Below are 279830 nucleotides of genomic sequence, written 5' to 3'. Positions count from 1 at the left end.
GAAAAATATTTTCAAATCGTGTATCTATGAAAGAACTTGATATAGAATATAAAATATTTTACAAATCAAAACAAAAAGATAAATAACCCAATTTTAAAATGGTCAAAGAATCACATAGATTTTTCACCGAAAAGCTATAGGAATGTTTAATAAGCATATGAAAACATGCTTAGCATCACTCATTATTAGTGAAATACAAATCAAAACCAAGATGAGATACCACTTCTTACCCACAAGAATGGCTATGATTTTAAAAATAGACAACGCTGGACTTCGTTGGTGGCACCGTGGATAAAAGCCCATCTGCCAATGCAGGGAACCTGGGTTCAATCCCTGGTCTAGGAAGATTCCACATGCTGCGGAGCAACTAAACGCATGTCTGCAACTACCCAGCCCACGCTCTAGAACCCGTGAGCCGCAGCTTCGGAGCCCACGTGCTACAACTACCGAAGCCTGTGCGCCTAGAGCTTATGCTCGCCAACAAGAGAAGTCACCGCAAGGAGAAGCCCATGCACCACAGGAGTAACCCCCACTGCCACCACTAGACAAGGCCTGTGCAAGGCAGTGAAGACCCAGCGCAACCGGAAGTAAATAATTTTTTTAAAAAATAGAGAATATCAGTTGAAGAATATGAAGAAACAATAATGTGGAAAAACTGAAATATTCACCCAGTACTGGTAGAGAGCACAACCACTTTGGAAAACAGTTAGGCAATGTCTTAAGTTAAAGATAAATTTACCATATGACCCAACAACTTCACTCCTAGCTATCCACCCAAAAGAAATGAAAACATACATCCCCACAAACACTTGTATGGGAATGTTCCTAACAGCTTTATCCATAATAGTACAAAAAGTGGAAACACCCCAACTATCAATTGGTGAAAGAATAAACAGAATATGGGAGATCAATACAATGAAATAGTACTCGACACCTAAAAGGAAAGAAATACTGATACATGCTGCAACATTGATGAGCCTCAAAAGTGTGTCGTGGTAAGAAAAAGAAGCCAGACACAAAAGACCATGCACTCACTGTATGACTCTACCTATAGGGTGTTCAGAAAAGGCAAATCTATAGAGTCAGAAAGTTAATTAAAGGGTGTCTGCAGCTGGGGTAAAGAATTCACCTGCAATGTGAGAGACATTCAGTCCCTGGGTTGGGAAGATCCCCTGGAGACGGGAAAGGCTACCTGCTTCAGTACTCTGGCCTAGAGAATTCTACGGACCGTATACTCCATGGCGTCACAAAGAGTTGAACGTGACTGAGCGACTTTCACATAGCTGGGGAGCATGAATGAGGAGTTGCTGCTAATGGGTACAGGAGATCTTTTAGTGGGGATAGAAACGTTCCAGGCCTTCCCAGGCAACACGAGCAGTAAAGAACCCACCTGCCAATGCAGGAGACGTAAGAAACTCAAGTTCCATCCCTGGGTCAGGAAGGTCCCCTGGAAGAGGACATGACAACCCGCCCCAGTATTCTTGCCTGGGAAATCCCATGGACAGAGGAGCCTGGCAGGTTATAGACCATAGGGTTGCAAAAAGTTGGGCACGACTGAAGCAACTTAGTACACACACGCACGCACATACACAAACCCAGAAATGTTCCAAAATAGGACTATGGTGATGGTTATACAAGTTCATAATTTTACTTAAAATAGTCGAATTGTACACTTAAAATAAGTTAATTTTATGTCATGTAAATTTGTTTTACAGCAAAGATGTCTGAAAACAAAACAAAAGTAATGTTCTGGCCCCCGTCTGCCTTCCCCTTTATCTCTCACCATCTACACAGTTTATCAATTCCACTCATCAACTCTGAACTCTTGTTCCACTGGTTCTTTGGCTGAAGGCAATCCTCAGAGAGAAACTAGATGAAATCTACCAGCCTCCAACATTTCCAAGAGCTGGGGGAATTAGCTCTTCAGCCGCAGCCTTGGAGGGGATAGGAGGTATAAATGCCCACTTACAGCATCCCCACAGCAGGCAAAGCTGTACGAGGCATCTTGATGACCTCAGATAGGCGCCACAGGTCTCAGTGAGACCGAGGGCCTTTAGTTAGTGCTCAGAGAAGAAGACGCTGTAGCTCAGTGCCTTTCCCAAGCAAGGGCGTTTGAGGCATTGGGAGCAAGTCCCAAGTGACAAGAGGAGGATGTCCACAACGCAGGAAGAGGGGGAGACCTGAAGGAGGGTGTCAAACCCACTCTTATAAAGCATCACTCTCTGCAACTGTTGGCAATTTAAAGAATTCTTTTCAAGTGCTTGTGGCGTTTCACTAAGACAGACCATTTGTACTGAGCCACCAAACAACTGTCAATAAATATCTGAAAATCAAAATCATACGGGCTATATTCTCTGCCCACTATAGTATTAACTTAGAAATTGATAACATTATCTAGAAAATCTCTGGTTTCTGACATTTAACAACATGCTTAGGAATAACTCATGCATTAAGGAAGAAACCACAGGTAAGTCAGAAAATATTTTTACCTGAATGGTAACAAAACTGCTAAGGGACTTCCCTAGTGGCCCAGTGGTTAAGACCCTGTGCTTCCACGGTAGTCTGCAGCTTCAGTCTCTGGTCCGGGAACTGAGATCCTACATGCCTCCAATGTGTGCCCCACCAAAAAAAAAAAAAACATTGTTGGTTGCAGGTAATATGGTGCTTAGACAGAAATTAGCTTTAAATGCAAATGCCCGTTGTCAAAAAGAAGAAATCAAGTATCTAATCTTCGACCACAAGAAACTTGAAAAGTATAAATTAAACACAAAGTACATAAAAGCAAGCAAATAATTAAAACGAGATATTGATGAGAGAAAATAGATAGACAATAGAGGAATACAATAGTAAAATTTCCTGTATGCAGTGTATAAAACTTGATTTTAGATGAATTCTATATTTAAATATACATCCAGAATGATGAAGGCTTTAGAAGAAAAGTTAGGAGAATATCTATCCACTAAATACCAGACTGTAGTTGTTTCTGGGGTAGGTTGGAAGGGTGGGAATTGACTGAAAATGGGCAGGAAAGAATTTTTTGCAGGGAAAAAAAAAACATTCTAGATCTTGTTTTGGGTGGTTTCTTACATAGCTGTACATAATTGCAATGGTTCGTTGAACTAACGTTTAAGATCTGGACATTTTAAGGCACGTAAATTACACCTCAATCTTTTGACAGTATCTTGAAATGCTGATGGCAGTGGTATTTGGACATCTCTGAGGTATAGGCTTCTGAACCATGTAAGTATCATCCGTTCAAGAATCTACTGAGAGTGTTTTTGCAAACCAAATGTGGGTTGAGTGCAAACATTCATAATAAAAGCTACTATGGCCCACAGCTACAGACCCCTACTGTTGGAGGCATGCCCATCAAATTGAGAAGACATCTTGGGAAGGAAAAGTGAAGCAGGCAGCTCCATGTAATCGTTGGATCAGTTTATCAGAGTGTAACTTACAGAGTAGGGTTTGGTGGACAATGACCCACAAGCATTCACACACGTACTCAGCATTGCTGAGGGGCCATGGGGACAATTTTATAACTAACCTAGGGTATGAGGTAGGTGCTAGGAACTCCTGCATACAAGACATACATTCCTAAATTAGTATTTATGAAAGGGTAACTAGTTTCATGGGTGCCAGGAATACAAATAGTTTCATTGTCGTTTGGGACTAACAGAGCCTAGAGGCCATTTGGCCCTAACAGTTATTAAGCAGTATCTATTGCGTTTCCCAGGTGACTCAGCAGTAAAGAATCCTCCTGCCAATGCAGGAGACACAAGAAACCCAGGTTCTATCCCTGGGTCAGGAAGATCCCCTGGAGAAGGAAATGGCAACCCAGTCCAGCATTCTTGCTTGGAGAATCTTCATTGACTGTTGGGCTATAGTCCATGGGTTCACAAAGAGTCGGACACCATTTAGTGACCAAATAACAACAACAACTAATATCTTTAAAAAAAAAAAACAAAACCCTTGATAACAGAGAAGTGGTTCACTGTACAGTCCTGGGTAGGGTTAGTGAAAGGACAGGAGAAACTGTAAGGGACCAAGGTGGAGATAGTTATGCTAACAGCCATATACCTACTCACGTTGTACAGGTCATAGAACTAGACAGTTATCACCAGATAGCTTCCCTTCAACGGTGCTTTTCCTCCAGAAACCCAGAGCTCTGCAGGGGGAAAGAAACTGAGGATCCAGATATGTTGGGTGGGAAAGAAAATTGCCTTCCACCGAATTTAGTGATTGGAGCTTCCATCACTGCAAATTTCTAAACTCTAAACTCTGCAAAACAGCAACACTTCAAAGAACACTCTGACAGAGGAGACAACAGGCTACCGTGGATCCACCTCACCCCCACGCCCTCCAGATGTCTTTGCTGCATGAGGCAACAGTTCACAGTGCTGGAGATTTCGCCCCGTCCCGTTTAAGTTCACAGACGGTGGATCCCAGGCAGCAGACACTGACTGCCAGGAGCCCTGTTGAGGGTAGAATCAAGAATCTTTATCGCGCTGTGGCCTCGAAGCTTGCTCTCTCCTCCTATGCCTTAGAGGAATGAGGGCTACAAGGTAAAGGTCACTACTGCTTGGAGAGGAAGTGAGGAGATGTGAGCAATGTGTACACTGTAAGAATTCAAGGCTGAGTGGGCTGAGTCAGAGGCAGCAGCATATAAAGCTCTCTCCAGTCCCGTCTTTTGGAGATCTGGAGATCAGAACCTGGGTGCTTTCATCTGGCTTGCCACAATCTGACCGGTTAGAGCTTTTTCACTTTCTTTCTGCTACTCCTGGGAGGTGGGCACAAGGGATTTTTGCAAAAATGGAATAGAAGGAACACAGTGTATCTTTATGAGCACGGAATCACTTGAACTGTCTTTGTGGATCTCTCCAGCATCGTCCTCTGGCCCAAACTGCCCCCCAGTGCTTTCTGGTTCCTGGTGAGCGTTTCTCAGTGCTCAGATTTGGCCATGGCAGGGTGGAGCTGCCTCGTGACCGGAGGAGGAGGCTTTCTGGGCCAGAGGATCATCTGCCTGTTGGTGGAGGAGAAGGATCTGCAGGAAATCCGGGTGCTAGACAAAGTCTTCAGACCAGAAGTTCGGGAGGAATTTTCTAGTAAGTAAGCGAGTGAACTCCGGGAGCTGGTGATGGACAGGGAGGCCTGGCGTGCTGCGATTCATGGGGTCACAAAGAGTCGGACGTGACTGAGCGACGGAACTGAACTGAAGCTCAAGTCATGGGCGTGTAGCTCCCTTTGAAGACTTATGTGGGTGTGGGGGAGGGGGTTCTTGTCTAGCAGCTTAAGGAAAATGGTAGCCAAATCAAGGCTAATCCTGTTATCAGAAAGGAAGATCACAGATGGAGTAATACCATGGTGTAATCACAAGTAGTGTCAGAAGACGGGGTAGGGTAATACATGGTGCAGTCCCAGATGGGTCAGGGGCCCCGACCCAGGGTGCGAGGGTGGGCGGTGGACCAGACACTTAGAGTCTGTTCTTCTCATCTAGAAAATCATGTTTCAGTTTTCTCCCTGTCCACGAGTCTTCAGTGTTTCAACTTGTTACTTGTTGTGTACCGTCTGCAAAGAGTGAGCCAGTGCTGTTAACCTGGAGATGCCACCAGTGAGTTCCAGAGCTTCTTGATTGCCCTTATGTTTCTGTGGCTTCACTGAGCATCTCTGTTGAAGGTGAAATAGAAGGAAGAGGGGGTGAAGTGTGTGAGTGTGTGTGTGTCTCTGTGAGCGTGTGTGTGTGAATGAGAGAGAGAGGGAATTAGAGAAGGAGCCAGAAAGAGGGGGGAGGAGAGGATGCACAGGCATGCAACAAAGAAGCCAGAAAGAGAACTAGAGGCAGCCTGAATGGAGACACACCTCGAGGGGATTCCCTGTGCGTCTCTTTGTACTATTTGCCTCTCTCCTCATCATCACAAGGACATGACTACAGAATCTGCTAAAGCAGCTCATGGCTCTCTTTCCTGATTGCTGCCCATAGTGCCAAGGCAAACGCTTGATTTATAGTGTATTTTCCAATCTGCTTTGCTCCCGGATCCTCAAAATATCCTTGTGAGGAAGGTAGGAGAGGGTAACACCCGCCTGGACAATGAGGAATTGAAGTCCGCAAAGGTAAAGCGACTTGTCAAAGTCTCTGGGATCGATGGGGAGCAGAGCTCAGACGAGCCCCAGTCAATGGCCCGAGGGCCAACTCTTGACAAAGTGAGTCTTCAGTCTCTCCCATTTCCCGCCTGTGTGCCCCCAAACCAACTCCCTGTCTCCCCTCCCCAGCCCCGGTGGATTGGCCATCTACACACAGGCCCTGGCTGCCCAGGACCCCCGTCCCCACTTAAAGTCCTCCTCCCCAGCTCACTCTCCTGGCCCCTGCCCATCACTCTCTTCTCCTTTCCCCTCCCCGACCTCTGCAAATGTCTGTTTCCTCTACCCTCTGCTTCAACAGTGTCTTTGATTTTTTTAAAAAAATTCACAAATGATTAACACCAACCTTTGGTAATCCCTACATCCCAGCAATATATGCAGGCTGATGACTTATGCCCAGAGAGAGTGATGCTCAACCTAGCGGAACAGCTCCCAAGGTGAATAAGTCAGGTGCTGTGGTGGGTGGGCAGGGGCCTCTGTCAAGATAATGATAGAGAATACTTACAGGGTCCCTTTTGTGCCAGGCGCTGTGCCCAGCGTCTTACGTGTGTCAACTCATTCGCTCCTCATCACAACCCTCTCTCTGGGATGGGTAACAGAGCTTCAGTTTATTTTTTTTCTTTTTTTTTTATGAGAATACAGGCATAGAAGAATCCAGTCAATTCAGGCTGCTGTAACAAAATACTGCAGGCTGGGTATCTTATAATTTGAAATGTATGGGTCACAGTTCTGAAGTCTGTGTGTGTGTGCGCTTAGTCACTCAGTCATGTCCAACTCTGTGACCCCATGGACTGTAGCCCGCTAGGCTTCTCTGTCCCATGGGATTTTCCAGGCAAGAATACTGGAGTGGGTTGCCATTTCCTCCTCCAGGGGATCTTTCCAACCCGGGGATCGAACCTGCACTCCCTGTGTGTCCGGCATTGCAGGTGAATTATTTATCCACTGAGCCATCTGAAGTCTAGAAGTCCAAAATTCAGGCAGGGTCAAGTTCTGGTCAGAGGTCTCTTGCTGGTTCATAGCTGCACCATCTTGCTGTGCCCTCTCTCAGTGGAAGGCATGAGGGATCTCTCTGGGGTCTTTTCTATAAGAACATTAATCCTATCTGTGCTCTACCTTCATGATCTAATAACCTCCCACATGCCCCTAACTCATAACACCATCAAATTAGGATTTCAACGATGGCTCTGAGGGGACAGAAACATGCAGACATAGCAGAGGTTAACTAATTTGTTCAAGGTTCCACCTCAGGAGACACCAGTTCGATCCCTGGGTCAGGGAGGCCCCCCTGGAGGAGGTCATGGCAACCCAGTCCAGTATTCTTGCCTGGAGAATTCCATGGATATAGGAGCCTGGAGGCAACAGTCCATAGGGTTGCAAAGAGTCACGCACGGTCTGGCTGCAGTATCTGTGCTCTCAACTGCTAGTCTGTCTAGTAGCTTCTCTCTGGGGCTCCCTCCAACCCCGCTCACAACAGGTAAGCTTACACTGCATATTCAGTCTATGCAAAACACTGGCCAAGCCCACAGAGGCTTGGAGGAGGAGGGAGCTAGGGGTTCCAGCTGAGGCATCTACAGCGCCCTCTGCTTGTCACTCTGCATCCCTGCAGACTAATGGGTGAGCGGTCTTTCCTCGCTTGGCCTTTGAGCCAGTCTGCTGAAGTCAGCCTTGAAAGAGAGGAAGGGGAAGGGACAGGCAGGGCAGAGGTGGAGACACAATCAGAAAATTCTGCTCTCCAGTTAACTCCTCTGCCTTTGTCCCACTCTGTGGCCTTTTGGGAGTGGAAGGGGCTGGGGCGGAGCTAATCTCAAACAGGCTTAAAGGAGAGCAGATGGTTTTACCAAGTTGTAACCGAAGAAGGAAATTCCATCTATGAGGTCTCTACCTTCACGATCTAATAACCTCCCAAAGGCCCCTAACTCCTAACACCATCACATTAGGATTTCAACAATGGATCTGAGGGGACACAAACATACAGACCAGATGTAGCAGAGGTTAATTAACTTGTTCAAGGTCCCACACCTGGAAAATGGAAAAACTGGATTTGAACCCAGGCTGTCTGGCTGGCTCCTCTGGTGGCTCCGTGGTAAAAAAAATCTACCTGCAATGCAGGAGACTTTTCACTCTGTATTTCTCTCTCGCTGTTCTCTGGCCTCCATTGCCCATTTCATTTAAATTGACTGATCCTGAACTGATCTGCTGTCCTGCAAGTGGGTGATGGGATAGCAAGCAAGGCTTGAAGGCAGGTGGGCAGGCTGGAGCCTTCATTAGAAGTGTGACTTAAGACTATTCCTCTGAGCCTGGATGGCCTTGCCTGTAAAGTGGAAATTGGAATCCCTGTCTCATGAGATGGCTGGGGAAGGAAATTAGAAAGCTGAAAGTCATGTGTGAAATAAATAGCACAAAATAAGTGCAGGGTACTTATCTAAGCTCTTTGTGTGGCATTTATTTCATGGGCTAATCTAAGGTGGGCCTTCCCTGGTAGTTCAGACAGTAAAGAACCTGGCTGCAATGCAGGAGACCCGGGTTCGACCACCGGGTTGGGAAGATTCCTTGGAGAAAGGAAAGGCTACCCACTCGAGTATTCTTGCCTGGAGAATCCCATGGACAGAGGAGCCTGGCCAGCTACAGTCTGTGGGGTCGCACAGAGTAGGACTCAGCTGAGCAACCACACTAATCTGAGGTGATGATGTTGTGCCACCTCCCTGGGCTTCAGAGGAGCCGGAGACCCTGATGACATCTCTGTGATCCTTGGCTAAGATAGTCAGAATGTTAGTCCCTTGGTGGCTAGCTCATTTTCAGCACTGATATCTGCTTTTGATGATATCTAATAAGAGCTCTTGCAGTTAAATTCAGCATTGGGGCTCATTCTAAATTCCTGTTAAAAAGCACCACCATGCTCTTAATCACTCAAGAGGAAAAAACTCGGGCTGCCTTTGACTCTTCCTCTCAGCCCGTCTCCAGTAAGAACCAGGACCTGGAAGGTAAGGTCTGAAAGTCAAACCTTCTGTACTTCTTCTCTTCTCAACTCCCTCTGCTGGATCCCTGGTTCCAATCCTCGTCATGTAAACTGTGGTGCCATGGCCCGATTAATCCCTCAGTCACCTTGCTTTTTCTTAGCCACCCCCCACCTTGATCCGCTTTATAATACTGCAGCAGGGGTTTGCTTCCTACACCACAATTCTTGCTTACATTTCTCCTTTAATTCCAAATCCATACCTGATTCCCCATTGCATTTAATTTGAATTAAATGCAAATTCTTTCCTTAATGAATTTTATACATGCCGCATGAGTCTCTTTCACAATTTCGTGTTCCAGGTACTCATGACTCCTCATAGCTCAAACTCTCTTTTTTTATGTTTTTGGAAGGAGATGGGATGGAAAGAGATATTTGCTGTTTCTCAAGAAATGCTGCACATTCTGATTGCTATGCCCTTGTTGACTTGCTCCTTCCATGGGCTGTTCACCTCTCCTCCCGATCTCTCCTTCCCCTCAGTCTACCTATCCTTGAAGACCTAGGTAAAATGCCACCTTTATCAGGAAACTTTCAGATGCAGAGAGCTTTCCAGTGACCTGCCTCCTGTTCACACAGAGCTCCAGAGCAAGATCAAGCTGACCCTGCTGGAAGGAGACATTCTGGATGAGCAGTGCCTGAAGGGGGCCTGCCAGGGCACCTCAGTGGTCATCCACACCGCCTCTGTCATTGACGTCAGGAATGCTGTCCCGCGAGAGACCATCATGAACGTCAATGTGAAAGGTACAGGATCCTGGGTGGAGCTGGAGGGAGGTGGGCCAGTGATAAGGGAGGCCAGGATAAGGGAGGGGGCGCCTGGTGAACACCTGTTGGGTGGACACCAAGCATTTTTGCTCATCACCACCAACAGAGATTCCTGGTGGATTGGAGAGTAAATAATCTGCCTACAACTTGGGAGACCCTGGTTCGATCCCTGGGTCAGGAAGATCCCTTGGAGGAGGAAATGGCAACCCACTTCAGTATTCTTGCCTGGACAATTCCTTGGACAGAGGAGCCTGGTGGGCTATAGACTGTGGGGTCGCAAACAGTCAGATACGACTGAACGACTAACACTTTCACATACTTTCTTCCAATCAACAGACTCATAGCCATCATCCTCAGTTTTTTAGATGAGGAAACTGGGGCTGAGACAGGCTAAATAACTTGTCTAAGGCCCTGTGGAGAGGAGTGAACAGGCTAGAATTTAAACCCACACCTCGGTAAGTCCAAAGGCCACAAAAACATTTCTGCTGGTCCAATCAAGTGTTGAGTCAGCTCCAACCTCAAACTCTTGTTCTCCGACCACCTCCTGCCTCCACTGCATTGGAACCAGAACTTAAAAGTATTTCCTTGGTCATCACGTTAGCCCTTCTGTGTGGTTATAAGCTGGGGGTCACAGGACAGCCAAGAACTAACTAACAGCTTTGTGATATAAGATGCTCCCAGGTCAGGAGTAATGGGCCACAGCTCTGGGCTGGTTTCCTTCAGGCAAGACTTCCTGCAAAGGAAGGATTATAAGGGTAGTGAGAACGTTGAGAGAATTTCTGCTCACCCCCGAGAAGAGTTCCTCACAAGAAAACTACCAAAGCTGGTTCACAGTGGTCTGGCAGTACAGAATTAGCCAGCTCTGGTCTTCCTGTAGTATCTTCTTAACAAGACTAGTTTTACATTATCCATAATACCATCTCTTCAGTTCATTTGTGCAGTTGCTCAGTTGTGTCTGACTCTTTGCAACCCTGTGGACTGCAGCATGCCAGGTCTCCCTGTCCACTGTTTCCCAGAGTTTGCTCGAACTCATGTCCACTGAGTCAATGATGCTATCCAACCATCTCATCCTCTGTCACCCCCTTCTCCTCCTGCCCTCTATCTTTGCAGAATAAGGGTCTTTTCCAATGAGTCACCTCTTTGCATCAGGTCATGAGAGTATTGGAGCTTCAGCTTCAGCTCACTACCAGGTCTTTTGTTGTTGTTGTTGTTGTTCATTTTCTGGGGTGTGCCACATGGCATACGGAATCTTAGTTCCCTATCCGGGGATCAAACCCATGCCCTCCTGCTTTAGAAGTGGACCACCAGGGAAGTCCCACCAGGTCTATTATTGAAGAGTAGCTCCTAGCCAGGTGTCCAAAGTATAGCATCTTAAGATCCTTATCCCTTAAATGCTTCCTGGCTCTCTCTGAACTGTGACTTTCCAATCGACTTAAAATCTAGACACTTCGCTCAAGGAATTAGCTGAAATCCCTTATTGGCTTGCTGTGTAGTATCCTCCTCTGATTCCTGGAGGCCAGTCTCTCTAGGACCACAGCACCCCAACCCCCAGCGCATCTGCCTTCCACACCCTGCCCACCAGAATTAGTCTACACAGAGACTCTTTTTCTAAAGCAACTCTTTGCTTTTGCGTCTCTGGCCTAAAATCACAGTCTCAAAAAAGACCCTTTCTAGTTTTGCCTTAGCCATGCCCCTGGTTACCCCCACACTGCCAAGAGAGTGCTAACCGGTCTTGAGTTTTCAGCTCCCCTACTCCATAATTTCCTACTCTCCACAGCTCCCAGCATTGGGGATTTGAAATCCCTGGGAAGAGTTGGAGGCCTCCATCGACTAAAACTAGGATCACTGCATCACTCTCTGGTTTAGAAAATGCTTCACAATCGCGGTCATTTCTTCTTGTGCAGTTCACGTGAGTGCATGCTCAGTGGCTCAGTCGTGTCCGACTCTGGCCCCATGGACCACAGCCCACCAGGCTCCTCTGTCCATGGGGTTCTCTAGGCAAGAATACTGGAGTGGGTTGCCATTTCCTTCTCCAGGGGATCTTCCCGACCCAGGAATCAAATCTGTGTCTCCTTCGCCTCCTGCATTGGCAGGAGATTCTTTACCATTAGCTCTGAAATATCTCTGCTTTTAGATTTAAATGTTTTTAACGAGGCTGTCTTTCCTGAAAATCAAATTGCACAAAGATATTTAGAGGGTTTTTTTTTTTAAAATACCACTCCAAAGTGATGTTTTTTCCAGGAAATCATTTCTTTCCTGCAGGGAAGACTCTGGGTTACCTCTAGGAGCTAAAATTCTCCCCAGGTTAAGGAATTCTACAAGATCCTCCCATGACAGATATTACCAGCAGAGGGCGCACTCCTTTCTGGTTCTTCACCAGGCTCAACATATAAAGCCATTGCCAGGCTCCAGAAGACTAGTATTGAGAAAAGGTTTACCACCTCAGTTTTTCATTCCTCCGTAAAAGGAGTCATAGCCAGAATTAGGAGTGGCCTTTGCAAGAAGCAAAATCAGAAACACAGTCCAGATCTCCAGCTTCTCCTCACCGTTCATTTGCTCAGTGACAAAAAGTCCTTGTGACAATTTTTTATTGGTCTTCAAAAAAAAAAAGATAAGAAAATACCAACAATTCAATTTATATTTAAGAGTATATATTACTTGCATCTTTCCTGGAGTATCCCCTGGACAGGGAGGCTGGTGGGCTACAGTCCATAGGATCACAAAGAGTTGGACACAACTGAAACAGCTTAGCGTGCATGCTCACATTACTTACATACAACTCTGTGTGTGTGTGTGTGTGTGTGTGTGTGAGAGAGAGAGAGATGTGAGTCCTTCAACTGTCCTCCTATGGACCAGAGTTGTCCCTATCCTAAGAGTATGGCCTCCTAATTTTTTTAAGTTTACAACAGCTGTCTTTAGGACTTCCCTGGTGGCTCAGATGGTAAAGAAGCCACCTGCAATGCAGGAAACCCAGGTTCATCCCTGAGTCGGGAAGATCCCCTGGAGAAGAAAATGGCACCCAGTCCAGTATTCTTGCCTGGAGAATTCCATGGACAGAGGAGCCCGGCAGACTACAATCCATGGGGTCGCAGAGTCAGACACGACTGAGCAACTAGCACTTTCACTTTTTCATTTCAGCCCACCTTTAATGAGGTGCTGGAGATGACAAATGATCGTTTTAAAATCTCGTTACTGTGCAAAATATAAAGCGGCAACTCGTTCTTTTCCAACATTAAAAGTACAAACATGTTCCATGTAAATCCCCAAAGTCCATGAAATCCAAATGCTTGCGGTCCAGAACCCAAGTCTTGTTCTCCTTTCATCTTTTCATTTTCGCTTTTGTCCTACGGCTTTAGCATGGTTGGATCTTAGCCAGAGATAATGCACTGCTCACATGTAATAGCCACTGCACTTCAGGACGAGGGGCAGACACGGTCCGTGGCAGGGCTGGGCCTGGGCTGTGTCCTGACACTGATGGTGTGCTTCCTTCGGGCAGGTACCCAGCTGCTGTTGGAGGCCTGTGTCCAGGCCAGCGTACCGGTCTTTATCCACACCAGCACCATAGAAGTGGCTGGGCCCAACTCCTACAGGGAGATAATCCAAGACGGCCGTGAAGAAGAGCATCATGAATCGGCATGGTCCTCTCCATACCCATACAGCAAGAAGCTTGCCGAGAAGGCTGTGCTGGGAGCTAATGGGTGGGCTCTGAAAAATGGTGGCACCTTGTACACTTGTGCCCTGAGGCCCATGTACATCTACGGGGAGGGGAGCCCATTCCTTTCTGCCTACATGCACGGAGCCTTGAATAACAACGGCATCCTGACCAATCACTGCAAGTTCTCAAGAGTCAACCCAGTCTATGTTGGCAATGTGGCCTGGGCCCACATTCTGGCCTTGAGGGCCCTGAGGGACCCCAAAAAGGTCCCAAACATCCAAGGACAGTTCTACTACATCTCAGACGACACGCCACACCAAAGCTACGATGACCTCAATTACACTTTGAGCAAAGAATGGGGCTTCTGCCTGGATTCCCGGATGAGCCTTCCTATTTCTCTGCAGTACTGGCTTGCCTTCCTGCTGGAAATAGTGAGCTTCCTGCTCAGTCCAATTTACAAATATAACCCTTGCTTCAACCGCCACCTAGTGACTCTTTCCAACAGCGTGTTCACCTTCTCCTATAAGAAAGCTCAGCGAGATCTGGGGTATGAGCCCCTCTACACTTGGGAGGAAGCCAAGCAGAAAACCAAGGAGTGGATTGGCTCCCTGGTGAAACAGCACAAAGAGACCCTGAAAACAAAGATTCACTGACCTGGGAGTGACAATGATGGGAACGTGGACATTAGTTAGCAGATGTCTATCGAGGGCTCCCCTTGAGGCTTCATACAGAAAGTAACACGGACACAAGCCTGGGTCCTCCTGCCTCCCTTTTAGAAGATGCTCACCTTACTATCTGCCTTCCGCCACCAGAAACTGTGTCTGTCAATGGCCCAAGTGGGAGCTTTCTTCCCTACCCGCCTCCAGGGGACAGACAAGGTGATTTGCTGCAGCTGCTGGCACCAAAATCTCAGTGGCAGATTCTGAGTTATTTGGGCTTCTTGTAACTTCGAGTTTTGCCTCTTAGTCCCACTTTCTTTGTTAAATGTGGAAGCATTTCTTTTAAAAGTTCATATTCCTTCATGTAGCTCAATAAAAATGATCAACATTTTCATGACTAATCTGGAGGAAGCCGTGGTTTACGTGAAAACAGTCTCTTTTGTTTTCCCCTCCATTTCCAGATATCAGCCTTTCCTATTCAGAGAAGCAGCATGGGACTAGGTTGGGCAGAGTGCTGGGGAAGTGGACAATGGGATTGACGAGGACTTACTATGTTTTAGGCACCTACTGAATGACTCACTTATTTAACCCTCACCAGAAACCTACGAGGTAGGGATGACTGGCTATTCCCTTTTATGAATAAGGAAACATGTTCACAATCACACTAACTAGTGAGAGACCAGGATATTTAACCCAGAAAAACTTGAAAACCCTTATCTGCCACTGAATTGTGTCTCCTGCTGGTGAATGAGCTGCCAGGGTGCAGCGGGAGCTCTGGACATGGAGTATTGACTCTTGGGAGAGCCCAGATCTCTTGGGTCACCTCCTTCTTGCCCGGTCCTGTGCAGGTGTCTGAGGAGAGGAGGACTGAGGAGAGCCCCTCATGGAATCTGGGAGGTTTTCCTACCCTCGTCAGCCAGGAGGAGAGGGAGAGGCAGAGGTGCAGCCAGCCTCACTGCCAGTGCCAGTGTCCTTGAAGGTCCCTAGAACACACGTGGATGGATGCGTGTGTTGGCCACTCCGGTAACTCAGAAGTCAATAATCCAACGTTCTTTCAAATCACTGTGAAGCCACATGACGGGTTCCTAGGCAAGTAAAGGGAACAGATGTCAATGTCCCTGAAAATGTCTCTCCCACTCGGTGCAAAAGTAGAGATTTAGCTCCTCCAGATTTAGCTCCTGCTCCTCCTGCTTCTCCTTCCTCCTCCCCATCTCTCCCTCACCCTGCCTCCTCTCTCCCCTTCCCTCTCTGCTCCTCAGCCTCTTTCCCTTCCCTCCATCGCTCCCTAACCACTAGCCCTCTCATCCTTCTCAGGGTCCCCGAGGAAGGGAGGCCAATCGAGACATGTTTGGGGACTTAAATGATGACATGTTCATTAACTGACTGGAGGACAGGCAGTCAAAAGAGACCCTGTCAGACCAACAAGGACCTTGCGACCCGAAGCAGGAGAGGAGGTGGCCCGGGGAGGGTGGGGGGTGGGGGCAAGGGGTCGGGGGCGGGGAGGTGGGGCTGTCTCTTCTACTCCGGGGGTCGCCTGTCTTTGTGAGCCACAGCTACAAGAGTCACACCCAACACCAACATGGCCTCTCTCTTACCCAGGGAATTTACAGATTATGAATTCAGTTGAATTTGATGCGAAGGAGATTGTTTAAGTATTCACTCTTAAGGGGAAAAGGGGGAAAGCACTCTGGCCCGGAGGAACAGGTTTCATCACCTTCAAAACCCCAAAGGGGAAAAAAAATTAAAAAAACAAGGGACAGAGGATCAGCCCTGGGAGATCAGTAAATGGTCCCAGGGGTGAGACAAAGTGAGAGATGGAATACCCGCTTCCTCCAGTACACAAAACACAAGAGGCAGCCTCTGTCCAGCCTCGTGATATGCAAACCCTCATATGTTTATGCCGATAAGGAAGGAAGGAAAGGAGGGTGGTGGAGTCTGAGACAAAAGTTCCCTCCAGCCGTTTTTAGTCTAGTGAAATCCCACAAACATAAACCCGCCAGAGCTGTTCTCCCAGGGGAGGGCGGTGAGGGCAAGCTGGTGTGAGAGAAGAAAGAGGAGAGCGGATCTGCCCGGCTGTTGGTCTCTACTGAATAAGCATAAAGACCTGGGAATGCTTTGACCAACGAAGCTGCGTCCTTACTGACACTGGGCTCCCTGACACCCGCGCGGGGTGGTCCGAGCTCGTGCACAGGAGCCCTAGGTGCACTACAGGGGAAGCACCGCACGGGGGCAGCAGAGACCCAGAGGGAAGAAGGAAACCGCCCGGCAGCACCACTCCCCTCCCCGCCCGCCCACCCCGACACACACCTGGGTGACTGCGTGGGGTACGGCCGAATGAGTGAACGAAAGCCAGCTACGTGCTCAGCCACCAGGTTAAGTGCTCTGGATACTGAGTCTGGAGAACGGAGCTGAACAGAAGTTACTGGGAAAAGCCTCAAGGACGAGGTGGGACCGCAGCTAGGTCTTGGAGGAGGGAGATGGGACTTAGGCAGGAAGTGAGTGAGCGGGTCCAGGCAGCGGGAAGAAGCTGAGTAGTGGTGGGGGCAGGCGGGGTGGGGCTGGCAGAGAGGAGGAGGAGGGAGGGCAGAGAGGATTCAGGTCCGCCAGGTGAGAAGGGTTTGCCAGGGGAGATTAGGTAGTTTAGACTGCCCCCCAAGCTTGAGGAGGCAAGCCTCAGAGAGGGCCGAGGTGGAGCTGGCAGGAGGGTGACTGGCCTGGGGAAGGAGGGGCAGAAAAGCAACAAAGGACCTAAAGGGGCTGGAGGAAGGCAGACCCGACAGCTGTGGTGGAAACTGCAGGACAACTACTATATTCTCAATTACTTTATTAACAAACAGATGAGGACAATGACAAAACCCAACCTCACAATTTCTCCTAAGAAATCCCAAATATCCCCCAAACAGTCAAAATCTGGGAGCTCTGGGATTGAGACCTACCTTCTCCCTGAAGGCCTAAATGCTTGTAGGCAGCCTGGCCCACCCCAGAATGGATGGAGCAATTTAGGTCTGGATCACACTTCATGTGTACTCCAGGTTTTTTCCTGCAGAAATTTCAGTGTGTTTAATGACAAGGTGCTAACCTGGATCTTGCTGGGGTGTACTGTAATATATGATACGTACCCTTATTACCTTGTTAAAATCCAAAAGAAATCTGAATTCCAAAATATATCTAGCCCTGAGGGTTTTGGATAAAAGAATGCGAACCTCAACCAGCAAAATTATGAATGAAGTATGGTTCTAACACACTTTATATGAGTGTGTGTGTGCTCAGTTGTTCAGTCCTGACTTTTTGCAGACCCATGAACTGTAGCCCGCCAGGGTCCTCTGTCTGTGGGATTTCCCAGGCAAGAATACTGGAGCGGGTTGCCACTTCCTCCTCCAGGGGATCTTCCCAACCCAGGGATCAAACCCTCATCTCTTATGTCTCCTGCATTGGCAGGCAGGTCCTGTACCACTAGCACCACCTGTGCCTGCTACGTCGCTGCAGTCATGTTGGACTCTTTATGGACCTATGAACCATAGCACACCAGGCTTCTCTGTCCATAGGATTCTCTAGGCAAAAATACTGAGGTGGCTTGCCATTCCCTCCTCCAGTGAATCTTTCCAACTCAGGGATCAAACCTGCATCTCTTGCATCTCCTGCATTGGCAGGCAGGTTCTTTACCACTAGTGCCACCTGGGAAGTCCCATATGTATATATAATAATACTCGGTCAACATCCAAAAGTAGGTAGGCTTATTATCCTAGCCTGATATATGAGGAAATGGAGACAGAGAGGTCAATAACTTGCTCAAGGTCATCCAGCAAGTTGTGGTTCAGTTCCAGTAATAAAAAGCTTTTGACTTCAAAGATCTTACATAAAGATGGCAAACTCACATGCCTGCAGGAGCCAGGTACCATGTGTAAATGAGGCAGGCAAGAGCTAAGAGGCCTCAGGGAGTGGTGAGGAATGTGGTATGCAGGGAGCACATACTTTGTCTCGGGGGGGGGGGGGGGGGGGGGGCAGCAGTCACAGAGCCCCCCTTCCCATTACTCAAGTGGGAATATACCCCAAGTCACCAGATCTTCTGACTCTTCAAGGAAAGCAAAGGTTCCTCATTTTTTATGTGAAATCTTTTGATTTCTAAATACTGTCAACTTATTCTAAATTTTAAAAACAGTGTGAAGACCAGTTCTGGGAATGGGACCAGTGTGGGTTAGTGCTCAAATTTTATGTGTAATAGCTTATTTCTTAAAAATGGGCGGTGAGGGGTTGAAGGCAATCTGTTCATTTTTGGCGCTAGGTCTCGAGTATACATAACATTATCTTCTATACTTTTCTGTATGTTTGATATAGGTTATAATTTTCAATACATTAATTTTGATTTTAAAAAAGAGTTCAAAATAACAAAACACATCTGTGGGCTGGACTGACACCTAAGGCTTCTGGTTTTGCATCTCTGCTCTCAGTCTAGTGGAAGTAATAAAATATGAGACATGGTGAGTTCTGTGCACAGTAAAATGTACCAAGTGCCCTTAGAAAGGTAAAATGCTTTTGGAGGGTCCTCTCTGGGTAGGGTACTCCACAGAGCCCTTGCACTGGGGCTTAATGTTGACAGATGGGTAGGACTTCAACAGGTAGAAACGTGGGGGAATATATGCCAGGCAGAGGTGATAGAGACAGGAAAGATACAGAGGTGAGAGAGGGGAGTCATTTTCAGGCAGCAAGGAGACCAGTGTGGAAAGAGCAGATGCGGGGGAGAATGGAGGATACAACTGGAAAAACAATGGGTTGCCTTGGGTCACCTGTAGGAGACTGCCTTCCTTCCCCTTCCAGAGGCCATGTGACATTTAACTGCATGTCACATGTCTCACTGTCTCTGGAAAATTAACTCTTTAAGAACAAGGAGCTTGTCTCCATACCTGCCCCCTCTCCCCATGCCCCTCAACAACAAATATGGGTAGTCAGACTATAGAATGTGGAGGTTATTCAGTATGCAGTGGGAAACCACTAAAGATTCTTGTTCAACTGTCCCTGGAAGATTACTTTGGCAGCGATGTGTAGAATGGATTGGAAAAGATTAAAAGGCTACTTCAAGAATGTAGGCAAGAAATAAAGGCTTGATTTATGTAGTGTTAACAAAGGGAACACACAGGGCAGCTGAGGCCAGCCTGAGGCAGAACAGATGCTGCTTTGGGCAAGGCCTGAGTGAGCACCCCATGTACCCACTTCCTGAAGCCAGGGATCTCAGTGGCCTTCCCTTACTCTCCCTCCAGCCTATCATTCAATCTTATGGGTTTCACCTCCCAGACACCTCCCGAAGGTGTTGTGTACCTCCCTGGTAACCCAGCCTGGTTCAGGCCTCCCTGCCTCAGAGTCATTATCCGTGAAATTCATTCTCGGTAGTTTTGCCAGAGTTATCCATCCAACATAAAAACTGACCATGTCACTCTCTTCTGTGAAACCATCCAGTGGAGGAGCCTTAGGACTCTTAGGATAATCCTGAGTGTCTTAAGACAACACAGAAAACTTCTCAACAGACTGGTGGTTGCCAAGATGGAAGGAAGAGGGGGAGGATAACTGGTTAGCAGATGTTAAGCCTTTATATATAGAAAGGATAAACAACACGGTCCTATTGTAGAGCACAGAGAACTATATTCAATATCCTGTTGCTACCAAACAGGGTTCTTGGCCTTTCCCAATCAATAGAAATTGACTAGAGGCCAGATGAGAAATTCAAGCAAGGCTTTATTGGGGTCCCTGCTGCGGCAAAGGGGAACGAGGACAAACAACATGTTCCCTTGCTTGCTTGTTCCCCTGCTGGGGGGGCAAGCTTGTTCCTTCTATGGGGTGAGGGTAGGGTGTGTCCAGGGGTTGGGTTTAAGGGGTGGCTTAGGTGCTGTGCCCACCCTTTTGGTGATATTGTGTGCAGGGTGCATGCTCCCCACCCCCAACTTTTCCTCAAGGCTCTTCAAAAGTGGCAGTTTTTTTTTATTTCTTTGTATCTTTTGGATCCAGAATTTGCCCCAGCTGAACCCCAGTTATTTTTGCCCCAGGACAGAACCCCTAGTCCTGTATAGTTCCTTTGTATTTTATTTCTTGAGGAGAGGTGTGTCCAGGTGCAAGCATTGCCACAGTGCAGCAAAGTGTCCCAGGTCCCAGGCCTGTCTCACTATTATGAACCATAATAGAGGAATTTTTAAAAATGACTGTGTGTATATATATATATATATACACACACACATATATTAACACAATGTTGTGTTAATGGCTGCTGTATAGAAGTGATTCAGTTTTGCACACATACATATATACATTTCTATGTAGGTATATGTATATATATATATGCTGCTAAGTCACTTCAGTCGTGTGCAACTCTGTGCGACCCCATAGACGGCAGCCCACCAGGCTCCCCTGTCCCTGGGATTCTCCAGGCAAGAACACTGGAGTGGGTTGCCATTTCCTTCTCCAGTGCATGAAAGTGAAAGGTGAAAGGGAAGTTGCTCAGTCGTGTCCGACTCTTAGTGACCCCATGGACTGCAGCCCACCAGGCTCCTCCGTCCATGGGATTCTCCAGGCAAGAGTACTGGAGTGGGGTGCCATTTCCTCCTTCAGGGATACATGTATGTATGTATATGTATATTTATGTGTATACATATATATACATACACATATATATATATGTATGTGTGCATAACTGAATCACTTCTCTATAGCAGTAATTAACACAACACTATAAATCAACTACAATTCCATTTTAAAAGAAAAAATCTTAAGAGCTAGCCCCTTGTCTACCTCTCCAGACTAAATTCCCGCCAATCTCTGCCCTGTCTCCAGATTCTCCAACTTTATGCTCCAGCAGCAGGCCAAAATTGGGAGCTGCTGGCATGTATCATCTTCTACATATTCCTGTACCAACGCATGGTGCTCCTTCTGCGTTGGGCTCACCCACCTCTCCTGCCACATCCTTCTCAACTCCTTATTTAACATCCAGCGCTTCCCATTTTATCACCGCTGCACCGTGTGGATATCTCATTGCTATTCATGTATTCCGCCTCCCTCACTACATGGTTATATTCTTGAGGGTGAGAACTCACCATTTCATCTCTATGTCCCCTATGCCTGGTCCTGTGCCTGTCACAAAACGGTCACACAATGGACAGATGACAGGTGGATGAATAGACAGACAGACAAAACACACACAAACAACTGAATTGCTGAGGTGGGGAATGAAGGGAGGCAGGGAGGCAGAAGAAATGACAGTTCTGGAAAGAATTCAGCGATAATGTCAGGGTGTTAATGAACCTGAAGAAGTTAGACCTTCATTATGAGAATCAGGAAAAAGAGAAGCCACACTTCTTCTTAGGGGGTTAGGGGTAGAAACATGAAGAGTGAGTGAGTGATGAGTAAGTGAAGAGAATATGAGAGGAAAGAGGCTTTTGTGAAGGCAAAACTTAGCTGCTAAGATTTTAAGGGTTCTAGAAATTAGATCGGAGAAGGCAATGGCACCCCACTCCAGTACTCTTGCCTGGAAAATCCCATGGACAGAGGAGCCTGGTAGGCTGCAGTCCATGGGGTCACGAGGAGTCGGACACGACTGAGTGAATTCATTTTCACTTTTCACTTTCATGCATTGGAGAAGGAAATGGCAACCCACTCCAGTGTTCTTGCCTGGAGAATCCCAGGGACGGCGGAGCGTGGTGGGCTGCTGTCTTTGGGGTTGCACAGAGTCGGACACGACTGAAGCGACTTAGCAGCAGCAGCAGAAATTAGATACACAACCTGAAACAACCTCATGCCCAGAGAGTTTTTGAACTACAGAAAAAAGGGGATCCTACTTTTACTGAAAAGCTGAACTCATAAGAAAATCTCCCATTCCCTTAAGTGACTTGGGAAGCGTGCGTGCTCAGTCATGTGACTCTTTTCGACACCAAGAACCATAGTCCACCAGCCTCCTCTGTCTATAGGATTTCCCAGGCAAGAATACTGCAGTGGGTGGCCATGCGCTCTGCCATGGGATCTTCCTGACCCAGGGATCAAACCTGCATATCTCCTGCATTGCAGGTGGATTCTTTACCACAGAGCCACCAGGGAAGCCCAAGCGACTCAGGGTAAGGACAGCTCAATCCCTCAAGGTATAGCAAGTGCTTCTTAAAGCATCAAGGGAGGGGACTTCCCTGGTGGTCCAAGTGGTTAAGAATCCACCTGCCAAGGCAGGAAACATGGGTTCAACCCCTGGTTCGGAAAGATCCCACATGCTAAGAGACAACTAAACCCATGCACCACAGCTACTAAAGCCCACACCCCTAGAGCCTGTGCTCCACAAGAAAAACCACCACAATGAGCAGCCCTCACACTCCAACTAGAGAAAGGCCGCATGTAGCAACGAAGACCCAGGGCAGCCATAAATAAATAATTTTAAAAAGCATCAAGGGTGTCTGGGAGAAGTTCATGGGGGAGTCCTTTTCCTATGTCATGGCCCAAGATCCCAGGGGTCTTGAGCAGGGAGGGGATCTGGTATTTCAAGGCGTGAAAGAAGTTCATTATGACAGAATGGAGGCTGTGTTGGGATGGAATCCAATAAAAAGTGGATTGACCACTCCATTCCCAAGGGCAGGGGGCCCTGATAAGTGATAAGTGAAGTTGCTCGTCATGTCTGATTCTTTGCGATCCCATGAACTAAAGCCTACCAGGTTCCTCTGTCCATGGAATTTTCCAGGCAAGAGTACAGGAGCGGGTTGCCATTTCCTTCTCCAGGGGATCTTCCCGACCCAGGGATCAAACCCAGGTCTCCTGCATTGCAGGCAGACGCTTTACCATCTGAGCCATAAGGGAAGCCCAGGGGGCCCTAAGGTTAGTCACAAACTCGGGTACAGTCACCAGTCTGTCCGAAAACTGAAGCTTCTCATACGCAGTCTTTCCACCATAAACAGAAGAAACTGCACCAGCAAAGACAGCCCTTCTTCCAAAATAGATGCTGGAGACAGGGGGTGGGCATGAGGTGGGCTACTGGCCCTCCTGGCATAGACATTGGCCCTTAAGGTAGGGAGAGCCTACTCACAGCCGGGGATCTATATTCCTCCCCCCACCAGCTGGAGTGTGAAGTCACTGGTAGTTATGAGCAGGGCATCTTCACCAGCATGTGGATTGCAAGGTGACCCGTGTTTGACTTCATGCTCTGCCGCAAGGGCCCCCCCTTTGATTTTGCAGAGCCCTGAAAATTACACAGCCAGCCCTGATTAGGAACATGTCTGTCAGCAGTGGGCAAAACAGCTCTTGCTTAATCATAGGTATACAGGGAAGGCTGTCTGCTGGGGAAAATCAAAGGAGCATCTTCTGCAGATGTCTGCTCTGAACTGCTTCCATTGAATCAATCCCTAGTCTCCAGCAACTTGGGGGGCCTGGAACCTTTCAGTCCGGATGAAATCCCTCCAAATACATACGTGGGAATGCCAACCTGAGCACTGCACACACACTGATACCTTTTTTTCAACCTTCTTAAGCATAGGACAACTTGGTACTTGGGACACTTTGCCACCCACCTCTTTGGTTTCCAAAGCTGAGCATCTTGGTCACTGTGATGAGGTGACCCACCTCATCACAGTGGCTACAGAGGGCTGTGAACAGTGTTACTTGGATTCCATCGGGGCAGCTGGAAATTGAAAACCAATGGAATGTGTCTGAGGTTAGCAGAAGTGACCTTGAAACACAGGCAGGAAGCAGGGAACTACAGACACTTGAGCTCTGGCCGGGAAAGACAAGAGCACGACACTCGTCTGCTCAAGCTGGGACCTCCTCCTCTTTCCCTCCAGCGGCAAAATTTAGGAAGCAATTTGACTGCCAAGTGCAGCTGAGAAAAAGAGAAATGTGTGGAATTTTGCTTTGTTAAGTGAGCTGAGACAAGGGATGAAGGTCAGAAAGAAGGGAAGGCAGGCTTTCTGCAGTTGGCAAATACAGAGAAGGGCTGGTGGCAGCCAGCGATGCCCCTGGGGCATTATCTGAGGAACAGCAAAGACAGGCATTCTTCCTGACTCTTACTTATTATCTTTAACTATTTGGGGAAGGCATGTGTGAAACAGAGGCCTACCAAGAGTAGACAGGCAGCAGAGCCTGCTGTATCTGACAATGCCCTTTGCATCTGACCGGTCCCCTTTGTACCCCATGGCAGACAAAAGGATTTGCGGCTTAGGAGTCTTACCTAACCATAATCCCCAAGGAAGAAAGGAGGTGCTTAATTCATCCTACAGACCTCCCAATCCTGGCTGAGTTTCCATGAAATACCCATTAAATCACCTGGGAAGCCTTTATAAAATCATGGGTACTTGGACATCACCCCAGACCAGTTAACCAGTGCCTTGAACAGTTTGTTTGTTTGGGAGAGGGTTGTTTTTAAAACTCTCCAGATCAAACCTGTCAGTCCTAAAGGAAATCAACCCTGAATATTCATTGGAAGGACTGATGCTGAAGCTGAAGCTCCAATACTTTGGCCACCTGACAGGAAGAGCCGACTCACTGGAAAAGACCCTGCCGCTGGGAAAGAGGGACGACAGGAGGAGAAGGGGGTGAAAGAGGATGAGATGGTTGGGTGGCATCACCGATTCAATGAGTATGAATTTGAGCAAACTCCAGGAGATACTGAAGGGCAAGGAAGCCTGGCGTGCTGTAGTCCATGGGGTCACAGGGTCAGACATGACTTAGCAACTAACAAGGTAAACCTACTGTGCAGTTAATGTTATATTAAGAAAATCTGTCTGAAATGAATCAAACCTGGAGAATTCTAAGTTGACGAGACATACTTTCTCTAACTGGAACATGGATAGAGGCTGCTCTAATTGAAGTCCAGGTTGAGCATCCCCTCACCAGGGAGCACCTAAGGCCAGGTTTACTGTGTGTTCCCATAGGGCACTGAACAGGTACTTCAAATGCTTGGTTTAACATAGCTTCCCAAGGTCTAGGAATTAGACTGGTGGTTGCTTCGAGCCAGAATAGTCAGGCTCAGGGAGAAATGCTGCAATCAGAACTGACTGCCTCCTTACGGGACTAGAACCCAGCAGTTGCTGGCCCTGCTCAGCAGCCCAAAGGCTGTGGATATTCACTTGAGGAGGTAGTTGCGATCACTAAAAGAAATTAAGCTGCCTTTCATGCTCTTTTCTATTACTTAGAACCCCTTCTTTTCAAACTGCTGTGTCATTGTTTTCATGGGCAGAGACTAGCTAGAAAATACTTTTAGCACAAATTCAGTCTAGCTGATAAGTTGCATTCCATATAATCTGGAGTCATTAAGCTATATTTTTGAAAACTGGGTGGAAGAAAATACTTTGTTGTGTGATTCAGGAATACATTTTTTACAGATTGGAAGCGGGACCTGAAACTGCTTCCCTCCTCCATCACTGTAGTTTTCCTGCCTACTGCCAAAATCCCCCACAGATTGCTTCTTACAAGGAATGAAGACAGGTCTTTGGAAACTGCAACAACAGTATAACATTAACACATTCCCAACAGCCCAAAGCCACGTTAGTGCAGAAATGTTGCTCTGAATTATTGGCTAGAATGGGCAGACTACTTAGACATCAGCCAATTCCAGAATGTTCTAGGATCCACCTAGACATTCTAAATCAGGAGTGCGCAAACATTTTCTGTAAAGATTCAGGTGGTAAATATCTTGGGATCGTGGGTCACATATAGCCTCTGTCACAACTACTCAACCTTGCCATTTTAGTGCACAAGCAGCCATAGACACTATGTAAGGAAGGCTAAGTAGAACTGTATTCCAATAATTTTTTTAAAAAAATTTATTTGTCTTTGTTGGGTCTTAGTTTCGGCACTCGGCGAAGGCAATGGCACCCCACTCCAGTACTCTTGCCTGGAAAATCCCATGGGAGGAGGAGCCTGGTAGGCTGCAGTCCATGGGATCGCTAGGAGTCGGACACGACTGAGCGACTTCACTTTCACTTTCACACACTGGAGAAGGAAATGGCAACCCACTCCAGCGTTCTTGCCTGGAGAATCCCAGGGACGGGGGAGCCTGGTGGGCTGCCGTCTATGGGGTTGCACAGAGTCGGACACGACTGACGCGACTTAGCAGCAGCAGCAGCAGTTTCGGCACTCAGGATCTTTTGCTGCAGTACTTGGGCTCTCCAGTTGTGGCGGGATCTTAGTTCCTTGACCAGGGATCACACCAAGTCCTCTTCATTGAAAGGTGGATTCTTAACCACTGGACCACCAGGGAAGTCTCCCAGTAAAATTTTATTCACACAAAGGGAAGGGTTGGATTTGGCATCTTGCTGACCGTTGTTCTACCAGAGCATAACTTCCATAGATTGAACTGAGTGCTATTTAATGGGTGACAAGTGCTATTTAATGGGTAAAGAAGAAAGACTGACATGGTAAAAGACTGATCTGGATTTAATGACAAATATTCCACACTGGTTGCTGAACACCAGAATGCTGTCCAAGGAACCATCATTTAAATAAAACAACCTGAAAATAAGGCAATTCTCACATATACAAGCACACACTCACACAAAACCTGTTATTTTTAAATCATTAAATTATTCACTATTATAACAAACAGTTGTAAAATAACATTACAGTGAAGGAAAATGTGCACAAACTTCAGAAACACAGTTCCGATTGTCTATGAACACAGGTTCTTAATTTGTACTTCTTCACATATGTATAGCCTCAGGATCTTAAAGAGGCCACATGGCTCAAGGGGTTAACTTATCTTCTCCTTCCAACTCAGCGCTCAATATTTAATCAAGCCATTTAACCTATTTAAACCTGCTCTCTGTTCTCAGAAAAGTGCAGCCTGCACTTGACCCAGCTCCCCAGGAAACAAATGATACATTTGCCTCCACCATCATGAATGAGTTGGTAGAAGGAGTCTTCAGATGAACATTTTTAAGGGTGAACCACAGTTACCAGGGTTTGCTTTAGAAATACTAATTTTCTAGGACTAATATAAGAAACAACTTCCTGAATGCAATTAACCTCACTTAATGCAGCTATGCTCCCTGAAGAATCATAAGGAAAATGGAATCACATCTTAGATGCACCATGAGTAGGGTGCTGGTGGCTGGACAGTTTTCTTTTGCTAAGGGATGCACTCATAGAAGGGATCCTGAAGTAGTAGCTGGCTTTCTTATCTATAGTAACTTAAAGAACGGAGGAGGTCAGTGACATCCAAAGATTTCCACTGCCAGTAAATTATTGAACAATAGTTTCAGTCTCCTCTTCCCATTGAACCCATGCTTGACAGCTGGTGTGGATGAGACTGCAATAGTATGAAAATGTCAGCAAAAGACCAAGTGACCCAGAATGTGGATCATAAACCCATGAATAACCAAAAGTTGGATGAGATTTCATAGGCACAGACTTGAGAGAACTTAAAACAGCTGGAAGAGGTAGATGTGCATTTAAAAAAAAAAAAGGAATAAGATTACCTACAAATTGGCTATATTATTTTCATGTGAGTCTTACACACTTAGTATTCAGACTTCAAGAGTCAGAATAAATAATGGACACTTGCTTTGCTCAGATTACTCTCAACCAAAATAAAAAAGGAATTAGTATCTTCCAAAACTATCTATAGTTTAAAAATCTATTTGCATTTGTGAATAACAATAAACCAATTTAGAGAGCAAGATCAACAGGCATTATACAAACCCAGATTTCTCAGGAATTTTTTTTAAGTGTTATGATGGCAAAAACATGCTTTCCTACAGTCCCCAAAGAAGTTCTTTGCTAAAGTACAACCGACCAAGTATAACTTACCAGCATCCATAGAAAGTTTGCTAAAACAACAAAAACAATCTTGTGGATTTTTTTTTTCCTCGTCAAGTGTGTCCAACAGTTTGTGAAGATGCTTTCATGAAAAGTAGAGGGTAACAATCACTAATAAAGAAAACAAAACCGCTTTCCACAACTCTACCTTCTAAAGGCTAACCCTAAGGGAGGGATTTTCAGCATAGGTCACTGAAGTCTGTACAAGAGTCATCTACAGCCCCGACTAGAAATGGAACATGTCCAGGACATGCTAATTACATGACAAAGACCAGCTTTGTCAACAAGGACATCTTTGGCCCTTCTAGACTAGCCTTAAGTTTTTCCATCAAGCATAAGAATTTTCAGTGTCCTTATATTACATACATCACAATAGGTCAGTCTTCCTAGCAGCTGAACTGGAGAGCACAGTAGGTCAGACCCACCTATCCACACTGCTGTTTGCCTCTCTTCAGAACCGCCTGTCGCACTCCTGTCCCCTGGCCTTCCCTAAGACAGGGGTCATAATACTGTCCTACCTCACAAAGACGTGAGAAACAACTAACAATCATTCAAAAGCATAAAGCACTTTACAAATAGAAAAGTGCTATTTTGGCATTTATAGAACCACCAGACAACACTTGTTGCTTGTGCTATTTGGCAATTTTGCATTTATACCTCTCCCTGCTTGTGCCCTCCTTGTGTAAAGTCTTGAGCTTTCTACTGTGCCTCCCTGTGTAGGAAAGAGAAATTTCTGCTCAGACCAGAGCCCATAACCATATGGGTGGAGGTGGGAGTTGGAGTAGCTCCCCAGTCACTGCAGAGGGGGAGGGGTACACAGATACAAATGAGACAAGGGAGCCTTGTGGCCCGACATGGGAACATCTTGATTTCCTGGATTTCTCACAGAAGGCCAGCAAAAGTCTGAGCAAACTGACTTTTGCAGCAGGTCACTAGGGCAACCATTGATGGCCCGAGTTTCACTTGACACAAGCATCAAGCTGACCTGGGGAAAGGAAGAGTCACACATGGCTGGAATTGTTCCATTTCCCAGCACTTAAAGACCACAGATGAGACCTGAAATAACACTGGGCCTGGAACACACCTGACACCAGGGGTGGGGGTCTGGTCATCCACACAGACCAGCCTAATCCAGCATGAGGCTAGATTGTTTTAAAGTAGCAAAGAACCAGGAGCAGTACCAAGAGCTCCCTGATCTGAAAACCAGTTACGAATGATTTTCTAAACCTCAGAGATTCTGCCCTGGAAATGAGGGTGTGTAGCTGAAAATTCTGCCCAGTTTCCTCTCGACGCCTCAATATAGCAGCTAACTGTGGCTCAGAGAAAGGAAGGGAAGAGTACACAAAATATCCACTCCTGTAGGACTGACAAAGTTCCTCTGCTTTTTGTGGGACTGCAGCTGATGTGGGGGGAACAGGGCAAACAGTGGCTTAATACCTGGTGAAGCCAGGACAGAATTACTCATGCACACCTTTGATTTTATCCCAGAACTCTCACTCCATCCACACCCTCTCCCTGCTTCCCAGAGGCCATCACGGCCCAACCTACTGTGCTGCCTGCCATCCTGTACCCTCCCCCACCCCACTATCTCCTCTTCCTAAAAGTCCTCAAAATGCCTGCTCCTCCACACCCTTCACTCCCTACAGCGTGCACTGGATGAAATCACCACGCTCAAGCACATCTCCCAAACATTTCACCGTTAGGGAGGAGGCAGGCAAAATACAGCCCCTCCCAAAGAACAATTCTTATTCAACCCACCCCTTCGGGACTCCTAACACCTAAAAGGCTCCCCAGTCATTCTCAGATTGTGCCTCCCGCCCCCCTTCCCCGTTTCTTTCTACAGGGTCTGTCCCCAGGACACCTATTCCCCACGTGATTTCCCACCCCCGCCCCGCCCAGGGTAGCCTCCGCTGGGCCCAGCCCTAACACAGGTGCAGCTTCTGATGCTGCGCCAGGTGCGTCTTGTAGCGGAAGCCCTTGCCACAGCCCGCGCACTTGTGCGGCTTGTTGCCTGTGTGGATGCGGCGGTGGCGGATAAGGTGCGAGCTCTGGATGAAGCTCTTGCCGCACTCGATGCACGTGTAGGGCTTCTCGCCCGTGTGCGTGCGCTGGTGCTGCGTGAGCGTGGAGAAGTCGCTGAAGCGCTTCTCGCATTGGCCGCAGCGGAAGGGCTTCTCGCCGGTGTGCACTCGCAGGTGGTTCACCAGGTGCGAGTTGCGCCCGAAGCCCTTGCCACACTCGCGGCACACGTAGGGCCGCTCGCCCGAGTGCGTGCGCTTGTGTGTGAAGAGGTGCGAGCTGACGCTGAAGGTCTCCCCGCACTCGGAACACATGTACGGCTTCTCGCCCGTGTGCACGCGCTGGTGCTTCACCAGGTCCGAGCGCCAGCTGAAGCGCTTGCCGCACTCGCTGCAGCCGTGGGGCTTCTCGCCCGTGTGGATGCGCTGGTGGTTGGCCAGGTGCGAGCGGCGCACGAAGCCCTTGCCGCACTCCCCGCAGGCGAAGGGCCGCAGCGCCGCCGGCCCTGCGCCGCTTGCCGCGGCGTGCGCGCGCCGGTGGCTCAGCAGGTGCGAGCTGAGACTGAAGGCCTCGCCGCACTCGGGGCACGGGTAGGGCTTCTCGCCCGTGTGCAGCCGCCGGTGCTTGAGCAGGTCGGCTCGCCAGCTGAAGCTCTTGCCGCAGTCGGCGCAGAGGTTGGGCCGCTCGCCTGTGTGCAGCCGCAGGTGGTTGGTCAGGTAGGTGTTGCGGCTGAAGCCCTTGCCGCACTCCCCGCAGCGGAAGGGCTTCTCGCGCGGGGGCCGGGCCAGCGCGGGCCCTGCCCCGAAGCCCCCGCCCACGCCCATCATCCCCACCACCGCTTCGCACTCGCCAGCGAAGCCGAAGGGCTCCAGGCTAGCGGCTGCGGCGGCCTCGGCCAGGCGGTGGATGCGCTGGTGCTGCAGGAAGGCGGCGCCAGGGCTGAAGCTCTCCCCGCAGTCGGGGCAGATGGTGGGCGCGTCCATGATGCTGGCCATCAGGCTGTCGAGCTCCCCGAGGTCCATGGACATGGGGTGGTGGAGGCGGCGGAAGCGGCGGTGGGCAGGCTTGTCGCCCCGGTGCCGACTCCCCAGGGAGAGGTGCCGCCTCCAGGGAAGCACGGCAGGGGGCGGCTGCTCCTCTTCCTCCTCTAGCCGGTTCTCCCCTGCGCTCTCCTCTTCCTCCTCTTCCTGGGGGCTCCGGGAAATGCTGTCGGACTCAGACAGCCCTGGGAACATGGCCATCTCAACTACGCCAGATTGGTCATCCTCTTCCTCACGGCTTGCAACCCCGTCTTCCTCGCTCAGCAGCCCCTCTACAACAGAAAAGGAGGCCATGGGGATGACTAGGCTTGACGTTCAAGAGAAACCCAGAGGAAGCCTGTCACAATAAGAGTGTGGGCCACAAGGTAATCTCCTCCCCCGGAACCTCTTAACATGTCTCTCCAAGGTCCGTGCCCACTCAATCCTCAATTCCAGCCTCCTTCCCACCTGGAGACTCAGGGATGGCCTAAAGCTCACCTTCCCCTTGCCCCTCCAGTTCTTCAGGCAGCTGTCTCTGGGCCTAGGCCCCACCCACTGGACCTGGGGCTCTGCTCAGCGTGGCTGCTGAAGGCCTGGCAGCGCGCTTGAGATGGTCAACTCTGGGCCAGGTGGGACTTTCTGTGACCTCAGAAGAGACCTGCTCCACTCTTCGAGCCAACAATCCCTTTCACAGCCCTAGCCTCAAAAGACAAGGCCACTCTGGCCAACCACAAGAAGAGATCACCTGGCCTAGCTCACTGGTCTGTTTTTTAGTATGATTGGTCAGTCTGCAACAGCTTAAGGTGGAACAACAAACCAAACACATCCCAACTTAAGGGCTTTACTCTGTGGGGGGGCGGTGTGTGTGGGGGCAGGCGCTGTTTGGGTGGGGAGTAGGGAAAAGGGGAGGTGAGTGCAGGATCTGGAGCTAGCTGATGAGTCCAGCCTGGAGGCTGATCCAGAACACATATCTATCTGCCTCTGGTTGCTTATCCCCAGACATATGAAAGACCATTCTGTGCACTGCAGGGGAGGGCACAGGAGGTCTGGGAGATGTCCTGGGGAAGAACTGTAACCTCAGGATCCTGATCGTAAGGTATTTCAGCTCATTGCAGTCCCCAGGGCATGAGCAGGATCAAGCAACAAAAGCCCAAAGATGGAACCAAGGAAGTGGATGGATGCCCAGTATTTACTCTTTCTAGATGAAGAACTGCAAAGATTTAGGAGAGCCCTTGGGCACTTATCTTCCCTGGTGGCTCAGATGGTAAAGCGTCTGCCTACAATGCAGGAGATCTGGGTTCAATGCCTGGGTGGGGAAGATTTCCTGGAGAAGGAAATGGCACCCCACTCCAGTATTCTTGCCTGGAAAATCCCATGGATGGAGGAGCCTGGTAGGCTACAGTCCATGGGGTCGCAAAGAGTCGGACACGACTGAGTTACTTCGCTTTCACTTTCACTTGGGCACTTTGGGTATTAGCCACGTGATCCCAGGCAGGTCTTTTGCCATTGGGTTTATTTATCTGCAAGCAGGGATGATGACTAACTAAACATCTGGATCTGTGCTAAGCAATTCATATAACTCTCCAGCAACCCCAGGAGGGTAGGGCCCAGTATTACCTGTGTTCCTTCTTGAGCTGTTACAAGTGTCATTTTATAGCAATATTTTGTATTATAAAGTGCACACCAGTGAGTTACCTTCTTCACCCTTGTTTACCAGCTACAGCTCCTCCCCAGACCAAAGAAAAGAGATGTTCCTCAGACTTAAGACAGTGTGTGTGCCATCGCTCAGTCATGTCCGACTCTTTGTGACCCCATGGACTTTAGTCTGCCAGCTTCCTCTGTCCATGGGATTTCCCAGGCAAGAATACTGGAGTGGGTTGCCATTTTCCTGCTCCAGGGCATCTTCCCGACCCAGGGATCTAACCTGTGTCCCTTTGCATTTCCTGCATTGGCAGGCAGATTCTTTACCACTGCACCAGCTGCTGTAAGGTGGTACAGAATCTGCTTAATGGTCTCCAATGGAGGAGCCTGGTAGGCTGCAGTCCATGGGGTCGCTAAGAGCCGGACACGACTGAGTGACTTCACTTTCACTTTTCACTTTCATGCATTGGAGAAGGAAATGGCAACCCACTCCAGGGTTCTTGCCTGGAGAATCCCAGGGACGGGGGAGCCTGGTGGGCTGCCGTCTATGGGGTCGCACGGAGTCAGACACGACTGAAGCGGCTTAGCAGCAGGAGCAGCTAGAAAGCTGCCTTCCAAGAATGCTGCCCATGATTATCACTCTAAAGGAGCTAGAAAACAATGTGAATGGGGTAACTTCCACAGAAATTCCCCAGCTCTTTCCTCACCTGTGCAGATGTTAGACATCAGTTCCCTCTCCTCTGAGTGTCCTCTTGGAGCTTCATCCTGTGGGTCAGAGCCCATCTCCTGCCCCAGGTGCCCTTCTCTCTTGTCTGCATCCTGTGGGTTAGAACCCATTCCTCTTTCGTCTGGGTCCCCTTCCCTGTCTTCACAGTTCTCAAAATCAGAGCCCATGCCCTTGTCTTGTGAGTCCTGGGCTTCACACACACCCTGTTTGTCGTCTTGTTCCATCCAGGAAGAACAGGATGAGGGAGGTGACCAGGGATACCTGCTCCAAACAAAACAAACACAGATCAAGATCACGTGGGTCTGGCCTCATCCCCTTACCAGGTCTGGCTTTGATTGCCATGAAAATTGATGGCACAGTCCAATAAAATGTATAGAGTTCCAAGCCCTAGGTGGCAGATCCTAGAGACTCCATTTCATGCTTTAAAGTAAATAGAATCAATTGAAAAGGAGGCTGATCTAGGTGGCAGAGAAACAGTAGTAACTCACAGGGCCACATGCCAACTGCCACCAGATTATAGTCGATCTGCTTCCATCTATGAAATGGATGGGTTTCCCTGGTGGCTCAGAAGGTAAAGAATCTGCCTGCAATTCAGGAGATCCGAATTCAGTCTCTGGGTTGGGAAGATACCCTGACCAGAGAAGGGAATGGCTATCCACTCCAGTATTCCTGCTTAGAGAATTCCATGAACAAAGGAGCCTGGCGGGCTACAGTTCATGGAGTCGCAGAGAGTCAGACAAGACTGAGTGACTAACACTTTCATGAAGTGGATTATTCTATTAGCATGGCTCTATAGCTTTAACAGTGGGTAACAGTGGTATTCCCATTTTACAGATGAGAAAACTTGAAGCTCAAAAAGAGGACTCCACAAGGCCAACTTGTAAGCAGTACCATTCTGGGTACCATACCCTGCCATCTTAGTTTTATGAATTTCTGGTGACACTTATTTGATTTCTTTACTGATATAAAAAATTTTTTTGCTAGTGTTAATTATAGCCGCTCAGCCTTTTCCAGGGGATCCTCCTGACCCAGGGATCAAACCCAGGTCTCCTGCACCGCAGGCAGACTCTTTGCCGTCTCAGCCAGATTGGCAGAAATTGGGGATTAAACTAATCATGCTGCCTCAAAGTTCCATGAGTTCTTTACTCTTGTTAAAGCTTGCCCTTCTCTAAACATACACAATTTTTATTTGTCAATTATATCTCAGTAAAACTGGGTTGGGGGGCGGCACACATCTTGACCTCCTGAAACCCACAACAGTCTTTGTGAGGATTTTAGCTACTTAGGAGGGGGCCTTGAAGGAACCAGAGGAAAAGTACAGTCAAGACACAAGAGTAACAGAAGCATCAGGATACTGACTTCTCCTCTAAGACTGCGTCACTACCAGCGGCAGCACCCAGCTCTGCAGTGAGGACCTGCCGCTTCCTGTGAGTAGTGAGCCAAGAAGTTCAAGCTTTAGTAGGTCTCCTGGGGACAGGTGGGGGGGACGCAGGGACCCTCTGTATTAGAAGCCATCTCTAGAACCTGATGACATATTTTGCCTTATTTATGCACTTTAATTGTAGATCGACCATAATAGGAACATCCCCTGGCACAATTGTCAAAATTAAAACAGAAAGGTATGGTACCCAGAATGGTACTGTTTACAAGTTGGCCTTAGGCTTGTGCAGTCCCCTTTTTGAGCTTCAGGTTTTTCATCTGTAAAATAGGAATACCACTGTTACCCCATCATTAAAGCTATAGAGCCATTTTAATAGAATAATCCACTTCACAAAAGTGTTAGTCCCTCAGTCGAGTTCGACTCTCTGTGACCCAATGGACTGTAGACTGCCAGACTCCTCTGTCCACGGAATTCTCCAGGCAAGAACACTGGAGTAGGTAGCCATTCCCTTCTCCAGGGGATCTTTCCGACCCAGGGATCAAACTCAGGTCTCCTGAATTATAGGCAGATTCTTTACTGTCTGAGCCACCAGGGAAACGCATCCACTTCATGGATGGAAGCGGATCGAACTGTAGTCCAGTGAGAGTTGCTATGTGGCCTCATGAGTTGACACTGTTCCTCTGCCACCCAGACCAGCCTCCTTTTCAACTGATTCTCTTTACTTTAAAGCATGAGGTGGAGCTTCTAGAATCTACCATCTACAGAGCCCCTCTACAGAACAGGCCATCATGTGAGCTGTAGAGAGAAGATGACATCAGATTCCTAAACCTTTTTGTAGATGTCAGGTTTATATATCAAATGTATAGGGCACCCTGCCAAGTCTGAGCACTTGAGCCAAAAATAATTGACCCCTGCCATCTATCACTCTTACAGCTTAGCTCAAGGCAGCAAAACAGTTTATAGGTCAAAGATCTTGGACTGATTTAGAAGTGTCCAGCTCTTTCTCTGCCTCGGCAGTCCCCAAACAGGACTTGCAAGAATATGGCTGAGCAGTGGGACTTCCCTGTTGGCCCAGTGGTTAAGACTTTGCCTTCCAATGTAGGGGGGTGTAGGGGTGGGTTCAATCCCTGGTCAGGGAGCTAGGATCCCACCTGCCTCACAGGCAAAAACCAAAACATAAAGCAGAAGCAATATTGTGACAAATTCAACAAAAGAGTTTAAAAATAGTCCACATCAAAAAAAATCTTTGGAAAAAAAATTATGGTTGAGTACGATGCCCCTACTTCAGCTTTTCCTGCCTGCGTCCTCTTAGAGGGCTTCCCAGAGGCAGCCCGGGCTCTGCGACCAGACTCTTGGGCATAGAAAACAGGAGTTATGGGCAGCTGCCATTCCAGCGGGGCCAGCCTTCCCCCAGAGCCCAAGGCAAGTCAGTAAACCTCTTATTGTTTCAATGCCCTCATTGAAAGGTGCAAGGAGGGTAATGCTACTTAACCTTTCTCTCAGGGAGGGTGTCAGCAGGAAACATTAAAAAAGCACTTTGGAAAATACTTGAACTTGATATCCTGAGTAGTCCAGATGTGGAATTCACAGTCTTCATCTAAGTCCTGATGCCATTTCAACAGCCTCAGAGAGACCGCAGCCCCTCCTTAATTTTGACGGGCTCATGGCCCTAAAGAACACACTATATCTATCCTCAGAGTTGATGATGTGTCATTTCAGTCGTGTCCGACTCTTTGCGACTCTATGGACTGTAGCCCATTAGGCTCCTCTGTCCTTGGCAATCTCCAGGAAAAAATTCCGGAGTGGGTTGCCATGCCCGCCTCCCGGGGATCTTCCTGACCCAGGGATGGAACCCACGTCTCCTGCATTGGCAGGTGGGTTCTTTACCACCAGTGCCATCTAGAGTTGATGATATACTCCTTCAATTAGAGGGGAAAATCAAGCCTTTCTCTTAAACACCACAGGAAAATGGCTGGGACTGAAGATGGTCACTAAGCAGTATCCTGAAACACAGCGGAGTCCCTTTAGAACTTGTAACTGGTTACAAGCCAGGTCCCAAACGCAGGATTAGGCCATAGGAGAAAATCCCTTTAAAGCCATAAACCGTTTAAGACGTCTATCCCTCAAGGGACTCTTGACCCTAAATCACTTCTACCCATCACTCTCTTGTCTCCTGGAGCTCAGTCTCCATAATAAACAGCTACATCCCTTGAGTCAGCAAGTGTAATACATCCTGAAGGTAGGGGGGTAGAGAGGTCAGAGGAAGGTTTGTGACCTACTGGTTTGCTAGTGACTAAAAGCAAAAGCAGCAGAGGTGGGGGGAACTTAAAGGGAACCTAGTCAATGATTTCTGCCAACCTAAGACCAGCAAGAAGAATTTTATATCCATAAAGCAGAGGAATCAAATAAGAATGAGCCTCACCAGAAACTCATAAAACTAAAATGGCAGGGGATGGTACCCAGAATGGTACAGAAATGACTGCTGCTCTCCACCATGAAGGGCAGGGCTTAAGGGTCTACCTTGGGCAGCAGGACATCTTCGGGTTTTACCTCTAAGCCTTTTAAGAAGGACAGAGCGCCTTCTGAGAGAACACAGCAGACAGCAAAAACGGAACAGTAGACTTTCTGATTGTGATTTCTTGGGAACCAAGAGACAGTTCATACCAGAAATACTAAATAAATAAACTTTTTTTTTTTTTTTTTTTAGATTTAAGTGGAGAGACAGGAGAAGAGGCAGAGTCTGAGTTCCCCATTTAGGGCCGGTGTATGAAATTCATAATGCTTCCCTACTCAGAGTTAAGGAGGCTCTGAGCTCCCAAAGGGAAGATGTCCAGATCCTTATTCACACCAGGCGAGGGAGGATTAGGTTCTGAGAAGAGTGGGAAGCTTCTGTCACCTTGAGAGATACATTTATGGTACAACATCCACTCCAATTTGTTTACAAATGCATTATGTTAGTGCAAAACCAGAATATAGATTCAGCTCCATCCATCATATTACAAGGTTCTAGGCAGCTATCAAGTAACAGAGAAGGCTATTTAGAGGTAAGGAAGGGCAGTCACAATGTATTATTAGAAGAAAACTAGCTGGTTTAAAAATAATCCCATTTATTAGGATATGCACACTAGCATACATATCGTTATACATTTACACAGGTTCAGAGAAGAAAGTCAGAAGATTACTTATTAAAATGTTAAACATCTCTTGGTCATTTCTAGGGACTTAACATCATTTAATCTTAACAAGAATGTAATGAAGCAGGGTGTGAATTTCATGTTCAGGAGGAAAATGAAAAAATGAAAATGTTGGTCACTCAGTGCCCAACTCTTTGCAACCCCATGGACTGTTGCCCACCAGGCTCCTCTGTCCAAGGGATTCTCCAGGCAAGAATACTGGAGTGAGTTGCCATGCCCTCACCCAGGGGATCTTCCTGAACCAAGTATTGAACCTACATCTCTTACACCTCCTGCACTGGCAGGCAAGTTCTTTACCACTAGCGCCATCTGGTTCTAATCACTGACCTAGCAGGGAGAGCCTTGGTTTTGGCCATCACAGACACTGTGCTATGTGACTCAAAGTATTTGCCCCTCTGGACTTCTGTTCAGTGAGGAGATTGGGTTTGAATGTGCCTGAATCTGCTTCTCAAAGTCATGTGACAAGAAAAGAGCATGAATCCAGACATTTCCAGCCCCAGCTTGTGTACTTGACTCCCACCACAAGCTGCTGGCTCCCTCAGTGCCCACCAGCACCACCACAGAAACCTTCTCCAGGGTCAGATCACTTCAGGGTGGGATCAGCCAGCTTTGCCAAGACTGCTCAGATCCTAGTTTTCAGAATTTGCAATATGTTCATGTTGCTTTCTTCTCAACCCACACCCTCCCCACATCTCAAAATAGTGTAATGTTTCTAACTCTGTAAAATCAGTAGGCTCCAGTGCCTTCCAGACAAACTCAAGCCCATCTGAAAGATCAGTCTGAAGATGCTGCTACAGAGTGGAAGTGAATGTGATCAGGTATGGTGGAAGGAGGCAGGGAGGGTGGGAGAGAATGAAGTAGAAGAAGGGGAAGTGAAGCCAGCAGCTGGCCCAGAATTAGAATTTAACCTGCCTGAGTTTATTGGCACCTTCTCCCAGTAGCTCCTCTCTGGACCTCTAGAAAGGCAAAAGCCATTCCTTTCCAACAGCAGAAGCCTCAGCACTTTATGGATTCAACCTCTCTTCCTGCCAAGAGGTGGAAGCTGACAAGCACACACCTCGCCCCCACCTTCTTATGGATGAGCCATTGACCCTCCTTGTCTGGGGCCTTGTGCAGGGAACCCGAGTCCCGCCACCTCCTGGTGGGGATGGGAGGGGTAGAGGGTGGTGCTCACAGCTCCCCAGTGGCCAGATGTCTTCCACTGGGACCACCAATGGAGCCGACCCTGCACTTGAAGGCATCCCTCTCATTTGAGTAATTCTGTTGGGTGAGCACCGAGGGTCACCCAGTTTTCCACGTGACAAGAACTTAGGCTCGCTAGCTGAGCTCCAGATGACAGGGCTCTGAGGTATTGTCAGGCCTCTCCAGTCGCCTTGCCGTGGCATTTCTACTCCCAGGGAAGAGGACAGACGCCCCTCACCCCCAGGGGCAGGTCCACCTGCAGCTCCCCACCCCCCCTAACCCCCCAACCCCCAGGCAGGGCAGACCGGACCAAGCTGGGGGAGCCGCCGCCTGAGCACAGACCTCTCCCCGCCCGTTCTCAGACAGGATGGGGAGTCATGTGCCAAGGCCACTGCCAGGTGGCGGGGAGCCAGGCCGGCGGCGCTGTCATGTCAGGGGAAGGAAGCGGCCAAGAGGCCGGCCAGGAGCAGCTCCTTTCCTGTCCCCTCTGCTGTGGCGGGTCCCTTCCTTACCTCGGAGCGGCTCAGTCTCCCGCCTCCCCCACAGCCCCGGTGCCTCCTCCCTTCACTTCCCACGCCCCCTGCGCACCAAGCTCTCCCCTGGGAGAGTTCCCAGGGTAGAGTCCAGCAGGGACGCCCGGCTGGGTAAAATGCTGGAAAAACAATTTAAGTCTGTGGCTCCCGAGGCTGAACTCATGACTGTAACTGGGGTCTAACCGGGAATTCCAAGGGGTTAATCATTTGTCAGTCTTCAAGCATCAACTGGGTAAACAATCAACCAGGGGGATATGGCCCTGGGAGTCCTGCCTCCTCGTGAGTGAGCCTGTGGTCAGAAAGGATGCAAAGGGCAAAGAACTCCACCCCCCATACAAGGAGGAGATGCCTCCAGTGAACCCCGGGAATGTGTCCACATCCCAAGGGGCAGCTGACTTCCCAGGCACACACCCAGACCGTCCAGCCCCACATGCCAACCTCCCAAGTGGCAGACTGCTGCGGTGAGGTGCATGGTAATTCCAGACAGAGCCAAAAGATTATTGCAGCTAAGTACTGACCACTCTCCAGACAGGAGAAGCTAAAATAATATGGTTTCCTCCTTGTGGTTACTGTTTTTTTTTTTTTTTTTTAAACCTGGAGAGGGAAGCCCAAGTGGGAAAAAAAAGAGAGAGAGAGAAAGGCTCAAAACCAAGGCAACAGAGAAATCCATTTACAACCCTGTTGGCCAGAGCTAGTCTGAGATTCTTTCCAATCTTTATGGTCAAGAATAGCACATATGTCCTTGGGGTCAGGCATTTCCTGTTGGTTGGGCCAGAGCCCCTCAGTTTGGCCGAAGGGCCTCAGCTTGTCACAGCTGCCAAGCCTGCACCACCATCCCACGCCTTCTGCACAAAATAAAAATTACTGCAATGCAGAGACAGATCCTAAGCGCCTTCAAAGTTAGACCATCTGCCCTAAGATGGGAAGGCACAGAAGCTGAAGGTTTTCATGCAGGTGTTTACTCATCCATATTTTACATTTAACTGAAATAGAATATTCTACCTGATGCGCAGAAAATCCTTCTGTTTTTTTTTCTTTGCTCTGCCCGCATCATCTACCACTATTCCCTGTGTACAGCCTCAGTGTTTCTTCTTATCTAGCAACTGGGCAGTCCTCAGAAGAATTCAGGTAACTCCTCAGGATGCTTCCCAAGTAGCACTAGTGGTAAAGAATCTGCCTGCCATTGCAAGAGGACCCAGGAGACACAGGTTCAATCCCTGGGTCAGGAACATCCCTTGGAGAGGGAAATGGCTACCCACTCCAGTATTCTTGCCTGGGAAATCGCATGGACAGAGCAGCCTGATGGGCTGCAGTTCATGGGGTTGCAGAGTCAGACATAACTGAGCACACACACACACACACAACTCCTTAGCAGCTGGCTCAAATGTTCAATGTTTGTACTTCATGGAATCATACACTCGGGAATCCCTTTGCTGAAACTCCTTCCACAGACAGGAAATAGGGGCTCAGAGAGGGAAAGCGACTAGATCAGAGACTGAAAGACAGTTTGCTAGAAAAGTTACGGCCAGAATCTCACTTTTCTAATGGCTTCTCCAGTGATCTTTCCATCTCTTTAATATAAAACATCACTTCGAGAACAGCCAGATACATTTAGGGCGTATACTTACTTGTCTTTTTCCCCCACACTATTTGTCAGAACCAGTTTGACAGAACCAATAGGATGTGTATAGAGAAAGAGAGTTACTATAAGGAATTGGCTTGTGTGCGTATAGAGACTGGCAAGCTCCAAACTCCACAGGGTGGGCCAGCAGACGAGACTTGGGAGAACTGATGCTGCAGTTCTAATCTGACGGCTGTTTACTGGAGAGCCCCTCCTTGCTCAGGGGAATCAGATTTTTGCTCTATTCAACTGGATGAGTCCCACCCACATTACGGTGTTCAGTCTGCTTTCCTCAGTTTGTTGCTGCTGTAGTTGTTCAGTCACTAAGTCACGTCTGACTCTTTTGTGAGCCCATGGACTATATGGCCCACCAGGCTCCTCTATCCATAGGATTATCCCAAGCAAGAATGCTGGAGTGGATTGCCATTTTATTCTCCAGGGGATCTTCTCCACCCAGGGATCAAACCCATATCTCCTGCATTGCAGGCAACACCAGGGAAGCCCAGTTATGTGACTCCTCCAAGTTTACCAACTTAAAGGTTAACCTCTTCCAAACACTCTGTCACAGAAACACCCAGAATAATGTTTGACCAAATATGTGTGTACCTGCTGGCCCAGCCAAGTTGATGCATAAAACTAACCATCGCACCGTGGCTAAAAAACACAGTCTGCAATAATCCCGTCCTATGTGGACATTTACTCATGAAAACATCTTATTTTTCATAAAAACTATTATTATTATACAGAGAGTGAAACGGAGTCTCAGGGTATATGCACTGTAGAAGGGAAGTGGGGGAAGAGTCAACATCAATCTTAATTAAAGATCTACAGACACATGCATGTATATAGGCACCCCTCCCCCGTAGCAGAAAGAGATGCAATTTAATAATCTACTTCACTGAAGGACAAGAGAGAACACAGACTTAGAATGCACAGCAGGGAGGTTGGGGAATATGGGAGCTGTTAACAAACAGCCTTGTTCTGGGAGAGTTGAGGCTGGAATCCCTTAAGGTTATTTGATGGGGTCAGGTGACCTCAGGAAGTCTTTTCCAACCCACATTATTCTGTGATCATGTTCTACTGGAATGAACAGCCATCAGGAGAATGTTAATCACAGTGAATAGGGAGAGAAGAATGTTGGGACCAAAAGGTTTGAGGCACACATTCAATCACCTGAGTTTCCCACTGCAAATTCAACAGGAGAAACAGCCCTTCCAGTTATCTGCCTAAAATAACCATTTGGCGTCATTGATGAAGAATGGCTGGTATGTTTCAGCCCAGTTCATTTCAGCAGTGGGTGACACCTCTCCATGTAACCTGCCAAGGTGTCTTCCAGTGAAGAGAAAGCAAGAATAAACATGGTAGTGATGTCACCTAATCCTTCAGTGTTTCCGCCTAATAAAATTTTAAACTCCGTAGTTAGACTGTTTTCAGCATAAAGTGAAACATTTACATACACTTAACTATACCTTTTAAAAATTCACTAACTTGTGTTAGTCTTATTATTTCCTCAAAAATAACAGTATCAGCAAAACCAAGACCATAGAAAAATTTAAGACACAATCCAGTTTCTTCAAAAGTGGCAACAACAACAACAAAAAAATGGTAACAAAAATAGCAAAATACAAAAGGAGAAAAATATACAAGTTAAAACACTTGGAATGTATCACCCAACCTCAATGTATAGACCTTATTTGTATCCCAAATAAACAGACTACAAAAACAAAGTATAAAACAATTGTGGACTTGTGAATGAGGGTTAGTTATTTGATATTGAGGAATTACTCTTGTGTTTTTAAGAAATACATAAGAAAATATTTACAGGTGAAATGCTATGTCTGGAATTTGCATTATTTGAAGTGATATGTCTGGAATTCCAGGACAGAGGGGAGTACATACAGATAAAATAAGATAGGCATACACTGATCTCTGTTGAAGCTAGGTGGTAGTAGATCTGATTTTACTCCTGCATTCACTAGAAAACTTACCAATAAAGTTTAAAAACAGAAAACATAAATCTTTTTTTTTCTGAAATTTAAGGCTGCTTATATTCATTTAGGGCTTCCCAGCTGACACTAGCGGTAAAGAACTTGCCTGCAGTAAGAGATGCAGGTTCAACCCCTGAGTCACGAAGATCCCCTGGAGGAAGGCACGGCAGCCCACTCCAGGATTCTTGCCTGGAGAATCCCGTGGACGGAGGAGCCCGGGGTCAGTCACGACTAAAGTGACAGTACACGCGTGTACTTGTTTACATTCTGAGCAGACCATAATACAATGTCAGTAACTTCCACAAAAGGGTTAGTCTGTGTTTTACAAAGTGTGCCAAATCAGGAGTGATTACAATCCTTAATACTGAACAGAGCTCATGGGTATTGAGAAGAGAGGCAGAAGGGAAAAAGATGAAAGAAATTTAAGTTTCATGATTTTGAATCTCTCTTTTTTTTTCCTATTTATGAAATAGAGGAACAGCTGTTATATACAAAATAGAATCAGAAAACTGTTTCTGCTTTCATAACTACTTGCATTTTTCCCAAGAACTCAAAGAAGGAGTTCTTAACACCACAGCCAGTGCTTGTTTCTTTCTACCATTATTAGTTCAGCCACTCTACAATCAAGAGAGAAGACAGGGAAATCCCTGGAAGTCCAGTGGTTAGGACTTTGCAGTCTTACTGCCAAGGTCCTGAGTTCAATCCCCAGTTGGGGAACTAAAATCCCACAAACCAAGTAGCGAGGCCAAAAATGGGGGTGGGGTGGTGGTGCATGGGAATAGAGAAAATAAACCTGGCTGGGAGCCCTGGCTGTGACAGCTCTGGTAGAGGAATGCTGTATCCCCAGTAAAGTCAAGCCGACAAACCGATGCAATGGTCCAACAGATGAAGTACATCAATAACTGGTCATCTCCAGAATGATCTCCTAAGGCAGGTGTCTCCAACTTCTGGGATCTAATCTGAGGTGGAGCAGATTTAATAATAATAGAGATAAAATGCACAGCAAATGTAATATGCTCGAATCATCCTGAAACCATCCTCCCCCACCCCTCCCAGCCCCACACTGCCTGGGTCCATGGAAAAATTGTCTCCCACAAAGCTGGTCCCTGGTGCCAAAAAGGTTGGGGACCACTGTTCGAAGAGGATTAAAAAAAAATGTGTGTAGATGAAAAGAAAGCTAATACACTAGTGATTTATGAAAATGTTATCTCCATGAGATGCACCCTGGCAGGAACAGAATTACCTTAGCAGCCCAAACTGAGGACTTTTAAGTTGTGTCCTTCTCAGGGAACCACTAAGGATGCCATCCAAATATACTCGAGATACCACATTACAGAGAGAACAGCTAGACAAGATCATGTTCCCACTTCATGTTGGAAACTAAAGGCTTGCAGATAGTTTCCATCTTAACCAAGAGTACAGGCAAGTCTGTGGCGCATGGAAGCCACGACAGGACACAACCTTCATCTAAGCAGTGGGGCATCTGTCTCAAGAAGGAGGTCAGAGTGTCCAGGGCCCCCTCATGGCCTGAACATCATAGTTCCTAAGTCAATCATCAGGCCCAGGCTGTTTGGGTTCCTTCTGTCCTTTTACCTCCAGCTCCTGGCATTTCTTGAAGAGAGCAGTAGTCCTAAACAAGCTTATAAACAGAATAACTGTATTTTCCTTAGGCCTGGGTTCTTAGCCTGAGGGCCCTGAGAGTCCACGAACTCTGGATACCTTACGTGAAAGTGTCTGCAGAACCTTTCTTCTGATGAGAAAGCCCATAGCTTTCCCTCGGGCTCTGAAAGCATACAGGACACAAAAACAAAGCAAAATCCCTGACATGAACCTCTACTAAGAGGATTCATGATGCCTTCCTATCATTTCAGAAAACCTCCAGAGCAGTTTCGGGTTAGCGAAGTAACAGCAGTTTCACACTCTGTGCCACAAGATCTTCTGGTGGGCAGGTGGAGAAGAGATGATAGGGACAGTAAACTCTGAATCAGGCATTAGCACAAAAAACATCCGTATGTTTCAAAAAGGATGGAGCAGAATGAGGGGCATGGCAAATGCAACTTGCTTGATCCAATTTGCTGGTTAGTCTGTCTGTGCTTAGTCACTCAGTCGTGTCCGACTCTTTGCAACCCCATGGACTGTAGCCCTCCAGGCTCCTCTGTCCATGGGAATCTCCAGGCAAGAATACTGGAGTGGGTTGCCGTGCCCTCCTCCAGGGATCTTCCCAACCCAGAGATTGAACCCAGGTCTCCCACATTGAGGGTGGATTTCTTTACAGCTGAGCTACCAGGGAAGCCCTGGTTTAGTCTAGCGTCCTATGTGACAGATGAGTCAGGCAACAGGGACCCAGAAAGGGTAAGTGAATTACCCATGAATGCACCAGTTGAGCACAGACAGGAGCCTAAATCCCTGGCATCTCAACTTGTGTTCTAATCCCCTTTCTGCTCAACCTAGCATTGCCTATGGTGCTTGGCTGAAATACTCAGGCTGGCGACTTGGCATCAGTAGTTCATCCACTTTTCATGTCCTGATCGCTTGTGTTATGTGGCAGGTGCACTGAGAGGATGTTAAATTGCTCTTCTAGCCTCTAACAGCCTGCCTCTCTGGGATGTGGCTAATTTATACAAGTTTGACCCTGGGTTTATGGCTCCCATCAGCAGCTTATTTGGGCAGTGAGTCAGAGCACGTTAATCAAGCCATAACCTACCCAGGACACAAAATGCTTTGTTAGTTAATCCTTGTCTTCTCAAAAGAAAACGAATTAAAATCTGGCCAAAGTCACCAACTCATTCCTAACAAATCATCAGAGTGTTCGCAAAGTCATCCTGCCTGCAAATACATAATAACATGGAAATAGCCATGTGAAGAAGGGAGTTCTGGGATAAACTCAAACTCCTCAGTACAAAGAGCCCAGGTCACATGAAAGGATCATTAAGGAAGGGTACCACCCACCCATAGTCATCCAACATGGCCCATGACTACAAATACAGTTTCTCAGACTCACCCTCTTTTCTATCATTATCTTTTTGCTTGTTTTAATAGCTCTGCATTCTGCATGGAAGGTGGTGCTGAAGTGGGCCAGGTGGCAGGAGCAAGCCAACCATAAGCTAAGGGAAGAGACTCCATCCACAGATGAGAGATCTCATGTGTTTTTGTTGAACATTTCTTTAAAGGATCCACCATTTTACAGATAAGGAAAATGAGGACCAGAGAAGATAAGTGCCTTGTCTGAATTCACAAACACGAGCTGGTGGCAGAACTGGGACTACCACTCAGGTTACCCGATTCCTTTTAAGTTCCATCTCCCCTGCGCCAGACTCTCCCAACCAGCTCTGTCATATTCATGGGTTTAGTGCTCTGGCTTTGCTGACAGCATTCATTGACACTACCTTCTTTCTTCCTATTTTTCTTGTTCTCTTCTGGACTCTTGCCTCCCCTGCCCCACCATATTCATTTTAAACAGCTTTCCTCTAAAAAACATAAAAGATATTCTTCAAACTTAAGTTCATGTGATCCTCAGAAATTATCTCCGAATTAACAGATTTTGGATTACCTACTGTCTGTCTTAGAGAAAAAAGACATCTTGTTGCCCAGAAAAAAGCAGTCATTCTGAATTAACATTGACTTAATGGGAGTGTTATGGTAAACAATGAATACGTCTGTCTTTGGTACAGCATTTGAAAAAGAAGTCATCATAAAAGACAGACAGCTGGAGAGAAAAGAATACTTATGGAGCATCAACCTGAACAACTGGTATGTCATTTTCAAAGAATTTTAGGGAGTTCCCTGGTGGCCTTGTGGCTAGGATCCAGCACTTTCACTGCAGAGGCCATAGGTCAATTCCTCGTTTGGAAACCATCCCACGTGCCATGCAGTGTGGCCAAAAGGCAAAACAATTAAATTAAAATTTTAAAAGAGAATCTTAATAGAGTATTTCCATCATGCAATTAAAAATATTTTTAAAGACTCTTAAAAATTCAAACTATGAATGAAACCCTTTCATTGAAAGGAGAGACTTTTCTTCTGCAAAGACTTTCCTTCCTTTTCATTTTTTAAATGCCTAAAGCCAGTTATCAAACAATATTATATTTCCTTCTGCAGAGCCAACAGGTCTTACAAGCTACTGGGAAAAGCAGGGCTGGGGTCAGTGAGCCCTGATCAGTTCTAACCTCATCACCACACACATCAGTTTCCTAGTGAACCATGGTCTTCCCAGGTGTGTAACATCTCAGTAGATCACAATCATTGCTAACATTGAGTCTGGCTCACATCAGCATCAGCTATAATTTTCCATCTTCCAATCCAACATTCAGTCTCTTCTATGATCTCACCATTAACACTGGAATGTGCTGGACATGCATAATCAAGATGCAATAAATGACTACAGAAATCCTGTTGAGATGCCATCCTTGAAATTCTCTCATACCTTAGCACCCACTGTTCTAGGCGTCACCACTTCCCTTAGTACCCTGCTTCTCTTATCTCCCAACAGGTTGACCTCCCAGGTTTCTGTTTACATTTTCTTCTCCCTCTCCTCTCAATCACGATACCCCTTCCCCTAGTTTTCAGTAAATACCTCCTCTGTCCAGAGACCCCACGAATACAAAACTCTCCCTCCACCCCCTGACCTGTATTCTAGGTCCGTATTTCTAATGGTGCAGCAAGCGTCACAGCTGAGGAGCTTCAGCGTCCCTTCCGTACCGAAGTGCTGCCCTGTATGTCACATGGGACTCGGGACGCGGGGCCAGGGGGCTGGGGGCATCGGGGATGGGCAGTCCAAACTGGAAGGAAAGCACCGGTAATGGCACCAACAGATCTGGCTGCAAACAGAAGTTTGTCACTTACACACTCTATGCTCCTAGGATGGCTGTTCACCAAACTAAGTCTTACTTTTCTCATCTATACAAAGAGAGCAACAAGTTACCTTGAAAGGTTGTTGAAAACTCGAAGGGGCTTTCCATTTGGAAAGGATCTGGCCCTTGTCATATTGAAAAACATTAGTTCTCCTTCCAAACCTGTCTTACAAATCACCTGCACATTTCTGTTAAAAGCCTCTTTGTTCTTACTCATCAGGTTTAAAACCCTGGAGTCAACCTTGGCCCCTCCCCTCACCCTTTTCAATCCAATCAGCTGCCAAGTCCTTCTTTTTCAGTTCTCTCCTCTATTTTCTCTTATTACTGTAGTAGACGCTTCCGGAAGCATCTTAAAACATAGTTGCCACTCCATTTACCATTTGCCATTGGCCATTCTCCTGCTCAGAAACCTCTAACTGACTTTGCCATTCTGTCTAGAGAAGTGCAAACTCCAAGCCTGAGACAATGTAGCTGAAAGCGCTAACCTCTCCCTGACTTTTCTGCCAGCTAACCTCAGCCTCAAAAAGGCATGATTCAAGCCTCCCAAAAGGCACCTTGTGCTTCTCCTCTCTCACTGTGCTGTTCTCTCTCAAGAAACAAGTCTCCCCTTTCCTAGTGGGAAGCAATACTGGTAGTGGTTAAAAGCTCAGATGGTGCTCTGGGATGACCTAGAGTGGTGGGAAGGGGTTATGGGGAGGGAGGTCCAAGGGAGAAGAAATATATGTATACATATGGCTGATTCACTTCATTGTACAGCAGAAACTACCACAACATTGTAAAGCAATTATACTCCAATAAACAAATGACAGCTCAGATTCTGGAGCCAGACCACCTGTGTGAATCCAGTCTCTAGCCCAATCTCTTTGAGCCTGGGCTTTTTCATCTACAAAATGAGAGAAACAACTGGGTCTACCTTCTCAGATTAGTGTTAAATGCTCAAGGAGAATTATTATTATCTCACTTTGTATATGATTCTTTAGGGTACTCTTCCTTATTTCATTCTGCCTAACTCTTGAGACTCCCTTGGACAGCAAGGATATCAAACCAGTCAATCCTAAAGGGAATCAGTCCTGAACATTCATTGGAAGGACTGATGCTGAAGCTGATGCAAAGAAATGACTCATCAGAAAAGACTCTGATGCTGGGAAAGACTGAAGGTACGAGGAGAAGGGGATGACAGAGGATGAGATGGTTGGATGGCATCATGAGTTTAAGCAAAGCTCTGGGAGTTGGTGATGGACAGGGAAGTCTGGCATACTGCAGTCCATGGAGTCCATGGAGTTGCAAAGAGTTGAATATGACTGAGTGACTGAACTGACTGAATGTTAGTTTTAAAAATATAATCATAGTTATAAGTTGTACCTTATTGTTTGCCCTCTCTCCCTCCCTCCCACCTCCCAAATGTAAGTCCTGGTGGGAACATATTGCTTTATGCAATTTCATGATTCCCCACAAAATGAGCCTTCAAATAGTTCTTCAGTACAAAAATTTATTGTATTGAGGTATAGTTGATTAACAATGTTGTATTAATTTCTGTTGTTTTATATATATATATATATATATATATATATATGGCTTCCCATATATAGTGGGAATAGTGGTAAAGTGGTAAAGAATAGTGGTAAAGAATCTGTCTGCCAATGCAGGAGAGACATAAGAAATCCAGGTTTGATCCCTGGGTTGGGAAGATCCCTGTAGGAGATTCACTCCAGTATTCTTGCTTTGAGAATCCCATGGACAGAGGAGCCTGGGGGGCTACAGTCCATAGGGTTGCAAAGAATCAGACATGAATGAAGTGACTTAGCATGCATGCATATATATATATATACACATATATAATACACATGTATATATATATATACACCATATATATACATATACATTATTTTTCAAAATCTTTTCCATTATGGTTTACTACTAGATACTGTATATAGTTCTCTGTGCTATACAGTAGGATCTTTTTGTTTATCCATTCTCTCTATATTAGAATATATATATTCATTCTGTATATATTATATTAACATCTGTCATTCCCAAACTGTCAAATAGTTCTTTAAATGGATAAAGTTAGGGCTAATTATTTCCTTCCTCAGTCTCAAAATGAAGGACTAATAGGACCAGGAAATCTAGTGATCTGGCTAAGATTATGTCAGGCAGAGAGCCCTGGAAACAAGCTAGCTCTCCTAACTGGATCCAATAACCTGTCAGCACCAGGAGCCAAGCATGCTTAATTATCCTGCTACACAGGTAGATATGATAGTGGTGATTAGCTTCAAAAGTTAGAACCTTCTCAAAAGAGAATCCCGAGTCCCATGGCCAAATGACAGCAGCCCTTGTTGGCATCAAATAGTCTTGTGCGTGTCCTGCCTCCTCTCCAAGGCTTTAACAAGCAACTCGGTGGTGCAAAGAAGAGGTGGCCCAGAGCTGTGTCTGGATCCATGGTTGTTCCTGGGCTTTCCTAGTCGTACAGGACAACTGCTTCTCTCCCGTCCCTGCAGGAAAGACAGGGCTAGAACCAACAGGGCTAGAAATTAAATGAGGATGAAAAAAGATCAACATTCAACGTTTACAAAGTAGTCAGGAGACTAAATAAAAAGTTGCTTGGGAGGAGAGGGCAACAGGAAGCACAATCAAATACAGGAGAAATCTGTATTCAATATTTATTATTAGAGCATCTACTCAGACCAAAGTTTATTCTCCAGCAGTTTTCTTGGGCTTTGGGATTCTGTTTTGATTGCTGGCTCTGACAGGAAGGATCTGCACATCTTGACTTCTCTTCTCACTTATAGTCATCAGCCTATGGAAACCCTTTCCTGCTGCTGCTGCTAAGTCACTTCAGTCGTGTCCAACTCTGTGAGACCCCATAGACGGCAGCCCACCAGGCTCCCCCGTCCCTGGGATTCTCCAGGCAAGAACACTGGAGTGGGTTGCCATTTCCTTCTCCAATGCATGAAAGTGAAAAGTGAAAATGAAGTCGCTCAGTCGTGTCCAACCCTCAGCGACCCCACGGACTGCAGCCTACCAGGCTCCTCCGTCCATGGGATTTTCCAGGCAAGAGTACTGGAGTGGGGTGCCATTGCCTTCTCTGAACCCTTTCCTAAGGGTCCATAATTAAGCTATGAGACAAACATAGGCTCTTAAAGAAGTTTTTTAAATGGGTATGTGCCGCTTAGGAAGTAGGTGACCAGAAATATTTACTAAGCCACTAATTCAATCAATAAACACAAGTACCTATGAGGGAATGGGGAAACAGAAATAAAAAGAGCTCCTATAGTAACTGCCCCCAAGCTCATTAAAGGCTGTGGCCACCGTCTGGTTAAATTTAATTGGCAGTTACCTTATTTAAAAAAAAAAAAAAAAAACAGTAGGGGACTTCTCTGGTGGTCCAGTGGTTAACAATTCACTCACCAATGCAGGAGACACAGATTCAGTCCCTGGTCTGATTTCCCATGCCTCAAGGCAACTAAGCTGGTGGGCCACCACCACTGGGCCTGTGGTCTAGAGCCTGGGAGCCACAGCTACTGAAGCCCATGCACCTAGAGCCTGTGCTCCACAAGAGAAGCCACCACAATGAGAAACCTGATCACCACCGCTGGAGAGCAGCCCCTACTAGCTGCAACTAGAGAAAGCCCATATGCAGCAAAGAAGACTTAGCACAGCCAAAAATAAATGAAATAATTTTTTTTAAGCATTTCTTCAAGTTTATTTCACACTATCTGTCTTCATTTCTGGGGTAAACCTGTTTTATATTAAAATAGATCTGGTATGCCTCTCAAAAAGAAAAATATAAGAAAAGTTCATATATATGGAAATATATCAAGAGAATCAGAACCTAAGCTTGGACAAAATATCTGCACAACACATATCTGATAAAGGACTGCTTTCCAAAATATACAGAGAATCCTTAAAACTTAACAGTAAGAAAATGAGTAACTTAATTTTAAAATAGGCAGGGATTTCCCTGGTTGTTCAGTGGTTAAGACTTCACACTTCCAATGCAGAGGGCACAGGTTTTCTTATGTCACTATGGAACTGTAAATTAATGATATACCACTGAAGAATAGATGCTTTCAAATTGTGATGCTGGTGAAGACTCTTGAGAGTTCCTTGGATAGCAAGGAGATCAAACCAGTCAATCCTAAAGGAAATCAACCCTGAATATTCATTGGAAGGACTGATGTTGAAGCTGAAGCTCCAATACTTTGGCCACCTGATGTGAAGAAATGACTCATCGGAAAAGACCTTGATGCTGGGAAAGATTGAAGGCAGGAGAAGAAGGGGATGACAGAGGACAAGATGGTTGGATGGCATCCCCGACTCGATGGACTTGAGTTTGAGCAAGCTCTGGGAGATGGTGAGATACAGGGAGACCTGGCCTGCTGCAGTCCACGAGGTTGTAAAGAGTCAGACATGACTGAGCGACTGAACAACAACAACCTATTAGAATAGCAAAACAGCCAAAACATTGACAACACTACATACTGGTGAGGAAACAGCCAAAACTGTGACAACACTACATACTGGTGAGGATGTACAAGAACAGGAACTCTTATTCACGGCTGACAAAAAAGGCAAAATAACACAATCACTCTGAAAGAGAATTTGTCAGTTTCTTAGAAAACTAAGCGTGTTATGTTTTTGTTCAGTCACCTAGTCGTGTCCAACTCTCTGTGACCACATGGACTGCAGAAGGACAGGCCTCTCTGTCCCTCACCATCTCCCAAAGTTTGCTCAAGTTTATGTCCATTGCATTGGTGAAATCTAGCAATTGTATGCCTGGCTATTTATCCAAATAAGTTGAAAACTAACATCTCCACAAATGGACGTTTATGGAAGCTTTATTCATAATTGCCAAAACTTAGAAGCAACCGAGATGTCCGTAGTAGGTGAATGGATAAGCTGTGGTACATTCAGTTCAGTTCAGTTCAGTTCAGTCACTCAGTCATGTCCGACTCTTTGAGACCCTATGAATCACAGCACGCCAGGCCTCCCTGTCCATCACCAACTCCCGGAGTTCACTCAGACTCATGTCCATCGAGCCAGTGATGCCATCCAGCCATCTTATCCTCTGTCGTCCCCTTCTCCTCCTGCCCCCAATCCCTCCCAGCATCAGAGTCTTTTCCAATGAGTCAACTCTTCGCATGAGGTGGCCAAAGTACTGGAGTTTCAGCTTTAGCATCATTCCTTCCAAAGAACACCGAGGACCGATCTCCTTTAGAATGGACTGCCTGGATCTCCTTGCAGTCCAAGGGACTCTCAAGAGTCTTCTCCAACACCACAGTTCAAAAGCATCAATTCTTCAGCGCTCAGCTTTCTTCACAGTCCAACTTTCACATCCATTGATTCAAACGATATTATTCAGAGTTAAAAAGAAATGAGCTATCAAATCATGAAAAGACACAGAGAGCATATGGGAACTCTCTGTACTTTCTGCTCAATGTAGTTGTGAGGGCTTTCCTGGTGGCTCAGTGGTAAAGAATCCACCTGCCGATGCTGGACCACCTGTTCAATCTCTGGTCTGGGAAGACCCCACGTGCCACACAGCAGCTAAGCCGGTGTGCACAACAATTGAGCCTGTGCTCTAGGACCCACGAACTGCAGCTACTGAAGGCCACCCCCCCTAGAGCCCGTACTCCACAATAAGAGAAGCCACAGCAATAAGTCCATACACTGCAATCAAGAGTAGCCCCCCACTCACCACAATTAGAGAATACCCACGCAGCAACTAAGACCCAGCACAGCCAAAAATAAATAAAATTAAAAATATACTGCTGTGCGCCTAAAAGTGCTCAAAAAAATAAAGTCTAAGGGATTTCCCTGGTGACCCAGTGACTAAGAATCCACCTTGCAATACAGGGGACACAGCTTCAGTCCATTGTTGGGGAGCTAAGATCCCACATGCCATCGAGGCACTAAGCCTGGCTGCCACAACTACTGAAGCTCAAGCACTCTGGATCCCACAAGACACAACCAGAGAGTCTGTACACCGCAAGGAAAGATCTCACCTGACACATCAGAGATTCTACGTGCTATAGCTAAGATCCAACACAGCCAAATAAATGTTTTTAAAATAATTTAAAAGATTAAAAAAATAAAATCTATTTTTTTAAAAAATTATATGTACATATAAAACGTCCTTTCCCCATCTAATATAACACATAAGCTACACCCTTTGCCATATCTCTTTATAAAAAATTGGCAGTACCATCATATTAGGAAAGCATCAAAGTAAATGTTTTAAAGTGTAATATATCCATTCATTCAGCAATTTTTTTTTTTAACATGTACCGTGCTACCCATTACACTAAGTTCTGTCTTATGGAGATTACATTCAGATGAAATCATTTCTAAAACCCACTGCTTTCAAAACTACCTACTGCTACCAGAAATCATTGTCAATACCTGCATGAGGGTTTTTGTTTTTTTTTTTTTTTTTCCTTAAGAGATTCTTTGAAATTCACCAAGGTTCTTACCTGTTGGAAAAAAAGTTGAATAACTGGAAAGGTGTTCTTCCCAGAGTGCCCTGTTTAAGCATGATCAAGCATCAGAGATAAGCTAACCTCCTGAATAGGTAGGACACTGAGACCAAAGTAATGTTTCTTATTAATAAAACCTAGAAAGAATGGTTCTTGTTTTGTAAGTCTGGGTAAGATTCTGACAAAGTTCTCGGGAGAAAATATATCTCAAATGCCTCTCTGAATGAATGTAGGCTCTCTTCCCCTTTATATACATTTTAGCAAATTAGAGCTGTGTGCACATGACCCCGACTTGACCCTCTGCAGGAAGGGGAAACTAGAGAACTGCAGGTGGTGCTCCACACATCTGACTGGAACATTGTTGCCAGCCTCTGGATGTATTGTGCATGACTTGCTGAACAAGTGCAGGGACCCCAAGAACTGTGTACATGCAAAGTTGCTTCAGCTGTGCCCGACTCCTTGTGACCCTGTGGACTGTAGCCAGCCAGACTCCTCTGTCCATGGGATTCTCCAGCCAAGACTACTGGAGTGAGTTGCCATGCCCTCCTCCAGGGGATCTCCCTGACTCAGGGACTGAACCTGAGTCTCTAGTCTCCTGCATTAGCAGGTGAGTTCTTTACCACTAGCACCAGCTGGGAAGCCCAAGAACTGCCCTGCTGCTAAGCTGCTAAGTCGCTTCAGTTGTGTCCGACTCTGTGCAACCCCATAGACGGTGGCCCACCAGGCTCCCCCGTCCCTGGGATTCTCCAGGTAAGAACACTGGAGTGGGTTGCCATTTCCTTCTCCAATCAGAACTGCCCTATCCTCATTTAAAATGACTGATGTGCTTTTAAGAACCCCCACACACTGTGCTTATACCAAGGCGTCCACAGCACTGTGGGGCCTTGAGGTCAGGGAAAAGAAGGCTCAGGAGATGGCAAAGCCATCTTGTGGCAAAGCCTCTTCACCCACAGAGGGGCAGCTGCTGATCTTTTTAACATCCCCATTAATACATAATGCAACAAAACCCAATTCCATACCCCATACAAATCATGCTACTCTTCTCAGAGGTAAAAACAGAAGGAACTATCTTCCTTCCTCATTCCAGCCTTTTTTCCCCCCCATATCTGCAGCAGCAGGGAAACCCCTCCAGTTTTCTCTGACGTGCACCATAGAGGCCTCTCCTAGGAGATGTGGCAGAAGGTGTGCCTGACAGCAAGGATTAAGGTACTGAAGCTGTGACCCCACCCAGGCTGTGAAGTGAATGTTGCTCAGTCGGGTCTGACCCTTTGCGACCTCATGGACTGCAGTCCATGGAATTCTCCAGGCCAGAATACTGAAGTGGGTTGCCATTCCCTTCTCCAGGGGATCTTCCCAACCCAGGGATCAAACCCAGGTGTCCCGCTTTGAGGGCAGATTCTTTATCAGCTAAGCCACCAGGGAAGCCTATCTACCCAGCATCAATAAAACACCATCATCGTTCAGCACTGATCAAGCTCGTACAACTGAGCAATACCCAGATCTGCTCTCATTTATTTCCAGAGGGTGCTTAATTTTTTGGGCAGTCTGGTGAAAAGGATGAAAATTATAATAACTAAGAAAATGACCCTCCGATCTCTCTCTTACAAACTAGCAACATGCAAATAATGTTTCATGCCTGCACTTTTGCATTTTGAGTCATTACCAGTTCATTACCAAACTCACAATTCCTGAAAGTCCACCATATGCCGGGGTGTGTTCTGGACATGCAGTCCCTGCCTTGCGCAGAGAATAGGCAAATTCCAGCACACGGTGGGGGCTCATTCAAGTCTACATTCATCAAGAAGACACTGAGCCTCAGGTATTTCAGGCAATGCCAAAGGTTAGAGGAGAGCCTGAATGTGGCCTGGAGTGGTCAAGAAAGGCTACAGAAGGGGGAAAGCGTGAGACTTGCCCTGGAGGGAAGACAGAAAGAATTCAGATAATAGGCTGTGAGAAAATGGGAAAGAATTCCAGGGAAGCAGTTCTATGACCAAAGGTCTTATTATGGATTCTGAACCTGGTCTTTCCAAATGATGGCCATGGGATTGTGAGGGCATAAAAACAATGAATGTATGAAGAACCCGGGCCTCTCACATGAGATCCATTAGGATGCATTTAGAAGCCCAACAATATTCCAGGAAGGAAATCCGTAAAGTGAAGAACCTCAGAGGAAGAACATAGATCTAGCAGTTTTCTCCCAGGGAAAACAAAAACACACCCGTTGTGAAAACAGACCTAAATTCCGGTCTATCTCTAGCATCTGGGACTCTAAGCAAGATCCCTAATTTCTCTCTGAGACCCAGTTTCCTCCTTTTTTAGAACAGAGATGATTGTAATATGTAAATCATCAGATTAAGACAATGCATAGAAATTCTCTAGTTTAATAACTGATACATAGATGTCCAATATACAGTAACTCCTTCATCACGTTAAAAAAAAAAAAAAAAAAAGCATAAAAAACAGGTGTATCAGTGGTAAAGAATCCGCCTGCCAAGCAGGAGATGTGGGTTCAATCCCTGGGTCAGATAAATCCCTTAGAAAAATAAATGCCCACTCCAGGATTCTTGTCTGGGAAATCCCATGGACAGAGGAGCCTAGCAGACTGCAGTCCATGGGGTCACAGAGTCAGATATGACTTAGCAAATAAACAATAATCGTTGATACATAAATGTTCAATATACAGTAACTCGTCATCACATTAAAAAAAAAACAAAAGCATAAAAAGCTTTCCAGTTATAGATAAATGAGCAACTACAAACTGCAATGTCTTTAAGGAAAGTTTGAAAGTCTGATTTGTCTTGAACTTCTATATGCCACATTTTAATCCTAGTAGACTGCTTGGGCTATAAAAGTCAAAGTGACGTGATGGAGTCATTGGCCTAGTTGGAAATAGCAGGATGATCTTCGTAGTGCTACTTTCTAGAAAGCACATTGAACTTTCACAACTGAGAAGAAAATATCACCTCCAAGAACATGGCAAAAGTCATTGTTTATCCCCTTGGGATTAATCCATTCTATATCCTGCCTATAGAGTTTTAAAATTTAGGCTAGCTAAGACCCTATTCATGGAGAAGGCGATGGCACCCCACTCCAGTACTCTGCCTGGAAGATCCCATGGACAGAGGAGCCTGGTGGGCTGCAGTCTATGGGGTCGCTAAGAGTCGGACACGACTGAGCGACTTCACTTTCACTTTTCATTTTCATGCATTGGAGAAGGAAATAGCAACCCACTCCAGTGTTCTTGCCTGGAGAATCCCAGGGACTGGGGAGCCTGATGAGCTGCCGCCTATGGGTTCGCACAGAGTCGGACACAACTGAAGCGACTTAGCAGCACTAGCAGCAGCAGCAAGACCCTATTCAACAACTCTTAATGAGTGTCTTTGTACTAGACACTGTAACAGACCCATTTAGGGTCTCCAAATGCAAGAACAAAATGAAAAGGTCTAGATGCTTTAGAGTCACATCTGCAGTGAATCCTTACAGGTCTGTAAAAAGGCTTCATCTTCCTTTTCACAGAAAGATAAATTAAGACATATGTATTCTTTCAGTTCTTTCACTCATTCCTTCATTTAGTCATGTTTTTCATATAGCATCCTCTGTGCACTTGTTAGGTTTAAAGTATAGGGTACAGAGCCATTGCCCTCAGGGATTTACTTTTTGAAGGGGAGAAGGAGAACATCTAACTATCACAAGGCAGACCAGAGATGGGTATTCTTCAGAGGATGCAGAGTATAATGGGGATAAGATGGATTCTGACTGGGAGGTCTAGGAAGACTTCTATAAGACTTCGGCACCAGCTGGGCTAGAATTTGGAGACAATAATCAGGGCAGGGCAGGGATGCCCAACAGGCATGGAGTTCAACTTGAGGAAACACACAGGTGGAAGAATGCTACATCTCAGACTAGGGAGCTCTTTGCTGCAAGAATGGATAGGTAATATGAGTGGCCCAGGTCCAGTGGAGAACAGAGGTAGGTAAGCACTGAATTGTTAAGGGTTTTGAATGCCAAACTCTGGAGTTACCTTTCTGATTACATTAACACTACATACTATGTACTAAGAAACCTGTTAGGAAAGGGGTGGGGCGGGGCGGAGGTGGGGGGAGCTGCGCAGAATGAAGGAAAAGAAAAAAAGAAGTAGGAGCACAGATCAAAGGAAAAGCCCAAATGGCATTAACACAGGATCAGGCTCCAGACCTCTTAATGACATTGCAGAGTTGTTTTTTGTTTTTTTTTTCTCACTCTACACGAACAGGCAAGATCTTTCTTGCTTTAAGTTATCATCTTTAACCAGCTTTTACCCTTTCTCCTTGCCTTAACTAGACATCAGAAATTGGGCAAATGTGTAGCTACAGAGGAAATCCAAAGAGCTTTGAGGGGAAGGAGAGGAAATGTGATGCAACCCCATCATCCTTAGTCATGCAACCTTCAGCGAGGTCACCCTTCCCAGGCCAATTCAGTTCCATCACCAGTGCTTCTCAACCTGATTTCTTTCCATTCATTCCCTTAATCCCAGTCATTTTTGAAGGCCATCTATGTTCTCCTTTCTGTAAAAGGTAGCCTGACTTCCCATTTATGACCTTTGTTTACTATGGTATCATCATATTTTTCTTGGGGCCCAGCTAAACTTTGAATATCAAATTTCCCCCAGCGATAACCTCCACGTTCAACACGCGCACACACACAGCCAATATGCTCCAATTGGAAATCTTCTGAATTCACAGTGTATTCTCTTTATTTCACCATTCTCATGTCCTCAGCCTCAACAACTGGGTTTTTCCCCACTCCATTCTTAAATCACTACAGATGCCTCATCTCTTCTAGAGAAGCCAGCCGGAAAGGTTTGTTTTTCCCCATAAGCTATTTATATAGGAGACAGGACTCTGTGCCTACCACATCATCATGAGCCTTGGGTACTCCTGCCTCACCACCCAAATGCCATCTTTAAAGATTCATTTGGCTCTTAAAACACCGCACATTAAATAATATCCCTATGTTGGCTTAAGAGAAGAAGGCTTTCCTGGTTGCTGAGCAGGTAAAGCCGCCGGAAATGCAGGAAACCCGGGTTCGATTCCTGGGTTGGGAAGATCTGCTGGAGAAGGGACAGGCTACCCACTCCTGTATTCTTGGGCTTTCCCGGTGGCTCAGAGAGTAAAAATACTTGTAGAGCAGTAAACTAAACAGAATTAGGGGACGAGGGTGGGGGTAGAAAGGAGAAACGGGCTGCTTAGGCGAGGGAGTTCAGGTACACAGCCGTAACACCTGGGCTGTGTTCAAAGTTGCCCACTCATCCATCACAGTAGCCATTATCCAACCGCCTTCACCACACCCTGAGTCCCACGAGAGGAGGATAAAGCCATCGGGGATGCAGAGTATTCAAGTCAACCTACAGGTAAAGGACAAACAGGCCAGGTATCAGAGCAAAGATAAACACCACCAGACACCACCAGATTGAATCCAGCTCACGTAGCAAGGGTGGGTGATTCATTATTTGGGGTAGGGACGGGGCGGTTAGGAAAAAGGAAAATCGGAAAGTCCCAGAGGAAGTGGCCATCCGATTCTCGAAACGTGGCCATCAGGTACTCTCAGCTGACTCCCTGTTGCACTGACTCTCCCCCGTCAACCTCTTACTCGTCCTCTCCTCCCACCAAGCTTCACCCGGTGCCTCCACTGACAGTCCTCCGTCTCGGCATTCCCCCTGGATGACGGTACCAGCCTGGCCACACCGGCGACATGGGCGTTTCGGGGTGCGAAGCCTACCGGAGCTAAACGGCGGCGACCACTCCCAGGACAGCGAGCTGCTGCTGCCCCATCTACCCTCTCATCCCCATTGTGCCATTTGTCCAGTCTGATGGCAGCCCAAGCCGCTACTCCGAGTCAGGTTAGAATGCAGCTGAGAGGAAAAGGGAGCACACGTTTCACAAGGACCCGAGATGACCCGCTGGCCCTCCTCGGAGTCTCCCATCCCCACTGTCCATAGCCCCAAGTGGGGCTGGGGGCGCGGGGAGACAAGGCGAGGGGGCTGCAGTCGGTACCCGTCCGCAGCTGCACACAAAGCCCTTCACCTTCTCCTTGCCTCCCAAGCTCCTCCCTGGGCTTCGTTTTTTTCCGAGGGTCTCGGATGCCCCCTTCGGTGGTCGGCGGGACGGTCTGACTGCCTCTTCAAACGCTGCCTCCTCCCTCGCTACTCAGCCTCATTCTCCCCGCGCCTCGCCACAGATCCCTAAAGGAGCTCGGTCCCGGCTTGGGGGGCCTTAAGTACACCCCCACCTCGCGCCCACAGCCCCGGGGCCCCTGCGACCGGGGTGAACAGACAACGGTACAAGTTCGCCCAGCGGTATGGCCACCCGCTCCGGGGCGCACGCCCCATCCCGGCAGCAGTCCGGTCGGGTCCCGATCAGCCCCATCCCCGGGCGGCGTGGGAGCCCAGCCGCAGCCACGCTCCTACCTGCGCGGCGTCGGGTGCGGCAAGGGGCGAGGGCACCGCACGCCCGGGCCCAAGCCCCGCGCCGCGGCGCAACTGCCCTTGTGCTGCTGCTGTTGCGGCGGCAGCGGCGGCGGGTGCAGCGGCCGCGGGCTGGCTGGCAGACTGGCTGGTGGCCCGGCTGACTCCTCACTGGGGCTTCCTGTAGGGCTGGACAAAGGACATTTCCTGGGAGGAGCAGGGGAATGTTCCCAGCATGCCTCGATTTGTAGTTCCTGGGGACTTCCTGCCACCACGGCAGCGGGCGCCCGGGAGGCAGCCCCGGCCGGACTAGGACCCCGGGCCTGGAGGAGAGGCGCTACCGCCTTCCCCGAAGCGCTCCCGGGAAGGGAGCAGCGGGCTGGTCGGACCCTGGGCCCCGCCCTGCGGCTCGCGCCTAGCCCGCGGCTCGGGTGGGCGCCGGGCGCCCTAGTCCCTGAGTAGAGTCCTGCCACTGACCTGTCGCTGTGTGCGGGGGGACTGCGATGGGAGAGGCCTTTTTTTTTTTTTAAGAAATGAAGAAGCTGGGGATGGGTTCGCTTTAGGTCAACTGGGTTTTTTTAAATAGATTTTCTTTTTTCTGTTTTAAGTCACCGGAATGCTGCTGGGGGCGAATGAACGAAGTTGACTGCTCACCAGGAATTCAGATTCCTTAAGATCTTGGCGCTTCATCCTTAAAACCAGAAGAGCTGATTGTTCCCAGATCCTGACCCAGTGGCATTCCTCCCTGCGATGTTGGCCTTGTCCCAGGCATCTTTTCAAGAAAAGTAATTCAACTAAGAGATTGAAAATAAACTACATGAATTAACTATAAGACACGTAAAAACCCATGTGCTCTTGAATGAGGAACTTGCTGGACTCTCTGCCTATCTTTTCCTTTCACATTTTAGGATTCAGTTTCCTGGGTTCTACAAAACTGACGTGGTGGCCACTGTAGAGCCTGTGAAGGGGTTAGGGAAGGAGGAGCTTGGCTACAACAGAGAAACTCTGCTTTCAGACTATCAAGGGTCTGTAACATCCTCCACCAATTCCTGTGTAGTTCCCAGGACCCTCATGGGAAAATCAAGGAAGGGCCGCTTAGAGACTACATGACTAACCACAGGCATGGAATGGGCTGGATTAATTTAAGGTGTAGAATTGATGAGAAGCACGAAGATATGCTTGCTTCCCTTCCAGGAGTTCCTGTTGCATGGCACTGTGTTCATTGTCCACCTAAACGAACCGTGCTGTGATCCTCGAATTTTCCATTCCCTACAAATTACTATTCCTTAATGGTTTGCAGTCTGGTAACATTCCAGTGAAAGCGTGCCCCTCTCCCAAAAGATAAATTGGTGATAATGGTTTGGCAAATCTGTCGACCTTTTCTAGGGTTCAGCTTGGGGAAAAAAATGATATACTCGCTTGTAGCATTTAACATTATCTACCAGGCTTTGTTGAAGCTGTTTTCTGCCATGCTTCTAATATGATACCCTCTCCTCCTTCTACATCTCTAACTTCAGCTCATGATACCTGAAACTTCACTATTTCCAGGCAAGAGTGCTGGAGTGGATTGCCATTTCCTTCTCCAGGGGATCTTCCCAACCCAGGAATCGAACCCGGGTCTCCCACATTGCAGGCAGACTCTTTACTGTCTGAGCCACCAGGGAAGCCCCCCACTATCTCTATCCCATATCAAACCTCATCCTCATTTTATTTTGCCAACCCAAGTTAATTCATCACTTTAACAAAGATCAGTTTAACTCTTACTAGTCACTATGCCTAGAGTAGACAAATGATAACATTCAACAGTAGGATATCTACTGAGTAACTTAACTACAAGCTATGTCTTACCCTCTGGCTTCCCAGGTGGGCAGTGGTAAAGAATACAAGTGCCAATGCAGGAGATGCAGATTTGATCCCTGGATCGGGAAGATCCCCTGGAGTTGGAAATGACATCCAACTCCAGTACTCTTGACTGGACTATTCCATGGACAGAGGAGCCTGGTGGGCTGCAGTCCATAGTGTCGAAAAGAGTTGGACACAACTGATCCACTGAGCATGCATGCCCTCGAGTCTTATCCTCAAGAAGCTCACTCTAGTTAACATCACACAGACAATTACCACACGGTATTTAAAGAAGATGTCTGTGTTCCCCAAAAGTGGTGCTCTTTCCATAAACTTTTTGTTCCAGTGAGAATAGGAGTAGGACAGGAGTGGCCAGAAGAGGGAATGGGAGACAAGAAAATGCAGATAGTACATTGGGATGCTTAGTGTGTGAAATGTAGTTTTGTAGGGGGTGTGGGGAGCTGGGAAGGAAGTAGGATCCAAGGAGGATTCTCTGCTTGTAAGAGTTTTATTTGGTTTTTAAGATGAGAGCTCCTTGGGGATGTTTAAATGCTGATGGGAAAGGACTAGGAGACAGAGAGGGTGAAGACAGAGAAGAGAGAAAGGGTAAGGGATTAGGCATTCAACAAATACTTGTTGAATTAACTAATTTCTGTTACGGATCATTGCTGAAGATATTGAGGTTGCAATTAATAAACTGCACATTCCCAGCAAAAATATGCAGAGTCTGAGACCAGACAGAAATGACATTCCTTTCTCCCTCGTCATCAGCCCTCACCCACACTCCTTGTCCTCAGGGGAAGGTAATAGATAATCCGATAAAGGGGGGGAAAGAAGGGCTCCCCAGCTGTTAGAGGATGGATGTCAAGTTCTCCAATTCAATGACAAGTTCCAAAAGCACTCAGCAACTTGAGAAAAGTCTAAGCTTTTAAGACTGTGGGTTTGGATATTATTTTATTAGTAAAGTAAGCAAATATTTTACCCTTGCTTTTTTTTTTTTTTGACTTTACTTTGACATAGACTAGATAACTGTTTTCATCCTCACCTTTCAAAATGGGAAATTGCACCTACATTTTTTAAGCTTTCAAGTATAAGGTGGACCACTATTGTTTTTCTTACCCTTGAGAGGATCCATCTCCCTTTTTTGATAACAGCAACTTTGGGAAAATAATTCCCTTCCCAACCCTTAGTCATTGTGGTTTAGAGAGTGGCAGATCATGGTGGATACAAGATCAACATGTACCAACAGAATAGATTCTGTTGCTGTGCAAGGGATAAGCTAACGGAAGAAGCAGAACTGAGAAAAGATGTGTGGGGGGGGCGGAATACTATCACAAGCAAATCCTTATGCTATTGTTGATTATGCCTGAAGCCAAAATACTCCTAGACTTTTTAGTTATGTGAGCCAAAACATTCTCTTTGGCCTTACGTTATTTTGAATTAAGTCCTGTCTCTTACGGCCAAGAGAGTTCTATAGAGCTAGCTGGTCATGGGGGTATTGTGATGCAGATTCTTAAATGTGCAATTGGCTAAGTTGAGGAAGGGTGACAGTAGAAAGGACCCCTCTGTACAGGGCTGGAGAATTGGAAGTACTTGTGATATGGTAATCAAAAAATTGAGTGAAAGGTGTCAGACCCCAGCATTGCAAGGGTGGAGTTTTAGAGGTCTTGATTGACATATGTCAGGGTTTGCAAAGGTTTGGGCTCCCTGTAGTTTTTATAAATGTTCTAAAGAAACAGACATGCTGATACTGAACCTGAGCCTATGTAGAAGCAATGAGGAAGGAATTACAGTCTGGCTAAAAGATGCTCTTTCTGCTTCTAGCCAGGAAACTTAAATGGTCAAGAATCAGATGTATTGAGCCATGCCAGATTGGAAAAATGAAATTCTCTGTTCCTTCCGAGAGTGACAGCAAAGGCTTGAAGATTACAAAGCAAAAACAAACCTCTGATAATGCAAAGACTGTTTGCAGAGTCTATATCAGACTCCTCCTACTATGCCATTCCTGTCTAAGAAAGGGAAGAAATAATAATAACCCCATTTTAAGTAGGGTGACTATATAATTTATCATCCAAATGGAACAATTTTGAGTGTGAGTAGGGGTGCTATTAATAATTACACTGGAGTGACAGCTCTAAAACAGGTCACCCTAATTAAAGGAGCTATACACTAGAACACAGCCTCGGTTCAAGAGGCCAATCTTTAGTCTTCTTTACCCCCCAGTTCATTGATTCAAATTGCCCCTAGGCAGAGGTCAAGATGGCAGTCATTAAATCTTTAGGCAGCCCTAAAATCTTTCCTTAAAGACTGAGCCCCTCAGGTCAATGTTTAGAGTGCAGCAGAACTCCACACCACTGAACTACATTAGCAAGTGGGAGCTTAAAGTAATGTAGTCCCAAAATGGGGAACTCTCCCAAATTCCCATTGCAGTTGTGGTCACATAGGAAAACAGTCAATAAGAATCTTTCTTGAGAGTTAAAGTGAAAATAGCTAAACTGATCAAAGAACTGTAGATTTGTCTGTAAGAGGCTGTCACCCTTCCCCCACCCCTGTCTCTGCATCCTCAGTTCCAGGGCTGGGTCTGTAACCTAAGCCCGCCAGTCAGCACCTCCCACATCCCAGACCAGCAATGGGGTCAGACTTGGGCATGTGACAGGGAAGCGAAGGTTAAAGACGCCCTCATTCCCTGTTGAAATTGCTAATTGAAAAGACAACACAAACTGGAGATGCTGGAGGGTGTGGCCTGAAAGTGGAGTCAAAACAAAGCAAAGCAGAAAGAGAGAGGAAACAGTGTTTATATGAGGCCTTCAATTCAGTCTTTCCTAATCTATCCCTGTTCTCCTCAGTTACATGAATGACTAAATCCATCCCCCGACACAACATAATGTGATCGAGTTGGATTTCTGCCTGTTTCAAGAGAAGTAATTCTGACTAAACGCGGAGATTCTGACTGCTTCTCAGTGTTTCTCATGGTGGAAATTCTCCGGAAAGAGGCGAGAATGGGACGGGGGAGACTCACAGGGCAACACTATCAATGAAGTGCTCTCAGCAGACCCCCTGATGTTGACAGTACCAGCTCTCTAATCCGATCATCCAGGCTGTATGATAAACCGACTTCCTTCTAGGATGGAAATGACCCGGACACATGGATCAGTCGGTGCCTGACTGTTGGGAGAACTCAGTCATGTTTTCCTCATTCTACTGGCTCTTTTGTTAAAATATATATATATATATATATATATTTTTTTTTTTTTTTCAATTCTTACAGTTATTGTTTAGCCTGATTGACTTGTTAGTAGGTTTTTGCCTAGAGTCAGCCCCAACTCCTGTCCTAACCTTTCTGAGGGGAGCTCTCTCTCATCTTAAACCTAAATGTCGCTTCATTATAGAGACCTTCTCTGACCACTCTATCTAAAACCATCTCCCCCTCTTCTTTGTTAGTCTTTTATTCTCCATATTTGAAACATTTTTTCCCTTGTTTTCCCTGTTTCCTTTCTCTCCTGCAAGTAGCCTAAAACTCCATGACAGTAAGCTCTATATCTGTCTTATTCATAGTTTTGTCCCAAGAATCTAGCACAGTACTCAGCTTTTATAGCAGAAAAGATATCTGTGGAGCACATTTAATAAAGAAATATGTTTTAAGCAACTGAGAAGGAGTATCAGTGTTCACTTGTGGGCAACCTCTCTTGGATACACCTTTTTAAAATGGAAATATAGTTGCTGTTCAATGTTATATGACTTGTAGGTATTCAAGGTAGTGATTTTTAAAGGTTATACTCCATTATAGTCATCACAAAATATTGGTTATATTCCCTGTGTTGTATAATATATCCTTGTAGGCTTATTGTATACATAATAGTTTTCATTTCTTAACCCTGTCTCTATCTTGCCCCTGCCCCCTTTTCCCTCCCTACTGGGTACCACTAGTTCTCTATATCTGTCAGTCAGCTTCTTGTTTGTTGTATTCGCTAATTTGTTATATTTTTGTTTGTTCTTGTTTAATCGAAATATAGTTAATTTACAATCTTGTGCTAATTTCAAGTATACAGCAAAGTGATTCAGTCATATATTTATATGACTGTATCTATATATTCTTTTTCAGATTCTTTTCTAAGTTAATACAAGATACTGAGTATAATTCCCTGTGCCTCACAGTAGGTCCTTGTCGTTTGCCTATTTTATGTGTAGTAGTGTGTAAGTTTGTTGAATTTTAAAATTCCACCTATAAGTGATATCATACAGTTTTTGTCTTTTTCTGACTTATTTCACTAGCGTAATGCCTTAGAAGTCCATCGGATGCACTTCTCTCTCTCTCTTTTTCTGAAATTTATTTTTGGCTGCACAGATGCTTAGTTGTGACACTCAAGCTTAGTGGCTCCGTGGCATGTGGGATATAGTGGCACATGGGATTAGTTTCTCCATGGCTTGCGGGATACAGTTCCACGACCAGGGATGGAACCTGTGTCTCCTGCATTGGAAGGCGAATTCTAAACAACTGGACCACCCAGGAAGTCCCCGTTGAATACACTTTTTTAAAGTAAACTTTTTATTAAACTATTTTGTATAAAAATGACATCAGACTTTTATTAAAGTCTGATGTGTTCAGATATTGAATATCTTAATCCCTGGAAGAGAATTTGGGGGAGGGGAAAGTGGGAATATTTCCCACCTGATCAAAAGCAGTGGAGGGAAGAGCACATTTTACCAGGATTAGCTGGGCCAGGGGCTGGCTTTCAAATAATCTGCCTCCTACACGTGACTCCCCTGTCCCCCAGAGCATGAGCAGAAGACTGTGTTTGTTGTCATTGCTTTGCTGAGCTCCATACAGCCTGGAACCCCTTATCCCTGAAGGATGGGGAGAGAAGTAAAACAAATTCTGAGCCACAGGAAAATAAATAGTAACACAGACTAAGGTATAGTTTTCCATCACCTATGTATGCCAAAAATTAGAAAGATATTTGGTCCACTAATCTTCTAAAATAAGTCTGTATTTGACTGAATGGAGAAAGATATCCTCTCTCTAAGGTTAGAAGCAAAATAAGGACCCCCAATATCACTACTATTCTTCCACTTGGTACTGGAAATCTATGGCAACCCAACAAGAGGAGAAAAATCAAAGGTATAAATATTAAAAACAGAAACAAAACTGTTATTTACAGATATGTGACCATCTACGTGGAACTTGTTGTAAACAATGAATCATCTATTTGCTTAGATTCACAAATTGTCTCTGTTTCACAAATAAGGAAAATGAGTCTCTGAGATAAACTACATTTATCCAAGTTTGCTCAAAAGTACACCTCAGAGACTGAATTTAAGGCCTCATGAGGCGAGAAGGAAGAACAAGAACACTGACAGTGAGACTGTGAAGGGGAGAGCAGTGCCGTTCCATCCATCCATCCATCCGTTCACTCAGTGGTTGGACACTTATTGCGTTAGCGTATATTTTCTCCCTTCTGTGCACACTGCTCGGTTCCAGTAATGCCAAAATGAAAGCTGTGTGTCCTGATAGCAGTCTGGTGGGAAAATGACACCGCATGAGAAGATGGCTGTGCCTGAGCTCACATAGCAAACTGGGGCACAGGAGAAGCTGGGATTCTCAGAGATTGCTTTCCCAGTGCTGACACCAGAACTGAGTCTTAAAGAATACAGGTGGGTGTTCTTTTTTTATTGGAGTACATATATATATGTATATCCCTCATTTTTGGATTTCCCTCCCATTGAGGTCACCTCAGAGCACTGACTAGAGTTCCCTGTGCTCTACAGTAGGTTATACATTCGTATATAGTAGGTTCTCATTGTGATGATTTAGTCACCAAGTTGTGTCTGACTCTTGTACCCTATGGATTTTCCAGACAAGAATACTGGGGTGGGTTGCCATTTCATTCTCCAGGGGAATCTTCCCGACTCCAGGATGGAACCTGGGTCTCCTGTATTGCAGGCGGATTCCTTACTGACTGAGCCACCAGAGAAGCCCTCATTAGTTATCTATTTTATACATAGTATCGATAGTGTATATATGGCAATCCCAGTCTCCCAATCTATTCCACCTTCAGTTCAGTTCAGTTCAGTCGCTCAGTCGTGTCCGACTCTTTGCGACCCCATGAATCGCAGCACGCCAGACCTCCCTGTCCATCACCAACTCCCGGAGTTCACTCAGACTCACGTCTGAGTAATGCCATCCAGCCGTCTCATCCTCTGTCGTCCCCTTCTCCTCCTGCCCCCAATCCCTCCCAGCATCAGAGTCTTTTCCAATGAGTCAACTCTTCCCATGAGGTGGCCAAAGTATTGGAGTTTCAGCTTTCGCATCATTCCTTCCAAAGAAATCCCAGGGCTGATCTCCTTCAGAATGGACTGGTTGGATCTCCTTGCAGTCCAAGGGACTCTCAAGAGTCTTCTCCAACACCACAGTTCAAAAGCATCAATTCTTCGGCGCTCAGCCTTCTTCACAGTCCAACTCTCACATCCATACCCTCCCCACTTAATATCCATACCCTTGTCCTCTATGCCTTTTTCTCTATTTCTGCTTTTCAGATAAGTTCCTCTATACCATCTTTCCAGGTTACACATATATGTGTTAGTATACGATATTTATTTTTCTCTGACTTATTTCACTCTGTGTGATAGTCTCTAGGCCCATCCATGTCACTGCAAATGGCACAATTTCATTCTTTTTATGGCCAAGTATTATTCCATTGGATCTTTCACTGGAGATCAAACTAATCAATCCTAAAGGAAATCAACCCTGAATATTCATTGAAAGGATGGATGCTGAAGCTGAAGCTCCAATACTTTGGCCACCTGATGCAAAGAGCCAACTCATTGGAAAAGACCCTGATGCTGGGAGAGATTGAAGGCAGGAGGAGAAGAGGGCTGCAGAGGATGAGGTGCTTAGAGAGTTTCACCAACTCAACGGACACGAACTTGAGCAAACTCCGGGAGACAGTGGAGGACAGGCAAGTCAGGCTTGCTGCAGTTCATGGGATCACAAAAAGTTGGACACCACTTGGCGACTGAACAACAAGTATTCCACTGATGTATGTACACATCTTCAACAGAGGAATGGATATAGAAGTAGCTTTTGTGAGTGAGGAGCTGGACATCAGGTGAGGGAGATGCTGTAGAGTAGGGGATGGGGCAGACGGTCCTGCAGGATGGTGATGACTGAGGCTCAAGAAGTAGGCATAAACCAGGACCTGTATGACACTGTGTGTATGGTAGTCGCTCAGTCATGTCCAACTCTTTGTGACCCCTTGGTCTGTAGCCCACAAGGCTCCTCTGTCCGGGGGATTCTTCAGGCAAGAATACTGGAGTGGGTTGCCATTTCCTTCTCCAGGGGATCTTCCCAACCCAGGGATTGAACCCAGGTCTCCCACATTGCGGGTGGATTCTTTACCATCTGAGCCACTGGGGAAGCCCAAACATGAGCATGATGCATTGGCTGGGAATCAAACCAGGGCTCCTGCATGGGAGGCAAGAATTCTACCACTGAATGATTCTGTAAACTTTGCTAACTAAAGAGTGTGGGCTGTGGATGCAGTACTGAAGTAATGAGACAGATTGAAAAGAAAATGGCTCAGTCCTTATAGGTTGAAGGAGGAAGTGGAGTCACACTGTTTTTTCTTTTACTGTGTCTACACGCAACAGCAGCAGTTATCACCTCCATTGGCATGCCAATTTTCCTATAGTTTACCACTAGTCACAGCTTTTTAAATGATGTGACCAAAAACTTTATCCTAATTTGAATAGTGTTGCTTTAGCATCAGCAGGCTTGAAAGGTACCTCCACCCATTGGGCCTCTCTTTTCTTTGAAGCATTGCGGCTTCATCATTAGGTTTATCAGGTAAGAGGGTCCCCCAGTGTAGTTCCAGTGAAGCAGAAAAGATAATTCCATTTATTAAAAAATTATTTATGAAACATTTGCAGTGCTAGGGTACAGCAGTGAATAAAACATGCTCCCTACTCTTGAGGAGTCTTGTAGGCTCAAGTTGACTGAGCAGATAATAACATTTAACACCAGAATCAGCAAACATTATATGATACTATGCACCAAATCTTGTTCTATATGCTTCCATACATGATTCCTTCAGTCATTTAATATGCTCAACGATGCTATGACAGAGGCTGTTTAAGAGGCAATCCCTGCCCAGCTCAGCCTGCTAGTGGGCTAGGAACCCCAGCAGTAAAGCTCCAGGGTCTGTGTTCTGATCCCCTTTACCTTAATGGCCTGATGACAATCTAGTGTGATAAATAGCCTGATGCAGACATGCTGCATCAGAGCAGCATCCGAAGTGCTACCAAACCAGTCTTAGGGGTCAGAAAACATTTTCTGGTAAAGTTTCAAGATGAGCCTGAAAGGAGGAGTAGGAGTTAGATAAGGTGACAGAGGAAGGGAGAGTTGAAGAAATCTTATATGCAGAAACTCTGAGCTTAGAAACGACTTGGCATTTACTGCAGAGCATCCTGGAAAGTAAAAATGAGGATGAGGGGGTGGGCATGAAGGTAGGGAGGAATAGAAGTAAAATTGGCGTTACCTCACACATTAGGGCTAGAAGAAATCGCATAGACAAGTTTCAGAAAATCTTGAAATTGAATATTATATCCTGGTTAAGGCAGGATGACCACTGTTTATTCAAACCGAAATCAGAGTCATTCTTTGGATTCATGGATTCATTTAGGTAATGTCTTAGACAAGTATTTCTTATTAATTACCTTATTAATTATATGGAGTTTTATATCTAAACATTCATCTTTGTTGAAGTGAATAAAATTACACTAAAATAAGTATAAAATCTGTTACTACTGTCATTGAATGGTCATTCTTATAGTCAGCATTTACTTATTGAGCATCTACTGTGTCGGGCCTAGTGTATGATACCAGAGGACACCACAGTGAGAACGACAGGTCCTTGAACTTTCGCTATGCATATTTCAGCAAATCCTAACAGAGAAACCTGGTGGGCTACAGTCCATGGAATCACAAAACAGTTGGACACGACTCAGTGACACAACAAATATCTTAGAAAGTCTGAAAGCGCGGTTTTCATATTTATAGAACGTATAAGGCTTTTTTGCCCAAACATCTACTTTTAGATAAAGAAACAAGGAAGATTAAGTGATTTACCCAAATTCATATATCTCAGTGTAGTGAGGTGATGAAACTTGACCCTGTACTTCCAAGCCATTACTCTTTTCAGCGATACCTCACCACCTTATATATTCTGAGCCATGCGTTCAAGAGAAGTGGTGCCAAGAAGTTGAGGGGTGCTATAAGTCAGGATTCCCATTGGAGCCCTTCTTTGCCAATCTAACATTTCCCCCTCTCACAAGGTAACAGCCTACCTATAACCAACTTTGTCCAGTTTACAAAAATGTTTTCACATTTTTTATCTCAGGTGAGCTTCAGGGGACCCAATGAGGTAGATTCTGTAGATACAAAAACCCCCATAGAGATGAGGAAATGAGTTTTAGAGTTTTAGCGGCATGAGCACAATCACAAATGAAGAGCCAGAAAGGCAGGGTCAGCTCAAATCCACAGAGGCACTCAAATATCCTGGGAATAAACTTGAGATTCTGTTCCATTTCACTCATGTTTCTACCAACACTCTCCAAACTAGTGATGAAATGTAAACTGGTTCTATTCCCATTCAAGAAGGAAGCTTCCTTGGATAGAAATGTAAAAACATTCTCAGGGCTGCAGATGTATCTTAGCTGAGATTTTCTGTGATCTACACAGGCCTGTTTCTTGGTGTAATCAGAGTCCTGACCTAGTTCCAAGAGGACCTGAAATTGGCAGCTGAATTCTGAAACCAAAAGTATGTGACATTGTGCAGGGAAACAGATTTATATATATATGTTTTAATTCTTTTAATATACTTCACATAAAACTCATCTGGTTGGAAAGGAAAAATGAAGAGAGAACAAAAGCTGTAGAAATGTGGTAAATGTTTTATTGGTGTGAAGCCAATAAATAAGTATTGGAAAGAAAAGCACTTACACACACACACACACACATATATATATATATTCACATTATAGATTATACAAGTGATGCGTGAGTACATTCTTGCTAATGTCTGGAATGCTAATGGAGTTAATTAAATATTTAGATTAAAAATAACAGTCACTTTTCACATACTATGCGACCCTTCCAGTGATTTAAGAAAAATATTTTCTTAGAACCATATCTTGAACAAGTCTGTGTAACTAGACCTGAGTAAGTTTTCTCTGCTCATGGCTAAGTGTGAGTGACTAATGCTTTCCAGTTCTGAATGCTGGAAAAACTGAAACAAAAGACAATTCCAAATAAGTAAAATATTCTGTTATACTTGGTGCAAATAATAAATCCTTCATTTGAGCCTAAAAAGAGAGTTCATTTTCACTGATGGAAATGGGCATCATCTTTTGTCACCCCTCTATTAAATAATATTGATTTAAAGGGACACCACATTACCCAGGCTCTGGATCTGCCCCCTTGAGGCCTCAATTAATTGGCTGAGGCTCTGTTCTTTTATTCTGCAGATGTTTCTTTTTTTTTACTCTAAATTCTTTGCTCCTTCCACTATCATATTTCCAACCTTGTGAATGCTTGTTCTGATAGACTGTACCACGAAAGACTTGTGTTTTATTTTATACTGTTTTCATTGGTTCATGAGATGTTTTGCGCAAATCATTGGTCTGTCTTTGTAGCTAAACTCAAAGCTTCTTGCAGGAGGAATCTCGCTCCACGTCTGTCCTCTCCCTGCCTTCCCACTGAGTGCCCTTGCAGCAGTGTGCACTGGGCTGGTTCACAATCTCCGGAGGGATGTAGAACCTACCTACCTACCTCTTTCTCTTCGACATGACGGAGTGAGACAGGCTTGGACCTGGAACACTTTGCTGCAGAGCTTACACCTGTACAAGTGTCTCCTTGGGAAACAAAATACAAGGAAACTATAAAAGCTAAGTACACACATGTATAACCAGGGCAAATTATCCCAGGTGGATCAGCCGTAAAGAACCCGTCTGCCAATGCAGGAGATGCAAGAGTTGCAGGTTCGATCCCGGGGTGGGGAAGATCCCCTGGAGGAGGGCATGGAAACCCACTCCAGTATTCTTGCCTGAGAATTTCATGGACTGAGGAGCCTGGCGGGCTACAGTCCATAGGGTCGCAAAGAGTGGGATATGACTGATCGACTAAACTTCACGCTTCCATGCTTTCCCGGTGCAGAGCTACATGTTGGCCGGCCTTGGGTGCCTGGGCGCCGAGGGCAGTCCCCCTCCACAGACTCACTAAGCCTCTTCCTGGACCTGATGCCCCAAGTCAACTCTTTTTGGACCTATAGTCAGCACTCCAGCTGCACCAAGTTCCTGGCTTAATTCCTGACTGCTCTCAGCCAGAAATCCTTTCTGGTCCTGGACTTCACCTACATTCTCTTCTTTTGCTAACTTTGTTCCCGTCTCCTGCACTGTATAAGCTTGTTTCTTCTGGCTGCTTCCAAAAACACTTCATCCATTGCCAAAGGGCTTGGTAGTAGTTCTTTTAATCATTAACACCGATAGTTATTTATAGAGATTACTGACACCAGTCCATGAGATGTTTGACTCCAGTCAGGTCCATGCAAATGGAAATTCTATCCAGGATGGTTGTGTCTTGTGTGTTTGGATGGTACCAGCATGTTCTTCTGCCTACAACACGGTCTGTCCAAAGTTTAAGTGATTTCACTTTGAAGAGAAAATAATGCACTTTTTTTTTTCCTGTGAGATTTTATTCATGATCATTTGTTTTGGCCATTGATAAAAAGAAACCAGTTTAACAGCTTCAAAAGGTCAACTGAAAAAGGAACTAGTCAACCTGTGTACTCATTAAAAAATAAAAGGAAGAGTTATGGAGAGTTATTATTACACCTTATATCAAGATTGGTGGGGGCGGGAGGGGTACTTTCTTGGTGGTCCACTGGTTGAGATTCTGCCTTGCAATGCAGGGGGCGTGGGTTTGATCCCTGGTCAGGGATCTAAGATCCCACATGCTGTGGAGCAATGTAAGCCTGCACATTGTAACTACTGAGCCCGTGTGCCACAGCCAGAGAGGCCATGCCATGTACCACAACAAAAGATCCCAGATGATGCAAGTAAGATTCCATGTGCCACAATAAGACCTGGCACAGCTAAATAAATAACTGAATTTTTTTTTAAAGACTGCTAATTTTTTTTTTTTTTTTTGGAGGGGGAGTGGAATGCTGACCAGGTGGTAAATTGGGATTATGCCCTTAGCTACATCTCTGTGACATTTGGGTTTATACATGTGAAAACCAGAATAAGCATTTATCCCAGGCTGGGGTCTCAGGAGATAAATATTATGTGTAGGACTTTAAAAGCAAAGAATCCAGGGGAATGGAATAACTATTCTAAGAATTCAGATGGTTCCAAAGAATGCAGTTTTAACTAGAAACAGAAATAAAACCCCAGGCTCACCAGAAAACACCAGGTGTTTTCAAGGACCTTGTTGAAAAGTTGGCTGACCAAGTAGAAAAGCAAAGAGCCTGGAGCTGTAAAGCCCAAGCTCAGTGACTCAGACCAGATTCAGTGCCCATGCTTAATACCAGGAACTTATCTATCTGTTCACTGCTTACATCAACCCCAAATCCTCATCCTGCAGGAGAGTCTGTTTTTAAATCTGAAAACGCAAGTGTGTCCTGGAACTGATAAACAGCTGAGAAAGTGTAGAGAAGAAAGGAACAGGTGGGCAGGGCTAAGCCGGAGCCCCAGGTTAACACCAAAGTAAAAATGAGTAAGTGGATTCTCCTGGAGGTGGTGGATAAAGGGAACCTGTTGTTAACAGAGAGTTCCCTACGCAAGAGACCTGGAGGCACTATATTAGCAGACCAGCTCAGGCGACTCTTTCCCAACTGTCTCCAGTTTGGAACCACATGCCTGCTATAAATGGTGTTTGGAGAGTGGGGAGGAGATGACAGGTCTGCGTTTCTGCTTCCTATGGCTCTATTAAAATGTAGCTGCTGTGGGTAGGGCATTCATCATCTCCTTTCTTGGTGACCCCGCAAACTGCAGAGGGCTAAAATGACAAATAGATTCAAGGGACTAGATGTGATAGACAGAGTGCCTGAAGAACTATGGATGGAGGTTTGTGACATTGTACAGGAGGCAGGGATCAAGACCATCCCCAAGGAAAAGAAATGCAAAAAGGCAAAATGGTTGTCTGAGGAGGGCTAACAAATAGCTGTGAATAGAAGAGAAGCAAAAGGCAAATGAGAAAAGAAAAGATATACTCATTTGAATGCAGAGTTCCAAAGAATAGCAAGGAGAGATAAGAAAGCCTTCTTTGGTGATCAATGCAAAAAATAGTGAAAAACAATAGAATGGGAAAGTCTAGAGACCTCTTCAAGAAAATCAGAGATACCAAGGGAACATTTCATGCAAAGATGGGCACAATAAAGGGCAGAAATGGTATGGACCTAACAGAAGCAGAAGATATTAAGAAGCTGTGAAAAGAATACACAGAAGAACTATACAAAAAAGATCATCACAACCCAGATAATCACGATGGTATGATCACTGACCTAGAGCCAGACATCCTGGAATGTGAAGTCAAGTGGGCCTTAGGAAGCATCACTATGAACAAAGCTGGTGGACATGATGGAATTCCAGTTGAGCTATTTCAAATCCTAACAGATGATGCTGTGAAAGTGCTGCACTCAATATGCCAGCAAATTTGGAAAACTCAGCAGTGGCCACAGGACTGGAAAAGGTCAGTTTTCATTCTAACCCCAAAGAAAGGCAATGCCAAAGAATCCTCAAACTACCACACAATTGCACTCATCTCACATTCTAGTAAAGTAATGCTCAAAATTCTCCAAGCCAGGCTTCAACAATATGTGAACCATGAACTTTCAGATGTTCAAGCTGGATTTAGAACAGGCAGAGGAACCAGAGATCAAATTGCCAACATCTGTCGGATCATCAACAAAGCAAGTTGCTGCTGCTAAGTCGCTTCAGTCATGTCTGACTCTGTGCGACCCCATAGACGGCAGCCCACCAGACTCCCCCATCTCTGGGATTCTCCAGGCAAGAACACTGAAGTGGGTTGCCATTTCCTCCTCCAATGCATGAAAAGTGAAAGTGAAGTCACTCACTCGTGCCCAACTCTTAGCTACCCCACGGACTGCAGCCTTCCAGGCTCCTCCATCCATGGGAGTTTCCAGGCAAAAGAACTGGAGTGGGGTGCCATTGCCTTCTCCAGAAAAAGCAAGAGAGTTCCAGAAAAACATTGACTTCCGCTTTATTGACTATGCCAAAGCCTTTGACTGTGTGGATCACAACAAACTCTGGAAATTCTTCGAGACATGGGAATACCAGACCACCTGACCTGCCTCTTGAGAAATCGGTATGCAGATCAGGAAGCAACAGTTAGAACTGGACATGGAACAACAGACTGGTTCCAAATCAGGAAAGGAGTACATCAAGGCTGTATATTGTTACCCTGCTTATTTAACTTATATGCATAGTACATCATGCAAAATGCCAGGCTGGATGAAGCACAAGCTGGAATCAAGATTGCCAGGAGAAATATCAATAACCTCAGATATGCAGATGACACCACCCTTATGGAAAAAAGCATAGAAGAACTGAAGAGCCTCTTGATGAAAGTGAAAGAAGAGAGTGAAAAAGTTGGCTTAAAACTCAATATTCAGAAAACTAAGATCATGGCATCTGGTTCCATCACTTTATGGCAAATAGTTGGGGAAAAAGTGGAAACAGTGAGAGACTTTATGTTTTTTGGGCCCCAAAATCACTGCAGATGGTGAGTGCAGCCATGAAGTTAAAAGACACTTGCTCCTTGGAAGAAAAGTTATGACCAACCTAGATAGCATGTTAAAAAGCAGAGACATTACTTTGCTAACAAAGGTCCATCTAGTCAAAGCCATGGTTTTTTCAGTAGTCATGTATCGATGTGAGAGTTGGACTATCAAGAAAGCTGAGCACCAAAGAATTGATGATTTTGAACTATGGTGTTGGAGAAGACTCTTGAGAGTCCCTTGAACTGCAAGGAGATCCAATCAGTCCATCCTAAAGGAAATCAGTCCTGAATATTCATTGGAAGGACTGATGCTGGAGCTGAAACTCCAATACTTTGGCCACACGATGTGATGAACTGACTCATTTGAAGAGACCCTGATGCTGGGAAAGATTGAAGAAGGCAAGAGGAGAAGGGGACAACAGAGAATGAGATGGTTGAATGGCATCACCGACTCAATGAACATGAGTTTGAGTAAACTCTGGGAATTGGTGATGGACAAAGAAGCCTGGCATGCTGCTATCTATGGGGTCGCAAAGAGTTGGACACAATTCAGCGACTGGACTGAACTAAACTGAATTCTGTAGTGTTGTTTGTTGACCTGGTCAGGATGGATGGCTAATGCACAGCAGTAGGGTGAACGGGACCCAGTCAGTCCTAAATGCCGAGATCTGGTGCCCATTTAAGGACAGAGCTTTTGAAAAATAATGGCTGGGAATAATTAAAGAGCTTCATTCATGCAGAGACTCTGCAAAGAGCTTTAAGTGCATCTCGCTTTTCAACTATGGACTGTACCCTGCCAGTGGTCTCCTGCATTGGCAGGCAGACTCTCCCACTAATACCACCTGGGAAACCCCCCTTCATTCCTCACAGCAAACCAATTAGTCATTACTGCTTTCTCTATTGTAAATGTGAGGACACTGAAACTCAGAGGGCTCGGTAATTTGCCCAAGGTCACACAGCCAACAACAAGTAACAGGGTCAGATTTCAAATCCAGGGTCTGATTCCAGACCTCATGCTGCTATTTCCCATATTGTCTTAGGAAAGGCACCAGAAGGGAAACCTAGTCCTGTGATCCTAGATGAAAAAGTAAGGGTTGGCTGCTTATTTCCTTTCCCTAGTTTTCTTCACTTTATCACATTCACACCTCATATTCAGATTCCAATACTGCATTTTAGTGATGTGCTGAGTTGAGTGGAAGAGTGAACAGAATTTATCTCTGTGGAAGAATGTTCATGGATCAATGGGCTTGCCATTACATGTCCCCATGTGAACGATACAGTCTCCCAGGGCGTGGGGTGCATACAGTTCTCACTCTCAGGAGATTTATAACCTCCTTTAGAAGACAAGACAGGCCTATCAAAGCATATCCAAGGGAGCCGATCATATGGGCTAAATCAACAGGACGGAGGACTGCTGTTCACGTTGGAAGAGAGATCACTTTAGAATAGACGGTCAAGGCAGGATTCCTGAAGGATGAGGCAGGATCTCAAGAGGCAGAGAGAGTATTCATTTGGAGTAGTGAAATCATGAAATGGAAATATGGAACGAAGAAGCAAAAGATGTGTTTGGAAACAGTGGAGGCACCAGGTCACTTGAGCGAGGCTGACTGGGAGAGAGGTAGGAGATGAAGCAGGAAAGGCAAGCTGAAATCAGATGGTGCAGATCCTGGAAAACAATGCAAAGTAGTTTGAAATCATGATAATAAATGAGATCCACGGTGGGAAATACCAGGCCTGGGTAGGCACTTGATCACCCACTGGGGTTGCTGTGCAGTAAAAGCAGAAAGAGCAAGTGCATTGGACAGAAGGTCAACTTTGAGTCAAAGTCGAACTCGGTAATTTTCTAACTGTGAATTTGACTAGTGACTGAATTTTTCTGAGTTGCTGTTTATTCATCAGAAATTCCCATCTCACCTGGTTATAAAGCAGGAGTCAGCAAACCTTTTCTGTAATGAACGAGATTGTAAATATTTCAGACTCGGTGGGCCATATGGTCACTGCCATTCTGCAGTGAAGGCACACCGATAACTGGTAAACAAATGAGCATGGCCATGTTCCAGAAGCATTTCATTTACAAAACCAGTCATCCAGACGAATATGACCTTGGGATCATGGTTTTCTCACCCATGTTATAGAGGATTAAGTGAAATAATATCTGTACAACACCTAACATAAGATCAACTTTAAACAACCACTCCTGTCTCTGCCAAAGTGGCTTTTGCCCCTCCCCACCCCGCAAGTGGCTTGCACCCCATTACCACACTCTACTGTAGTTGATACATATGAATATGTTGTTTATCTATCATTCATTTTTCTGCAGTTCTGGCAATAATATTATCCCATTAAAAATAGGCTTCAAAATCAATAGATTTCCTAAGGTATTGTTTGCTAAAGAAAAGCGACTCTTTCTGGTCATAAAATTAAGAGAACTGCGTCCAATTTCTAGACTGAGGAGGCATAAGATGTACCCTCCATTTCCTTGCCACTTAAAGCTAAGAAAAAAGCCTTGGCATTCAACCTGCTGAATTTAGAACAGCTGAGGGAATTTGGAATGAAAGGGGGCCCCCTAATGGAGATTTACAGAACTCAGTTCAATTCTCTGTTTCATCCTCCAGGAAGAACTGACCAAGATGAACATACTTTAGAGCAATACACGTTTTTACAAGCCACCCGCATGTGACCTCTTCTGATCAACACCTGTGTGGTGGGATGATGTTGCTTCCGAGGAAACTGAATAAGAAATGGTTAAGGACTTCACCAAGATCACCCTTCATGTTGTAAACCAATAGAGAAAGAGAACGGACTGGATATTGGGGGTGGACAAAGAGGATACGGCTTAACCAGGGCAAATAGTGGGGCATTTTGCCCACCCTCTGAGTTTTGCCTGTTGCCAACACCAGAGCAAATGGATCTACAGTAGGAAACCATCAACCCATTTCCCTGAAACCTTTCCTGCAGCAAAAGGGTTGTAACTGAGCTTGATAGGCTCTAGGCAAAGGAGTTTTCTAGATGGTAAGCCAAGCTACCCAGCAGGGAAGAACTAATGGTTCTTTCCAAAGCCACTATTTGGAGTCATAGGACGCTTATTTGCAACAGCTTTGCTATCCCCCTCCCCCCTTGCCAATAATTCACTTCCCTAGTTGCTGAGTGAGGTTTGTTGACTATGGGACTAAGTCCATGCATTGCAGAGAGTATACACAACCACTCTGGATCCCTCTGGGAGCCACCTGGGAAAGAAACTGGAAGCCTAGGGTAATAAGTAAACATAATCATTCTTAAAGGAGAAACCGGCTCTCATTCCATACAGTACATGCTCAATAAATTGGACATCTTTTTTTTTTTGTTTGTTTTAAAAACTTTATTGTAAAAACAATAAACAACACAAATTCAAAGCAAAATTTGCTTACAAGTCTGTCATTTAATTAAATCAATGTTTTAATTTATGTTACCTTCTAACTCTCATTTATAAACATATCAACTTTAACCTATTTTTGTAATATTTTTATATTACAATAAATGTATATTCCACATTTTATATTTTCATAATTTAAAATTATGTCAAGTACATTTTTCCAATTAGCTACAATTTCACTACTTCCTTATACCTTCCTGCTTTAACACTGTTAAGTCCTGCCACATCTTTGCCCACGATCATACAATATATAGGCACCTATAAACATATAGGTGAATTTTAACAGATATTTTCTGCTTTGCACTACCCAAGTCTCTATCAGATTATGAGGCTGACAGCAAGGAAAATAAGACTACTGTAATTAATATACACTGGAAAATATGGTATTATCTCTGCAAAATACTCTTAGCATCATGAAAGACTTTACATATTAGCATGTAAATTATAACTAGGCTGCTAGGCCTATTTCATTTTGGCATTAATGCTACCAAAAGCTGATAAAGGGCTCAGTTGGTACCATCTGGAAGCTTGATTTGTGATGTCACAGCTGACACTAGAAGTTAGTTTGAGAAAACTAATTAATTTCTCACATTTCAGATATTAAATTGGACATCTTTGAGCTGTCTGAATAACAGGATTTCCAAGGTAAACGAATAGCAAAGCAAAGATCACGATGGTAGGAAATGTTTAACTTAAGAAACCACATCTAAAACAAGCCAAAGCACAAATCCTAATGAGTTTTACTTGTTCCTTAGAACAGTGGTTCTCAAGTTCACCTCCTACTTATCCCATAAACAAGAAGGCTTCCTGAACTGATGTTGAGCCAAGTCATGAAATTTCCCAGAAAAAAAGGAAGTCATGGGAAATAATGTTCTCGGTCCCATTCAAAATTATTTCTCTCACTTATTCTAAAATCTAGGATCAGAAGAGACGTATTCGTTTAGTAAACATTTAGTATAGTAGTATTTGGGGTGGGGGGAGGACTTTTTTTTGTTTGTTTTGGGAGTTTTTTGCTTGTTTTTTTTTTTTTTGCTGCAATACTTTGACTTCAGACTGTTCTTCATCTTACTGTGTTTAAGGACCACTACCTAAAATCACTACCTAAAGTCAGTTCTGTTCACTGTGTCACCTGAGAATAATGGGCTAGTTAGTATTTAATTATTTGACAGCTTTCATTCTAATGCTGAAGAACCTCCCAACTGAAGGCACTTCAGCCAATCCAACCTGTTTACTTCAAGCTTCAGGGCATTACAGTGAAAATTTTCTCTCCTTGGTTGACACTCATTCTAAAGAACTGAGCCGGAATTCCAGGATCACTTGTGCTGGGTCACCAGGATGTCCAGGCTGTCTGTTGCCAACGTCTTTGGTAATGATCTGTGATTGTTCTCCTCATCTGGCTCACTTCCCTGGGAGTCTTGCTTTTGTGCAAATGATTGGCCTGGAAATGGAAGATTCTTCAGGTCCAGGCTAAGAACTGGATAGACGTGTTTCATGGTGGCCAAGAAGAACTGTTTCCTTCAGATTTAGGTCAGACTCTTCAATGGACTGTGGGTCCAAGGTTTTTGTGTTTTGTAATTCTCAATTTCTCGACTTTATTCTCAAGGTCTAGCCAGTAGATGCCATGTAAACACAAGCAGTGGGCTGGCTCAGTGGTAAAGAATCTGCTTGCCAATGAAGGAGATATGAGTTCTATCCCTGGGTTGGGAAGATCTCCTGGAGAATGAAATGGCAACCCACTGCAGTATTCTTGCCTGGGAAATCCCATGGACAGAGGAGCCTGGTGGACTGTAGTTCATAAGGTCCGCAAAGAGTTGGACATGACTAAATAACAATAACAACAATAAAGATAAGCAATACTGTCCCGTTAATGGTCCCGTGTGTGCACTGAGTGTGTTAGCTTCTCAGCTACCATAGAAGATTTGGGGGAAATTAAACGATGTTCAGCTACTCTAATGGGGTCAACCGGAGCCAGGTTGGTGGGGTGACCAATCACCTTGGTTTGCCTGGGACTGACTGGGGAGGCCCTGGGGATATGGGCTTTTCAGTGCTAAAACTGGGAAAATCCTAAGCAAACTGGAATGAATTGGCCACCCTACTAGTTAGAAAGAACTTCAACCTTGTTTGTGATTGGAGTTCAGAAATATATAGGATATCTTGTGAACTAGAGAACCCTGAGGGAGGCAGGACAGTAAGGACTTCCAGACTGCCCCCTAGAGAGCAAATGGCCAGGAATGAAGAAGTGTGTCTAGAATGGGACCACCTGAGTTAGCAGGAGCAGCTGTTCTAGGCATCACGTAGAGTAGTTATCTCTACTCTTCCAACCAGTCCTCATCATTCCAAGAGTATCTGTGAGCCCTGAATAGGGTAGGACTGTGGTAGAAATGCTAGAATCATATCTCTAAGGGTTCATAAAGCACAGACGAACTGGACACGTTGATATACTGGCCAGAGAAAAGCAAGCACAGGAGACTGGGAGAGACTCAGATGTCCAGAGAAGGACAGCAGTGGCAAGACCAGGTCTCAGAGATGATCAAATTGATGGCAGACAACAGAGTGGAGGCTCAGAAGGGGCTCTGGTTATATGTGAAGTGGTGGTCTATTTCCCTAATGACTAATGATGTTGAGCATATTTTTATGCACTTATTGGCCACCTGTATATCTTCCTTGGAAGAATGTCTATTCAGATCCTTTGCTCTTTTATGAAAATTGGGTTGTTTTCATTATTGAGTTCTAAGAGTTTCTTTTTTTATATTCTGGATAAATCTCTAGTAAGCTTTATAATTTGCAAATATTATCTTACATTATGTGAACTATCTTTCCATTTTCCTTATGGTATTCTTTGAAGTACAGAAGTGTTTAATTTAAAGAAATATAATTTATCTATGATATGATATTATTATATTAACCATAGTCAAAGCTATAGTTTTGCCAGTAGTCATGTATGGATGTGAGAGTTGGACTATAAAGAAAACTGAGCGCCAGAGAATTGATGCTTTTGAACTGTGGTGTTGGAGAAGACTCTTGAGAGTCCTTTGGACTGCAAGGAAATCCAACCAGTCCATCTTAAAGGAAATCAATCCTGAATACTCAATGGAAAGACTGATGCTGAAGCTGAAGCTCCAATACTTTGGCCACCTGATACAAAGAACTGACTCATTGGAAAAGACTCTGATGGAGGCAAAGATAGAAGGCAGGAGGAGAAGGGGATGACAGAGAATGAGATGGTTGGATGGCATTACCAACTCAATGGACATGAGCTTGAGTAAGTTCTGGGAGTTAGTGAAGGACAGGGAAGCCTGGTGTGCTGCCATCCATGGGGTCACAAAGACTCGAATATGACTGAGTGACTGAACTGACTGAGCTGAATTTATCTATTTTTCTTTCATTGCTTGTGTTTTGAATATTGCATTTAAGAAGGCTTTGCCTTAACCAAGGTCACAAAAATTATATCCATGTTTTTTCCCTAAGAGTTTTATAGACTTTGTTCTTAAATTTACATCCATGGCCGATTTTTTAGTTAATTTTATGAATGAATTGAGGAAGAGTCCAACTTTAGTCTTTTACATGTTGATATCTAGTTGTCCCAAGGCTTCCCTGATAGCTCAGTGGTAAAGAATCTGTCTGCAATGCAGAAGATGTGGGTTCAATCTCTGGGTTGGGAAGATCCCCTGAAGAAAGAAATGGCAGCCCACTCCAGTATGCTTAGCTGGGAAATCCCATGGACAGAGGAGCCTGTCAGGCTGCAGTCCATGGGGTCACAAGAGTCAAACATGACTGGCTAAACAACAACAGTCTAGTCACCCCAGCATCACTTTCTTGAAAAGACTGTTCTTTCCCCCATTGAATTGTCTTGGTTACTGTGGCTTCTACTAAGTTTTGAAATCAGGACGTATAAATCTTTCCATTTTTTTTTCTCCTTTTTCAAGGTTGTTTGGGCTATTTTGGGTGTCTTGCATGTACATATGAATTCTGGAATTCATTTGTCAATTTCTGTTCAATTTTTAGGTATATTGAATAAGTATATCAATGTATGGAGTATTGACATCTTAACAATATCAAGTTCTCTTATCCATGAACATGGGAAATCTTACCATTTATTAGGTCTTAAGTTATGCAGATGACACCACCCTTATGGCAGAAAGTGAAGAGGAACTAAAGAGCCTCTTGATAAAAGTGAAAGAGGAGAGTGAAAAAGTTGGCTTAAAGCTCAGCATTCAGAAAACGAAGATCATGGCATCTGGTCCCATCACTTCATGGCAAATAGCTGGGGAAACAGTGGAAACAGTGTCAGACTTTATTTTTTTGGGCTCCAAAATCACTGCAGATGGTTATTGCAGCCATGAAATTAAAAGACGCTTACTCCTTGGAAGGAAAGTTATGACCAACCTAGATAGCATATTGAAAAGCAAAGACATTACTTTGCCAACAAAGGTCCGTCTAGTCAAGGCTATGGTTTTTCCAGTGTCATGTATGGATTTGGAAGTTGGACTGTGAAGAAAGCTGAGCTCCGAAGAATTGATGCTTTTGAACTGTGGTGTTGGAGAAGACTCTTGAGAGTCCCTTGGACTGCAAGGAGATCCAACCAGTCCATTCTGAAGGAGATCAGCCCTGGGATTTCTTTGGAAGGAATGATGCGAAAGCTGAAACTCCAATACTTTGGCCACCTCATGGGAAGAGTTGACTCATTGGAAAAGACTCTGATGCTGGGAGGGATTGGGGGCAGGAGGAGAAGGGGACGACAGAGATGAGATGGCTGGATGGCATCACCGACTCGATGGACATGAGTTTGAGTGAACTCTGGGAGTTGATGATGGACAGGGAGGCCTGGCATGCTGCAATTCATGGGGTCGCAAAGAGTCGGACACAACTGAGCGACTGAACTGACTGAAGTTCATTCAACAATATTCTGCAGTTTTCAGAGAACAAAATTTATATGTCTTTTGCTAAATTTATTCCTAGTATTAATTTATAATCTTGCTTTATTAATCTTGGTGCTGTTTTAAATAAACTGTTTTCTTATTTTTTTAGATTTTTCATAAAGTGTATTGAAGGGCAATTTTTATGTAATTCTCAAATCCTGCAATTTGGCATTAATTCCAATAGTTTATTGTTTTGTTTTTTTTTTTTAGTAAAGCCCTACTATTTCCTTTATGCAATATCATATCATCTACAGATAGAAATAGTTTTACTTCTTTCTTTTAATTTTGGGTGTATTTCATTTCATTTCTGCCAGATTTCCCTAGCTAGCACCTGCAATACTCATGATCTTAGGAAGAGCTCAGTCAGTCTTCACCATTAAGTGAATGTTAACATTAATGATGTTACCTCTGGGTCTTCCATAGATTCCTTTATCAGGTTGAGGAAGTGCCCTAGCTGTTGAGCCTTTCCATCATGAAAGGGTACTGGATTCTATGAAATCTTCTTTCTGCATCTATTAAAATGACCATATGGATTTTGTACTTTAGTCTATTGATTGTAGTGTAATATATTAATTTTTACATGCTAAATCAGTCATGTATTCCAGGGATAAAAGTCACTTGGTCAAGGTGTATAATTCTTTTCACATGTTGCTGGATTCAACTTGCTAGTATTTTGTTGAGGAATTTGGTGTCAGTGCTCATTAAGGATGCCATCACTTCATGGCAAATGGGGAAAAAATGGAAAGTGACAGATTTTATTTTCTTGGGCTCCAAAATCACTGCGGACTGCCATGAAATTAAAACACATTTGCTCCTTGGAAAGAAAGCTATGACAAAGCATATTAAAAAGCAGAGACATCAGAAAGCCCGTGTGGTCAAAGTTATGGTTCTTCCAGTAGTCATGTATGGATGTGAGAGTTGGGCCGTAAAGAAGGCTGAGCACTGAAGAGTTGATGCTTTCAACCGTGGTGCTGGAGAAGACATTTGAGAGTCCCTTGGACTGCAAGGAGCTCAAACCAGTCAATCCTAAAGGAAATCAACCCTGAATATTCATCGGAAGGACTGATGCTGCAGCTGCAGCTGCAGTACTTTTGCCACCTGATGCGAAGAGCCGACTCTTTGGAAAAGACCCTGATGCTGAGAAAGAGTGAAGGCAAAAGGAGAAGGGGGCGACAGAGGATGAGATGGTTAGATATCATCACTGACTAAATGAACATGAATTTGAGCGAACTCCAGGAGGTAGGGGAGGATAGAGGAGCCTGGCATGCTCCAGTCTACGGGGTTGCAAAGAGTCAGATATGACTCAGTGACTGAACAACGACAACTCATAAAGGATACTGGTCTGTAGTTTTATTATGATGTCTTTGCTTTGGGGACCAGGGTAATACTAACCTCAGAGAATGACTTGTAAAGTATTCCCTCCTTTTTTGTTTTTCGGAAGAATTTGGAAGCAATTGGTGTCAATTCTTAGAGAGTATATTATTTGCAGACTGAAAGGAGCAAAATGATTATAAAAAACAAATTTTTTAAAAATAAAAAGAAGATTAAATTGAGGGGAGAATGGCTAAGAGGGTTTGGAAGGCCTTTGCTAGGTCTGACAAAGATCACACTAGCAATCACAGTTCAACCTATTTATGAGCATGAATATGATAATTTTGACCAAAAGTACCAATGAGTCAAATGTGAAAGTACCAATAATCAAGAAATCATGACGAGAGTGCAGTTTTATATCAAGGATGCAAGGACAAAGCACTATTAAAAAGTCTATCAATATCAGCAACAGCTCAAAAAAGAAAACCATACCAATTCAGTTGATGGTAAAATGTCCTTTGATAAAATATCTATTTCTGATAAAGGCTTTTAAAAACTAGTCATTCCACGTGTACTTCAATGTTCATAGCAGCACTGTTTACAATAACCAAGGCATAGAAGCAACCTAGATATCCACTGACAGATGAACGGATAAACAAGTTGTAATACACATATACAATGGAATATTACTTAGCCATAAAATGGAACGAGTTTGAGTCAGTTCTAGTGAAGTGAATGAACCTAGAGCCTGTTATACAGAGTGAAATAAGTCAGAAAGAGAAAAACAAATATCATATATTAGCCCATATATATGGAATCTAGAAAAAAAAAATGGTACTGATAAACCTATTTGCAGAGCAGGAATAGAGGCACAGATGTGAAAAAAGGACTTGTGGACACAATGCGGGGAGGAGAGGGGGCAAATTGAGACGGTAGCACTGACACATATGCACTACCGTGTGTAAAATAGTGAGCAAGAAGCTTCTGTATAGCCCAGGACACTCGGTTTGGTGCTCTGTCATGACCTAGGTGGGTGGCATGCAGGGAGTATGAGGGAGGCTGAACAAGGAGGGGATATGAGTATACTTCTACCCAATTCACATTACTGTACAACAGAAACCAGTGTAACATCGTACAGCAATTATCCTCCAATTAAAAATAAATTAAAAGCAAAACAAAAACCCCTAGTCATTCATAGTTGGTACAACACCAAGAATTAACCTAATGTAAACTATGGACTCTGGATGACAACGATGTACCAGCGTTGGCCTATCCATTGTAACAAACATAACACGCTGGTGTGGGGTGTCCACGTGGGGCAGGGGAGGTGAGCGGGGGAGGCTGTGCATGGGGGGGTAGGGAGTGTATGGGAACTTTCTGTATGTTCTGCTCCATTCTGCTGCGAATTTAACACTCCTTTTAAAAAATTAAGTCTGTTTTTTTAAAAACTGCTCATACAAGAATGCTTCCTTAAAAATGATAAAGAATATGCTTCAGAGCAAGAGAAACAGTATTTAATATGAATCATTGAAAGTCATCTCACTATCTCTAATATTGTTATCATTTGAAAGGTCCTGGTTAATACATTGATATGTCACAAAAATGAGATTGTTATGAAAGAGAACATGAATAATTATGATTTTACAAATGATAACATCTACTAGAACATTTAAAGAAATAAACTGAAAAAAAAAAAGTTAAAATTAATAAGAACAGAAAGTACAATGACCAAACCCAAGGTCCATATAATTCAATATCTTCTTTTGATAACAGTAAAGATAATATTCATATTAAATGAGCACATGTTGCAAGGTAGACATCGTACTGACTGCTTTTCATTCACAATGTAATTTAATCTTTTAAAACACCTTTAGTCATTAATTAATAAAGCTTCATAGCAACACTTATGAGCTATGTACTATCATTATCTCTATTCTACAGAAGAGGGAACTGGGGTTTAGGGAAGCAGATTAACTTGCCCAAGGTCACAAAGCTAGTATGAAATGGAACTAGAATTAACTAAGCCTCATTTTATTGTCATTATCATTATTATAGCTATTCTTATCATTGTTGGATTATCATTGCTTGAAAGTGTTGGGAAACAATTTTTCATAGTCTCTCCCATTTCTGCACATCTTGTGGGCAGTGGTACTGGCAGTCTTTGTTTCTGTCTTTTCCAGGCTGTTTGCACAGTGAAGGGCCGTGAGAGCTAGTCTCCATCCAGAGCAAAGGACAGATTTGCTACTGTCCAGTATAATAGAGAGAATATCTCCCTTCAGGAAAAGTGTCCTTTGTAAAAATCTGATTTCCCTAAGCTCCAGATTCTTCTGTGATGCAACTCTCTGCAGATGCAGGGGATCCCTTGCCTTCCTTACCTCACCCAATGGGAATCAGGCCCAGGTAGCTGATAACAAATGCTGCTACTCTGATGATTGCTAATGCTGTGAGAAATAAAGTCCTTTGTCTCTGACCTGGGAATCTCATGTGTTCTGCCAACACCCATAAAACTGTGCAGTTTAACTTGTTAGTTTGCAAGTAGAGTACAACTGTAGACCCTTCCTGCTTCTGAAGAGACATGCCAGAATGGGCAGACTGATTACTGTAAGATTTTTAAACTTCCCCAATTCCTAGCTTCAAATGAAAGAATAAATAGCTAAGAATCACTAAGAATTTTCAAAACAAAAAAAAGAGTAAAGAGGTAGTACTTGCCTCCCCAGAGATTAAGTTACTCATAAAGCTACAATAATGAAAACAACAATTGTGGTTCTGACATAAGAAAAGATAGCCAAATCAGTGAAACAGAAGGAATAGTTCAGAAACAGACTCTATAATGAGGGAGGGACTTCCCTGATGGTCCCGTGGCTATGCTTCCAATACAGGGTGCTGGGGTTCAACCCCTTGTCAGAGAACTAAATCCCACATGCTGCAACCAAGACCTAGGGCAGCTAAATAAATAAATGAATAAAAACAAACAATAGAAAAAATTACCCCAAGGGAAACATCATAAATCAATCGTGGAAGTTTGAACTACTGAAAAAATTATGGCTCTAAAAAACTGGTTGGACATTTGGGAGGGAAAATCAATTTAGAGATTCACATATGCATTGGTATACACTTTTGACAGATATGATTTAAGAATGAGGAAACATACTAAGCCATTAGCAAATATAAATGAAGCCTGGAGGAATCTCATTTCTGGATGGGAAATAACATTTTGAAATATCTTTCAGAATTTTGAAATTGTCATGTCCTTTGACACAGCAATTTTTAACTAAGAGAATGCAAACTTCATCGTTAAGGATCTAAGACCATTGACTATTGGTTATTGCTCTGTCCAGAGAAGAGTTTCTAAGTCTAAGTCATTTCAGTTGGAAGAGTAGGAATTCAATAAATGTTTGTGGAATAAGCAAAAGAAAAAATGTTGCAAAAAACTTAAAGGTGTATAAACAAGGATGTCATTGCAGTCCTGGTTGTATAAGTCAGTTGCCAGTAGGCTATTTATACCTTGAGGTTTAAGTGAAATTGACAAGAGAAACTAATCAAACTGTTCACTGCCCACCTCATGATTTCTGTGAGTTTTGGCTGTTTTGTTTTCTCACAGTTACTTCTGTCTCACTGGGAGATCTGGTTCTGTCTGAATCCTTGGTTCCACCTGGGTCTCACCTCTCACAGCTAGTCTCATCTTTTTTATCTGAACAAACTTACACATGGCCGTCAGTCCCCTTTCCCTGATTTTCCATCTTCTTAAAACAAGATGAAGCTCAACAACAAAAACACCTCCCAAGGCATTTGAATCTATAGCAACTTTTACAGGGTTCAGATGACAAAAGGGATTTTTATAGCCACACAAATGGACTCATTCAAAACTTAATGTTAGACATTCTTATACATAAAAATCCTTTGGCTACGCTCTCGTGAGAAATTTCTCTCTGGCTATATTTCCCCATGGACTCCTGTCCTGATGGTCATTTGGCCTCCTCTTTTCAACTTTGGACTTTGCTCACATCTTATCAGGCTGTATTTCCAGGGCTTGCCTCTCACTTGGGCTGCTCAGGGACAGGAAAAATGCCTCCTTCTGTTTTTCAAAGCAGCTTTTCTTTCTACACCTTCCCCAGCCCCCAGCCTACCTAAAGCTTCAGTAATCAGCCAGACTACTCAAAGGCTTATTAATTTGGCCTCAATCTCTAGTAACAGAAAGGTATGGAGATTTTCATATTTTAGACTTTCTCTCTCTCTTATAAAGAAAAAGGAAGCAGTATATAGATTGTTGAGGCAGTCCAAGCATGGGTTGGAAAAGAATTTCCAGACACAGAGCATTTCAGAAGGAAGTGAGTTTATTAGTAAGAACAAAGAGCAGAGATAAATTGGGCACTGCAAGCCCAATGGGCTGATCTCCTGACAGAACAGGGAAAGCTGACAGGTTTCCTGAGTTAATAGTTTTTTAACCTCAAGAGAAAGAAAATTCCTGCTGGACAGTCGGCATGAGGTGATTGGTTCGGGCTATAGGGTGTTTACTGGAGCGAGCATCTTTGCTTAGCTGGGAGTCAGGAAGCTTGTTGCCGACTATCAGATGGCTTTTGGCAAGGTTCCAAAGGGGCTCAGTCAGCTTTGGAGGTGACCTTGATTCTGGGCTCCACTTCTGTGGCCTTGGTGCAAGGTCTCACACCTGTGGCCTTGGGGGCAGGACTCAACAGAGATGTTTGCTTGCCTTTTGATATGAATATAACTATCCCATTCCCTTAAAAGGCACAAGTGGGGAATAGCCTGGTGGTCCAGTGCTTAGGATCCTGTACTTCCACTGCAGGGGGCACAGGTTCAACCCCTGGTGGAGTAACCAAGATCCCACAGACTATGAAGCACCACAGAGAAAAAAAAAAGTGGCTACAGACAGTTTTGGTTTCAAATAATTTTTTTTAATCCAACTACATTTGTAATAGTAGGGAAAGTAAAGATGATTCAAATGATCATTAGTAGAAGATACCAGGTTGAATAAATCATGATACAATAAAGAAAGTAATGGATCCAGGTGTTCTGGTTCTGAAACGGAAAAGATGGCCAAGAGGGGTTATTAAGTTAAAGAAGAAAAAACAAGTTGCTTCAGCACTGAGTGCATTTTTGGTTGTCACAACTAGGTGGCTAGGTTACTACTGATGCTGAACACCTGACACTGCCCAGGGCAGTTTTCCAAAGAATTTTCTGGCCCCAAATACCAGCAGTGTCGAGGTTAAGAAATTCTCTTCTAGATGAATATAAGCCACACTTTTATCAGTGGGTATTTCCAAGAGTTGAATTATGTTGGAATTACATCCTTTCTAAATCATTAATTTCTCTGTTTGCATTACTTTTGATAAGCTTATTATAGTCCGAGAAGAGATTTTGAAAAGCTATAAATAGTTGGAAAGGATGGGTACATTTTGAAAAATCAATACATTTGATCAAATTAGGGAGCAGATGAGCAGACTGGGAGAAGGCACGCCCAGCAAGGAGAGGCGTGGCTTGTTCCCAGAGGAAGCCGCCCAGTTGGGTAATGAACTCTGGTAAATTCTCCATCCAGGCCTCCATCCAACTAGGAATTTCCTTGCCAGAGCACACCTCAAGGATGTCCTGTTCTTTCCCGCTGCCTCTCAAGCGCTCTGCCTTCAGGAGATTAGGGTTGGTAGGGCAGGGGGCAGTGTGGAACTGGAGTGCTTATATGTCCAAACGCCACGCCCAGAGTCCTGGGGGTGGGGAAACGGACCAGTTAGAGGCGTGGCAGAACATCAAAGTACATGGGATATGAAAGGCGTAGTGCTATTTGTCTGCCAAGGAGTAAATTTTGGTTTTGTTTTCTGCCACCCCATCCCCTGTAGCTCAGACGGTAAAGAAGCTGCCTGCAATGCAGGAGACCTGGGTTTGATCCCTGGTTCGGGAAGATCTTCTGGTGAAGGGAATGGCAACCCACTCCAGTATTCTTGCCCGGAGAGTCCCATGGACAGAGGGGCCTGGCGGGCTACAATCCATGGGGTCGCAAAGAGTCGGACCTGACTGAGCGACTAACACTACTACTACTACCCCATCTCCATCACATGCTTTCCCAGCGTCATTTTGTGAAACTGGAATGTCTTGGGCGCCATCTGGTGGACAGATTTTTATTACCAAGTCACATGTGTCTGCCGTGGCATGAACCTTTTAGTCACAGTATATCAGTGTCTACCGGAGAAGGCAATGGCACCCCACTCCAGTACTTTTGCCTGGAAAATCCCATGGACGTAGGAGCCTGGTAGGCTGCAGTCCATGGGGTCGCTAAGAGTCGGGCACGACTGAGCGACTTCACTTTGACTTTTCACTTTCATGCATTGGAGAAGGAAATGGCAACCCACTCCAGTATTCTTGCCTGGAGAATCCCAGGGACAGAGGAGCCTAGTGGGCTGCCGTCTATGTGGTCGCACAGAGTCGGACACAACTGAAGCGACTTAGCAGCAGCATCAGTGTCTACATTTTAATGTCTTTGGCCTGGGCTGTGGCTTGTTGTCACTGCTTCAGCATCTTGTGCAATTGACAGATTATAAGCCACCAGGAATTGTTGAAAGAGTAAATATTGATCCACTATAAGCTGGGAATGGATATTGATGTCCAACCTGAAGGGATGTTGGGAGGAGCCAGGAATAAGTTTTCCTGGTTGCCAAGGGTGAGAGCAGTGTCTGCGACTGAAAAATAAAACCAACTCTAGGCCAGAGAACTTCTGAAATCCCAAACAGGTTCCCCAGGAACCCATAAGATTCCCCTGGAGCCTGGGCAGTGTTTGAGGGTGGTGGACCCAGGCCTTCTATGGGATGAAACTCCATGAGGTGCACAAGTGCTCTGGTGTGTAACTTAACTAGTCCCCGCACTTTCAGCTCTGCCCTGCTCAATTCCCCAATAACACAGTTCCCTGCCTCCAGAGTGGGCCCCAGGGGGGGCAGACACTTCCTTCCTAATGAGGACTGCTGCTGCTGAGTGGGTCCCGGGTGTACATTGCAGTGTTCTCAGATTTTTTGAAAGAAGTGGAAATCTTAAAGAGCTGGGGAAATAGTAACACCTTAATTTTCCAATATTGGCACACATTTCTTTTAAAACATTCAGTGGGACAAAAAGCACTTGTGTGTGATCAACTAGAGGCTCTCTAGGCTTCTTTCCATTCTTCTGACCCACTAAGCCTCTGACCTCTGCCTACATCAGTGCAGTAGGTGTGGGCTAGTTCTGAAATGAGGTCAACTGATAACCCTGCTGCTGCTGCTGCTAAGTCACTTCAGTCATGTCCCACTCTGTGCGACCCCACAGACGGCAGCCCACCAGGCTCCCCCGTCCCTGGGATTCTCCAGGCAAGAACACTGGAGTGGGTTGCCATTTCCTTCTCCAATGCATGAAAGTGAAAAGTGAAAGTGAAGTCGCTCAGTTGTGTCCGACCCTCAGCGACCCCATGGACTGCAGCCTTCCAGGCTCCTCCTGCAACTCTTTCCAGGCAAGAGTACTGGAGTGGGGTGCCATTGCCTTCTCCGCAGCTGATAACCCTAGCTCACGTGAATCACAGGGTCAGGAATGCACTTTCTTTGAAGTTTCAGGACAGTGAGCTACAGTTTAGGGAAAAGACCAAAGTGCTTCTCTTCAGCTAAAATATCTTCCAGAGCAGCCCCTATAGTCTCCCCCATCCCGTTCCACTAAAATACAGCTGTCTCCTGCACTTCTCTCTGCTAAACATCTCTGCAGCATGTTGCATGTGAACCAGATCAAGCCTCTGCATTCTGATCTTTTCCTCAGGGTGCGGTCTTTCTCCAACTTTCTGTTTTCATTTACTCAGAAGCCTATTATGCTATCAAATTAATTAAACTAATTCAATCAAGCACCATGTGTTAAAGCTAGTGGATGACTTTGCTAGTTGGTCTTTTTTTTTTTTTTAACTTATTTTTTGACACCAGAAACATTTTGTATTGGGCTGTAGCCAATTACCAACCTTGTGATAGTTTCAGGTGAACAGTGAAGGAACTCAGCCATAGCTATACATGTATCCATTCCCCGCAAACCCCACTCCCATCCAGGCTGCCACATAACATTGAGCAGAGTTCCATGCGCCCTACGGTAGGTCCTGGTTGGTTACCCATTTTAAAGACAGCAGTGTGTACATGACCTTCCCAAAGTCCCTAACTATCCCTTCCCCCTGGCAACTGTAAGTTCATTTTCTAAGTCTGTGAGTATCTTTCTGTTTTGTAAGTAAGTTCATTTGTATCATTTCTTTTTAGATTCTGCATATAAAGGATGCCATATGGTATTTTTCCTTCTCTGTCTGACTTCACTCAGTAAGACACTCTCTAGGTCTATCCACATTGTCACAAATGGCATTATTTCATTCTTTTTTAATGGCTGAGTAATATTCCATTGTATATATGTACCACATCTTCTTTATCCATTCTGATGGACATCTAGGTTGCTTCCATGTCTTGGCTACTGTAAGCAGTGCTGCAATGAACATTGAGGGCATATATCTTTTGGGGCCATATTTTTCTCTGGATGTATGCCTAGGAGTTGGATTGCAAGGTCATATGGTAGCTCTATTTTTAGAACTACTTTAAAAGGAACAGGGTTGAATGTAGACCCTGAGACACATAATGCAAATATAATTATAAAGAGATCCAACCAGTCCATTCTGAAGGAGACCAGCCCTGGGATTTCTTTGGAAGGAACGATGTTAAAGCTGAAACTCCAGTACTTTGGCCACCTCATGGGAAGAGTTGACTCATTGGAAAAGACTCTGATGCTGGGAGGGATTGGGGGCAGGAGGAGAAGGGGATGACAGAGATGAGATGGCTGGATGGCATCACTGACTCGACGGACGTGAGTCTGAGTGAACTCCGGGAGTTGGTGATGGACAGGGAGGCCTGGCGTGCTGCGATTCTTGGGGTCGCAAAGAGTCAGACACGACTGAGCGACTGATCTAATCTGATGTAATTATGAGTTTCTATTAAAACAATAATAACAGGAACAGAATCGAAAGTAAAAATTATGTATAAACCTACTGTTTTGCTATGTTTTAATGTATATGTTCTGTTTCATACTTTATTCATACATTTGCCTATTTTTTTTTACAAAGATCATGAAAAACACACAGACACACAAACACAAGCCCACACAGACGAATCATAGGTGATTTGTGATGATACACTACAGGTGAGATCACCCCAGGGGTGAACATCAGTCACACAAACAATAATTGGACAATATTTCTCTGATTCCACCCCTACTCAATCTGCAGAAATTCCAGTCCTCAAATCCTTCCTGACTAGTTCTTGAGTCTTTGGGAGCTGATCCTCCCAGCTGTGGTGTGCAATTTCCCCTACTTTTTAGCGTCTCTGTTTGGAAACATCTCCTGTTGCTAATGCTGCCATAGAAATCTGAGAAACCTCAGAAACTGCCGCATCCTCTTCTCATCCTTCTCCCATCAGCCAACTAAGACCAGTTCAGCTCCTTGGTTAGCTTGCTTCTATGCTATTGCCAAGCCCGCTGCGACAGAATCAGATCAGATCAGATTAGATCAGTCGATCAGTCATGTCTGACTCTTTGCAACCCCATGAATTGCAGCATGCCAGGCCTCCCTGTCCATCACCAACTCCTGGAGTTCACTCAGACTCACGTCCATCGAGTCAGTGATGCCATCCAGCCATCTCATCTCTCTCGTCCCCTTCTCCTCCTGCCCCCAATCCCTCCCAGCATCAGAGTCTTTTCCAATGAGTCAACTCTTCCCATGAGGTGGCCAAAGTATTGGAGTTTCAGCTTTCGCATCATTCCTTCCAAAGAAATCCCAGGGCTGATCTCCTTCAGAATGGACTGGTTGGATCTCCTTGCAGTCCAAGGGACTCTCAAGAGTCTTCTCCAACACCACAGTTCAAAAGCATCAATTCTTCAACACTCAGCCTTCTTCACAGTCCAACACTCACATCCATACATGACCACAGGAAAAACCATAGCCTTGACTAGACGGGCCTTTGTTGGCAAAGTAATGTCTCTGCTTTTGAATATGCTATCTAGGTTGGTCATAACTTTCCTTCCAAGGAGTAAGTGTCTTTTAATTTCATGGCTGCAGTCACCATCTGTAGTGATTTTGGAGCCCAGAAAAATAAAGTCTGACACTGTTTCCACTGTTTCCCCATCTATTTCCCATGAAGTGGTGGAACCGGATGCCATGATCTTCCTTTTCTGAATGTTGAGCTTTAAGCCAACTTTTTCACTCTCCTCTTTCACTTTCATTAAGAGGCTTTTGAGTTCCTCTTCACTTTCTGCCATAAGAGTGGTGTCATCTGCATATCTGAGGTTATTGATATTTCTCCCGGCAATCTTGATTCCAGCTTGTGTTTCTTCCAGTCCAGCGTTTCTCATAATGTACTCTGCATATCAGAGACACGGGCTAAAAAGCAGCACAAACATGGAAATGTTAGTGCAACTGCCTTGTGGTTTCTACAAGCTTTTCCTTGCAGTCCATTCTTCCTTGAGCACCCATGAGTCTGGAGTTTGAAGGATGGCCAACTAAATGACAGACAGTTCTCTCATCATCGCCTTTTCTATTTTGCTGACTCTGTTCCTGGGCTGAGCGTCTGTGACTTGATTTTCTTCTCTTTATTATGAGGTTTTACTTGATAGGTTCCTACTTAAGAAAATTGTAGTTTCTATAAATCCCCAAACTTCAAGGACCTAACATTGTAATAACTTCTCACTCATATAACCATCCAGTGTGAGGTTCCTAGTTGGCAACATTGATGAGACTCCTTCCCGGGTATTCACTTCGGGGCCAGGGTGATGGGGGCTCTACCATTGTCAACACAGAACTTCCAAGACTTTTCTGGGTACCACCATCAGCAGGCAAAGGAGCAGGAGAGAGACGCTCAAATTACAGTTTCATAAAATAAAATTCACCCACTTTAATGGCATTGTTGGATGAACTTTTGGTAACTGTCCACTGCATGTCCACTGTGGCAATCACCATACAGACATTTTCCACATAAGTTCTCAGTAAGTTCCTGATGCCTCTTTACATCTGATCCCTTCTCCTGACCCTTAGCCCCAGGCAACTTTCTGTCAATATAGATAAATTTTGCCTGTTTTTAAGTTCCTTGTACTTAGTGAAATGGGCTTCCCAGGCAGCTTAGTGGTAAAGAATCCACCTGACAATGCAGGAGATGCAGGTTCAATCCCTGGGTCGGCAAGATCCCCTGGAGAAGGAAATGACAACCCACTCTACTCTTCTTGCCTGGGAAATCCCGTGGAAGAAGGCTGGCGGGCTACAGTGTCACAAAAAGTCAGATATAACTAAGTGATTGAGCATGTACCCACACACTTAATGAAGTATGGTATGTCTTCTTTTGTGTCATACTTCTTTTTCTTGGTATAATTCATGTTGATAATTATATTAGTAGTTCGTTTCTTTCTATTGCTGAGTAAGATTTCATTGTGTGGATATATTACAATTTGATAATCCATTCACTGGTTGATAGACAACTGGATGAGTTCCAGATTTGAGTTATTATGAGTAGTTCTTCTGTGACTCGTAGATATCTATCTTGTGTGTATACAGTAAGTCCCCTGCATATGAACCTGCAAGCAGCAAACTTTCAAAGATGTGAACACGTGTGCCCAGCCCCTGTAGGCTAGCTGTTGTATTGGACTTCTGTAATTTTCAAGGTACTGTACTGTAAGATTAAAAATGGTTTCTTTATTTTTTGTGTTTGTTTTTTATGCATGTATTATATGTGTGAAAATATTATGAACCTATTGCAGTACAATACTATAGAATCGATTGTGTTAGTTGGGTACCTAGGTTAACTTTACTGGACTTGCAAATTTGACTTAGGAATATGCTCACAGAATAGAACTTATTCATATGTAGGGACTTGTACATATATTTTCATTCCTCTCATGTAAATATCTAGGAGTTTGATTCCTGGGTCATATAGTAAGTATATGCTTAATTGATACTAAAATGGCTGTACCATCTTGCATTCTCACCAGAAATGGATGAAAGTTCTAGTTGATGCAGGTCCTCCTCAATACTTGGAACTGTTAATATCTTTAATTCCAGCCATTCTAGTGGATATGTAATATAATTTTGGTTTTCACTTACACAATCCTAACAATTACTGATGTTGAGCATATTTTCATGTGTTTATTGGCTGTTTGCATATTTTATTTTGTGAAGTATCTGTTCAGATCTTTTGCTCGTTAAAAAAATCAAGTTGTCTTCTTATTGAGTTATGAGTTCTTTATATATTATGGACCAAGCAAAGAGTATACTAATCATTAGCTAGTACTTTCTAACACCATTAGACAGTTGCTTTTTTGCATTATGTTCAGATTTGATAGTTGTTTCTTTAGGGAGATTGGTCCTGTAGCATCTTACTCTCTTGTTATGGGAAGCAGAAACTATGAAGGAGATTTTAAGGGCCAGAGCCGGAGTTGGCTTTCATCAATTTTGCTTACATTGCTAGAAGTCAATCACGTGATAACAGTCAACGCTAAGAAGGCTGGAAATATGGTTTTTGTGTGTGCCCATAAGGTAGTGTGCCTTGGACAAGAACAGACTTGATAGTTAGCTGTCCGTGTCTGCTGGGGTGGACTTAGAAGAACATGTGAGAGCTGAAGTTCTGGCCCAGGAGCATGGTAAGTCTGTTTCTAGATCCCTTCCACAGTAAATAAGTGTGCAGTACTTACTGTGTGATAGACGAGGAGGCCAATGTTTATTGAGCACATACTATGTGCCAGGCAAATACACTCTCTGTAACTATTTCTTCACCATTGAATGGGCCTAACTTCCTGTGGTGGCCAAAGGAAGACTATCTGTACCTTTCGTTACTTCTGGGGTACCAACCACAGTGTGTTTAATGATGCGTCCCAATCTTGCCAGTCACAGCAGGAACAACATTATGGGTAATGAGGATGCATGCCAAGCCCTCCCTGGTTCCCCTGAGGGAAAGGATCACTGGATAAATAAGGTGTTATTAATATCTCAACAAGCCAGTTTTTCCACTTTCTGGATAATTATTCATGGATGTCTGTTGACCCTCAGGGGTTGGGATAAGATTCCAATTACAGGCTGTTCCTTTGCTCCCCGCTGTGTTTCTGCACCAAAATCATCACTCTCTGCAGCATTTCATGCCAGAGCAGTTTGCAGAACCATTTCTGATCTTTCAGTGAATCTCCTGCCTCCATACATGGTTTTGCCAGATTTACTTGTAATTGTGACTCATGCAAATGGGTTGGAGATATTGCCTATGTTATCATCATCTCTCTGTCTAAAGCATCTAGACACAAAATATATATTCTTTAAAAAAAAAATCTCTTATTATTTTTGACTGTGCTTGATCTTTGTTGCTGCGTGGGCTTTTCTCCAGTTGTGGCAAGCAGGGGCTGTTCTCCAGTTGCAGGGTTCTCATTGCTGTGGCCTCTCTTGTTCTCCTGTTGTAGAGCATGGGCTCAAGGTCTTGCAGGCTTTGGCAGTTGTAGATCCCAGGCTCTAGAGCACAGGGTCAACAGTTGCGATGCACAGGCTTAGTTACTCTGATGCATGCAGGATCCTCCTGGATCAGGGATTGAACTTGTGTCTCCTGCATTGGAGGGTGGATTCTTTACCACTGAGCCTCCAGGGAAGCTCTATATATTCTAATGATAATAGCGAGCAGTTGGTGGTCACTGTAGCTCACAAACTGCTTCTATATAAATAGGATAACTAATAACTATGGAGTCATTATTCATCACTACTCCCTCACATTCTACACTCTGATACTACTGATCTCTTTGCAGTTTCCCTCTACACAAGGTGTGATTTATTTACTAGATAGATTGCTCTAGGAATCTTCCAATGTTTAGCTCAGTGTCCCTGGTATTGGGAGCTGCTTCTGCCCAGCCCCCCAGCTCAGACAACCTAGCTGATTTCTTAGAGGATATGAGAACACCTGCATTAGCACTTTCCACACTGCTCAGTAATAGTGCCACTGATTTACCTGACTGGGTGGCCCACACATTGTGAGCTCTTCAAGGATATAGCATCTTTTTAATTTGCATAGTTCCTGTCATACTTTAATTGAAGCATGAATAAATACATACATAAATGAATAAATCAATATTTGTATTATTTGCATCAACTGTTTTGTTTGTTTGAATTGTATTTGAGGTACTTTTCATAACCTTGTGCAGACAGGCAAAGCAAGAAGAAACTGGAGTGAAAAAAAGATTAGTACATTTAGAGGCTTCAAGGAAAACAGGTTTAAGGAAATGGTTATAGAATAGTAGAAAGACAGAAAATGGTTATCTTTGTACACATTTGCCTTTTTAAAAATCAAACATATTCAAAACAGTAGTGACTAATTTCTTATCTCTAAATAGTAATAACAAGTAACAGTTGTTTAGAATGTATATTTTCAAAACATTTACACAATTATTTTTTCCAGGACACATTCACAATTCTATTTTTCATATGAGCTACATAGGGAAATGATTAATCAAAGTTCCTATAGCTACTATACGACCAAACTGAATGTCTATTAGCTCAGGTCTTTAACTCAATATGAGGTCACTGGGACAGCTTCTGATTATTGGACTGAAAATTTTTACTTTATCTGCCTGTCTAATTTCCCAAGAGTTTGCCTTCTGGGGAATACAGACACATGCTGCTTATCTGCATATACTGTACATTGCCTAATAACTGGTTATACAGATTGTTTAGCAAATTCCTAAAGAAGATAAAATCATGGGCTTGATTCTAGAATTCACAGTTAACTTGTCTTTCTTCGCCCCTCTCTTAAGAGCCTGAGTCCTGTGTCAATCACTAAATTTAAAACCTCTGGATGAAAAAATAGCCTTTTGTTGCAGTGAAAAGGAAAAAAGAAGAATGAGTTTTTTTCTTTCCCTTTCCTGAAAACAAAGCAGATAAAGAGAACTGTGAGCAGATCTGAACATTCCTAGCTTTTTTTTTTTTTTAACTTTAACTGGTCCTAACACTACTGCTGCTGCTAAGTCGCTTCAGTCGTGTCTGACTCTGTGCGACCCCATAGATGGCAGCCCACCAGGCTGCCCCGTCCCTGGGATTCTCCAGGCAATAACACTGGAGTGGGTTGCCATTTCCTTCTCCAATGCATGAAAGTGAAAAGTGAAAGTGAAGTCGCTCAGTTGTATCTGACTCTTAGCGACCCCATGGACTGCAGCCTACCAGGCTCCTCCATCCATGGGATTTTCCAGGCAAGAGTACTGGAGTGGGGTGCCATTGCCTTCTCCGGGTCCTAACACTACATGTCTGTAACTAAGTTTGCTTTTCTGTCCCCTAACTCTGCAGGAGCTACATTTTACACCTAGTCTCCTTTGACTCTTTGCATGCTAAGTTGCTTTAGTCGTGTCCAACTCTGCAATCCTGTGGACTGTAGCCTGCGAGGCTCCCCTGTCCATGGGATTCTCCAGGCAAGAATACTGGAGTGGGTCCATGGTCTTGCAAAGAGTGGGACACAACTGAGCAACTACCGCACGCACACACATCTTTTGACTCTATGCTAAACACTTCCTGCCCCTTGGTAGTTCTTTTACAGATCAGAAAGATAGTTTTTTACAGATAGAAAGGTAGTTTTTTTATAGATCAGAAAGAGGGCTGCAGAGCCACTGAACTGCCAGACTCAATTACTGGATTACTAATGCCAGCTTATGACTGTTTTTGACAAGATCCTAACACCTTTGTTCCTCATCACCGACTCCTGGCTGCAAGCCCTCGTCTTATGTAAGCCCCTAGACTCCTCACCGAGCACAGCTATCTAACGCAGGGTCAATAGCTGTGGCGCACAGGCTTAGTTGTTTTGCAGTATCTTTCCAGACCTGGGAAGTGGGATCTTTCCAGACCAGGGATTGAACCCATGTCTCCTACATTGGCAGGCAGATTCTTTACCACTGAGCCACCAGGGAAGCCCCCTTTGTCTTCATTTTGAAAGATGTTTTTGCTGGTCTTAGAATTCTAGGTGGATAGATTTTTTTTTTTTCCTCTTCAGTACTTTAAAGAGATTGTTTTAAATAATTTCTTCTGTCTTGCATTAATGAAAGATCTGCCATAATTCTTACCTTTGTTTCTCTATATTTAACATTATGTGTTTTTTTCCCCCCCCTGCCTGCTTTTAAGATTTTTTTTCAACTTTTTGTGATAGTTGGTATAATTTTCTTCCTACATCTTGTGCTTGGAATTCAATGAGCTTCTGAATGTGTTGATTTATAATTTTCATCAAACTGAGAAAATTTTTTGCCCATTGTTACTTCAAATATCTTTTCTCTCCACCCCCGACCCCTTCCGTCTCCTTTGGGACTCCCATAACATTTATATTAGGCCGCTTGAAGTTTTCCAACTTTTCATTGCTAATTTTTTCCTAGCCCTATTATTCTATGTAGTATTTAATTCTGGGAAGTTTATATTGAAAAGTCTTCAAATTTACCCTTTTCTTTTTCTTCTATAATGTCTAATCTGCAGTTAATTCCATCCTGTGACTTTCCATCATGCACACTGTAGCTTCCATCTTGAGAACTTGAATTTGACTCTTTTTTATACTATCCATGTCTATACTTCACATGTTCAATCCTTCCTTTAGTTGTTTGAATATATGGAACAAATTTATCACACTGACTTTTCTATTCTTGTCTATTCATACCATCATCTGCGCTAAGTTCTGGGTTGCTGCCGTTGGCTGGCTTTTCTCCTTGTTAAGAGTCACATGTTCTTGTTTCTTTGCTTGGTCACTTTTATTGAATTCTGAACATGGCAAATTTTACCTTCTTGCATGCTGGCTATTATTGTCCGTCTACATATATTCTCAAGTTGTTCTGGGACGTGGTTAACTGGGAACAGTTTGCTCCTTTCAGGTATTTCTCTTAAGCTTTGTCAGGCAAGACCAAAACAATACTTAGTCTAAGGGCTAATTTTTTCCTACTATTGAAGCAAGAAATAGGGAGCTTGCCCTCTGGAAGAAGAATAAAATTAGGAAAAGAAAGAACGATTAATGCCTTGTTGACTGTCAGTGTCTACTGCGTAAATGGAGACTGAATTTGTAACACGTCTTTGTTGTTGCTCAGTCGCTCAGTCACGTCCGACTCTTTGTGACCCCATGGACTGCAGCACACCGGGCTTCCCGGTCGCTCACCAGCTCCTGGAGCTTGCTCAAACTCAGTCCAATGAGTTGGTGATGCCATCCAGCCATCTCATCCTCTGTCGTCCCCTTCTCCTCCTGCCTTCAATCCTTCCCAGCATCAGGGTCTCTTCTAATGAGTTGGCTCTTCACATCAGGTGGCCAAAGTACTGAAGGCTCAGTTTCACCATCAGTCCTTCCTGTGAGTATTCAGGATTGATTTCCTTTAGGATGGACTGGATGGACCTCCTTGCAGTCCAAGGGACTCTCAAGAGTCTTCTCCAACACCACAGTTCGAAAGCATCAATTCTTGTCTTATCCATATGTATTTGATTCTGAAATCTCCTGTGCTCTGAGCTGTAACAGTAAGGACTGTTGCACTTGAGGTATATGTTGAGGAAGACTGACACTGGAGCCCCAGTTTGGGAGTGGGAGAAATGCTTAAGTTTTGGAGGGTGCTATGGACTAAATGCTTATGTCCCCACAAGATTTGTGTGGTAATTAGATCAATGCTTGTCACTTCTACCAGAAGTAACTTCCATGAAAGCTAGGACCCTACAACTGCCTGATTTGTTGTAGTGACTCACTTAAACAGTGTGTGGAAAGAATGAATGAGGACGGGGGCAGTGCACCCCTCCTGCCTCCCACCTCTGTCACCTGAGTGCACTGGAGCTGCATGCATTCCCCTGTGACTCAGGATCACCTCCCTTAAATACCTTTTTCAGAATTTGCCTATAGAGCCACACTCCATTGGTTCAAAATCCATATTTTTGAACTGGTTGGGGGATAGTCAGCCTTTTGCCCTTCATTTCCTGTCTCTTTTATCTCTGGCTTCAGGCACCCTTAATCAGCTAACCACTCCAGGAAATAGATGCTTGAGGAAGGGAAAAACAGGAGAGTTTTCCTGTCCTATCCATCCTGTCTCATTTTAGGCTTAAAGAGGACTACCCAATGTCTATGTTTGTTGATTTTATGTAAATTCTCTTATTAATTAGAAGTGGGGCTATGGGAGGAGTTCATTAATCTTCCATCTACCCTTCCTTAGTGGTTCAGACAGTAAAGAAACTGCTTGTAATGCAAGAGACCTGGGTTCAATTCCTGAGTTGAGAAGATCCCCTGCAGAAGGATGGCAACCCACTGCAGTATTCTTGCCTGAAAAATTCCATGGACTAAGGACTGGGGCATGCTACAAGGCCATGGGGTTGAAAAAAGCTGAATACAACTGAGTGACAAACACTTTCACTTTTTCCCACTACCCTTCCTAGCTTCTAAAATTTATTTTTGTTTCAGTGCTACTTAATCTCTCCGTTCAGTTCAGTTCAGTCACTCAGTCGTGTCCGACTCTTTGTGACCCTGTGGATTGCTGCGCGCCAGGCCTCTCTGCCCATCACCAACTCCCAGAGCTTACTCAAACTCATGTCCATCGAGTCAGTATTGCCATCCAACCATCTCATCCTCTGTTGTCCCCTTCTCCTGCTGTCTTCAATCTGTCCCAGCATCAGGGTCTTTTCCAATGAGTCAGTTCTTCCCATCAGGTGGCCAAAGTATTGGAGCCTCAGCTTCAGCATCAATTCTTCCAATGAATATTCTGGACTGATTTCCTTTAGGATGGACTGGTTGGATCTCCTTGCAGTCCAAGGGACTCTCAAGAATCTTCTCCAACACCACAATTCAAAAGCATCAATTCTTTGGTTGCTCAGCTTTCTTTATAGTCCAACTCTCACATCCATACTTGACTACTGGAAAAACCATAGCTTTGACTAGACAAACCTTTGTTGGCAAAGTAATGTTTCTGCTTTTTAGTATGCTGTCTAGATTGGTCATAACTTTTCTTCCAAGGAGCAAGCCTCTTTTAATTTCATTGCTGCATTACCATCTGCAGTGATTTTGGAGCCCCCCAAAATAAAGTCTCTTACTGTTTCCATTGTTTCCCCATCTATTTGCCATGAAGTGATGGGACAAGATGCCATGATCTTAGTTTTCTGAATGTTGAATTTTAAGCCAGCTTTTTCACTCTTTTCTTTCACTTTCATCAAGAGGCTTTTTAGTTCTTCTTTGCTTTCTGCCATAAGGGTGGTATCATCTGCATATCTGAGGTTATTGATATTTCTCCCAGCAATCTTGATTCCAGCTTATGCTTCATCCAGCCCAGAGTTTCTCATGATGTACTCTGCATATAAGTTAAATAAACAGGGTGACAATATACAGCCTTGACTTACTCCTTACCCTATTTGGAACCAGTCTGTTGTTCCATGTCCAGTTCTAACTGTTGCTTCTTGACCTGCATACAGATTTCTCAGGAGGCAGATAAGGTGGTCTGATTTTTCCATTTCTTTAAGAATTTTCCACAGGTTGTTGTGATCCACACAGTCAAAGGCTTTGGCATAGTCAATAAAGCAGAAATAGATGTTTTTCTGGAACTCTCTTGCTTATTCAGTGATCCAGTGGATTTGGCAATTTGATCTCTGATTCCTCTGCCTTGTCTAAAACCAGCTTGAACATCTGGAAGTTCATGGTTCACATATTGTTGAAACCTGGCTTGGAGAATTTTGAGCATTACTTTATAAGCCTGTGAGATGAGTGCAATTGTGTGGTAGTTTGAGCATTCTTTTGCATTGCCTTTCTTAAGGATTGGAATGAAAACTGACCTTTTCCAGTCCTGTGGCTACTGCTGAGTTTTCCAAATTTGCTGGCATATTGAGTGCAGGACTTTCACAGCATCATCTTTCAGGATTTGAAAGAGCTCAACTGGAATTCCATCACCTCCACTAGCTTTGTTTGTAGTGATGCTTTCTAAGGCCCACTTGACTTCACATTCCAGGATGTCTGGCTCTAGGTGAGTGATCACACCATCATGATTATCTGGGTCATGTAGATCTTTTTTGTATAGTTCTTCTGTGTATTGTTGCTAGCTTTTAAAAATATCTTCTGCTTCTGTTAGGTCCATACCATTTCTGTCCTTTATTGAGCCCATCTTTACATGAAATGTTCTCTTGGTATCTCTAATTTTCTTGAAGAGATCACTAGTCTTTCCCATTCTGTTGTTTTCCTCTTTTTTTGCATTGATCACTGAGGAAGGCCTTCTTATCTCTCCTCACTATTCTTTGCATTCAAATGGGTATATCTTTCCTTTTCTTCTTTGCCTTTCACTTTTCTTTTCTCAGCTATTTGTAAGTCCTCCTCAGACAACGATTTTGACTTTTTGCATTTCTTTTTCTTGGGGATGGTCTTGATCACTGCCTCCTGTACAATGTCACGAACCCCTGTCCACAGTTATTCAGACACTCTGTCTATCAGATCTAATCCCTTGAATCTATTTGTCACTTCCACAGTATAATCATAAGGGATTTGATTTAGGTCATACCTGAATGGACTAGTGTTTTCCCCTACTTTCTTCAATTTAAGTCTGAATTTGGCAATAAGGAGTTCATGATCTGAGCCACAGTCAGCTCCCAGTCTTGTTTTTGCTGACTGTATAGAGCTTCTCCATCTTTGGCTGCAAAGAATATAATCAGTCTGATTTTGGTGTTGACCATCTGGTGATGTCCATGTGTAGAGTCTTCTCTTGTGCTGTTGGAAGAGGGTGTTTGCTATGACCAGTGCATTCTCTTGTCAAAAGTCTGTTAGCCTTTGCCCTGCTTCATTCTGTACTCCAAGGCCAAATTTGCCTGTTACTCCAGGCCTGTTACTACTTTTGCATTCCAGTTGCCTAAACTGAAAAGGACATCATTTTGGGGTGTTAGTTCTAGAAGGTCTTGTAGGTCTTCATAGAACTGTTCCACTTCAGCATCTTCAGCATTACTAGTTGGGGCATAGACTTGGATTACTCTGATATTGAATGGTTTGCCTTGGAAATGAACAAAGATCATGCTGTCATTTTTGAGATTGCACCCAAGTACTGCATTTTGGACTCTTTTGTTGACTGTGGGGGCTACTCCATTTCTTCTAAGGGATTCTTGCTCACAGTAGTAGATATAATGCTCATCTGAGTTAAATTCATCCATTCCTATCCATTTTAGTTCGCTGATCCCTAAAATGTCGATGTTCACTCTTGCCATCTCCTGTTTGACCACTTCCGATTTACCCTGAGTCATGGATCTAACATTCCAGGTTCCTATGCAATATTGTTCTTTACAGCATCGGGCTTTACTTCCATCACCTGTCACATCCACAACTGAGTGTTTTTGCTCTGGCACCATCTCTTCATTCATTCTGGAGTTATTTCTCCATTGATCTCCAGTAGCACATTGGGCACCTACCTACCTGGGGAGTTCATCTTTCAGTGTCCTATCTTTTTGCCTTTTTATACTGTTCATGGGGTTCTCAAGGCAAGAATACTGAAGTGGTTTGCCATTTCCTTCTCTGGTGGACCACGTCTTGTCAGAACTCTCCACCATGACATGTCCGTCTTGAGTGGCATGGCTCATAGTTTCATTGAGTAAGGCAAAGCTGTGATCCATGTGATCAGTCTGATCAGTTTTCTGTGACTGTAGTTTTCATTCTGTTTGCCCTCTGATGTATAAGGATAAGAGACTTATTGAAGCTTTCTGATGGGAGAGACTGACTGAGGGGGAAACTGGGTCTTGTTATGATGGGCCGGGCCACGCTCAGTAAATCTTTAATCGGCTTTTCTGTTGGTGGGTGGGGCTGTGTTCCCTTCCAGTTGTTTGACCTGAAGCCAAACTATGGTGGAGATAATGAACGTAATGGAGACCTTCTTCAAAAGTTCTTGTGCATGCACTGCCCCACTCAATGCCGCTGACCCTGCAGCAGGTCTCCGCCGGAGACTCCTAGACACTCAGGGGCACGTCTGGGTCAGTCTCTTGTGGGTTCGCTGCTCCTTTCTCCTGAGTCCTGTGTTGCAGCCTGGTGGAACAGAGACCAGAACCTGCCCCATGACTTGGGGGTGTGGCAAACTGTGCCCTCGTGATTGTCCTAGTAAGCATGCTGAACGGGACATTCTTGTGTCAGGATGTGCTCTCCGCTCCGCTTCACTGCCTACCTTTGGGTCCGTCTCCATGGAAACAAAGCAAGATATTCCTGATCAACAGCAGAGCCTGTGCTAATCAAACTCCCCAGTATGGCTATTCCCTAATGATCTCATGTGACTTCTGCCAATAAAAGTGCAGGCTGAAAGGGGCCATTTTGTCTTCCTGCCATGGAGAGCAGGAGGGCTCCCTGACTCCTCACTTGCCAAATTATATGTGTTTGTCTTTTCATTACGCGCTCGCCCCCGTTTCAGGTCTTTCTCACCCGCTTGTGCTGGACGCGGCGGTCCTGGTGTGCACAAGGTTTTGTTTGTGCCCTCCAAGAGCCCTTTACTTTTACCCAATTAACTGGTTTCTTTTTCCACATCTAACCTACCCCAGAACCCTCCCCAAATGTATGCACAACTCTTTTCCAAGATGGATACCAGCCCAGAGGCCTATGGCATCACATATTAGCATTACATGTTACCGGGTGGTGCCTAGCAACTAAGCAACAACATCATGCCAAGTCACTTCAGTCATGTCCAACTCTTTGCAACCCCATGGACTATAGCCTGCCAGGCTCCTCAGTCCATGGGATTCTCCAGGCAAGAATACTATAGTGGGTTGCCATGTCCTCCTCCAGGACATCTTCCCGACCCAGGGATCAAACTCCTGTCTCTTGCATCTCCTGCATTGGCAACTGGGTTTTTTACCACTAGTGCCACCTAGGAAGCCCCCAAACAGCAACAACCACCTTTCCTTTTTGACCTCCAAGTAGCCTTTCTGCACGTGTGAAATGTCTCCCTTGCCTCAAGGATGAGAGATACATGACCTCCTGATCGTTTATGCAAACAAGGTTTAGTCCCTTTTTGTTTCTGCCATGATTGCTATCTTAAGGTGTTCACAGGACACAAGGCCAGGATATTTACCATTTCAGGAGGCCAGTTGTAAATGTCTAGCCTGGGGTCCTTCTATCTCCTGTCTCACATCCACCCCTCAGATAACCCAGGGTCATCTCCCCACCTCAAACGCCTTAACCTAATCACATCTGCAAAGTTCCTTGTGCCATATAGGGTGACATATTCACAGGTTCTGGTCATTAGGATGTGGACATCTTGTGTGTGTGTGTGTGTGTGTGTGTGTGTGTGTGTGTGTGTGTGTTAGTCTCTCAGTCGCGTCCAATTCTTTGGGACCTCATGGACTGTAACCCGCCAGGCTCTTCTGTCCATGGAATTCTCCAGGCAAGAATACTGGAGTAGGTTGCCATTCCCTTCTCCAGGGGATCTTCCTGACCCAAGAATCAAATCCAGGTCATTGTAGGGAAACCCTGGTGGGGGAACATCTTGGAGGACCATTATTCTGCAACCACTCTCATTTCTTAGTAGATACAAATATGTTGGACAACTTTTCAGGCAGCACAGAATCCCTGATTTCTCGCTGTTGTCAATAGCTATAACATTCAAGCCTTTTGTGCTGTTGTTTCTAAATTGAATATAGTATTCTAGAAATGGAAGGACCTTTAATTTCATTTTGAAAGATTTAAGGACAGCACAATTAGAAATTTAACTAGCAATTTAAAGAAAAGTTATAATTTTGACTTTATTATCTATTGTCTTGTGACTTTTAGCAAGTCATCTTTACTCCTCTAAATTATAAAGTTGGGGTAAAAATAGCAATGTGTCTCAGATTTATCATTTATTTGTAAAATGAGAATAGTGAATGCCTACTCTGTAGAGTTGCTGTGAGGACTTACTGAATTATACATATCTAGCACTTTCACGCTTTGGAGAAGGAAATGGCAACCCACTTCAGTGTTCTTGCCTGGAGAATCCCAGGGACGGGGAAGCCTGGTGGGCTGCCGTCTATGGGGTTGCACAGAGTCGGACACGACTGAAGCGACTTAGCAGCAGCAGCACTTAAAAATGATCAGTAAATATTTGTATCATTATTATGACCATTTTACATTTTATTGTCATATCTAATCTATGTAAAATATGGGTTTCTAATGTTAAAGACAAAACCACAGGCCCAAAATAGCATCGCTTGTGCTAAAGGCCATGATTCCAAACCTAGACTTGATATGTAACTTAATAGCAGTTTCGACCTTCCCCAGAACTGTAATCTTAATCAGCCAGTTTGGGACCAGTTTCTGGTCAGCACCGATGAGGTAATGTGTCCTGTAGGCCCTCTCCGTCTCCCTCTCCCACCCCAAGAAGAGACAATTCATGTGATACAGATTAATACTGGTCCCCAAAAGATGTCCTGGCCTAAAATCTTTCTTTTCTTTTGCTAATGACTTCCTTGCTGCTCTCTTTTCTCTTTTCCTTCTGCAACCCTCAGGAAAGTCTTTTTAGTTGTTAGACGGGATACTGCTCATTCTTGAATCCTTGAAGCCACTTAGATCTTCAATTTTACTTGGTTGAATATTTTTTTAACATTAACAAAAGGCTCATGGGATCCTGTAAGGCCCATTAATAAGCTTCAAGAGCTCACGAGTCCTCAAAACCATCTACACAATTTAGAAGGTGAGAGGGTTTGTGGCTTTCATTGGATTCTTACAGCGTTCAGTGACTTAAATAAATTTCAAGACACTGCGGCTGAAGGTAAGGAAGGGAGAGCTTGAGATGGCACGAGGAAGCCTTCTGATGACTAGACTCCCAAAGTAGTAGCTCAGGGTCCATTCTTGGGTCAAAAGGTTTAAAAATTTGATTTTCTCAGAGCCCCTCGTATTGATCAGTTTCAGAGACTCTCACTCGCCTAACTCATAAGAGACCAGAGAACAAATCGGAAAGTTCCCGTGTTGGTGAATAGGAGGATTGCTTGTCTAGTGACTGCCACAAGAGAACACACTGTTCCCCTGCTCCTGTCACTCAGAGCGTTCCCCTGGTGACAGACACCCCTCACAAAACAGGTGTTTAAGTTTCTGCCTGTTTCTCCTTCTGCCACAGGACTCAAAGATGATGGGATCTGGTGAGAAAGAGATCCCACCCTGTGGTCGCTTACTGGCATCTGGGTATCTGGAATATAAAATACTCTGAAGAGTGGTAAGAAAAAGAGGTCTTCACTGGTCACTAAGAAGGTAAAGAAGAATGCTAAGAAAAAGAGTCGCGTAATCAGCAGGGTATTTTTATATAGACTGTGATTCTATCGGATGAATTCTCTCTGTACCACAAAAGGGTTCACCTTGCTAATGACCATCACATGCCTGTGGTCACACGCATTCTTTTCTTCTTTTTCTGCTGGAACAGTGCTGGGTAAAAGCCAAGACTTGACTCGCATCACCCTTTTGAAGGTGCAGACCAGCCTTTCTATTAATACATTCTTTTTGCAGAAAAATTATAATCCAGTTGATCATATTATGAGTTTTCTCCCCTTAACATTCAATTGTATTTGGATGAAATAGTATTCTTCTTCCCTTCATTTGATCTGGTGGTTCCCCCAAATCCTATTTCAGGCATTTACCTTCTCTCAGGATGGTTTACTTTCTCAAGTGATTAAATTCATCTGTTAGTCAGTGACTCTTATCAGTTTCACCATCAGAGACTTGCCTTTTCAAGTTCTGAGTGTACCTTACTGAGTGGCTTCATGTGCCAAACAAGGGACCCATTCTTCTAATCATTATCATCCTTATATTTATTGTTATCTTCATCATTATCATCAAAACAACACTGTAAAAGAGGACTCTTTTGTGTGTTAAAGTACAGTGATCATTTTAAAACTTAGGTAATACTTGCCTCTTCTTATACCTAACCTTTCAATGGCTTCCCATCCTAGTTAGAATAAAATGTAAACTCCTTTCCATGGTGTTGCTAGCCTGTCCCCCAGTCTTCACAACCCTTCTTTGGGTTCAGCACCCTGAATTTTCCCTTGGGGACCCACTTTTCTTACACTATTAGTGTACACTTCAGATGGAAAAAATCTTTTCCTCCAATCTGAAGTGCGTGCTTTCTCTCAGACTGGCCAGTCAGCATGTTCTTTCTGCAGGCCACAGAGAATGGTTCAAGGACACATACATGTCCCAGATTTGCCCAATGAGGATCAGGTCTGAATATTTTGCAACAATCATTGGATGACTAGTGCAATCTTTTAGGATGCTAAAGTGCTAGAATATACAGCTGAATCTTCTGTTCATTATTTTATGACATTTATATCACATCTTTGGCATAGTCATGTTTTCCTGGAATTCTCTTGCTTTTTCAATGATCCAGCAGATGTTGGCAATTTGATCTTTGGTTCCTCTGCCTTGTCTAAAACCAGCTTAAACATCTGGAAGTTCATGGTTCACATATTGTTGAAGCCTGGCTTGGAGAATTTTGAGCATTACTTTATAAGCCTGTGAGATGAGTGCAATTGTGTGGTAGTTTGAGCATTCTTTGGCATTGCCTTTCTTAGGGATTGGAATGAAAACTGACCTCTTCCAGTCCTGTGGCTACTGCTGAGTTTTCCAAATTTGCTGGCATATTGAGTGCAGCACTTTCACAGCATCATCTTTTAGGCTTTGAAATAACTCCACTGGAATTCCATCACCTCCCCTAGCTTTTTTTGTAGTGATGCTTTCTAAGGCCCATTTGACTTCACATTCCAGGATGTCTGGCTCTAGGTGAGTGATCATACTATCATGATTATCTGGGTCATGAAGATCTTTTATTCTACAGTTCTTCTGTGTATTCTTGCCACCTCTTCTTAATATCTTTTGCTTCTGTTAGGTCCATTCCATTTTGTCCTTTAACGAGCCCATCTTTGCATGAAATGTTCCCTTGGTATCTCTAATTTTCTTGAAGAGATCTCTAGTCTTTCTCATTCTATTGTTTTCCTCTATTTCTTTGCACTGATCACTGAGGAAGGCTTTCTTATCTCTCCTTGCTATTCTTTGGAACTCTGCATTCAAATGGGTATATCTTTCCTTTTCTTCTTTGCCTTTCACTTTTCTTTTCTCAGCTATTTGTAAGACCTCCTCAGACAGCCATTTTGCTTTTTTGCATTTCTTTTTCTTGGGGATGGTCTTGCTCCCTGTCTCCTGTACAATGTCACAAACCTCCGTTCATAGTTCATTAGGCACTCTGTCTATGAGATCTAGTCCCTTAAATCTATTTCTCATTTCCACTGTATATCATTAAAGATTTGATTTAGGTCATACCTGAATGGACTAGTGGTTTTCCCTACTTTCTTCAATTTAAGTCTGAATTTGGCAATAAGGAATTCATTATATGAGCTACAGTCAGCTTCCAGTCTTGTCTTTGCTGACTGTATAGAGCTTCTCCATCTTTGGCTGCAAAGAATATAATCAATCTGATTTCGGTGTTGACCAACTGGTGATGTCCATGTGTAGAGTCTTCTCTTGTGCTGTTGGAAGAGAGTGTTTGCTATGACCAGTGCATTCTCTTGGTAGAACTCTATTCGCCTTTATCCTGCTTCATTCTGTACTCCAAGGCCAAATTTGCCTGTTACTCCAGGTGTTTCTTGACTTCTTACTTTTGCATTCCTGTCTCCTATAATGAAAAGGACATCTTTTCGGGGTGTTAATTCTAGAAGTTCTTGTAGGTCTTCATAGAACTGTTCAACTTCAGCATTTTCGGCATTACTGACTGGGGCATAGACTTGGATTACCGTGATATCGAATGGTTTGCCTTGGAAACGAACAGAGATCATTCTGTCATTTTTGAGATTGCACCCAAGTACTACATTTTGAACTCTTTTGTTGACTATGATAGTTCCTTCATTTCTTCTAAGGGATTCTTGCCCACAGTAGTAGATATAATGGTCAGCTTAGTTAAATTCACCCATTCCAGTCCATTTCAATTTGCTGATTCCTAAAATGTCGATGTTCACTCTTGCCATCTCCTGTTTGACCACTTCCAATTTGCCTTGATTCATGGATATAACATTCCAGGTTCCTATGCAATATTGCTCTTTACAGCATCGGACCTTGCTTCCATCACCAGTCATGTCCACAACTGGGTGTTGTTTTTGCTTTGGCTCCATCTCTTCATTCTTTCTGGAGTTATTTCTCCACTGGTCTCCAGGAGCATATTGGGCACCTACCCACCTGGGGAGTTCATCTTTCAGTGTCCTATCTTTTTGCCTTTTCATACTGTTCATGGGGTTCTCAAGCCAGGAATACAGACCACCTGACCTGTTTCTTGAGAAATCTATACGAAGGTCAAGAAGCAACAGTTAGAACTGGACATGGAACAACAGACTGGTTCCAAATAGGAAAAGGAGTACGTCAAGGCTGTATATTGTCACCCTGCTTATTTAACTTATATGCAGAGTACATCATGAGAAACACTAGGCTTGAGGAAGCACGAGCTGGAGTCAAGATTGCTGGGAGAAATATCAATAACCTCAGATGTGCAGATGACACCACCCTTATGGACTTCCCTGGTGGCTCAGACGGTAAAGCGTCTGTTTACAATGTGGGAGACCCGGGTTCGAGCCCAGGGTTGGGAAGATCTCCTGGAGAAGGAAATGGCAATCCACTCCAGTACTATTGCCTGGAAAATCCCATGGACAGAGGAGCCTGGTAGGCTACAGTCTATAGGGTCGCAAAGAGTATGAAACGACTGAGTGACTTCACTTTCACTTTATGGCAGAAAGTGAAGAAGGACTAAAGAGCCTCTTGATGAAAGTGAAAGAAGAGAGTGAAAAAGTTGGCTTAAAGCTCAACATTCAGAAAACTAAGATCATGGCATCGTGTCCCATCACTTCATGGGAAATAGACAGGGAAACAGTGGAAATGGTGGCTGACTTCATTTTTTCAGGCTCCAAAATCAATGCAGATGGTGACTTCTGCCATGAAATAAAAAGATGCTTACTCCTTGGAAGAAAAGTTATGACCAACCTAGATAGCATGTTCAAAAGCGGAGACATTACTTTGCCAACAAAGGTCTGTCTAGCCAAGGCTATGGTTTTTCCAGTAGTCATGTATGGATGTGAGAGTTGGACTGTGAAGAAGGCTGAGCGCCGAAGAATTGATGCTTTTGAACTGTGGTGTTGGAGAAGACTCTTGAGAGTCCCTTGGACTGCAAGGAGATCCAACCAGTCCATCCTAAAGGAAATCAGTCCTGAATATTCATTGGAAGGACTGACGTTGAAGCTGAAACTCCAATACTTTGGCCACCTCATGCGAAGAGCTGACTCATTGGAAAAGACCCTGATGCTGGGAAAGATTGAAGGCAGGAAGAGAAGGGGACAACAGAGGATGAGATGGTTGGATGGCATCACCAACTCAATGGGCACAAGTTTGAGTAATCTCTGGGAGCTGGTGATGGACAGGGAGGCCTGGTGTGCTGCAGTCCATGGGGTCACAAAGAGTTGGACACGACTGAGCGACTGAACTTAACTGATGTCACATCTTGGGTTTCCTAGGTGGTACTAGTGGTAAAGAACTCGCCTGCCTATGCAGGAGTTGAAAGAGACACAGGTTCAGTCCTTGGGTAGGGAAGATCCCCTGGAGGAAGGCATGGCAACACACTCCAGTATTCCTGCCTGGAGAATCCCATGGACAGAGAAACCTGGTGGGCTATAGTCCATAGGGTTGCAAAGAGTCAGACACGACTGAAGCAGCTTAGCAGGCAAGCATATGCCACATCTTGCCTTTCTAGAAATGAAGCAAACTCAGAGGAAAACAGAGATAGGAGAGAGATACAGATTGCCATTTGAGCTCATTTCTGTCCAGACTTGATCTTTTCAGACACTTGAGTGATCCCTTTTCCTTTGGGATAGTTTAAATGCTGTTCTTCACATCCATAAATGTGAATGGTCAAAGTGAAAGTACAAGTCGCTCAGTCGTGTCCAACTCTTTGTGACCCCATAGACTATACAGTCCATGGAATTCTCCAGGCCAGAATACTGGAGTGGGTAATCTTTCCCTTCTCTAGGGGCTCTTCCCAACCCAGGAATCGAAGCCAGGTCTCCCTCACTATAGGCAGATTCTTTACCAGCTGAGGCACAAGGGAATCCCAAGAATGCTGAAAATCCAGTCTATTCCCATGGTTTGAGTGGTCTGTTCCCTGATAACTTCCCCATCTCTTCTAGGGCCACATTCCCTCTTGATCTCTCTACATGACAGGTTTTTGGAACTTCTGTCAGTTTCGAGAAAAAGCCATGCTCTTTTCTACCCAAGCAACTTTGTTCTTACTGTTTCCTTTCCTCCAGAGTTCTCCAGGGCTCTTTCTCCACTTTCAGATCTCAAGTTCAGCACCGTCTCCGCAGAGGCTTTCCTCACTGTCCAGTACAGATGAAACACACAGCACATGTGCTCACTCACTGGCTGTGAGTTCCCTGAGGGCAGTGGCCTCACATGACTTGTTTAGCATGGTTATCGCATGCCTGGCACACAGTAAGTGTTATTGAAATACTGGTGGGCCAGTTCCTTGACTTGTTCTGCTTTCCCTGCTGCCTAGAACTCCCCCTCCTTATTGCTTTGCATGATTGACATCTTTTTTACAGTGCATTTTATTTTATTATTATAAATATATATTTATTTGGCTGCACCCAGTCTTAGTAGCTGCATGCAGGATTTTTAGTTGCAGTATGGGGGATCTGGTTCCCTGACCAGGGATGGAACTCAGGCCTCCCTGCACTGGGAGTCTGGAGACTTAGCCACCAGACTACTAGCGAAAGTGAAAGTTAAGTCGCTCAGTCGTGTCCGACTCTTTGCGACCCCATGGATGGTAGCCTACCAGGCTCCATGACCCATGGGATTTTCCAGGCAAGAATACTGGAGTAGGCTGCCATTTCCTTCTCCAGGGGATCTTCCCAACACAAGGTTCGAACCCGGGTTTCCTGCATTGCAGACAGACGCTTTACCATCTGAGCCACTAGGGAAGGACTACTAGGGATGTCCAATAATTGACTTATTTTAGTCTTACCTCAAATATCATCTTCTTCGAAAGCCTTCCCTGATCATAGACAGGGAAATAGACAGGGAAATAGATGTCCCCTTATCACAACCCTCTATCACATCACTGTTTTTATTCTTCATTAAACTTAACCCTAAGATTATCTTTTTAAATCTTTCATTTATTTACTTACTCATTTTCATTCTCCAACTAGAACACAAGCTCCATGAGGGCAGAGGTTGTGTTTGTCCCATTCAAAGCTTCATTTCCAGCACCTTCAGCAGTGCCAGGCTCACAAGCTCCCAATAAACATATATTAACTGACTGAATGAATGAAAGCCACGCACTACAGCTGGCAGTTATCTGTGGGCTCTTCGCAACAACCTTGTTAATCTTCACGACAACCTTATGAAGTAAACACTATCCCACTGTTAGTCTCATATTATAGAGAAGAAAACTAAGTCTTACAGAGGCAATGCAATTTGCCCAAGGTCGCATTATCAGTGATTTGAGAAGCTGGAATTCAAATCCAGTTGTGCGTGTTTTGCAGATGACAATTCATCCTCTACCACTAAAAATGTCTGTTTTATTATTCATGATGTGAGTTTGGAGATCAAATGGGATTCCTACTTCTCCCACCTCCCCCCTTGCCCTGGACCTTACCCTCCTCAGGAAGAGCGGCTGGGCAGCTGCAGCTCTGCACCCTCAGGCGCGTGGGGTGGGGCCTGCCCTGGGGGGGTTCATCACGTACCAGGAAGCAGCAGAGTGCACGTTATCTGTGGGTTTTCTACTCTAAAAGAGACAGCCAAGAAGTGGCTGGCCTGACTCACACCAGGACCTTTCCCCCAAATTCACAAATCTGATTAGACACTTCCCAAGGGGCAAGTGTCAGGGGTGGGGAGGGTATGAGGTGTCTGGAGAGAAAGGCAGAACTATTTTCCTAATACTTCCAAGAGAACCAAAGTTTCTGTTCAACACAGAGAGAGGGAGAACAATTGCCCTTCTCCAGCCCTCTGAAGAGACTTAACACGCACGGCCCCCTGTTATAAAAGAAAAACCTCCAACCTACAATGGAAGTTGGAGATGGGGTGAGGGGTGAGGGGTGGAGGTAGGTGGGGTGGGTAGGAATATTATCTAGCAAGAATACACAGAAGAACTGTAGAAAAAAGATCTTCATGACCCAGATAATCATGATGGTGTGATCACTCACCTAGAGCCAGACATCCTGGAATGTGAAGTCAAGTGGGCCTTAGGAAGCATCACTATGAACAAAGCTAGTGGAGGTGATGGAATACCAGTTGAGCTATTTCAAATCCTAAAAGATGATGCTGTGAAAGTGCTGCACTCAATCAATATGCCAGCAAATTTGGAAAACTCAGCAGTGGCCACAGGACTGGAAAAGGTCAGTTTTCATTCCAATCCTTAAGAAAGGCAATGCCAAAGAATGCTCAAACTACCACACAATTGCACTCATCTCACACACTAGTAAAGTAATGCTCAAAATTCTCCAAGCCAGGCTTCAACAATACATGAACCATAAAATTCCAGATGTTCAAGCTGGTTTTAGAAAAGGCAGAGGAACCAGAGATCAAATTGTCAACATCCACTGGATCATGGAAAAAGCAAGAGAGTTCCAGAAAAACATTTACTTCTGCTTTATTGACTATGCCAAAGCCTTTGACTGTGTGGATCACAATAAACTGTGGAAAATTCTGAAAGAGATGGGAATACCAGACCACCTGACCTGCCTCTTGAGAAATCTGTATGCAGGTCAGGAAGCAACAGTTAGAACTGGAAGTGGAGCAACAGACTGGTTCCAAATAGGGAAAGGAGTATGTCAAGGCTATATATTGTCACCCTGCTTATTTAACTTATATGCAGAGTACATCATGAGAAACGCTGGGCTGGAGAAGCACAAGCTGGAATCAAGATTGCTGGACCTCAGATATGCAGATGACACCACCCTTATGGCAGAAAGTGAAGAAGAACTAAAGAGCCTCTTGATAAATGTGAAAGAGGAGAGTGAAAAAGTTGGCTTAAAGCTCAACATTCAGAAAACTAAGATCATGGCATCCGGTCCCATAACTTCATGGCAAATAGATGGGGAAATAGTGGAAACAGTGGCAGACTTTATATTTTGAGGCTCCAAAATCCCTGCAGATGGTGACTGCAGCTACGAAATTAAAAGATACTTACTCCTTGGAAGAAAAGTTATGACCAACCTGGACAACATACTAAAAAGCAGAGACATTACTTTGCCAACAAAAGTCCACCTAATCAAAGCTATGGTTTTTCCAGTGGTCATGTATAGATGTGAGAGTTGGACTATAAAGAAAGCTGAGCACCAAAGAATTGATGCTTTTGAACTGTGGTGTTGGAGAAGACTCTTGAGAGTCCTTTGGACTGCAAGGAGATCCAACCAGTCCATCCTAAAGGAGATCGGTCCTGAGTGTTCACTGGAAGGACTGATGTTTGAAGCTGAAACTCCAATACTTTGGCCACCTGATGCGAAGAACTGACTCACTGGAAAAGACCCTGATGCTGGGAAAGATTGAAGGCGGGAGGAGAAGATGACAACAGAGGATGAGATGGTTGGATGGCATCACCGACTCAATGGACATGAGTTTGGGTGTACTCCGGGAGTTGGTGATGGATAGGAAGGCCTGGCGTGCTGCAGTCCACAGAATTGCAGAGTCGGACACGACTGAGCGACTGAACTGAACTGAACTAACAGTATCAAGGCTCTGGAGAAGGAAGTGGCAACCCATTCCAGTATTCCTGTCTGGAGAATCCCATGGACAGAGGAGCCTGGCAGGCTACTGTCCATGGGGTCGCAAAGAGTCAGACATGATTGAATGACTAAGCACATCAAGGCTCAGCTCAGCCAGCTAATGTAACAATGTGTGTGCGTACGTGTGCGTATGTGTGTTAAGTTGTTTCGGTTGTGTTTGACTCTCTTGCAACCCCATGGACTGTAGCCCTTCAGACTCCTCTGTCCATGGGATTCCTTATGCAATAATTACTGGAGTGGGTTGTCGTTTCCTTCTCCAGGGGATCTTCCTGACCCAGGGATCAAACCCCCATTTCTTATGTCTCCTGCATTGGCAAGTGAGTTCTTTACCACTAGCGCCATCTGGGAAGCCCAATATAACTATATCACTTCTAAAAATTAGCTCAGCACCTCTGTTCTACCTTTTGAGTCAAATTGAAACCTCTTCTCTGGACAAGACTTTTCACTGCTGGCTCCTCTATAGTCTTATCTGCTCCTGCTGGCTCCTCTATAGTCTTATCTGCTCCTCTGGCACCTCCACAGCCAATACCCCTGGAGTAGCCATTGTGAACATCTTATAATTCTTCACTTCTCTGGGTTTTTGTAAATGTTATTTTTTTTCTCTCTACATGGCAGCTTCCTATTCTATAAATCCTATATGCTTTCAAGATTAGGTGACTGACCATGAGCAGTTTGAAGGCAGAATAAGTTGTACTCATCTCTGTATCCTTGGACCTCTTCGAGTGCCTGCCTTCAATGAGCATCGAAGTGTCAGCTCAAAGGCAACCTTTCTAGAATTTTTCCTGCTGCCCCTAGTTTGTGCTGGGAGGTCTCCTTCTTGCTGTTAAAGCACTTCAGCATATTTATGTTTATTCTTTGAATGCTATACTTTAAGTGTTGTTTTTCTTCTTTTTTAAAATTTATTTTTTAATTGGAGGATAATTGCTTTACAATGTTGTGTTGGTTTCTGCTGTACAACAACATGAATTAGCTATGAGTATACTCATATCACCTCCCTTTTAAGCCTCCCTCCCAATGCCCCGTGTCCCACTCCTCTAGGTCATCACAGGGCTTCCCACCAGCTATCTGTTTTACACAAGGTACTGTATATATGTCGATGCTACGCTCTTAATTCATCCCACCCTCTCTTTCCTCCGCTATGTGTAAATCCATTCTCTATATGTCTGTGTTGTTTTTCTTGTTTTTTTCAGGTGAAAGGGGTGTGACTGGTACATCACTGCACCCTAGTGTTAAGCCATGGTACCTGGCACATAGTAGGTGCTTGATAAGTTAAATTTGAACGCAATGTCTTCTGAATCTCCAACATGGAAATCTCTATGCCAGGCACTATTCAGTTCAGTTCAGTCTCTCAGTTGTGTCTGACTCTTTTCGACCCCATGAATCGCAGCATGCCAGGCCTCCCTGTCCATCACCAACTGTTGGAGTTCACTCAGACTCATGTCTATTGAGTCATTGATGCCATCCAGCCATCTCATCCTCTGTCGTCCCCTTCTCCTCTTGCCCCCAGTCCCTCCCAGCATCAGAGTCTTTTCTAATGAGTCAGCTCTTCGCATGAGGTGGCCAAAGTACTGGAGTTTCAGCTTCAGCATCATTCCTTCCAAAGAAATCCCAGGGCTGATCTCCTTCAGAATGGACTGGTTGGATCTCCTTGCAGTCCAAGGGACTCTCAAGAGTCTTCTCCAACACCACAGTTCAAAAGCATCAATTCTTTGGTGCTCAGCTTTCTTTATAGTCCAACTCTTACATCCATACATGACTACTGGAAAAACCATAGCCTTGACTAGATGGACCTTTGTTGGCAAAGTAATGTCTCTGCTTTTGAATATGCTATCTAGGTTGGTCACAACTTTCCTTCCAAGGAGTAAGCGTCTTTTAATTTCATGGCAGAAGTCACCATCTGCAGTGATTTTGGAGCCCCCCAAAACAAAGTCTGACACTGTTTCCACTGTTTCCCCATCTATTTCCCATGAAGTGAAGGACCAGATGCCATGATCTTAGTCTAGAGGGACATAAAGTTGTGTCTCTGATCCTAGGGGGAGAATGAGACATGAAATGTTCACATATATGTTGTCCAAGGTACTATGAGATAACTTGAAGACAATGCCAAAGAAAATTTAAAAGAGGAACAAGTTTCTGACTTGTTTATGGTAAAAATTATTACACACCCTCCTTTCTAACTGGAACTGAACACATCTGTTGACTACTTTCTTAATGGGCTTAGAAGTACCTTTTGTGTGTCCAGTGTGAAAGTAGGTAGGTCATAAATACTAAAGCAAGAAAATAATGCCCAGGTGACAGGTGTGGAAGGGCCTCTGGTTTTGAGTTCAACAGCATCTGAGAAGTTTGACTTGGGGTCAAGGGTTGGGGTTACCCTTCAGATACAGTGGGCTTTAGATTCTACACTGAATGGAAGCAGAGGGTGAGTCCAGGAAACAGTTGAGTTAAAGAGGTAGCCAAAATGGGTGCTTCCCAAATTGCTTTGTTAGCCTCTTGGGCCAGTTCCACTGTCTGCTCCCCAGGCCTCCAGGGTTGCTGGGCACCTCCTGAGAGGAAGAGAAATGAAATACTCAGGAGTGCTGGGATGTGGGAGCAAGAAATCATCCAAACCAGCAAACAGGATAGCCAAATTATCTTCTTTCCTATTGGAAGCATTTGGTCTAACTTCTGATTTGTGCCTAGGAATCATCTGTCCACAGCTTCATTACATGAGAGTGTTGACACTGAATAGTCCTATAGGATAAGGCTCTTGCACCCGAGCATTGTGAATAGCGTAGGACAACAGAACACAAAGGTTAAGTGGGCTGGATATAATGAATTCTAATTCGTCTGTGAGGGTCCCTGACTCTGTTTCTGATCCTGCTACTGATGCTAAGTCACTTCAGTCGTGTCCGACTCTGTGCGACCCCATAGATGGCAGCCCACCAGGTTCCCCCGTCCCTGGGGTTCTCCAGGCAAGAACACTGGAGTGGGTTGCCATTTCCTTCTCCAATGCATGAAAGTGAAAAGTGAAAGTGAAGTCGCTCAGTAAGTGTCTGACTCTTGGTGACCCCATGGACTGTAGCCTACCAGGCTCCTCCATCCATGGGATTTTCCAGGCAAGAGTACTGGAATGGGTTGCCATTGCCCTCTCCGGTTTCTGATTCTAGGTGGCCTTAAAAAAATCCAAAATAGGATTTTCCAGTATTCTGTAAGATAGGGCATGGAAGAGCATGTTTGTTGTAGGGTTTAAACATAAAGGAGATAAGGGCTGGAAGTGCCTCCTTGGTCAATATATAAATTAGGCCAGACTGACATCTCATTTTCTTCTTTTTCTTCTTCTTTCTTTTTAAAGTAATTAGAGAGGAAGTAGTGGAAGAGGAGAATATTGAACAAATATTTTGACTAGTCCAAACGGACTTGTTCTTTTTCAAATTTACAATTTTCATTGCATCATTCATTTGGAATTAATCATGGTTTTGTGAGGTTTCAGAAACAGTTCCCTATTGCTTTTTATTATTTAACTTTCCACATCTGTGTCTTTGGTACTCTCGGATGTTAGCCAACCAGAGGAAAGGGGCTATGTCCTTTTGAAATTCGAGCCCCTTCAGCATCCAGCGCCTTGCCTTGCACATAGTGGGTGCGTTAATAAATGCTTGTTGAAGAGTTAGGTCCTTAAGAGGAAAGTGAAGAGGAAATATTTCTCTCGTAATGAGAGCGAATATTTCTCAACTTATTTCAGATATGAATCAGCTACTCAGCAAAAACATGCTTCTGTCTGCTCACCACTTATAGAGAAATGCTTTGGTTGAGATTGAGAGACTGTCTCGAGGATAATAAAGTGGGAGGAGATCTGAAGACCCAGAACCACCACGAGGGGGCGGAGTCACAGAGAGTTGGAGAGTTTCTGTCCAATCGCGAATCCTGCGCAGTTACTGAAGCCCGCCAGTCGAAGCAGCCGCGTGTCGCTTTAGGTGTTTCTGCCCAGGAAAAGCTGCAGATTCCAAGGCCGACTCCAGCAATGGCCTTTGCAAATCTACGGAAAGTGCTTATCAGTGATAGCCTGGACCCTTGCTGCCGGAAGATCCTGCAAGACGGAGGGCTGCAGGTGGTGGAGAAGCAGAACCTGAGCAAAGAGGAGCTGATAGCCGAGCTGCAGGTTAGGCGAGCGTGAGAAAGACAAGGGCTGTGTGGCATCCTCCGTGGACAGTGGTTGACACACTCGGCCCAGCGCGCCCCACCCTCACCTCCTACCTGGTGGTCAGTCTTGGGGGTCTCCCGAGTTTGGGGGCTGGGGAAGGTGGAGGGAGAAAGAGGGAGGAACCAACGTCTACAAGCTGCAGGATGCAGACTTTCCGTTCAGTTTGCAACGGCGTGTTTCACGTTGGAACGTTTCCCGCCAACATTGCAAAGTGCAGGCTGCGCGCGGGATGCCAGCGCGGCTTCCCAGGGCCTTTGCGCGCAGTGGCCCTGGCAGCCCGGGGCCTTCTCTCCCGCCTCGTGCGGGGGTGCCGGGGGGAGGGGCGCCAAAGTGGCTTCCCTTCTTGGAACTCAGGGACCGGCGAGCCTTCCCTGGCCGGCCCAGCCCTGGCTCGCCCAGCCAAGTCCTGCCTTCCCTGGGGGACGCTGGCGGAATCCAGCCTGTCGCGTGGCTGCTCCAGCAAGCTCCCCTAGAAGCCGCAGGGAAAGCGGCGGGACTGGGGCAGCAAACGCCATACCCGCCTTTAGTCTGATGCAAGACTACGAAGAGTTTTCACCGCCCCTCGGCCGCCTGGGAGCGCTTGGAGGAAGGAGGGGCGGGTGATGGGGGGCGCCAGAGATCCCCGCGCCAGCCGAGCGGCCGTGACCGCGGCTCCGGCGGTCTCCGCCAGCGGTTTCAGCGGATGGCTTCAACTTTGTCCTCGGCGCGGCAACGTATGGCCACATCCGTGGAGAATCCGATCCCGAACGCTCCCAGGAAACGTGTATTTCTTAGCAAATCTTTCTCAGGAGCGTATCACCGCTTGTCGTGTTATATAATTAGGGCGGTCTACTTCGGATCTTTCTTCACCTTGTTTGTAAAATCTCTGCGAGATTTGGTAGCCTCGTCTAAGCTTATAACATTTATTTTGGGAACTCTTCACTCCCGTTACCGCACTTCTTACTTCTGGACTGCGCCCAGCGCCCAGGTGTCTCCCTCCCACCCGTCCGGAAGTATTTTCCCTTGCCCCCCAACTCCCACACCCGGCCTTGTAGCCTCCTAACAACTTCAGCCAGACTCAGCGCAGATCCACCCCTCCATCTTTCACTCCTCGAGAGGCCCTTAAATCAAACCACGGGGGTGGCCGCTGTTGCTCTAGCGGTGAGGCAATCACACGGTCTTCCTAACTGTCTTTATATCTCCTGCTGGGTTTCTCCTTGGAACCCTTGTTGGCTCCGGCCCCATGGTACTGTATCCAGCCCCTGTCCTGTACTCAGACTCTAAGTTTGACTGGTTCCTATCTTCCAGAAGCTTGTCAGCTGGTTAGGGAGCCTGGTTAATAGACTGTGAAGCTAGTGACCAGATAACACAGTACTTGAGTGCTAAATGAGACCATCAGAAGCCTAAGCCTCTGCCTGCTCCACTGCTGCTCAAGTGGGGAGGAGAGGGTGATCAGCCTTGACTTGGTGGGGGCCAAGGACTCAGGAGCTGATCCTTGGAGCACCCTCGGCGTGAATGCGAGACAGGCACTTCACTTGTCACCTCCTCGTTTGTGCAGATGGCAGCAGTGACTTTGGCTCTGGGCAATGGCTAGAAGGCAGTGTAGTGGTCTCTAGATCCTCACCTCCACCAGACCACCGGGCTGGGAAGTGTGGATGGGACTCGGGGGCTTTCCGGCTTTCTTGTGGAAATGAAAATCCTGTACCCCTGGGGTAGGGTGGGATGAGGGAGTTGTAAGTGAGTGGAACTGACAAGAATGGGAGCCCTTGGTCACTAGTTGCAGGGTTCAAGGATGTTGGGACGTTGACTGGGAATCGGGGGCTGGGACTTAGAGGATGTTTTAAAGGCACTGCAAACTCCTGGCAGGAAGAGAGGTGTTTGTTGGCTACATTGTTGAGGGATTTGGGCATGCCCAGTTTTCATGTCTGTCTTTGTAAAAAAACAGTTTGGAATCCAGGTTAGTCTCCTTAGGCCAGTAAAGGACTCCTATCCAAGCTACCTCTTGTTATTCTGAGTGGAGAGGTATCTGGGTTAGCGGCCCCTGGCCTCCCCCGTTTAAACCTTTTTCATACGGAAAGAAACTGGAGCAGGTCGCCAGAACCACGCCTGGCCTCCCTTCACACTCCTTGGTATTCTGGGCAGGCACGGTTTGTTCTCTCTCGCTCCGTGGTCAGGAAGTACAATCATTCCCCAGAACCATGCTTTTCAGACTTGAAGCAAGTCACAGCTCATTAGTGGGCATTGAAGTCCGTTTAATGGGTCGTGATTAGCATTAAAAAGAAAAAAAGTAAATATCAGAGAGCAATACAGATAGGCTAAATGTGTTTGGTACTGTGGGTCTTACTCAAAAGTTTGGAAAACACTGGCTTGAAATAATAAAGCTTCTTGTTGGAACTCAACAAAACTCTTATTTAGACTGTGTACCCCTCTTCTATCATCTTATACAAATCTAACAATAAATATTAAGTCTTACCACGTATCAGTGGTTTTAGACTTTGACCATGACCCACAATAGGAAATTTACTTTACACCATAACTCAGTATACACACACATATGTGTACACACATACACTCAAGTTTCATGAAAGAACACCCATACTATATGTGCTGTGTTCTGATATTTTCTTCTGTTTCATTAAATAACAATGCTGGTCAGAGTCCACTAAACGCAGGCTGGTAATGCATTTAACTTTCTGAGGCACCTTTGTATCTTTATCTCTGAATTTTAAGAAAGGAAAAGAAGGGAATAAATTTCCATGCAAGAGTCCATGTTTTGAAAGGCTCTTTTAAAATAGCACGTTTCCAGCCTTTACAGTAGGATTTGGTTGGCAAAGGTTACAGAGCCATCTACTTAATGAGGATCACATATACTGTGCCAAACAGTGCCTACCTGCATTCTCTGTAGCCAGGGGAACATAACCTGGAGACTTTCTTTGGCATCCCCTATTACATAAGTCAGCGCATGCTTGTGTATTTGGTTGTTCAGTTGTGAGGCAGGAGCAATGCTGAAATCACCCCAAGGCGAAGCCTGTCCTTCTTGGGAAAGGAAGCGTGTGTGAACTTGAGAAGCATGAATGGGTTTCCACTGCTGAGTTGGCATAGTTTGTCTGGAACAGCCATAAATCCAGCAGAACAGGGTCCTGCTGTTTTCCAGCTCTGAGGCCACTGAGGGGCTGGGAGTAGGTAGGCAAACCAAGTGTGGTGAATGCCTATTCCAGCCAGCTGTCATACACGGATACAGCACACACAGAGCAGAGAACAGCAGACAGCAGAGTGGGTGTGGTGTTGAGATTCCTGTCGCAGGAGCGCCAGAGAGGACCTTGGGATGCTGCAGAAGAAAATTATAACCACAGCAAACTTCTGAGAGGATGTGGGCTGCAGTTTTCAGAAGTAGAGGAGAGCTGGGGAGAGCAGGGAGCCACGTGTCAGAGGGGTGGCAGGGTCCTGAGAGGGGGGCGGTGCCTGGGAGTGCAGGCTCTCAGTAAATGTGTGCAGATTGACTGAATCCTAACTTTTTTTTGAGGGGGGGGGTGGTGGCCACCACGTGTGGCTTGTGGGATCTTAGTTCCTTGACCAGCTGTTGAACCTTACCACTTGGCCTTGCAAGTTTGTGAACTCTGGCCACAAGCTATGTCCAGATCGTGTGGGACCAGTGTCTGCTGAATGAAAGTCTGCAAAGGCAGATTCTCACTTGGGATGGGCGAGTTCTGCTTGTACATCTCAGCTGGTCTGACTGGAGGCTCTCCTGACCTCGTGGCTTCAGAGAAAGCTGGGGCACACCCTTGAGTGAAACAGAGACTGTAGGATAAATCTCCATAAGGGAGATCCTTCCACAGAGGCTCTGCTTGTTAAAAACTCCGTGCTGTTTCTGTGCTTGTCCTTGGAGTCTGCAGCGATGGGGTGGACTCCTGGGGAGTCTGTATGCTCTTCTGCAGCCAGTCTGCCCTGTGGGAAGATTCCCAGGGTTTGGTGAGGGGCTGGCAGCTTGGAGAGAGTATTCAAGGAGCATTCTATTTCAGAACCACAGACACGAAAGGGTGTGAAGTGCTGGTGAAGGGTCCTCGATGCAGCTGTCTCTGGTCTGGCAGAGCTCCAGCCAGTGAGCATGCATGAAACATTCACACCTCCAGAGAAGTAGTTTTTGAGCCTTTTCTAAAGAATCATCCCAGTGTTGAGAAGCCCTCCAAGTCTAAGTAGACTGCAGAGTAAGCTTCTTTTCTCCTCTCCCCTTTGTGGAGGGAAAAGAACCCTCTCTTCTCCCTGCATTTAAATTGTCCAAACTCGTTCCTAGGCTCTGGACTTGTGCAAGTAAACACAAGTGGGCCCTTACCCTAGAAGCCAGATGCCAATAGCCCCTCTTTGTCTTTGGAAACCATGTGGTGGGAAGGGAAGAGAGAAGGTTCTCATGGGATCTAGCTGGGTGCCCCACTGGGGAAGTGCAGGGCGAGTTACAGGTTTCAGATCAGTTGTCTATTCCAATGCTCTTGTGTTACTGGAGGAGACCGGGATGGGGGTGACATAACTTGGCACAGTGACCCAGCGTGTCGTTGGCAGCACAGGGCCTAGAGCCCCAGCCTCCTGGTTCCCAGCTTGCTGCTTATGCAGACACCCTTGCAGCTTGCTCATCAACCAAGCCTGGGACAGCCAGCATTGGGTAGAGTGTGCATTTGCTCTCCTGCTCCATTTCCTGGGCCTTCTCGATGCATATTGGCACAGCATCCTTAATCTGCAGAAGATACTATCAGATGCTGGGTAAGCCTAAGGATGATTGTCCCCGGGTCTGGCTTAGCACGGGTCAAATGGCTGTGATGAATCCAAAAAGTCTGATTTTTCACATAGATTAGTTTTAGTCTAATAGTGCCTGGTTTTCCGAGCAGCTGTGAACCAGCTTAATTGTTTTCTCCCCTTCCCTCTACTGTGGTTTCTATTTTAGGAAATGTTTTTCTTTTAATAATTTGCCTTTTATTAACTTCACTTAGTCATTCAGCCGACCAACATTTATTGAGTGCCTTCTGTGTACCAGGCATAGGGGCTCACAAAGTAGACTCTGATCCCACCTCACCTCTTCAGTAGCTCCGTGTCTGATGAAGAAAGTGATGTCCCTTGAGCTGGGCCAGATATCGTGCCAGGGGTTGTACCTGTCCTGTCTCATTTCCTCCTCACACACCTGAGGAGGCCGAAGCTCAGAGTCTTAGCTTGTCAGGGCTGGAGCTTGGATTTGAACCCAAGCCTGACTGTTGGCAAAGGCTCTCAGAGGGGTGTGCGCATACACACGCCTTCCTTTACTTGAACGTATCCAGCGTCAGCCAGCCTGCAGGGACTCCCACCTTGGACAGAGAGGCTGTACAAAGACCAACTCTGTGGATCCAGGTGTTTCTTTTTCTGCCTCAGGATTGTGAAGGCCTTATTGTCCGCTCGGCCACCAAGGTGACCTCTGACATCATCAACGCGGCAGAGAAGCTGCAGGTGGTGGGCAGGGCTGGCACGGGCGTGGACAACGTGGATCTGGAGGCCGCAACCAGAAAGGGCATCCTGGTCATGAAGTAAGTCGTGGAGGTAGGGGAGTGAGTGTGGAGACTGACCACGTGGAGGGAGGAGATGCCTGTAGAGTCAGAAGGGGGTCCAGGAGGCTGCCTGCTCCAGGCTGAGAGCAGATGGGGTGGGGGCAGATCAGAGCGGGTGACAGGAAGCCAGGTGTTCTTAGAAAGACAGACTCTAAGAGTCCTTTTATCTTGATTTTTTAAATTTTTAAAAATAGAGTCTCTTGACCTTTTTGCTCCTTATAACCTTCATTTCCAGAGAAGAAAAGACCCAATAGAGGGCATAAAGGGTAAACATGTGTTAATATTCTAAAAATAATAAGGAAAATCTTTTGAGAAACGAAAAATAGTTTCATGGGTTTTATCTCTATCTTCCTTTCTGCAAGATGGGTAGAATCAACATTGCCCTTTGATTTATCATGTGAGGAAGATTTCTCAGTGCAAAACTTGTGGAGAAATAGGAGGAGAAGCCCAACAGGAGAAAATAAAAGTATTAGCTTTGTTCCTAATAAAAGCCAGGTTGGGAAACTTGATAAAAGTCTGTGGTCAAAGGGCCACCCTCTGCCTCTGTCACAGGTACAGATGTGTGACGCTAACACCACAGTGTAAATCAGCTGTACTCCAATAAAATAAAAGCTTGATGGCGTGGAGCAGCAGAGATTTGTGCCTTTTGTAGGCAGGTCGGTCCTGAAATAAGAGGAGTCAGATAAGGGCTGAGCCACACACGTTTCTCCCCATCTAATGAGATGCTTCTCTGCCTCTGGAGAAGTAAGTCTGGGTAGAGAGAGGCCAGGTGTGTTTCTCGAATGGGGGTCCCTCTGCAGGAAAACATAAAGCCGGGGCAAAAGGGTTTTCTTCCAACTTTGGGTTTAGGGCAGGAGTACCTCACAGAACTCAGGGCTGGTGGCATGGGGTTGGGGGTTTGCATTAAGAACAAGTACACTCAAAATGTTGGAGAGAATGTAGAAAGAAGGGAACACTTACACACTGTTGGTGGGGATGTAAATTGGTGTAGCCACAGTGGACAGCAATATGGATCTTCCTCAAAAAAATAAAAATAGGCCTACCACATGACCCAGCAATCTCATTCCTAGGTATATTGGAAAAAAAATGCTAATTTGAAAAGATGCATGTACCCCAGTGCTCATAGCAGCATTATTTCAGTTGTCAAGATGCAGAAACAACATAAATGTCCATGGACAGATGAATGGATAAAGAAGTTGTGACACACACACACACACAAACACACACAATGTAATGCTGTTGTTTAGTCTCTAAGTCGTATCTAACTGTTTGTGACCCCATGGACTGTAGCCCACCAGGCTCCTGTGTCCATGGGATTCTCTAGGCAAGCATACTGGAGTGGGTTGCCACTTCTTACTCCAGGGGATCTTCCCAACCCAGGGATTGAACCCATGTCTTCTGCATTGGCAGGTGGATTCTCTACCACTGAGCCATTCTGGGAAGCCCATATAATAGAATATTGGCCATAAAAAGAATGAAATTTTGCCATTTGTAGCAGCCTGGATGGTTTTGGAGGGCATTATGAAATAAAAAGAGAAAGACAAGTACTGTGTGATATCACATGTGAGGAATCTGAAACATATAGCAAACTAGTGAATATAACAGAAAAGAAACAGACTCACTGATACAGAGAACAGTCTAGTGGCTACCAGTGGGAGGGAGGGGCAACATAGGGGTATGGAGTTAAGATGTACAAACTATTAGGTATAAAATAAGCTACAAGCATATATTGTACAACATGGAGAATAGCAACAGTATTTTATAATAGGTATAAATGGAGTGTAAACTTGAAAAATTGTAAATCACTATATTGTACACGTTTAACTTATATAATATTGTGTATCAGCTATACTTCAATTTTTAAAAATCTAAAGAAATGACCCATAAAGCTAAACAAGAGAAATAAAGAACTGGTAAGCTCATGGAGCAGGAGAGCAAGCTCGGGGTGCACTGGAGGCTTTCCACAGGGACAGAAGTGGGAATCCTGGTCTGGCTAACAGATGACCCCCCTCTTTTTCAATGCACAGTACCCCCAATGGGAACAGCCTCAGTGCTGCAGAGCTCACCTGTGGAATGATCATGTGTCTCGCCAGGTAAGTGAATCCCTAACCTCTGAGGAGAGTTCCTCTCTGCGGTCTGTCGGTTATTATGACTCCCTAAGCAAACTGACCCAGAGAAACTTAGAAACACTTCAGCCTGGTGATGTGCAGGCTGCTAAAAACCTTCAAGGCTGTCAGGCCTCGACTGATCACTCATTATCCTGGTTCTCACGTTCATTACCTGGGAGCAGGCCCATTGAGAAAATAAATACGTGGGTGATCTTCTCTTTCTCCTTACTCACTTCCACTCTCCACACACATTCCCTGCGCCGGTCACAGTGGTAGGTGTCCACACACACATGAAGCCTTCTCGGATCTCGAAGCCTCACAAATGCTGTTTCTGCTGCCTGGATATCTGTCCCTGCCATTTCTTTCTTTAACTCTTAAAACTGTTCTTCAAGGTTAAGCTCGAGTGTTAATTCATCCAAAAAGCTCTCTCTAGATTCCCCAGCCAGGCCGATTCTCCTGGGGCTTACCTCTGTCACTGTCCTTGCAGATCTATATGTAAGAGAATGGAATAGAAAGCTTCCCTGGGATCCCTGGGACCAAGACCTGTGGGTTCATAACACAAGAGATCTCAAAGGGTCAAATCTCTTAAAGAGAGGGGACAGCCTAGGGACCAATGAATATTGCACAGATGTACACAGTTGACTGTCTGAGCTCCTGCTGTTGAACAGGTAGTGGGTCATTGGGAAGGACAAGGAGCCAGTGGACAGGCAGAAAGATGCTTTGGGTCCCTTCGCAGGTCCATGGATCCTTAAACCAGGGAACCCAGGCAGCCAGGACTCCTTACTTCTCTACTCAGGGGGTCTGAAACCTTCTGGGCCTGAGAAATGATTCTTTCCCCTTCTCAAGACCTGGAAGAGGGTCTGAGGGCACTCACCTTTGCTCTAACTCTCCCTAAGATTTCTACCTGAGATCGTAGGTCTTCACTGATACTGACCTGTCAGTGAAGATGAGAGGAGATTGGAAAAAGGGAGGAATAGGGAGAATTGCCCAGCAGAAGGGACCCGGTCCAGAAGGGGTCCCTGCATTGGCTGTTTGGATCTCCCAGAACATCTAGAGAAGTATTGAGGCCTGATGCCCTGGTGTCACGTGTGCTATTAAATTCAGTGGTGTTTGTTTGTTTGTGTTTTTGAGGGATGAGGGAAGGAAAGTGCAGCTTTCTAATTCTCTCACATTTTTTTTTTTTGGAGGTGATGTTCCCTTGGGAGTCAGGAATAGTTTTCCTCTTATTCCACGACCAGCTTTACTTAAAGGAGTTGGCAAAGTGGTGTGATTCAGGTTCCCAACCACTCATCATAACCTCAGTCATCAAAGATGCATCAAAACTAATAAGGGAGCACGCTGTGAGAAGGAATCACCGGTCTCATAACTCACTGTGCGCTGGTTTAATCAGTCTGCTTTCCCAGCCAGGCAGCAGTAGAAGGGGTTGGGGTGCGGTGGACAGAGAAGTTGAGACACTGGGCAATGTGGGTGGAGAGCAGGCCGGGATGGGCCTTGCGCTGGGGGACTTCGACTAGATGCCTGGTCCTGAGGAGCTGGAGAAGAACAAGGACATGGAAAGGCAGTGAGGAGAATGCAACAAAGGTAGACGTCACTGTTCCGCCTGTTTTCCTTCCTCTTGTTAAGTCAGGTCGGCCTCCATTTAATTCTCAGGAGATCTTCTGCCCACATGTGGCCCTGCTCACACTGGCTTGCTGAGGACCCCACAGTGTTAAAACCTGAGACCATGGCCAGCTGGGTGGAGCACCCAGAGAGGGGTGTGGGTGTTTCCTGTACCCAGAGAGGGGTGTGGGGGTTTCCTGTACCCAGAGGGCGGGTGTGGGGGTTTCCTGTACCCAGAGGGCGGGTGTGGGGGTTTCCTCTACCCAGAGGGCAGGTGTGGGGGTTTCCTGTACCCTGTGGTGCCACAGGCATACCTCAGATGGCACCATGCAGCCAGGTGGGCAGAGGTCGGGAGGCGAGAGGACAGAGGAGGCAGATGGCGGCTCTGTCTCACTCGGGCAGGTTTGATCAGTCTGGCTTTGCTTCTTCGAGGCGAGTCATTGTCCTCAGTGAAGTGAGGACTTTGTCCTTCTTGCAGTGGGGCCTGATGGGCCAGAGTCGTGAGATGGGGCTTCTTCTGTGAGCTTTGTTGAGTTTGCCCGTGAGTTCACAGGGCTGAGACAGCAGGGCAGGTTCTCTGTGAACCTCATCCTCAGATGGAATCTGTGCCTGGTAACGTGTAGACAGGAAAGAAAGCTTTGTATCAGAACTCAGGGAAGTGGAAATAAGGGAACGGTTATCTTGGAATCTCTGTTTTCTCTCTCGCACATGCAGACACGCACACACCGCTGAATTTTATGGCTGGCAGGAAAGCCGGCATTGAAATACTTAGGAGGCTGACTGGTGGGGATGCCTTCCTTGTCTTTGAATTCATTCTGCTACTTCTGGCTGAGTGATGCTGGGCAAGGTGTTTAACCCCCAGTGCCTGCAATCTGCCCCCAACTCTCCCGCCCACCCCCGCCATGCAGTTATTGTGAGCATCAGATGAGCTGATATTTAAACATTGCTCCTTATCTCCTCCTTTCTCACTTCTGGAAGAGCCTGGAGGACCATGATCCACATAACATATCTTGCCTCTGATCACATCCTTTCTCACATCACCCTAATTTCCTGTGTCCCCTCTGGAAAACACATGGAGAATCAGACCTCCATGTTGGCTGATAGGAGGGGATAGGCTGTGGAGTGTGTGGGGTGTGTGTGTGTGTGTGTGTGTGTGTGGTGAGACAGGAGGTGCTACGGTTGTTGGAAGTGTCCAGACTATAGTACCTGCTCACCCCAGTGTAGTCTAACTCTCAAGGGAGAATAAGTATTCAACTATCCCCTGATATAGTGGAAGATGTCGCAAGTTGTAGCTCTGAATGAAATAAGAAAATGGAAATCTTTGTGCTTCTGGAACATTTGGTGTTGTTAAAATCCCCCAATATACCATTTCATTATCTCTACAAATGCTGGAGGATTAGCTTTTGCCTTTTACATGTCCGGAGTCACTGAGGCCAGTATTGAAGCAACTGAGATGGACTCAGAACCTCCTGCCCGACATTTGGCTGGAAACAATCCAGGGCTCCAGGCCAGGTCTTGTCAAGGGATCCTCCTGCTACACTCCTTTGTCCATCCTCGGTATTTCTGAACCTGAGCCCCCAGACCTAGCTTGAGCTTGTCTTCATCAGGGGATGCCCGGCAGAGGCAGTGGCCATGCAGCCTTCACACTGCGCCTCCTTCCTGGGCTGGTGGGGTCTGGGTGGGCCTGCTGAATGTGTCTGTCCTTGCAGGCAGATTCCTCAGGCGGCGGCATCTATGAAGGATGGCAAGTGGGAGCGGAAGAAGGTAAGCGGCTGGCCTTGCCTCGCCCTGCCTGGCTCGGTGTCCACGGTCTACTGCAGGTGCTGACTTCAGCTTCTTTCCCTGTTTGCAGTTCATGGGAACCGAGCTGAATGGAAAGGTCCTAGGAATTCTTGGCTTGGGCAGAATCGGGAGAGAAGTGGCCACCCGGATGCAGTCCTTTGGGATGAAGGTAAGAGGTCACTAGACCTCTTTGATGTGGGGCTTCCTGTGGCAGTTTTGGAAGAGGCAGCTTTGCTTGAGAGAAGCTGAAGGCTTTGTCCTAGGAAAATCTGATGCCCCCTTTAGAGCCCCTGAGTAAATGGGTGGTAAAGCCAGGGAGGGAGGGGACATGGGCCCACCGACCTAGACCCTTGAACTCAGCATCTGGGAATACTTGGTGGAGATCCTTCAGCTCTGGGATGAGTAATTGCCCTGAGTCCCCGTGAAGCAGAGTGGAGTCTTATCCTGCCTGTCCTTCCCTCCCCTTCTGTGAGGGCCTTCTGGTTTTGCTGCTTCTGTCTCCTGTGATAATTCAGAAAGCAGGAGCAAATTTGTAACCCTGCAGCAGGGCCATTGCTGTCCCGTCTTCTAGCTCCCCTCCACAGTCCAGAAGAGGTTGAAAGGTGCTTGCCTATACACTGTGAGGGACTTCCCTGGTGGCTCAGACGGTAAAGAATCTGCCTGCAATGCCAGAGACCCGGGTTCAATCCCTGGGGCAGGAAGATCCCCTGGAGAAGGGAATGGCAACCTGCTCCAGGATTCTTGCCTGAGAAATCACATGGATAGACGAGCCTGGCAGGCTACAGTCCAGGGGGTCACAAAGAGTTGGACATGACTGAGCAACTCACACTTCCACTTTCATACACTGTGAAAAGATCATAGAGCTCGCAGTGGCTGGGAAAACTCACACATTTCTCAGGAATCTTCCCTGACCCCACCGCCCACCAAGGCTCTGTCTTAGCCTGTGCTTGGAGCTCAGTAGTTCTTCTGGTTGAGCGAGGGTTTTCATCAGAAGCAGTGCTGCTCCCCAACCCCAACCCCAGGGACCCATCCAGAAGACCGTGCCAAGAGAGAGGAAACACACCAGGTGCCCACGTGGGCAAGAGAGGTGTGGCAGCTGGGTGGGCTGGTGGGCATCTCCATGTGTACTGTGGCTGTGGAGAGAGGGACTGTGGGTTCAAACTATAGCCAGGAGACATTAAGGAAGATGGTTTTGAAAATCAGATTATTTCCGGTCTAGACACATTTACATAAAGCTGTATGGAATTTTTGCTTTTTTCCCTTGCTCCTTCCTTTCTGTATGTCCGTCTCACTTTGCATTAGGAGAGACCTTATAGATTAACCCTTAATTTTATATCAACCTCTGAATTTTGTAAGTTTTTGCTAAGGGCTCATAGCAAATGGATGGTGAACAAGGACCAGCTGGGCATCCCTTTGTACCACAATCTCCATCTTCTCTACTCACCATATCGACTGAAGTCAGCCAGACATCTCTGCTAAGCTTTAGCACCAGGAGGGAGAGGTACCTTTTTCTGGCTCCCTGTGAGAGGGGGCATGGCCCAGCAGGATCCATTGATCATGGAAGCGGACCAAAGCCATGTCCTTTGTGCAAGCCACAGGGAGCACTCTCTCCTTTTTGCTTGTTTGTGAGGGCTCAGGGTAAAGGTTCAGCTCCTGGAAAATTCTGATCATCTAAAAGCAGGGGTCAGGGGTTCAGTAAAACTCAGGGAGGGCACGTGTAGCCGAACACGTGAGTGCTTCACTGATGACGTGGTGACTTGGGATGGTTGCCAGACCCAGCGGTCATTCTGTCACGTGCGCGGCCCTCCCGTAGGCACCACAGTGCCCTGGGCTCTTCTGGCTCGGCCACACTCATTGTCAAGGACGTGAGACTTTTGTGGTGACTTAAGCCAGGCAAAAAAACCCTACCCTGTTCCCTGAATAATTTAAGTGATTGATAAGCTTGTCCATTCTTTCGGCATGCACGCGTGCTCAGTCACTCAGTTGCATTGGACTGTTTCTGACTCCATGGACTGTAGCTCACCAGACTCCTCTGTCCATGGGACTTCTCAGGCAAGAATACTGGAGTGGGTTGCCATTTCCTCCTCCATGGGATCTTCCCTACCCAGGGACAGAACCCCACCTTGGCAGACGGATTCTTTACCACTGAACCACCTGCGAAGCCATCTTGTTTCCTGAATAATTAAGTGATTGGTAAGCTTGTCTGTTCCTTTGGCAGCACTCAGCTACTTAACCGCAGCCCCGGCTGCTTCCCAGAGGCACAGAGGGATACAGGACCTTGAGCATCAGCAGCAGACGTGACTGACAGGGCTCAGCTCAGAGATGTCTGGACCCTGCATATGAGTGCTCACCTGTGTCTCTGGGCATAGCACATACCACATGCCCACATGCTCTGTCCCCAGCATGGTTTTGAGGGTATGGGTACCTTTTTTGTGTTGCAACATATATCTGCTTCACTGGGGGGTTCTTCTGTGCAGATGTCTCTGGAGGGTCACTAGACTGTTTTGCTTCTGGTCCATGTTCTTTGTAAACCTGAAACACACCTTGGAATGTACCCCCACCCCACATACACCCCAGCCCCTCCAGAGCAGCCTGGCTGTGGTGCTTTCCCACTGGCCCAAAGTGGCCTCTTTTTGTAGTCAGCTGCTCATTTTGATCCAGCTCCCTAACAGCTTCCTGGGTCTGACACATTTTGAATCATATCTCAGTGCAGAGAAATCACTGACCTGCATCATCTGAACCTTGGTTGATGTTTGAGCAGTTGTGGAGAGCAAGATTTTCTAAAGGCCAAGGAAGGAAGATTCTTGAACAAATTGCTGAAGAGATGATTTATCAGCATCCAGGCAGGATGAGTGTTTACTAAACACAAGCTGTTTCAAATAGTCTTGGTCTCTCTTTGGAAATCAGTGGTAAACTGGTAATATCATGGGACACCCTAGATGTATATGTCTTGACTATTTAAAATTATAATCATGTAATAAGTGAATGCATTCTCATAAAAATTGAAATTTAGGTAAAGGTCTCCTAGATGACCATCCCAATCCGAGTTTCCTCAGGTAACATCCATTTGATATATGTCATCTTGGACTTTTTCTATGTGTTTACATGGAATACAGGTTTCTGGGATACAGGTACAGTTCTGTATCTGTAGAGGAGTTTTAGCCTAGAGACAGTAGACTGTTGTGCATGTTTTTAAGATAAAAACATATGTCTTGGAATAAATAGATTTACTGTATTTTTAAACCGTTGCATGGAATTCCTTTGAAGGGATAAATTGCTTTTATTTGGCAATTACCTCAACGATGAACATTTAGAATGTGGACTTTAGCAAGCATTGGTGACGTCTTTCATGATATCTTTGAGGTTGAGATGGAGATCATGAGCTTGATGCTGAGGATTTAGTAACTGGCTGAAGGATGTATTCATCTCGGTCTGCAGGGGGACTGGTTCAGGATGGTGCAGGGCTCTGCCTTGCTCCCTGTGCTCATCAACAGCCTGGATGATGTGTCATTTGTCGATGACAGGAAGCAGAGGGAAGTAATTAATACTTAAAAGTTCAGACTTAGGTCCTAAGAGGCATAGGAAGTCTAGAATGGTTGGGCACCCTAATAGGAAATTTAATTGGAATACGTGTCAGTGCCCCACATATGAGCCCCCAGAGCAAGTAGGCTTGGGTGTAGAGGTGGTTTATAAAGGCTTTTCCAGAACAGGAGGCCTTTAGTTGACAACATTGCAGTGTGATTAATTGTGACATGGTTGATAGAACAGCTTCTGTGACTCTTGGCAGCATTGAAAGAAGATGACTTTCAGAACAAGGGGGTGACATTCTTCATGCTCCGTACCGATCAATTCCTGTTGTGAGTATTTGAGCAGTCCAAGACCCCATGTTCTGCAAGACTGTGAAACTTGGGAGATGATAGAGTGACAGCAGCGGAGCCCACACATCTGTGCTTCCTGAGAAAGGGTGGAGGCACTGGGATCTCTGAGTTCATCAAGATGTGGGAGTCACAGGCGAGGCCTTGAAATAGCCAAAGGGAAGTCGTATAGCCAAGTCACACTCTCGGAGAAGTAGATCCAGGAAGGAGCACTAGAGTGCAGGCTGGAGAGGCAGCGTTACAGACAGAGCTGGCCTCAGTGGAATAAGTGGTCTCAGGAGAGAGTGAGTCCCCATCACTGCAGATACACTTGCAAGACCAGATAACTCCCTGGCCAGCAAGTGAAGAGGGGATGTGAACAGACACAGATGCCCTTTGAGCCCTCACATCTCTGAGTGTACATCACCCCAGTGGGCTACCAGTTTCTTTAAACTGTGAAATGGCCCTGGCCATGAGTTCACCGTGTGATCATCGGTAATGGTGCCAAATTTTTAAGGACTGGGTTTGTTACAGTAACTTGGGAGAACAACCTAAAGACATAACGATGGGACTTCCCTTGAGGTCCAGTGGTTAAGAGTTCACCTTTCAGGGGTTGCAGGTTCCATCCCTGGTTGGGAAGCTAAGATCCCACATGCCTTTTGGCCAAAGAACCAAAACTGAAAACAGAAGTAGTATTGTAACAAACTCAATAAAGGCTTTAAAAATGTTCCACATCAAAAAGGTCTTTTTTAAAAAAGGACACAGAGTGGACCAGGCGGCGTGGGGGACCCTGAGTTGTTCTGGTTGGGCCAGCTGAAGCAGAACAGTAAAGCCTGTAGATGTTATTTTTATTATCCTCTTCTCTCCTAGCACTGGGGTCTTATCCTGTTCCTGATCAGTCACCAGGCTGTTAACCACTAATCAGGCTGGTGTGTGTGTGCTCAGTCACATCCGACTCTGTGCCACCCCATGGACCGTAGCCCGCCAGGCTCCTCTGTCCACGGGATTCTCCAGGCAAGAATGCTGGAGTGGGTTGCCATGCCCTCCTCAAGCTAATCTTCCTGACCCAGGGATCAAACCCGCATCTCTATGTCTCCTGCATTGACGGGCAGGTTTTTACCACTAGTGCCACCTGGGAAACCCAGCTAGGCTGTTAATAGGATGACTGTTATCTGACCCTCTCTAGGGTATCAGGATTTAAGACCTGACCCCATCATGCCACAGGAGCTGTAAGGAGAGACCTTCTTGTGCTCAGATGCTGGGGGTGGACCATCCCTTTTCCTCCTTCCCTTTGTGACTGTCTTGTCACTTAGGGAAAGGGGAGCTTAGCCAGGTGGCTTCCTAACAGCACGTGGTGTATGAGTGGGGATGGGTGAGGGAAGAGCCTAGAAGGAGCCTTGGAGGCCCTTAGAGCAGCTGCTGACATGCTTGAGCCATAGGTACAGGTGTGGGTTTCTGGATAAATCTGGCAGCCTGCAGCCGCTGGTGTTCTGAGTCACTTGAGTCTTAACACGCTAATATTCTTGTCCTAAGTAATGTTTCTGGATAACAGATTATAACTCTGGAGGCTCAACTCATTCAAACTGGCCTGTCCCCTGGGATGGCTTAACAGGCCCCAGCCAATCAGGAGCTGAGCCTTGTACTTTCTTACCAGGTTTTCTGTGAGGAGCAGACTAGCATCTCTTAACAGTTTCTTTGTAGCCAGTATTGTGATGAGTCTGACGTTAGCCCAAAGGGAGGGATGTTTAACTCGAGGCTCCAGTTGTCATCAATTCCTTTGGGTCTTGCCAATATTTACTGAATTAGTTAGACAAGGCTGTGGATTGAAGGCAGGAGGAGAAGAGGATGACAGAGGATGAGATGGTTGGATGGCATCACCAACTTGATGGACATGAGTTTGAGCAAGCTCTGGGAGTTGGTGATGGACAGGGAAGCCTGGCGTGCTGCAGTCCATAGGGTCACAGAGAGTTGGACACGACTGGGCAACTGAACTGAACTGAATATTTACTGAGATCTGCTGTGTTAGATATCATGCCTACAATGACCCTCTGGAGTTGATATTATTATCCCAGTTTACAGATAAGTAAACTGAGGCCCAGGAAGGTTATGTGAAATGCTCAAGATAATAAGACGAGTAAGGGGTGGAGTCCAGCTCAGACTCCTCTTGGGTCCCAGTCCGGTGCTCTTTGCCCAGCACCGCCGCCACCGCCGTCCTTCCTGCTGGTTCCTGTTGGTACATCAGTCCCTGCACCATGTTCCTGTGCTCAGTCATTCACACAGCAGGCAGCTCGCATCTCAGTCTGGTACCTGAAATTCTTTCTGCCCCAGAGCAGTGGTTTTCAGATTCTTCCCAGAGCCTCAAGTTTAGACACATAGTAAGGACGTCAAAGGGCTTCCCCGGTGGCTCAGTGGTAAAGAATCTGCCTGTAATGCAGGAGACACAGGATTGATCCTTGGGTTTGGAAGATCCCCTGGAGAAGGGCATGGCAACCCACTCCAGTATTCTTGCCTGGAGAATCCCATGGACAGAGGAGCCTGGGGGCTACAGTCCATGGGCTCACAAAGAGTCAGACATGACTGAGCAACTTAGCATGCACACGTGCACTCAAGGACATGGAGTGTGGGCCCAGGGAGAGAGCAGATGGTGGGGCCTCTGGGCCTTCACCTCTATGGTTTTGAATTGATCTGGTTTTATATTATTATTATTTTTGACTGTGCTGGGTTTCGTTGCTGTGCAGGGGTTTTCTCTAGTTGCCATGCACAGACTTCTCATGCTAGTGGCTTCTCATACAGAGCTCTAGGCTCTCAGGCTTCAGTCGTTGCAGCCCGTGGGCTCAGTAGTTGTAGCTCATGGGCTTAGTTGCCCCATGGCATGTGGGATCTTCCCAGACCAGGGATTGAACCTGTGTCCCCAGCATTGGCAGGCGGATTCTTAACCTCTGGACCACCAGGGAGGTCCTGATATGGTTTTATATTGAGTTTGTGTTTAAGATTTCATTGTGTGGTTCGGGGGGAGAGTGCCAATGCTAAACTCAAAGATTGGCTCTGGGATAGAGAGAGGCACGTGACCATTAGGCTCCTCTGTTGGAGCCCTTTTATACCTTGAAAGCCTCCCTGATCTCCTCCATCCACAGGCAGCCAGAGGGACCCGGAGCAGTATGACTGGTCTTCCAAGGCTGCCTTCTATGACAGCAGCTAGGAGGTCACCTGGGAGCACCACTTGAAAAGCTAGGGTTCCTGTGTTGCCCCAACATCAGGACTCTGTCCTGGGGCTGGAGTTGGGGTGGGGAATCCCTTTATGCAAATCCCCAAGACTCCTCTCTAGGAATAGATGGTATGAACCCGGAAGTGCCTGACATCCATACATTTGACACCTGACCTTTCTTGGACACATCGGAACCCGACTCGGGGTTGGTCTCCTGGGCCTCATGTCACCCTTTTTACCTCCTGGAACATGTTTCCTGGCCCTTAGTTGAGTTCAGCCCCTGTCTCTGCCCTGGGTATCTTGAGTGAAAAATGAGAACAGGGTAAAATTCTTCTCCTGCAATTGTCTGCAGATGAAGGAGGTTCTGTCTGTCTATGAAAGAAAGCTGAGTCAGGGCCTGCTGACAGCCTGGCAGATGCTTATCTCCCCTGCACCACCACCCCCACCCTTTAGCCCCAGGCACCTGCAGCAGGGACACTGGGATAGACTCAGCCTGCAGGAGCCTTCCTCGACAGCCCTGCGCGGATTCTTGGCTCCTGAGAGCCCAGAGGCAATAGGGTTGTATGAACTTGCTCCCTTAGGTTTGGCTGTGTGACTTCTGTTGGTATCCCCATCCTCCCCATGTTCTGCATGAAGAAAAAAAAAAAGTATATCTGGATTAGAGATGAATGGGACATTGTTCCAGCCAGCCTCAGAGCCAGTGGACAAAGAAGACTTGTGAGAACCAGGGCAGGGTCCTCTCCCCTCCCCTGGATGTTTCATTCTCCCCACGAGAAAAGAAGAGTTTACCTCTGTGGAATGGCCATGAGCTTACCATCCTGTAAGGGCGTGGGGAGGGGGGCAGCCTCTTTCCCCTATACCTCCACGAGGGTTGGAGTGGGACCCACTTGGCTTGTTTGGTGCCACAGAGCTGACGATGAATGAAAAATGTGGTTCCAAAAGCCACATCTCATTCATAACTGTTTTTTGTTTTTTCTCTAGGAAGGCTGACTTGATCTAGTAATCTTCTGTGCCATGATTTTCTAAAATAACTTTTATATTTCCCCTAGCTTCAAAAGAAATTCATGATCAGTGGGGGAAACCTGAAAGAGTTTAGGAAAGCATAAAGGAGAAAAAAAGTTAATTCTACTACCTAGAGGTAACCACTGTTGAAATGTTAGGCTTTGTGTTCTTTCTGTTTGTGTTTGGTTTCATCCTGGGCCAACTCTGAATGTTTTCTCAGGGAGTTTTCTTTTCATGGAACATTGAATTGTTGAAAGCCAGAGGAGGGGTCACTTTGAAATTTTCCACCTGTTCCTTTTCTTAAAGTTGAGGATCCAGGTCTGGAGGCACTGACTTGCACCTGGACACACAGTTGACCGCACTTGAGGCTAGACTCAGGCCCATCTCCTGGTTCAGAGTCCTTATCTTGGGTCCTGCAGACCTGCACAGCTCAGCCAACTGTCCTGCCTTCTTGAGCATTTCAGTACCTTTGAGATTCTTATGACTTCTACACCTCTTCCCCATCAGGTCACTGTGGCTGACATGGGCCAGGCCCAGGGAGAGAGCCCGGGGCAGGCCTCCTGGGTAGACCAGGCAGGAAGTGGTTAGGTCTTTGCTATTTCTAGAGAAAAATGCATCTTACCTAGTTGCACATCCCTCCCAGCTGCTTGTGCTGCCTTGGCAACCTTCAAAGCATCGCCCCTACTGAGAGGTATGTGGCTGGTAGCCAGGATTCTTTCTGATGTAAGAAGAGATGTTTCCATCTCATTTTATCCCTGTTTTCTCAGGTGGGGGCTGTGGGCCTCCCCGCTCCACCCCTGATTAGCAGGTTGGAATTAGGAGCGTGGACCCTGGATCCAGAATACTTGTGTCCCAATTCTACCACTTGCTACCTTTATGACCTTGGTTAAATCATTTAATGGGCTTCCCAAGTGGCTCAGTGGTAAAGAATCCACCTGCCAGTGCAGGAGATGCAGGTTCAATCCCTGGATTGGGAAGATCCCCTGGAGAAGAAAATGGCAACCCACTCCAGTATTCTTGCCTGGAGAATGCCATGGACAGAGGAGCCTAGTGGGCTGCAGTCTACAGGACCACAAAGAGTCAGACACAACTTAGCAACTGAGCATGCAAATCATTTAACCTCTGTCTTAGTTTCTTCATATGTGAAATAGGGAAGTAATAGTATCTAACTCATCAAGTATGAGATGCATGTTGTCGTTTGTTGTTTAGTTGCTAAATTGTGTTCACCAGGTTCCTCTGTCCATGGGATTTCCCAGGCAGGCATACTGGAGTGGATTGCCATTGTTTTCTCCAGGGGATCTTCCTGATTCAGGGATCAAACCCTTGTCTCCTGCATTGGCAGGTGGATTCTTTGCCAGTGAGCCACCAGGGAAGCCCCGTGAGGCACCTAGTTAATGCAAAGGGTGTTTGCCATCATCAGCTATGAGTCTGTGCCTTTTCTTCCTTCTCGTGAGCGTTGTCTTCTCTAGCATTCCCTCTTCCCATCAATATGTGATGACCTTTGGCTGATTTCATGGGGTCAATGAAGTTTACACCCCAAGTTTCCTGTCTGCCCTCATCTCCCAGGAGCCAACCTTCCCTCTTTCTCTGAAGCCTCAGGGACGTACCTCTGCTTTGGGGGCTGCCCTCTCCCCACCAGCTCAGACCGCGGTTCTTTCTGGATCCTCTCAACCCACGGTGCCTCTAAGTCTCACTTTCCTCCTCTTGATGTCCTTCCCCTCCCCAGTCAAGCCTGCCTTGTTGAAAGGATCTGCCTTTAGTCGTTTATACCTCTGCCTGATTAGTCACCCAGTTACACCTTCCAAGACGAGATACACTTTAAGCCTTGTGAAAAGAACCTTGGAGAGACAGGACCGTACTCTGCCCACCTGGTATCAGCATTGGTGTTTCACCCCCTTCCCCGGTGCTGAGTCTGTCTTGTTGATAGCCCTCTGGGCACCACCACCACCCTTCTCCTTTACCTCTTCCTAGCTCCGTTGAAGTAGGCGGCGTGCCTGCCCATCTTCTGGCCCCTGGGGCCTCCAGCTGCAGCCAGCTTCTCCCTTCCTTTCCCTCGTGCCCTCTGACCGCGTCACTGCTCCCCACAGCATCGTCCTTTCTCACGGGGGCTCCCCACTTTCAAAGGGTGTCTGAGCTGCACTGGTTCAGCCACATACCTGCTGCTCCAGAGCTTGGAGGTGGGTGAACCTCCCTTTGAATTCTGACCCTGCCTGCTCCAGCATGGATGCCCCACTTCCTTCAGATCTCAAGTAGGAAGAATAATAGTACCAACCCCCTTGAATTCCCGTGAGAGATAAATGGGTATTGTGGTAGTTGTTCAGTTGTGTCTGACTCTTTGCAGTCCCATGGACTCCGCCAGGCTCCTCTGTCCATGGACTTCTCCAGGCAAGAATACTGGAGTGGGTTGCCAGTCCCTTCTCCAGGGGATCGTCCCACCCCAGGGATTGAACTCCAGTCTCTGGCATTGCAGGCAGATTCTTTACTGTCTGAGCCACCAGGGAGGGAAGGCTTAACAGTAGTACTCAGTTTAGAGTCAGTGCTCCATAAACGGTAGCCATGATTAATAATACCAGTACTGATAACTAATAGTTACACTTACCCTCTGCCTCTCACACGTCCCCAGACCATAGGCTATGACCCCATCATCTCGCCAGAGGTCTCGGCCTCCTTCGGTGTGCAGCAGCTGCCCCTAGAGCAGATCTGGCCTCTCTGTGACTTTATCACTGTGCACACACCTCTCCTGCCCTCCACCACAGGTAGGTGTGTGGGTTGACCACAGAAGCCACCGACCAGGTAAGGGTGGGCCCTCAGTCTGGGCCTTCTGCCCACACTGGGGACCAGCTATGGTGGGAAGGTGGCATCCAGATCCTGTGAGCATGGAGCACGGTGATGCTTTGTTACACGGTCCGGCATCAGACCGAGGAGGGGTGAACTGGCTGGCAATGCACAGGGTCTGGGTGAACTGGGTCAACATGTAGGATCAGTGACCCTGTGGATACTTCCTTGGACCACCACCTGAAGCACTAACATCTCAGGGACATTTGAGATGTTTCTCAACTCAACTGAGTCTGGTCCAAATTCGTCACTAGGACTCCTGGCCCAGAGCATCTGAGAAGGGAGCAGTGAGACCAGAGAGGTTGTAGTCCCCCAGGAAGGAGGCGTGTGGGGAAGAGCCCGTGGTGGGGATGGCGGGGCCTCCGGAGCCAGAGCAAGTGGTTCCCGACACCATTGCTGCAAGACAGCGACTCCTTCCCTCCCAGGCCTGCTGAACGACAGCACCTTTGCCCAGTGCAAGAAGGGGGTGTGCGTGGTGAACTGTGCTCGAGGAGGGATCGTGGACGAAGGTGCCCTGCTCCGGGCCCTGCAGTCGGGTCAGTGTGCTGGCGCTGCACTGGACGTGTTCACGGAGGTAAGTGCCTGCTCGGCGTAGGGGGCGGAGGGGAGGTGGGAACAAAGGGCCTTGGGCTGGAAGCCCAGCTGAGCAAAGGCCTTGGCTTACTGTCTCTAGTGGGAGAAATTATGTTGCCAAAAATAACACCTCTGTGTCAGGAGGCAGGTAGTATTAACCCATCTTACAGATAGGGAAACTGAGGCTCAGAGAGATGGAGATGTGCCCAAAGCACATGAGTAGTAAGTGATGGAGCTGAGATTGGAATCCAGTCTACGACTCTGTCTGTTCTGCTGTGATGGAACATTCATGAGGAAGCTGATTATTACTGAGTCCACTGACCACCGGGCAAAACAGAAGTAGGAGTTGGCATTGCTCCTGCCCTCTCCCCCTCCAGTTTCTGAGGCAGTCCATAGCACCCCACCCAGAGATGTCTCTTTCTGGTCAGGAACCACCCCGGGACCGGGCCTTGGTGAACCATGAGAATGTCATCAGCTGCCCCCACCTGGGCGCCAGCACCAAGGAGGCTCAGAGTCGCTGCGGGGAGGAGATCGCCCTCCAGTTTGTGGACATGGTGAAGGGGAAGGCCCTGGCGGGGGTTGTAAGTATGCCTTGTGGGGCTGGGCCCAGAAGGAGAAGTCAGAGGAGGCCATGTTTTAGCTGGGAATGGGGACAGCGGGGCTGAGCAGTGACCAGATTCAGCCCTGGGAGCCCAAGATAAGGGACTGCACTTGACAACGGCCGGCAGTGCTCTGGGTGGGGCGGCAGGAGCTGCCCTGCAGTTTAGCCTCGAGAGCTGAGGCCCGGCACCCTGGAGCCGGCTTAGCTTGTTCTGTTGCAGGCTTGCTGCTGAGACACTGTTTTTTGTTTCCCCCTGCGCCATACCTCTGGAGAAAGGCTCCTTTGTTCTCTGCAGGCCTTGGGAGTGAAGGAGTGAGGCTGGCGTGATGGCGGGGTGCCCAAGGTTGGGTGAGTGGGTGGGGGGACGGACCGAAGAGAAAGCCTTTCATAACCTCCACTTAGAATCCTGAGCAGGGGCCACCCTGCCCCCGCAGCCTTCATCACCCCTGCTAAGGAACTCTCCACGCTCACTGGCCCCTTAATTTCCCCAAATCGTGACTTCTTGACTGTGCTCTCAATGTGCCCTTCCTGGTCCTTTGTTTCTTCGCCAAGCTGAACCTGTCTTATACTTCATGTCCTATCTCATTCATTCAGTCTTCAGATGGTCCCTAAACTCTGGTGGGTGCCAGATGCTATCATAGCCCTTTGGGGACACAGGGGTGAATAAGGGGGGCTTCCCAGGTGGCGCTAGTAGTAAAGACCCTGCCTGCTCATGCAGGAGATGTGGGATCAATTCCTGGATTGGGAAGATCCCCTGGAGGAGGGCACAGCAACCCAGTCCAGTATTCTTTCCTGAAGAATCCCATGGACAGAGGAGCCTGGTGGGCTACAGTCCATAGGGTCGCAAAAGAGTCGGACATGACTGAAGCGACTTGGCACAGCAGGGGTGAATAAGGAATGCATGACTCTTCTTCAGGGGGCTTGCCACCTACCCCTTCACGAATATTTGCTTGGCCTGTGTCACTCCATCCCAATCCTTTTGCCATGAGCCACATTCTTGTTATTAAGATTTCATGAGTTTATATTTTAGTCCTTAATTATACTCTTTAAGTTTTCAAAGGATAAAAAAAAAACAAACAAACCCAGAGCAGGATGTAAGCTTTTCTGCAGCTCATGTGGCTCTACCCCAAATACTTAACCAATAATGAATGGAGGGGGCAGGGCTGGAGGGTGGTCCCTGACCTTCCTGGCTGACCTTCAGCATAGGGCTTTTCGCTTCTGAGGACAGAGTTATGGCGGGAGAGACACAGAGTGCTTTGTTCAGCCCTTGTTTGGGAGCCCAACTCTCCAGGCCACCGTGACCGCTACATGCTGAGAAAGTAAGGGACCCATGAAATGTCCCCTTCTTACTTATGTGGTCAGATCTCAGTCAGATCATTAAACTTAGTCTCAAATTAGGAACAAATGCCTGTTTTACCCTGCAGTGGCTCGGGTACCACAGGCATTTGTAAGAAAGACCTCCTTGTCACCCCGGAAGCCCCAGTGTCCCTCATTCTTTACTGGGTCCTCTCCAGTTCCTTTCTGCTGTGACCTGAGGCACAGACTAGCTTGAGGATCAGGTTGGCACCCGAATGCCTTGGCTCTTCCTGGAGCCTCCTGCTCGTCTTCTAGAGAAGATAGATGCCCCTTTTGACTCGGCAGACCTCTGGCGAGCAGCGCTCTGGCCTGCGTGGGGAAGGAACCAGGTGTGGCGCATACCTTGGGGCTTCTCCGGTGAACGCTTTCCCCCTGCCCTCTGCAGTTCTGCCCCCACAGCCGTCACCTGGCCCTTCAGTTCTCCTCTTGCAGTTCTGGGACTCACTGCCCTTTCTTTCTGTGCACTTCAGAGAGGATCAAAGGGGAGCCAGCCGTGGGGCGCCATCACACCCGGGACCCCATCACACAGCAGGGTCTGCTGGGGAGTCCTGCCTCCTCAGCTGTTTCCATCATTAGGGCTCCATCTTCTTTCATTCTCTGCCAGTTTTCTCTGTGGAAACAGAAATAGAAAGATCTACGTTTTCCTTTCATTACGTCTGCTTGATTGATTTGCATCCAACCCCAGGATTCTAATTAAATCCTTCTTAGATGATTCTCTTTACAGGTTGCCTCAGTGTAAGTGGCCAGATACTTAATTCAGAGACATCTTGAGCCACAAGACGAAATAGACATTTTGACCCTGAACATGCTGCTTTGTTGTCAGCGGGGGGTCCAGCTGGCCAGACCCTAGACTTCACAGCATTGGAGGATTATGTGGCTTCTGCCTCTTTGCAACTGCCCAGCAGGCCTGTGTGGACTTCACAGGAGTCCACATTTGAGGAGTGATAGGATCATCAAAAGTGTATGAATTCAGGGAATTCCCTGGTGGTCCAGTAGTTAGGACTCAGTGCTTTCACTACTGTGGCCTGGGTTCAGTCCCTGGTTGGGGAACTGGGATCCCACACGCTGTGTGGTATGGCAAAAAAAAAAAAAAAAGTGTCTAAATCCCGCCTTACAAATTGTGGTATTTAGACAGAGTGTTTTGTGACAGTGTAAAAACACACTTAAAATCAAGATATAAAATAAAAATGTTGAGCATCTTTTCATGTGTTTGTTAGCCATCTGTATGTCTTCTTTGGAGAAATGTCTATTTAGTTCTTTGGCCCATTTTTTGATTGGGTCATTTATTTTTCTGGAGTTGAGCTGTAGGAGTTGCTTGTATATTTTTGAGATTAGTTGTTTGTCAGTTGCTTCATTTGCTATTATTTTCTCCCATTCTGAAGGCTGCCTTTTCACCTTGCTAATAGTTTCCTTTGATGTGCAGAAGCTTTTAAGTTTAATTAGGTCCCATTTGTTTATTTTTGCTTTTATTTCCAATATTCTGGGAGGTGGGTCATAGAGGATCCTGCTGTGATGTATGTCGGAGAGTGTTTTGCCTATGTTCTCCTCTAGGAGTTTTATAGTTTCTGGTCTTATGTTGAGATCTTTAATCCATTTTGAGTTTATTTTTGTGTAAGGTGTTAGAAAGTGTTCTAGTTTCATTCTTTTACAAGTGGTTGACCAGTTTTCCCAGCACCACTTGTTAAAGAGATTGTCTTTTCTCCATTGTATATTCTTGCCTCCTTTGTCAAAGATAAGGTGTCCATATGTGCGTGGATTTATCTCTGGGCTTTCTTTTTTGTTCCATTGATCAATATTTCTCTCTTTGTGCCAGTACCATACTGTCTTGATAACTATGGCTTTGTAATAGAGCCTGAAGTAGGTAGGTTGATTCCTCCAGTTCCATCAACATCACTCATTATCAGAGAAATGCAAATCAAAACCACTATGAGGTACCATTTCACTCCAGTCAGAATGGCTGCGATCCAAAAGTCTACAAGCAATAAATGCTGGAGAGGGTGTGGAGAAAAGGGAACCCTCTTACACTGTTGGTGGGAATGCAAACTAGTACAGCCACTATGGAGAACAGTGTGGAGATTCCTTAAAAAACTGGAAATAGAACTGCGTTATGATCCAGCAATCCCACTGCTGGGCATACACACTGAGGAAACCAGAAGGGAAAGAGACACGTGTACCCCAATGTTCATTGCAACACTGTTTATAATAGCCAGGACATGGAAGCAACCTAGATGTCGATCAGCAGATGAATGGATAAGAAAGCTGTGGTACATATACACAATGGAGTATTACTCAGCCATTAAAAAGAATATATTTGAATCAGTTCTAATGAGGTGGATGAAACTGGAGCCTATTACACAGTGAAGTAAGCCAGAAGGAAAAACACCAATACAGTATACTAACGCATATATATGGAATTTAGAAAGATGGTAACAATAACCCTGTGTATGAGACAGCAAAAGAGACACTGATGTATAGATCAGTCTTATGGACTCTGTGGGAGAGGGAGAGGGTGGGGAGATTTGGGAGAATGGCATTGAAACATGTATAATATCATGTATGAAATGAGTTGCCAGTCCAGGTTTGATGTACGATACGGGATGCTTTGGGCTGGTGCACTAGGATGACCCAGAGGGATGGTATGGGGAGGGAGGAGGGAGGAGGGTTCAGGATGGGGAACACAGGTATACCTGTGGCGGATTCATTTCAATATTTGGCAAAACTAATACAATATTGTAAAGTTTAAAAATAAAATAAAATTAAAAAAACACACACACACACAAAAAACAAGTATATACATTTAAAAAAAAATAAAAGAAAATAAAAATGAAGGCAGATAGGAAAGCCATTCCAGAGAGACCCACTACTCTAGGTCTAAGTGATCTGTGACTCTCCACATGCTTTACGTCAAAGACCCATCTTCCTTCCTTTGCACAGGAAAATCAAATCTCTGGTGGAGTTGGGGAGGGGTGGCGGCACATTCAGAGAAGAGGGAGATGTCCCTTCCCTCTCTTCCCTGCTCCCCTCTTGGCAGTTTGAAGTCGGGGAGCCTTTTGTGCTTAGGGGAGCCAATAGGGGGAGCCAGGGAGCTGTGCCGTTTTCTGGCTGTATAGCACTCCTCAGCGACAGGAACAAGCTGTCATCTTGTGGGTGGCTGATGAAGGTTATCACCCCAAGACACCCAAAAACCAGGCTGGCCCCCTGCTGCCTGCTCTCCATGTGGAGCTGAGGCTTGGCCTTAAGACCTTGTCTGGGAGCCGATTCGGGCAGGGGTGCCCTGTCCCTCCCCACCCTGACCTCAGTCCTGCTCCCCTCTCTCTGCAGGTAAATGCCCAGGCCCTTGCCAGCATCTTCTGTCCACACACCAAGCCTTGGGTCAGTCTGGCTAAAGCTCTTGGGGCGCTGATGCAGGCCTGGGCTGGGTCTCCCAAAGGGGCCATCCAGGTGGTGACACAGGGTGAGTTGGGGACTCTGCAGAGGGAGGGCAGAGAGGGCTGTGGACTCCTGCAGTCCCAGCGCGTGTGTCTGCTGCAGGCCACAGACCAGGGAGGGGCTCGGAGACACCCCCGTTTTTGTGACCCCGTGTCTCACATTCCATTTGAGTATGGCCGCTTGCTACCAGGTGAGGGCAGAAAGGGAGGGGCACACAGTCATTGGGAAGTCTGCTTAATTTTCCTAAGTCCTGTTATGCCGTATTCTTAAAAATGTGCACGTTTGGGATGCGAGAGGGACCTCCACAAGGTTCGGAGTTTCCTGTGGGAGGCGGTAGGATGGATGGAGGGAGTCCGGGGGAAGCGACAGAACCTTTATTCTGGTTTTGACCCAGTTGCTTACCTGCCCTGGGACTTCCCCTTCTCTGAGCCATGGGTTCTTCACCCGTGAAGTGAAAGCTGAGGTGGGTGTGTCAGACAAGGCAGGTGCTGGGGGTATTTTGTGCTCTGGAACATTCTAAGGTGGGCTCTCCGGCAGGCTGACGTCCTCAGGGGCTCAGCTGGGGAGTGGGTCCCCTGTACTCTGCAGAGGCCTGTCCTCCCACTGACTGTTGGACATCTGCTCACTTGCGGAAAGGCTGGAGTGGTGGGGTGGTGGTGCGGTAGACCGCTAGCATTGCCAATACCTGGAAGGGGCAGAGCCAGGGAGGTTGGCTCAGGTGCTTCGGTTGCCCCTTTCTGCTTCCACTTCCTGAGACCAGCAAGGGTGAAATGCCAAGTAGGGGTGAGGGTACAGGCAGACCCAGGTGGCCAGGCCGGGGACAGTGGAGTTGGGCTGGGTTCTGGAGAGGAGTTTCTTAGAGTGGTGTAGAGCCTCCCTGGTGTGGACCCCCAGTATGTCCCCCACCCCTGGCTGCCTCTCCATCCCCCAGAACTGCCCAGCAGCCTGGGCTTGGGCCTCCCCAGGGCAGTGAGGAGCCGTGTGACCCAGGGCTCAGGGCCAGGGTGCACTGCCCGCTCCCGTGTTGCTCAACACACAGCACCCTGACGGCAACTTCTCTTCGTCCCCAGGATCATCCCTGAAGAACTCCGGGAGCTGCCTGGCCCCTGCCGTCATCATCGGCCTCCTGAAGGATGCGTCCCAGCAGTCGAATGTGAACCTGGTGAACGCCATGCTGCTGGTGAAAGAGGCCGGCCTCGATGTGCGCACCCTCCCCGCCCCTCCCCTCCATCCCCTCCCCTCCACCCCTCAGCACTGCCTTTCTCCCCTGTGTTCAGAGCTCCTCGCAGCTCTGCTCACTGATGGGGACTCCCCAGGGCGTGAGTCCTGCCGGTGACAGTGCCTCCCTGTGGGAGACAGCCATGACCTCCCCCCCGCCGGCCCCCGAGCATCAGCATGAGAACTGACACTGTGAAGGTGCTGTGTGCATAACTGCTCTGTGAGCGAGAGGGCCAGCAGGACCCCCACTTCACAGCCAAGAAGGAGATCTCAGAGCCCGGCTGGGAGCTGGGAGGTGGCCCCGCATCAGCCTCTGACTCTCCATCCAGCACTCCTTTACCACCCTACCCAGGGTCTGGGCTAGTCTGCAAACTCCGGGAGCTCGCCACACATCCTCTTATCCTCTGCAGCCCCTCAGGGGCTTCCCTGTGGTGTCTTCCCTTCTGGTTCCATCTTAAGATCAAAGTCTGTGTTTCTCAGCCAGCGCGAGCTGGCTGAGGCAGTGGGCAGTGAGCTCCCATGGCCCCCTTCCTCTCCTTCGCCTGCTCTCGGACATCCTGGGTTGGCCACTGCTTCTGTGCAGGGAGCAGGAAGTCAGCACCGGAGGGATCAGGCTGGACTGCCTCTGGTGGCTGGGCTGCTTGTCCAGCCCTTCTTCAGGGATGATCCTGGGGACAGAGAGAAGTCTGCCTCCCTCCCTCTGCCTTCTCCTCCCACCCTCCCCTCCAAGCCTTTACCTGTATCGGGTAGATCTCTTCGTCCTCCTTCAGGGAGGAAGCTCATACTCAGGGGCGCCAGGCTTGCCCATCTGCCCTCTCCCCTGACCCTGAATTGCTAAGTGTGGCGGCCAGGCTGATGCCCTACAGATTGGCATTTAGGCCAAGGGAGGGAGTGGGGGTCACTGTGCCTCTTTGCCTCCTCTCTGCAGGTGACCACCTCCCACAACCCTGCCACACCAGGGAAGCAGGACTTTGGGGAATGCCTGCTGACCGTGGCCCTGGCAGGTGCCCCCTACCAGGCTGTGGGCTTGGTCCAGGGCACCAAGCCTGTGCTGCAGGCGCTCAACGGAGCTGTCTTCAGACCAGAAGTGCCTCTCCACCCTGGCCAGCCGCTGCTCATGTTCCGGGCTCAGGCCTCCAACCCTGCGATGCTGCCGACCATGATTGGTGAGGAGGGCCTGTGGGGCTGGCCAGTGCCCTGGAGGCAGGGACGGCTGTGTGTGTGTGGGGAGGGCTCTGTCCTGGGATTGCAGTCTGTGGATTTCTGCCTCCTTCAGCCCCTCTTCATGCCTGTAGGCATCACTGGATCTGCAGCAGTTTCCAGAACATGTGGGGCTGGATGTGGAATTGCGAGATTAACTGCCTTATCTGAGGTTGCAGAGCCATGCGGCAAGGGTGGGACCCCAGAGCCCCTGTTACTAGCCAGGTGCTCACCAGGTTAAGGACTCAGTTTGAGACGGCCTATAGAAGTGTATCCTGGAGTTCAGAGCCACTGAGTTGCAGGTTTCCTGATGGCAGGGCTGGGTGGTGGTCAGCCTGATCCAACAAAGCCTGTCTGAGCATCCCCTCCAGCAGTCGTGGGCATCTTGGACTTGCCTCAGGCCCCTGGCACCACCTGCTCGGGGTCCTGGGGCACTTCCAAGTATGACAGAGAATGAGTGTCCACAGGCCTCAGGGGGCCTGATATCAATGTCCTTGCCAGATGCCAAGAGGAACTTTTCCCCTGCTTTTCTCCCCTGCTAATGGTCTGGATAAAACTGCCAGCCAGCAAGTCCAGCTGGTGGCTTTTGCTCTTTGTAGCTAATCTTCCCTCCCCTGCCTTGCCTGATGGTCAGGGTGTTCCTGAAGCTACTGGAATAGTGAGGGAGCTGACCAGAGCCCTTTGTTCCCTCTGTCTCAGCTCTTCAGTTCTGAGACCACCACCCCTGTTGCAATACTGATGTCAGAAATCAAGGCTTGTGAGCCCACTCCCAGCCTCCTGCTTCTCCTTCCCCTGTGCCTGGTGCTAACCAGGGGTTTCTTCTACTTCCAGGCCTCCTTGCAGAGGCAGGGGTGCAGCTGCTGTCCTACCAGAGCTCCGTGGTGTCAGATGGGGAGACCTGGCACGTCATGAGTATCTCCTCCCTACTCCCCAGCCTGGCACCCTGGAAGCCGCACGTGACCGAGGCTTTCCAGTTCTGCTTCTAACCTTGGGCTCTCCCGTCCCAGCCTCGTGGGATTTTCTGAAGAAACATATTCCCTGGGAGAGGAGATCCACATTTCTGGGGCTGACACTGCTTGTGTCTCCTCTGACTCCTATCTTCCTGTGGTACAGCAATCACCTCCCAATAAAGAGCCTACCCTCTACTCTCTGGGCATTTTTGTGTTGTCATTACCTGGAAGAGCCACCGGAGGGCATCTGCGGGCAGCCGTGGGGCTGGGCTTTGGCTGCAGGTGAGTAGGAGACATAAAGGGAGACCCATAAAGAGAGATCTAGATGGGTGGACTACATGTCTGTGTGGGGGTGCTCTGAAGAGGACCCTTTCCCTGTGTCTCAAGTTTTTAAGAGACATTTTTATAGGAACAAACCTCAAGGATTTGAGCAAGTGCCTGTGCTATTTTTGGAGAAGGAAATGGCAACCCACTCCAGTATTCTTGCCTGGAGAATTCCACGGATGGAGGAGCCTGGTGGGCTGCAGTCCATGGGGTCGCAAAGTCAGACAGGGCTGAGCGACTAACACGCACACACTGTGCTATTTTAGACTCCCCCTTCCACCTGGGAACATAGCTGCGCACTGATGAATGTAATTCACCAAACATGCACGGCATTGTGTGCCAGGCACTGGGCTAGGTGTTCTGCCTAGGGGGAGGTTTATTAGAGCTCAGACTGCTTCTGTAGACATCTCCCTCTGCTGGGGGACAGAGCATACATGTCACTGGAAGCAGTGAGGAAAGAGCCACAACAGGTGTATGTGAATTCTGTTGAGACCAGAGGAGAAAGTCATTTGAGTTGAGGGTGGTGGCTCCCAGGAGATGTTTGGAAAGGTTTCATAAGAGGAAGAAAGTGTGAGTAAAGGCATGGGGCCTGAGGATATTTGGCAAATTCACAAAGCCAGTTGCGTATAGTGTGTGTGTGCACGCATGCTCAGTTGCTTCAGTCGTGTCCATCTCTTCACAACCCTATGGACCATAATCTGCCAGGCTCCTCTGTCCATGGGATTCTCCAGGCAAGAATACTGGAGTGGATTGCCATGCCCTCCTCCAGGGGATCTTCCTGACCCAAGGGTCGAACCCACGTCTCTCGTGTTTCCTGCTTTGGCAGGTGAGTTCTTTACCACTAGCACAACTGGGAAGCCCCAGTTTAGTATGGGATAGACAGTATATAACATGATTTTAAGATTTTCATGAAACATGTCAGAATAGTACTCCTGTGCCTGAAGGGTTTCACCTCTTGAGGGTTGTTTTCCCTCTGTCGGTAGGGGATTGTCTATTCCCACCTCACACCCAGTAGCACCGGTTTTGGAGGCTTCCTCAGGCCGAGAAGGCCCGATACAGGGTAACTGATCGCCACTGGCAGCAGCAAACCCATTCCTGTGGCCTCAGTGCTATGACTAAACCGAAGGTCCATAGAAATTCCGCCTGTAGCCACTCCCTGTGCTGACATCTGCCAGGACCTCATAACATGTGTCAGGGCCTTGCACACCTGGGAGGGGATGGACTGGGACGTGAACAGCAAAGTGGCTTGGAGCTGCTCTGAGCTTGAGCACAGTGTGTCACTCCCCTAAGCCTTTGTTCCCTCATCAGTAAGAGGGACAGTGAGACCTCTCAGGATTGAATGGATAACAAGTGATTTGTGGGAAGTGCCTAAGGTACTTGGTAAACATTGGTTCCTTCATCCGTAGGCCTTTCTTTCAGAGCAGATGAGCAGGTCTCACTCAGGGCTCTTACATGGAATCCTGTGCACCAAAGGGCCCTCCCTTCACCCTAGTAGTAATGTTTTGCCAGATCTAGACATGGTTGCCCTGACATCAGACAATGCATTCCCTCCGAATGGAAAGAGATCTTGCACAATGTGGGATCTGGTTGTTGGGGGTTGGAGGGTGGGGTGCCACCGGAGCCCACCACTAGCTAGAAAGGTGGGCTGAGATTGATGAAGTTAAACTTAGTTAAAAGTAAAGTTGAGCTCAGAAGCTTCTCTTGGTGGCTCAGTGGTAAAGAGTCCGCCTGCCAATGCAGGAAACACAGGTTCGATCCCTGATTCAGGAGGACCCCCACGTGCCACAGAGCAAATAAGCCTGTGCACTGCAAGTATTGAGTCCGTGCTCTAGAGCCTGGGTACCACAAGTCTTGAGCCCATGTGCTACAGCTACTGAAGCCTGCATGGCCTGGAGCCTGTGCTCTGCAACAAGAGAAGCCACTGCAGTGAGAAGCCCTCATACCGCAACTAGAGAGCAGCCCCTGCTCGCCGCAGCTGGAGAAAGCTCAAGCTCGTGCACAGAAATAAAAGCCTAGCACAGCCAAAAAAAAAAGTCGAACTCAACTTTCAGCTTCCCAAACTCCTCTAGACAAACCAGATTTTGTGCTCTAAGGTCAGAGCAACCCAAAGTAATTTAGAATTACTCAAGTAATTTAGGAACCCAAAATTACTTGAACAGCCCCCAGTGTCTTCCGCAACATGAGTGGCCAGTGAAGGCATGGGACACATTCACTGCATCACTTTGTCCACATAAATGCTCCTAAATTTAAAAAAGCAAATGTGTTTAAGATCCAGCTGGTGCTGGCTACTCCTTCATGTTAGTCTGTGGTTCGTGGTGTCTCCACACCACCTAACCTTAGCGTGGAATTCCTTCTTGTGTACCTTGGCTGGTAAGCAAGGGTTTGCTTCCCGTGGTGGAGACAAAACAAATACTGGGACAGGAGAGAACTGGCTTCGGAACGCTGACTCCTAGAATTTTGGGGTTTAGAAATGTGTGCATGTGTGTCTAATATGTCCCCTGAGGACAGGAAGTTGCCTCATGGTCAGTAGACTGGCTCACTGTCCACATCCATTTTTTTTTTAATTAATTCACTTTATTTTTTGACCGTGCTGGGTCTTTGTTGCCATGCGCAGGCTTTCTCTAGTTGCAGCAAGTGGGGTCCAAGCGTGGGCTTCTCCTTGTGACTTTTCTTGTGGAGCACAGCCTCTTGGGCGTGTGGCCTTCAGGAGCTGCGGTGCATGGGCTTAGCTGCCCCGTGGCATGTAGGATTCTCCCGGACCAAGGACTGAACCCGAGTCCCCTGCATTGGCAGGCAGACTCTTAACCACTGGGCCGGCCACCAAGGAAGTCCTCCACATCTGTTTTAATACGATATGTAGGTATTCTTGATTGAGATGTATGAAACAGGCCACAATACCCTTCTCTAGTCATCACTCCATCCTCTTTCCTGCTCTAGGTTGTCCTGGGTGACTTTTTTTGCCCACATAGGGAAGTTCTTTATCTGCATGAGAGTAAATGACCTGAAGGTGAAACACTACTGTGTTTAAAATAGATAACCAACAGAGGACTAACCACTGTATAGCACAGGCAACTCTGCTTAATATTCTGTAATAACCTAAATGGGAAAAGAATTTGGAAAAGAAAAGATACATGTGTATGTATAACCGAATCACTTTGTTGTACCCCTGACACTAACGCAACACTGTTAATCATCTATGCCCCAACATATATATATATATTTGAGAACTCAGGGGAATATGGGCTTTTCTCTCATGACTACAGACACTACTGCAGGGATCTTAGCAAAGGTGTACACTGTCCTGCCTGGGGTGCCAACTAGACCGAGGGCCCCCAAACAGCTTGTTGAGGAGCAGGCAAAGGTTTGGGGCAGGGGTGGGGGTTGGTAGCCAAGGGGGGGTTGTGGGTGGCAACTGCAGCTTGTGTAATAGGGCAGGAGTTCAGGGAGCACCTGGAGAGGGACTGTGAAGGGAGTCAGCTGATGAAGGCATGGTGATCACGCTGGGGTTTATCTTGGATTTTCTGGCACCTACTGTGAAAAGAACAACAGGCAGAGAAGTCCAAGGGGTAGAGGGGCGTGGGAGGAGCAACTCCTTCCCATGTGCTCAGTGTCCCGTGAACCCTACAGCTTCCCTCCCATCCCCAGCCTTCCACACCCCACCCCCCAGCCCCAGAAACCATCTTCTCTCCTCCACAGTGCCCCTTTCTCGCTGGGATGGTGGAGGAGACTCTTTACAAGGAAATAACTTGATGCCTCCCATTCCCCTTCTCAGTTCCATCCCCTCAGTCCCAAGCCATTGCTATTTTACAAAAAGATTCTAGATGAAGCAGTGTCCCAACTCAAGGGAGACAAAAGATCCTCTAATGGAAAAATTTCCTGCTAGGTATTGAAATTTTTTTTTTTTTTCTTGGCTGGAGGAGCCAAAAATATAACCTATTAACCTCTGACCTGTGTTTATTTGTGCAGAAAACACTGTCAAGGCATGAGACCAAGGGACTTTGATCTTCAGCTCCTAAAGTCAACTTTGGCCCTTGTCTTCTTGTCTGCTGGCTCTGTGAGGTCCCTTTATTTATTTGGCTGTGCTGGGTCTCAGTAGGGGCAGAGGGATTTTCCGTCTCTGTTGCAGCATGGCCTGGTAACTCTCAGTTGCAGCAGGTGGGATCTAGTTCCCTGACCAGGGATTGAGCCCGGGCCCCCTATATTGAGAGCATGGAGTTTTTTGGCTGCTGGATTACCAGGGAAGTCCCTGGTAAGGTGTCTTTAGATTAGGTAAGGAAGCTGGGAGTGGAGGTTGTGTTTCAGCCTGCACCTCTCAGCAAGTGAAATTGAAAGGGCGAGAGGGAGGGTGTGAGGTGAGTGCTCAGCAAGCTCACCGCTGTGGGGGTGCGTGTGGAGAGTGGGGCCTCAGAGTCTGGAGTCATGACAGCTGCTGCACTGTTTGAGTCCTAGTTTCCAAGAAACACAGGAGGCATTCTCTGCTTCTTTGCTTTTTAATTGTTATTTTCACTTAGTACCAAACATGGAATTTAGAAATTCACAGAAAACCCTAAGAAACAAAGACATACCAGCATGGAAATGTAGTAATAACAATAATGACAAAGCTATAACAAACGAGAGGCGAGTTATCTGGATCTTGAAGGAGACAATGGACCCGCCACACTTTCGGTCTGTGATTCAAGGCTGAGTCTCTCCTCTGTCCCGCCACCTCTTCAGAAAGGGCTCTGCAAGCCCATGACAGTGATTGCAGCAGGGAAAGGCAGAAGGACCCATTCAGGATGGCCCCTCACTCTATGGGGCCAGTGTTTACAAGGCTGCTGTGTCCAGTGCAATCTATTTACCAGCTAAGAGTGGGGGCTTTATACAGTTGAAAGAGGGCAGACGTTCTGTAGCACTTTTCCCAGGAAACTCTCCACATATCTGTAAAGTTTAAAGAAACAAAAGAAGGACATCAACCATGAGTCTCACCCTGGGCAATCCCATTCCCACATCTGCTCCTTGCCCAAGGCGGGCTCCCCTAAACTGCATCCCTAGGTCTGGGTGTTCCACTGCCCCTTGTGGAATGGAGTATTTCCTCCCACATCAATAAGCAAGGATGTCACAGTCATCAGCGACTCCAGCCTTCCAGGGCACTCAAGAAGGAGAAGAATGCCTGGCAGACACCAGGGGAAGCCTACAGGGAGCCCTGAGGCACTCAGGATGTGAAAACACAGGATACAGGCCCCAGATATCCGAGATGCATATGAAAGCAGTGATCTCAGTAAGCCCGGACTCTTACATCTTCCCATACACAGAAACAATAGAATGGGAAAGACCAGAGATCTCTCCAAAATAATTAGAGATACCAAGGGAACATTTCATGCAAAGATGGGCACAATAAAGGACAGAAATGGTATGGACCTAACAAGCAGAAGATATTAAGAAAAGGTGGCAAGAATACACAGAAGAACTATATAAAAAAGATCTTAATGACTCAGATAACCACAATGGTGTGATCACTCACCTAGAGCCAGACATCCTGGAGTCCGAAGTCAAATGGGCCTTAGGAAGCATCACTACAAACAAAGCTAGTGGAGGTGATGGAGTTCCAGTTGAGCTATTTCAAATCCTGAAAGATGATGCTGTGAAATTGAGGCACTCAATATGCCAGCAAATTTGGAAAACAGCAGTGGCCACAGGACTGAAAAGAGTCAGTTTCATCCTGATCCCAAAGAAAGGCAATGCCAAAGAATCCTCAAACTACTGCACAATTGCACTCATCTCACATGCTAGCAAAGTAATGCTCAAAATTCTCCAAGCAAGGCTTCAACAGTATGAGAACCAAGAACTTGCAGATGTTGAAGCTGAATTTAGAAAAGGCAGAGGAACCAGAGATCAAATTGCCAACATCCGTTGGATCATGGAAAAAGCAAGAGAGTTCCAGAAAAGCATCTATTTCTGCTTTATTGACTATGCCAAAGCCTTTGACTGTGTGGATCACAATAAACTGGAAAATTCTGAAAGAGATGGGAATAGCAGACCACCTGATCTGCCTCTTGAGAAATCTGTATGCAGGTCAGGAAGCAACAATTAGAACTGGACATGGAACAACAGACTGGTTCCAAATAGGGAAAGGAGTACATCAAGGCTGTATATTGTCACCCTGCTTATTTAACTTATATGTTGAGTACATCATGCAAAATACTGGGCTGGATGAAGCACAAGCTGGAATCAAGATTGCAGGGAGAAATATCAGGAACCTCAGATATGCAGATGACACCACCCTTATGGCAGAAAGTGAAGAGGAACTAATGAGCTTCTTGATGGAAGTGAAAGAAGAGAGTGAAAAAGTTGGCTTAAAACTTGACATTCAAAAAACGAAGATTATGGCATCTGGTCCCATCACTTCATGGTAAATAGATGTGGAAACAATGGAAACAATAAGCGACTTTATTTTCTTGGGTTCCAAAATCACTGCAGATGGTGACTGCAGCCATGAAATTAAAAGTCGCTTGCTCCTTGGAAGAAAAGCTATGACCAACCTAGACAGCATATTAAAAAGTAGAGACATTACTTTGCTAACAAAGGTCAGTATCATCAAAGCTATGGTTTTTTCCAGTAGTCACATGTGGATATGAGCGTTGGACCATAAAGAAGGCTGAGCACCAAAGGATTGATGCTTTTAAACTGTGGTGTTGGAGAGGACTCCGGAGAGTCCCTTGGACAGCAAGGAGATCAAACCAGTCAATCCTAAAGGAAATCAGTCCTGAATATTCTTTGGAAGGACTGATGCTGAAGCTCCAATACTTTGGCCACCCGATGCAAAGAGCTGACTCATTAAAAAAGACCCTGATTCTGGGAAAGACTGAAGGCAGGAGGAGAAGGGGACAACAGAGGATGAGATGGTTGGATGGCATCACCGACACAATGGACATGAATTTGAGCAAGCTCTGGGAGATGGTGAAAGACAGGGATGCCTGGCATACTGCAGTCCATGGGTTGCAAAAAAGTAGGACACTACTGAGCAGCTGAACAGCAACAACAACAATGCATAGAAAAGTGCTAAATTCCTTAACTTGGGGTATCTAGTTTCTTTTAACAATAATCTCTTGATGTTCCGGCTGTTGCCCTTTGTTTTAAAACACATCTACATAATCTGGCTCTTCTCTCACCTCCACAGAGTGGTTCCCTCAGCTTTACTTGAGATGCTGTCTCCTTCACTTGAAGTCCCCCAAATTCCCACTGAATAAAATGTAACACTCAACTTTTAGGTTGTAGCTATTTTTTAAGTCAACACCCTCTAGCAACAAACCTAGATACCTGAGTGCCCTGAGCCCAATGCCCCAGGAGCCAAGGTTGCAAGATGGGCAGGGTCCCCACGACATGTCATGTCTGTGAAGGGAGAGCAGACTGGGCAGTGCAGAGCCAGAGCTCCACAGAGCATCATGCTGACATAAAATCTGTGTTTCAGCTAACATCTCATGGTGTAGGCTCATTGTTCCTGTGAGACGAGGATGAGCCCCAGCTTTTCTCTTCATAGATGCAATGCTGCCTGTGGGCCGGGCTTCCCTGACAGCTCAGTTGGTAAAGAATCTGCCTGCAATGCAGGAGACCCCGGTTCGATCCCTGGGTTGGGAAGATCCACTGGAGAAGGGATAGGCTACCCACTCCAGTATTCTTGGGCTTCCCTTGTGGCTCAGCTGGTAAAGAATCTTCCTGCAATGCAGGAGACCTGGGTTGGGAAGATCCCCTGGAAAAGGGAAAGGCTACCCGCTCCAGTATTCTGGCCTGGACAATTCCATGGACTGTACAGTCCATGGGGTCGCAAAGAGTCAGACACGACTGAGCAGCTTTCACAACCTTGTGGACCAGGAGACAGAGGGAACCTGATTTGGAAAGTCTCCCTTGAAAACTCCCAATTGTCTCTCTCTTTCTCCCCTCTCTCTCTGTTTTTGTTGACTGAACTAGCTTGATATAGTTAATGACTCCCTCTTTGCCACTGACTTGCCCTTAAGAATCATAGTACAAACATACAACAGAGAGGCAAACAGTTGACTCCCAGCTAGGGCCAAAGTCTGAAGAGTCTGCTTGTGGAGCCTGCTGCCTGGCCTGTCGGCCCCTTTGCCCACCCTGCCTCGCCCGTAACATCTTAGGCCACACTTGAACTGCCCCACAGAGGCCGGAATGCTGGCAGTGGTTGGGAATGAACAGAGGACACGCCTTATCTGCAGTTCCCTTTTTTATCTGGGTATCTCATTTACTTGGGACTTCCTTCTCTTTCCCTGCTCCCTACCCTGACCTTGGCAAGCCTTTTTAGTCTTCCCCCTTCATATCCCAAAGTAGGGGGAAAAATTTAAAAACCAGAAAAACATTTTGCACAAAAGAAATTGCTTCTTGCTCTTCCATTCTGCTTATTTTACCAGTTTGGAAGATAAACTGAAGGCAGATTCCTGGGTAGGTGAACTACAGGATTCTAATTCCCACTCTTTGATTTTCCTTTAAAATGTACCATAAAGAATTCTCTTAGTTCTCTTCCTGACTCAATTCTCCTCCATCAAACTCTTCTCTCCTCACACCCCTCCCCACTTTCCCCCAAATCTCACTGCTTCCCCCCAGAAGAAATCGCACGAAGGAGGGATTGCTCACAGCCCTTTAGCCTAAGGCTCTCTCCAGCTGGCTCTTCCAGAATCCCCAGCATCTGTTACCTTATGAACCTGTCTCCAACACACTGGTGTGTGCCTTCTCTGATGCTATTCACCTTTGTTAGTGACTTGCTCCTTTGGGACATTACTTTGCCAACAAAGGTCCGTTTAGTCAAGGCTATGGTTTTTCCAGTAGTCATGTATGGATGCAAGAGTTGGACTGTGAAGAAAGCTGAGCGCCAAAGAATTGATGCTTTTGAACTGTGGTGTTGGAGAAGACTCTTGAGAGTCCCTTGGACTGCATGGAGATCCAACCATTCCATTCTAAAGGAGATCAGCCCTGGGTGTTCCTTGGAAGGAATGATGCTAAAGCTGAAACTCCAGTACTTTGGCCACCTCATGCGAAGAGTTGACTCATTGGAAAAGACTCTGATGCTGGGAGGGATTGGGGGCAGGAGGAAAAGGGGACGACAGAGGATGAGATGGCTGGATGGCATCACCGACTCGATGGACGTGAGTCTGAGTGAACTCCGGGAGTTGGTGATGGACAGGGAGGCCTGGCATGCTGCGGTTCATGGGGTCGCAAAGAGCAGGACACGACTGAGCGACTGAACTGAGCTGAACTGAACTGCCCCTTTGGAGTACTGAGTTCCACAGTTTCAGGTTCACAGCCCGCTTCCCTTTACAGATGCTAATTTTGTTTCTATCAAGCTTCTAATTCTGCCAACCTTCATATCAGGAGGAGATCAGATAAACAAGTTGACTCTTTTTTCAGATTCAAGATTTAAGGACATGCCCCTCCCCCAGCGTTTGCCTTTTGTAGGCACAGAGCCCCGAGAGTTGTACTTGGTCATCATGGTGCAAAGTCCCCACCTCTGGTCATTTTGAAAGCTACTGATAAATGGAATGTTGCCTGTCATATGAGTAAACAAAGGATGTCACAGTGTCAGAGACTGCAGCCCTCTAATGTGAGCCCTGAGGAAACTTGGGAAATCTTGTGATATCTAGCCCTAGATAGCTGAGGTGTATATCAAAGGAATGATTTCAGTGAGCCCATACTCTTGCATCTTCCCATATGCTGAAAAGCCAGAAAAGTCGGAAAAGTGCCAAGTTCCTTAACTTGGGATATCTGGTTTCCTTCAATTAGCAATAATCTTTTGAAGTTCAGACTATCTACCTTTCGTTAAAAAATTTCTATATAACCTGGTGCCCCACCCCTCATTGCCTCCCAGCAGCTCTCTCAGTTACTTCAGATGCTGACTCCCGGACTTGAAGTCTTACAAATTCCCACCAAATAAAACATAACTCTCAACATTTAGGTTGTGAATATATTTTTTTAAAACTCTCTGGCTTTTATGCTCTCAGAATTCCATCTGTTATATAACACAGGGGACTCAGCTAGACGCTCTGTGATGACCTAGATGGGTGGAATCGGGGTGGCAGGTGGGAGGGAGGTCTAAGAGGGAGGGGATATATGTATTGATAGAGCTGATTCACTTTGTTATACAGCAGAAACTAGCACAACATTGTAAAGCAATTACACTCCCAATAAAAATACAGAAGAGTGAAAAAGAAAGAATTGTATTTGTTGAAGAAAAACTTTAAACCACTAACACTCGAAAATTTCACTCACCACCTTTAAACGGGACGCCGGGCGTACTTCCTGCGATACAGCTCATCCACTCGCTCCAGGTACCAAGTGCCTGGGAAAAGGCTGTTCTTATCACCAGGTGGTGAGAAATTCACTGTGGAACCAGAAGGGAGGCAGTATTCACAAAGGGCTCTATGGGGCTGAGGAAGAGAAAATGGTAACTAGAGCTTCATGTGGCGCTCTCCTGATTGTGCTGTAAGGGGTGGTGAGGTCGCCTTGTCTACACCCAGCAGAACTCTGGGCTAGCAGAAGAACCGGAAGCGGCTGTCCTGTGGCTAATACCTAAGACTTGTTGACTAGAAACTTTATTATAGGATATGCCGCTTTCCTACAGTAAACAGGCCCTTCTTCCATTGAAATCGTCATCATGTCCTTCTACCGAAGGCACCGAGCTTGAGGGGCACCCCAGAGCATCCTGTTTTCTAATAGACACTTCCTTCCTAGCCCTGAGTTTTCCAATTCTGATTCTCTGTAGTATTTCAGAGCTTTGTCCATTAACATTCATTTCAGAGGCCTTATTTTTATTTTAATTGTTTTCTTTTTTGGTCTAACATGTCCCCGGTTCCAGATAAAAACTGACTAATTACTAAGTTTATGGGTTTTTTTGGAACATTCTCAGTTCCATAACTTCAGTCTTCTTTTCAGTGCAAATCATGGGTCCCAAGTTTTGCTTGAAAAAATATGGTTACCCTGGTTTTAAAATCACCATTTGGTTTCTCCAGTCTTAAATTTAGCTTTGGTTTACTTTTCCTTTGTTGCTTTTTGGGGGTAGTATTTTGTTTTATATTTGGTAAGGAAAGGGGGCAATTGGAAGGAAATGGTAGTATTTGCCAATAACATCATTAATTAATTAATTCATTAATCTCTGGCAATCCTGCAAAGTGTATGATTTTAGAAAGGAAGCAACTCAGAAAAGTTCAATAATTTCCTCAAAAATAGAGGGCAAGTGTCACAGGTCAGTTTAGACTTGGATTTCTGGCTCCAAAGTCTGGGCGTTTTCAACCATTGCTTAGATACCATCAATATTTTCAAAGCCCATACACCTGGCTTCCCTGGGACTTCATTGTCCAGTATGTATCCTGTTTTGGGTGGCTATCTATATTTTGTACTGGGAAGCCACATGCTGCCTCCTACCTCTTCCCAACTCTGCCTTCTGCTTCCCCACTCAGTCTGTCCCCCTATGCACCAAACAACCCTTTTCCCCAATCATATATCATAGAAATCATCACTCTCACGTGCTATATTTTAGACTTCTGATGAATTCCTGACACTCAGCTACTGGCATAGAAGCTGAGAAAAATTGCCTTCTCCTCTCTTTCCACCTTTTTTTTTCTTACTCTTGTGGTAGTATTGTTCTCTTTGGTTCATTATTTCTGTGAACTCCTCAGGAGACACACGCTTCCGGGAGGCAAGACGTTTCTGCAGGTCTGATGTACTGGATACCAGCTTCTCCAGCGGGGAGCCTGGGAAGCAAAAGCAAGACCCGTAAACTTACATCATTGTCATCACTGCTACCAATCACGAGTCCAGTATACAGTCAGCTCCGTGGGAGCTGATGCTCCAAGGAAAAGTGCTCAGTGTATGGCTTAGAATGTTAAGAAATGATCAAGATCATCAAACACAGCATTAGCAAAACTAAGGCAGACCTTCATTTAGTCAAGGTGTATCCCATTTAGTATTTTGATGTACGCCCTTGATTACATCCATCATAAAATAATCAGCACATGTTTACTGGATATCTCAAACCCATCAACTTCTCTTTAACCAGTTGTAATCAAACCATGACTACCTCTTGCCTAGACTATTTGTTGAAACAAACTAACTGGTTTCCCCATATTCACCTTTGTTCCTCAACAGTCTAGTCTCTAATCAGTAGCCAGGGAAGTTCTTCGAATACATAAAATAGACAAACTTATTCCATTGCTTAAATCCCTTTAGGGCTTTCCTTTGTTCTTGGTCACAACATAATTCTGTCAAGATGGGAGCTTTAGTAGTGGTGAAGCAGAAAATGGTTTTTTTTACCAGATGAAACTGGCCAGAAGTGCCTGAACAAAAGACTGGACTCACCTGGAGAAGCATCCTGGGACACCCGGAAAGAAAAGAAACTTGCTGCCAAACCAGAGCCATAAGAGAAGGCACCGATCCTGGAGCCAGCCAAGTCTTGGGCAGAGTGACTGCAGGGAGAGAGATCAAAGCCCAGAAAAACACATCAGCGTTATGTTCTGCTCTGCAAATAAACCACCGATCTAGTCAGCCCCTTGCAACTAGAAATGGGCTCTGGGCACTCTGCACAAAGAGGGAGTTTTGGAAGATCCTAGGAGTGGGCCCAAAAGGAAGAAAACTGGCCAACAGGAGAACAGCTAAAATCCAAGATACTGAAGTCACAGTGCGCACAACAGAATTTCTGGAATATAAAAGGAACTTTTCCCTACCTGTGAAGACAAGACGAATTCAGTGAACTCTGAAGTTACCTCCAAGTAGGGGTCAGACCACTGGATTCACCTCAAGGCTCCCATGTTGACTGGCAATGCTTCAGCAGTTGTAAATTTTTAAATTATCTCCTTGTTAGTAATAATCTGAACAAGTCCAATCATACATGTATATATTTTTTCTTATGTTATATACATGTACTATATTATAAGTATTTCCTTATAAACTCCACAAAATTGAATAGCTATAAAAATAAAAACTAACACTGGGGCACCTGCTGAGCTTTTACTGTTTTAATTGCTTTTGACATTTAACATTCATCAAAATTTTAGATGGTAGGTATTGTTATTACACAAATTTTATAGTTGGGAAAAATGAGGACCGTAATAGTCATTTTCCCAAGGTCAAAGTTAGTAAGTGGTAAAGAGATTTGAACATAAATTGTGGGTTCGAAAACTAGACTCTCTTAATCACAATGCTTTACTGAGTACAGACATTTTAAATGGATGAAATAAAAATATGCATAAAAATTCTCCTATTTTCTTGATGTATCCAAATAGATATTGCACGCCTGCTGGCATGACACATGCATTTCAGTTTGGAAAAAGCGTTAGTCGTGTCCGATGTATTGCAAACCCAAGGACTCTAGCCTCCCAGGCTGTTCTGTCCGTGGAGTTCTCCAGGCAAAGATACTGGAGTGAGTAGACATCCCCTTCTCCAGGGGATTCTTCCCTCCCCAAAGATCACACCTGGGTCTCATGCATTGCAGGCAGATTCTTTACCATCTGAGCCACCAGGGAACCGCTGTTTAATACTGATGGTCGATCTACCTACACATACACCTTTGAAATACATTTCTTTCATTTTCCTTCCTTCCTTCTTTTTCTTTTTGAAAAAATTATGTACGAGTAAAGGAATGAAACTTGGTTGACCCTTCAGACCAGAGGCCAGATTTAAGAGGAGGTAGGGACAGATGCAGTACTCACTGGGCCAGAAGTGAGGCCAGGCATCCATATAGGGATGAGGTGTACATATTCCCATTGTACGTGGAGAGGTAGAGGGAGTTCTTGGTTTTCTTATTGAACATGTTCAGAGAGGCTTTTAGAAATGCTTTATCTACATCCTTATTGGTGTAGGTGTCTTCCAGCTTTAGTCCCCTGTGAGGCAGCCAAAGAAACAGGCCATGTGAGAAGCCACATGAAGGAAGAAGGCAGCAAGCAGAAAGTATAACCGCTACTGGAGAGAAGACTTTGGAACACATGTTTTAATTATAGAATATTCGGAAATACAGAAAATATAGAGGAAGCATCACTAATAGTCTTGCTGCTCAGAGAGAAAGCATCAGTCATAGTTTTCTTATGGAATCCATTCCAACTTTTATAGTCTGTTGAAAAATAAAACCATGCTATCCATTCTGTTTAGCATGCTTTCTTAACTAATTTTCTTTATATCATGAAATCATCTCCTTTAGCATTATTTTTAAAGACTGCAGAATAGACCGTGATAGGATGTACCCCTCTTTAACCAAACTCCCCATTTCTATCCTCATTAGCTGAAGCAGTGAATAGCTACATGTTATTTTTTTTTTCATGAAACAAACATTTTTTCTCCATTAAAAACTTTTTTATACAATTTAAAAAAGTTATTGTCCATTTACAGTTATTACAAAATGTTGGCTATATTCCCCATGTTGAACAATACATCCTTGTAGCCTATTTTATATCATTGTATATCTATTGGAGTGTACTACTGATATCTGTCTGTGCTCGGGCACTCAGTTGTGTCTGACTCTTTGTGACCCCATGGACTGTAGCCCGCCAGGCTCCTCTGTCCATGGGGATTCTCCAGGCAAGAACACTGGAATGGGTTGCCATGCCCTCCTCCAGGGGATCTTCTGACCCAGGGATGGAACCTGCATCTCTGGTGTCTCCTGCATTTCAGGCAGATTCTTTACTGCTGAACCACCAGGAAAGCCCGATATCTAGCTGATGGAGTAGTAATCCACTGTATATCTAAACCACATCTTCAATCGTTCATCTATTGATGGACACGGGTTGCTTCCACATCTTGGCAATTGTCAATAATACTGATCTGAACATCAGAGTGCAGGTATCTTTTAAAAAATTTTTTTTTTCCAAATGTATACCCAGGAGTGAAATTTCTGGGTCACATGGTAGGTTTTTTTTTTTTTTTTTTTGAGAAATAACTACATGTTCTTTTAAACAGGTGAAATTACTGAGCCAAAGTTATAAACATCTTTAAGGCTTTTGATTCGTGTTTCCCTATTACTCCCCCAAATCCATCCACTATTGCTCATTTTCTCATAGCCTTAGGTCTGGGTATTCAAATTTTTTAAAGGCTATGTAAAGAAAACATTGGGCTTCCATCCTAGTTCAGTTGGTAAAGAATCTGCCTGAAATGCAGGAGACCCAGGTTCAATCCCTGGGTTGGAAAGATCCCCTGGAGAAAGAAATGGCGACCCACTCCAGTATTCTTGCCTGGAGAATCCCCAGAGACAGAGGTGCCTGATGGGCCATAGTCCATGGTGTTGCAAAGAGTCAGACACACTGAATGACTAAGCATGCACATAATGAAAACATTGTTTATATGCATTACTAATGGGCATGCACATTTAAAAATATGCATATGTGCATTTCTTCCCTGAGGAAATTTCTTGTCCATATCTTCTATTTAGTGGGTTTATCTTATTACTGATGAAACTTTCATATATTAAAAATATTAGCCTATTATTTTTGGTATATGTTAAAATTTTTTCCATGGGGCAAGTCTTAGAAGTAGTGTTTGTACTAACTTTGCTGTTTTGGTTAGTTAATAGCAGGGTTAGCAGTAGTAGTTAGAAATGGGGACAGATGTTGGTAGAATACTCTAAAACTTGAAATGAGAAGATACCAAGAAGAAAGGGAAAGATTCCCTTCCCAGTGAGATCTGTTTGTGTTGGTTTCTTTTTTTCTAAATGCCTTGGAGCATTGCATCAATAAACAGCATTCTCCCTGCTTTATTGACATCCAAGGAGGGGGAGTATGCTGGACTATCCCTTTTTCATAGATGAGGGGGTGGAGGCAACAAGTTAGACATTCTTTAAGGCAATGGCAAGTGAGAATGAGACCAGGCCTTCCCCAAGTTGCCATCCTGCACTGTGATTATTTGCTTCTAGGTGTTTCTGTACAGACTGTGATATCCTCTAGGCAGGGAGCATGGAGTCACACCCACTTTTATGTCCCTAGAGTTTCATATGATGCCTGACACACAGTTGATATTCATAACATGTTTATTGCCCAAATGATTTAGGCACGCTCCCTTTCCCTTTTTCTTATTCTCTGAAACTTTTTAGTCACCTGATTGACAGATGCCAGCAGGGTCTCTCTGCTCTCTGAGATACAAGGTGAGGTCCTTATGTAGACAATAACCCAGTAACCCACACGAGGACTTGATGTCATTTCTACTATGTTAGAGGATTGTTGTTTTTACCTCACAGGAGTGACTAGTCGTCCAGGTTCAAGGCATGAGGAAGCCCCTTCGTTCTCACCCCTCATGAGCCTCTAGGCTCCTCCTGAAGAGGACTCACCTGAAGGCCTCCAAGCCCTTGTAGATGCCAGTCTGTGTGTCACCACTGGCCAACAGGAAGTCATTGAACATCAGGCGGGCCAGGGATTTCTGGACTAACTTGCAGAAAGGCGTGTGAAAAATCATATACTGCACATCATCGAGAGTGAAAGGCCGATCGATGCCAGCTGGAAGAAGAAGTATGAAAGCAAGGATGCCGTGTGTGCTAAGGCCTCCCAGAGAACGAGCTCCTACCTTCAGTGAACACACAGTTTGTTCATTTTACAAGCATTTTACTAAGCACTTTCCCAGGTGGTGCTAGTGGTAAAGAACCTGCCTGCTAACATGGAGATGTAAGAGATGTGGGTTCAATCCCTGGGTCGGGAAGATCCCCTGGAGGAGGGCTCAGCAACCCACTCCAGTATTCTTGCCTGGAGAATCCCCATGGACAGAGGAGCCTGGCAGGCTACAGTCCACAGGGTTGCAAAGATTTGGACAGGACTGAAGTGACTTTGCATGCACACTACTCATAAAATAGGAAAAGAAATAAATGTTTTCTTCCTTTCTGCCATTGCCAACTTCTGTGACAGATAATTCCTCAAATCAACCTCATATTGTATTATTTTCTCTATTTTCCAGAGGAGAAAACAGGGTCTCCAAAATACGAAGCTAAGTTACATGTTCGAGGTCACTCAGCTTGAAAACAGCTGATTTTGGCTTTAGGTTCCAGTGTCTCTGTCTCTACACTCCAGACCTTCTTTCACTCCAAAGGGAAAAGCAGTGTGCTCTCTGCCCTTAGGAAGTTAACAATTTGGTGCTGAGATTCAAAGCAGCGTTGATCAAATTCCATATGAGAATGAGGGGTAAAATTAAAATGTCATGAGTTCAGAGGGTGCCAGAGCAATTGTAGTGGTTTAATTGCTAAGTCATGTCCAACTCTTTGGGACCCCATGGACTGTAGCCCGCCAGGCTCAGCTGTCCATGGGATTTCCCAGGACAGAATACTGGAGTGGGTTGCCATTTCCTTTTCCAGGGAATCTTCCTGACCCACCGGTTAAGTCTCCTGCATTGCAGGTGGACTCTTTACCGTCTGAACTACCAATTAGCCAGTAGAAATTTTACAATGGGTGGGCAGAGGCTGAGAGGTCTAAGTTGACTCCTTTCTCATGGGGGCAAACTGCATCCCACCCAGCGCAGTGGAAAGGGCCAAGATGCTTTAGGCCACCCCTAGAGCATCCGTGCTCTGATGCTTCAGCACATGCCTTTTCCCACGCTGAAACCTGCCTTTTTCAGACCCAGCTAGGCATAGCCAAATAGGTAAGAACCCTTTGTATTTATTTATTTTTTAAGGTAGGTAAGTTTCTCGGTATTTTTAAAATAAGATTTGTTTCTTATCTGATTATGAAATCGGCACATATTTTTTAGCAGGAAACTTCAGAAACTAAAGGTGAAAATAAAATTAACTTGCAAAGCTACCATGCAGAGAAAGAGATTTACTGATAACACTTAAGTATATTGAAAATATAGGTAAGAATTTTCAACATCAATCAGACTTTAAAAGGTGGCAAACTATAAACTGAGTCAAATCACTCCTGACTTCAACAGAAATGAATCCTAGCATCCACAAGACATGGTCACTCTGACTCACACACTACCTTCCTGGGTGGCTGACACCTACAAGCTTCAGCTATGGCTTAGGGTTGTTTACTTTCTTTCACTCAGTTCAAGTTAAAGGCAATTTCATATTTGACTTTGGATGACTTCCAAAGGGACTTCAGCCTAGACCCAGGAAAGCATGTAAGTAGAAGATATGAAATAATTCTCTTGAGATCATTTGCAAAGGAGAAAAGAGTCCTTGTCTTAAGAGTTTAGGACACACTCTCAGCCTCATGTAAGTAGTGTCCGTGACTTCGGCCCTCTGAGCCCCATACCTTGCTTCCACTGTTTCTCGATCTTTTGACGGTAGAATGCATAGCATTTGTCCAGGGCCCGTAAGTAGCACTGGATGGAGAGCTTCCCATCCACCAGTGGGTACTCTGAAGTCACATCTGGTTTGTAGAAGTCGTACACATTCTCCATGTGGGTTCCTCTAAGCCCTGGTGAGGCACACAGAGGGATTCAGAAACTGCACAGTGCAGCCCACATTGAGCAGAGAGGGTGGGAAATCCCTGTACAAGCAACCCCCTGGTCTTTATCTATCTCATGCCCTAAGCCCAAGGCCTACTGATTATCCCTCAGGTGTTCAAAGGGAGTTAATTAGATGAATGTCTTTTTATAAGTGAGATGTATATTTCTATTTCCACACCTATATGGGCTTAAAGAAATCTGGAACAGACTCCAAAAGTCTCAAAGGAAAGCTCTTACTTTATATCCAACTATTTTCTTTTATTTTCAGTGGTCAGTTTAGCTCCCAAAGGGTCCTTGTCAGCAGCACAAATGCCATTCAATCCAAACACCATTATCCTGATGTGTGATGGTATAGATGAAGCCACCTTGCTGATCCTTCTCTTCCCTTTCTCCCTGCCCTCTGCTCCCCAGTCTAGTCTTTTGAAGGCAAGCAGTTTCATCCTCAAGTCCATACTTCAGCCCTGAATATTCCAGTTGGAATTAAGAGCTAAGAGCTAAGCATTTGGCCATGCCATGCAGTCCCCGGGTACCGTGCTTACTGTACAGTGTACTACGAACCTCTCTCGAGGACCAGAGGGGCCTCAGGCCCAACCAGCATTGCCACAGCTCCAGCCCCGCCTGTGGGGCGAGCGTTACCACTGGGGTAGACTGCGATGTCCCCACAGACCACCAGTGCATAGCGACCTGTAAAGAGAAAAGAAATAATTATTATTACTGCCAAATCTCCAGTAGAGTGAAAGTCTCCTCTATGCCAGGCACAATTTTAGGTCCTGGCAATACATCACTGAACCAAAATAAAAATTCCTACCCACGTGAAACTTACACTCTAGTGAAGTGTAAATGACATTGCATTGGAAATGCAATGTCAAAACTCAGTGTTCTCTGACTCAAGCTGTAAAAATTCCTCATGTATTCAACAAAAAATTCATAAATCAGCACTTTTTAGGTTTGTACTCTTTGTAGTGCTATAGTGGAAATTCTTTCCAAATCACAGAAGGCCAAAGGATGGGAAGGAAACTAATATTTGAAATCCTAGACACCAGTTATCTTCAAACAATCCTTTAAACAATCCATTGAGTCAGGTAATGTCCACATTTGTAGAGGACGACATTGCCTTCCAGAGAATTTAGGTAATTTGTCTAAGGTCACTCATTTAGTGAATATGGAATTTTGTATTCAAACTCAGTTCTGACTGGATCCTAAACAAGGTGCTTTGAAAAATCGAGTACCACTTTCTTTGTGAGAAGAATTAATGTTCAGAAGGCAATGGCACCGCACTCCAGTACTCTTGCCTGGAAAATCCCATGGACAGAGGAGCCTGGTGGGCTGCAGTCCATGGGGTCGCTGGGAGTTGGACACGATTGAGTGACTTCACTTTCACTTTTTACTTTCATGCATGGGAGAAGGAAATGACAACACACTCCAGTGTTCTTGCCTGGAGAATCCCAGGGACGGAGGAGCCTGGTGGGCTGCCCTCTGTGGGGTCGCACAGAGTCGGACACGACTGAAGCGACTTAGTAGCAGCAGCAGCAACCACGTTTAATGTAGATGATCAATGAAACTACTTCTATAATAGGCAGATGATTATTCAATAAATAATTGTTGTCTTGAGTATTAGTTGTTACTTCTTCATTTAGTACTGCTTGCTCCTAAACGTGGGTATGTGGAAAAGACACGGCAGTACTTTAGTATTCTTCCTAACCTGTCAGAAACAGGTATCTCCTCTTTATAGACAAGGGAATTGGGGCCCAGAGAACTTAAGTCACTCGCCTAAAGTCACACAGCTAATAGATGATGGGATAAGGATTTAGTCAGAATTCCAACCCACATTTGCTGAAACCCAAGAATTTTCTGTTAAGACTGTTTAACCACGCCAACAAAACAGTATTTTTTCTCCCCAATTTTATATATATGAATATAAAAATAATACATAAAAGTATAAGATAAATATATAATAAACAAACATAATATATATAAACAAAATTTATATGTTATATAAAATTTGGAAACTCTAGAAGAGTATTTATTAATACAAGCCATTAAGGAAGAGACCAGTGAATTTGATTATCTAAAAATGAAAACCTTCTATCAGAAATACAAAAGACAAACTGGTGATGTATTTATAATACAGCCAACAAAAAATTATTTTCCTTCATAGATAAATGTCTCATCAGAAAGGTATATAATAGGAAAATGGCCAATAAACATCATAAAAATATCAAAATTCTCTTATAATAAAAGGAAAATCAGTGATACTATACTTTACTTATTAAGCTGACAAAGATTAGAAAGTTTGAAGTTAGTACATTCCAAAAATATATTAGTACTTTTTGAAGAGCAATTTGGCACATTCTATCAAACTTTTTAATTAAACGATCCTGCAATTCCATTTCTAGGAATCTATTCTTACAACATATAGTTATGAGCATGCAAAGCTACTGTCTTAAATATTAACACTTTTTATAATAATTGCAAAAAATATACAACAATTTAAATATCCATCTATATGGGACTAAGATTTGGTGTACCCATCAATAGAATTTATAATGTCTTTTAAAAGAATGAGGTAGACCTTATGTGTATCTAGAGATATCTATAGAATAACCTCTAAGACATAGTAAAGATGAGGAATAATGTGTGCAATGTTAAAAAATGAATAGATAAGTATAGGCTTACAGGTACATACATAGAAAATTCCTGAAAGAATCCATGGAAACTATGAGGATTAAATTCTGGAAACTGGTAATGGGGTAGCAAAATAAATTTTTTCTTTACTTTGAACCCTTTTGTCTATCTATGTACACACACACATATATACATATATGCTGTAGGTTTCATTTACCTTCATAATAAAAGGCAAGGAAAAATGAGGTCTCTCAGGTAGTTCAAGCCAGTACCACTCTTTCCTTCCCTCATACCCTGCTGTCTCTTTGGAGTGGTTCAAAACTTCTTGGTGCACTCCAGAACCACCTGCTTCCTTTGAAAGGTCCCAGGTGGATGGTTGGCCATTTCAGAAGCAGAAATCACATCTACACTGGCCTTGTCTGGTCTTGGAGGTTGCCATTAGGCTCAAACTTAAATATGCTTTTGGTGAAAGTACAGACTAACAATTCACTTCATAATGTTTGTTTAATATTTTTCCCAAGAAGATAACAGATTAAAGAAGGATGCATTTGCAGCTCTCTCCTGTGGAATACACAACCATTCAGCAGAATCTATTCATTTGAAATGACATGCTTAAAGCTGATAATGCCCCCAAATATAGGCTCTGATTCTTCACTAAAGGCTGGTGAGTGTCCCTTTAATTTGTATTCTCTAACCTAATGCTTGGTTTGACAGATTGGTGGTGTTGGTAGTGGGGTTGCTGGAGAAGTAATAATACAAATACCAAGCAAGAGCACTATAAGGACAGATTTGAGGATGTAGAGTCTGGAACATCGCAAATCAATGGAACTATTAATGGTGAGGCCATGCAGGGCAATCGGAAAAACACTAAATGGGTGTGTGGAATTGTACTGCCTTGCTGCACGGACAGAGAAAAATCCTTAAACTCTTCTTGGCCTCTATGTGGAGTACTGGATTAGATAATCTCTAAGGTCCCCACCAACATCAAGATTTCATAATTAATTTTTAAATTAATGCTTATTATGGTTTCTAAAGTTTTAAGTTCTAGTTTCCAACTTAGTAAATGGAGGGCCTTGTCTGTCCAGGAACTGTTTTCTCACATCTCCATTAATACCGTGTTTAATCCTATCAGCCCTGGAAAGCAGGTAGGCAAATAAAAACTTCGAGTCTCGCAGAGGTTAAGGGACTTGTCATTAGTTACTGATAAAGCTAGGTTTCTAATTCTCCTAGGAACCAGGTGAGGGAGAGAGGGTAGAAATACCCTGTGTCATAGTCTATCCTGTGATTCTTTGGGTCTATTTTTACCAGGGTGCTTTCTCCTTAACACCTACACTTGTTTAAATCTTTTAACATCACCAATCTCTTTGTCTCTTAGAGACTTAAGAGAAACCTTAAAGAAACAGGAACACTGAAGTGGGAAATACACTGAATTTGGTTTGGTTTCTTGTTCCCGCCACACACAACATGTAAATTATTAGATTCTCCATTTTTTTTATCCATAAAACAGGTATGATATCCACTTTCTAGGGTGTGATGAAGACTCAGTGAATAGCTATGTGAACATGCTCCCTGAGTAACTGTAAGAAACCATCCAAGTCTGAGGGGTTGATGTCACTGTGGTTGTTGGATGATCACAACAGCTGTGTGTGTGATGTATCCTTTCTTTGGTGAATGAACCTACCCGGGGAACAGAAAAGCAAAACTGAGGCTTCAGCATCTACCCCAGCTCGCTTCTTACATAAGGCCTCTGGCAGTACATACCATCCCAGGAGCTGGATTCCATCCAGTTGGCAGCATTGAAGAGGGAGGCAGTGCCACCGTAGCAGGCATTGGTGGTATCTATGCCCTCAATGTCAGTGTTGCCTGAATCCTGGAAGAGCTCCATAAGCACTGTTTTGACAGCCTTGGACTTATCGATGATGGTCTCAGTGCCCACTTCCAGGCGGCCCACAGAGTCCCAGGGGAGCTGCGTGCGCTCCATCAGCTGTTGCACCACCGTCAGGCACAGGGAGTTGACATCCTCCTGGACTGAGCAGAAGCCCATCTGGGTCTGGCCCAAGCCCACGGTGTACCTCCCTGCCTCCACTTTGTTAAACTTCTCCAGCTCTGTTTGGTCCACATATTGGGCTGGAAAGTAGACCTCCATGGCAAGAATACCCACATCCTTTGGCCAAGTATCTGTTTTGGCCAAGGGGACAGCCGGAACTGTAGAAAAACTGTAACAGAGAAAACAATCAAAATTCCATGAATGGTCTCTAGCTAGTTTCCTTAAAAGACAATACAGCAATCATTTCATTCATTTTTAAAAATATGTTTTGAAGATATGAGATAGATACAAATTTAGGATTGTTCTATTTTTAGCAGATGAATACAAATTTAGAATTTCTGTATTTTTCTGTTTAATTTACCCTTTTATCCTTGGTAACTGTCCCTTTGGTATTTTTATGGCTAAATACATGTGGAACAAGCAAAGGCTGTGGGAATATAGAAGGCTGACAGGCAAATTCTATTTTTTCTTTTTAATTTTTGCCTATACCCTGTGGCATGTGGGACCTTAATGCCCCGACCAGGAATCAAACTCACACCCTCTGCCTTGGAAAGCAGAGTCTTAACCACTGAACCCCCAGGGAAGTTCCAAGGGCAATTCTAAATGGAAACAGAGAAAAAGTGGAGAAAGGGTCAGTAAGGAGGGAAGAGATAAACTTTCTTTCCTGGACCCGCCACCCCTTTTCAATCTGGATTCCTAATCCGCTTGGAGATCTGCAATTTCTCTTTCTAGCTAGCAGTAAAGAACACACCAAGCACATCTTCCATTGTTTCATATAAAAGTACCTGAAAGCTGGTTACTTTAGAAATATTCTTAATTTTCCAGATGTTGAAAGCAAGGCAAACATTGGTGAAGTGTTATGCCCAGGGTAACTTCTTAGTCTCTCATGTGTTAGAAATATTCTGCCCTGGGTCTTCCCTTGTGGCTCAGTGGATAAGAATCCACTTGCCAATGCAGGGAACATGGGTTCGGTCCTTGCTCCGGGAGTATCCTTCCTGCTGCCCAGCAACTAAGCCAGTGCCTAACTACTGAGCTTGTGCTCTAGAGCCCAGGAATGGAAGTTACTGAGCCCACAGGCTGCGACTATTGAAGCTCCAGTGCCCTGGAGCCTGTGCTCCGCAACAAGAGAAGCCACCGCAATCAGAACCTTGCTCACTGCAGAGAAGAATAGACCCCACTCACCACAACTAAAGGAAGCCTGAGAGCAGCAATGAAGACCCAGTGCCGCCAATAAATGCATGAATCTTTTTTTTTTTTTTAAGAAATATTCTGTCCTTTCAGTCCTGAGTGCCGCCAGATTCCTTTGACTTGCATCTGGCTACAGAATTCCTGATGGTGGAAATGATACGACGGCTCTGCAGGCTCATCAGTTTAGCTCTATGCCACAGAAATTGTAGTTCAGATGGAATGTATCCATCCATCATCCTTAGGACTCAGGGCTTCTCTTAACGCCAGTTTTTCTGTAACACAGGTCATTTTGAAGGACTGCTGGGAGGCAAAAAGTGGATCATGTGATCACAAGATAGTGAGTCTAAGTGATAAATGCTTATTCCTATCAGACAAGGGAAGATCGAAGTTTAGTTCTCTGCCCTATTTATTTGGTGCCACTCAAATAAGTGGAGTCTATACTCTCAAATGTTTGTGGAGGAGCTCCCAGTACTAGGAACTAATAGCTAGCCAGATCTCAGTCCTGTGCTTGACTGGATTTCCCCTCATCCTCATTCTCTCTATGTCTTCTCTAAGCTCACTCCATTCCTCTCCCCAGTGAGAAATCTCAAGTATCAAGGAAAGTTTCCAAGAATAAGTCTCTTGGTAACTTTTGTAACTGTCTTTGTAGGAGATTATTACTTGGAAATAGATTCCAGAGCCTTGAAGAAAAGATGTAGATGTTTCCAGAAACATAAGAGTACAGGAGTTAAGAGTATGCATCTAATCATGTACTTTCTGTAAATGATAATACATATATATATATGCATTAATATACAATATTTGTTGTTCTCTTTCTGATTTAATTCACTCTGTATAACAGACTACAGGTCCATCCACGTCTCTACAATGACCTTATTTCATTCCTTTTAGCTGCTGAGTAAAGACCCTGATGCTGGGAAAGATTGAGGGCAGGAGGAGAAGGGGATGACAGGATGAGATGGCTGGATGGCATCACCGACTCAATGGACATGAGCTGGGTAGGCTCCGGGAGTTGGTGACAGACAGGGAGGCCTGGCGTGCTGCAGTTCATGGGGTTGCAGAGTCGGACACGACTGAGTGACTCAACTGAACTGAACTGAATATTTATAGAGAATGGGCTTGTGGACACAGCAGAGGGTCAGGGGAAGGAAGGTTGAGACGAACTGGGAGATTAGGATCGACACATACACTACCATATGTATAATAGCTAGCTAGTGGGAATGTGCTGTTTAGCACAGGGAGCTCAGCTCTGCACTCTGTGATGACCTAGAGGGGTGGGATGGAGCGGGGTGAGAAAGAGGCTCAAGAGGGAGGATATATATGTATACATATAGCTGATTCACTTCATTGTACAGCTGAAACTTACTCAACATTGTAAAGCAATTACAGTCCAATAAAAAAGAATACTATAAAGACACAAACATAGAGAACAATATATGGATACCAAGGAGGAAAAGAGGCATGGGATGAGTTGGGAGATTGGGATTGACACCATTGAAACTATATATAAAATAGATAACTAATGAGAGCCTACTGTATACCATGGGAAACTCCACTCAATACTCTATGGTGATCTAAATGGGAAGGAAATCCAAAAAAGAGAGTATACATGTATGTGTATAGCCAATTCACTTTGCTGTACAACAAAAACTAACACAGCATAACAACTATACGCCAATAAAATTTTTTTTAAATAAATAATTAGAAAGCAAACAATAGCTTTGTTTAGTCTAAAACTGGTTTTGTTCTGGTGTTGCTTGGTTCAAGAACATGCACCAAACTTCTTTTTCTTTATTCCCTCTCGCTTCTTTTGTGTCTCAAAATTAGTTATTACATGCTAGACACTGTGCCATGGAGGGCTGTGGGGGTGGAGGGAATGGGAAGAAAGAAGGTCAAGGTTCTTGGGAGCCTCCTCAACCAGTGGGAGGAATGAGATAAGCACATACATACTATGTAACCCAGCTGAGAGTCAGAATGTGCTAAAGGTCACAGAAAAACCCACAGGAGTTCAAAGGAAGCAGAGATCTGTGTGTGGGAGGATCAGGAATGGTTTCAAGGAAGGGACTAGATCTGAAGTCAACCTTGATGCGTGAGTCGAGTTTCTGCTGATGAAGAATTGGCAGGGGGGCTACAGAGGCAGTGCCATAGCAGGTGGTGATTGACCAGGTGAGGATACCTGGAGCAGAGAGTGAAGGGGAGCAGGGGGATAACACAGGAGAAAAGCAGGTGGGGAGCCATGAAGTGGAGGGCACAGTTCTCCCTTAATTTTAAAGGTGGTGAAGCCCTCCGGGTTATGGAGCAGTCCTTCTGGTAGATTTAGAGCCGATGCAGGTTGGGTTAGAGGAAACAGACACACAGAGAAAAGGAGAGCCATAAGGAGCACTCTTAATACCCATCAGGCCATGGAAAATGGGTTGAACCATGCGTACACTAAAAGGGAAATGTGAACCCTGATTCCAAGTGTTTGAACCCAGCAGGTCAGAACTGGGGCAGGCTGCTGAGGACTGAGGTCTGTCTCCTGGAGGGCAGCCAATGATTGCTTATTGAAACAAGCAAATATACGTCAATCCCTTCCTCACAAATGCAAAACCAGGTTAAATTCTGGGACGTTTGGCCTGTATGCAGGGGGTGGAGGAGAGCATGGAGGAAGGCGGGGAGTCATGAAGAAAATAAAAAGTCTAGGGAGTGTCACCTCCTACCAGACACATCCACACACCCAGGTTCCCTTAGTACCCAGCGAGGGAAGACCCTGGACCAAAGGTGTTTTTCTAAACATTCATGGAGGGCTTTCCTTGTGGAACTAGTGGTAAAGAGCCCACCTGCCAATGCAAGAGATGTAAGAGACACGGGTTCGATCCCTGGGTTGGGAAGATCCCCCGGAGGAGGGCTTGGCAACCTACTGCAGTTTTCTTGCCTGGAAAATCCCATGGACGGAGGAGCCTGGTGTGCTTTAGTTCATAGGGTCACAAACAGCCAGACATGACTGAAGCTACTTAGCATGCACACACGGCAACTTCCCTGGTGGTCCGGTGGTTAAGAATCTGCCTCCCAATTCAGGGGACACATGTGGTCCAGGAGGATTCCGCATGCCATGGAGCAAATAAGCCCGTGTGCCACAGCTACTGAGCTTTGTGCTGCAAATACTGAAGCCTGTGTACGTAGAGCCCATGCTCCACCAGAAAAGAAGCACCACGATGAAAAGCCCACTCACCGAAACTAGAGTAGACTCCGCTCACCACAACTAGAGAAAGCCCACACCCAGCAATGAAGACCCAGTGCAGTCAACAAGAAAAAGACGCAGTGCGGCAATAAATAAATGAGTAAATAAATATTACAAATCTATCCAAGGAACTTGATGTAGGGATGGGAGGTAAGAAAAGGCTAGTCCTAAAGTACAGTGGATACTTTAGGCACCCTAGGGTGCTAGTGGTTGCTGTGTGACATCAATGCTGGGAGACTGCGAGTACTTGGGCCAAACTGGGAGAATGTTTACCAAGGAAAAGAGTGTGTGTGTGCTCCTGGGCACAAGCTCACTGCACACACACAGGCAAACTCTGATCTTTTACACTCATGTTCCCCTTTCCTTAAATCAGAGAGCGGAGAAACACCTTCTTATCCTCAGTCCATTCTGAATCTGGCTGCAGTGACTTGCAGCAGCTGGTTTTACTAACACTGCAGTTGAAACAGCATCCTGAAGGTCTCAGCAGGGCTTGGGTGAAAGGTGAAAACAGTGCCAGAGAGGAGGATGCCGTGGGCCCTGGCACTGATATTTCTACTGCTTTGTGCCTCTAGGGGAGTAAAACGTGTTGCTGACATCAGCAGGGGCAGAGGTTTGATATCCTGAAATTCTGTAAACAGACCTGGGTTGTCTGTTTAGAAATGAGGTAACTGAGACCTTGAGAGGTTAACTTGTTTATCTAAGGCTGTGCCCAAGACTTGTCAACTTTTGACTGGGATTCTAATGAGCCCTCATGCCTCTCTTTTACTGGTTCCTCACCGCTTCTCCAAGAGTAACCCGTGCAGTCCTGGGGACCAGTGAGGCTCACCTGGGGTGGGCTGCTGGGAGAAGGCGGGCAGGCAGGAGGGAAGCTTCTTGCATCACTCTCTTCACTTGCAACACCTGCCTCACTGGAGTCAACAGCCGCTGCATTTTCGGAGGAGTGAGCAGAAAGCCAGCAATTCACAGTCCTCGGGGGAGATGCCCAGTGGTGTTGGTTTGGGCTTTATAGATCCCGGAGACTCCTGCCTCCGGAAGCCCTGCCCCTGCTTATCGAGGCTCCATGGCTTCTAGAACTAGGCAAAAGGTCTCATTTAGAATATGGGTGAGTCAAAGAAAAACACCATCTCTCCAACATGTACATAGCTGCCCTGCTTCTGGGCATGTGTGGGAAAGGGTGGCACTGACCCCACCTTTTCTTGGGCTCTTGCGGCAGTCTTGGTTATGCTCAGCCACCTCAGGAGGCCATGGTGCTCCTTGTAACACATCCTAGGGTACCCCCACCTGGTCTGCCTCGAACCCTTGTCTGAATTACTCTCACTTGGCAGTCCAGGAAGCTCTAGTGACCTGTTATTATTGTGATGGCCAAATATTTCGTTCAGGTTTTTCTGTAAGATGTTATGGAAACCCCAAATGGACTTTTTGGTCAACCCAATCTTTAAAAGTAAAAAAATTCATTCACTTACTTATTTTTTGGTGGCACTGGGTATTCATTGCTGCTGGTGGGCTTTCTCTAGCTGTGGTGAACAGGGGCTACTCTTTGTTGCGGTGCGTGGGCTTCTCATTGCTGTGGCTTCTCTTGTTGCAGATAATGGGCTCTAAAGGTACACAGGCTTCAGTAGTTGTGGCAAGCAGGCTCCACAGCATGTGGAATTTTCCCAGACCAGGGATCAAACCCATGTCCCCTGCATTAGCAGGCGGATTCTTATTCTCTGTACCACCAGGGAAGTCCCAACCCAGTATTTTAATGTATTGAAATAAAAAGAAAAATCTTTCAGAATCAAAGAGAATGAATCTTTTCACAGAAGCCCTTTAAGTAGTTGACAGTAGGTCCTGGCACACAGGCAAAGGGCTATTAGAGAGGATATGGAGCCTGCTCTACGGCTCCTATTTTCAGTCACTTTATCATAGCTCTATACAGTTTCCAAGTACAGTGCAGTAAGTGCTGCCATAAAAGAACCAGAGCCCTGAAGAGATGATTGTCATTTGAAACACGGTATCTCTTGAAGAGGAAAGGTCTACTTTAGTGGTGAGGCTAGTGACCTGTGGACAGGTGATGTGGCTTTCTCAAAGACCTACAGCTAGTGAATAGCAGGCTGGGGACTTAATCATGTCATTTCACTCCAGATTTGACTCTTTCCATGTTTGTCTTCTACTTTGCAATAAAAAGGTTCCTTTCATCTGATCTTCCAATGAGTCTCTGCCTCTCCACTCTTCTCTCATGGCCCCGATATTCCTCTGTCATTTGTAAGAATCATGCACTCACTCATCACTTTGCTCAGTTAATCCCTCTGTGTAATATGACTCTGTGGAGGGCAGAGAGAGGAGCCAGAGTGGTTTTTGCTTCAGGGAAGACAGGCACTTCATTTCCCTGAAGACAGAGACCTGCCAGGTACCCCCAGAAGCCCAAGTCTCCTAGGTCTTCTGTCATCTTTAGATTCTTGCCTCCATGCATCTTGGTGTTTTACTGCTCTAATGCAACCTCCCACTTTGCTCTGTCACCCCATGTCCTTCCACTGAGCCATTGGCAAAGTTCTATCACCCACTGAAAATTCCTTATTGCTGATCTTTTTTTTTTTCCCCTGAAAATGCCCTTTGCTTCTTTCTTGGTCTCAGACCACAGCTCTCACATGGTAGTTGCATTCTTTGCTTTCCACCATATGCGCCCCACCCTGGCCACCAGTACTGTAGGTACTGCAGTGCTTGCAATAGGCATAGAAGGTCATGGCAACCCACTTCAGTATTCTTGCCTGGAGAATCCCATAGAGAGAGGAGCCTGGAGGGCTACAGTCCGTAGGGTTGCAAAGAGTTGGATTGCAGGTCTATGTCTGCAGGTCTATTTCTGTTTTGTATATAAATTCATGTACATCATTTGTTAAATTTCACATATAAGTAACAACCTACTTAGTATGATGATCTCTAGTATGAATTTCTATACTCGTACGACTGAAGCAACATAGCATAGCATAACCTTTTGCTTTTCAGTGATGCTGCCAAAGTATTTTTCCTCTCTTTCCTCTCAACAGTCCCATTCTCTACAAGCACATATCATCAGTCTGGGGCACTCAGTGCCTTTTGTTCTTGCAGTCAATCATCAGTCTTGTTCCATTGCTCTTGTTCATGAATACAGGAGCACAGCGATCGTTGCCTTCCTTTCCACCCTCAATCCTCAGCATTCTTGGAGATGTCAATCTCTACATAGATAATTCATTCACACTGGCTTCTCACTTAAGTCCCCACTCCCATGATTTTGTCTTCCATTTGACCCCAGCCTCCCACTCCACACACACACTCTTTTTATTATTAATATTATTGAGGTATAGTTGAATTACAATGCTGTGTAGACATGCATTGGGGGTAGAAAGATTGCTGCACCCATCTACAGTGCTGGCATTCAGCCACACGGGCACAACGTCCAAACTTGCTAGCTCGGCATCCTCTTCATCATCTGGGCCTGCTGTGTTTCCAGCAGTTTCAGTGATGTGACCCATTCACCAATCCACTAGCTGGAAGACCTTGTGCCTCTCTGAACCACAGTTTCCCTGGTTTGTGGACCTTGACTCTTTCTCTTTTCTACAGCGCTTGCCTGACAGACACCTTGCGTGTAAGGCAAACTTAAGTGGTTGCTCTTCCCGCCACCATTTCTCCGGTCATCCACCCCTTTAGCCTAAAACACTCCCTTCTCCTTGCTATTGACTTATAGCATAGTGTTTTCAGATTCTTTTTCCTTACAGGTTATTACAAACTATCCAGTATAGTTCCCTGTTCTGTACAGCAGGTCTTTGTTGGATATTTGTTTTATATAAGGTAGTGTATGTATCCTAAAGGAGGGCATGGCAACCCACTCCAGTATTCTTTTTTGGAGAATCCCATGGACAAAGGAGCCTGGTGGGCTAGAGTCCATGGGGTCACAAAGAGTTAGATTGCAGGTCTATTTCTGTTTTGAATATAAATTCATGTATATTGTTTGTTAAATTTTACATGTAAGTTACAGCCTACTTGGTATGATGATCTCTAGTATGAGTTTCTATACTCATACTCTGGACCTTGTAGTACCATATCTATCCACCTTCATAGTTTTCATTTCATGCAGCCCAACTCTAACAACCTCTGTCTTCCCAGCTCACTTTCAATGTACCCTCACTTTTTTCTTCCATTGGACCCACCATTGACTCCTCCACTTCTCACTTTTTAGCATCCTCATGGGCCTCTTTTCTCAGCTAAGATTACTGTTGATGCATTACTGCAAACAGTCCCTTGCACACATCTTGCCTTTAGTCTTTCTGACAAGCTGACCCTGCAAACCTTCAACTTTGGTTAAACCCACTCTTGGTCTACTCTATGCCTGCATCTGAGCAGCTAACCAAGGCTGAAAAATACAGTGTAGTGTTGACTGGTTAGGTTTACTTTTACAACCACACATTTGAAATGGATGTTCAGCATAGACTGGCAATTCTACTACATTTACCTAGCTCATTTGCTCTCCCAGTTCCAAAAGACCAGTTACACCTCCTCTTCTGTTTCAGTCCATCACCTCTGCTCACTTTCAGCTGATTACTTTGATTCATATTTCATTGTTTTGTTGTTGTTCAGCCACTAAGTAGTGTCCAATTCTTTGTGACTCCATGGAGATATATATATATATATATATATATATGCCAGGCTTCCCCATCCTTCACGATCTCCCAGACTTCGCTTAAATTCATGTCCACTGAGTTAGTGATGCTATCTAACCATCTTATCCTCTGCTGTCCCCTTCTCCTCTTGCCCTCAATCTTTCCTAGCATCAGGGTCTTTTCCAATGAGTTGGCTGTTTGTATCACATGGCCAAAGTATTACAGTTTCAGCTTCAGCATCAATTCTTCCAATGAATCAGTTCAGTTCAGTTCAGTCACTTAGTCATGTCCAACTCTTTGCAACCCCATGGACTGCAGCATGCCAGGCCTCCCTGTCCATCACCAAAGCTCAGAGTTTACTCAAACTCATGTCCCTTGAGTCAGTGATGCCATCCAACCATCTCATCCTCTGTCATCCCCTTCTCTTCCTGCCTTCAATCTTTCCCAGCATCAGGGTCGTTTCAAATGAGTTAGTTTTTCGCATCAGGTGGCCAAAGTACTGGAGTTTCAGCTTCAGCATCAGTCCTTCCAATGAATATTCAGGACTGATTTCCTTTAGGATGGGCTGCTTGGATCTCCTTGCAGTGCAAGGGACTCTCAAGAGTCTTCTCCAACACTACAATTCAAAAACATCAATTCTTTGGTACTCAGCCTTCTTTATGGTCCAACTCTTACATCCATACAAGACTACTGGAAAATGCATAGCTTTGAGTACATGAAACTTGGTCAGCATTTTCATTTCACTGAGACAATAGAAACAATCAGAAGAGAAGCACTCCATCTTTTACTAAAAAATTCAGCAAACTGCCTGCCTTTATACCCCAGACTCTACCTTCCTGCAGTTCCTACCCCAGACTCTACCTTCCTGCAGTTCCTATCTAGAGGAACAATCCCTGCTCTAATTTAAATCTGACATCACCACTTGTGTACTGATGGCACTCCCTCTGCTCTGCATGAATGGTGGTCCTGCAGTCGTCCTCTCTTCTTTCTGGTTATTTCTCCATTCTACTTAACTGCTCTTGTCAGTGCACAATCCCATCTTTAAAAACTCCCTTTTGATCCTATATATCTTACCAAATGTACCATCACATCTATATCTCTATGCTCCCCTCTATGGCAAAAGCCATTAAAATATTGTCTGTTCTCAGTGTTTCACATTCTTACTTCTCACTCAGTCCTTAACTGATCCATTTAGGCTTTTGCCTCACGTGTTCCATTGAAATTCCTTTTGTCGGGGTCATCAGTGACTTCTATCTTGGCAAACCAATGGTTGGTCCTGAACCTTCAGCTTTCTAGACTCTTAGGAGCACATAGCGTGTCTTCTAACTGTGTCTTTCTTGAAATACTTTTTTCATTTGGCTTATAGAACCTGATAATCCCAGGCTTTTCCTCCAAATCACTGGCCTCTCCTCATAGCTGCCCCTCCTCTTTCTTAAATGTAGAGTGCTCCAGATTGTTCCCACACACTCCTTAATTCACTGAGAAAATAGATGGAACTGACTAAGAACATTAGGGTCTTAGGCCAAAACACCCAAATATTCACATAGAATTATGGATATATAACAGACCATTTTGATAAAAATTGAAGACCAAAACAAACTAGTTAATCCAGTAAAATTTTATTTAGCATATATAAGAGATTAAGCACTGGCAATCTAGGTGGATGGATCAGCTTTGTTTCTCTCTCTCTTTTAAATTGACGTGTACTAAGCAATTACTCCCCTACAGGAGGAAATGGAAACCCACTCCAGTATTCCTGCCCGGGTGAATTCCCCGGACAGAGGAGTTTGGTGGGCTACAGTCCATGGGGTCACAAAGCGTTGAACATGACTGAGTGACTGAGCATACACAAGTAATTACTCTGTGCCAGGTAGTATGCTAAGCACCTTTTGCATGTTTTCTCTTTTAATTCTTGCAACTGAGATGGGTACAATTATTCCACTCATTTTACAGATGAGCAAACTGAGGTTTTCTAAATTATTATACAATTATTATAAAATTATAATATATAACAAAATTATAATATACAAATATACATATAATAAATTATAATATATAAAATTATTATATAATTCTAAATTAAATTATATAGCCATCTGTGTCTCAAGACCTTGTGAGTGACTGAAATTGGCTTTGAATCTAGGATCTCTGGATCTATGCATGATTTGCACCAATCTTCCACCATTTTTGACCTGAAAAATGGCAAAGGCAATGATGCAAAATTAAATCTAATATTAAGTTGTTTCTTTGGAAAGAGGGAAACTTGTTGGTTGAAGAAGTACCAACAAGGAATATATTGAGGAATACATTATGTAATGTGTAAACTGGAGGAAATAATATCATAACACCATTAGGTGATAGCTTTTCATAGTGGATAGAATTTTGTTGACTAAGTAATTGTAGTCAAGCTCAATAAACAAAATGATTTTTCTATGAATTATCCAAAGTGCTGAAGGAAGGAGAGTACAACATCCAGCTGTTAAAGAAGTCACCTCTCAAACACTTACATAAGCTCACATTTTGATATTTTCTAAATGAGAACATTTTAATTCTTGCTTTGAGACTTTGAGATCCTTCAACTCCCAGAATGCAGCTCTTTAGCTGGATGGTTGATGAAAGATAGAGAGTTGATTAATCAAAAATGTGTCAGGTGCTAGATAAACATTAAGAATCAGAAATATTGATTATTATGGATTAAAAAGTTTAGACATCTAGGGTGAACCTTGCATAAACAGTGTTTGTTTTTAAAACAGTTCTGCCAAGAAAGTTGACTTAGGAGAGAAAAACTATGAACAAAATTCCTGGGCATCTAGATTTACCATCTTTATCTACACCTGCCTCTTCTACCTCAAAAACTCATAGTCCTTATTTCAACAAATGCACAGAAAATGTGTTTTTCTGTGATTCCAAGTTTCCTATGGCTGATAAGTTGAAGTGGACCCTCAGTCACGCAGATTACTCTATATCTCAATGTGAAGGAAAGGAGTTTTCACAGAAAGAGACCCACAGACTTAGAAAACTAACTCATGGTTGCTGGGGGTGTGGCAGGGGGCAGGGTAGAGGACTTTGGGAAGGTCATGTGCACATTGCTGTATTTAAAACAGATAACCAGCAAAAACTTATTGTATAGCACATGGAATTCTGCTCAATGTTATATGCCAACCTAGATGGGAGGGGGTTTGGGGGAAGATGAATACATGTATATGTATGGCTGAGTCCCTTCATTGTTAACCTGAAACTATCACAACATTGCTAATTGGCTATACCCCAGTACAAAATGTTTTTGGTGTTAAAAAAATCAAAAAAAAAGAAAAAAAATGAGAGAAAGGTTTGACTTAAAAAAAGAAAAAAGAAAAGGAGTTCTCAGATTTCTAGGCATCTGAAAGTATGTAGGAGTTATTTCTACAGAAAGGGTAGATCTAGGCACAAACCTTATGTTTAGGGAGATAAACTTTGTTTATTTGATAATAATACTATTTCAACCCAAGCATATCTAATACTTCATCAGTTTTGAAATGTTCTCACATGCAATCTGTACTTACACCAGTTCTAATAAGTTGATGTAGGCATGAAGCTTCCAGAGATGAAATGACATTGCTTATGGGTGTGTGACTAGTTCATGGCAATGTCTAGGAGCACTATTTTTGCTGTATCTCCAGATTGAGGACTCTTTCATCACATCTTCACGTGGATTCTGCAATGAAAGGGAAGGAGTATCAGTGTTGCTTATGATTCTATTACTGGTTAACTAACCTCTCTTTGCCAGGTCTTGCCTTCTGGGATTACCTGGGGTAACATTCAGACCTTTGATTCTAAAGCTCCCAGAGTTTTGTGAGAGAGGACTAGTAAGTGTCATAGATCTATTCCTATCTATCGAATTAGGTGAGAGGTCCGGAGAAAAGTAGGGGAAAGGGCTTGGAGCCTGATGATATTTCTCAGAAGAAAAGCATTGAGCACTGGTGTTTGTTGTTTACCTGAGTTACACCGTTCCAGGAGCAAACCTAGCAAGATGATATACAGTCTCAGGAGGGAAAGATTCAATATTTGCACAGGAAAGGCACACAGTAGTGATGATAGAGTTTCCCATGAGTCTCAGCGAGCAAACCCCGGCATCATCTGTCATCCCTTCTTTGGCCTTTATTGTCCAGCCTTCATTATCTCAGACATTTAAACAGTCTGAAAAAAAAGCAAACTACATTTCCACAACCATTTTGTGTCAGTACCAAATATGTCACAAAATAACTGATTTGCATAAGTAATATCCTTTTCTTTTTTTTTTTTGAGCTCTCAAAATTTTGTTGTTAGATAATTATCATGTATTTGTCTTAATTATCATAATTTATATTTGCATAACATTTTATCAAACCCCAATTTTTTCTGCTTGGCCACATGGTAAATTGTCATAGGCTGTTGAATGCCTCTTCCTAAATCCACTTGGAAAACACTAGAAAAAAATGGGTAAAGCATAAATTTGAAGAACAATTTAGAATGAAAGCTGTGAGAAATCCCTGAGGAGTCTGAAGGATGCCCTGGATCAAGGGATGTGGGAGAGAGGCGGGGATGAAGTTGGATAAGGTTTGGAGCTTGGAGGGGAAGGATGGCTGAAAGCCGCAAGGGGAGGAGGAAGACTGAAAAAGCTTTACCTGGTGCCTTGTTCATGAAAAGAGCTGCAGACTGACCAAGCATACACTGACAACTATTCTAACAAACCTTCATTCTCAAACCGCTAACTGGTGACCCAGCACTATTTTCTCCAGGTGCTGTAGTTTCCTGGCAGTTTAATTGTGCAGGCTTGGTCAGAAGAGTCTCCTGGTGAAGTAGCAGCAAACGAGATAGTCATCAATGTTTCTGCAAAGTCTGGGGCTCACTTGAGATGTGCCCTGAGGAACACAAAGTAAGGCCAGATTTTCACTGTTTCCCCAACACACAGTGCTGGAGACTACCCATCAACCCCAGGAGCATGAACTCATATGCCAAATTAAAGATGCCTTGAGGTCTATAAAAGAAAGCTAGTGCACTGAACAGAATGTTCGAAACAGACAGACCAAGAATTTAAAATGATCATCCTACATGCCCTTAAGAAGGAGAAGGAAGATTTTGTTATATAGGTCACTGATAAGAATCACAGTGAAGAGTTCATATATAACTAACTCCACATAATGCTGAAATAAAGACTATATAGATGAGAAATATTACAGGATAGATTTTTAAAAATAGTAGGAATAATCAATTGAGAAACTCTCAAAAAAGCCCAGTAAGAAAGAGCAAAATGAGAAAATATTGTTTTAAAAAAAGCTAAGAGATTGGAAGACTAGATATAAAATTATCAATATTTGAATAATGGGAATACCCAAAGGAAAAACATTAGAAGAAATAGTAGAGATACATTTTCCACTTTTAAAGAAAGAAGACACATTTCAGTCTGAAAAAAACTTATTGAGGAACAAGCAAAAGCGTCAAGGAGAAAATGGATCCAGAGTACATATAGACAAAGGGGACATTCTAAAAACTTCTAGAAAGAAAGATCACTTGAAAAGGAACAAAACTCAAGTGACTTGAGTTTTGCACTTCTTAAGAAGTGGTTGCACTTCTTAATAGCAACACTGGATTCAAGATAGTGAAGCAATATGTTTAAATAATTACAGAGGTGACACAACAAGTCGTCATTCAAATGTAGGGCGTAACAAGTCTGTTCTCAGGTACTCAGAGACCCATGATGAAAACAAAGTTGGAAGAAGCAGCAAATGAAAAGAGAAATAAATTCAGGAAGACGTAGCACTAACTACAGAAAAAAGTGGCATTGATCTAATACTTTGGTAAATGTATAATTGTTTATGGACAAGCTCAAAGTAAAGAAAATGAGAAAGCAAAACTATAACAACCTTAATAAAAAAGCCTAGTTATATCTACATGACAGGGGAGTGGGGTGGAAAAGACCGAAGGAACAAGAGATCTGTCTTTAGAGCAAAGAATATAACAAAATTCACAAGGGTTAAACTTAATTAAAAACCATAAAGTATCTGATGGGAATAAAAAATGATTTGACATTACACCACTTACAAAAGATAGCTGTTAATCACAATGGCACACAAAAGTTGAAAATGAATGGTTGGAATAAAACATACTACACAAATATAAATGAAGAGAAAGCTGAGGTAGCAATATTAATATTTAACAAATTGGGAGAGGCTAGATTATTTAATGGTTAATGTACATGTGGAAATCCAGAGTGTTATGAAATGGTTAGAAACCACAAATAGCAAGATGGATGCATCTTAAATGCAATGCTAAAGTCAAGCAAAGTAGCATTTATGTATACCTATTTTATAAAAATAGATAAGAGAAATGGCTGTGAAGGCAGGATGGGTGAGACAGCTGAGAGTGGAATAACGGCAAAACCACAAATCCCATCTCTATGGCTACCAGATCTTATAGTGCAGAGGTATTCACGTAGACTTTGGGACCAGGCCGATCTGGATTTGAATCTTAACTTTTCTGCATCCTACTTGAACAACCTGAAATATCATTTAGCCTTTCTTAGCATCATTTTCTTATCAATTTCTTCACTTGTAAGGGGTGGACAATAGTAGTTCCAGTGTCATTGGTTTGTGGTGATGGTTAAATGCATGTAAGGCACTGAACACAGTAGTTGTTTAATAAATGAATATTGTTGTTATTATCCTTATGTCTTGGGAAAAGGGTGAGAAAATGAACCAGTATCTACAGGCTGAAAAGGATCAGTAGATATCGCTGGGCTTCCTCTCATTGCCCACGACCATGTTTCTTCCTACCAAAGAACCCGTGCATTTCATTTGGTGCATTCTGACTGGGCCTTGGAAAGTCGAGGGAATTTCTGCTGGGTGAATGCTGTTAACCTTTCAAGAGATGACAGGAAGAATGACTAGAAGGGATTTGGCAAAAAGTTTAAAGAAGGAACTTGGAAACCTCCAACATTGTTGGGTCCAGGATGGACAACATCCAACTAGAATAATTATACCTGCAGGTCATTTTTTACCATAACTTGATGAGGTAAAGGATTTCCTCTGCATAGTGATTGGGTTAGTCTGGCTTTTAGCTGACCTGCAAGCCCAGGATAAAAGGGAAGAATGAATTTCCTCTCATGCCCGTTGGAAACTTCCTCCCTTCATTTTGAAATCAGTTCATGTTTGGTCATGAGGAGATAGGATCTAGATGGAAGGTCAGGTAGTTAAGCCATTCAACAGAGTAAATGGCTCAGAAAAACGAAAAGCTTTGCTCATGTGGTAGAGCCAAGGACTCCTACTCTTGTGAAAACCCTGATGCCTGAAAATTATCAAATATCTGGAATTCTTATTATAAATGTCTAGACAGGAAATGTGATTTTTTTTTCCCCACAAAGGAAGTTTCTTTGATTATTCTCTCTTAGTATGAAGACAAAACTCATTTCTGAAAAATACTAGTAAGCAAACAAAATATATTCCATCAAAACTGTGGTTAATGCCTTCATGTGTATCCTTATGGGTGGTTTCTGAACAGATATATTATAGGTGAAAAAATATAGCATCAATAGAGAAAACTCTAAGCACCTCCAATTGGTAATGGGTGAGTGAATACACTTCAAATGTCCCCCCCACCCCCCATTCCCATACTGGTTTTCTTTTATTCTAATTTAAAATAAAACAACACTATTATGTTGTTTATGATGTACTCCCCAAAGAAATGGTCTCATATTTTCCTTCCCATCCGTCTCATCTACACAAGGTCCCCGATCCTCTCAGAGACTGACTGACTGACTGACACCAAACACCACCCACACCATTCATCACAGCTAATGGTGGCCTCTCTCCTCAACTTCTAGAATTGTCTACTCTAGGCAGAACCATAGTTCTCGGTACCCGCTAGACCCAGTGGATTGATTTCAGACTCCAGAGCTCTTCAAACAGTACCATCTTTTTTAGTTTTTTTTAACAACCTCATCACCTCTGAAAGCATCTACTGTTTTAATTAATGAAGTATATTACTTTTATTTTTGGCTATGCTAGGCCTTCATTGCTTCACAGGCTTTTCTCTAGTTGCAGCGAGCAGCCTTCTCGTTTCGGTGGCTTCTCTTGTTGCGGAGCATGGGCTCTAGGGCTGGCAGGCTTCGGTGGTTGCAGCATGTGGGCTCAGTGATTACAGCTCCCGGGCTCTAGAGCACAGGCTCAACAGTTGTAGTGCACGGGCTTAGTTGCTCCTCAGCATGTGGATCTTCCCGGACTAGGGATCGAACCTGTGTCTCCTGCATTGGCAGGTGGATTCCTTACCACTGAGCCACCAGGGAAGCCCAAACAGTACCATCTTGCTCAGGCCTCCTGTGGAGCTGCTGACACAATATGGAATGGAAGGATGATTAAACTCTCTCACTTATTACCATATCAGGAATGAAAGGATTAATTTAATCCTTTAATGTAACTGTTAACTGGATTAACAGTTACAAATCAAATGCTGCTATGTAAAAATCAATATACAAAGAACTCTTTCCTAATGTGAAGTAAGATCTGCTACTTTCTTGAGGAAATAATTTGTGATGGAAGGAAGAGAGAAAACAAAGAAAGAGGGAAGGGAGGAAAGAAAGAAGGAATGAAGGAGTGAAGAAAATGAAAAAGGACAGGAAGGTATAAAATCCTGGATTTGGCTCCTCGTGTACTATTTACTCACTAGGAGACCTCAGTCAAAATATTTAATATCCCAACTTTTAATTTTCTCATATATGAAATTGGAATAATAATTTTAAGTACTTTATGGCTTGGTGTGAGGATTAAATAACTTGTAAGTATTTAATACTTGGGAAGTACTCAATAAATTTAAGTAATTGTGATGGCTAATTTTATGTGTCAACTTGGCTGGCCCACAACATACACAGATATTTGGCTAAACATTATTCTGAATGTTTCAGTGAGTGTATTTTTGAATGAGTTTAACATATAAATTGATAGACTGAATAACACAAATTGCTCTTCCTAATGTGGATGTGACTCATTCAATCAACTGAAAATCTGAGTACAACAATATATATATATATATATATATGTATGTATATATATATATTGAGTATATATATATTGAGTAGAACTATATATATATACAATTCTATTTTTTGGAGAATTGTGACTAATAGAGTAAGTAATATTATATTTTAAAAGTTATAGCTCACATGCCTTTCCACAATGTTCAAGGTAACAGTACTTCTTTCTCTGGTTCAATCTTGTGGAAAACTATGTTATTTACCAAGTGAGGAACTGATGTTAAACCTGAGAGGATATTTTCTGACCATGAGTCCTGGAATCTTCTTTACTGAATGAGAAAGTTCCAGAAAACTAGCTGTCCATCAGAAGATTAAAGGTTTCAAACTTAGTTGAGAAGATGAAAGGTTCAAACTTTGTTTTATTTTATTACTTTGGCGTCTAATGAGTTAAACATGTCCAGGAAGCTGGAGGAACTTCAGAGTCTGTGAGAAGCAGGTAAAAGGTCATCAAACTCAAAGCGGGAAGCTTGGCTTAGTAGCAGAGAAGGATCTTCTATGAAAGCTTTTGCTGAGACTGATCAGCAGCCCTCCAGCTCATGCCCCAAGGAGGCCTTTAGGGGTTTCATGGAAGGAGAGTGACAGATCTGGGTCCAATTCAGTTTCACAAAGTAGATTTCAGTCATTTGAACCCAGACAACTTAAAAACTAGAGCGAATCTTGGACGTCATCTAACTTGTAGATTCTGGGAATATAGTGGTAGCATTGTCTTTGAATTTCTGAATCCCTGCATAAAACAGGTAGGGAAAAACCAAAATCTCATAAATATTTGCAACAAAGCTAAGTGACAGCAAATTGCTGTGACCCCAAATTCAAGTGGATTAGGATAAACGAACAGTCATAAAACCTGCGGTGCCATCTGTGAGGGAGAAAGCAGTGGTCAGCAATGCCTGTCTGAGAAATCTGAGAACAAGAGAACCTCGGAACAGCCAATGAGAAAGTGCCAGAGAGCAAGCAGACCAATTCAGGAGTCCTAGCTCAAATGGGAGTGGTTCTGCCCACCCCAAGCCCAGTGAGTGCAAGCTCCAATTCCCAGTTCACAAGTAAGATCCCAGGAGCCAGAGCAGCATAGCCAGGAGTGTGCTGGTAACTGTTTAACAACACACTTTGTGGTGTTTGCTGATTTCCATGGTATAAATGGGCTTCCCAGGTGGCCCAGTGGTAAAGAACCCACCTGCCAATGCAGGAGACTCAGGTTCAATGCCTGGATCAGGAAGAGCCCCTCAAGTAGGAAATGGCAACCCACCCCAGTATTCTTGCCTGGAAAATCCCATGGACAGTGGAGCCTGGCGGGCTACAGCCCACAGGGCTGCAAAGGGTCAGCTCATGACTTAGCACACACACACAGTATAAATACTTCCACCATGGCCAACTGCGAGCCACTAACATGAGTATAAAGTTGGGAAGAGATGAGCACAGGTGATTCTTGCAAAGTGGGGACTGGATGTGAACTCTGGGAAGAACCAGGGCTCTTTACCAGGATTTAAAGGACATTGAATAGAAACTCCTGGGAGTGGAATCAAAACTGAGTAGGAGAAGAACAACAGCCACAAAGGAAAGAGGAGGCCGAGGTAAATACTGGGGAGTGGAACAGAGCCAGGAAATCCCAGGGAGCCAGCTGCTGTACTTCTAAACATGGCCAGAAAACAAAAGAAGAGAGAGCTCTGTAAAGTTGGAAAATCTACACTGAGCCACACTACCTTTTAAAAGTTCAGGAAAACAATGTCACATAAAAATGAGCAAAAGGCACATACTGAGGTAAAATCTAATGCAAAGTTATTATAAGAAGTCATTTAACTCCATGATTCCCAAACCCACTGCACATGGTAGTGTGCAGAGAATCACTGGGGGAAGAAAACAAAAACAAAACCAGAAAACATTCTTTCTGGGCCGTTTCTTCTACATAGGAGGGCACACTCCTGACTACCTACAACAAGTTAGACTGGCCTAACCAGTGATGTTCACAACACAGTGGTTCCTCAGTATCCATACAGATTGCTTCCAGGAACCCCATGAATACCAAAATCTTATATACAAAATGGCAGATCCCTTATATAAAATGGTTTGTGTGTGTGTGTTAGTCATGTCCGACTCTTCGAGCCCATGGACTGTAGCTTGCCAGGCTTCTCTGTCCACGGAATTCTCCAGGCAAGAATAATTTCCTTCTCCAGGGGATCTTCCCAAGCCAGAGATCAAACCTGGGTCTCCTGCATTCAGGTAGATTCTTTATTGTCTGAGCCACCAGAGAAACCCATAAAATGGCATAGTGTTTATATATAACTTACGCAATCCTCTTACATACTTTAAATCATCTCTGGATTACTTATAATACCTAATAAAATGTAAATGCTATGTCAGTAGCTGTAAATACAACGTAAAGGCTACATATAAGTTTTCCAGAGCTTGGGAAATTCAAGTTTTGATGTTTGGAACTTTCTGGAATTTGGGGGGAATATTTCTGATTCAAATTTGGTTGAATTTGTGTCTGTAGAGCTTGTGGATGTGGAGGACCATCAGTAGCTGTCTCCACTGTTTGCTTCTACGCAGCTGACAACTACCTACACCCTCATACTTTTCTCCCAGTTCCCCAGAGATTTTTACCCGAGAGGGTGTTGTGTACCAAACAGCCTCATTCTAACCCCCAAACTATCTATTCTATATTTTATCCCTTCATGAAGGAATGATAAATGAGGTCTGAAAAGTCTATGACAACTTTTGCTGTTGTGGTTGTTTAGTCACCAAGTCGTGTCCGCCTCTTTGTGATCCTACAGACTGTAGCCAGCTCGGCTCTTCTGTCCCTGGAATTCTCCAGGCAAGAATACTGCAGTGGGTTGCCATTTCCTTCTCCAGGGGATCTTCCCAACCTAGGGATAGAATGTCAGTCTTTTGTGGCTCCCGCATTGACAAGTGGATTCTTTACCACTAATTAATTTTAGCTTACTGAAGTTTCCCTCCCCAATACTTTCATATAACAGCTGTAGTATTGCACCTGTTTTCACTCTCAAGGAATTACTAACTTGAAAATTATGAAACATTTTAGGTAGGCATATAGGGGAGAGATTTTTGGTCAGAGGAGCTTTAACAGTTCAGGTTCTTTGGTGGCAAACAAAAGAACCCTGAACAGACTGGAAAGAAGGGCTATGTGTGATGTTGAGAAGGGGAGGAACCAGGGACCCTTTGAGAACTGCAGAAGTATGAATTCACAAACTTTCTATTAGAGTGTAGGTAACTCAGTTCCAAACAAAGGTTAATTCTCAAGATTCACATTCCAGAGATATAAACTTTAAATTGTTATATTGAGCCACATGTTCATTTCCTTGATACTTAAGTGGAATTTTATAATCAATGGTTCCAGACAGTAAGGAATTTCTCAAGAAGGGAAGAAAGAAGAAAAATAAAACAGATTTCTAGAGACCTCTCTCTAGATCTGCCTGGTTCTAGTCAGTGTGAGTAGGTGACTTGAGTGCACTTTTGTTGAATGAATCCTAAATGAGTAATTCAAGATATCAAAAAAAAATAAAATAAAATAAACCTGATGTGACTGGTTCTCATGTGCCTCCTGCTCTACCCCACACTGTCTCTGACACTCTGGACATGGAAGTTCCTTGCATTCACTTTAAACAATCCCTTCATGTCATACATTATTGATGAAAGATTTTGTGTTGAGACAGAGAAGAAGGTTGTTTTGTACATCACAAAAGTACAAACTAAATCCTTTCAACAAACTACCTTAGTGCCCATCATCAGTAGAACGGACACATGAAATGTGGCATATTTGCAGAATGGACTACTATATAGCATGAGAATGAGTGATCTACAATTATGTAGCAACACAAATGGCCTCACATACATAATGCTGAGTGGAAGAAGTCAGACAAAAATGAGTAGGGATTGTGTGATTCCATTTAAAGCATGAAACAGGCAAAGCTAATCATATTGTTTAAGGTCAGGCTGGCGGTTACCTTTGGGGAAGAGGTCACGATTAGAATGGAGTGCAAGGGTGGCATCTAGGATAATGGTCATGCTTTGTTTCTTAATCTAGGTGTTGGTTCCATGGGTGTGTTCTGTTTGTGAAAATTCACTAAGCTGTGTACTTTTGATATGCTGGCTTTTTTGTGTACATTATATACCTCATCAAGGAGTTAAAGAAATCTTACTAGACATTCCTATTCTTCTCAAAGGCCCTCCTTGCCTGCCTGGCCAACCAAGGGTCCTGTCTCTCTCCTCTCTCAGCTGTATCTCTGCTGTAACCCTCATGCTCAGGGATCTTTTCAGTTCCTGTTCCAATCAAGTGCCCTTCCCTGTTCAGGACAGCTCCCTGGAAGGGATAGTTTTTGGTTTTTTGCTCTATATGTTTCCTTCTCAGTGAATAGCCCTGTCTGGACTTCTGGTCTTCAAGGGTTCTTCTGGAAGTTCTTGTGAATAAATGTTCTCATTCCACTGTATTTTCACCTGAGAGAAATACTTGCAAATACTTACAGTTTAGGATTCACAAATTCTCTCCCCAAGGGATAGATTTGAAGCGAGACCTGGTATTTCACTAACTTAACAGTTCATATATAGAATATTTATTCATCTTCTTCTCCTCTGTTTTCCTTTTCTCAGGGTAGCTAGATGCTAAGTACCAAGGGTGGGAGTCTAGTGATCATCTTTGTGATATTTGGGATTGTGAAGTTGCAGCCTGGCTCTGCCCATATCCTCTCAGGCCTCACCATTTTCAGTGCCTGCTGTTGGTGTATAAATATCTCAGCTCCCTTGCCCCAGTGTATGATAACTCTGAGGCATGTGAAGCAGGCAAGCTTCCAGAATTCTTTAGAGGGATAAAGGCTGAAGTTGTCAATAGTTCATAATTCCTTCACACATCCTTATTTAGCTGCCCCTCTTTACTATTTCAGTTCTTCAGTCCCCTGCAGATTTCCTAGGATCATCTCCCAATTCCGTGTGAACACTTATTTCAACATCTGAACCCAGAGGAACACAGACCAAGGTGATGATGTACCTGACACATCTGTCCATGTGCACATGTACACACACACACAATAATGAATTGTACGGTATTAGTGTACTGCAGGGAGAAGGCAATGGCACCCCACTCCAGTACTCTTGCCTGGAAAATCCCATGGATGGAGGAGCCTGGTGGGCTGCAGTCCATGGGGTCGCTAAGGGTCGGACATGACTGAGCGACTTCACTTTCACTTTTCACTTTTATGCATTGGAAAAGGAAATGGCAACCCACTCTAGTGTTCTTGCCTGGAGAACCCTGGGGATGGGGGAGCCTGGTGGGCTGCCGTCTATGGGGTTGCACAGAGTCGGATACAACTGAAGCGACTTAGCAGCAGTGTACGGCAGACACACTCTGAGGTGACCTCTAGGTCACATCCCTTGTGTTATTTCTTTCTTTTGAGTGTAGATGGAATCTGGGACTTCTAGCCAATCAAATAGAATGGATAGTGTTCTGGTAGTAACTCCTGTGCTTATAGTACATTTTAAGAGAGACCATCTGTAGTCAGTTTTGAAGACATAGACCGCCATGTTTGAACCTTCTGTGGGAACCAGATGGCAGAGAGCTGCGATGCCCTTTAAGATCTGGGTCTTGCCTCTGGAAAAGCAAAAGGACCCAGCAAAGCTATACAGAGGCTCTTGACCCATGGACATTCTGAGATAACAAATGCAATGTTTTAAGCCATTAAGTTTGTGATAAATTGTTAATAGAAAACGACTGCATTCTTGGTATAAACTTTTGACCTGGGGTTGGGACATGTTTCTCCCATTCCTTAAGATCTTGCTGGCAGAAATTCGACCTCGAGTGCCTCGGTCCAACTTTACTCTTTGATTCGTTATCTGAGAACAGCCAATATCGTCATCTTTCCTTGTTTCTGCTGAGTCGTTTTCACTAGAAGTGACTATTTGAATGGCCTACCAGTTCTCTGGTTAATGCAAGTTTCTCCAATAATGTCTCTCTAGGAGTTCCTTCTGGAGAACTCGATCCAGAAAAGCCTGATTTTCCAAGGTCAGGACCAGGTCCAGGCTTGCAGGACCTTGTTCCATGACTCATTTCAAAAGTCTTGTGTTGTAACATGATACTTACAGTTCTTTTCTTCTTCCTGTGTATGTCAGCAACTTCACTTAAAATTAGGGTAATCCTCTAAATTGCTGTAAGGCTGAGGCTCTCTCTTCTGTTCTCTGAGATGTTACAAGAAATGTTAACAATGTAATTTGGCAGTTCTCTTTATTTTTAAGCACTGTTTTACCAGCTTCCAAGACCTTCCATACAGCCTGGAGCAGAAGCAGCTTGGCCTCCTCTTGTGATACCTGCTTTATACCTGTGATACCTCTTTCTGATACTTGATTTATCTAGTAATTTAATACTGTTTCCAGTCAACATTTAAATATTTCTTCTCGGGAGATGGGGTGCAAGTGGGAGTTATGGGGAAGACTCTTGCAGCATCTCACATTTCTTTGCATGCATGCATGCCCAGACAATTCAGTCGTGTCCAATTCTTAGCAACCTCATGAGCTGTAGCCTGCAAGGCTTCTCTGTCCATGGGATTTTTCAGGCAATAGTGGTGGAATGGGTTGCCATTTCCTCCTCCAGGAATCTTCCTGACCCAGGGACTGAACCCACATCTCCTACGGCTCCTGCATTGGCAGGTGAATTCTTTATTACTGAGCCACCTGGGAAGTCAGACATTTCTTTATTTTATTGAAGTACAGTTGATCGCTTCTCAGCCTTTTGGCTAAGATCAAGTGTAGTGAAGTATAGTTGATTTATAATATTGTGTTAATTTTTTCTGTACAACAAAGTGATTCAATTATATGTTTATATATATTCTTTTTCATATTCTTTTCCATTATAGCTTATCATAGGATATTGAATATAGTTCCCTATGCTATACAGGATGACTTTGTTGTTTATCCACTCTATACATAATAATTAGTATTTGTTAATCCCACAGAAGTCTGTTATCTATGTCTGTAGCATCTCACATTTCAATGCAGCCAAATGGAGTTTCCCACTGGCTACTCCATATGTAAGCCCTCGTCTCTGTTGGTTGGCCCCAGCATAGACAGTAGGCATGCTTTTGTAACCCAGGCTCTATTGTGTTCACTTGTGTCCTAAGAAGAGTCTTTTGAGAAATCCAGAATCTTAAAAAATAACTTTAAGGTATTGCCCTGCTCTATTATCGACTGGAAGTCAGAAAATTTTAATATTCCAATAAAGCTGTATTTATTCTCTCTTCTTCAATGAAAAATACATATAGTCAAAGCTATGATTTTTTCAGTAGTCATGTATGGATGTGAGAGTTGGACCATAAAGAAGGCTGAATGCTAAAGAATTGATGCTTTTGAGCTGTGGTATTGGAGAAGACTCTTGAGAGTCCCTTGGACAGCAAGGAGATCAAACCAATCAATCCTAAGGAATCAACCCAGAATATTCATTGGAAGGACTGATGCTGAAGCTGAAGCTCCAATACTTTGGCCACCTGATGCGAAGAGCTGACTTATTGGAAAAGCCCCTGATGCTGGGAAAGATTGAAGGCAGGAGGAAAAGGGGATGACAGAGGATGAGATGGTTGGATGACATCATCAACTCAATGGATGTGAGTTTGAGCAAGCTGCGGGAGATAGCAAAAGAGAGGGAAGCCTGGAGTCCTGCAGTCCATGGGGTTGCAAAGAGTTGGACCCAACTGAGTGACTGAACAACTCTTATGAAAACTTTTGCAAGCGACTTTATATTTGCTCCCATTCAAACTCAGTCTCATCACAGTCCACTGCTGTTCAGAAAATCTGCAGTGGTTGTGCGCATCCAGGCCACCCGTGTATAATGAGAGTATCCTTCACAGGAGCAGATAGCTCTCTCAGATACTGGTCTGCTGCTTCAGCTCTTGGTTGTCTGAGTGCTCTGAGAGTGGACAGAGAGTGGTCAGACATGTTCAGTTAATGTATTTGTCCACTGCCACAGGAAAAGCATTTCAGGTCCAGGTGTTGGTCAGTGCTTGGGCTCTAAGCTCACCACTGTCTTGGGTCCCCCTCTTGTACTCAACCAGTGTTGCACAAAGAACAACCACTACGTTGGAAAAGCTGCTTCCAGGCATTTACAGAGCCGGTCACAAGCTGGGCCACCCTCTCATTATTCAGAGAACAGTATGTCACCCCTGTTCTAGACCTGCTCGTGCAGATGACCCAGCTCTTTCCCTGTGACAACTGTGCTCACCTTGAATCTCAGGAACTTTAACTGAATGCCAAAACTTTCTATTGAATTCTTAACCATGGACAATGACTGCTTGAGGCAATATACAGTTAAATTTGGAGAGTAAAGCCATCTAAGAATGTTCTTTCTTTAGCTAGAAGATTTGCTACAGAAGTATAGGGACACATGTTACCTTCCTTGACAGTTTCATTAAATCTACTCAATGATCCTAAAAGGTCCATCTAATCAAAGCTATGGTTTTTCCAGTGGTCATGTATGGATGAGACAGTTGGACTATAAAGAAAGCTGAGTGCCAAAGAACTGATGCTTTTGAACTGTGGTGTTGAAGAAGACTCTTGAGAGTCCCTTGAACTGCAAGGAGATCCGACCAGTCCATCCTAAAGGACATCAGTCCTGGGTGTTCATTGGAAGGACTGATGTTGAAACTGAAACTCCAATACTTTGGCCACCTGATGCGAAGAGCTGACTCATTAGAAAAGACTCTGATGGTTTTCTAAAGATTGAAGGCAGGAGGAGAAGGGGATGACAGAGGGTGAGATGGTTGGATGGCATCACTGACTCAATGGACATGAGTTTGGGTAAATTCCAGGAGTTGGTTATGGACAGGGAAGCCTGGCATGCTGCAGTCCCTGGCTGGGGTCACAAAGAGTCAGACAAGACTAAGCGAATGAACTGAACTGAACTGAACTGATTTCCAAGTATTTTCTTTTATAAAATGCTATTTAATATGGAATTGCTTTCTTAATCTCCCTTTTCAATTGTTCATTGTTTGTTTAGATTGTGTATGAAAACACAACTGATTTTTGTGTGGTGATTTTGTCCCCTCAAGCTTTTATGAATTTGCTAATTAGGTCTAATAACTTTCTAATATTTTTCTATATATAGAATCATGAACAGAGATAGTTTTAATTCTTCCTTTCCAGTTTGCATGCTTTATACTTCTTTTTCCTGTCTAACCTGTCCAGCTTGAACCTCCAAACAATGTTGAATAGTAGTGGTGAAAGTAGGAATTCTTGCCTCACACCTAATTTTTGAGGAAAGTGTTCAGTCTTCCACCATTGAGTATGATATTAGTTGTAGGGTATTTTTTTAATGTCTTTTATCATGTTGAATAAATTTATTTTTAGTCCTATTTCCTGAGATTTCTTTTTATTATTAAAGAGCAATGGATTTTGTCAAATATTTTTCCTTTATCAATTGAGATCATCATTTTTTTTCCCTTCATTCTATCAAAGTGACATATTACATTGATTTTCTTCTGTTGAATCACACTTATTTTCCTGGAATAATCACATTTGGTTTTAATTTTCAATGCTCTAATGAATAATAGCATCACTACGAACAAAGCTAGTGGAGGTGATGGCATTCCAGTTGAGCTATTTCAAATCCTGAAAGATGATGCTGTGAAAGTGATGCACTCAATATGCCAGCAAATTTGGAAAACTCAGCAGTGGCCACAGGACCAGAAAAGGTCAGTTTTCATTCCAATCCCAAAGAAAGGCAATGCCAAAGAATGCTCAAACTACTGCACAATTGCACTCATCTCACATGCTAGTAAAGTAATGCTCAAAATTCTCCAAGCCAGGCTTCAGCAATACGTGAACCGTGAACTTCCTGATGTTCAAGCTGGTTTTAGAAAAGGCAGAGGAACCAGAGATCAAATTGCCCACATCCGCTGGATCATGGAAAAAGCAAGAGAGTTCCAGAAAAGCATCTATTTCTGCTTTATTGACTATGCCAAAGCCTTTGACTGTGTGGATCACAATAAACTGTGGAAAATTCTGAAAGAGATGGGAATATCAGACCACCTGACCTGCCTCTTGAGAAATCTGTATGCAGGTCAGGAAACAATAATTAGAACTGGACATGGAACAACAGATTGGTTCCAAATAGGAAAAGGAGTATGTCAAGGCTGTATGTTGTTACCCTGTTTATTTAACTTATATGCAGAGTACATCATGAGAAATGCTGGACTGGAAGAAACACAAGCTGGAATCAAGATTGCTAGGAGAACTATCAATAACCTCAGATATACAGATAACACTACCCTTATGGTGGAAAGTGAAGAGGAACTCAAAAATCTCTTGATGAAAGTGAAAGAGGAGAGGGAAAAAGTTGGCTTAAAGCTCAACATTCAGAAAACAAAGATCGTGGCATCCAGTCCCATCACTTCATGGGAAATAGGTGGGGAAACAGTGGAAACAGTGTCAGACTTTATTTTTTTGGGCTCCAAAGTCACTGCAGAGGTGATTGCAGCCATGAAATTAAAAGACGCTTACTCCTTGGAAGAAAAGTTATGACCAACCTAGATAGCATATTGAAAAGCAGAGGCATTACTTTGCCAACAAAGGTTCGTCTAGTCAAGGCTATGGTTTTTCCTGTGGTCATGTATGGATGTGAGAGTTGGACTGTGAAGAAGGCTGAGTGCCGAAGAATTGATGCTTTTGAACTGTGGTGTTGGAGAAGACTCTTGAGAGTCCCTTGGACTGCAAGGAGATCCAGTCCATTCTGAAGGAGATCAGCCCTGGGATTTCTTTGGAAGGAATGATGCTAAAGCTGAAACTCCAGTACTTTGGCCACCTCATGCAAAGAGTTGACTCATTGGAAAAGACTGATGCTGGGAGGGATTGGGGGCAGGAGGAAAAGGGGACAACAGAGGATGAGATGGCTGGATGGCATCACTGACTCGATGGACGTGAGTCTGAGTGAACTCTGGGAGTTGGTGATGGACAGGGAGGCCTGGCATGCTGCGATTCATGGGGTCGCAAAGAGTCGGACACGACTGAGCGAGTGAACTGAACTGAACTGAATGAATAATAGTGTTGAAAATCTATTTATGTGCTTTCAGCCATCTGTATATCTTCTTTGGTGAATTGTCTGTTCACATCATTTGCTCATTTAAAAAAACTGAGTTGCCTGTCTTATTCAATTGCAAGTCTTTTGTCAGATATATGTTGTACAAATATTTTATTCAACTCTGTGGCATGGTTTTTAGCTTTTTAACAGTACTTTTTAAGCACAGAAATTTGAACATTTGAAGTACAATTTATCATTTTTTTCTTTTATAGTTTTTGCTTTTTGTGTCCTAAGACATCTCACCCAAGATCATAGAGATTTTCACCTATATTCAATCTTATAATAAATGGCTTCTGGCTTAACCTTCATGCTCTCAGATTGCTCTCCTCTTCCTTTATTTATGTAGTGACTACGGACTTCACATAACTCTGATAGAAATGTATTGCATTTTAAAGTTAATACTTGATATGTGACTTCTCCACCATCCTGTGTCTGTATAGTCGTCCTTCAGTATCTACGGGGGTTGGTTCCAGGATTCCCACCCCCTACTCCCAGATACCAATCTGTGGATACGCCAAGTCCTTTATGTAAAATAGTGCAGTATTTGCATATAACCTATACACATCCTCCTGTATACTTTAAATCATCTCTAGATTATTTATAACACCTGCTGCTGCTAAGTCACTTCAGTCGTGTCCGACTCTGTGCGACCCCAGAGATGGCAGCCCACCAGGCTCCCCCATCCCTGGGATTCTCCAGGCAAGAACACTGTAGTGGGTTGCCATTTCCTTCTCCCATGCATGAAAGTGAAAAGTGAAAGTGAAGTCACTCAGTCGTGTCGAACTCTTTGCGATCCCATGGACTGTAGCCTACCAGGCTCTTCCATACATGGGATTTTCCAGGAAAGAATAGTGGAGTGGGTTGCCATTTCCTTCTCCATTATAACACCTGCTGCTGCTGCTAAGTCGCTTCAGTCGTGTCCAACTCTGTGCGACCCCACAGATGGCAGCCCACCAGGCTCCCCTGTCCCTGGGATTCTCCAGGCAAGAGTACTGGAGTGGGGTTATAACACCTAATGCAATATAAATGTTATATAAATAGTTTCTGGTGCATGGTAAACTCAAGTTCTGCTTTTGGGAACTTTCTGGATTTTTCTGGAATATTTTAAACCTATGTTTAGTCAAATCCATGGGTACCAAAGGCCATAGTGGTCATGCATATACCAGGAAGACACATCCACAGACTTTTCTGGGACCCAGGGTTTCTCCTAGACAGCTGTTTTCCTGTGTTTCAGCAGAGGATGTAAGTTTGTGGCATGGTAGTCAAGCAGCTAATTACCACAGTTCATGTGGCTTTCACAGAAGACAACTACATCTGTTAAGGTTTCTCCCAGGCCCCATCTCAAATTCTTTACACTTTTTAACTAGCTCAACCCTCAAATCCCACCTACAAGTTTAAACTAAGGCCCGGAGACTCCAGGCTTGTTAGTCAGATCCAGAGCAGCTTAATTCCAAACCTTTGCTCTTCCCACTATAATAACTGCCATAGATTGTGATTGGAGTCTTATTAACATATAAGTGAGCACATTTTGGGAAACAACATCAACCTGATTTTCCTCTTTCTTACATCAGATGCATCTCCAGTTGAAGTTTAGGCATCTGATTCTGAAGTCCTGCCATGGGATCTTAGAAAAGACTTTCCCAAAGAATGGCTGTTTATCCCCAGGGTTTCCCCAGTGGCTCAGCGGTAAAGAAGCCACCTGCAATGCAGGAAATGCAGGAAATGCAGGAGATGCAGGTTTGATCTCTGGGTTGGGAAGATCCCCTGGTATAGGGCATGGCAACTCACTCCAGTAGTCTTGCCTAGAAGAACTCCATGGACAGAGGAACCTGCTGGGCTACAGTCCATAGGGTTGCAAAGAGTCAGACACAATTGAAGCCGCTGAGCACGCACACAGGCACAGAGAACAGGCTTACCTTTCTCAGCCCATGTGTCCCCAGGGCCACATACAACAGGGCTGTGTAGCTAGTGCACTGCACAAAAGTACATGGCTAAGGCGGCAAGTTGGGATTAAAATCTAGCTGCTTCGTTCCAGCGGTCCATGGGGCTCTGTCTCCCCAGAGGCGCACAATTCTTGTTTATTCCCTATAAAAGCAACACATTTGCTAGCAGTGGCCTTGTCCTTCAGGTGAAGTTAACCAAACTCCTGAGCCTTAGAGAAGCTACACATGATAAAACCTAGCTAACTAAAGGCAAAGGAGAAAAGGAAAGATATACCCTTCCAAATAACAGCAAGGAGAGGTAAAAAAGCCTTTCTCAGGGATCAGTGCAAAGAAACAGAGGAAAACAATAGAATAGGAAAGACTAGAGATATCCTCAAGAAAATTAGAGATACCAAGGGAACATTTCATGCAAAGATGGGCACAATAAAGGACAGAAATGGTATGGACCTAACAGAAGCAGAAAATTTTAGGAAAAGGTGGCAAGGATACAGAGAAGAACTATACAAAAAAGATCTTAAAGACCTAGATAATCACAATGGTGTGATCACTCACCTAGAGCCAGATATCCTTGAGTCTGAAGTCAAGTGGGCCTTAGGAAGCATCACTACAAACAAAGCTAGTGGAGGTGATGGAATTCCAGCTGAGCTATTTCAAATCTTAAAAGCTGATACTGTGAAAGTGCTGCACTCAATATGCCAGCAAATTTGGAAAACTTAGCAGTGGCCACAGGACTAAAAAAGGTTAGTTTTCATTCTGATCCCAAAGAAAGGCAATGCCAAAGAATATTCAAACTACTGCACAATTGCACTCATCTCACACACTAGCAAGGTAATGCTCAAAATTCTCCAAGTGAGCCTTCAACAGTATGTGAACCAAGAACTTCCAGACATTCAAGTTGTATTTAGAAAATGCTGAGCAACCAGAGATTGAAAGAGGAGAGTGAAAAAGCTGGTTTGCAACTCGATATTCAAAAAACTGAGATCATGGCATCCAGTCCCATTACTTTATGGCAAATAGATGGGGAAACAATGGAAACAGTGACAGACAATTTTCTTTGGCTCCAAAATCACTACAGATGGTGACTACAGCCACAAAGTTAAAAGACACTTGCTCCTTGGAAGAAAAGCTATGACCAACCTAGACAGTGTGTTAAAAAGCAGAGATATTACTTTGCCAACAAAGGTCCATCTAGTCAAATCTATGGTTTTTCCAGTAGTCATGTATGGATGTGAGAGTTGGACCATAAAGAAAGCTATGTGCTGATGAACTGATGCTTTTGAACTTCAGTATTGGAGAAGACTCTTGAGAGTCCCTTGGACTACAAGAAGATCAAACCAGTGAATCCTAAAGGGAAAAAAAAGGCCCTTCCTGGCTTTATATTTTGATCACAACTTTGGTCACCTTCTCATACTACTTTATCTACTTATTTAGTTAATTGTTTTCTTATTTGTTTTTTACTTATTTAGTTAATTGTGACCCCATAGACTATAGCCCACCAGGCTCATCTGCCCATGGAATTCTCCAGGCAAGAATACTGGAGTGGGTTGCCATTTCCTTCTCCAGGGGATCTTCCTGACCCTGGCATTGAACCTGGGTCTCTTGCATTGCAGGCGGAAGCTTTACTGTCTAAGCTACTAGGGAAGCCCAATTTCAGGTAGGGGGCTTAGTTATTGTTATCTCACCAAGATGTTTTAAGTTGGTGATGCTTTTCAGTTGGAACTCTTTCTAAATACATTTTAAATACTTTTCATATATTTATAGAATGACTGTTAGGTTTTACTTGGCTTTCATTGCTGTACCTGCTAGTTTTTACTCTTTGGATTTTTATTTTGTTCATGTCTTCTTCTTTGCTATCATGATGTATTATTTTTCTTTGGAGAGTGTAACTGAATTAGAGGAGGTAGGTAAACCATGGGCTTCCCTGGTGACTCAGATGGTAAAGAATCTGCCTGTAATGCAGGAGACCTGGTTCAATCTCTGGGTCGGGAAGATCCGCTGGAGAAGGGAACGGTAACCCACTGCAGTATTCTTGCCTGGAGAACTGCATGGACAGAGGAGCCTGGTGGGCTACAGTCAATAGGGTCACAAAAAGTCTGACACAACTGAGCAACTAACACACACAGGTGAGCCATGGTGTCTTTTATCCCTCATATGTGCCACAGTCAGAAAAAAACTAAGAACCTCTATCTTTTGGGAAGATTGTTATCTACTTTTCATTTAAATTATTTCACTTCTGGTACTTCATCTAATAAGGTTCTTACATGACTCCTATCTGTCTGGTAATCCCTGTTTATTTACCATCTCCATCATGGAATCTGATACTTTGATTTCCTGACAGTGACTTGCCCCAGAACCCTCTTGGGAGTTGGTGGTTTCTTTTTGCTGAAGCTAACTATATGTTTTGTAAGAATGACCTTTTTCCATCTGCCTGTCATCTTGTCTGAACTCTCAGTATTAAAAGATTTATCCTTTGTGTGAACAAGCTATTTAATGCTTCTGGGGAGCAATACATCATTTCTGATGTTTTCTTTTGACAACCAAAATAGTGACAAGGTTGCAATGGAAGAAAGGGCGAAGAAAGGAAGGAGAGCAGGGAGAGGTGGGTCGGGCTAATGCTCTGTTTCATTTCCTCTCTATTCTTTCAGTCCATGCTTGGCAGATGGACTTAGCCTATTTAGGTGATAGGGAGCATCCTCAGGTTGGGATGTAAAATTTTGTGTTCACTGCTCAGCAGTGCAGTGTGGATGAAACAAGTGGCCACACAGCCTAACTGCATGGCCAAGCCACATGTCGTTTCCTCTCTGATCATGTTTGTTGCTAAGAAACAGGCATGGGATCACACCAAAGTCGCTTTTTATGTAACTGTCGAGTCTGTATTGTTTCGTTTTCACATTGCCAAGTAGATTCCTGACCTAGGGAGGGAAAAAATTACCTCCTCGGCATTGGAGCCACCACCCCAAACCTCACAAGGCAACGAGATTTGAGCAAGACATGAGTTGTCAGCACCCAGAAAGACAAGAGCACCCAAGACCAGGTCAGCCTGGCCAGCCAGGTCAGTCCCCTGCACCTGCTTGGACTGTCAGCTCCCCTCACAAGCTGCAGGGCTTACATTGAAACAACCTCCCACCTACTCACTCATGCTTAGAGGTTGGCCAAGTGTGCCACCTCCATCTCTCCTCTATCTAACCACGGCTGCAGCTGGGGAGGAATTATGCTAAGGAGGTGGAAAGCAAATACTAGGAGGAAGGAAATGAAGAAACACTTGGGTGTGTTTTCTGAGTCTTATTTCACCTTTTCACTCTCATCGCTACTGAACTGGAACGGAACAAACTTCTCTGCATACAACCATTCATTTAAAAATGGTCCTGAAATTTTATGGTCTATATCTGCCTAGCAGAGACTTTCCTGACAAATGGAAATGTTCCCATGACAAATGGAAAAATAGGCAGATGGCTAAGGAGGTGGGTGAGAGCAATAGAGAGAGGGTAGAGGAATGCAGAAGCTGAAACGGGCAAGAGGCTTTTTCCTGAATTTCTTCTCTTGCCATCAAACCTTTATCCCTGATGGCCAAAGACCTGGCTCTTTCATCAGTGGGAGAGACACCCCTCATCTGCTAAAGATAGTGGAGGTGGGGAGGAGGAAAAGAGAGTACTGTGGAAAGGGATTGTGGGGTGAATATTTAGAGCTAGAAGACACTGTCATACCGATGTTGACATCCCTGCCTCTGAGTTTAAAATGTCAGTGGAATAAGGGCTTCATCAGTCTTAGTTGCTATGTTTACTCTTCGAGACAATGATCAGATAGGCAGCATGGCAGAGAAGGAAGAAGAAAGGGCCTTGAGCCAGGGTTGGCAGGATCTGGATTCTTGCTCTAGGGTCGGTACTTGCACAGGAAGTGTTGGCGCTCATCGCATTCTTTGCTGGTCCAAGTTAAAAAATCTGCAAGAAAATAAACAGATATTTAAATCCACCCACTTGCTGTGTGAGTTTATCAGCATTATCTGGGTGTTTGCTTGAACCCATGGATAGGGTACAAAAGTTTGTGGCAGCTTGACTAGGATGTCAATAGTCAAAGCTATGGTTTTTCTAGTAGTCATGTATGGATGTGAGAGTTGGACTGTAAAGAGAGCTGAGCACCAAAGAGTTGATGCTTTTGAACTGTGGTGTTAGAGAAGACTCTTGAGAGTCCCTCGGACTGCAAGGAGATCCAACCAGTCCATCCTAAAGTAAATCAGTCCTGAATATTCATTGGAAGGACTGATGCTGAAGCTGAAACTCCAGTACTTTGGCCACCTGATGCAAAGAGCTGACTCATTTGAAATGCCCTTGATGCTGGGAAAGATTGAAGGTGGGAGGAGAAGGGGAAAACAGAGGATGAGATGGTTGGATGGCATCACCGACTTAATGGACATGAGTTTGAGTAAACTCCGGGAGTTGGTGATGGACAGGGAGGCCTGGCGTGCTGAAGTCCATGGGGTCGCAAAGAGTCAGATACAACTGAGAGACTGAACTGAACTGAACTGACTAGGATGTAGAGCCCAGTTGTTAGGTCAAACACCAGTCTACATTTTGCTGTGCAGGTATTTTTCTATTTAGATGTGATTTAAAGGCCACCCACTCCAGTATTGTGGCCTGGAGAATTCCATGGACTGTACAGTCCATGGGGTCGCAAGAGTTGGACATGACTGAGCAACTTTCACTTTCATTTGCATTTAAATCAGTAGACTTTGCATAGGGATTACCCTCCAAAACTTGGTAATCATCTAATCAATGAAGGCCTTAAGAGAAAAGACTGAGGTCCCCAGAGGAAGGAATTCAGACTACTCTCAGCCTCAAGTCTACAACATCAACTTGCAGGAACATCCAGCCTGCTGACCTGTGCTGTGAACCTCAGATTTGCCAGCCCCCACAATTGCATGAGGGCTTCCCTGGTGGCTCAGCTGGTAAAGAATCCACCTGCAATGTGAGAGACCTGGGTTCAATCCCTGGGTTGAGAAGATCCCCTGGAAGGGAACAGCTATGCACTCCAGTGTTCTGGCCTGGAGAATCCCATGGACTGTATAATCCATGGGGTCACAAAGAGTCGGACATGACTGAATGACTTTCACTTTCACAACTCCATGAGCTGATTCCTTAAAATAAATTTCTCTATCCTACATGCTCTGTCTGTCTGTCTCACTCTACCTTCTCTTTCTTTTGTTTCTCTGGAGAACTCCAAGACAAGCTAAAAGAAAAATAATTTAAACATCATACACAATTTCAGATGCTCCATACCAGCATTGCTTTTGAGGAAGGCAGGGCTTGACATTTTGTTGTTGTTTTATCGCTAAGTCGTGGCCGACTCTTTTGCAACCCCATGGACTGTAGCTCATCAGGCTTCTCTGTCCACGGGACTTGGAAGCATTTTTGAGGAGAGGTTCAATTTTTTTTCTTCCAAAAAATAAGCTCCACAGAATGGCTTGCCAATCTGGTGTGTCTACCACTGAGCGATGGGTTGCTCCCCAGTTGGCTGTCTGCCTGGCTTTGACTTGTAGATCTGGCTCTGGCACTGGCACCAGGGTGTGTCAAGTTGATGGGATAAGAGCCTGGGAGGGGGGGCATGGAGGTACAGCCAGGCAAACCAAGGTGAGGTGCCTGGTTTTCAGGAGGAAGAGGAGATAGGTCCTGACCACTCCCTCAGCCAAAGGGCCCAGAGCTGGGCCACAGAGTGTAAATGAGATGGAGACGCAAACATTCTGGGCATTGCCAAAGTGTGGGGCAAAGAGAGCATGGCACGAGCTTCAAACGACCATGGGGAACGCAGCAAGCTCCCCAGTGGGCACTAACTTAGGAAAGTGTCTCTTCTCCCTCATTCCTCCATGAAAGAGGGGCAGGTTCAGGGAGGGGTGTAGGAGACCCTACTCGCCTCCCTTCCAGGCCATGAAAGCCACAAGCCAAGTCTGCACAGTGATAAGCATCTGACATATATTGGGGCTTCCCTGGTGGCTCAGCTGGTAAAGAATCCGTCTGCAATGCAGGAGACCTGGGTTTGATCCCTGGCTAGGGAAGATCCCCTGAAGAAGGAAATGGCAACCCACTCCAGCATTCTTGCCTGGAGAATCCCAGGGACAGAGGAGCCTGGTGGGATATAGTCCTTGGGATCGCAAGAGCCGGAGTTAATGACGAAACCACCACTACCACCACGATGATTAGTATTATTTTTCCCTCTATACAGAGTGGCGTCTGAGGCACAGAGAAGTAAGGAATCTGGTCAAGGTCACACAGCTAAGTGAAGGAACTAGACTCCTACCCCAGGCATTCAGAATGCAGAACCCAGGCCCTTGACCTAAACTATATTAAATATGAAATTTATTTTTCGGTTGTAGAACCCTAGTTATCATTACTCAATATCTCATGGTGAACCAGTAGGTAACTCAGGAAGCACTGTGAAATACAATTTTCCAAAGGGTCCTGGTCTTTTTAAACAGAAAAAAGGAACAAGTTCAGTCACACAGAGAAGCACACACATGGAGTGTGTGTGGCTCTAATTGGGGACACTAATATTATACCTTGTGAGTCTTAAACAAACTATATAGCCCCTGAGTTGGTGAAGCTAAATCTGTTATATAAATATAAAGTTACATTGACAGGGCTGAGGGGAACACACTTTTGAATTCTACCTTCACCAGTTTCTAATCCTTGCTTCCTTCCTTGAGCTTTTCTGCCCCGAGAGCCTGTATCCTGAGAGTGGAGAGCTGGGCTGAGTGAACGGGAAGAGAAGTGTCCTGTGGCCTGGTGTTCTCAGGTGGACGACTGGCTTCTGGTTCCCACACAGGACACTTCATTGTTGGGAACTTTGCTGATGTGGACACAGACTGACAGTGTGAGGATTTTGTTTCAGAGCTCCATCTGATTGAGACCTTAGAATCACGGGAGGGACCTTGGGAGGCCATGGTCCCCTGCTCCCCTGGAGCTTGGTCTGGCATCCAGCCCTAGGGATTCTGATGCTGTCAGTCTGAAGCGATCCCTGAAATTCTAAAAAATTTTAAAACATTCCTTAGCTGACTCTCATGTGCTGCAAGCCTCTTTTAATGCTTTTTAAAAAAATTTAATTATTTATTTTAATTGGAGGATGATTACAATATCGTGATGGTTTTTGCTATATATGAATATGAATCGGCCATAGGCATACATGCAGCACCCCCATCCTGAACGCTTCTTCCACCTGTCTCCCCACCCTATCCTCTAGGTTGTCCCAGAGCACCGACTTTGAGAGCCTTGCTTCATGCATCAAACTCGCACTGCTTATCTATTTTACATATGGTAAAGCATGTGGTTGGTTCAATGCTATTCTCTCAAATCATCACATCCTCTCCCTCCCCCACTGAGTCCAAAAGCTTATTCTTTATGTCTGTGTCTCCTTCGCCGCCCTGCATATAGGATCATCAGTACACCTTTCTAGATTTCATGTATATGCATTAATACACAATATTTGCCTTTCTCTTCTTTAATGCTGCAGCTGCAATAACAACCCCATGCGTGTGTGCTCAGCTGCTAAGTCGTGTCTGACTTAGCCCGCCAGGCTCCTTCTGTCCGTGGGATTTCCCAGGCAAGAATACTGGAGTGGGTTGCCATTTCCTCCTCTTGGGGATTTTCCCAACCCAGGGATCGAACCCATGTCTCCTGCATTGGCAGGCAGGTTCTTTACCATTAAACCACCAGGGAAGCCCCAATATCAACCACAATGTCCACTTTTGCTTGGTTAACTCTACTGATTGGTTTCTCACTACTTTCTAGGGTAGTTCATTATATTTTTGGACCATGCTGATTGTTGAGAATATTTTCCTTGGCTTGAGTAGAAATTTACATTTTGGTAGCTTCTACATATTGGTCTTGGTGTATTCCTTCCATCAGAGATGACTTATTCTTTAAACAGCAGCTGTAGTCCCTTCGAGACTGTGGGAAGTGCCTCCTTGGTCTGTGATATGACCCACTTATCTCCGAAGGTTTGCTTAGTGCTCACCTCAGAGTTTGTCTCCACATGTTCATCACTTTGCTGTCAGAAAGTTTTTGCATATAACCTTTATTCTTCAGACAATAGTAAACCTGTTCCACATCCCTTTCCACCTGAGCCCCAGCACCTGAGTCCTCAGTCCTGGCCCTTCCCAGGCTCACCCCCTGGCTAGTGGGGGAATCCTGGTGACACTACAAAGGACTTTTAAACACACTGGGATGTTCTCTTTCAGATCAAGCATCTTTTACATCTCTGACATTCTGTTTCCTTTCCATGTCACTTATTAGCCATGGTTCTCATATAGGAGTGATTTTCTCCCTCCAGGGGATATTTAGGGCTTTCCTCGCGGCTCAGACGGTAAAGAATCTGCCTGCCAATGCAGGAGATGTGGGTTCGATCCCTGGGTCAGGAAGATCCCCTGGAGAAGGGAACAGCTACCCACTCCAGTAATCTTGCCTGGCAAATTCCAAGGACAGAGGAGCCTGTCAGGCTACAGTTAATGGGGTTGCAAAGAGTTGGACATGACTGAGCAACTAACACTTTCAAGGGACATTTAGCAAAGTCTGCAGACATTTTTGGTTGTTACAACCTGTGTGTATTTGTGTGTGTGTGTGTGTGTGTGTGTGTGTGTGTGTATGCTGCTGGTATCTGCTGGTTAGTGACTAGGGAATGTTCACCCTACAATGCACAGGGCAGCTCCCACAACAAATCATTACCCACCCCAAACGGCATTTGTAGCAAGGCTGAAAACCCTAACATATTAGCATAAAAAGCAAAGCTTGAAGGCAGGCAAGAGAACTGAAGAGGCTGCAGTGATGGTGTCCAGCCTGCAGCCGAGGTTCTGGGCACTATGTTCTGGGATGAAACTCAGAGAACATGAGCGAAGAATGCAGGCAAAGTAAGGTTTCCAGGGCTTATGGGGAACCCTGACTATAAAGAAGCCCGAAAGCAGTCACACATATTTGCTCCCTGTAGTCTGGGTTTCTCCAAATATGACATATTTCCCCCTCATGGTATAGCACAGAATTTTAAGATAAACAGAGACACAGATGTAGAGAACAAACGGATGGACACCTAGAGGGGAAAAGGGGAGGGGATGGATTGGGAGACTGGGATTGACATGTACACACTACTGTGTTTAAAATAGATAACAATGAGAAGCTACTGCGTGGCACAGGGGGAAAAAAGAGGGGTCAGTCTGCTCACAGGCCATCTATTAAGTTAATCTTAACAATGCATTCCAATATACAGTGGGTGCAGACCAACACTATTTGATTCCACTTACATGAGATACCTAGAATAGTCAAACTCACAGAGTCAGAAAGGTCATTGGTAGATGCCAGGGATGGGGGTGGGGATAGGGATGTGGGGAGAGGGAAGGGGGATTTAGTGTTTAATGGGGACAGAGTTTCAGCTTAAAGAGGTGAAAAATTTGGGAGATGGAGGATGGTGAGAGTTGCACAACAGTATGAATGTCCTTAGTGCCACTGAGCTATACAGTTAAACGTGGTTAAAATAGTGTGTTTTCTATTATGTGACTTTTACTATGATAAAAAAAACATAAAAAAGAGAATGTAAAAAAAAGTGAATGTAATCATTTGCTGTATAGCAGTAATTAACACAACATTGTTAATCAACTATACTTCAGTTAAAATGAGTTACTGAAAAATTTTAAAAAAGAAAAAAGTGATTGGAGTAAAAGAAAATATTGATAACTGAACGGCTGGTACACTGATATGGCAAAGATTGTGAAATGGTCACAAATGGTCAGTGAGTAATGTCTGGGACAAGGCCTCTGTCCTGTAGAGTTGTGGGTGTGAAATGGTGCAGAGGGGAGTCAATGTCCAGCTTCGCTCTTAACAGGAAAGAGAAGGAGCTGGGATTCAGGAAGAGATGTGGTAGAACTTACTGGTCTTGGCGTTCATCACAGCACAGTACTTGTTCTCACCCACGGACTTGCCAGACAAGGATCTGTAAATATACACGGCTCCATCGACCCACTGCCAATGATGCTTCTGCAAATGACAGGAAATGGGAGACATGTACACGTTAGCCTCCCCACCTGCTCACGGCCCAGATGGTCACCACAGCCCACTTAAACACAGCGTTCACTGTAAAACTTGGGAAAGCACAGAAATGTGTGAAGGGAAAATAGAAAAGCACTCCATTTAACCTTCAGGAAGACAACATTACTAATATTTTACCATATTTACTTATGGTGTAACCATTTTTATCTATCACAATATTTTTAGTACTGAAAAATGTGGTAGCCTTTAAAACATATATTTTCAATTTTGTAGTATTTTGCTTTCCAAACATTTTTTAATGGTAAGAAGGTACCACAATTTACCTTGCTGATTCTCCTATTGATTGATGGTCATGTTGTTTCCAATTTACAATTACTGCAAAGAATACCGCTATGAACAATTTTATTTGTAAAGCTGTTTCTGCACTTAAAATTATTTTTTAAAACTAGAATCCCAAAAGTAGAATTAATGACCAAGGGGCATGCATATTTCAAGGATATTCAAGTGCATTTCCAAACTGCTTTTCAAAAACAGTTCCGTTGTAGGAATTTATACCCTCATTTACTGGGAAATTTCTCCTTATCTTAAAAATACTATTCATTAAGACAAAGCAAACATCTAGTAATCTAAGTCAAATTATATTGTTATTCTAATTTGTATTTCTTTGATACATTCATTGTACAATTCATTAGGCAGTTTACTAGCCGCAGTCATGAAGGTAAAAAATTAAATTTAAAAAAATCTGGTAGAAATTCCTTCAATTAAAAAAATAAATAAAAATCAGATAGAAATAGATGTAAATATTTATCTTATCTTTGAATGAGAGAGCTCTGGTTGATAGCAGTGTGAATAGTAACAATATAAAATTAATTGTATAAATCATTTGTAACATCTATAGCAAAGTTTATCAAGAAACACAAAGTCTAGGATTTTTCTCCTTGTATTCTTTGTGCTTTTTTTGGTTAACATAGAAGCTCCACAAAGAATCTATAAATTGCAGGTCCCACACAGAGACTTCAGCAACCTCACATGTCATTTCTTACAAAGAGGTACTGAGAGGGGCAAAATGAAAGACCAGTGAAGAAAGTTAAGGAGGGCATAAGACACATGACCGCATCTGGTGAAAAGCTTAACTGAAAGCTCTCCCCTTTAACTCAAGATCTAATTGGAATTTAATTAAGCGGGATCTCACAATGAGTGTGTGTGTCTGTGTTTATTTGTGTATGTATATACCCCTATATACTTACAGAAACCTCTTTTGAAAGGCTCTGGGGAGCTGGTACTTTTGTGTTTGAAAAGGTTTGAGAGGGCTCTAAATGGGGGTCTGTAAGTGGAGGACATTGCTTTGTCCCTAACCTGGACGCCTTGGCCTCTATCAGGTGGAGGCAGGTGACTGAAGACCTGCTGTGTGTGCCTTTGCCAGTGGGCCCGGGCCCGTTTCCCAGACAGGAGCTGTCTATCTGCTTTTCCCACGGGGCCATGAGTGCGCCAGGTCTGAGGTTACCTTCTGTGGGTCATGCAGGCCAATCCACACCGGCTTGTTTCTTTGATAGGCATGTATGTACTTTGCTATGGTGCTGGCTTCCTTTAAATTCAGGACAGATGCCAAATGGGCTCCGTTTCCATATGACTGACACTCGAGCTGAGGGCAAGGAGGAGATATGAGGTTTAAAAACATAGCCCACAACCTAAATGTCCATCTACAGACAAATGGATGAAGAAGATATGGTATATCTTTTTTATGGTTGAGTAATAGTCCATTATGGGCTGAGTAATAATGGACTATTCAGTTCAGTTCAGTTCAGTCACTCAGCTGTGTCCGACTCTTTTCGACCCCATGAATCGCAGCACGCCAGGCCTCCCGGTCCATCACCAACTCCCGGAGTTCACCCAAACTCACATCCATCGAGTCAGTGATGCCATCCAGCCATCTCATCCTCTGTCGTCCCCTTCTCCTCCTGCCCCCAATCCCTCCCAGCATCAGAGTCTATTGCTGCTAAGTCACTTCAGTCGTGTCCGACTCTGTGCAACCCCACAGTCGGCAGCCCACCAGGCTCCCCCATCCCCCGGATTCTCCAGGCAAGAACATTGGAGTAGGTTGCCATTTCCTTCTCCAATGCATGAAAGTGAAAAGTGACAGTGAAGTCGCTCAGTCATGTCCGACTCTTAGCGACCCCATGGACTGCAGCCCACCAGCTCCTCCATCCATGGGATTTTCCAGGCAAGAGTACTGGAGTGGGGTGCCATTGCCTTCTCCGAGAGTCTATTACTCAGCCACAAAGAATAATGAAATAATAACATTTGTGGCAACATGGAAGGACCTAGAGACTATCATACTAAGTGAAGTAAGTCAGACAAAGACAAATGATATCGCTTCTTTGTGGAATCTAAAAAATGATGCAAATGAACTTATTTACAAAACAGAAACAGACTCATAGTCATAAAAAACAAACTTCTGGTTACCAAAGGAGTCAGAGGGCGAGCGATAAATTCGAAGGTTGGGATTAAAATATACATACTATAATATGTGAAACAGATAAACAACAAGGATCTACTGTATAGCACAGGGAACTCCACTCAACATCTTGTAAAGACCTATAAGGGAAAAGAATCTAAAAAAGAATATATTGATAGAGGTGTATGTATACCTGAATCACTTTGCTGTACACCTGAAACTACTGGGATACTGTAAATCACCTGTATTTCAAGAAAAATTAGAAAAAAAAAAAAAAGAAAGAAAAGCACAGCCTTCACCTCAGAACCCTAGCTCACCATGCAACATGCACACACAGCCCCCGCCGCCTCTCAGGACAGAAGACTTCCTGTCATCATGGGAGAAAGCACAATGTCACAGGTGTGAGGTCTCTTCGAGGCCAGGTCACGAGCTTTAGGGCCAGGAGAAGTACCTGGGGTCCTGGACTCGCCTCTCATTTGTGTATGTGACCTTGACAAGTCTCTGTACCTCTCTTCCTCGTCTGTAAAATGGAGGACATAATTATGGCTACACGAGGGAGTTGTTACGAGGATGGAACTGACATAATGCTGTACTATAGTAATACACTTCAATAAGTCTGAGACCACGGATTGTAAAATGTGCCATTCTCTAACTAGAAACTTACTGCCCAACTGAAAAAATCATTTTATATACACACACTTTACAGACAGACAGAGACACATACTTTATGCTCTCCTGGGCTTTGTTACGGGATCTGCCTACATGATAAAACTTAATTTAATAAAAGCATGGTTTGACTGTGGTTGCTACTCTAATGCTTGCCTTTGAACTTGCTCAGTATTAGATGTGGTTACTGTTTCATGATAATTTAGTCCTGGAGGAGGGCACGGCAACTCACTCTAGTATTCTTGCCTGGAGAATCCCATGGACAGAGGAGCCTGGTGGGCTACAGTCCATAGGGTCGCAAAGAGGTGGACACGACTGAAGTGACTTAGCAGTCCTCACACTAAGTGCCAGCCACTTTACAAAGCCCAAATGTTTTTACATCCATAATTTCATTTGCCTTTCAAATTTGTGAGGTGTAGATGCTGGATTCCCAGTCCACGTTTAGGGAGTGTACCAATCACAAAGATTGCTGGGACAGAAGAGCAAACAGGCTCAGTTGGTTTAAGTGATATTTTCCCTGTAAGTTCACATGGCTAGAACCCAGGGCTCTGCTTCTGCGATTGGGTTTACCTGTCATTTTCATGCCAGCTCCATTGCCTCCAGGAGTTTTGTGAACTAAGATAGCAACTAGGAATCAAGAAGCACAGCACTGTGGGGTCAATTTCTCCAGTCCTTCCTGACACCTTCTCTGCACTCTGGTTCAGGAGTGGTTAACTCTGCTAAGGCTTGGTAGCAATCTTATGGATTGTTTTTGCCTTGAAAATCTGAACTGAGCATCTACCATGTGCCAGAGGTTTTTTGCAACAACCCCAACAACCCCATGGAATGAAAGCAATATCCCCATGTTACAGAAGAAAACTGGTAAAGCGAGGTATAGCTCTAACTAATGCCTGGCAAAGCGTGATTTAAACGCACACCTATATTATTCCAATATAGACTTGGACTTCCCAGGTGGCTCAGTGGGTAAAGAATCTGCCTGCAATTTAGGAGACACAGCAGACGCAGGTCAATCCTTGGGTTGGGAAGATCCCCTGGAGAAGGGCAGGGCAACCCACTCTAGTGTTATTGCCTGGAGAATCCCATGGACATATGAGCCTGCCGGTTACAGTCCATGGGGTCGCAAAGAGTCGGACATGACTTAAGTGACTGAGCACACATATTATTCCAAAGCTCCCCGGATATCTTCCGCTTTGTTTTGGTAGAATTAGCGTTGGGCTCTCTGGGGACAGGCAGTACAAATGTCTGAGGCCACTGTGGGCCCAGATTGTACCCCATATCCCCACTGGTCTCCCCAGTCGGTCACTCCAGTAAAACAACCACAATTCAGAGACACAGCAGCCCTGACTCCTCACATTCCGAGGTAACTTACTCTGACTGGCTAGGTGGGTAATTCTTAGGAAAGCCTCAGTGAAATAAAACCAATGCGTTTGTTGAGCTGTGGGGTCACTAAGGCCTTCCATGTGTTCGGAATGCTTCACTCTCTGTCAGGTGGCTCTGAGGCTGGTAAATCTTGTACAGCAATTCAAGTTGTTCTTTCTGTAAGTTCCTCATCTCATCCTCTTTGGCTTAATGTGCTTCTGTCTTTTTCCCTGATAACGGACTCTCCGAGGGGAGGCTGTCTCTGGTTCATTCTCATGCTTTTGCAGCAACCCCAGGGTCTGGGCCTGTAGCATGCCCTCCATTGATTTGTCGTTGTTCAGTCACCCAGTCGTGTCCAACTGTTTGCGACCCCATGGACTGCAGCACGCCAGGCCTCCCTGTCCCTCACCATCTCCCAAAGTTTGCCCAAGTTCATGTCCACTGCATCAGTGATGCCATCCAGTCATTTCATCCTCTGATGCCCTCTTCTCCTCCTGCCCTCAATCTTTCCCAGCATCAGGGACTTTTTCAATGAGTCAGCTGTTCGCATCAAATGACCAAAATACTGGAGTTTCAGCTTCAGCATCAGTCTTTCCAATGAGTATTCAGGGTTGATTTCCCTTAAGATTGACTGGTTTGATCTCTTTGCTGTCCAGGGGACTCTCAGGAGTCTTCTCCAGCATCACAGTTCGAAGGCATCAATTCTTCGGTGCTCCATCTTCTTTATGGTCCAACTCTCACAACCACAACTGTACATGACCACTGGGAAGAACATAGCCTTGATTATATGGACCTTTATTGGCAGAGTAATGTCTCTGCTTTCCAACACACTGTCTAGGTTTGTCATAGTTTTCCTGCTTAAGAAGCAAATGTCTTCTGATTTCATGGCTGCAGTCACCACTGCAGTGATTTCAGAGCCCCCCAAAAGGAAATATGTCACTACTTCCACCTTTTGCCCCTCGATGTGCTCCATCGATGCTTACAGCATTAGAGGAATTGAAGAGGTAACCCTCTTCTCTCCACTTCACCTGCCAGGTGACTTCTCGGAACACCAGGGAAGGACCCTTGGCTCTGAGTTGAATGATACCTGGAGCTTCGAATGGTCCCTTGCTCTAGAGACACCTCTCTGAGCATGAGCCAGATTTCTTACCTCAGCCTCGGACCAGTTTCTCAGCTTCCGGAAGTATCCATAGCAATATGGCCCATGGTAAAACCAGCCGGTAGCACAGCTAGGTCTCACTATAGTGGCTGTGCACAAACAAAAGCAAACACAAGTCACAAAGGAAGGAAAAAGCAGTTCAACACCTTAGCCAGTTTAAGACCCAGGTCACCTTGAAGGAGGAGAGCTGAGCGCCCTGGAGGAAGGCTCTCTCTCAGCTGCCACATCTTTATACTGTTCACCTTTCTCCTAGCATCTCCAGAGGGGGCTGTGGTCTTTTACCAGAGTACTTCAGCACTGGGGAAAAGGAGATCACCAGATCTTTGGGGATACCGGACACTGGCTCTGAACTGACACCGATTTCAGGAGACCCCAGACGTCACTGAGGTCTTCCAGTCGAGTAGGGGTTTATGGAGGTCGAGCAATCAATGATGTTTTAGCTCAGGACTATGTTCCATGGACCTAGTGGTCCTCCAAGCCCATCCCTGTGCTAATCTCCTCAATAACGGAATACGTAATTGGAATAAACATCCTCAGCAACTGGTAGAATCCCCACGCTGGTAGCAAGATCAAACAGATGTAATTCAAGAGATCACAAGAGTGGATGAGGGGCATCAATTGGTAGTTTTAGGCATTATAGGGAGCAAGTGGGTTTTTCTTTTTTTTAATCTAGGGGAATGCACAACTGGTTAGATGGCAACTTGGCAGAAACTTGAGAATGAGGGGCTGTAAGTCAGTAGGCAGGGGAGGGGAACATTTTAGGCTAAGGGGGTGGGTGAGCAGAGAAATGGCAGCAGGAAGAGCAAGCACTTAGGTTTGCCGTACATGTAGAGGATCTGTCAGGCAACCACTATAGAAAACAGAAGGAGAGAGACAGGGCCCAGAAGCCAGGGAAACCATGATTCAGAGAGAAACACAAACTCTTTCAGCTAGTGGACTGATGAATGGACCATGGCACTGAAACTGCTGGAAATGCAGAGGACCCAGGTAATGAAGGGGATGCTGAGCTAGTAAGTCTGGACTTTGTGCCAATGTGGCTGCTCGGTAATGCTGTGGACGCGTGCAGGAGTCCTTCCACCCCCAGCGCATGTCCCTGCACTGCTGTGGTCAAATAGCCTCTCCTCTCTCCTCGGGCAGATGACGCCGCTGTCACTTGCCTGCCTTACGCTTCTGTTCTACGTCATTGTGTGTGTTAGCCCCTCAGTCATGTCCAACTCTTTGAGACCCCATCGACTGAGGTCTGCCAGCCTCCTCTGTCCATGGAATTCTCCAGGCAAGAATACTGGGGTGGGTTGCTATTCCCTGATCCAGGGGATCTTCCCAATCCAGGGATCAAACCCCTGTATCCTGCATTGCAGGCAGATTCTTTACTGCTGAGCCACCAGGGAAGCCCTGTTCTACTTCATTCCTTGCCTACAAATCTCCTCTCCTACAAATCTCCTGTTGCTTTCAGATAAGCTCTCCACTCAGTTGGGCATTCAAGGGTATTCATAGCCTGGTCTTATGGCCCTAGTGAAACACAGCTTCCTGTGCAGCGGCCCCAGCTGCAGCTTGGAACATGATGCTCATGGTTGACGTAGATCCTTTGCTTGTGCTCTGCTTTGTACCTGTGAATGATGGACAATGACTAACCGAGTGGAGGCACAGCAAGAAAAGTTTCAGTGTGAAAGTGTCTCTTTTGCTGTTTCCTGTTTGCCCATTTTGCTTGCCTTTAACCTTGCTTGTGTGCTAAGTCACTTTAGTCATGTCTGACTCTCTTTGGGACTCTATGGACTGTAGCTCACCAGGCTCCTCTGTCCATGGGATTCTCCAGGCAAGAATACTGGAGTGGATTGCCATGCCTTCCTCCAGGGGATCTTCCTGACCCAGGGATTGAACCCACATCTCTTATGTTTCCTGCATTGGCAGGCAGCTTCTTTACCACTAGCACCACCTAGGAAGCCCTCTGTTTAACCTTGAAAAAGCCTAATTATAGGCATTAAATCACTAGGCAATTTAACCTAACTCCTGACTTATGCTCTCCTGAACGCATACTACGCCTTGTCTAAACTGCTGATTGTTTTTCTAGATAAAAAGAAATAAAAATGAAGAATTCAGCAGTTAAAAGATGTCGTTGTTGTTCAGTCACTAACTCATGTCTGACTCTTTGTGACCCCATGGACTGCAGCACACCAGGCATCCCTGTCCTTTACCATCTCCTGGAGCTTGCTCATACTATGTCCATCAAATCGCTGATGCCATCCAACCATCTCATCCTCTGTTGTCCCCTTCTCCTCTTGCCTTCGGTCTTTCCCAGCATCAGGGTCTTTTCAAATGAGGATGAAAAGTATTGGAGCTTCAGCTTCAGCATCAGTCATTTCAATGAATATTCAGGGTTGATTTCCTTTAGGATTAACTGGTTTGATCTCCTTGCAGTCCAAGAGACTCTCTAGAGTCTTCTCCAGCACCACAGTTGGAAAGCATCAGTTCTTCAGTGCTTATCCTTCTTTATGGTCCAACCCTCACATCCATATGTGATTACTGGAAAAACCATAGCTTAGCCCATATAGACCTTTGTCGACAAAGTGATGTCCCTGCTTTTTCATATGCTGTCTAGGTTTTCTTAGCTTTTCTTCCAAGGAGCAAGAATATTTTAATTTCATGGCTACAGTCACCGTCTGCAGTGATTTTGGAGCCCAAGAAAATAAAGTCTGCCACTGTTTCCACTTTTTCCCCATCTATTTGTCATGAAGCGAGGGGGCTGGATGCCATGATCTTAGTTTTTTCAATGTTGAGTTTTAAGCCAGGTTTTTCACTCTCCTCTTTCACACTCATCAAGAGGCTTTATCCTTAATAGTCCTCTTCTCAATCCTGCAGGCAGATCCTGCAGGCAAGATGACATTGGAAAATTCAACCAGTCTGCACACAGTGGGGAATGATGCAGAATCCAATTTCCTGCATCAATAATTCATTAAGGCTCTTCTGTCTTTCTCCCCTTTAAAAATCGTCAAGGCTGAGCAGAATCTTTGGAGTTGGCCTCTGGACACAAGTTCACCTTCTCCCTAGACTGCCAGCTTTTCTGAGTCAAGCACCTTTTCTTTCTAAGCAACAAGCAGTCAAACTGGCTAACAAAGGGGTACCTCAAACGAATCAGGAACAAGCAACATAGAAGCTCATATGCTTAAATACCTTACCTTCTTCTACCTTCAGGAATACGAGCATCAGCATTTGATGTTAAATAAAAAGAACACCTTTATGCCACTGCTGCTACTCCTGTTGCATTATCACCAGCTTCCATGTGCAGAGTACTTCCTTGCCACCAGGCACTATGCTGAGGGGTTTATTTGTACTACATATGTATCTTAGGGAGGCGAGGAAACAGACCGGGTGGCCACCCGTCTAAGATCACACAGGGAGGTGGAAAAGCCACTTTTCAGATTCAGTTCTCTAACTTACGAATCTGTGTTCCTGCCACCAAACCTCTCAACTTTGGCTTTTATAAAAAAACAAGAAATTGGAAATATGGCAATGAAAATCATTAGAGGGTTGGGATGCCTTGGTTATTTTATCAGGGGGAAAGAAAGTAAAAGACATCTTTGACTCTTAGAGTAAAAATTGATCTTCTTAAGGAGAAGGCTGACCACCGATTACCACTCCAAATGAAAAGGCTTGAATTTCAGTAAGGAACAGTCTGGAGAGAGATTATGAAGCATGCTTTTCAATTGAACACTGGTGAAAAGATTCTGAAAGAGGTGGAAGGGAAGAGTCCACGTCTCTGACTGCAGTCTGAGGATAAAGGCCCCTTGCTTCACACCAGGTGCTCCTCGTTCAGTTCTCCCTGATTTCTCTTTCAAACTCTGAAGTGACTCTGCTCGGCATCCTGTGGGCAGATGTGTAAGCACAGATTCTCCACCACCAGGCACTTTCTTTTTTCCTGAATCCAGGTAGTGAGAGCAGAGCTCCCAGTGGCACACTGGAGGACCTAGAGGGGTCAGGGCAAAGCACACCTTGGGTCATGCTTAAGGCCGGACCACCAGTGCGCTCTCTCTTTCCCTGCCCCTGTGTCTGTTTTGAGCGTCCTTCTCAGTTTCTGTCCATGTCGCTCTGTTCGGCTCCCTCTGAGCCTCTCTGTGTCTTTCTGACTCTTTCCGTGTATTTCTCTCTTTGTCTCTTGCTGTCTCCCCACTCACCCTGGTGTCTCTGTCTCCCACTAACTTTCTGCTGGTCTCTGTGCCTGAGTCTCTGTGTGTTGATGACTGTCTGTCTCTCTGCCTCATTCTCTCCTCTCCTTCCTCCCCCCTCACCTCACCACGGACTTCATGATACTTCAGCCAAGGCCGCGGCACCCTGACGGAGATGCGTGAGCTCCTGGAGGGGCAGACTGCGCTGCTCTGCTGGGGCTGCCGCTCTGCCTCCCACCACCTCACACCTCATGGAGCATTTACTATGTCCCAGGAGCTGTTCCAGGCATTCCAGTCACCCTCACAATAACCCTGGCAAGTAGATTGTCACTAACCTCAGTTCCAGAGGAGAAAACAAAGGCAGAGAGTTGTCAGGTCCTGGAGTCCTACAGCAAATAAGTGGCAGAGACAGGATTTGACCACCCAAGATGGTCTGACTCTAAACAGAAGCTCTCAGTCATTATAGTCATTGAAAATGAAAGGGTCAGTCCCTCAGTCGTGTCCAACCCTTTGCAACCCCATGGACTGTAGCCCACCAGGCTCCTCTGTCCGTGGAATTCTCCAGGCAAGAATGCTGCAGTGGGTTGCCATTCCTTTCTCCAAGCGATCTTCCCAAACCAGGGATTGAACCTGGGTCTCCCGTATTGCAGGCAGATTCTTTACCGTCTGAGCCACCGAGTTTGCAGCATTGTAGTCATTAGGCTCAATTTATTTATTACAAAACCCCTATGAGCCAAGTACATTCATTTAGATTGCCTTGTTTAATTACCAGAGCTTTCCTAAGTAATAAGGATGTATATATCCCCCCTGGACAGATAAGAAAACCTCTTCGGGGGTGAAGTAACCTACTGAAGACACTCTTGGGGAATGAGGAGGGATCTGGGAGAGGAGCCAGTGCCCAGAAGCCCTAGAACCCTGATTCCGCCACTCCTGGTCCTAGACTCCTCATCCATACACATGCAGTGGCAGGAGGTTTTGGCTCGTAACATCCCACCTGGACTACTAATAGTCTTTTTGCTCCACCACTTACTAGAAATGTGGCCTTAGGAACATTATTTAAACTCTTTTAGTTTTGGTTTTCTTGTTTATACACTGAATCATAGGGTTGTTGGGAGGATTAAGTGGGATAACGCATGTACAATGATTAGCATTGAGTGTCTAGTAATTGTCAAAAAATAGTAACTACTTAATAAATTGTAGCTATCAAAATAATCACATTATCATTATACCCATGTAATATGTTTTGAAAATAGTAACTAGTTAGGATGTTTTTTGTTTTGTTTTTGTTTTCTATTGGAGTATAGCCGATGAACAATATTGTGAGAGTTTCAGGTGAACAGTAAAGGAATTCAGCCATATATATATATGTGTGTGTATATATATGTATATATGTGTATCCATTCTCCCCAGACTCCCCTCTCATCTAGGCCGATGCATAACATTGCTCAGAGTTCTCTGTGCAGTACAATAGGTCCTTGTTGCTAATCCATTTTCAGTAGAGCAGTGTGTACATGTCCATCCCAACTCCCTCACTTCAAGCCCCGCCAGGGAAGCCAGGACCAGAGCAGCAAGGCCCTAGCTACCCAGGCTGTTGATTAGAAATGGCCATGGAACGCGGCCCTCTGGGGGAGCTTGAGGGTAGCCTCTCCCAGTCTTTCACACGCTAGCACGTTCCAGAGAAAGTGGTTGAGTTCCCCAGGTCCTGAATGGCCGTAGATGGTTGAGAGAGCTGATAGCTGGACCCGTAGACTTCAGCCACAAGTACCAACATGAGGCCCCAAGAACCCTGCCTCTCTTTGTATCTCCTTCCAGTCACTCTCTCCCCTGGCCTAGGTATCCGCGCGGGGAGAAGTGCTGGGTCCTGTACAGCCCCGGGCCCTCTCAAGAGACCTCTTCTCAATAGAAGTGCTGCTCAGGCGAGTTTCTTCACCCCCTGTACCACATACGACACCAGCAGGGCCTCTGCAGACTGTCAAAGCAGCCAGGATGCTTATTCTTAGCTCATATATGCAGCTTTCTTCCCCTGCTTTCTCCACTGGTAGATTCTAGGGTATTGCTTACAATCTCACAGATATGTTACTTTGGTATTTTATTTATAAATTTTTTTTTTTAATTTATTTATTTGTCTGTGCCCGGTCTTAGTTGCAGCATGTGGGATCTTAGTTCCCTGACCAGGGATTGAACCTGGCCACCTGCATTGGGAGCACAGAGTCTTAGCCACTAGACCACAAGGGAAGTCCTGACATGTGACTTTATACTTGATGCTGGGCCTATATGTGTGTTGGAGCCATCTCTCCAACTAGTCTGTATGTTCTTTGCAAACTAGAATCCCCCAATATGTTTAAATAGGAAAATAATGCACAAAACACTGGGTAGTTCTAATTATAGTTATCATTACTTGACTGCCAGGTACAGGTACTTTAAATACATTACCTCCACCCTTCATAATAAATTTGCAAAATAATTATTATAATCTACATTTGATTGATGATGGTTTCACTACGGCTTACAACCATACAAAGAACATTGACTGTGGGCTCAATTCCAGCTTAGTGACTGATACTCACCATCCAGGACTTCAGTGCTGATTACACAGCTCATCAGAAAAACCAGCCACATGCTTTTCAGAGCCATCTTCCTCTTCCCCCAGGGACAGAAGTGCTTCAGGAAGCACAGATCTCAGAGTCTTTGTCAGTTTTTCCTTGATATTCCTGGATTCACCCAGATCTGAAATTTCAACACATTTATACTAGTGAAGTGGACCTAGGAATTTATAAAAGCCAAATCGTATTAGTAAATGCATGCTTCTCAGTCGCTCAGCTATTCCCAATTCTTTGTGATTCCATGGACTGTAGCCTGCCAGGCTCCACTGCCAATGGGATTTTTCAGGTAAGAATAATGAACTGGACTGCCGTATCCTCCTCCAGGGGATGTTCCTAATCCAGGGATCAAATATGTGTCTCCTGCATTGCCTGCATTGGCAGACAGATTCTTTACCTCTGTGCCACCTAAGAAGCCCAAATCATAAATGAAGGAAAAAATATTTCTCTGGCTAAACCCAAATTATACAACAAAGGGAATTTGAAAAGATACATGCACCCCAATGTTCATTTCAGCCCTGTTTACAATAGACAAGTCATGAAGAAAGTGAAAGTCACTCAGTCATGTCTGAGTGACTCCTTGTGACCCCATGAACTATACTGTTCATGGAATTCTCCAGGCCAGAATACTGGAGTGGGTAGCCTTTCCCTTCTCCAGGAGATTTTCCAAACCCAGGGATCGAACTCAGGTCTCCTGCATTGCAGGTGGATGCTTTACCAGTTGAGCCACCAGGGAAGCCCCCAGACAAGATATGGAAGCAACCTAAATGTCCATCAACAGATGATAAAGAAGGTGTGATGAACCTAGAGATTATTATACTAAGTGAAGTCAGTCAGAAAGAGAAAGATAAATACCATATGATATCACTTACATGGAATCTAAAATATGAAACAAAAGAACTTACAAAACAGGAACAGATTCACAGACTTGGGAAACAAACTTATGGTTACCAAAAGGGAAAGTTATGGGGAAAGGGTAAATTGAGAGTTTGGGATTGATATATACAGAGTATCTTTAAAATAGATAATCAACAAGCATCTACTGTATAGCATAGGGAACTACACTTTACTAATAATAATAACTCCACTTTTCTGTAATAAAAGAATTTTAAAAAGAACATATGTATACATGTATAACTGAATCACTTTGTTGTACACCAGAAACTAACAGCACTATAAATTAATTATACCCTGCTGCTGGGAAAGACTGAAGACAGGAGAAGGGTACGACAGAGGACGAGATCGTTGGATGGCATCACAGACTCAACTGACATGAGTTTGAGCAAGCTCCAGGAGATGGACAGGGCAGCCTGTTATGCTTCAGTCCATGGGGTGGCAAAGAGTCGGACACGACTGAGCGACTGAACAACAACATACTTCAATAATAGATAAATAGGAATCTCAAGCTAAATATAAAGATTAGGAAAATTTATCTTATGTCAGCCTCTAAGCCAATGCCAAAGATCTAACTCTGCTGGGCTGAATGGTTTCAAGTCTGAAAGCATTTGGTATACTCTGAAGAGCCCGCCCTTGCTATTCTAAGCACAACCAGCAGAGGGCGTCCAAAGCAAGCTTTCTCTCAGATGAGGCAGTATTTGAGCTTTAATAGTTTAAGTCCGGAGAAGGCAACGGCACCCTACTCCAGTACTCTTGCCTGGAAAATCCCATGGACGGAGGAGCCTGGTAGGTTGCAGTCCATGGGGTTGCTAGGAGTCGGACACGACTGAGCGACTTCACTTTCACTTTTCACTTTCATACACTGGAGAAGGAAATGGCAACCCACTCCAGTGTTCTTGCCTGGAGAATCCCAGGGACGGGGGAGCCTGGTGGGCTGCCGTCTCTGGGGTCGCACAGAGTTGGACACGACTGAAGCGACTTAGCAGCAGCAGCAGCAGTAGTTTAAGTCAATCAAGTCAATCCCAACCGTGAGTTTTTAAATGTTAGAATTAAAACTGAATATGTTATCTAATATCTCCACTTTACAATTTAGAAAACCTGAGGTATAAAGTCATTTTCTCATTGTCACACAGCTACAAGATTTCCTAACTTTAACTTTCTTCCCTTTACACTTAGGAGATATCACACTTTTAAAAAAATAATTTTATTTTTCCTGTGACTAAATAGTACACAAATTATTAAAAGATCATTGAAAAACTAGAGAATACGAAGCAATCTTCCAGAGAAACAATTGAGTCAAGAGCTTATTAACATTTTTCTAGGCATGTGTTGTTTACATAATTTTGTATAGAGTCTTATAATTCTGAAACATGGTTTTATCTCTCAGAAACAGATTGATTGTAATAAACATTCTTCCACTCTCATAACTTTTATGAAGTTTTGCTTCTGTCTTTAGTATAAATTCACGTACGTGAGAGCCTGCTAAGTTGCTTCGGTTGGGTCTGACTCTTTGCAACCCTATGGACCGTAGCCTGCTAGGCTACTCTGTCCATAGGATCCTCTGTCCATGGGATTCTCTAGGCAAGAAAACCGGAGTGGGTTACCATGCCCTCCTCCAGGGGAATCTGCTGGACCCAGGAATCGAACTCTTGTCTCTTACATCTCCTGCATTAGCAGGTGGGTTCTTTCCCGCTAGCACCACCTGGTAAGTCTGAATTCACATACACAGGGTTGTAATTTCACAGAACACACAAATTGTCACATTGATATTCTTGGCTAAAATACCCTCTGAACCTCGAGGAGTAGGAGGGAGGCTCAAGAAGGAGGGGATATACGTATACTTATAGCTAATTCAGGTTGTTGTACAGCAGAAACCAAGACAACATTGTAAAGCAATTATAATCCAATTAAAAAATAAATTTAAAAGAATTTTAAAAATGCCCTCTGAACAGGCTGTAGTGTATGTTCATTCTAACACTAGTGGGCAGGAATGTGCTTTCCTCAGGCCTTAATGAACACCTGATTTGTCAATTTTTTTTTTCTTGCTAATTTTGGTATATTAAAGAAAAACTTCATTTTAAAAATACTGATAAAGTGGGATGTCTTTTTATATAATGATTAGCTCTTAAATTTTATTTTATGAATTTTTGGTTTACAGCTTTGCACAGCTTATTGTTGGATTTTTTATCTTTTTCCTCAGGAATCTGGAGGGCTTTCTTTGTATATTTGTTGTCTTTTATATCATACCAAAAATATTTCCCAGTTTGTATTTTCTCTTGTTTACAATATACTTTTTTTGCCTACTGAAAATTTCAAAATTGTCATAGTTATCATATCCTTTATAACTTTTGGAATTTATATTTGAAAAACTGGCCATTGCCATCCACATAAGATTAAAATATCTACCTCTATTCTATTTTTTATCCATTAGGCAACTACTTTAGTGTAAGCCTGGGGTTGGGAAAAAGGTTTTTCCCCCAAATTACTAAGATGAGTAATTCATTGCATTTTAATTTGAGCATACTTTATGATCCGCAAATCAGCATACATGTTCTAACTCTCAAATAATAGATTGCTTAAGGGAAATAAATGGTGAAACAGTGTTTGAAATGGAAACTTTCCCAGAAAATCTAAAGATTAGGTCCATATGGACACTCTGACACAGCGTTGATAAGGAGGGAAACAAAAGAGTGAAGAGTGTGTGGCTGTGATGACCTCTCTCTCTCTCTCTTTTAATTATGGTATTAACCTGCAATTGATTCTGCTGAGGAGCCTCCATTCCAAAAGTGATAGAGGTATTTTGGCTGTCCTGTACCTGCTTCAAGACACAAATGGTAAAAGCTCCGCTCTCAGGTCAACAATCTGGGGAAGGGAGGTTCAGCATCTTTTTAAATATAGTCCTCCCCACTTATCTGCAGGGAATACATTCTAAGACCCCCTGAAACCACAGATATTACAGAACCCTATATATGCTGTTTTTCCTATGCTAATCGGGGTGGTGGGGGTCGGGGTGGAGGGAAGCAGTACGCTGGACAAAGGGATGACCTGCCTCCTGGGTGGGAATAAGCAGGATCATGCTAGATTTCATCAGGCTGCTCAGAACAGAGCGTGGCACAATTTATAATTTATGACTTTTTTTTTGGAGTTTACCATTTAATATTTTCTGACCCCAGCTGACTGAAGAAAGCATACTTGGGAGAGTGCCGCCAGGATAAGGAAGGGGCACCACTGTAACCTATAACTGAATCCTAACAAATTGACATTCATTGAATGCTCCCGTGTCATCCAATTTAATCCCCATAACTGGGCTGCATTCCAGATATCATTAGCTTATTTTGCACATGAAGACCCTAAAGTTTATGGAGATCAAGTATCTATCCTACAGTTTCACAGCTTCTAGATTGCTGAGCCAGGATTTAACTCAACACTGTTTGAGACCAAAGCCAATGCTCTTTATAAGACAAGGAAAGAAATAAGTAATTTAAATGAAAAAAACAGCAACACAAGCATGATGAACATGTTTTGAACTATAACTTGTTCTTTCTGGCCCAGTTAAAAGCTGGCAAAGAAAAACAGATACTCAAAGAAAGCCCTATGCCCTCAACGGCATGGAGGATTAATTACCTGGTTGGCATTCAAGGCTCTGAAGACCCCTGCCTTCTTCAGTGTCCTTAGAGATCCCAGGAAGTTTCTGAAGTTCTTATATCTTCTTGCCTCAGGAATTATATGACGTTTGCTTTAATCACACAGCAGCAATGTTTACAAATAATAGCCATCCATAAAAGTCTTATCTACAGCCAAAGTGAACTGAATGAGATATGAATTGAGAACATGTCTAAGTTGTATTTTAAGTATTTAAGAGAACCTCTCCCTAATTGCAAATAGAGTCTTTTCTCTACAATCCATTTTAGCAATATCCTGTAATTTGTGATGAAAGAAAATTACACTATTGAAGGATAGGAAAGTAATTTTGGCTTATATATAATTTAACTTGAAATTTACGCTAACTAGAATAGCTTATTTGTGGAAATAGAGCTAAGGATGTAGAAAACAAACACAGTTACCAGGGGATAAGCAGGGGAGGGATTAATGCGAGACTGGGATCGACACACACACACTATTATATGTGAAATAAACTAATAAGGTCTTACCGTATAACACAGGGAACTCTATTCAATACTCTGTCATGACCTATATGGGAATAGAATCCAAGAAAGAGTGAAAAAGTGAAAGTGTTAGTGGCTCAGTTGTATCTGACTCTTTGTGACCCCGTGGACTGTAGCCTGCCAGGCTCCTCTGTCCTTGGAATTCTCTAGGCAGGAATACTGGAGTGGGTTGTCATTCTCTTCTCTGGCGGATCTTTGCAACCCAGGGCGGGCATATGGATATGTATAAGTAATTCACTTTGCTGTTACAACTGAAGCTAACATAACATTGTAAATCAACTATACTCTAATAAATTTTTTTCTGAAACTTAAAAAAACCCAGGCTGTTTGTGGCCTATTAAACCTGCAAATGTACATCTGACTTAACCATTAAAGGAAAGAATGCGTTTAATAATTAAAATGGAAAAACTGTGGTTCAGGCATCCAAAATGGAGCTGGGGGTGCCATTGTGAATGTGGTTTCAGACATGTTCCTGTATCCCTAAGAACTTGGATTTTCTGAACTGTAGCAGAATCAAGGACACCACCAGTTTCTTTCAAAATAATATCTGCTGGCAGCTGCCACTGCAACCTCGTGACCTCAAGATCTCCCCTTGTAACCGTTCAACTATTTAGTGCCCCAAACAATCTTGGCTTAACACCCTTACGTCTTGCGAGCTCCTATTATAATTCTTGACAAACAACTTACGTAATTTTGCAATTTTTGCCTTTATAAACCTCCCCCCATTTGTGATCTAACAGAAGACAGTTCAAGTGCTTCCTGAATCTGTCTCCTGGGCTATAGCCCTCATTGTGGCCCAAATAAAACTCTTTCACCTCTTATTATAGATTGTTTATCAATTATTTCCATTGATACCTATTATAAGCCCATCTTCCTTTCCCTTTATGTTTCTTTTCTTATCTCTCTTTTTGTCTCTGTATTGTTGATTTCTTTTAGTTTTCCTTTTTTCTATAAAGATGGCTTGCTTCCACTCTGGGGAATCATGATGTTTCTATCATTGCTGGAAGGATTTGTCATCAGGGCTGGACATAGGTTATGTACCCTGTGCTCTGCTTAAGGAGCACTTTACTCTAAAGTACAAATCACCCTCAGCATGTCCCTGGTTCCCCCAATACCTCCTGGAGCTCCTCCTTGTTCCTGAGGAACAAGTCACTGAAATTTTGTTCTAACACAGAGCAGCCATGTCAGAATAACTTGCAGTGGTAAAATGTTTTACAATAAAGTGTTTCACTTAAGTCATCAAGCGAGATCCTAACGGAATCTCTGGGAGTGATGTAGGACATTACTCTATTTCACACCCCGGAAACTTGATGTAAGGAGAGATTAGGAAGCCTGGTTCCAGGTTCCTTTGAACCTGAATCCAGGTTCAAAGTCACAGTCAGTGGTAGAGTTGAACATTGATTCTAAGCCTTCTGACTCCCAGTTTAGCTGTTTGTTGAATCATAGGCTTTTTTTTTTTTTTTTTTTTTTTAAGCCTATTTGGAAAGGGTCACAAGCTCTCCTCTCCTCTAATAGATAGCAAAGGATTAAACTATGCTGTAGGTTTCAGAGAATATTCAACCTTAATTAGACTACAGCCTCGACAGACTATAACTTTAAGGCTGGAGAGAATAATGGTGCTTATCAACTCTTACTCTTTTACTCTACTGATGAGGAACCTGAGGCCCAGAGGAGTACTCTGCCTGGCTCAATTCACAGCTAGCTGGACTGAAGCTGATATCAGAAACCAGGCTTTCTTACTTCCAGTTCAGTATTTTTTTATGAGGCTACTCAGCCTTTGTTATTGGATTTTTTTTTCCAGCCTGTGTATAAATTCATGGTAAGACAGGAAAAACTAATGGTTCTGTGGTTACAAAGTGTACCTTAGAGGACCTCTGCCACTCTGATGATGCCCTGGTGGGGAAGAGCACAAGGCTTGGTTTCTGAAGAATCTTGGTTCAAATCCTAATTCTGTTTCCTACTCACAGTGTAACATTAGGCATACTCCTGAACCTCTTTGAGCCTCAGTTTCCTAATGGTATGTGGTAGGATATTACCAGATGAATTTTAGTTTTTACATTACTAGTTAAACATAAGCCCCTTTCCCTTTAAGCAGTTGGACAGAAATTGCGTTTCTTTTGTCTCCTACATTGGCAGGTGGGTTCTTTACCACTAGCGCCACCTGGAAAGCCCAGAGGGATGGTGAGTGTGTGTGTGCTCAGTTGCCTCAGTTGTGTTTGACACTTTGGGACCCTACGGACTGTAACTCACCAGGTTTCTCTGTCCATGGAGATTCTCCAGGCAAGAATACTGGAGTGGGTTGCCATGCCCTCCTCCAGGGGATCTTCCTGACCCAGAGACTGAACTCGAGCCTCCTGTGGCTCCAGCACTGCTAGCAGATTCTTTACTGCTGAGCCACCGGGAAGTCCCAGATAGATGATACATTTCCGAAAACAGGAGGGTGGTTCAAAACACTTACATCAAAACAAATTTTCTGATGGAAAGTAGAAATATGACCTCTTGACATATAGCCACAAATATAATATCCAGTAAATTCTCATCGAGTCATGACACACTGGTACAAATGCCCAATAGGATTTTTCTATGATAATGGATATGTCCTAATCTGGGCTGTCAATGCTTTAGCCACTACCCACATACAGCCATACAGGACTTGAAATAAGGCTAGTGAGAATGAGGAGTTGAATTTTTAATTTTATTTAATTTTTGTCAATTAAATTTAAACATTTGGTTAGTGGCTACTACACCGGACAGGAAAGACCAAGAAGATGGGGGTGGATTTCTTATCGAAGGAGGTTGATATGAAGCAGAAAAGAATTTGCTCTTATTTTTGAGGAAGCTTAGAAACAGAGAGCAACTTCATAGAAGTAAGTCCTGATGAATGTGAAGGAATTGTGAGAAATTTTGGAGGAAAGCTATTGGTGTTATTCAATCACTAAGTCATATCCAGCTCTTTGCAAACCCACGGACTACAGCACGCCAGCTTCCCTGCCCTTCGCTATCTCCCAGAATTTGCTCAAATTCATGTCCATTGGGTTGTGATGCCATCCAACCATCTCATTCTCTGTTGCCCCCTTCTCCTGACCTCAATCTTTCCCAGCAGCAGGGTCTTTTCCAATGAGTCAAATTTAATTAGATTGCCAAGCTGACACTTAGGTTTCACTTTAGTAAGAATTCTTCATCATATCTATAGGATGTTTTTTGACTCCAGTTTCCCTGTTTGAAACGTGAATGGCAGTGATCCCTTTGCCTTCTTCTTCAAATGACCAGTGAACTCTGTTTTGAGTTCGATAGTAAAGCTTTTCGCTTCTTCATCATTTGAGGTCAAGCAGAAATTGTCTTCAGCTTTAGTGTGACAGCAACTCACTTAATACCCATTTTAACTAATGAGCAGTTTCATACTTTACTATTGGTGGAAGATTTTTTTGGAAAAGGTCAATTACTTTTTGACAGCTAAACATTTCAGTACTATAGACTGGTATGAAAAAAGAACCTCAGTCAGGCAGGGGCAGTGGAGTGGGGAACACCTAATGGAATGATCAGAGATCAGAGAAAGAGATGATTTTTTTTAAGGTCCTTTAGGAGAATGTGAAAAGTCAAGTCTGATAGAGGAATTTGGGAAAATCTGAAGGGACTAACACATAATAAGAAGGTGAGTCTTGAAATGCTTTTCAATCCTACCTCCTAAGAAAACAGCATAAACCACTCATTATTTTAAGAAACTATCAGAATTCCTCCTTTCCCCCTAAGGAGCAAATTTTTACAACCTTGGACTTTGTCCTATTATATTTGACAGAGATGTTGACCCTGAGTACTGCTGCAAGAAAGCCCTGTAATATCCCATCATGTTGAAACAAATGGTATCAGTAGGAGACAGGAAATGAGTCACCGAGGAGATGTTCATTAACTTTTACAGCCAGTCTGGAGAAACTCCAGTCTTGACGGCATAGAGTTTATGGCCACCCACTCAGCCCCCGCTGTAGTGGACAGGTGGTATAGTGCAGTCTCCTCTTCTCCACATTTCCTGGGCAAAATGTTGCCTATACTTGTGACAAGCTTTGCCAGCTACAAAGCATCAGTTGATTTGCCCAAGAAACATGATGGACGTTATGCCACCGAATTGTAAACTGAAAAGTCGATACATCCTTAGCTCTCTTCTTCATCCTTCAGTGTGCTCAATCCAGGCTTTATTTCCTCTGTGAACCCTACCCTAAATCAGCCCATCTTTTGTAATAAGATTTCCCTTATTGTATGGAAATTATTTATCTGTGGGCACGGATGCCACTCTCAAGAACAAGAATGTGACTTGATCTCTATCTGTGTGTCTGGCACTTGGGTGGTGTTCAAAATGTGTTTGCTGGACCAAACTCAGTATATTAAAGTCTCCAAGATTCTTGGCACATAAAAGATACACAATATACATTAATTTCCATTTTCTATATTTTCTGAATAATGTATGCATACATAGAGATGTGAAAAGATTATAATAATAGCAGGCACCCCGAGGTGGCTCAGACATTATAGAGTCCACCTGCAATGCAGAAGACCCAGGTTTTCACCCCTGGGTTGGGAAGATCCCCTGGGAAAGGAGATGGCAACCCATCCCAGTATTCATGCCTGGAGAACTCCATGGACAGAAGAGCCTGGCAGGCTACAGTTCATGGGGTCGCAAAGAGTTGGTTGTGGCTGAGTGAAAAAATAATTCATTTTTGAGGAGGGGGAGTCGTCTTCAAACATACAAACTTGGGGCTTCCCTGGTGGTCAATGGTGATGAATCTGCCTGCCAACGCAGGAGACATGGGTTCGATCCCTGGTCTTGGAAGATCCTGGATGCTGCAGAGCAATGAAGCCTGTGTGCCGCAACTATTGAATGTCTGCTCTAGAGCCCAGGAACCACAACTGCTGAGCCCATGTGCAGCAGCTACTGAAGCCTGCACACCAGAGAGCCTGAGCCCCACAATAAGGGAAGCCACCACAGCGAGAAGCCTGCACACCACTAGAGAGTAGCCCCTGCTCCCTGTAACCAGAGCAAATGAACAATATTAAAAATAGACATTACCTTGATAAGAAAATGGGGACGATAATTAAGACCCTTAGGATTTTTATTAGTAGGGTGGAAGCATAAAACATATATAGGCATACCTTGGAGATGTTGTGGGTTTGGTTCCAGTCCACCACAATAAAAGCAAATATCACAATAAAGTAAGTCACATGAATTTTTTTGTTTTGCAGTGTATGTAAAAGCTGTATTTACACTACACTGCAGTCTATTAAGTGTACAATAATATTATGTCTAGAGAACAATGTACAAACCTAGGTAAAAATACTTTATTGCTATAAAACGCTAAACAGCATCTGGACATTCAGAGAGTGATAATCTTTTTGCAGGTGGAGGGTCTTGCCTCAATATTGAGGACAGTAGACTGATCTGGATAATGGTTGCTGAAGACTGGGGCTTCTGGAGTAATTTCCTAAAATAAGAAAGAATGACGTTTGCCACATTGATTGACTCTGTCTTTCATCAATCATTTCTCTGTAGCATGCAGTGTTGCTTGATAGTATTTTATTTTATTTTATTTAACTTTACAATATTGTATTGGTTTTGCTGCTGCTGCTAAGTCGCTTCAGTCGTGTCCGACTCTGTGCGACCCCATAGATGGCAGCCCACCAGGGTCCCCCATCCCTGGGATTCTCCAGGCAAGAACACTGGAGTGGGTTGCCATTTCCTTCTCCAATGCATGAAAGGAAAAGTCAAAGTGAAGTCGCTCGGTCGTGTCCGACTCTGTGCGACCCCATGGACTGCAGCCCACCAGGCTCCTCCATCCATGGGATTTTCCAGGCGAGAGTACTGGAGTGGGGTGCCATTGCCTTGGTTTTGCCATATATCAAAATGAATCTGCCACAGGTATACATGTGTTCCCCATCCTGAACCCTCCTCCCTCCTCCCTCCCCATACCATCCCTCTGGGTCGTCTCAGTGCACTAGCCCCAAGCATCCAGTATCGTGCATCGAACCTGGACTGGCAACTCGTTTCATATATGATATTATACATATTTCAATGCCATTCTCCCAAATCATCCCACCCTCTCCCTCTCCCACAGAGTCCAAAAGACTGTTCTATACATCAGTGTCTCTTTTGCTGTCTCATATACAGGGAGAAGGCAATGGCACCCCACTCCAGTGTTCTTGCCTGGAGAATCCCAGGGACGGGGGAGCCTGGTGGGCTGCCGTCTATGGGGTCGCACAGAGTCGGACACGACTGAAGTGACTTAGTAGTAGTAGTATACAGGGTTATTGTTGCCATCTTTCTAAATTCCATATATATGCGTTAATATACTGTATTGGTATTTTTCTTTCTGGCTTACTTCACTCTGTATAATAGGCTCCAGTTTCATCCTCCTCATTAGAACTGATTCAAATGTATTCTTTTTAATGGCTGAGTAATACTCCATTGTGTATATGTACCACAGCTTTCTTATCCATTCATCTGCTGATCGACATCTAGGTTGCTTCCATGTCCTGGCTATTATAAACAGTGCTGCCATGACTATTGGGGTACATGTGTCTCAATTCTGGTTTCCTCAGTGTGTATGCCCAGCAGTGGGATTGCTGGATCATAAGGCAGTTCTATTTCCAGTTTTTTAAGGAATCTCCACACTGTTCTCCATAGTGGCTGTACTAGTTTGCATTCCCACCAACAGTGTATAAGAGGGTTCCCTTTTGTCCACACCCTCTCCAGCATTTATTGCTTGTAGACTTTTGGATTGCAGCCATTCTGACTGGCGTGACATGGTACCTCATAATGGTTTTGATTTGCATTTCTCTGATAATGAGTGATGCTGAGCATCTTTTCATGTGTTTGTTAGCCATCTGTATGTCTTCTTTGGAGAAATGTCTATTTAGTTCTTTGGCCCATTTTTTGATTGGGTCATTTATTTTTCTGGAGTTGAGCTGTAGGAGTTGCTTGTATATTTTTGAGATTAGTTGTTTGTCAGTTGCTTCATTTGCTATTATTTTCTCCCATTCTGAAGGCTGTCTTTTCACCTTGCTTATAGTTTCCTTTGTTGTGCAGAGGCTTTTAAGTTTAATTAGGTCCCATTTATTTATTTTTGCTTTTATTTCCAATATTCTGGGAGGTGGGTCATAGAGGATCCTGCTGTGATGTATGTCAGAGAGTGCTTGATAGTACTTCACCCACAGTAAAACTTCTTTCAAAATCAGAATCAATCATCTTGAACCCTGCCAATGTTTTATCAACTAAGTTTATGTTGCATCTGAATTCTTTGCTGTCATTTCAGCAAGCTTCATAGCATCATCTTGAAGAGTAGATTCTATCTCAAGAAACTACTTTCTTTGCTCATCCATAAGAAGCAACTTCTCATCCATTTTATCATGAAATTACAGCAATTCAGTCACATCTTCAGTCTCTAGTTCTAGTTCTTCTGCTATTTCCACCACATATGCAGCTACTTCCTTCACTGAAGTCTTGAACCTCTCAAATTCATCCATAAATTGGAATCAACTTCTTTCAAACTTTCATTAATATTGATACTTTGACCTCTTCCAATGAATCACAAATGTTCTTAATGGCATCTAGAATTGTTAATCCTTTTCAGAAGACTTTCAATTTACTCTGCCCAAATCCATCAGAGGAATCACTATTGATGGCAGCTATAGGCTTACAAAATGTATTTCTTAAGTAATAAGACTTAAATGTTAAAATCACTTCTTGATCAATGGGCTACAGAATGGATTTTGTGTTAGTAGGCATGAAAACATCATTTATTTCATTGTACATTGCCATCAATATTCTTGGGTGAACAGATGCTTTGTCAATAAGCAGTAATATTTTGAAAGGAATCTTTTTCTCTGAGCAATAGTTTTCAACAGTGTGCTTAAAATGTTCGGTAAACCTTGTTGTACCTGCCATCCAGGCTTTGAGGTTTCATTTATAATGGAGAGGCAGTGTAGATTTAATATAATTCTTTTTTTAATTTAGCTTTTTATTGAAGAATAATTGTTTTATAGAATTTTGTTGTTTTCTTTCAAACCTCAACATGAACCAGCCATAGATATACATATATCCCCTCCCTTTTGAACCTCCCTCCCATCTCCCTCCCCATCCCACTCCTCTACCTTGATACAGAGCCCCTGTTTGAGTTTCCTGAGCCATACAGAAAATTCCCATTGGCTATCTATTTTACATATGGTAATGTAAGTTTCCATAGTACTCTTTCCATATATCTCACCCTCTCCTCCCCTCTCCCCATGTCCGTAAGTCTATTTTCTGTATCTGTTTCTCCATTGCTTCCCTGTAAATAAATTATTCAGTACCATTTTTCTAGATTCTGTATGTGTCCATTAGAATATGATATTTACCTTTCTCTTTCTGACTCACTTCACTCTGTATAACAGGTTCTAGGTTCATCCACCTCATCAGAACTAACTCAAATGCATTCTGTTTTACGGCTGTAATATTCCATTGTGTATACATACCACAACTTCTTAATCTATTCATCTGTCGATGGATATCTAGGTTGTTTCCGGGTTCTAGCTATTGTACGTAGTGCTGCAATGAACAACGGGATACATGTGTTTTTTTTCAACCCTGGTTTCCTCAGGGTATATGCCTAGGAATGGGATTGCTGGGTCATATGGTGGTTTTATTCCTAGTTTTTTAAGGAATCTCCATGCCATCTTCCATAGTGGCTGTATCAATTTACATTCCCACCAACAGTGCAAGAGTGTTCCCTTTTCTCTACATCCTCTCCAGCATTTATTGTTTGTAGAGTTTTTGATGAGGGCCATTTTTATTGGTGTGAGGTGATATCTTATTGTGGTTTTGATTTGCATTTCTCTAATAATGACCAATGTTGAGCATCTTTTCATGTGTTTGTTAGCCATCTGTATGTCTTTGGAGAAATGTCTGTTTAGGTCTTTTTCCCACTTTTTGATTGGGTGGTTTGTTTTTCTGGCATTGAGCTATATGAGCCGCTTGTATATTTTGGAAATTAATCCTGTGTCATTTGTTTCATTTGCTATTATTTTCTCCCATTCCGAGGGTTGCCTTTTCACCTTGCTTATAGTTTCCTTTGCCATGCAAAAGCTTTTAAGTTTAATCAGGTCCCACTTGTTTACTTTTGTTTTTATTTCCATTACTCTAGGCGGTGGGTCATAGAGGATCTTGCTTTGATTTATGTCATTGAGTGTTCTGCCTATATTTTCCTCTAAGAGTTTTATAGTTCTTGGTCTTATATTTAGGTCTTTAATCCATTTTGAGTTTATCTTTGTGTATGGTGTTAGGAAGTGTTCTAATTTCATTCTTTTACATGTAGCTGTTCAGTTTTCCCAGCACCATTTATTGAAGAGGCTGTCTTTGCCCCATTGTATATTCTTGCCTCCTTTATCAAAAATAAGGTACCCATAGTGCATGGGTTTATTTCTGAGCTTTCTATCTTGTTCCATTGGTCTATATTTCTGTTTTTGTGCCAGTACCACACTGTCTTGATGACTGTAGCTTTGTAGTATAATCTGAAGTCAAGAAGGTTGATTCCTCCAGCTCCATTCTTCTTTTTCAAGACTGCTTGGCTATTCGGGGTCTTTTGTGTTTCCATATGAATTGTGAAATTTTTTGTTCTAGTTCTGTGAAAAATGCCATTGGTAATTTGATAAGGATCGCATTGAATCTGTAGATTGTGTTTGGTAGTATAGTCATTTTCACAATATTGATTCTTCTTACCCAGGAACATGGAATATCTCTCTATTGGTTTATGTCATCTTTGATTTCTTTCATTAGTGTCTTTTAACTTTCTGTGTACAGTTCTTTTGTCTCCTTAGGTAAGTGTATTCCTAGATATTAAATTCTTCTTGTTGCAATGGTGAATGGGATTGATTCCTTAATTTCTCTTTCTGATTTTTCATTGTTAGTATATAGAAATGCAAGTGATTTCTGTGTGTTGATTTTGTATCCTGCAACTTTGCTAAATTCACTGATTTTAGTAATTTTCTGATACTATCTTTAGCGTTTTCTATGTACAGTATCATGTCATCTGCAAACAGTGAGGGCTTTATTTCTTCTTTTCTGATACGGATTCCTTTTATTTCTTTTTATTCTATGATTGCTGTAGCTAGGACTTCTAGAAACTATGTTGAATAATAGTTTAATATTATTATAATAATAATGATAGAAAATGGACACCCTTGTCTTGTTCCTGATGTTAAGGGGAATGCTTTCAGTTTTTCACCATTGAGAATAATGTTTGCTGTAGGCTTATCATTGGAGAAGGCAATGGCAACCCACTCCAGTACTCTTGCCTGGAAAATCCCATGGATGGAGGAGCCTCGTGGGCTGCAGTCCATGGGGTCACTAAGAGTCAGACACAACTGAGCTACTTCACTTTCATTTTTCACTTTCATGCATTGGAGAAGGAAATGGCAACCCACTCCAATGTTCTTGCCTGGAGAATCCCAGGGACAGGGAAGCATGGTGGGCTGCCATCTATGGGGTCGCACAGAGTCGGACATGACTAAAGTGACTTAGCAGGCTTATCATATATGGCTTTTACAATGTTGAGGTAGGTTCCTTCTATGCCCATTTTTTGAAGAGTTTTAATTATAAATAGGTGCTGAATTTGGTCAAAGGCTTTTTCTGCATCTATTGAGATCATCATATGGCTTTTATCTTTCAATTCATTAATGTGGTATATCACACTGATTGAAGAATCCTTGCAGTCCTGGAATAAATCCAACTTGATCATGGTGTGTGAGCTTTTTGATGTGTTGCTGAATTCTGTTTGCTAAAATTTTGTTGAGGATTTTTGCATCTATGTTCATCAGTGATACTGGCCTGTAGTTTTCTTTTTTTGCATTGCCTTTGTCTGGTTTTGGTATCACGGTGATTGTGGCCTTGTAGAATGAGTTTTGAAGTGTTCCTTCCTCTGCAATTTTTGGAAAGAGTTTTAGAAGGATAGACAGTAGCTCTTCTCTAAATGCTTGATAGAATTATCCTGTGAAGCCATCTGGTCCTGGGCTTTTGTTTTTGGGGAGATTTTTGATCACAGCTTCAATTTCAGTGCTTGTAATTGGGTTGTTCATAATTTCTATTTCTTCCTAGTTCAGTCTTGGAAGATTAAACTTTTCTAAGAATCTGTCCATTTCTTCCAGGTTATCCATTTTATTGCCATATAGTTGTTCATAATGGGCTCTTATAATCCTTTGTATTTCTGCATTGTCTGTTGTAACCTCTCCTTTCTCATTTCTAATTTTGTTGATTTGATTCTTCTCTTTTTTTCTTGATGAGTCTGGCTAAAGGTTTGTCAATTTTGATTATCTTCTCAAAGAACCAGCTTTTAGTTTTATTAATCTTTACTATTGTTTCTTTCATTTCTTTTTCATTTATTTCTGCTTGGATCTTTATGATTTCTTGCCTTCTACTAATTTTGATTTTTTTTTTATTCTACTTTTTCCAATTGTTTTAGGTGTAAAGTTAGCTGTCTATTTGATGTTTTTCATGTTTCTTGAGGTAGGATTATATTGCTATAAACTTCCCTCTTAGGACTGCTTTTGCTGAATCCCTTAGGTTTTGAGTGGAGTATATCTCTCTCCATGGATACATCAGGAATACACCTTCAGACACAGAAGTGCTTGCAAAACAAAAGATGAGAGCAGACAGGAGTGCCTGACCAGAAGAAAAGAATATATCAGTTCAGTTCAGTCACTCAGTCATGTCCAACTCTTTTCGACCCCATGAATCGCAGCACGCCAGGCCTCCCTGTCCATCACCAACTCCCGGAGTTCACTCAGACTCATGTCCATCAACTCAGTGATGCCATCCAGCCATCTCATCCTCTGTTGTCCCCTTCTCCTCCTGACCCCAATCCCTCCCAGCATCAAAGTTTTTTCCAATGAGTCAACTCTTCGCATGAGGTGGCCAAAGTACTGGAGTTTCAGCTTTAGCATCATTCCTTCCAAAGAAATCCCAGGGCTGATCTCCTTCAGAATGGACTGGTTGGATCTCCTTGCAGTCCAAGGGACTCTCAAGAGTCTTCTCCAACACCACAGTTCAAAAGCATCAATTCTTTGGTGCTCAGCCTTCTTCACAGTCCAACTCTCACATCCATACATGACCACAGTAAAAACCATAGCCTTGACTAGACGGACCTTTGTTGGCAAAGTAATGTCTCTGCTTTTGAATATGCTATCCAGGTTGGTCATAAGTTTCCTTCCAAGGAGTAAGCGTCTTTTAATTTCATGGCTGCAGTCACCATCTGTAGTGATTTTGGAGCCCCAAAAAACAAAGTCTGACACTGTTTCCACTGTTTCCCCATCTATTTCCCATGAAGTGATGGGACCAGATGCCATGATCTTCGTTTTCTGAATGTTGAGCTTTAAGCCAACTTTTTCACTCTCCTCTTTCACTTTCATCAAGAGGCTTTTGAGTTCCTCTTCACTTTCTGCCATAAGGGTGGTGTCATTTGCATATCTGAGGTTATTGATATTTCTCCTGGCAATCTTGATTCCAGCTTGTGCTTCTTCCAGTCCAGTGTTTCTCATGATGTACTCTGCATAGAAGTTAAATAAGCAGGGTGACAATATACAGCCTTGACATACTCCTTTTCCTATTTGGAACCAGTATGTAGTTCCATGTCCAGTTCTAACTGTTGCTTCCTGACCTGCATACAGGTTTGTCAAGAGGCAGGTCAGATGGTCTGGTATTCCCATCTCTTTCAGAATTTTCCACAGTTTATTGTGATCCACACAGTCAAAGGCTTTGGCATAGTCAATAAAGCAGAAATAGATCTTTTTATGGAACTCTCTTGCTTTTCCCACGATCCAGCAGATGTTGGCAATTTGATCTCTGGTTCCTCTGCCTTTTCTAAAACCAGCTTGAACATCTGGAAGTTCACAGTTCACGTATTGCTGAAGCCTGGCTTGGAGAATTTTGAGCATTACCTTACTAGCATGTGAGATGAGTGCAATTGTGAGGAAGTTTGAGCATTCTTTGGCATTGCCTTTCTTTGGGATTGGAATGAAAACTGACCTTTTCCAGTCCTGTGGCCACTGCTGAGTTTTCCAAATTTGCTGGCATATTGAGTGCATCACTTTCACAGCATCATCTTTCAGGATTTGAAATAGCTCAACTGGAATGCCATCACCTCCTCTAGCTTTGTTCATAGTGATGCTTTCTAAGGCCCACTTGACTTCACATTCCAGGATGTCTGGCTCTAGGTCAGTGATCACATCATCGTAATTATCTGGGTCATGAAGATCTTTTTTGTACAGTTCTTCTGTGTATTCTTGCCGCCTCTTCTTAATATCTTCTGCTTCTGTTAGGTCCATACAATTTCTGTCCTTTATCAAGCCCATCTTTGCATGAAATGTTCCCTTGGTATCTCTAATTTTCTTGAAGAGATCCCTAGTCTTTCCCATTCTGTTTTTTTCCTCTATTTCTTTGCATTGATCGCTGAGGAAGGCTTTCTTATCTCTTCTTGCTATTCTTTGGAACTCTGCATTCAGATGCTTATATCTTTCCTTTTCTTCTTTGCTTTTCCCTTCTCTTCTTTTCACAGCTATTCGTAAGGCCTCCCCAGATAGCCATTTTGCTTTTTTGCATTTCTTTTCCATGGGGATGGTCTTGATCCCTGTCTCTTGTACAATGTCACGAACCTCATTCCATAGTTCATCAGGTACTCTATCTATCAGATCTAGGCCCTTAAATCTATTCCTCACTTCCACTGTATAATCATAAGGGATTTGATTTAGGTCATACCTGAATGGTCTAGTGGTTTTCCCTACTTTCTTCAATTTCAGTCTGAATTTGGTAATAAGGAGTTCATTGTCTGAGCCACAGTCAGCTCCCAGTCTTGTGTTTGTTGACTGTATAGAGCTTCTCCATCTTTGGCCTGCAAAGAATATAATCCATCTGATTTCAGTGTTGACCATCTGGTGATGTCCATGTGTAGAGTCTTCTCTTGTGTTGTTGGAAGAGGGTGTTTGCTATGACCAGTGCGTTTTCTTGTCAAAACTCTATTAGTCTTTGCCCTGCTTCATTCCGTATTCCAAGGCCAAATTTGCCTGTTACTTCAGGTGTTTCTTGACTTCCTACTTTTGCATTCCAGTCCCCTATATTGAAAAGGACATCTTTTTTGGGTGTTAGTTCTAAAAGGTCTTGTAGGTCTCCATAGAACCATTCAACCTCAGCTTCTTCAATGTTACTGGTTGGGGCATAGACTTCGATTACTGTGATATGAATGGTTTGCCTTGGAAATGAACAGAGACCATTCTGTCATTTTTGAGGTTGCATCCAAATACTGCATATCAGACTCTTTTGTTGACCATGATGGCCACTCCATTTCTTTGGAGGCATTCCTGTCCGCAGTAGTATATATAATGGTCATCTGAGTTAAATTCACCCATTCCAGTCCATTTTAGTTCCCTGATTCCTAGAATGTCAACATTCACTCTTGCTGTCTCTTGTTTGACCACTTCCAATTTGCCTTGATTCACGGACCTGACATTCCAGGTTCCTATGCAATATTGCTCTTTATAGCATCGGGCCTTGCTTCTATCACCAGTCACATCCACAGCTGGGTATTCTTTTTGCTTTGGCTCCATCCCTTCATTCTTTATGGAGTTATTTTTCCACTGATCTCCAGTAGCATATTGGGCATCTACTGACCTGGGGAGTTTCTCTTTCAGTATCCTATCATTTTGCCTTTTCATACTGTTTATGGGGTTCTCAAGGAAAGAATACTGAAGTGGTTTGCCATTCCCTTCTCTAGACCCACGCAAAATTCGATGGAATCTTCTTTCCTGACCAGAGATCAAGCCCTGAACCTTTGGAGTAGAAGCACTGACTCCAAGACCCTAGCCTACCAGAGAAATAACATAGGAGGTATTGAATAGTGAGGACTTTTTGATGGGAAGAGTTCTTTGATAGGTTTCCACAAAGGAAACCCCTGGAATATAAGACCTGGCATCACCCAATCACCAATAGCTCCCTGTGCAGGATGCCTCATCTAAACAGCAAACAAAACAAAAATACAAACCCAGTCATCAGCAGACAGGATTACTACCTCACTCAGCCTTGCTCATCAGAGGAAAAACAAACAAACAAACAAAAACTCAGCACAAATATCATCCTATAAGAAGCATACACAAACCATTGGACCAACCTTAGAAGGCAGAAACCAAAAGGAAGAAAGAATTCAACCTTGAAGCCTGGGAAAAGGAGACCTCAAACACAATAAGTTAACAACAAAAAAAAAAGAAAAAGCAGAGAAATACTACACATATGAAGGAACAAACTAGAAATACAGAAGTCCAAAAAAATGAAGAGGAAATAGGCAAACTACCTGAAAAAGAATTCAGAATAATGACATTAAAGATGATAAAAAATGTTGAAAACAAAATGGAGGAAACGCAAGAATCCTCTGTGGAGAGATATACTCCACTCAAAACAAAGACCCAGAAGAATTAAAGAATAAACATGCAGAGACAAACAATACAATTACTGAAATTAAAAATACTCTAGAAGGAATTAATAGCAGAATATCTGAAGCAGAGAAGAACAAATCAGTGAGCTGGAAGATAAAATGGTGGAAATAACTTCTGAAGAGCAGAATAAAGTAAAAAGAATGTAAAGAACTGAGGATAGTCTCAGAGACCTCTGGGACAATGTCAAGTGCACCAACATTTGAATTATAGAGGTCCCAGAAGAAGAAGAGAAAAAGAAAGGGTATGATAAAATTTTTGAAGAGATTATAGTTGAAAATTTCCCCAACATTGAAAAAGAAATAGTCAATCAAATCCAAGAGGTACAAAGAGTACCATATAGGATAAACCCAAGGAGAAACAAGCCAAGACACATGCTATCAAACTAACAAAGACTAAACACAAAGAAAAAATACTAAAAGCAGCAAGGGAGAAGCAACAAGTAACATACAAGGGAAACTCCATATGCTTAACAGCTGATCTTTCAGCAGAAACTCTGCAGGCCAGAAGGGAATGGCAGGATATATTTAAAGTATTGAAAGGGAAAAATCTACAACCAAGATTACTGTACCCAGCAAGTATCTCATTCAAAATTGATGGAGAAATCAAAAGTTTTTCAGACAAGCAAAAGTTAAGAGAATTCAGTACCACCAAATCAGCTTTACAACAAATGTTAAATGGACCTATATAGTCAAGAAATAGAAGAAAAGAAAAAAGATCTACAAAATCAACCCCAAACAATTAAGAAAATGGCAATAGGAACATATATATCAATAATTACTTTAAATGTAAATGGATTAAATGCTCCAACCAAAAGACACAGATTGGCTGAATGGATACAATGAGAAGACCCATATATATGCTGTCTACCAGAAGCCCATTTCAGACCAAAGACACATATAGACTGAAAGTAAGAGGATGGAAAGATATATTCCATACAAATGGGAAGCAAAATAAAGCCGGAGTAGCAATCCTCATATTAGACAAAATAGACCTTAAAATAAAGATTACAAATGATAAGGAAGGATACTACATAATGATCAAGGGATCAATCCAAGAGGAAGATATAAAAATTGTAAATATCTATGCACCCAACATAGGAGCACCTCAATACATCAGACAAACACTGCTGCTACTGCTGCTAAGTTGCTTCAGTCGTGTCCGACTCTGTGCGACCCCATAGATGCAGCCCACCAGGCTTCCCCGTCCCTGGGATTCTCCAGGCAAGAACATTGGAGTGGGTTGCCATTTCCTTCTCCAAGGCATGAAAGTGAAAAGTGAAAGTGAAGTCACTCAGTCATGTCCGACTCTTAGCGACCCCATGGACTGCAGCCTTCCAGGCTCCTCCGTCCATGGGATTTTCTAGGCAAAAGTACTGGAGTGGGGTGCCATTGCCTTCTCCCAGACAAACACTAACAGACATAAAAGGAGAAATTTACAGTAACACCCCACTCACATCAATGGACAGATCATCAAAACAGAAAATTAATAAAGAAACACAAGTCTTAAATGATACATTAGATGAGATGGATCTCATTGATGTCTTCAGGACATTCCATCAAATGCAGAGGAATACACCTTTTTCTCAAGTTCACATGGAACATTCTCCAGGAGAGACCACATCTTGGGTCACAAATCAAACCTCAGTAAATTTAAGAAAATTGAAATCATATCAGACATCTTCTCTGACCACAACACTATGAGACTAGATATCAATTACAAGAAAAAAAGTGTAAGAAACACAAACACGTGGAGATTAAACAACACGTTCCTAAATAACCAACAGGTTACTTAAGAAGTCCAAAGGGAAATAAAAAAATTTCTAGAAACAAATGACAATGAAAACACAACTTAATATAATTCCTAAGGGCCATAGGATTTTTTGAATGATAAATGAATATTAGCTTCAACTTAAAGTCATCAGCTTCATTAGCCCCTAACAAGAGTGAACTTATCCTTTGAAGCTTTGGAGACAGGCATTGACTTCTCCTCTGTAGCTATTAAAGTCCTATGTGGCATCTTCTTCCAATACAAGGTCATTTCATCTTAATTGAAAACCTGTTGCTTAGTGTAGCCACCTTTATTAATTATCTTTTGTTAGATAACTTCTGGAGAACTTGTTGCAGCTTCTATGTCAGCACTTGTTGCTTCACCTTGCACTTTTATGTTATACAAATAGCTTCTTTCCTTAAACCTCATGAACCCACCTCTGCTAGCTTCAAACTTTTCTTCTGCAGGGAAGAAGGGAACATAGTTTTCTGTGCACAGCTTTGGCATGGGAGATTCAGGACCTCATCGAGTTCTGCTTTTTTATCAGCTGAGAGTCTTTGGGTAGGTATTTAGTCTCAAGAATACTGTTTTTTATTTAAAAAATAAGATATGAATTGTATATCTACCATAAGAAAGCTTTGAACATTAAATGAGATAATGAATGCAAAGAGTATTGTGCAGTGCTTGGTACATGGTAAGAACTTAACAAATACCAGATGTTTTTTTTAAATGAACACCTTACAAAATGTATTCTGGGTGAGAATTATCTAATGAACAGTCAGTCCATAGTGTGGCTGGCATGATGTGGATGGCAGTTTCCCTCATTGAGGGATCTCCAAGCAATTGAAATACCTCACTATCACAAAATATTTCAAACATAAAACAAAGTGAAAGACTTTTACAAAGGTGATATACTTCTACCAGCATGCTAATCACTTAGATTCTATCATTAGCATTTTACTAGTGGCTCAGTGCTAAAAAAAAAAAAAAAACAAAGTCCTCCTGCAATGCAGGAGACACAGGTTCGATCCCTGGCTGGGAAGAATCGCTGAGGAAGGAAATGCCAACCCATTCCAGTATTCTTGTCTGGGAAATCCCATAGACAGAGCAGCCTGGTGTGCTATAGTCTGTAAGGTCACAAAGAGTTGGACGTGACTTAGACACTAAACAACAACAAAAAACTAACCAAAAAAAATCCTTGATTTATCATATGGCTATACATTTATACATATCCCAATTTACCTATCAATTCATAGGTCTTTTTGGATGTATTTCACATTATTTTGCTGACAAACGTTTGTATAGTCCAATCTAAGGTTTTTCTAGTAGTCATGTATGGATGTGAGAGTTGGACCATAAAGAAAGCTGAGTGCTAAAGAATTGATGCTTTCAAACTGTGGTGTTGGAGAAGACTCTCAGGAGTCCCTTGGACTGCAAGGAGAGCCAACCAGTCAATCCTAAAGGAAATCAATCCTGAATATTCATTGGAAGGACTGATGCTGAAGCTGAAACTCTAATACTTTGGCCATCTGATGTGAAGAACTGACTCATTGGAAAAGACCCTGATGCTAGGAAAGATTGAAGGCAGGAGGAGAAGGGGACAACAGAGGATGAGATGGTTAGATGGCATCACCGACTCAATGTACATGAGTTTGAACAAGCTCTGGGAATTGGTGATGAACAGGGAAGACTGGATGCTGCAGTCCATGTGGTCACAAAGAGTCGGACATGATTGAGTGTCTGAACTGAACCGAACAAAGTAGTTTGTAGACATCTGTACATTTCCCTCTAAATATTTCAACATACATATCAGTTACTAAAGTTTAATATTTACTTACATCTTTAAAATTTTTGAGGGAAAATTCACACACAACAAAATGCACAAATATCTAGTATACATTTGCAGAGTTTTGACAAATGCATACAAATGTGTAAATCAAATCCCTATGAAGCTCTAGAATATTTCCATCACCCTGGAAAGTTCCTTGTGTCCCTTCCAGGTCAATTCCTAACCCCATCCATAGGCAAGTGCTGTTTCAATTTTTTTTTTCCATCAAAGATCAATTTTAAATTTCAGAATTTCTATAATGGAATTAAAGAGTATATATTCTTTTGTGAATGACTTCTTCAACTCAATAAAATGTTAAGATACATCCATGTTTTTTTGTATAATTTATTCCTTTTTAGTATTCCATAGAATGAATATATCATAGTTTATCTATCCTATTGATAGATACCTGAATGTTTTTAGTTTTTGTTATAATAATAAAGCTGCTATGAACATTCTCATATAAGTCATTTTGTGGGCATTTGTTTTAATTTCTCTTGGATAAATACCTAGAAATTATTGAGTCATAGAATCGGTAGTTTAGTTTTATCAGTAATCTTTCAAACTACTTCCTATAGAAGTTATATCATTTTACCTTCCCACCAATAATGTATGAATAGAGGGAAAGCTTATGCTACTTTTGAAGGGATTTCTCTATGTATGTGTGTGAATTTTTCTGTCTAGGGACATGGCTAGTGACTTCTTAAGTATGGGATACAGGGTCACTTTCACCACCACCATCATCCTGGACTCCAAGGAGTAGGTCAAATGGATAAGAATCCAAGGACCAGCATGAGTTCCCGTCAAATCATACAGAGTGTTCAAGTGATTAGCACATAGGGGGCCCTGGGTTCACTGGCACAGAAGCGTCTCAGGATGAATCATGATATCTGTGCCCATGGGGCAGGTACACACAGTCTCTGTCCCTTCTTGGTAATCCTTGAAAATAAGGATGGTCAAACAAAATAACAGCATATCTGAAGAAACTTGGATCTTGGGAAGATTTAAAAGAGGAATGATTTTCCCCCCAATTACATTAAAAAAAAATAGAAGAATGCAGGCTTAATGCCAAGAAGCAATGAATTGGCATCAAATTTAAGCCTCAAGGTCATGGTGTAGAGTCAGAGGGAATGCTTTGGAAAAGGCCACCAGTTGTTTTTCCAGAGAAAATATAAGTTCTTTGTTTATTTTTTCCCTGATATAGCCCATATGCTCACTTCAAACCCCTGAATGATGTCCTTTGTTCAATCATTCCCTAAACATTCTTTAGATAAGAATTTTATGGCCATCCTTCATAGGGTTTGGCCTTAGAATCAATAGATCTATGGTTTTATTGCAATGTCTTGCCTTTGTTTCCTTTTTGTATGACAAAATTTATAATATGCAAGTTTGCTATCTGCCTCCTCCCTTTATGCACACGTCAAATGAGCAAACATTTGGCCATAACACAGATGGTCATGGAGTTGGTTCAATGTTTGTGAGTACAGCAACCTGAGAACCTCTTATCTGAAATAGCCCTAGGAATGCCTGGGCACAGTAGAGAGAAGGTGTTCAACTGGTTACTTTAGGATATGCACTTCCAAGATCAAAGTGATTGAAGAGGAACAAGACTTACAGAATGTCAAGGCCATAGGAGAATTTAGAGGTCATTGTTCCCTCCTCCTTATTTTATAAGAGAGATAGCAGAATCAAAGCAGGGATTAGACTTGACTTCTGCAGTCACAGTTCATTGGAGACTGTGTACAGTTGATGTTTTGTTTATGATGGAGAAATCACCTCCAGCCAGTTCAAATTCAAGTGGGCTTATTGAAAGTACAGATAGTGTCTTGCATAAATAAAGCATGGCTAGGCCTTGTGGCAGAGAAGGCAATGGCACCCCACTCCAGTACTCTTGCCTGGAAAATCCCATGGACAGAGGAGCCTGGAAGGCTGCAGTCCATGGGGTCGCTGAGGGTCGGACACGACTGAGCGACTTCACTTTCACTTTTCACTTTCATGCCTTGGAGAAGGAAATGGCAACCCACTCCAGTGTTCTTGCCTGGAGAATCCCAGGGATGGCGGAGCCTGGTGGGCTGCCGTCTATGGGGTCTCACAGAGTCGGATACGACTGAAGTGACTTAGCAGTAGCAGCAGGCCTTGTGGGCTCCCTGGGGAAATGAGAAGCCATTAGTGGCTGATGCAGATACTGACTCCAGGGTCATCCAATGGTCTATGGTTCCTTTTGGGCATTTTTTGCTTTTTCCCTTAGCTTGGCATTCTTTGTATGCTCCTCAGCACATAATTGAACATGACTGCCCCTGGCCCAATGCTACCTGACCCTTCAGGGTCAAATCTGAAAAGCCAGAAATGGCTTGCCTTTTCTAACATGTCTGTTGGAATGACAATTGCAAACTCTAACACCTTGACTCCTGGTTCAGTGATTTATGCTGAATTTTCTTTTCTGAATGTGAGCACAGATGATGGGAGAACTTAGACTCAGTCTTCTCAGTGCTAAGTCAGGGATAGTACTTGTTCTACCCTACAGGATTTGCTGATGATTAAACCCATCCAACACATGTAAAATCTATAGAACAATGCCTAGAAAGTGTATTAGTGCTGCTGCTGCTGCTGCTGCTAAGTCGCTTCAGTCGTGTCTGACTCTTTTCGACCCCTGAGACGGCAGCCCACTAGGCTCTGCTGTCCCTGGGATTCTCCAGGCAAGAACACTGGAGTGGGTTGCCATTTTCTTCTCCAAGGCATGAAAGCAAAAAGTGAAAGTGAAGTTGCTCAGTAGTGTCCAACTCTGAGCAACCCCATAGACTGCAGCCTACCAGGCTCTTCCATCCATGGGATTTTCCAGGTAAGAGTACTGGAGTGAGGTGCCATTGCCTTCTCCATATTAGTGCTACCTAATGTATTAGCTCCTGGAGAAGGGAATGGCAACCTCCTCTAATATTCTTGCCTGGAGAATCCCATGGACAGAGGAGCCTAGCAGGCTTCAGTCCATGGGGTCACAAAGAGTTGGACACGACTGTGTGACTACCACCACCACTAATGTATTAGCTGGTATTCTTCTGTTGTTTTACTCTCATCATCCCTACCATTTGCTCTCCACACATCTCTGTCCTGCTTTGTGTCACTGAAGTCTGCTCTCCTTCAGATGCATGCCCTGGACTCCCTTGTTTGCAGGCTCTCAGTTAGGTTTGGCCAATGGAAGGCACCCGAGGGAGGCTGGAAAGTGAGAAGAGAGTGAAATCAGTTTATCCCTCTCTTTCCCTGCTCTGGTACTGAGCATCTGACAGTAGCTGCATCCTTCTGTTATTTCTGTGGCCCCTCTTCCCCAGTCCCAACTCTCAAGAAGTCTGTGTAGCAGTATTTATCTGTTTCTTTGCCTCCCACCAAGGCATTAAGTTATGCATGGATGAGAAGAGCACTGGTATCCAGAACAAGGCCTTGTGGTTGTATTGTCCATAGGCTGGAGGTGATGGTGGGAGATGCTAGCACAGATTTGGCTTCCAACGTCCATGATGTTGATGGGAATAATGGGATTCTGGAGGAACACAGGACAGGTGGAGGCACTTAACCCCCTAGAGACAAGGTGGGAGTAACTACCTGGAGAGACAGGGATATGTGGTGGTGATTAATCATCATACAGTCTCTAGGAGTGAAATAGACAAGAAGCCTGCTTCCCAGGTAGCGCTAGTTGTAAAGAACCCGCCTGCTAATGCAGGAGACAAAAGAGATGTGGGTTGGATTCCTGGGTGGGGAAGATCCCCTAAAAGAGGGCATGGCAAACCACTCCAGTATTCTTGCTTGAGAATCCTATGGACAGAGGAGCCTGGTGGGCTACTGGAGATCTATAGGGTTGTTGAGGTCCTTTAATGGACTGGAACCTGGTGGTCTGGAGTTGACCGATAAGAAAGTAAAGGAGAGAGAAAGAGGCTGATATTCCTTGGTTTACACAGAAAGCCAATAAAGCCCCTGCATGGGGCTTGCTCTGTTCACGGAGGCCTTAGGCGCCCTCTCGATGGGGTGAAGGCACAGAGCACCTTCTCGAGAGAGTCTTAGAAGCCCAGGCAGGAAAGTGAACTCAGAGGGCCTCTGCACTCCAGGGGATCAGCCTGAAAAAGAGGGAGAGGGAGAGGGGGAGGGGGAGGGGGAGGGGGAGGGGGAGAGGGAGAGGGAGAGGGAGAGGGAGAGGGAGAGGGAGAGGGAGAGGGAGAGGGAGAGAGAGACACGGGGACCAGAGCTCTGATGGAGCAAAGGTGTTTTAATCAACATGGTGTGGGCATATATACTGTCTTACAAGATAGTTATTCTCAGCAAAGATAAAGATTAAAATTCCTGACTTACAAAACATAGGCGATACATATTAAAGAGAGAGTTGTAAACAATCACTTTTACCATATGGTTCACAAGGAAGGAAGAGGGTACCTATCACTGTATAGAAAAACTAATGAAGGAAATGCCTGGATTCCTCAGCCCCCAGGAGAGGCTTGCCTCTCCTCTTAATTCCTGAGTATTCAGGAATTAATAAGGAACAGAGAATTCCTGACAGATCCAAAACAGCACACAGGAAGCCTCCTGTTAAATGCTTCCTGACATAGAGTCAAAAAAAGTCAGACACAACTGAAGTGACTAAGCAGGCAGGCACTACTTCAAATGGTTTGATTTACATAATAATTAGAAAAACTTTGGTTGAGGCAACAGCGACCTGATTGAGTCACTAAAGTAGAATCTGTGACCTCTCTTCCTGTTCTTAGACTTTGAACTCCTTGACTGAGAGGAGACTGAGAAGGAATGAACTCTGTGATGCAGCCGCAAAGGTACACTGTAAATCTTCCTCCAGGCCTTCTGCTGAGGGCTGTTGGTGTTTAGTTGCTCAGTCACATCCAACTCTTTGAGACCTTGTGGACTGTAGCCAGCCAGGTTCCTCTGTCTATGGGGTTTTCTGGGCAATATTACTGAAGTGGGTTGCCATTTCCTCCTCCAGGGTATCTTTCCGACACAGGGATAGAATCCACGTCTCCACTTCTCCGGTGTTGTAGATGGATTCTTTACCACTGAACCACCGGGGAAGTCTGTCAGCGGCCATTTCCTGAGGTGAGTGAGGAAAGAGAAATACCCAGATCTTCTAGGGTTTATTTAATTCTGGCTTTGAGTAATGCAAACGTAGGAGGATATGTAGTGGCTATGAAGATACGCCACTCATGTTTCAAGCTGCAGAAAACATGACTAATCAGCAACCCCAGCAAATGTCCTCAAAGTCCAGAGCTCTGACATCTTCCCAGGTTCAGGACTAGCCTGTGAAAAGAAAGCATTTACTTCTCTCCAACCGAACGCACGTGATGAAACTGTAAACTGTTTTCCTGTGGTAACTCTGACTTTTCTCCCCAATCTCTTTTGTTTCTGCATATTAACTTATTAAAAAGAGAATAGATATTTAGACTCCCATGAATCTTTCATTGACTCTTGCAGTAGGAGAGTGATGTCAAATTTCAGGTGTTCTTGTCTACTCTGTATCATGTGATTGATTCTTCCACAGGACCCACATGGTGCCAAATCTGTGTGTAGTTGCTCCTCTTAATAGACCACACTAATTAGCTGAGGAAGAAACAGACCCAATTCAACTCAGCATATAGGCATCCCTTCCCCATCATCTAGTACTTGTCACCACTCTAAGGTCTTTTTTATTTGCTTCGTTTCCTATTGTTGCATAACAAATTACCACAAACTTAAAGCTTTAGCAAGACTATTTATTATCTCACAGTTGTGATGGGTCAAAAGTCCAAAAGAATGTAGAAAAAGTCAAGTTAAACACAAAGAGAGTGGAGCAAAAGAGATAACAAAGAGCAGAAATCAATAAAATCAGAAATAAACAACAGAAAAAAAATCAAAAGTTTGGTTCATCAAAAGATGAACAAAACTGATAAACAGCTAGCAAATTAATCAAGAATTTAAAAGGTGATAGATTCTATATATATTAAAAAGATAAAAATTACAATGAAAAACTTTATGCCCATAAATGCAACAACAGATAAAATGGACAAATCTCTTGAAAAATATAATTCACCAAAAATGATCAGAGAAATATATAGTAATAATTTTCCTCTGTATATGAAAGAAGTTGCATTCATAATAAATAAAAACCTAAAACAAAATGAAATCCATTCCCAGATCATTTCTTATTGAATTCTTCCATTTATTTAAGGAAGAAATGATAGAAATATTACATAAATTATTTCTGAGAATAGAGAGGGAAGAAACTTCCTAACTCATCTATAAGAAAAAACATTATACACAATTATTTCTCAAACACACATATGAAAAATCCTCTACAATTATTAACAAATCAAATCCAGACATATATGAGGGGTATAATAAGTACATCCAGAACAAGCCTGATTTATCCATAATTGCAAAGTTTGTTCAACATTTGAAAACTAATCAATATTATTCACTCTATTAACATAATGAAGTAAAATGTTACACAAATCATTTCAATAGATGAAGAAAAAGCATTCAACAACACCAGAACTCATTGATACTTTTAGAAAGCTACTCTCCACAACCAGGAATAAGATAAACTTCTTCAATCTGACAAAATGTACCTATGAAGAACATACAGGTAATACCATGGCTAAAGATAAAGTGCTGCAAGCTTTCCACCAAAGACAGGGAACAATGTAAGAATGTCTGCGATCATCACATTTATTCAATACTATTCTGGGGACCTTAGCCAATGGGGAAAAATAAAGAGAAATAAAGGGGTTCCCTGGTGGTTCAGATGGTAAAGAATCTGCCTGCAATGCAGAAGACTTGGATTTGATCCCTGGGTTGGGAAGATCCCCTGGAGAAGGGAATGGCAACCTACTCCAGTATTCTTGCCTGGAGAATTCCATGGACAAAGGAGCCCAGTAGGCTACAGTCCAGGCTGCTGCAAAGAGTCAGACATGGCAGAGTAACTAATGCTTTCAAAGAGAAATAAAATGAAATAAAGTGTAGGAAATGAAATAAAACTGTCTGTTTGCAGAAAACAGACATATAGAAAATTCTAAGAAATCTTAAAATTATTAGTATTAATTTTTAAGTTTATCAAGGTCAGAAGATTCCAAGTCTATGTACAAAAAAATAAAATTCTCAACAAATAAAGAGATATATAACATGTAGAATAAATGGAAGGGGACTTTCCTGGTGGTCCAGTGGTTTAAACTTCTCCTTCCAGTGCAGGGGGTGCAGGTTTGATCTCTGGTCGGGAAAATAAGATTCCAGATGCCTCAGAACCAAAATATCAAAAAATATAAAACAGAAGCAGTTTTGTAATAAATTCAATTAAGACTTTTAAAATGGTCCACATCAAAAAAAAAAAAAAAAAAAAAAAAAAACACTGAACTAAACAAAAAGAAAACTTAAAAGGCTTCATTATTATCAAACTGTTGTTTAGTGGCTAAGTCGTGTCTGACTCTCCCCATGGACTGTAGCCCAGTCTCCTCTGTCCATGGAATTTTCCAGGCAAGAATATACTGGAGTGCATAGCCATTCCTTTCTTTAGGGGATTTTCCTGACCCAGAAATCGAACCCAGGTCTCCTGCATTGCAGATGGATTCTTTACCCTTGAGCCAACTGTGAAGCCCAGTGTTATCAAATACATCCTTTTATTCTTTACATTTCCTGGGTGTCCAGTGTTAGTTGAAAAATGTGTTCCTAAGTCACCATTATTGATATACTTTCTTAAATATTCTTGGAAGTTTAAAATTTTTAAATTAAAAAATTTATATTTAAGGTTTAAATCCATTTAGAATTTTTTTCTTTTTGAGTATGAAGAGGCAAAGCTCCCACATTATTTCCTTCCAGATAAATAGATATCTAATTGTGCCAGCATTGGTTATTTTTTAAAATTATATTTTCTTACCAATATGATATGTCATTATCACATATCAATTTTTATAGACTATGATCTACTTCTGAGTTCTCCATACACTCCCACTTGCCTACTTATTTATATGACAATACCATGCTATTGTTCTTTTCAGAAAACTAAAATATTGTTGATGTACAATATTATGTCACTTTCAAGTACACTACATAATGACTTGACATTTACAAACATAATGAAAAGATCACACGATAAGTCTAGTAACCATCTGTCCCCGTAAAAAGTTAGTACATTAATACAGACAATATTCCTTATGTTGTACAATGTATCCCTGTGACTTATGTAATGGAACTTTATACTTCTTAATTTCCTTCACCTATTCTGTCCACCTCTCATTCCCTTCCTTCTGGCCACTACCCATTTGTCCTTTGTATCTATAGGTCTATTTTAACTTTGTTTTGTTCTCATGTTTTGGTTTTTAGACTCCATGTGCAAGAGAGATCATGTGGTATTTGTCTCTATCTGACTTATATCACTGAGCATATCCTCTGTATCTATCCATGTTGTTGCAAATGGCACGATCTCATTCTTTTTGGGGCTGAGTCATATTACACTGTATACATGTATATACATCCTTTCTTTTTTCCTATTCACCTACTGATGAATACTTAGATTGCTTCCATATCTTGGCTATTATAAATGATGCTGCAATAAACATTAGAATCTATATATCTTTTTGAATTAGTGTTTTTGTCTTTTTGGGGTATGTATGTATATATATATGTATATATATATATATATATGTATACCCAGAATGAAATTGCTGGATTACATGGCGGGTAAATTTTTAATAGTTTGAGGAAGCTCCACCCTGTTTTTCACGGGAATTGTTTTTCACAATTCCAATTGTATCAATTTACAATTCCACCAACAGTGCACAAGGGTACCCTTTTCTCCACATCATCATCAGTACTTGTTATTTGTTGTCCTTATTATGATGGCCATTCTGATAGGTGTAAGGTGGTATCTCATTGTGGTTTTGATTTGCATTTCCTTGATGATTAGTGATGCTGAGTATCTTTTCTTGTGTCTGTTGGCCATCTTATGTCTTCTCTGTAAAAATATCTATTTGAGTCTTCTGCCTGTCCTTTAATTGGGTTGTTTATTTTTATGTTGATTTGAATGGGTTCTTTGTATATTTGTATATTTATTTGTTTTTAATTGGAGCATAATTGCTTTCAATGCTGTGTTGGTTTCTGCTGTACAACACAAATTAGCTATAATTTTGTATATATGCCCTCTCTCTGGAGCTTCCCTCCCTCCTCCCTTCCCACCACTCCAGGTCATTTCAGAGTGCCAGGCTGGGCTCCTTATCTTATATAGCAGCCTCCCACTAGCTCTCTATTTTACACATGATAGTGTATATATCGTGCAGTCATCTTCTCCTGCAAGAACACCAAAATCACAACTAGCTGGACAACCATCGACAGGAGGGTGTTGGAACCCACAAAAAAAAAAAACAAAAACAAAAACAAAGATATCCCACACCCAAGGACAAGGGAGAAGCTGAAACAAGACAGCAGGCGAGTTCGAGAGAATAGCAAGGAGAGATAAGAAAGCTTTCTTAGGTGAACAATGCAAAGAAAAACAGAGGAAAACAATAAAATGGGAAAGACTAGAGATCTCTTTAAGAAAATTGGAGATATCAAAGAAACATTTCATGCAAAGATGGGCATAATAAAGGACAGAAATGGCAAAGACCTAATAGAAGCAAAATAGATTAATAAGACATGGCAAGAATACACAGAACTATGCATAAAAGGTATGAATGACCGGGGAACCACTCTGGTGTGGTCATTCACCTAGAACTGGACATCCTAGAGTGTGAAGTCAAATGGGCCTTAGGAAGCATTGCTATGAATATAGCTAGTGAATTTCTAGCTGAACTATTTCAAATCCTAAAAGATGATACTGTTAAAAGTGCTGCACTTAATATGTCAACAAATTTGGAAAACTCAGCAGTAGCCACAGGAATGGAAAAGATCAGTTTTCATTTCAATCCCAAAGAAAAGCAATGCCAAAGAATGTTCCAACTGCCATACATTTGTGCTCGTTTCACATGCTAGCAAGGTAATGCTGAAAGTCCTTCAACCCAGGGTCAGCAGTAAGGGAACTGAGAACTTTCGGATGTACAAACTGGATTTAGAAAATGAAGAGGAAACAGAGATCAAATTGCCAACGTCTGTTGGATCATAGGAAAAGCACGGGAGTGCCAAAAAAAATCTACTTCTGCTTCATTGATTACACTAAAGCCTTTGATTGTATAGATCACAACCAACTGTGGAAAATTCTTAAAGAGATGAGAATACCAGACCACCTTACCTGTCTCCTGAGAAACCTGTATGCAGGTCAAGAAGCAACAGTTAGAACCAGACATGGTTCAAAATTGAGAAAGGAGTATGTCAAGGCTGTATATTATCACCCTGCTTCTTTAACTTATATGTAGAGTAAATCATGTGAAATGCTAGGCAGGATGACTCACAACCTGGAATCAAGATTGCTGGGAGAAATATCAACAAACTCAGATATGCAGATGACACCACTCTAATGGCAGAAAGCGAAGAGGAACTAAAAGACCTCTTGATGAAGGTAAAAGAGGAGACTGAAAAAGCTGACTTAAAACTCATCATTCAAAAAACTAAGATCATGGGATCTAGTCCATCACTTCTTGGCAAATAGATGGGGGGAAAATGGGAACAGTGACAGACTTTATTTTCTTGGGCTCCAAAGTCACTGTGGATGGCAACTGCAGTCACAAAATTAAAAGATGCTTACTGCTTGGAAGAAAATCTATGACAAACCTAGACAGTATATATTTAAAAGCAGAGACATCACTTTGCCAACAAAGGTCCATATAGTCAAAGCTACAGTTTTTCTAGTAGTCATATATGGATGTGAGAATTTGACCATAAAGAAGGCTGAGTGCCGAAGAATTGATGCTTTCAAAGTGGTGTTGGAGAAGACTCTTGAGAGTCCCTTGGACAGCAAGGAGATCAAACTAGTCAATCCTAAAGGAAATCAACCCTGAATATTCATTGGAAGGACTGATGCTGAAGCTGAAGCTCCAATACTTTGGTCACCTCATGCGAAGAGCTAACTCATTGGAAAAGACCCTGGTGCTGGAAAAGATTGAGGGCAAGAGGAGAAGGGGATGACAGAGGATAAGATGGTTGGATGGCATCAGACTCAATGGACATGAGTTTGAGAAAACTCTGGGAGATGGTGAAGGACAGGGAAGCCTGGTGTGCTGCAGTTCATGGCGGTCACAAAGAGTTGGACACGACTGAGCGACTGAACAATTGCAACAAATACTACTTTGGGAATTGTTTTCCCAGTTTGGCAATGTATATATGTATCTCTTACTATATTACTTGTCCTCATACTATAACTTACTATTAACATGATAAACCTCCTTATTTCTTACTTACTAAAGTGCAGATTGCTTATTTTTCCAGCCAATCCTCTGAACCTGAAACTGAAAGTAAGTCTTTTATCAGACACCTAAATCCTCAGCAGAACATGCAAATGTCAAATATTCATTTTTTATGGCTAAGCAATATTCCATTCTATCTATATGTATGTATACATATTATATATACCACATCCTCTTTATCTATATATCTGTTGCTGGATACTTAAGTTGCTTTCATATATAGGTTCTTTTTAAATTTAAATTTACATTTAATAGAATTCATTCATTATAAATGTATGATTCAATGACTTTTAGTAAATTCATAGAGTTGTAAAACCATCACCATAGTCCAGTTCTATAATATTTTCCTTACCTCTTTAATTTCCCTCCTCATTTGATTCTTCTGCAGTCAATTTCTACTCCTTCCCCAAACCTCAAGCAATCTCTGCTTTCTGTCTATAAATCTTTTCTGTATGTTTTGTATAAATTGAATAAGATAATATATATTCTATTACAACTGGCTTCTTTCCCTTAGCATAATGTTTTTGAAGTTCATTTATGTTCTAACGTGTATCAGATTTTGTTGCTTTTTATTACTGAGAGGAATTCCTTTGTATAGAAATACCGTATTTGCTTATCCATTGATCAGTTGATGGGTATTTGAGTTGTTTACAGTTTTTGGCTCTTACGAATAATGCTTCTTTGAACATTCCCAAACAAATCTTGTGTGAACCTATATTTTCATTTCTCTTGAAGATATTCATAGGAGTGGAGGTACTGGATCATTTGGTAAGGCTACATTTGACTTTTAAGAAACTGTCAAAGTGTTTTCCAAAGTGGATATATCATTTTACATTCCAACCAGAAATGTATGAGGGTCTGGTTTCTCACGTTCTTAGCAACACCTGGTATTGTCTGTCTTTTTTAAAAAGCATAACCCCATTCGTTGATGTAAAGTGATATCTGAGTGTGATTTTAATTTGTACTTTCCTAATAACTAGTGCATCTGCAATGCAGAAGACATGGATTTGATCCTTGGATCAGGAAGATCCCCTGGAGAAGGAAATGGCAACCCACTCCAGTATTCTTGCCTGATAAATCCCATGGACAGAGGAGCCTGGCAGGCTACAGTCCATGTGGTTGCAAACGAGTCAGAAATGACTTAGTGACTAAACAACAACAATAACTAATGATATTGAGTAACTTTTCATGTGTTTTTATCCAAGCCTTCTGCTGATCTTTAAAACTGGGTTGCTTCTTATCATTGAGTTAAAATAATTCTTTATATTTTATAAATAGAAGTGTTTTATCAGATAAATGGTTCGCAAACACTTCCTGCCAGTCTGTCATTTGTATTTTCCTTCTCATAATGTTTTTTTGAAACATAAAAGTTTTTAATTCAATGAAGTTCAAATTTTTTTTCTATTATGGCTTATGCTTTTGGTGTAGTGTCTTACCAATCTTTGCTTAACCCCAAATCACAGAGTTTTTCTCCTTTGTATTTGTTGTTGTTGTTTAGTCGCTAAGTCGTGTCAGACTTTTTTGAGACCCCTTGGACTGTAGCTCGCCAGAATCCTCTGTCCTTGAGATTTCCCCGGGCAAGAATACTGGTGTGGATTGCCACTGCTTTCTCCAGCGTATCTTCCTGACCCAGGGAGCAAACCTGTGTCTCCTGCATTTCGGGGTGGATTCTTTACCACCTAGCCACTTGGGATCCCTATTTGTATTTACTGGGACATTTTATACTTCTAAAAAAGAGTTGTGTTTCTGTACACCAACAGTAAAGTACTGGAAAGAGAAATTCTTCATTTGGAAAAACATGACTGAGTCTAGAGGGCATTATGCTAGGTGAAAAGAAACACAGAGATATACAAGCACTATATGGTATGATTAATTTGTGAAACAAAACAAAATACCATAGTCATATAAACCAAATAGCATGGTGGTTGCCAGGGGCAGGGTAGAGGGGAAAATGGGTAGATATAAGTCAAAGAGTATAATCTTTCAGTTATAATTAAGATAAGTTCTGAAGATCTAATGTATAGTATGGTAAACATACTTCATAATACAGTATTTTATACCTGATATTTGCTGAGTTGCTTGTAGGCATTCAGACTCCCTTAAAACAATTTAACTATGTGAGATGATGGATGTATTAATTATTTGATCTTGGTAGTTATTCTAAAATGTTAATGCATATAAAATCATCACATTGTACAACATAAATACATGTTAATATATTTGTCAATTATTCCTCAATATGGTAGGAAAAATGGTTAATATGATATATCACAATTAAAAAATTTTTTTTAATTTACTAGGGTGTAGTGCTAAAGAATACACCTGCCAATGGTGGATATGTGGTTCAATCCCTGAGTTGGGAAGATCCCCTGGGGAGGGAAATGGCAACCTACTCCTCTTGCCTGGGAAATTCCATGATCAGAGGAATCTGGTGGATTACAGTCCATGGGAATCACAAAGTCAGATACAACTTAGCAATTAAAACAACAGCAACAAAATATCCTTAGAGTTTCTAAATAAATCCTTCTCGCTAAATTAAATTTCCTGATAGTCATATAATGCTCTCTTGATAATGTCATTACAGATCTGTTATGTAATATTTTAAAAGTTCTTTTTAAAATTAATTAATTTATTTTTAATTGAAAGGTAATTGCTTTACAAAATTGTGTTGGTTTGAACCAAACATCAACATTGTTTCCCTCAATTTGTTTTTTGGAAAACTGCTGCCTCATAGAGCTATATTCAGGACTATCCACATTAACACTGATGAAGTGCTAAGAACATTGCCTGCCACACAGTCAAGCCACAATAAATGGTAGCCACCATTACCAGTATTGCAACTATAACTAGAAGTGCTTGCTTTTTAAGGACATTTTCTGATGGCCAAGCTTGATAAATCTTAAAAAATTATAATCACAAGAATGGGGTTATCTTGGTCTTTCTCCCCTGAGAAAGAAGAATCCCCAAGTAGTCAGGGCTCACTCTTTACCACGAACCTCCCATGACATCTTAAGTCAGAACTATGTGGCTAAAAAAAGAAGAGTCTGGAGTGGGGTATAGTTGACCTGCAGTGCTGGCTAGGGGAGCATGAGCCCCACGGAAGCTAAGGGAACAGCAGGAGGGTTCAGCCCCAAACAAGACCAAAACACTTCGGCTGTCAATGGGCTGGGATGATGACCAAGAGGTGGTCACTGACTCTTCTGAAGGGGCCACTCAGTCCTCCTCTCCTCCCAGCCAAAGCACCAGGCAGAGGGGTGCTTGGAGGCAGACATGGGTGTACTTGGGATGAAAGGTGTTCCTCACTGCCCTCTGCTCTCTTTAGTGGTGTGGCAAACCTAAGGCCAGATGTCCCCCAGCACACATTCACAAAAGTCTTGTCCCTGCAAGCAGAAATCCAAAGCACAGACTTCCATTAAGGGTCTTCCCCACAGGATACTTCCAGGTCTTGTCATCATTTGTAGACTGTGGTACAATGCAGGAGTTATGATAGATTAGAGCCCTCAACCCAACTGAGGCCAACCCAAACACTGAGTCAGAGACCTGATTTCTAAAGAGCTACAGCAAACCGCACAGTCACTGTAACAGAGGAAGATCCTTAACTGAGGGACTCCCCTTGTAAACTATCACTTTGCTACTGCTAAGTCACTTCAGTCGTGTCCAACTCTGTGTGACCCCATAGATGGCAGCCCACCAGGCTCCCCCATCCCTGGGATTCTCCAGGCAAGAACACTGGAGTGGGTTGCCATTTCCTTCTCCAATGCATGAAAGTGAAAAGTGAAAGTCAAGTCATTCAGTCGTGTCCAACTCTTAACCACCCCATGGACTGCAGCCTACCAGGCTCCTCTGCCCATGGGATTTTCCAGGCAAGAGTACTGGAGTGGGGTGCCATTGCCTTCTCTGAAGTATCATTTTATATATATGTATATATATATAATATGGCAATCAATATTTATAGATCAGTGTGGAGCACAGACACATGATTTTTATTGATGACAGTGAGGGAGGCAGAGGGAAAGGGAGACAATGGCTTTGTTTGCTGGGAACTGAGAGACAGGATTTTGCCCTGATATCCACTGTAATTCTATGAAACTCACAATGCGAGTGTTCAGAACAGCTCCCAGGGCATTCTTTTAAGGATATTCAAAACGTGAACAGACACTAAAGGGAAAGTCAAATAGGAAAAGAAAATGCATTGATTTGATTCCAAATGAAGAATACCATTTATTTCCTTATCAAAACCTCAAAAAGTTAAGATAAATTGAAAGAGGAATGAAGATTGGTTTGGATAAATGAGAAGCTTGTTCAATTTATGACCATGTGTAATAAAAGTAGAGTGTCAATTGCCTGATTACTTTTCTGGTGTTTTTTTCTATTTCTGCCTTGTTCTACAACAGGGTTAAAGGGTGGTATTTCTTTCTCTTTGGATTAGATTCCTATGATTTTTCCTGTAAAACACAACAATCACTGAGATAATTAAGAAAATAAGGCGCATTAATATAAGAATCACAACCTGAAGAGAGATGGGCATGTTTTTCCTTAGTGGTCCTGGAGGCCCACTGTCGATGCTTCCTCCATATCCTACCTCCTCACAGAGCGGAGGGGCCCAGCCATACATGCAGTGGCAGTTTCTGTTGCTGTTGCAAACTCCTCGGCGGTTGCACTTCTCAGGGAAACAGTCAAAATTCAGGATTGAGCTATTCACACAATTTCTATTAAAACATACCCGCTCCTTACCACAGGAGGTACCATCATTTATCACACCCAGGTCACGTAACCCCATAGGTACCATGGCTAGATGATAGCCAATGCCCCAGCACATGAGATTTTCTTTATGCAGATGAGTGGATATTAGGATGGTGTGATCTGGCATATCAGGGAGGGTTTCGACATTTATACACTGTAGCCTGCCACATAAGGATCTTTCTTTGGGACACTTTTTATACTCACGAACTCCTAAAATCCCACAGTTCCCATATTGATCACCTATTACATTAACTGCATCATAGCACTGATGAGGAGCCCCCAAAGCATCAGCCCCAAAAATGTTTTGGCACTGCATAGTCCTGGATTGGCAGCCCTTTCTGACACAACGGGACCTGTACTTGCAAGGGGTTCCATCCTGCTTATAAGTATCACTTGGACAGAAAGCTGAGGTCCCATTGCAGTACTCTGCAAGGTCACATTCATTTTCTTCCACCCGACACATGTATCCAGATGGACGAAACTGACATTTATGACAGCAAAGTCCAGTGCTACAGTTGGCTCCTTCTTTGAATTTACAATCTGGTTGACAACACCCATCTTCTTCACACTCCTCTCCTGAACCACAATCACATTCCTCATTCTCTTCCACAATTTTGTTTCCACATCTCTTAACCACATAGCCTAGGCCTGGGAGATTATTTAGACAGTTTAATCCTGAATTTACATGTGAATAAAATTCGGCATAACTACAATTACTAAACCCAGTTCGTCCAGTGCCCATGATACAACTATGCCTACCCTTACACTGGCAGTATTCATAATCATGGGTCATTCCCACACTATGGCCCAGAACATGAGCAGTCCAAGTGGCAGGGCCAAGGATGTTTCTATCTAGCATGGAACTTGTAGATCCAGAAGGCATCATACTACATACACTTCCCCAGTGATGAGCAAGTGCATCCTTAAACTTTTTGTGAACATACAGGTGTGCCCAATCTGCTGGAATCCGAACACGTAGGTCACGTGACCTGTACTGCACAAACTGGCCTAAAACTTGTGATAGCTGTCCAAAATTAAGTCTTATTTTGTCTCTGTCTGTCCATACTTCAACAGCTAATAGCTGTATTCTCATACGGACATCTTGAAAGTAAGAGTCTGCAATTGAAGTCAGAAGAATGGCATCATTTATGATTTGAGTAAGATTGGAGTTCAAATATAAATACCTACTGTTATCAAAGACCAGGGCTAATTCCAAGTACTTTTGGTGCACATATGACTCAGTGAAATCTGGAGTCCTAGCCATGTTCTCATGCTGGGCCATCTGCTCTACTGTTTCATCATTAGTTAAGCCACAGAAATCAGAGGGAAATTCCTCCTCTTTCTCCAGGAGATATACCACGTGCTCAAAATTGGAAGAAGCCTTGCGGGGCTCGATTTGGTAATGATTGGCATCAATTTTCAGGATGCCCCGGAGACCTCCCATGCATGTACTTATCGTAGCTTGAGAATCCGGATTTCCTTCAACCAAGCCCATATAGTTGCAGTCACTGGGTATATAAGGGTGATCTTCTAAGAGTCTCCCCTGTTCTGTGAAGGAGAAAACCTGCAAATTCCGAGGCAACAGAAACCTCTTGGGCCACAGATGAACAACACGGTTCCTGCCTTTTACCTTCAGGAGGTAGGACACGTGCCTGGCCGCTCTCTGCTCCCTTCCACGGAAGCTCAGCTTCTTGGGAATGGTGATTTCATAGGAGTCAAAGCCCCACTCAGGGTGAAAATGTAAATCCTTGCCAAGAGAGTCAACCAGGAGCACCGCCAGGACTAGCGACCGGCCTGGGGAGAGGCAGGTCCTCACTGACCTCATGGCACAGCCTGTTCCCTACTGACTCAGTCCCTGCCACTGTGGCCTTGAGAGTCAGCCTTCCAGGGACCTCCGCTAGAGGCGCTGGGAGCAGTGCGTGCAAAGCTCGCTGGTGCGGTGCTTGGGAGCGCAGCCCTGGGCCAGGCTGGGTCAGGCTGAGGCTACTGATTTCCCCTGCAGCTGCACGCCCCGCCCAACGCATCTAGTTCGTTCTCTGGGCGGTGCCGTTGGGCGCACGTGGAAGAATCCAAGGAAGGTGCGCGAGAGAAAAATGAAAAGCGAGGCTGCTTGCAGGCTGGTGGGAGAAGGCAAGAGAGCAGCTTGAGAAAGGGAAAAGGACTAAAGAGTAAGAAGAACAGAGAACTTGACAAAGGCTCAGTGTATCTTGGGCTATTTCTTTGTTTCTATTGGCCTCAGGACACACCTGATTTTTCCATGGGCTGATTCGGCTGTTTCACAGGTGCTGTGCCCACCTCACCGTTACACCATTTTCAGTGTTCACGGGGAGTCTCTTGCAGCAAAGAGGTTTCCTGGAGTCAGTAGAGGACCACCAGAGCCTGAGAAAATCAGAGCTGACTCATGTCCCCACCCCCTACCTGGCTTCAGGCAAGCGGACGTTTCTAAGTTCATTTTGCCGGTTGGTTCTTTCTGCTGTGTGTCCTTAGGGTGCCAGGGATCAGCGTGATTTTTGGTGTGGGTGTGCTTTGGATGTAGAATCTAGGAACAGTCAAATACTAGGAGAATCCAAGGAGACTAAAATCAATTCCAGTTGTATTACAGGGAAAGGTCAAAAAATAGGATGGGGCTTGTATCTGGGAGACTAGTTAAGATGATCTTATAACAATCCAGACAAGTGATGTTGTCTATGGAACAGAAAATGGACTGCAGTTCCATAAAATACATAGTATTTCTGGAAAGCTTATTGTGTACCCTCCACTCTTCTCAGCTCTTTTTATGAATCAGTCCATTAACTCTTCGCAAAAATGCCTAGCGTGCAGATAATGATAACGCTTATCCTCCGTACTTCACACATGAGGGAACTGAAACTCTGGTTTTGCTCTGATGGTGTTACTGTGTGGCACTGTTGCCACACACAACCCGGGCCGCCTGACCCACGCACAACAGGTAATGTTTACGACTTACCTCTGCTGACACTCTGGGGAGGGACAGGAGTGGAAAGCTTCAAAAAATAGGAATAAAGCAGCCTCTGCTTCATTTATATGATTGAATGAATTCTCACAAATGAAAGAAGCAAGAATCAAAAAGAATATTACCATTTCTGGCTTCTGTATTTTAGTCTTGACACTCAGGAAAAAGAAAACATCAAAACAAGTCGACTTACCTATGGAGGAGAAATATGACAAGCTCTTCTCAGGAAATGGAGATTTTTAAGGTGCCATTCTCCTGTGCTGTGAGAAAGTGCCAGAACACAGCCCTGCTTAGCTTACAGCAGAGGATGGGGAAATGCCTTGAAACGGCCACCCTCGGGGGGTGGCGAAGGAGGAGGCCTGTGTACTGTGGAGATGACCTGGTTGGCAGGCAAAGCCCTGAGTATAATTAGCAGACACTAAGGGACCAGACCACCTGATCTGCCTCTTGAGAAATTTGTATGCAGGTCAGGAAGCAACAGTTAGAACTGGACATGGAACAACAGACTGGTTCCAAATAGGAAAAGGAATACGTCAAGGCTGTATATTGTCACCCTGTTTATTTAACTTCTATGCAGAGTACATTATGAGAAATGCTGGACTGGAAGAAGCACAAGCTGGAATCAAGATTGCCGGGAGAAATATCAGTAACCTCAGATATGCAGATGACACCACCCTAATGGCAGAAAGTGAAGAGGAACTCAAAAGCCTCTTGATGAAAGTGAAAGTGGAGAGTGAAAAAGTTGGCTTAAAGCTCAACATTCAGAAAACGAAGATCAGGCATCCGGTCCCATCACTTCATGGAAAATAGATGGGGAAACAGTGGAAACAGTGTCAGACTATTTTGGGGGGCTCCAAAATCACTGCAGCCATGAAATTAAAAGACGCTTACTCCTTGGAAGGAAAGTTATGACCAACCTAGATAGCATATTCAGAAGCAGAGACATTACTTTGCCAACAAAGGTCCGTCTAGTCAAGGCTATGGTTTTTCCTGTGGTCATGTATGGATGTGAGAGTTGGACTGTGAAGAAGGCTGAGCGCCGAAGAATTGATGCTTTTGAACTGTGGTGTTGGAGAAGACTCTTAAGAGTCCCTTGGACTGCAAGGAGATCCAGCCAGTCCATTCTGAAGGAGATCTGCCCTGGGATTTCTTTGGAAGGAATGATGCTAAAGCTGGAACTCCAGTACTTTGGCCACCTCATGCGAAGAGTTGACTCATTGGAAAAGACTCTGATGCTGGGAGGGATTGAGGGCAAGAGGAGAAGGGGACGACAGAGGATGAGATGGCTGGATGGCATCACTGACTCGATGGACGTGAGTCTGGGTGAACTCCGGGAGTTGGTGATGGACAGGGAGGCCTGGCGTGCTGCGATTCATGGGGTCGCAAAGAGTCGGACACGACTGAGCGACTGATCTGATCTGATCTGATCTGAAGGGAGGGCCTGTCTACAGGTTTAGGTTCCCAGTCAAGTCAGTTGCTGAGCTGAGAGGCAGTGGAGGTAAAGTACATGAAGAAGGGGAGAACTCAGCAGAGAACTGACTGGGGATAAATCAAAGTTTCACCTAGTGTGTTGAGCTCCTAATTCAGGTTGGAAACCAAAATCACAGTTTCTTCAGTCTGTCAATCTGGTTGATGTTCTTAAGTACCCATCAGCCTAAATTGTCCTAAAAGGACAGTTGAGAGCTATCTTCTATATTCATTCTCTTTTATCATCATTTTCATATGTATACCATTTGCCTTTAGACCACTGGAGTATTTCTTGATTGAAACACTAATTCTGAAGCTCCTATTGCTATAGTATTATCTTGGAGCTAACCTCTGCAACATCTTTTAACAAAAAGCTTCATGGAAATAGCCTGCTTTGTCCTGTTTCTTCTTATTTACAAAATTATACGTATGTATTGTAAAAGGTGGAAACAATCCTAGGTGAGATAGAGTAGAAAATGTAAGCCTTTCTTTTTTCTCCAACCTACATGTGATTTCAATAAACTTATTGTTTCCCCACAATACCAAGAAAAGATGATAGTTGAGGGTTTTCTTCCAAATAGAAGACATCATGTGTATAAGTGTGGCAGTTGGTGTGGGGGCTGAGAATTTTGGAAGGGTAAGCCCTCTGATGAGAGAACATGAATAGTGATGAAACAAATCCCGTTTTCATCTTCTGTGCAGTTCACTGCATGCTCATCTGGGGAGCAGATGTTTTTGACTGTGCTCTGGAGTCCTCACAGAGGTATTTTGTTGGTTTGTAGTGGAAGAAGCAGTGTCAGGGCTTCCTAGTCTGACATCTCATTTATGACTTCGGTCTCTTGGAGGGATCTTTTTGCAATGATAGAAGTGTTATGACTGTTCAGTATTGTAGCCACTAACCACCTGTGTTTATTGACCACTTGAAATATGGCTGTTGTGGCTGAACAGCTGAATTTCAACTCAATTTGAAATTTGAGAGAATTTAAATTTAAATAGCCACATGTGGTTACTAGCTGCCATACTAGCACAGCTCAAGAAGGCCGTATTTCTACAACCTTTCCAGTAGTGTTTATTATCCAGTTCATTTGTAGACTCACTTTAGAAAAAGATGATAGCTCAGTTGCATTCTCTGGTTATTAGTGAGGTTGAACATATTATACTATCTCAACCAATCCACTTAAGTTTCTTTAACATTCAGTAAAAACTGCTGTATAACATTATAGTAGTTTCAGGCATACAACATAATAATTCAATATATGTGTATATTGTAAAACCATCACCACAGCAAATACAATTAACATCCATCACCACCCATAATTATAATATTTCGTCTTATGATCAGAACTTTTAAGATTTACTGTCTTAGCCACTTTCAATACACAATACATTACTCAATAATTCTTACATTTTTCTGTTCATATCCAATGCCCATTCTTCTATTACAAACTTTGCTCTGCTTTTTAATTTAATGGAGCTACTTATAAATTGGAAGTCAGTTCAACCAATCTGTTATTTGTTGCTTCGCTTTTCAGAGTGTCCTTTATTATACAGAACATTTAAAATTTTTCTAGCTTCTGAGTTTCATGTCATTTTGCTTTCCTTCCTCGCCCTCAGTTCAGTTCTGTTCAGTCACTCAGTCATGTCCTACTCTTTGTGACCCCATGGACTGTAGCACGCAAGGCCTCCCTGTCCACTGCCAACTCCCAGAGCTTGCTCAAACTCATGTCAGTTGAGTTAATGATGCCATCCA

At 44.2% G+C, this 279830-nt stretch overlaps 6 protein-coding genes and 1 pseudogene across 7 annotated transcripts; 3 read left to right on the top strand and 4 right to left on the bottom strand.

Moving 5' to 3' along the window:
- Positions 1-4648: 4648 nt before the first annotated feature.
- On the top strand, positions 4649-14625 carry LOC109555859 (3 beta-hydroxysteroid dehydrogenase/Delta 5-->4-isomerase). Its single transcript, XM_070785821.1, has 4 exons — positions 4649-4745; positions 4882-5102; positions 9725-9889; positions 13407-14625. The coding sequence occupies exons 2-4, from the start codon at positions 4958-4960 to the stop codon at positions 14216-14218; spliced, it is 1122 nt and encodes a 373-aa protein (XP_070641922.1). The 5' UTR covers positions 4649-4745; positions 4882-4957; the 3' UTR covers positions 14219-14625.
- An 11965-nt stretch (positions 14626-26590) lies between these two features.
- Positions 26591-61247, bottom strand: ZNF697 (zinc finger protein 697). Its single transcript, XM_019956712.2, has 3 exons — positions 61065-61247; positions 33375-33655; positions 26591-31319 (listed from the first exon to the last, which is right to left on the bottom strand). The coding sequence occupies exons 2-3, from the start codon at positions 33616-33618 to the stop codon at positions 29911-29913; spliced, it is 1653 nt and encodes a 550-aa protein (XP_019812271.1). The 5' UTR covers positions 33619-33655; positions 61065-61247; the 3' UTR covers positions 26591-29910.
- Positions 61248-124985: 63738 nt separating this feature from the next.
- On the top strand, positions 124986-156717 carry PHGDH (phosphoglycerate dehydrogenase). Its single transcript, XM_019956711.2, has 12 exons — positions 124986-125225; positions 130638-130789; positions 132838-132903; positions 136227-136281; positions 136370-136468; positions 146984-147116; positions 147621-147769; positions 148197-148349; positions 153047-153179; positions 154225-154355; positions 155301-155538; positions 156404-156717. The coding sequence occupies exons 1-12, from the start codon at positions 125088-125090 to the stop codon at positions 156556-156558; spliced, it is 1602 nt and encodes a 533-aa protein (XP_019812270.2). The 5' UTR covers positions 124986-125087; the 3' UTR covers positions 156559-156717.
- Positions 156718-161317: 4600 nt separating this feature from the next.
- HMGCS2 (3-hydroxy-3-methylglutaryl-CoA synthase 2) lies at positions 161318-185319 on the bottom strand. Of its 2 annotated transcripts, none has more exons than XM_070785818.1 (10): positions 185143-185319; positions 179623-180077; positions 175795-175920; positions 175041-175205; positions 173132-173297; positions 170532-170702; positions 169183-169289; positions 168453-168578; positions 167101-167209; positions 161318-161763 (listed from the first exon to the last, which is right to left on the bottom strand). In XM_070785818.1, exons 1-9 carry the CDS (start codon positions 185244-185246, stop codon positions 167103-167105), a joined length of 1527 nt encoding a protein of 508 aa, XP_070641919.1. In that variant the 5' UTR covers positions 185247-185319; the 3' UTR covers positions 161318-161763; positions 167101-167102. The 2 variants fall into 2 exon arrangements, with proteins under 2 accessions (XP_070641919.1, XP_019812269.2); XM_019956710.2 differs by having other exon boundaries at positions 167098-167209; positions 185143-185318.
- Positions 185320-204686: 19367 nt separating this feature from the next.
- On the top strand, positions 204687-204855 carry LOC139182429 (U2 spliceosomal RNA; annotated as a pseudogene).
- An 8972-nt stretch (positions 204856-213827) lies between these two features.
- On the bottom strand, positions 213828-276911 carry REG4 (regenerating family member 4). The gene is made up of 8 exons (XM_070785820.1): positions 276807-276911; positions 238447-238486; positions 237920-238102; positions 233366-233525; positions 226630-226727; positions 222504-222641; positions 220882-220987; positions 213828-214918 (listed from the first exon to the last, which is right to left on the bottom strand). Exons 4-8 carry the CDS (start codon positions 233430-233432, stop codon positions 214851-214853), a joined length of 477 nt encoding a protein of 158 aa, XP_070641921.1. The 5' UTR covers positions 233433-233525; positions 237920-238102; positions 238447-238486; positions 276807-276911; the 3' UTR covers positions 213828-214850.
- LOC109556760 (disintegrin and metalloproteinase domain-containing protein 30-like) lies at positions 273025-275608 on the bottom strand. The gene has a single exon (XM_019958183.2). The coding sequence runs from the start codon at positions 275465-275467 to the stop codon at positions 273296-273298; it is 2172 nt and encodes a 723-aa protein (XP_019813742.2). The 5' UTR covers positions 275468-275608; the 3' UTR covers positions 273025-273295.
- Positions 276912-279830: the final 2919 nt, after the last annotated feature.

This window comes from Bos indicus, chromosome 3 (genome assembly GCF_029378745.1).
Source record: "Bos indicus isolate NIAB-ARS_2022 breed Sahiwal x Tharparkar chromosome 3, NIAB-ARS_B.indTharparkar_mat_pri_1.0, whole genome shotgun sequence".
Lineage (NCBI taxonomy): Eukaryota > Metazoa > Chordata > Mammalia > Artiodactyla > Bovidae > Bos > Bos indicus.
This window is presented reverse-complemented; position numbering and strand designations above follow the sequence as displayed.

Bases quoted from the DNA above. Each gene is read 5' to 3' on its own strand.
- LOC109555859 (XM_070785821.1), top strand. From the start codon at position 4,958: ATGGCAGGGTGGAGCTGCCTCGTGACCGGAGGAGGAGGCTTTCTGGGC. The intron at 5,103-9,724 runs GTAAGTAAGCGA...CTGTTCACACAG, and splicing joins AGTTCGGGAGGAATTTTCTA to AGCTCCAGAGCAAGATCAAG. The intron at 9,890-13,406 runs GTACAGGATCCT...TCCTTCGGGCAG, and splicing joins CATGAACGTCAATGTGAAAG to GTACCCAGCTGCTGTTGGAG.
- PHGDH (XM_019956711.2), top strand. From the start codon at position 125,088: ATGGCCTTTGCAAATCTACGGAAAGTGCTTATCAGTGATAGCCTGGAC. The intron at 132,904-136,226 runs GTAAGTGAATCC...CTGTCCTTGCAG, and splicing joins ATGATCATGTGTCTCGCCAG to GCAGATTCCTCAGGCGGCGG. The intron at 148,350-153,046 runs GTAAGTATGCCT...CTCTCTCTGCAG, and splicing joins GGAAGGCCCTGGCGGGGGTT to GTAAATGCCCAGGCCCTTGC.
- HMGCS2 (XM_070785818.1), bottom strand. From the start codon at position 185,246: ATGCAGCGGCTGTTGACTCCAGTGAGGCAGGTGTTGCAAGTGAAGAGA. The intron at 173,298-175,040 runs GTATGGGGCTCA...TTCTTCTTCCAG, and splicing joins CGAGAAACAGTGGAAGCAAG to CTGGCATCGATCGGCCTTTC. The intron at 167,210-168,452 runs GTAAGAAAAAAA...CTGGTTCCACAG, and splicing joins AGAACAATACTACCACAAGA to TGAATTTCTCACCACCTGGT.
- ZNF697 (XM_019956712.2), bottom strand. From the start codon at position 33,618: ATGGAACAAGACGACAAACAGGGTGTGTGTGAAGCCCAGGACTCACAA. The intron at 31,320-33,374 runs GTGAGGAAAGAG...TTTCTGTTGTAG, and splicing joins GATGTCTAACATCTGCACAG to AGGGGCTGCTGAGCGAGGAA.
- REG4 (XM_070785820.1), bottom strand. From the start codon at position 233,432: ATGGCTCTGAAAAGCATGTGGCTGGTTTTTCTGATGAGCTGTGTAATC. The intron at 222,642-226,629 runs GTAAGAAATCTG...CCTTGCCCTCAG, and splicing joins GAAACTGGTCCGAGGCTGAG to CTCGAGTGTCAGTCATATGG. The intron at 214,919-220,881 runs GTAAGTTCTACC...ATTTTCTTGCAG, and splicing joins TGTGATGAACGCCAAGACCA to ATTTTTTAACTTGGACCAGC.
- LOC109556760 (XM_019958183.2), bottom strand. From the start codon at position 275,467: ATGAGGTCAGTGAGGACCTGCCTCTCCCCAGGCCGGTCGCTAGTCCTG.